General features: G+C 40.9%; 8 protein-coding genes and 1 long non-coding RNA gene across 33 annotated transcripts; 6 read left to right on the forward strand and 3 right to left on the reverse strand.

Annotated features, from left to right (window-relative positions):
• Window positions 1-1,283: 1,283 nt before the first annotated feature.
• SLC1A1 (solute carrier family 1 member 1) lies at window positions 1,284-55,920 on the forward strand. Of its 3 annotated transcripts, none has more exons than XM_033085899.1 (13): window positions 1,284-1,352; window positions 15,988-16,128; window positions 34,875-34,967; window positions 36,538-36,652; window positions 39,401-39,443; window positions 41,144-41,251; window positions 42,254-42,438; window positions 44,379-44,486; window positions 46,840-46,893; window positions 49,885-50,007; window positions 50,534-50,728; window positions 51,242-51,376; window positions 54,496-55,920. In XM_033085899.1, the coding sequence occupies exons 2-13, from the start codon at window positions 16,074-16,076 to the stop codon at window positions 54,740-54,742; spliced, it is 1,461 nt and encodes a 486-aa protein (XP_032941790.1). In that variant the 5' UTR covers window positions 1,284-1,352; window positions 15,988-16,073; the 3' UTR covers window positions 54,743-55,920. The 3 variants fall into 3 exon arrangements, with proteins under 3 accessions (XP_032941790.1, XP_032941788.1, XP_032941789.1); XM_033085897.2 differs by lacking the exon at window positions 1,284-1,352 and adding an exon at window positions 1,458-1,599; XM_033085898.1 differs by lacking the exons at window positions 1,284-1,352; window positions 46,840-46,893 and adding an exon at window positions 1,460-1,599.
• Window positions 55,921-59,230: 3,310 nt separating this feature from the next.
• Window positions 59,231-73,787, forward strand: LOC117010793 (glutamine-rich protein 2-like). 6 transcript variants are annotated; one of them, XR_004420761.1, is made up of 15 exons: window positions 59,231-59,640; window positions 59,959-60,051; window positions 60,249-60,353; window positions 60,738-60,953; window positions 61,074-61,165; window positions 61,316-61,424; window positions 61,587-61,775; window positions 62,037-62,159; window positions 62,362-62,424; window positions 62,759-62,923; window positions 63,074-63,192; window positions 63,844-63,909; window positions 64,228-64,320; window positions 72,036-72,183; window positions 72,486-73,787. XR_004420761.1 is itself a non-coding variant. In XM_033085774.1 (15 exons), exons 1-15 carry the CDS (start codon window positions 59,359-59,361, stop codon window positions 65,454-65,456), a joined length of 1,830 nt encoding a protein of 609 aa, XP_032941665.1. In that variant the 5' UTR covers window positions 59,231-59,358; the 3' UTR covers window positions 65,457-68,328. The 6 variants fall into 6 exon arrangements, 5 of the variants coding, with proteins under 5 accessions (XP_032941665.1, XP_032941666.1, XP_032941668.1 ...); XM_033085774.1 differs by lacking the exons at window positions 72,036-72,183; window positions 72,486-73,787 and adding exons at window positions 64,748-64,844; window positions 65,439-68,328; XM_033085775.2 differs by lacking the exon at window positions 72,486-73,787 and having other exon boundaries at window positions 72,036-72,233.
• Window positions 73,788-75,678: 1,891 nt separating this feature from the next.
• On the reverse strand, window positions 75,679-78,826 carry LOC117010797. Of its 3 annotated transcripts, XR_004420764.1 has the most exons (6): window positions 78,669-78,826; window positions 78,317-78,569; window positions 77,193-77,387; window positions 77,073-77,095; window positions 76,851-76,966; window positions 75,679-76,593 (listed from the first exon to the last, which is right to left on the reverse strand). It is a non-coding gene; the product is annotated as an uncharacterized LOC117010797 (long non-coding RNA). The 3 variants fall into 3 exon arrangements; XR_004420762.1 differs by having other exon boundaries at window positions 75,679-76,966; XR_004420763.1 differs by lacking the exon at window positions 77,193-77,387 and having other exon boundaries at window positions 75,679-76,966.
• A 132-nt stretch (window positions 78,827-78,958) lies between these two features.
• LOC117010794 (butyrophilin subfamily 1 member A1-like) lies at window positions 78,959-81,594 on the forward strand. 2 transcript variants are annotated; one of them, XM_033085778.2, is made up of 3 exons: window positions 78,959-79,121; window positions 80,140-80,242; window positions 80,556-81,594. In XM_033085778.2, exons 1-3 carry the CDS (start codon window positions 79,056-79,058, stop codon window positions 81,065-81,067), a joined length of 681 nt encoding a protein of 226 aa, XP_032941669.1. In that variant the 5' UTR covers window positions 78,959-79,055; the 3' UTR covers window positions 81,068-81,594. The 2 variants fall into 2 exon arrangements, with proteins under 2 accessions (XP_032941669.1, XP_032941670.1); XM_033085779.2 differs by having other exon boundaries at window positions 79,028-79,235.
• A 63-nt stretch (window positions 81,595-81,657) lies between these two features.
• On the reverse strand, window positions 81,658-85,243 carry LOC117010796 (C-type lectin domain family 2 member B-like). The gene is made up of 5 exons (XM_033085780.2): window positions 85,167-85,243; window positions 83,805-83,903; window positions 82,942-83,114; window positions 82,486-82,592; window positions 81,658-82,030 (listed from the first exon to the last, which is right to left on the reverse strand). Exons 1-5 carry the CDS (start codon window positions 85,222-85,224, stop codon window positions 81,817-81,819), a joined length of 651 nt encoding a protein of 216 aa, XP_032941671.2. The 5' UTR covers window positions 85,225-85,243; the 3' UTR covers window positions 81,658-81,816.
• A 13,975-nt stretch (window positions 85,244-99,218) lies between these two features.
• CDC37L1 (cell division cycle 37 like 1) lies at window positions 99,219-124,078 on the forward strand. 3 transcript variants are annotated; one of them, XM_033085564.2, is made up of 7 exons: window positions 99,219-99,368; window positions 100,656-100,937; window positions 103,718-103,808; window positions 105,741-105,856; window positions 106,226-106,348; window positions 107,266-107,421; window positions 123,588-124,078. In XM_033085564.2, exons 1-7 carry the CDS (start codon window positions 99,264-99,266, stop codon window positions 123,687-123,689), a joined length of 975 nt encoding a protein of 324 aa, XP_032941455.1. In that variant the 5' UTR covers window positions 99,219-99,263; the 3' UTR covers window positions 123,690-124,078. The 3 variants fall into 3 exon arrangements, with proteins under 3 accessions (XP_032941455.1, XP_032941456.1, XP_032941454.1); XM_033085565.2 differs by lacking the exon at window positions 123,588-124,078 and adding an exon at window positions 108,393-109,062 and having other exon boundaries at window positions 99,220-99,362; XM_033085563.2 differs by lacking the exon at window positions 123,588-124,078 and adding an exon at window positions 108,393-109,062 and having other exon boundaries at window positions 99,221-99,368.
• Window positions 112,467-124,959, reverse strand: AK3 (adenylate kinase 3). 2 transcript variants are annotated; one of them, XM_033085568.2, is made up of 6 exons: window positions 124,129-124,217; window positions 121,920-121,970; window positions 119,908-120,027; window positions 116,882-117,054; window positions 114,152-114,270; window positions 112,467-112,813 (listed from the first exon to the last, which is right to left on the reverse strand). In XM_033085568.2, exons 3-6 carry the CDS (start codon window positions 119,966-119,968, stop codon window positions 112,690-112,692), a joined length of 477 nt encoding a protein of 158 aa, XP_032941459.1. In that variant the 5' UTR covers window positions 119,969-120,027; window positions 121,920-121,970; window positions 124,129-124,217; the 3' UTR covers window positions 112,467-112,689. The 2 variants fall into 2 exon arrangements, with proteins under 2 accessions (XP_032941459.1, XP_032941457.1); XM_033085566.2 differs by lacking the exon at window positions 121,920-121,970 and having other exon boundaries at window positions 124,129-124,959.
• Window positions 124,960-131,486: 6,527 nt separating this feature from the next.
• RCL1 (RNA terminal phosphate cyclase like 1) lies at window positions 131,487-166,656 on the forward strand. 3 transcript variants are annotated; one of them, XR_004420782.1, is made up of 10 exons: window positions 131,487-131,622; window positions 134,948-135,019; window positions 135,837-136,012; window positions 141,798-141,872; window positions 143,012-143,136; window positions 145,530-145,655; window positions 148,170-148,326; window positions 158,353-158,456; window positions 164,483-164,945; window positions 165,474-166,656. XR_004420782.1 is itself a non-coding variant. In XM_033085905.1 (9 exons), exons 1-9 carry the CDS (start codon window positions 131,487-131,489, stop codon window positions 164,631-164,633), a joined length of 1,122 nt encoding a protein of 373 aa, XP_032941796.1. In that variant the 3' UTR covers window positions 164,634-166,656. The 3 variants fall into 3 exon arrangements, 1 of the variants encoding a protein (XP_032941796.1); XR_004420783.1 differs by having other exon boundaries at window positions 166,201-166,656; XM_033085905.1 differs by having other exon boundaries at window positions 164,483-166,656.
• A 15,529-nt stretch (window positions 166,657-182,185) lies between these two features.
• On the forward strand, window positions 182,186-277,075 carry JAK2 (Janus kinase 2). 10 transcript variants are annotated; one of them, XM_033085549.1, is made up of 27 exons: window positions 185,259-185,328; window positions 209,354-209,415; window positions 220,944-221,107; window positions 222,184-222,255; window positions 225,232-225,482; window positions 231,345-231,468; window positions 232,256-232,373; window positions 232,777-232,922; window positions 234,077-234,398; window positions 236,300-236,419; window positions 238,689-238,846; window positions 239,554-239,665; window positions 241,240-241,426; window positions 249,290-249,417; window positions 249,914-250,048; window positions 252,778-252,865; window positions 254,849-254,976; window positions 255,725-255,863; window positions 257,065-257,216; window positions 258,221-258,371; window positions 258,634-258,770; window positions 259,967-260,156; window positions 260,663-260,787; window positions 266,088-266,260; window positions 267,177-267,294; window positions 270,580-270,693; window positions 272,887-277,075. In XM_033085549.1, exons 5-27 carry the CDS (start codon window positions 225,263-225,265, stop codon window positions 272,992-272,994), a joined length of 3,393 nt encoding a protein of 1,130 aa, XP_032941440.1. In that variant the 5' UTR covers window positions 185,259-185,328; window positions 209,354-209,415; window positions 220,944-221,107; window positions 222,184-222,255; window positions 225,232-225,262; the 3' UTR covers window positions 272,995-277,075. The 10 variants fall into 10 exon arrangements, with proteins under 10 accessions (XP_032941439.1, XP_032941436.1, XP_032941441.1 ...); XM_033085548.1 differs by lacking the exons at window positions 185,259-185,328; window positions 222,184-222,255 and adding an exon at window positions 182,186-182,208 and having other exon boundaries at window positions 220,963-221,107; XM_033085545.1 differs by lacking the exons at window positions 185,259-185,328; window positions 222,184-222,255 and adding an exon at window positions 182,187-182,208.
• The last annotated feature ends 940 nt before the right edge of the window (window positions 277,076-278,015 follow it).

Below are 278,015 nucleotides of genomic sequence, written 5' to 3' on the forward strand. Positions count from 1 at the left end.
GTGAGAAGGTGAATAGAGAGAAAATTAAAGGAAGGCCTGAATTCAGAAGATGTCTTGCAAATAATTTTGTTCTTACTGTCTAAAGAGGCACCAATTTACCACCTCCTAGGACAGACCAGACATTTGACTTACTGAAGGTAATATCTGAGACTCCAGCTATATACAAGAGGAAATTAAACAAAAATTTTTAACATGCACCCTGTGGCAATGAGATCCAAAGTCAGAGCTCTTCTGCCTGACCTTGCGCACCCCAAAACCCAATGTGCCTTTTTCCTCTTGTGTCTCTTTAGCACCACTCATACATTGTGACATTTCTATACCAAAGTCTAGGCATAGTCATGGTGTTTCTACCATTCCTTTGCATTCATTATTTTTGTTTTGCTTTGCTGTATCTTGTAATGTGGTAATATGCCAGCCTTCCTTTTAAGTGGTATGAAACCTTTTATGACTTAATTAAACTAATATGATACTTTCTCATCTGCTTCCTTTCCACCACTAGGCTTCCTCTTATTTTTAAAATTAAATTCTCCTGATGACAGATGCAAACAAATCACTGCAGTTATTCTACATATCTGAAAAATATGGACAGTTTTAGGCATCTCTATATGAATTTATGCAGCTAGGTCCAAGTTTTAACACTGGACATTGATGACAGGTCTTGCTTTATATCCAGGTGGGTTTCAGTACTCTTACCTGACTCAGCAAAGCATATACTTGTCTCTTTCTCCAAGATGTCACACAAAACAGCCAGATTCATGTGAAGAGCAAAAGGGACAAGGTTTCAATTGCAGTTTTTGCTGATCTTCTTCAGGCCTTAGTTACCCAGTTATTATAGAAAGAAATTAGGCAACCCTCACTAGTGTATGTTCTGAAATGGATGATATCAAGTGAAATTAAATGAGATAAATTAAACTTTCATTCTGCTCTCTCCATCATGCCATTCAGCAAGACAATGGTAGATTGTAGTTGGGCTTGGCTGTTTGTTTTTTGCACTTACCGTTGAGTTACGGGTTTGACAACCAAAATCAACACGTTTATAGACATGTTGAAAACCATAGCTGCACAGGGAACCGGGTTCAAATATTACATGTACTATAATCAAGCTTATGGTGGGGAGGAAGAAAGAGGCCATTGCCAGTGAATTGCACACGAAATAAACGGTTCTTCGCTATTTTGGTATTTAAGCCTATCAGGGGCAAATCTCCGGGGCAAATCCTACTAGACATTTGTGTACCTGCCGCCCCAGTGCTCTGGGCAGGGGATGGGTGTGCTGGCCCGCAGGTGGGCCGGCCGAGCGAGGGGGCCGGGCTCTCCGGTTGCCAGGTGAAGCGCAACGTCTCCGCCTCCCCGCGGTAAGCGCGCAGCCCCGCGGAGTGCACGCAGGCGGCCCGGCTCGGCTCGGCTCGGCTCGGCTCGGCGCGGCACGGCACGGCCCGGCCCGGCCCGAAACGGCTCCGCTCCGCTCCGCGCCGCGCGGCGCGCACCGCCCCAGCCCCCCGACCCCCGCCATGGCGAGGGCGCTCAAGAAGGGATTGTTGTGCCCGAGCGTCGTGAGGAAGAATTGGCTGCTGCTGAGCACGGTGGCCGCCGTGCTGGCGGGTGAGCGCGGGGGCAGGCAGGGAGCGCGGCGCCGCCGCCCCCCGCCCGGCCTTGCCGGCACGGCCTTGGCGGGCTCCAGGGTGGCGCGGCGCCCGACCGGAGTCCGCGGCGGGGCGAGGGGTGCTGCTCGGCCGTAGGGCTGGGCTGGGAGGCGCGGGGCCATGCTAACGATCCGCCCGAAAGGCGGGCATCGCCGCGGAGAGGAGTCCCGCAGTGTCGCGGTGCCGCGGCGGCCGGGCGGGAGCGGGGCTGGGCGCGGAGAGACGCGGCACTCGCAGCCCCGGGCGGTCGGGTCGGCAGCGGGGAGCGCGGGGCCCTCCTGGCCGGGCCGGCCCCTGCGCGCGTCCCGCCGGCCCGTGGCAAAGGTCGGTGATCGGCGGGGTGAGACCGCCCTGTGGAGAGGGCCCCCGGGCGCTGTGAGCCCTCCGTGCTGCGGGTCCGCACGGCAGGCTCTGCAGCCTCGGGTGGGCTCTGCAGCCCCGAGTGGCCGCTGCGGCTCTTGGGGGGGCCGCGGCCCCTGCCTACTGCTGTCTACCAGTGGCAGCCCCGCCGACGGACGCTGCAGGGCCGGAGAGCGGTGGAGGTGGCTTTGTAGAGCTTCTGATGGCCCAAGCGAGAGGTGCGGCTGGAAGTTTGGCAGTGCCGCCCAGCTTTCGGAGGGGTTTTCGGGGGTGAAACGTCTGGCAGTGCCACCCGGCTTTCAGACAGGTTTTCAGGGCCATCATGGTAAGGATAGCAGGATTTCTTCCCTGTACGTCGACAAGTTTCTGAAGGGGAAACGAGTTGAACGCCATCTTACTAAGAATAAGTGGGCAAAGAGGGCGAAGAAAATACATCAAGTTATTTAGATGAAGAGGCTTTTCCATAGAGCGTAATTTTGGCCCTATTTACACACCTTATTTCATTTTCTCCTGGTTATTGTTTGGAGAGCCTTGTTCACATTGTTTTTCCTGTGGAAAAGTGGTGCTAAAAATACTTAACTTGCTGTCTGGGTCTCTTTGAGATGACTTTTCTGTTAATTTGAACTTTGGCTGGACTATGCCTATTTTGGTGCAAATTTGTTTTTATAAGCTGTGATCAGAACTGTGCTTACATATACATGTGTGTTTTCCTCAATGCAATCAGTATTTGAAAGATATTTGGGTTTTTCTCACCTCTTTCAAAGAGGGAAGATTTTTGTGAGTTTTGCATACTAAGTGCTAAGGGCCTTGCTTTGAAAATGTGACTGTACAACCGGAGGAGTGTGTTTCTATGTCTATGTTTGCTTGTGTACAATTGCTTTTTCACATACTTCTGTCAGGGACTCTTCCAGGAGTTGACATACTTACTTCCAATTTACAGAAGTGATTAAGAAATATTCCCCTCTTAGTATCTTCGGTGACTTAGTTAGAATTGAAGAGTGTGATGTGATTCTCCAGGTGCACCATTCTGAAATCAGATTTCTCTGAGAGCCACAAAGTGTGACAGTGCAGGAGCTGTGGGGATAATTGACCCCAATTCCCCTAATACTCAACAGGAATTTCCAGGGAGAGAAAAGGCTCCCAACACCTGCTGTGTCCTTCAACATCTCTGCCTGCTGCACTGTAATTAACAGTCCATAACTCAGGGGAGCTCTATAGTACTGTCAAAGAGAGACTTCATAGTAATTCTGTGAGCCTTGGACCAAATTACCTTTTGCAAGGAATGGTGTGTCTGGAGCATTTCCAGTATTTCTCAAAGGTGAAGTAAGGTACACAAGAAGAACAGTGAAACCCTTGTAAAGATGAAGTTAAACATTGTATTATTGTTTTACTACAGCTTCAGGGAAGTTTGTAAAATACCTAGAGTCCACAAACCCTTCATAATTAAATTTACATATTCAATATTTTTTAATATACCCTAGGAAATTGGTCTGAAGTTTGTTCATCTAGTTAGTTTGGAAGAAGAATGTAGCATTTATGAACTGAAGAGTGGTACCTCATTTTGAAAGAAGAAAATGGGCTTTTCAGAAATGTATGGAAGTAATAAATGCATCAAGCTGTGAAAATATGCTGTGAAAGCTGTCCAGCTGTTATGCAAAGTACCTGATAATCCTATACTGTCATAAGGAATCGGGACTTTTGCTCATTATTGTCTGAGCCATGTTCAGCATCCAACAGAAACATGCTTATCTTTGCTAGTACCCTTACTGAGCTGAAAATTTTTGCTGGTTTTTTGTGTATGTCTCTGAAAAGAGACAGAAACAGACAGAAACCCCCTCAGAACTCCGAACACTTCTTCCTTCAAGAGTAATTATTTTATGCTATATCAAGCATTCAACCCTTTGCCTGTTCTTTCCATTTTCAAAAATACCAGAATTTCTTTCATAGCAGTGTGTGGGGCTGGGGGTATAATTTAAAACCTGAACACGAAATATCTTGTGTGTCGTGTCTTTTGGGTGGAAACACCTGAATGTAACAAAATTTTAGGCACAAGTGGTTATTTTCCCTGCCTTAGAAGAGAGATAACTTTGGGCCACCAAGCTGATGTGAACACATGCAAAACCAGGAGAGCAGCAGCCTCACACAAATACCTGCAAAAGGAGGTGTATCTTGCACCTTTTTGTTATCCTGGCATTACCGAACCCAAAGCAACTGAGCTAACAAAAGTGGTATAAAAGTCAACTTGCTTCAAGTGCTTCTTCAGCCCTTTATATAGAAAGTTACGTTGTTTCCAGATTGTACAATCAGACAAAATAAACCAGAAATATCCCTGAAAATTACTCACCCTGAAACAGATGTCCAAAGGGCAATTGCATACAGAGGCTTTTAAGTCACACTTCGCAGGTTTCTCCTAGAGTATTTCTTTTTGTCATTACTTTGTTGCCAAAAGGTCACTACTGCAATGCAGACAAACCAGTCATGAAAGTAAAAGGCTGATTATGTGTAAGTACTTGTTCATTAGTCCCCATGTCATAGCCTGATAACCTGTAATACTGTACTGTTCTTCGCTTTTTCTTACCATGGATATTAAAGTGTAGGTAATTTGTGTATATATGGTCCAAAGCACTGAGTTGCTGTAGCATGCTATACTAGAGCCAAGATAATTTTGCATTCTCAGAAATTGTACACAAAGAAGTTGCAGTTTTACATATACATATATATTTGTGTCTGGAAAAGATTATTCTGAGCAATTCAGTTCACCTAAATTTGCAGGTTACAAGTACTTTTAATTTTAATCACTGAATGGGGTGTCTGTCACTTCCTGAACAGATTCAGGACTTCAGGTACCTCTGACCCTGTCTGTGACTTGGCATTGGGATTTTCTCAACAGCAATGTGTGGGACATTGTTCAGGTATTCATGTGGAAATGTGAGAAATGCAATATTGAGATTGATAAAGAAGGAGGAAGATAATGATACAGGAGACTGTGAATGGCAGATGTCCTTTCTTCAGCCCTTTGTTCAGCAGGAGTGTGCTAGTGCAGTCTCAGTGTGAGGCAGCGATAAACACTTTTGTGCTCTGCTGTTAGCTTCCTCCATCCTTCTTCTCTTCAGGTATGTACGTAGTGCTTAGGCTGTACACCTTAGACACCTCGAAAAGGAGCCTTGGTGCTGTCCTAGGAGCCGGGCTGAGCGGCGCCAGGGCGGCGGGAGCTGTCCGAGGTGGCTTGGGGAGAGCCGGGGCCGGGCGGCCGGAGAACGCGAAAGAACTCGAGCAGCAGCAAGCGGTGATGTAAAGCAGGGATGGAGTGATAGAGAGTGCGGGATTCAGGTGCTGAGGTTGGAGCATGCCTAAATACCTGACTCTTCTACCTCTGAAGTGAATTTATTCAGTCTCCGCAGGATCAGATGCTCTGCTTGTGCGGTTCTGTTGAAAGATTCAGGCTTGCATCAGACCTCCTTTTCCCCGCCTTTGAGAGTGAGATTAAAAAAATGCATAGTTCCTGTTGTAACACCAGCACTACAGAAACTTTTAGTGTTGTGACTGTAGTGATGTGCCAGGATTTGATAAGTGCAGTCGCCACTGAATCTTCTGTTTTGTGTTTTATTATATCCCCCTAGCAGTTTATATGCCTTTATTTTCTATAATATTAATGGAAGTTATTATTTTATGTTATAATATTAAGTAGCAATGTCTCACTCTAAGAAGATTTGTTTCTAGACATGTCAGGTGCATTCACACCTGCTAAATAAAAGGCTATGCTCCCTCTGTAATCAGACACGAGGGCACTTGACATCTGGTTTTATAGCAGTAGTTATGCATTACTGGAAGCCCACCAGTGCATTCTTACAAGAATGAATGTCTCAAAGGATGAAGAAAACAATGGAACAATTAGTAACCTATCACTCTGTTGATGGCCTTTCCTTATGCAGAAGACCACCTGAATCCAGCAAGCTCACCATATTCCTGAGTTTCTTTTGCAAATGTAGACTGCAGCCTCTAAACCCCAAAGACCTATAAAGCCTTTCTGAAAGTAAGTTTCTTCTGTCTTCAGCAATTGCAATTTAAATAGCAAAAACCCATTCTTGATATGAAGTAAGGTATTGTCATTTTCCATTTCTCCCTCCTTGTACCCTTACCAAAAAGTGGCCTATTAGCTTAATTTAGGCTGTCTTTAATACCATTTCTTGCTTGTACAATACAGTGGTAAGATTCCAAACAATGAAGCAGATTTATAGTCTCTTGAAATACACCAGCAAAACTAGCAGGAAAGAAGTTCAGAGGAATATAATAAAACAAAAGAATTATTGCTTTGTTTCTGACAAGTATAGTAGTCAGCCAAGCGTTCAATTCCTTTCTTGAATTCTGAAGCATAGCATTTTATTAATTTGGAATTTATAAAAACTGAAGACTAGATATTTCAAGTCAACTGTGGTAGCATGGAAATTGAAAGGAATACTGTTTTCTTCTTGCTGTGCCTCAGAACAGCCTAGATGATACTTGTGACTTCTTATGCCTCTCTGGACAGTGATTATTCTTATAACTGTGTTTCTCTGTAGCACTTGCCAACAGTTTGATATAGGTTGGGATCTTTTCAGAAATGTATGAAACACAGCAATTGTGAGAAAATGTCTGATTTTAATTTTAACAATGAAAAGTAAAATGCAGAATTACAAATAATTTCATCTGAGAGTTCCACATACTGAGGATCAAAAATGGTCTAAGCCAGGAAGTCAGCCAGTGGAAGAATTCAAAGGTAATTGAAGTTAAGTGTAATGACTCTTTTGGTCTTGAGGTGTTTTGAAGCAAAGAAAACCCACCTTTTATTTCTTCTTCTGGCATGTAAGATTCTCCTGTTCTATTATTTGTTATAACACAGTCTCTGGGTTTCACTTTATGTGAGTGAAGTGAAACTATGACTAGAGTTGAATTTTTATATCTTTGGAAAGAGTGAGCCTAATGTCAATTTACACTCTGCAAAATCCCCAAACTACCAAAGTATACCAGTATTATTTTTACATTTGAAGCAAGAACACCAGTGCTAGTATCAGCAAAGTATTTACTGTGTCCAATTTCACAATTTATTTAAGGGAAGATACAACAGTGTAATTGCTGTATTAGCATTTTTTTTTTCTTTTATATTTACATTTTAGAAATAAAGACACTTTCATCTTATATACCCCATTAAGAAAAGATAATGTTCTGGTTGAGACTACTCATGAACAACAGTTGTGCTGTTTGGAAATTACTTTTTTTTTTTCCCCACAAATGCCCCATAGGATTTGTACAAGGCATTTGTACTTACAGTCCCACAACATTATCTTGTGCAGTGAGAACACATCTGTATAACATCTGATGATCAGGGCTGTATTGGAGTTAGCATTTTGAATGTCATGGTCCTTTTATGCTTTTGGAATGGCAAACAACCTGGCCTTGCTTATTCTGAGCTAATTTTCTGGGTCATATATCTGATTTCTCAATGTTCTGATGTGTTCCTTACTTTCAGAATAACAGTGTTTCTGCATGGTACTATCTGTCTATCTTTAGTGTCCACTAAATTGCCTTTACAGCTGCTTATCTTACGCACAATCATTCCATTGCTCTTTCAGCAAGGGGAGAGCTAGAACAGAATGTCCTGTTTACTGTCCTTCTCTCTCATCAAAGAAGCAATAACAGTGGTCAGAATCTGGCAGATATTTCCAGTTACTAGCCTTTCACCTTTCTTATACTACTGCCAACCATTTAGTTTCTTGTGTGTTTTAGAGGTATTAAATGAAGATGCATTTTTTCTAATATTCTCTGCTGAGCTAATATTTACCGGGCTATCCATCTTATACAGTTTTGGGATAGTAAGCAAAGATTATGGAAAGAGAATAGAAGATCAGTGGACTTCTACAAGGAAGGGTGAAAAATTAGGGGGGTTTTTGTGTGTCTGTGTGTGTGTGGCGTTGTAATGGTGCCAATGGTGCTGTAGTGTGTTAGACATATAGGCAAAACATTAGATGCTAAAACTAGGGAACATGAATTACTGAAACGACTGAGAAAAGGCGTCTAAACAAAAGCACTGCTTTATAAAATGTGGTGCATTTGGTGACATTATGGAAGCAGTAAGACCTAAACATGCCTGGATGACTGCATAATTAAAGCAGGCTTACACATCATAGATGGATGAGATGAAGGAGAAGGGTAATGGTTTTAGAACTGATATCTGAAAGGTGTCATAAGGAAGGTCTGCAAAAGAAGAAAGACAAGTTACTGTTGTCAGGTTACCTTTCAATTTTATTGTAAAACACAGGAATATAAGATAAAAGAATATGCCTTGAGTTATCATATCTAACCTCTGCTGCTTCAGGTTACACCATTGTAGATAAAATTCTGTTACATATCATGCTCCATCTTAAATCTGGATAGGCTATTTGATGCTGTATATCCTCCTAGGAAGCTGTATTCTTCAATATGGTGGTTGAAAGCCTTACAATTTCCACTATAAATGTATTCAGTTTCACTGTGCATCCAATAATTAAAATATTGCTCCATTTTCTGTATTTCTACCTCACTCATCCCTGGTGGACAAACTAATCTTTCATCTCCTTTCAAAAGGTAGGCTCTTCATTCTTTTAATTACCCTGTAGTCCTCCATTGTGTCTGTTCGACACTGGATTCACTTTTTGTGAAACCTCAGTTTCACACAGTATTTTGCAACAGAACAGGTGCTTTCACCAGGACACACCCAAATTCATGAAGAAATGTAGGTTGCGTAGTTGCTGGGAAAGAATTGTCATTTTCCCCAGATGGTTTAATTTATGACATAACCTTGTTTATAAAAGAAATAAATTTGTTATCTTAAGGTTGTAAGCACAGAACTTCACAAACATAGTAAATCAACCAGTTGGTTGAAAAAGTGTGAAAAAAAATCTCTTGTAAAATTTAGTTTATTTTTACAGTGATAGATTCTATACAAGAGTTCTAGCTATATGAAGCACAGTTGTAAGGTTTTTCTTGCAGTATATTTTTTTCTTGGTTTTCTCTGAAAGAAGTTGCATCTGCACATGGGAAATATTTGGAAGATATGTACAAGTGGAATTCATCAACAGTCTGTTTGAATAAAGGAGAAGAAAGCAGAGTCCAATAGGAGACATTGTTAAATCATCAAACTGGTTAGCTCTCTGCATGTTTGGAGGGAGTACTGGTTCAGATTCAGTACAACTGTGGTCACATAGTCACAGGAAAATAGCCATTTTTATAGCCATAGAATATTTCAGTTTTCCTGGGTGAGTGAACTAACTGCCCTTGGTTTGATTAAGGGTGAGGCGTGCCTTGTGCAGGGCTGCATAGCAGAGAGGCTGCTCTGTGTTAGTGGTGACTGCTACAGGCAGTTATTATTATATTATTAGACCTGTTCCAGGCTCCTGCAGCATGGAAAGTAGCAGGAGTTATGTGAGTTTGCTGCTTGTGGTAGCCTTCAAACCTACTGTGAGTAAAGAAAGTATTCCCACACTGGAGAAGCTGATTTTTTCCCCTCTGGCCAGCGCTCCACCTTGCCTTCATTCCTGAAGGTCCATCACAGAGAGTCACTGTCTACCTGAACTTTTCTCACTCTGCAGTCAGATGACAATGTGTTTCCTCGTATGAAGGAATTTACAACCACTGCACCCTCAACAGGATAATCAGAAGGCATCAGGAAGAGCAAGCACATATTCTCTTACACATTGCTACTAGAGATTCTAAATATAAGCCAAGACTTGATATGGGAACTTTCTTTTGGAAGATTTCTGAGAGAACTTTTCTTCACATGTCTTTGTAAGAAAGCTGGTAGTCTGGCTAACACATGCAACCAGAGAGTTAAGATTAGTTGCCATGTAATTATACCCCTGAAACTGTATACCTTAGTGGTTTTCTAAGAATCTTCTTTTTTCAATCAACATCAGTATGTTTATTGGAAGATACATTGTCAAGTAGAGTGTAAAACAGTAAAAAGTGTGACACTAGAAAGTATTAAAAAATGATGCAAAAACAGCTGAAATAATATGTTTATAAGCATTAGTAATACAGTAATTTCACGACTATAAGGCGCAACCTTTTGACTAAAATTTTCCCCGGAACCCGGAAGTGTGCCTTATAGTCCAGTGCGCCTTATCTGACGGACAAAGTTCAAAAAAATTTGCCTACCCGGAAGTGAGAGCTGCGAGCTATGGGGGGAGCCAGCAGGGCCATGGCTGCCAGGTGGAGGCGAGGTAGAGTGGCGGCGGGCACGCCCCGGCCCTGTACAGGCGGAGCTGCCCCTCCAGAGGCACACCCTGGCCCCGTGGAGGCGGAGCCGCCCCTCCAGAGGCATAGCCAGGCCCCGTGGAGGCGGAGCCGCCCCTCCAGAGGCACGCCCTGGCCCCATGGAGGCGGAGCTGCCCCTTCAGAGGCACACCCTGGCCCCGTGGAGGCGAAGCCGCCCCTCCAGAGGCGCCCCCCAGCCCCGTGGAGGCGGGATGGCCCCTACACAGGCACCCCCCGGCCCCGGTGAGGTGGCACGGAGGGGTGGTGGCCATGCCCCGGCCCCGCCGGATACAGGCAGGCCTGGGAGCCTACGGCACCGCCCCTGCTGGGTACAGGTGGGCCCAGGGGCCAATGGCTGCCGGGTTGAGGCAGGGTCTCGACCAGCAACCATGCGGAGGGAGCTGGGGGCAGAGCCTTGCTGCAAAAAAAAAGTACGCCCTATAGGCCGGTGCGCCTTATCTGATCTACGAAGTTGTGAATTTTGTGACTCCCGGGGGGTGCACCTTATAGTCCGGTGTGCCTTATGGTCGTGAAATTTCTGTACTCTCTTTTAGTGTTCTATAGTTGGCACTATATTTCTTTGCACTGAAACAGATGGTGATAAGAGAAACTCTATGGAGAGAGTATACAAAATTGATTTATAAAATATTACTAACGGACTGAGAATGTATCACACTGAAAAATTGTTTCCTGCCTGTGCTGCAAGTTGACATGTTATATTGAATATTTTGTGTTGATTTTTGAAACCAAGTCAGTGAACTTTGTTTGCTAGCCTTTTCAGTTCCATGAATCATCTGATGTGAAGTTAATCCAGTTAAAACTCACCAAAATGATAGAAGTAATTGTGTTTTAGTCTGTCACGTGTGTGTAGCATATAATGTGAGATTGTGAAGAGCTTAATCACTTAGTTAATAGCACAATAGATATTAAATAATACCAGGTTTACACAATGTAATATTTTTTTTCTTTTTTCAATACTGTGTCAAAGCAAAATTCCTGTATTTTCCACAATGTCTATCAGCATCAGTCAGGGTCACTAGCTCTGCTTCAGTGAAAAGGAATTTCCATATTATGAAATTTTAAGGTAACAGGAAAAATAAATACCACAGCTTTTTTTTCCAGAGCACTACATGTACTGCAGAACAGATCATTTTACAAAATACATTATTGGTTCTACAAAAATATATACTGGAATCCTTTTCTCATTGTCTTTATGGTTCATTCTTAAGGATCATTCACATAATGAAGTCAGTGGGAGGTGAAGGTGATAGGCTGCTTCTTCAGTGTCATGCACACTGATGAAGAACTCCCTGTCAATTAAAACTGCGTCCCAAACCAGTGTTCTCATCCATGAGTGTATATAACGTGTATATAACCTGTTAGGTAACATCTTTTTCTGTTTTATATTTTCTATCAGTGAGAAATAGAAGCTGGCATGTGGACTTTGGTTATCTGTTTCTAAATTGTGAGTTGTTCTACCTGTAAAGGTAAAGAAAGTAAAGGGGCATGCTATCATGCCATCTTCTTATCACGGATGTAATCAGGTTCTGAAGAGCAGCTTACCCACAATGGTAATGATGTAAAGCAAATAAGTACTGAATGCATCTACTGAACAGATTCAAATACTCAGGATTCAAATTCAAAATCTATGTTTTGTTGACCACACATAATAATAAAAAAAAGGCTTCAGGGTTTAGCTATCACTTCCTAAAATAGTAAATGGTCTCCATGATGGGTTGCTTAGGGGGCTGCTGAATGGCCAGCACGTTTTTATAAGTTTACAATAGCTGTAGGACAATCTATGACTCACCCCATGTATACTAGTATAAGTAAACCCAGAGACGATGCAATTTTTTTGAACAGAGTGTGTGGAGGTTTTTTTAACTATTTCCAAATCTGTGTCATGAACTGCAGCAAGGTACTTGAAGAAAAATGTAGTAGCCCTATAATCGTTCTCACATCAAGAATTTAGACAACATTTCAGAAGGAACAACAATGTGCAGAGACACTCCAGATGAAGATCAAATGTAATAAATTACTGTTCACCAGATACCCAGATGTCACAGAAGTAATTTCGCAGATAGACAGAACCTCAACATGATGGTCTCTCAAGACACATTTTACCTTATTTCTATGGTGGACTCACTGAACATATATACACAGCCCAGCTGATTCTGCCAGCTTAGTACAAACAGACATCATCTCCTAGATCCTGTAAAGCCTTAGGCTTGCGTAGGTGTGGTAGATCTAGTGCTACATACAGCATGTGCTGTACTATGCATAGTTACAAGGATGTATTTTCCTTTTAAAATTAAGTTAAAGATATGGGATTGTACAGTTGATTCCATCATCATTCTTCACATCTGCCCAATATTGTAGAAATCTGGAGCTTAAGTAATCTTTAGCTGTAAGTAAAAGATTGCTCTTATGGTAAAAATCATAACATAACTTAGCCATGTGGACAAGAAGGAAAAACGAAGAGAAGAGATGGAAAAGAAGTAAAACTAATTTATCATGGACGAGAAGAAGGGTGGAGTGGTTGAAACAGGAAAGATGAAGAGGGCAAGTAGGAACAGTGATGTTTTGGTCTTCAAAAAGTAGAAGCAAACTATTCCATAAACTACTACTACTACTACTACTGCTAATAATAATAGAAATAAGGAGGAATGCTAATATATAGAAGCAACTTTGCAGACTATAGTGTATTTTAAGGTTGTTAAAAGTAATTGTCCATTTTAATTTCAGAAATAATGGAGTTATCAGTAGCATTCATCTAGAGAAACTGAGATTTTTATAAGACTTTGTCTCTATTTAGGGCTGCTATAATCAATGTGATGTTAAGAGCAGTGGTTACCATGTGAAATATGTTTATGCTGGACCACGCTTCCTTTTGTGCATTACAATTCCTAGAAGAAATTCCCAAGTTGAACTGGGTTATTGAGATGAGAATTTAAAGGTTCTATATATGTCCATTTCCAGTACAAAAGCAAGTCTGTTCCCCTGAATTTCTAATCTTCTCTTGTTACTGTTACAAAATAAAATTTCTTATATTCCCATGATATATTCAAGCAGCGTATGCTAGATGCTAACTGCAGTTAAAAGATAGCTGCATTTTCCTGTGATTTGGCATACTACACAAGTTAATATGGATGCAAGTGCTCTGTCTGGTAAAGAAATTCCATGAATAAGGAATTGAGAGCAATAATGTAATTTCAAGAGATTGTTGGAACTCTATTCTCAGCTATTGTCATTAGATAAATAACATCCTCAACAAAAAAATCAAACAGAACAGGTATAAATCTATAGATGGAAAATCAACCCTGTTATAATTTTGAGAGCATGTGGAAAGTTTTTGTAGTGAAATCTAGAGAAGTGGAAAACAGAACTCTCAAGAATAAAAACAAGGATTAATCTTTCTACCTGCTAGCAATCCTGCTGAATATACAATGATCAGAATTCCATCTAGTCAAATAGGACCGTCACCATATAGAATGAAAGGCAGATGGTTAGAACATGTCCTGATGAAAGTAAAGTGGCATTACACAACTTGCCATAAACAAGTACAGTAATTTCACGACTGCAAGGTGCACCCTTTTGACTAAAATTTTGGTCCGAACCTGGAATATAATCGCCTTATAATCCAGATGCACTTTATATATGGACAAAGTTTGGAAATTTGCCAACCCGGAAGTGCAAACTGTGAGCTAAGTGGGGAACCGCATGAGCTGTGGCCATGTGGGGGGAGCCAGGAAAAGTGGGAGCCGCGGCCGCTGGGCGGGGGATGCTGGGATCTGCCGCGGCCGCCAGGCGGGGCGACGCTGGGACCCGCCACAGCCGCCAGTCAGGGGAATGCCGGGAGCCGCCATGGCTGCCCGGCCAGGGGAAGAGACGCAGCCGCCGGCCGGGGGGAAGCGATGCAGCCACCGGCCAGGGGGAAACTGGGACACAGCTTGGTCACGCGGTGGGAGCTGGGAGCCGCGAGCCGTGCCAGCTGGCACCAGGGGTGGGCGGGAGTTCCAGGGCCCACAGCACGGGGAGGGCGCCTGGGGCTGCATTTAAAAGCTACATTGATCTGTGAAAAATGTTTGCAAATTGAGCAGCTGCCAGTAATTCCTTACTTTGTTGCACGTGGCGCAGCTCCTCACCGCAAAAATAAAGTGCACCTTATAGTCCAGTGCACCTTATATAATGTACAAAGTTGTGAAATTTGCCGACTCCCGGAGGTGCACTTTATAAGCCGGTGCACCTTATAGACATGAAATTATTGTAGTTAAGTCTTGCTGCAATTTAAGCAAATGTCTACCCTAAGTTGCATGAATGGTCTGAAGACGTGGAGGTTAGCTGTATAGTTAGATTCAGCTGTTTACTCTAGTGCTTTCGGTATCAAAGCCTTAGCAACTAACTTCAATTCGTGTAACCATTTTACAAGTGGAATTTTATCTTGCTTAGGTTTATCTAAACGTGCAGAGTAAATATTTTCAACCCATCTAATTCAGTCCCTAGATAAGAGATCATTGTGTCTTATCATTCATTAATCAAGGTCATTTGCATAATATTGCAAATATCTTCAAGGCTGTTAAGATTCAAGATTGCTCCAAGGAATTTAAACTGTATTCACTGGCAGAGATTACACCTTGATCAGAAATCTTAATAGTTGACTAGAGCAGCTCATTCTCTTGGAAGTTTACCCATTTCATTTTCCATCTCTATTAACAGGAAAGATTTGTTTTTTAATCTGCCTTAATTTTCATTTAGCTTGATTTTGATGATGAAGAGTTTTGACTTGTTCTTTCGTTGAATCTGGTTAGAAACTGATTCTTTTTGATCTCAGTTTTGATCTTCAGTTTACGACTGAAGCCTTTAGGACAAAGCTCATATGTGAAGTGGTTTTCAGACACTGAAGAAAACATTTCTTATAACAGTCATTTTAATTTGAAAATCATGTTGGAATGGAAAATAAAGATATTGCCTGTCAAACTGAAGAATTTTTGTTTTGGCCTATGATTTTTTTTCTTTTGATAGAACTCTTATCTGTGATTTCGTAGAACTCTTATCCGATAACTCAGAAGTGAGCGCTATCTGATAATTCATGAAATCCAAAGATAAGAGGATGTATAAAGGTGCCTTGTGCCACGGCTCAATCACTGATTGAATTTATAGTCTGGTATTTGTGTTGTGAAATGAGTGTGAAATGAGCAGAGTGTATTTTTGTCGATCTGTTTCCTGGAAGTTATTAAATTAATTTAGTGATTACAGTCACACTCTTTCCTAATTATGTAGAACAGCAATTACTGAAAGTGGTGCTGCTTATTTTCACCAGTGGAAATCATCTGAAGTATTTATGTCACCGTCTCACGTTAGTGTTTGGTAGTGTTTATATAGTCTATTGATTTTTTTAATACCAGTCATGGGTCTTGTAGCACTAGCAAAAGGTGGGTAAAGAGTCAGTACTGGACTGGACTCATAATCAGAGCACCTAATCAGATTTTTCCATAGACATACCTGAAGACATCCTGCAACTTGAGAATTGTGTGTTATTACTTTACTTATTATTAGAAAAAGAAATATTTATTAACTGATTTGCTTTAGAAGTTCTACCATAGCTGTGAAAATATATTTATTTCTTGCTCTTTTTGTTCTGCTATTTTTTTCTCCTTGTCTCACATGTCTCTACTGTAAATTACATCTAATTTGTGTAACATTTTTTTGTCCCTTTTAGGTATTGGAATTGGTGTGCTAGTACGAGAATATGGCAAACTCTCTAACTTGGATAAAGTCTACTTTGCATTTCCTGGGGAACTGCTGATGAGAATGCTCAAACTCATCATTCTGCCATTAATCATATCAAGTATGATCACAGGTATGACTGAAAATGTACTGTTAGCTTATAGGATTATCATTGAGGGTTAGCTGTCTTTCAAAAGGAAATAACCCCTAAAAACAACTTGATGGAACTCTATACTGAGAAATACAGATTTCATACCTTTAGATTAAGTTACAGTAATTTCACGATTTTAAGCCGCACCATTTTGACTAAAATTTTGGTGCAAACCCAAAGTGCGGCTTATAATCAGGTGCGGTTTATATATGGACAAAGAACAAAAAGTTGCTGTTTTAGTTTGGAGGACAGGTGTCTGCTGAGAAAGGTAGGAGTTTCTCTTTGAAATGGAGAATGTAAAGCCCCTCCCTCCAAATTATTATAATTTTGAAATCAAGGGGCTTTCAGGCAAAGATATGGGAATTAGGAATAACAGTTATTTACTAGGCAGGTTAAAATAGAAATACAGTACTACAAAGAAACAAACTCCAAACCCTGAAAAAGTCAGAGTCAACCTGACACCCTGTCAGGCAGGGTGTTGGTAGCAGTCCCATTAAATAGTGATTGCAGTCCTCTTGCAGTGACAGATGTGATTCAGTTGAAGCAGTGCTCCTGTAGAAGGTGCAGTTTCCCTCTAAAGGTCCAGTAGTGATGTGGAGAAATCCGGTTTTCCTCTGAAATCCAGTGGAGAAAGGGGCTCCCTTAGTGTCCCCAAACCTCTGTTTTTATCTTGGTAAGAAATGTTGGGCTCCTCGCCCTGGCTGGAGCAACTTTTAATGGGATGCAGTAATTTTATCAGTCACACAGTGGGACTCAATGGGCCATTAGCAGAAAATGACTCATGGAGGAAGGATGGGTTGTGAAAAGATAAAGAACAATGCCCCGTCTCGTTTCAGTGGATGGCCTATTAGCAGAATATCTGCCATTGAGATAAGGATCACTGCCCCCACCCTCAACAGATGGTGACAGAATAGATACCTTTTATCATACTCTGTATTGTAACCCAATACAGTTGCTGACACCCAGACATGCGGCTTATAATCAGGTGCCGCTTATATATGGACAAAGAAATGAAAATTTGCTGACACCCAGAAGTGTGACTTATAATCAGGTGCAGCTTACAATCGTGAAATTTCTGTATATTATGAGAATGAGAAAATATTTGGAAGGATTAGCACTGTTATCTATGCATTATATAGAACTGTGAGCTAATAACTTTGTAAATTATATATTCTTGTATCTTTCTCTCCCTATTTTTGGAAGTGGGTTAAGCAGTTGCAAATTGCAAGCTCAAAGCTGCAACTGCATATTCTGAGGTACAGAGATAATTGTTATAAGTAGTCTCATGATGCCATTTGAAAAGCAAGGGAGAGCTGATCTCATAACCTACTGTCACAAAAAGAGGACATTCCTGACTTATACTTCCTTATACTCAGCAAACTTCCATGAGGTACCTTGCATGAGTTCTGGCATTCAACACTTTTATTTCCCCAAAACTGAAAACTCCTTCGAACCAAGCGAGTTCTGTGTGGCCAGGAAGGGGTAATGGAAGGAAAAGCAAGGCTTCCATCTTCTGGGACAAGCAAGCAAGTTGTTGGATGGAACCCTGCCCTGAATGCTGGAATTTACTAACAGTTCACCCACAGGGAAAACTTTGGAAAGATTTGGTGGAGAAATCCCCAGGCAAAAAGACAGAACTGAATGTCAAGTAGACTTCCCTTAGCAATAACTTTTTTCAAAAAATGGAAAGCCAAGCAATCTTCTCTTCATTCTTTAAGTCTTCGCTGAGGGTGCAAGGATTTAACTGTTTTCTTTCAGCTTCTTGCTGTGAATCAAGACACAGTGGTCACTATACTGTCCCTTTTCATCTCCACAAAACCTCTGTTTTGACAGCATATTAATGTCCAGGTGTTTGTTGATTGGTTAGGTATTAGTGAAAATGCATCAGGCATTTGACTAAAGAAAAGGAGAGAATGTTGTGATCAGAAAATGAAAGCGGAATTTTGATCCTGTTACAAAAATGAATTCAAGAATAGGATATTAAATACAAACTTTTAAGCTCTCCAAAGTTCATAGCCAAAAATACCACTAATTTCACAGCAGCATACCCCAAAATGGGTTTATGACAGAAAGTTCTTAAAGGAAGTTGTGAAGGCCTTTTGAGCATATCTGTAATGTAGGATGAGAGGAATCCCATGTTAAAATTGAAATGGAGAATGTCAAGAGCTGCAAGATCCAGAATGGAAAACTGCCAAATGCAGTGTGAGAAATTATAACACAAAATAGTCAATGGCTGTGTCCAAAGGAATAAAGAGAGGTTAAACAATTGTTGGTGTGTAAAGAAGAGGAGAACCTTAGTCTGTGACAGGACATCCAGGAAAAACTGCCAAGATATGACTTAACACATTTCTTTTTTTGAAGAAGCTTTTATTTGTGAGTGAAGTTGTGCCCATGTCTTCAGAAATAAATTAGGTCATTAGAATAATCATGAAATGAATTATTTATTAAATCTATCCCTGTCCAGCTCTTGCAGGGGAAACAAGAATCATCCTATTAAAAAATATTGTGCTTTCTTAATATATAATGTTCCAGTATGAGTAAACTGCATTTGTAACTACTAACACAAGCTTGGATTTTACAGATTGCAGATTATGGTCAAATACAGAAATGACTGTGTAATTGGATATGCCAAGGTCAGAATCAGAGCATCTCATGGTGAGAATGAGATGCTCTGATTCTGACCTGGGCGTATCCAATTTCAATAGAAAGTAAGGGCATATTTTTTCTACACTTTTATATTATGATTTTAGGCAAGGGAAAGGAAACAAGATAGATAAAAACAGAAGCTGCTTCAGTGGAGTATGTAGGGCTTTGCAAATGAACCGCAAATGTCTGTGCATTATGGTTTTCACTATTCACCCATATCCGTCCTCAGGATGTTGATGAGATATTGCCTCTTTTAAAATAGGTATGTCAGAAATGCACATTTGAACTGAATAAGTAAACTTGTGAATTATTATGACACATACTAGTAATTTTTCTTCTTTTGCACAGTCATACAGAATGATTGAGGTTGGAAGAGATCTCTTGAAACTATCTAATCCAATGTCCATGCAGAGTGTCGTGGTTTGATACTAGCTAAACAAAAGCCACAAAAGTCATTCACCCTTTTCTATTATAGTTGGGCAGAGGAGAGGGAAAAAGAAAATTAACAAAGGGCTCGTGAGTTAGGATGACTGGGAGAAAAATACTCTTAAGGGTTAGTCAGGTTCAAATTTAAAGGTGTGATATAAATTTATTATTACCAGAATCAGAGGAGGATAATGAGAAGTAAAGTAAGCCTTTAAAACACCTTCATCCTTGCTAGCCCTCCTTCCTTCCCAATAGCACAGGAAGTTTTGGACATGGGAATTTTGGTCAGTTCATCACTTCAGATCTTCTGTTCACTCAGGGAGAGGAGTCTTATCTCTGCTATGCTGAGGGGTCCCTCCCACAGGCAAACCAAACAGTCTTCCAAAAACTGTTGTGACGTGGGTCACTTGTCCATGGGGTGCAGTCCTCTAAGGACAGGCTGCTCTAGTTTGAAACCAAGAGCTCTTTATCTCTGGAATGAAGGTCTCTCTCTGTCTCTCAATCTCTGGAAGCAGGAGCTCTATCTCTGGAATGAGGGACTCACTCTCTCAATCTCTGGAAGCAAGAGCTCTTTCTCTATCACTGGAATGAGTGGCTCTCTCTCTCAATCTCTGGAAGCAAGGCTCTTTATCTCTGTAAGCAGGGTCCCTCTCTGTCTCTGGAAGCAAGGGCTCTCTCTATCTCTGGAATCAGGGGCTATCTCTATCTCTGGAAGCAAGGGCTCTCTATCCCAGTCTCCCATGGATTACAGCATCCGCCCACTCTGGCATGAGCACTTTTCCCACAGACTCCCGGTGGATCTCTGCATCCCCCGTGGACTTCCATGCATTAAGGGGGGACACTTTGTTTCACCATATCCTCATCTCTGTTCTGACACTTGCAGCACCTCCTCCCCCTCCTTTTTCCCACTGACCTTGGTGTCACCATGCTGTTTTCCCTCATATGTTCTCACTTCCTCATCTTCTCTGATTAGAAAAAACCTGCTCCTTGTAGTGCCATTATCAGCAAGCTCTACCAATTCAAAATTCCTGCAGGATCCCACAGTGCTGACAGGTTGATCTTGTCTAGGTTCCAAGTTGAGGAATCGCTCGTCATGTTTCACTGCCGGCCAGGTGACCCCAGTGCCATCGCAGGCAGTGGTGGCCGCCGCGGCGCTGGCGCTGTTTAATACCGCTCTTCATGCAGGGTGCTGGGAAGGGGAAGCCACCAGCACCCTCAGCTCTGTCCTTCTGCCTGTAGCGCCACTGGCTGGGGGAGGCCAGGCTGGCGAGGCCTGCAGGCCATGGGCCACATCAAGGTGCCAGTGGCCATGGCTCATTGCCACCACTGGAAAAAGACTGTGCACATGCTGTTTTGATTTTCTTAGATATGTCATCACAGAGGTGTTACCAAGCTCTCTAACTGGACTAGTAGCATGTCCATCCTCAGAGCCATCAGAGATTAGCTCTATCAGACATGGTGGAAGCTTCTAGCAGCTTCTTATAGAAGCTAATTCTGTGCCTCTCCCCGATACCAAAAAATCCAGGCTGTGTGAAATCAACTCACAAGGTCAGCTAAAGCAGAGTCTTCATGTTCAGATTAAATCTCATTGGTTTCTTTAATTTTTCACCACTGTCCCATGTCTTGTTTTGGGCAGCACCACTAAGAACCTGGCTCTATACTCATTTCCATCCATCAGAATTTATACATATGACTAAGGTCACTCTGAGCATTCTTTTCCCAAGACTGAACAGTCCCTGCTCTCCCAGCTGTCCTCATGTGAGAGATGCTCCAAAATCCCTCATCACAGTTGCAACCCTTTGCTGGATTAAGTCCATCCCTTTCTTGTATGGGGAACCCAGAATTAGACCTAGTACTCCAGGTGTAGCCTCACATGAGTTGTGTTTAGAGAGATCTCCTCCTCCACATGATGACAGTGCTTGTCACAGTGTTGTGCGGGAGTCTATTGGCCACCTTTGCTGTGAGATCTTACTGTCTCATGTTCAGCTTGTTGTCTGCCAGGACTCTCAGATTCTTCTCTGCAGAGGTGTTCCAACCAGTCAGCTTCCAGCACATGCTGGTGCTCTGCGTAATTCCTGCCTAAATGTAGAGCTCTGCATTTCTTCTTGTTGAACTCTACAAGATTTCTCTCAGACAAATTCTCCAGCCCATCCAGTTACTTTTGAGTGACTGTATAATTTTGTCCCAATTTTGTCTTGGTGATTCACGCACAAAACTGTTACCTGTAACCAAAATCTAATATTTTGACATGACATAAATTTACAAAAGGCATCAAAACTTCTTAGATGTCTTTGGACTCAGCATCACAGTCTGGTTACAGTTATGTACCAAATGAGCCATTGTAATTGTCTCTGGTGCACACACTTAAACTGCAGCAAAGGCACAATAACATGACAATGTTTTTTTCTCATGGTGAGCTAATTTCATCCCATTAACTTGTAAACTAAAAAGACATTCATTCTGGACCAGCTGGAGCATTGTTGCTACTTTTACTGCAGTAACTTTGAATATATTGTTGCCCCAAGTGTCTACCACTGAGCATGTGAACACATACACAGGTCCAACAGCTGTGATCATCAGTTACAGGCCCTATAGGAGTCTGCATAATACATATATTCCAAGGAGGTAGACATCCTCAGAACACATCTGGTCCCACCAAAGACAGCCAGCCAGCATGCAGATTGTGGTGTTTTTCTTGCACATCTGATGTTTAATCAAGAATGATAAGGTTTCTTTGGAGAAAAATACTTTTGGGTCTTACTCTACAAAAGGTACTGCCAAATGCAGAAATACATGGCCTTGCCACTAACAGTTAAGGCATATAGTGAGCTGTCTTGTTTACAATCACAGCTGAAGACAAATCCTAGATCTTCCATAAATTGTTCATTTCCCTCTTTATTAAGTTCTTTACAGTTGTTTTTGAAAGAGTGAATTTTGCTTTTGATCTGAAAATTCAGTATTTCAAAGAGATCATGTGGTCTAACTTGACTTCAGTAAGGTTTTTAACACTCTCCTGTAACATTTCTACAGAACAATTGGTACAATACAGGTTTGATAATTGCACAGGTATACAAATTGAAATCTCTTGGAATGGGCAGACCCAGAAGGTTGCAATCACCAGCACATGTCTAGCTGGAGATAAGTCAGTAGTGATGTACCTCAGGATTCAATACTGTGGCCAATCCTGTTTAACATTTTATCAATGATAAAATCCATTGATGTTGGAGTTGAGTGCTTCTTCAGCAAGTTCACAGGCCTGTTCAGTATCCAGAAGAGAAGGTAGGGAGACCTTGTTCCAGCTTTCCAACACTTGAAGTGGCCTACAAGAGTGCTGGAGGGGGTCTTTTTTACATAGGCATCTATTTCTAAGAAAGGGATGATGGCTTTAAACTGAAAATAAGTAGGTTTAGATTAGATAGTGAAAAGAAATTCTTTACTGTGAGGTTTGTGAGGCACTGGAACAGTTCAACTCATGACGTTGTTTGTCCCATCCCCAGAAATGTCCAAAGTCATGTTGGATGGAGATCAGAGCAACTTGTCTAGTGAAAGGTGCCCCTGTCCTTAGCAGATGCGTTGGAACTAGAGGATCTTTAAGGTCCCTTTCAACCCAAACCATTCTATGGTACAAAATATGTCACCTAGACATTTTTGAAAATACAGTCTATGGTATTCTTTTTTAGGATTATAGTGTCTTAAAAAGTAACATCAAATCCTGAAAATAATCAGCTTATGCTTTAGAGATGGGGAGCTGTGCACAAATGCATGTACCATGACCAGATCCCAATCCATCTGCTCATAATGATGTAAATCAAGCTGCAGCAAAGAGAGTGGAGGTTGGAATTAGTCCTCGAGATTTCAGGATTTTCTGCAAAACTTGAAGTATTAGTAATTTTAATTTTAATTTGTTGGAATAAATTCCATCTTAATGGAAAAACCCTTACTGATTTCCTCAGTTAAATCAGGAACATGCTTCTTCTTTCTCCTTGGAGCTCTAATTAGAGCAGAAAAACCCTCATCTCTATTTTCAGATTCAAAAGGCAAAATTCTCCCTCTGGTCAAATGGAGGGCTTTGTAGAATGTGTTTTTCATTCACAAACCCAGCTTTTCGGAGTGTAAGAGAGGAAAAGCATTGTTTGCGTACTTACTTAGTGTACAAGTTGCAGTTTGTGGAATTTTTCCACTGCCTGGAAGAAAACTGACATAAGCACTAAGCATGCATTTGTTTTGAAAGTTTTGGTTAGTAGGACCTTGCTTTGGGGTGGAATAGTCTGAGTAGAACTCTGCCTTAGAGCCAAATTTTAATTGTTCTCTTCTTCTCAAAATCAGTTTAATGGATTCAGACCTAAACTTATTGACTCTGACCCAAAAGTCTACCCCTGATAATTCAGTTCAAAATATAGAGCTCTTTTGTCGACCCATGAGATTTCTATACCTCAGATTAGTTAATAGCACATTAATGCATTATTTGTGTCAATAAACCATTTTTATTTTTTATGTCCTGCTGTAGAGACATGGGAAAATTGAAAATTAAAATCAAAAGCCTAGAATGTTACTCAAGATCATGCTATACCATCAGAACTACAGCTGTATTGAGTGTAACACTTCACACCCCAAATCCACTTTTTTGGAAGTAATGCTCTAAAAGAAGAAATATTAGATAAATAGAAAAGTTATGTTATGTTTATATTTAGGAAGAAAGAATTTAGAGTACAGTAATTTCACTAATACAAGCCGCACCAATTTGACTAAGATTTTGCTCCTAAACCGGAAATACGGCTAATAATCAGGAGCGGCTAATATGTGAATAATTTTCTGACATTTACAACCTCAGAAGTGCCAGCCAGAGTGCCGACCCGAGCAGCTGCAAAGTCGGCATTTTGCGATTGTTACAAATCGCTACTCTGTTGCACCGCGGGTGGAGCCTGGCTGCCTGCAGGCAGCACGGGGCTGGGGAGAGAGGAGGGAGAAGTCTTTCCTTCCCTCCTCTGCCACAGCGTGGGGAAGAGACGGGGGGGGCCCTGCGCCGCCCCTGCCGCGGCCCGGGGAGGAGAGGGGGGACCCGGGCCGCCCCTGCCGTGGCCCGGGGAGGAGGGGAGGGACTCGGGCTGCCCCTGCCGCGGCCCGGGGAGGAGGGGAGGGACCTGGGCCACCACTGCCGTGGCTCTGGGAGGTGGCGGGGCACCTGCGCCACCATTGCCGTGGCCCCGGGAGGAGCGGGGGGACCCGGGCCGCCCCTGCCACTGCTCTGGGAGGCGGCGGGGGGCTCCGTCCCTGCCTGCCACCACAGGGCAGTGCCGGGCCGTGGTGACTGATCCCAGTGGCCCCGCCGAGCGGCAGCGTTGGGCTGGGCTACCTGGCCCCGTCAGCAGCCCCTAGCGGGCCGAGCCTGCACAGCCCAAGCCGAGCCAGTAAACCCCGCCCTGCCACCGTTCTGTTACTATTTGGCAACTTTGTTGCACGCGGGTCCTCGCTGCGAACGACAGAGCGGCTTATACTCGGGTGCGGCTTATTTATGGACAAAAACCGAAATATTTGCCAACACCCAGAGATGCGGCTTATACTCAGTGCGGCTTGTATTCGTGAATTTACTGTAATCTCTTACATGCTTCGTAGGAGTTTTGAGACTTGAATCAAATAATTTTGAGAGTACTTATAACATATAAAATATCTTTGAAAGTCTTGGAAATTCACAACTCTAATTTCATTCTGAGAACAAAAATTCCCTGGAGTTGTGCAGTGTATTTCATCAAGGGTGCATACTGAGCAGATCAGTCCTAATCACTTCTAGCTTTCTTTTCACAGAGTGAGATTCACACAGTATGCAATGTCAGGCAATGTTTGCAAATCTGTTTTCTGTCAGGATTCGAGCAGAACTTAGGCTGGAGACAAGTGTCAAGTTTCCTGAACAGTTTTTCCCTTGTACTTGAAAAAGCTAAGGAAACTTACATGCCCAGTCTGAAGCTTACCAATCCATATAAAGTGTCTGGCCTTACTTTCTGCATCTAAGTTCCTTGTTACTAGCAAGTGTCAAGAGATCTGGATCTTAACACAATATCCTCAGACATCCAGATACTATGAGAACACCAGGGGTTCTGCTTCCTATCTCTCTTCAGTCAGTCCTTCTCAGATGGGGTTACGTCATGCTGCCTGCCACATTGATTTTCAGACTATAAGCCAAGGATCTTGATGTAGAGGTCTTTCTTCTTCAGGGCTAGAATGCATTCTGTCAAAAAATTCACATCACATATGTGATAAATGACCTTTCTTTGATGATGTTTCCAGAGTTACCATAAATGCCAAAATTTTAGCTTTGTGTTAAAAGATGTGACACATAGCACAGCAGGTCCATGTCTCAGATCTCAGTATTAATGATGTGATTTTATCAGCTATTCATCTGTTTCAAGTTCTGCAATAATCTCTCCCTCATTTCTTATCTTTTCTCCCTGACAAAATGTTAATAAAGCTTTTTCTTAGGTTTCTGACCTTCCCTGCACTTTTAGCCTTCACAGACAACTTCAAAGAAACTAGAACAGATGCATAGGAGTTTCCTGCATTGTGAATTTGTGCAGGCTCAGCTATGGAGAACACCAAAATTTCTTCAAGCAATTGATGAGGCGTTTGGAGGTATACTTGGCATACCTCAAGAACAGTGGAAAAAAACACAGTATCAGTTAGCTCTCTCAAGGCAGTTTTATGTGAGCTATTAATACATCAGCTGTGGGGCTGGGAAAACTATGAAGCTTCCATTACTATAGAAATGAACTCTTGCTTTACTCCAGGGTCTGCTTTAACTGCAGTTTGAAGCATCATGCCCATTCCAGTTTTCTCAGTGCCAAATACACACTCTTTCTTGCACTTACTACTAATAGTACAAAGGTAACAATTCCACCACAAATGTGGCTTGTTTTGACAACTGTTTGAGTGAAATATATGACTTGAAAAACATCTCAGTGAATTACCAAGGCCATGTGACTTTTCCCGTTTGCAGGGTCTGCTATTTTCCCTGCGTAAAGTTTATGTTAGATTGTGACTGATGAATGGATGTTTGACTAGGTTATTTATCCTTTTCAATTGATCAAAATTAAAGTGTGAGTTGACTACCTTGGATCTGTGTTGGATCTGTGTCTGGGAAGATACTAGTTTGTTTCATCACAGTGCCAAAGGATTTAGAGCATGAAAACGAAATACAGAAAATGGGAAACAATAGATCTGGAATGAATAAGAAAAAAAAATTTTGAATGAATAAGATTGTTCCTATTTCTCATGTTTATTTTTGAAAATCAGAACAGTTCAGAATTTTAAAAAATACTTATTTATTGGTTTTGCCTACTTTATTTGTAATTTAAGTTAGAATACTCTAAGACTGTGGTGATGCCCAGGAATAGATCTGCTAGTTCCATTTTATATATACATTGTATGTACATTGCTGTATTGTAAAGGAGTACAGATAAGGAGGACAAATCTGGTTTTTTCCCTATAATGCAGGGCATCCAGATACATTTATTGTCTGGTATCATCATTCCTGGGATGGCAGCTGCCTCAGCAGTTTCCACTTCTACAAGTCCAAGAAGCACAGCTATTGGGAGATGGTCCATTACTGAGGCATCCTTAACAGGCTCTGTGCATCACCAGCAAAGTCCTTGGGAAATTACTGGTCTAGCTTAACCTACTCAGGGACTGTCTTCTGAACTACCTGCATGTTCTTTGTATGCTTTGCTGTTTCTTAAGCCAAGAGAACTTCCCAAGAAAATCAGATCCATTTGATAGTATGTGTAAATTAGTTTTCTGGGCTCAGGAGACTCACCTCTTCCCTCTTTGTCATTAATTGTGTGAAGGTCAGAAAATGTTACAGTACTGTTAATGAGTTTTGCCTTCAGTTGTACTGAGGAATGCTAGAAGTTCTGTCCCTGCTGTCCATGTGCAGTCATTGAGGCAGGCAGGATAGCAAAGTCATGGGTTATTAATGGACAAGACTTTGTGCCCATCTTCTTCAGATTACTTATATCATTGTCATCTACTCCTTTCCCATCAATATCAGTTGACCTTATACAACTGAGACAGCCCCTACATTATGTAAGTTTTTAAATTATAGCAATAAAACTTGGAAGTGCACTTCTGGTTCATGGAGCATGATTACCACCAACTCTCAAGGACAAAGAGCTCCAGCACAATGGCCATTTTTTGGCATGAGCTGTCACTGACTGCCTCCTGTCCTGGCCATATCACTGTGGGCACTGCTGGTGGCACCACTGTGGATGGATCTAAAGTCAATTGGTGTCTTCTGCTGTTCTTTTGTGGAGCTGAGGACATAAACAACTGTTCCACTAGTAAACCAGATTGCAGTCACCTTTCTCACTCAAATTCCCTGTGAGTAGATATCACAATTCATTAAAAATGCAGTGTCATGTTAAACGGCTTATTTTAAACCTTGTATACCTATACATTTTGCCACCAGTAATTTTGAGGGAATTCAAGTACTTTCAATACTACAGGTTTTCTGAATACACTCCATACATGTATCACCAGCAACAGTGCAGGGACTACATTTCTCCTACATCCTTGAACTGAACCTGATTTCTGTAACACATCTTCTTAGCCTGTCCATCTTGGCAGATAGGTGTGTCATCTTCCTTCCTTTTAAGTTTTTCTTATATTCCAACCAAGTAACATCATCTCTCCTGAAAAGGCATTAACTTCAAATTATGTTACCTCTAAGAGTTTTCTAGAGAAAAAATTAAAATGTACCTTCTTCCTCTGCATGTGTCCAATAAGCTCTGTAAGGAAAGATCATAATACAATGATTGTGCCAACTGCCAAGAAGACAGCACAATAGCCCCTTAGCAAACTGATATCCAAGCTCAGAAGTTTTTCTTTAAATCTTATCTGAAATTCCCTTTGGTTTAGAATTATTTTAACCCTTTAATTGCTATACACTGTTCATCTTCCATTCCACCCTATCTGGCATTTAGAATTTACTTTTTCAACCCCATCGTAAATGATCCAAGACATCTTTTAGTATTTGGACTGTTGTAACCATTGTTGCATTCCACACTTTTGTCTGTTTGTTGGGGTTTTGCTTTCAAATAATCCTTTTTCAATGCCTTTCCAAAGTTAAGAGATCAATATTTGATATGCTAATCCATGTCTAATTAGATCATGTAATTAGAGACTGAGAATTTTATGACTTAAATTTTTTGGTCATATTTAAATAGCATGAACAGATGCTCAGGCATTATCTGCATGCATCTATCTCTCTTTTCCACTCTCTCCCTCACACTGCCCCCTGTCATGTGTTAGTTTTTTTATTTCATTTGTAAGACATTCTTCTGTTGCATTTACACAACATACTAGTGGAACAATCACTTGTTCCAAAGAAGAGCAATTAATGAAATTTCTGTCAAGTCTGTTGGAAAGGTAATTGCTACAAGCTGCCATAGAAATCCTTTTCCTTTACAGTAAATAACAATGACATTTGAATAGATGGGATGACTGCTCTTACAGGAGAATTGACAGAACAGGCACGAAAAACTTCTAGTAAAAACACTAAAGATCATGAAAAATCTCATGTGAAGACTGCATATCACTGTGTGTTTGGGACTTCCATTTGCCATAGATGTTTCATTACCTGACCTTCTCGGCCAACATCTGACTTGGAACTGACCTCCTAATGAGACTTAGCTAAAGAGGTCATTGAGTTAGCTGAGGAAAGACTAGCTGCAGAAGATTATTCCAAGCCCCATGACACAGTAAACATGAGGAGAAAAAAAAATTACAAGATGCATATCAGGTGAAAGATGTTTGAGAATGATCTACAGGCAATAGTAATCTGAGTCCTGAGGCCTTTTACATAAGATCATGCTGTCTAAAGTGCTGCATGTGGGTGGTATTTCAGCAGAGAGTTGTGAATTACTTGATTTGTACTGATAGTCTTGTTCATATACAAGGAGTGTGGTATTGCATTTCCCAGAAGAGTTCCACAGAGCATCAGGAAAAAAAAGGAAAAGATTCACCATTCAGCTTTTGGAAGAAGCAGCAGAAATTGCCACTGAATCTAGTTTGGAAACAGAAATTTCAGGGACAATATGAAGAAAATTGCCTTTCAGGAGATTAATGACAACCAGGGCAAACTTGTACTACAAAATCATGCAAATAAAAGGGCAAAATGGGAGAGAAAGGGCTCAGAGTCAGAAATGGGAGGAGGGAAAAATCTTAGATGACTCAAAAATGTCTTCAGTAAAGCATAGGCTCTGAATTCACCACAGTGAATTCCCTCACTGCACTTATTTTCTGAATCGTATATAGAAGACTTTTCTATTCAAAAAGTGAGCACAGATTAAGGTCAAAATTAAATACTGGGCCAAGAACAAAAGAACAGAGGACAATTTGCTTTGGAATCCTTTCTTTTCAAAAGCCCTGAGAAGAACATTCTTCTGAATTGATGTTTGAACTGTCCTGAGTTTATAGGACAGGAGAAAGGACCTTTCCTTGGAGTGCAAAGGAAATTTTTGTATTTGTGTCTATAACCCAACTATTAAATAATGACAACAGTGACACGGAAATCTACTCTTACTTGTGTGGGATGCCTGCCTTTCTTAGCAGTAGCTAATTAGAGTTGATGTACCTCATGGAACAAGAATGCAAATTGGGATTCTCATAGATACATAGAGGAATAAGAAAATAAGCAATAAGCTTGCTACCCACTGCTTGTGTAAGCAATAACACTAGTTTCTTAACACTAGAGTTAGAATTTTGTGTTCAGTCCTCAGATAAAAAGCATGCCTGTCTTCTGAAGGTACAGGCCAAATATTGTTTTAGTATTGGTAGTGTTTCCCATTGCAAGTAGAAGAAAAGTATGGCAACTAATTCAAAATTTTCACTTGCATCTAAGAAAGATTGTTTTTATGGCCTGATCACCAGCTCTATTGTGACCAGTGGATTAAAAGAGAGCTCTCAGTATTAGGTAAATGACATTTCAAAGCCAATTCAGAACAGAGGTCATATCACAGTCAGATGCAGCTGAAATTTTGATACTGCTCATGTCTTAAATTAGAAATAATCCCAGCTCCATCTTTAATGCCAAGAAACTTCATGCATTTCAGGCAGCCATTTGTCAAAGCCAGATTGTCAGCACTGTTTTGGGGGTTTTTCCCCTAGTATTTTTTAAAGAATAAATACTGCCTTTTTGCAACAACACATAACATAGTTCACCCCAGCAATAAAATAACATTGCTTCTTTTATATAAGACATTTTGGTCCCCTTATAAGGATTGCCCATTGAATTTCTCTATATCCATTTTAAAAGTCACCTATGGTTTTCTATTTTTATATTTCTTATGCAACATTCTGTAAAAAATTTTTGCTCTCCTGGATGTTCACCAATCATGTAATTTCTATGATGTAGTGACTGCATATTGCAACCGGAAGAGTCAAAATGGACATAAATAAATAAAGTGTGAACACCTGGGAGAAGCTGAGAATTATTTTGTGATTTATCTAGTGACCACAGAAATTCCTCAATTAATCAATAAGGCTGGCGGAGCAGTTTCAGAACTGTGTTTTGCCCTTTTTTTGCTTTTTGCCACGATCAGCATCGTGGTCATAGCTGAGAAGGTCTAAAAGCCATACAGTTCTATTCTTCAGGAATATATTTGTTACAATTGGGAATTAGATATCAGAACTCTGAGAGAATATGGTATACTGTTGATGTGCACCATACTTGAGTTGTTTTTCATCAGGATTTAATTAGCTACTAAAACCCTTTTCACTCCTGGATGTCACAGGATCACAGCACTGTTCTCACAAGAGCATAGTGAACAACTCTGGAATTACAGTGCTATACCTCAAGCCAAAGCCATTTCGCCATTTGTACATATGCATTTTTACAGTGAACAGTTCTAAAGTGAACACCTTTTATGTTCAATGGCTACTGGTAAAAAATTCTGGAGCACCATGTTTCATACTGAAGCATAGTTTTGTTTAAATCAAGTTACTCCCTTAGGTAGCTTTATCTAGTAGTATTTCAGGGAAGTAGTTTTAAATATGTACAATTTTTAAAAATTGCTGTAGTGCAGCATTTCACTTTTGTTTTATTCTTTTGCAAGTGTATGTGATGCAAAATAGAGAAAACTGGGCAAAACCAAAGAAGATTACTAAGAGCTTCAAGCTGGACACTGTAACATAGAAAGCATGGGAGGTGAATTGCAGAAGACTAGACAATTGATTCCAAAATTTGATCTCAGTTCTGTTCTGCAAAAATGATATGGGCAGAGAGGTAGATAGATTAACAGATTTTAACATCATTTGGTGTCTTTCATGATGATCTCACTTAAGCCTCTTTGCATCATAGCTGGAGAATTGCATTTTGTGCTTCAGTGGCTACAGCTGAATTAGGAAATATTTTATAGGAAAATTTAAGGGGCTAATCAGAAATACTACAGTTTTGAAATGCTCAGGGGTGGAAGAGAATCCATCATGCCTGTTCACACTCTATACAGTAAATTATATTACCAGTTTGTCTGTTCAAATATATTTAAACTTGTGGATAGATAGAAGGAAGAAAGAACAAATAAATTAGTTGGAAAAGTTTAGTGGTAATCCCAAGTAGATAACCAAATCTAATTACACTACTTTTGTGATCTAATTTTGAGTGACACTGTAGGCATTCCTTTTGGAGCAGCCTATTTGCCATCCTAGTTTGAGAAGTTAGTTTTCTTCTGAACTGAAATCATGTTGTGTAGTTTAGTACTACTAATGTTGTAGTTAGTAGTTGTGTTAGTGCTTTGTTCAACACATCTTCCATTAACCCTTTCAGTTATGTCCAAAAAACTGTAAACTGTAATTTTCAGTTATCTTGAGAAAAAGGCTAGTAGCTATCAATTACATTGTCAATTGCTCAGTCATGACAGTAGAACATATCTGGATAGAAGTCTATTACTTTGTATGGTATTTTCTTATGTGTAACAAGCTAACCTGAAAAAAAAAGGAGCTTAGCAGTATGTATCACCCAGTACAAACCTGTGTCTGTGGCACTTGTAGTGAATGCTATTTCAGTCTCCATATGGAAGCATCCTTCTGAATCCAGGTTTTAAAGTACAGCAGCTTTCAAAAAAAATGCAAACCCCATACTTACCATTCTCAGACCATACTTGCACTTATTCAGCCTTGTCTGTCTGAATGATTTCTGTGGTTTTACGATTACCAGGAAAACAGCACCAACATAACAATGGAAGGACAGGCTGGATCCTAGCAAGCTTGCTCACTTACAGAATCATTATCCAGTTTAAAAATGCAGGGGCAAAGTTTACGCTTTATTATACCTCTGTAACTCTACTGAGCATAACAGTTTGCAAAGGGATTTCAGAAGAATGCATGTCACAGGAATCTCCTGTCATACTAACTGTAGAATCTTTATAACCAACTACTCCAGGGAAATTACCTTGCATGATTATTAGGCTCTTGAATAAGTCAACAAGACTGTCAGGCAAAAAACCTCAAAAATTATGAAGGCACAAATTTTAGAATAAAATTCCATTATTTCCAAGTTTATGAACTTTTCATTAAAAAGTATGAAATGGTGGCAATACCTGTTTGCTCTCTTTTTTTAAAAAAAATTATGTTAATTAGTCCAAGTGAATTTATCAGGTGCAAAAGCTTCAATATTGACAGCCTTTGAAAACAGGCCTCTCCACAGGAAGCATTATTTATTACTATTGGTGTGAATTGACACAATCAGGTAACCAAGGGAACCGTCAAGCAACAGCTGAAATGCAAAGAATAGATTTATTTCATGACTTCATCAGCAATGCCAGGTGGCAGAGACACATGGAGACAGATGCTCTGTTAGGCTTAGCTCATCCTAGCCGCCAGCACTAGGGAAGTGCTCATGGCCTGCCTCGCTATAACAGAAGGCTTCCTGCATTTCTGTGAGAGTGTTATCTCTCCGTAGGAATTCCACTTCTCAAAACAGGCACAGGATGAACCACACTAGGCATAATAAATGGAGTTTTCCCACACTGACATTTTTAGCATTCCCAACTGCAAGGTCACTTTGGTACAAATTATTCCCTCCTCCTCCCCAGATCTTCCAGTTTTAACTGTTTCCTCTGAAAACTATCCATTCTCAGGAGTTCTTGCTGCCATGATTTCCACAGCAGTTGAAAAGTCCTCTTTTCCACCTCTTTTTTCTCCCAGCTCCCAAGGTGAGAAATAGAAATCATGGCTCAGATTCTGTGTCCATTCTGTAATTTGTGCCTCAAACAATATCCTTACTGCTGACAGCTTCCTGTAATAGCTTGGTATTTTTTTCTCTGCATTAATCTGTATTCCGTTGCCATATGAATAGTTCATTAATTATCCTTATTTGTTCTACAAGTGAGAGAATCTTTGCAATATGATTTCTGTATATATGTGTAGTTCTTCTGTACTCAATCTGATGTTACACTATCCCATGGAAGACCACATGATAATCAGATTATGAAATAAAATAACCTTCGTTCTCCCCTCTGAGTATTTTTTGCATTTTGAGTAACAATTAACAGAACTAGTAAGACAGTACTCTAGGCACAAGTCAGTGCTGTTAATATACCTTCTGAATGAGACACCAACACATGGTTAAACTGTGCTTGCTAAGATCCTTTTTGAGCTCAAAGATCAGTAAGTTACATGTATGTCAGATCTCTTGCTTTTTCTTCCTTCACTTTTGAAACCATTTTTTCCCTACCAAATCACATTTCTCTGGGGCTGAATATCCTCCTGGTGGTTTTGCTTTTGTATGCAAAGGAATCTAGCCAGTCTTTGATAATCTGACTCAATAAACATACAAATACAAATGGATTGCAAACGTGTAATAAAGAGATAGCAGTGAATTATTAACTAATGTTACAAACAGACACGTTTTGGAGTCACAATGCTCATTTTGCTGTAGTTACTGATTTTACACATACAACTTCCATAAACCTTTAAAACAATTAAGAAATACTTCACAAGAAGCTTCATCTAATATTGTTGCCAAAGCTAAGTTGACCTGAATATAATACCTGTCTCAGCACTTTCCCAACCTTCATTAGTAAATCTACTCTGTTCTTGACTATGACATATACAGTTGGAGAAGTGTAAAACACCCAAACTTCAGAAAAAGCTTTAGTCAAAAATTTAAAAACAGTAAACCTGTTAATGAAAACCAACTGACCAGAAATGATCCTTACTTGTCTGATGTGCCTTTGAGCAACCTGGGGTAACAGACCAGAGCAACTCCATTCACATATCTTTTAACTTTAAAGCCAGAATGTTACAGATCTGGAAAAAGTGAAGCTATTAGTTAAGTGAATAAGGAAATAAATTGTGACATACTCTTATAGACCAAAGAAGTTTCATTCATCACAAACATCAGTGAATCAAGAAAGCTCAACTGTCTTTCTCCTAGAAAAAGGGGGGGAAAAGAAAAAGGAAAACGGATTTTTGCAAAGAAGCAGAACAAATATGTTGGTCAGCTACAGATCCTTTTCAGAAGCACAAGTGTGTAAGTATTTAGAAACATCTTGAATAAAGAAAAAATTCCTGCATAGAAATAAGAGACAATAATTACTTCTATGTACAAAAATGACAACATTCTTATAAGAAAGGTTTTTACTGATTTTTTTTGTCACTGTTTTTTGCAGGCGTTGCTGCTTTGGATTCCAGCGTTTCTGGGAAGATTGGTTTGCGAGCAGTTGTGTACTATTTCTGCACTACAGTCATTGCTGTAATACTAGGTACTCTGTGATTCTGTAACTTTTTAAACCATCAGCATTGCCTAATTACAAATGTACTGCACTTTGACTTTACTAATTTCCCAAGACAGGATATGGAGATGAGATGGGGCATCATACTAGACAACCTGACATTACGTGTAGTCAGATACAGAGAGAAGCTAGTCCTGCTGTCCAATGTGAAGCCACAGGCAATTTCGCCATATATTTCAGCTCCAGGAAGTTGTCTGCTGAGGTAAAAAGTGACCAGCAGTGAAAAAGATGAGTGAATGTCAAAGGCCAACCTTAAATACAAAGTGAATTTCCTCAATAGCAAACCTGATAGCTTGTTCCTGATTTTCAGACTTGAGAATATGTAGTGTGTCACACCTGAAAGAATGACAGAAAATACTGGTTCCGTTGTCATCTTGTTTCTTTCCTTAAAGGCTTTTTCCCTCCTCTGTCACAGCCTAGCTCCAACCCTACGTCTCTGAAATTCACATCTCCTCTTACAGGAGGTTCATTCCTGACAAGCAGCATTCCTGACATGCTCTGTATTTGCTTAAAGAAACATCCTCAGCCAGCCTTCTTACATAAGAAAAAAATAAAACAATCTATCTCATATGTGTAGGAAATGTCTGTGAATACGTAAGAAGGAATATTATTAAAGACTGACGTTAGTATCTAACTTTGAAATGGTCCCAATTCTGGTGAGGTGTTAACCCAGACAATCTCCGCAGGTCCTTGCTATCTTAAGTTGTTCCATGATGTTGTGACATTACTTGTTTCATACTGCAGAGCTATGCAAAAGCAGTACTGCTTTTATTCATTAGAAAGACTTGTTCCTGCCTGCTTGAAGGGTTGTTCAAACGCCTCTTTCTCCCTTCTTTCTCTCTTCACTGAATTTAGTAGTTACATTTGCTTTGGCTTTCTTTGGACTTGTATAAGGGAAAAAAAGATAAAAAATAATATGTGTTTGGAGAATAACAATAGTAAAAACGCTTAAAATTAAGCCGCTAAAGAAAATGAAAAATTTGTCATTGATTTCAGTATTTACAAGGTCTGATCTAGTATTTCTTAACCCACAATCTTTTATTTCTTTTTTTTTTTCTGAAGCCCTTCTCTTACATAACTTTATTTGCTACCTAACTTTAATAAAACACCCTGTGACTTTGGAGTCACAGGACAGTGCGCACTTGTATTCATATATGAAAGCTAGCAACGAGAAGGGCTACATAAAGGAAAAGGCAAATAGCAATTAAATGTATTCATTTTGCAAAAGTTGCAACACACTCCTCTAAAGCCCAGCTATAAGTTATTTACCCTTTTGGTGAGCAGTAGTGATGTAGCACAACACGTATGAAAAAAAAGCTAAAGTGATGAAGTCTAGGGACAAGCCTGCAAGTAGCTCCTGTACTAGGGGAACCCACACATTTAAGGACACCACCTGCAGAGCAGAAGCACACTGGGAAAGTGATTATTGAGTTGAGCTCAATAAACACTCAGCAAAGAGTTTGGCTACACAGGATATACTGAAGAAAAATGCACCAATGCCTCTGCTTGCACTGTGAACTCTTTGCTTCTCCTTCTGCAGGGATTGTCCTTGTTGTGACCATTAAACCTGGAGTGACTCAAAAAGCAAGTGAGATTGACAGAGTGGGCAGTTCCCCAGAAGTCAATACTGTTGATGCCATGCTGGATCTGCTCAGGTGAGATTTTAATTTTTTGTTTCCATGTCCCATTTTGCAGAAGTCCAAACAAACACAAATATAGTTGTGATATGTAATAGAATAAAATGCCTTCTGATACTGTTTGGATGAATAAGGGGAGAACAACTTGTATTTCAACAATTAGAAATTTTAAAATATACTCAAAGCAGTTTCTTTTTAAAAAATTCTCTTTACACCATAGACTTTGGCTAATAAATCAATGACAAAAAATCCCTCCTTCACAGAAATTTGCATGCAAGATTTATTTATTATGAGGAAAAGATCTATAAAGAATTGGTGGATTACTGGTGGATTGCTGACTGTCAGCTTCTGTGTCATCCAGCATAGACAATCAGGTGAAATTTCAGAGCAGTGCTTCTCCTCCTCGAGGCAGCATGCAGAGTAACAGATGCAGGATGTAAAGACTTCCAAGGGTTCCTCAGTCAAGAAGTTTACCATATCACCAGTATCTAAGGCAACCATATAAGGTGTCTTTGCCCATTAGACCATGGACAATGATAGATACTTTAAAGTGATTAGAAGACAAAAACCCTAGAAAAGTCTGCAGAAGACATTTGCAGATTTTCAGTGCTACTGTGTTTAAAGAATTTGCAGAAAAATAACACCAAAAAAGACTGCATTTCCAATAGAGGCTAGGTAGTACATTCCAAAATATTTATCTTGATAATTTTTTTCTTCTGGTGTATTTACAGTAATTTCATGATTATAAGCCGCACCATTTTGACTAAAATTTTGGTCCGAACCCGAAGTGCGGCTTATAATCCGGTGCGGCTTATATATGGACAAAGAACAAAAAGTTGCTGTTTTAGTTTGGAGGACAGGTGTCTGCTGAGAAAGGCAGGAGCTTCTCTTTGAAATGGAGAATGTAAAGCCCCTCCCTCCAAATTATTATAATTTTGAAATCAAGGGGCTTTCAGGCAAAAATATGGGAATTAGGAATAACAGTTCTTTTCTAGGGAAATTAAAATAGAAATACACTACTACAAAGAAACAAACTCCAAACCCTGACAAAGTCAGAGTCAACCTGACACCCTGTCAGGCAGGGTGTTGGTAGCAGTCCCATTAAATGGTGGCTGCGTCCTCCTGCAGTGACAGATGTGATTCAGTTGAAGCAGTGCTCCTGTACAAGGTGCAGTTTCCCTCTGGAGGTCCAGTGGTGATGTGGAGAAATCCGGTTTTCCTCTGGAGTCCAGTGGAGAAAGGCACTACCTTGGTGTCCCAAAACCTCTGTTTTTATCTTGGTATGAAATGTTGGGCTCTTCCCCCTGTCTGGAGCAACTTCCAATGGGATGCGGTAATTTTATCAGTCACACAGTGGGACTCAATGGGCCATTAGCAGAAAATGACTCATGGAGGAAGGATGGGTTGTGAAAAGATAAAGAACAATGCCCTGCCTGGCTTCAATGGATGGCCCATTACCAGAATGTCTCCTGTGGAGATAAGGATCACTGCCCCCACCCTCAACAGATGGTGATAGAATAGATACCTTTTATCACACTCTGTATTGTAACGTGCGGCTTATAATCAGGTGCGGCTTACATATGGACAAAGAATGAAAAGTTGCTGACACCCGCAAGTGCGACTTTTAATTGGTACGGCTTATATTCGTGAAATTACTGTAGTCTCTATTCCTGCCCACCATTTTGTTTTTGTAGAATTTTTGCTTAATCTGTCATGTAAGAATAACTGCCACATATGTAGTAGTTTGAGGGTTTGCTTAATTTATTGGAAACAAGCTTAAGACTGTAAATTAGCAGTTAAAAGATCTGAAGTTCTCTTTTAATTAGTTAATTAGAAAATTAGTATTAATTTTCCTACATGTTTATATTCAAAAATATGGAAAAAAATAACGGATTTAGGATCCAAATCCAGACAGTCTTGTAAAGATGAAGGAAAAATCCACATTTATACAAACTTATTTTACTTTTGAATAGATTTTGCTTTAAAAACTTGATAACTAAACTCAAGAGCTTGTTAAATATCTATAGGGGAAATAAAAAGACTTCTGCTTCTGTATATAAAATGCATTTTTCTGCACTGGATTGGATATTTGCCAACTGCTTAATTAATACTTATTTCCACAATTGTTCCATCTGAAATTGGCATTTGGAAAGGAGTCACACAACTACATTGCACTAAATCTCCTAATTTTTCAGCATGTGAAAAGTCCTTGACATCAAAGTAACACAGGGGAACTTACTATTAACCAAGATTAATTTCTGAACTACAATAGGGCACACCAAATATCTTATTCTTTTACAGCACACCCTTTGTAAGAGGTTTTTTATTTTTCTCTTCTGTCTATATTTGACATATCCTATAAAAATGGTGTGTCCTGTATTCCTTATGCAAGTCAAGGAGATAATGTAACAGGGAAAAATACACTGGGTTGAGCAGCTTACCAATAGAAATGTCACATACTAAAAATATAAGCCCTCTAAAGTTCAAGAAGTGCAAGTAGGAAAACAGTCATTTGGATTCTTTAACCCTTAAATTTTTTTGGAAAAAAGAAATCTATCTATCTGCCTATCTATCTATCTATCTATCTATCTATCTATCTATCTATCTATCTACCTATCTAATTTTCTGATGCTAAATATACTGCTTTCTGCTAAAAGAAATACAACATGATCTGTTTTTAAGCATCAAATTTTATAATTTTGTTTATAGCAAACAACTTTTCCTTAGTATGCTGTAGTATTGAAATGCTTCTATGCTTCTTAATAGGAATATGTTCCCAGAGAACCTTGTGCAGGCCTGTTTCCAACAGGTGAGTTTGAACATTCCTCTTTATTTCTGTAGTTTTCACTGTTATCCACTAATTATTTTCCTATGTCAAAAATAAAAAAGTTGTCACGCAAGACTTATTTCTGAGAAGTCCAGGAATATCTTCATCTCCTATAAACTAGTGGGGGGTTATGGCATCTTGGTTCCATTTCCATTACAATAAACTCTACTATGTCCCCAAAAGACACTGTTTAAGAGCTGGATGCAGAAACCTTGCAGTGTGCAAGACAAGATTTTTCCTTTTGACACGAGAGTTAGAAGAACCATCTCATGAGGATGAGTTTCCTTGTTCTTAAGACCCCTCTATGTCTGATGAAGTCTGTGTAACTTAGCCCTCACCCTAAAGTGTCTCACATCTAATGTCCATTGCCAGACTAAATCCTTTGAAAGAAAGGGCTGATAACTAGTAGTCTATTTCAGGAAAAGTGAGTGTTGCAAGATGAAAGAGGAAACTTCTGTCTATGTATTAGACTTACCAGTTAACCTTCCTCAGAAATTTGTATCAGATATGCTGCTGTGCACAACTCACTTTATAAATCTTCTGCATGTAAAACTTCTCTCATCATTACTGGCTACCCAACACTAAGGGGACAGACAGGCTCTTTTAGGGATCCTTGACAGAATGATGGTGGCACTAAACTGCAGTTACTATTGAAATCTTATTTTCTTAATGGTTTATGATTAGTATAGCACAAAACTTACAATCAGAATAGCACAGAATTTCTATGAGCAGAATCAGTGTAATACAGTTTTATAACAGCACCATTTAAATTTCGTTTTCTAATCACCTGGAGCACTGCATATTTGAATATTTGGTTTGATGTATCATTATAGCAACCATAATCTAGGCTTGAAAAACATATAAAAGAATACAGGTTGGTCACTCAGTCCTCAGAGGAAGCAGACAGTGATGGAGGCATCCCAGACCACCATGTCTCACTGTTCTCCAGCAGTTTTGGTCCAAGTTACTCATTAGGACTTCTGCCTGCTTGATTTTAAGGACTTGCTGCTGTTAAACTTCCCTTTTCCGTGACTGTGTCATCAACACCACTTGTCTGGCTAGGTGCCTGGAACATTTAAGACAAATAAGGAGAGGAGTAGTCAGCCTAGTGCCAGGAATCTGGAGGCTGGTAGGGAGAGGAAGAGTAAGTCTATTTAGTTTGCCTGCTTGGTGCACAGGACCTTGAAAACCTGGCAATGAGGGGAGAGGGAAATATGTAACCCATTTGACCACAAAGAATGGCTGTTTGCCTAGTTTAATGACATTAGTTATGCTGACCATGTCACCTGGTTGCATCAGGTGAATCTACTCTACAGACCTCTCCTGGCATGCTGTCAGCCATTCTCTCCACACTGTTTGTTCCGACAAAAATTCTTGTCATTGTCAGGAGCTCTAGTTCATGCTCCACAAGACTGCAGCACATCCACAGGGTATCCAACATGCTGGGGAGCAGAATTCATAGCATATTTTTTGTGAATCTCTTGTTTGAACTACAGCTTCTGAGGTACAGATTGCTCACATGAATGGGGAAATAACGTATTTGTCTATGTTTGCTACCTTCAAGTCAGATTGGTTAATTTTTCTCTTATTTTTATTGGGCAAAGGCTATGCCTTTGTCTATTCTTGAGTTTTCTGATGTTTCTAAGTAAGTTCTTCTGGATTTTTTTTTTAAACTTTTCCAGTATAAAACCAAACGTGAAAAAATTAAAGATACAACTGCTGTGGATAAAAATAGCTCCATATTTCGAGAAGAACCCAGTACAACAGCTACGACAGCAAAGGCTTCAGAGGTGCGACCTATATCCTTTTATTTCTTCATAATATATGAAATAGGGAAAAGAAACACAGACTAAATTTGGTTTAGTTCACATGGTTAGTAATGGAAGAAATTTATGGAAATAGCATATAGATGGATTTTAGCAAGAGTACAAAAGTTAATTCCTAAATGCTTAGAGGTCATTGCAAGTGTTTTCCAGTAGATTTAAGAAATCAGAGGAGCCCACAGGTAGTTGACCAGTCCAAAGATAATAGAAGAAGATTGATTAAATTTATCTGCTATATGAATTGTCAGTTTTCTGAGAAATTCAACACTCATTGTAGAAAGACTAGATGTATATTACCATGAGATGTTTGGGTAGCAATCACTGTAACTGTAAGCACTAAAGAAGAAAATAAGGTGAAAATAATAGTATTTTTTAAATATGGAAAACAAAACAATATAAAGCATTTGTTAATTAATAATTTGTTACTCTGAAAAAAATGTACAGAGAAAGAAGTGAAAAATATATTTAACAAGCCTACAATTCTCCTATAAATAATGCAATTATGCTGATGTCCAAGTTGTTAGGCAGTGGTGAACTTATCTTAAATCCAGATAAAAAAACCTTGAGTTGCTCAGAAACAAACACAAGGATTCTACATCTGTGCTTTGCTTTCTGATGGGGAGTAAATCTTGAGTGATGGGGAGTAAATATTAAAAGCATGACTGTGGGATGCCTAGACCTTGCCATACGTCATGTCAGAAGTCTATAGAAAGGACAATACAAATTAAGGGATGCTTTACTCCCTGCTGACGTTTGGTCAGATCCTTGCATGGCTTTAAAATACAAAGTGTTTAAGATTAGTTTAGTGCATTCCTGAACTTGACCACGTGGCACTTTCAGAAAGCCAATAGAGTGACTGGGAAAGATTTTCATGTCTTTCAAAAAAATCAGTGTTTTCATTTAAAACACTTTAAAGTAAATTCATTATTTTCGGATTCAGTATTTTTTTCTCTTGATTCCAATTTATAGAACAAAACCCAAGAATATAAAATCGTGGGGATGTATTCCAATGGCATCAATGCACTGGGGTTGATTGTCTTCTGTCTTGTTTTTGGAATGGTTATTGGGAAAATGGGAGAGAAAGGACAAGTGCTGATGGATTTCTTCAACGCACTGAATGAAGCTACAATGAGAATAGTTCAGATAATTATGTGGTAAGTCGAAGGATATACTGGCATTTTCAAACCATGTCTTTAAGTGGACTTGGTCATTGAAGAGGTAGGAGAGGACTCAGACTTCATGTTTGCTTTTGCATAGTGCTTTACAGAATGCAGCTTTCAAAGAAACATTGGTAAAAATATTCCTTCCTACAGAATTTGATTCTTTTGAGGCTTCTACTTAATATATACTAAAGAATCAGTCCTTTTTGTTCCCAAGAGACCTGAGGTTTTTAGACATTCTTGCTAGATGTTTATAAAAATCTAGTGCACTAGTCAGGACTCGTTTGAGGATAAGCATTACCATCCATATGCCCTTCTGAGTCTTGAACATTATTCCCTGACAGACATTATACAGGATAGCTGTCCTTGGATCTAAGTTCCTCTAGAAATCTGAATTAATATGCAAGCCACAGCACAGAGAAAAATTCAAAATGGTATGCAAAATAAAACTTAGCATAATTTACCTCCTGCTAATACATTTTGTAAGACTACATTCTCATAATATTCTCAGACAAGAAAAACAAATTTAAAATATAGAAACTTGTCTGATAGTGTTTGGTTGGACCTCACCACCCAGATATTCGTAGAATTTTGTCTGTGCAAATCACAATTACAGGATCAGGACTATAAATACAGACAATTCCTTCCAGAGTTTGATCCTACATGTGGAGTTCCTTGTGCCACTTATTACAATACTGTGCTCATATGCATGTTTGATACCAGTACCTTGTCAGATCTGACCCTTCCATGAGCTTTTCTTACATCCAGCACACTAAGATGTCTATCCATGGTTTAGTTGCACACTTCTTGCTTCCTTAAAGAAAATTAAATTAATTGCAGCAAATGGTCCTGTGCTAAGCAGCTAGTTTAGTCCCAGGCTAAGTTAAAGCCCTGTGAGATAGGCTGCTTCTCTCTGCAGAAAGTTACCACCACCGAGACTCCAGATTTAGCACATGCCATACAGGAATTTACTTATTATTGATTATCCATTTTCTCACATGTGCCAGAAGCTGTGCCTACAGGCTCCCTGAGTTTCTACAGATGTGGCACCTGTTTTTGAAGCAAAATAGAGTTTTGTTTTGAAAGTATGAGGAATAAATTCTGTTTTCACCAAGTTCAGTGCTTAGAGGAACTAAGCATCCCTGCTTTCTACAGGGATAGGATACAATTTCTTTTATGAGATAGCACACATAAATTTTAATAACTGATAATTTATATTTCTAATTGATACACTTTATATATTCACAAACTTGTAGATTAATTTATACTGGTCAAAGCTCTGAAGTAGTAACTTGTCTCTGTGAAAGCCTCCTCTCTGGAACTAAAAAACTCGCAGTGTAGCTGGTGCTAACATAATCCCTGGTATTTCCCTTGAATTTTCTGTAGGCAGTAGCTGTTCAGATCCATAAGGCATGGCCCTTTGCAGGTTTACTTTATTCTGTGCAGGTGACACAGACATAGCCTCCAGTGCTGCAGGGCACCTCCTGTAACTAAAGGAGACCTTTCCCATCTGTGTGTGATTACAGACTAGACAGACACTGGTCTCAATCCTTCAGATTTCTACCCCCAGGAGAGCCTGTGGCTGTATATAAACATTTGCTATAATAGGGTATATGCCCATACCCCTTCCCAACTTCTGTGTATTCTGTGACACCAACTTATACAATAATAACTAGTTAGACAATATGTAGATATAACATAGACATTTACTTTTATTTTCCAGCGTTTTTTATAACTTCTGTTGTAACCTTGCCGCAAATGAATAAAGTCCAACGTATAACATAATATAAGAAAAAAAATATGTTGTTGTGAAATAGGATATCAAAACATATTTTCTGTCTGTTTTTATAAATTACATTGGGAGAGAAATTATTTCATGGTGAGCATGCAGTTTCTGAGAATGCATTTTTGATAGCTTTATTTTTGCTTTCCAGGTATATGCCAATTGGTATCGTGTTTTTAGTTGCTGGGAAGATAATAGAAGTTGAGGACTGGGAAATCTTTCGTAAATTGGGTCTTTATATGGCTACAGTAATAAGTGGGTATGTAATTTCTTAAAGATGGAATTGTATGTATGCAGTTTTGGAGTTCAGTTGATTACCACTCAATTATTCACCACATCCAGTCTTCTAGGTCAGAGACAAAAATTCTCATCTGTGAAAATTATGTGAGGATGTGTGAGGATAGTTTGAATCCATATTTTGCTGAATGCATGTTTTGTTTTAAAAAGTCACTGCCTTGCATTCTAATAAAACCCAAATGCAAATTCTTTTCTTGTATTCATTGTTTCATTTCACAGCTTGTGATGAAGCAGAAAATATTGCTATATTAAAGGTGAAGTTATGAATTATTTCTTATTGGGGCTTACCAGCCTATCAAACATAGACAAATATGTGGATTATGTTGGGAATCTCTGTGGAATTTTTGGGCACAAGGTGTACCAGCACAGATCAAAGTTTCCCTGCTGAATACAGATGCATAGTAAGAGCATTGCACAATAAAGGATACCAAAGAGACTGATCCGTTCCCTCCCCAGTACTGATCAGACAGCTGACATGAAGAGAAGGCCTGGGGATTGCACTGTTAGCTAATTCCTCCATCGAGGTTAGGGTAGATGGTGAGGCTGGAAAAAGAGGAGTTGCAATCTTAATAACATAGACAACCATCAGAACTTTTTTTCTATTCTTTTTTGTTAGCTGTTGTCTATGTACAGCAGTCTGGGTGGAGGAGGTTACATCTGCACAATGTGGAGCCTTTCAGCAGCAAAAATTCAGAATAACTTAACTGCTCCAAATGATAGGTTATAATACCAGATTATTATCTATCTCTGAAGACTATGCTACAAAGGACTTTTTTGTCAGATAAATGGATTTTACAGTCTCAGTAAGACAAATGTGCTTAAATTTCTATTTCCAGTTCAGTGAAGCATAACCTTCTAGGCAGTCTTGGTTCATTACCTTGCCATCCACTCCTGTAATTCCTGTATACTAAGGATTTATATATGTTTTGTCTAGAGACTAGGTCCAAAGTTGTTCAAGAGTTTCTTTCCCCACACTTTATGCATTTGCATGCTATTCTTCAGATGTCATTCACACACTTTCTGACAGCCAAGCAAAGAGAATGGTAATATACTAGTCTTAAACGCGAACTACTTTATAAATAGTCAAGAAGGATCTCTGGGGGTTTTGCATTAATCTGTGCCAGATAAGCACATTTATTTCAAGGTTGTTGTTTTGTTTTATTCATAAATCAGTATGTTTGGACTAACTGTTTGAAAATCACAGATAAAATTTCTTTCTAAATAAGAATTACTTCTCCAGAAATAGCACTGATTCATGACTTTTTCAAAATGTTAGAGATGAGTTTAAGTTATGTTCATCTAATGCATTATGCATTATTTTTTGTGAGTATGTGTTTGCACTTGGAAAATAAGTCAGATTTTTACAGGTTTCAAAAGCTGATAATTACCAAAAGATGGTAAATCAAGATTCTAATATTTTCTCTGCAAATTATAGATCACACCCCAACCACAAGCTCGATAGCAATCACTGACAGAATGACAGTGTATCACTTCTGCAGGTTTTCTATGTTCTTAACTCCAGTCAGTTCAGAGGAGAAATATGTTGAATGGATTACTACTGCCTTTTGACTTTAGTTTTACATCAGATAGCAAGTTTTAGTTTTAGATGTGATAGCAAGTTTTATGACTATTTACCTATCGGTCACTGGTTACAGGTTACTATTTGTACTGTGACAAGGCAAGTCTTCCTTAAGATGTGTGTGAAGACACAGTACCTTCTCCAGAGTACTTTAATTGCAAAGTAAACTGCCATTGCATAGTCTCCTGTTTAGCTGGTAACCATTGGTTTGACAGGCACAACAATTTTAAGTAGATCCCCAGGTGCCATCAGAAACATATGCAGTGAGCACCTTTGCATCCTTGGAGAGAAAGAAAAAGTCTCAGCTCTTCCAAACATTACACCATTTACCCTGATGAGTGCTCAGGTAAATCTCTGCACAGTTCTGCCTCCTGCAGAGTAGCATCCCATGAGGGTTGCTCAGGGTGTTACGGATAAGGGATAATGACCATACATTCTCTGCAAAACTGATCATCAGAGGGACCATACTGTAATCAGGTCACAGGAGCAGATATGGACATGTACACACAAGGCTATAGGCTGCAGTTGCTGGTTCTACACTTTTCAGCCTGCAAGAATACCCTTTTCTTGTACTTCTCAGGAAAAAGGAGAAATGTTGCTCTTTGTTAGGGTTTCTTAAAAACTGCTGTTCCTACCATAATTTTGGTTTTCGTTCTTGTGTGTTTGTCCCTGCCTGTTTGCAGTGTATTCTGTTCACTGATGTCTTCTTGTAACTGCTTATCATCCTCTCTTTAAGCTTGAACCTGAAACTAACAGGTTGTCCTAAACATTTCTTGTATCTCTTATCAAGGTAATTGTCTTATCCTTTGTTTTCTTTCCTTTAACCTCCCTAACCAGCTCACTTTCTTCCCAACTTAATTATTCATGATCTTTCATAGCCTCAGCCCTAACAGCACTCATCCACCAATGTCTGCAGCTTATCTCAGTCTCTGTGTCTCATTCAGGTCACCATGAGGGAACAGACTTCCACCAGTGTCACCCCTGCAATTTGCCACTAAGTACCTCTAGTGTCTCACGATGAATGGTTGCAGAATCAGGATGAGGACATATTATGAGTTACAGCAGAGGAAAGTCAAAGTGGAGACATAATTTAAGTGCCAGAGGGAACTCAGGCTGAAGTGGGAGAAAGAAAAAACTCTCCTTGCTTGTGCCTTTGTCTCTTCTGAAAGCAGCAAGGCAGCTACAAGCCCTGTAAGAGATATTCCCATATGGAATGGCAGCTTGGGATTCTGAGGGACAAGATTCTTCCTAACTTAAAAATGAATGCTATTATAATTTCTATTTTCAATTAATGATTATGATTTTTGGTATAAAAATTTCTGCTACTTGCCAAGAATTGCATTCTATGAACAAAAATAAATATTACTTCAATTTTTTTTCAGGAAAACCAGTAGCAGCATAGCAGATACAAAAAAATACATTATTTTGAATAACATCATGTTCATGCTGCTACTAAAAAGATGCAGATCTAAATTTTTCAAATACCTAAGTCAGTATGCTTTTAGACTGAGACATACTTAAAATGTTTACTCTCATTGACATTTTATTAAGACAGCAAATTGCACCCTACCACTTTATTTTTTCCCTGTGTATTCTGCAGAATTCAGTTTATTCTCTGGCATATCACAAACCTAGAAATTTATACAATTGTGCCTTGTGGTGGTGCATGTATAAATTTCTAGATTTCTTTCAATAGTTATTTACAAAATTTTATCAAGACATGCTGCATGCTGTTATTTACATTCCACTAAATACGTCATATGTTCCTATACACAATTAAAACTTCAATACCCATTCCTTTAAAAAAGATAATTTTTCCAAGGAAACAAATATGTAGGTTTTGTGGACAATTTTTGATGCTGTTGTAGATTTCTGTGCTGTGGCTTCTGGTCTTGGTTTTGGCAGAATAAAAGGTACCATGACTTATTGCTATCTTTATCAACTGCTCTGAAACCATAGAGCACTATTACAACACGGGAATATGCTCATGAACATTTTTGAGGACAGAATTAAAAGGTCATAGGTGACAAGAGATTTTGGGTTTATGTTTCCAGGCTATGTGATAATTTCTTTTCATTAAAAGCTGATGTTGCTATAATTGCAACCCTTGAACATAGGGAATATTCACAGATGCTTCAAATACAGTAAATTCACAAATACAAGCCGCACTGAGTATAAGCCGCATCTCTGGGTGTTGGCAAATATTTCGGTTTTTGTCCATAAATAAGCCGCACCTGAATATAAGCCGCTCTGTTGTTCGCAGCGAGGACCCGCGTGCAACAAAGTTGCCAAACAGTAACAGAACGGTGGCAGGGCGGGGTTTACTGGCTCAGCTAAGGCTGTGCAGGCTCGGCCCGCTAGGGGCTGCCGACGGGGCCAGGTAGCCCAGCCCGGCGCTGCCGCTCGGCGGGGCCACTGGGGGCCAGCCGCTGCTGCCACTGGGCTCGGTCACCACGGCCCAGCGCTGCCCTGTGGTGGCAGGCAGGGACGGAGCCCCCCGCCGCCTCCCCGAGCCGCGGCAGTGGCGGCCCGGGCCCACCCCCTCCTCCCCGGGCCACGGCAATGGCGGCGCGGGGCCCCCCCGTCTCTCCCCCGGGCTGTAGTAGGGAGCTCTCCCGCCTCTCTCCCCGCCCCCCGTGCTGCCTGCAGGCAGCCAGGCTCCACCCGCGGTGCAACAGAGTAACAATTTGTAACAATCGCAAAATGCCGACTTTGCAGCTGCTTGGCTCGACACTCTGGCTGGCTCTTCTGAGGTTGTAAATGTCAGAAAATTATTCACATATTAGCCGCTCCTGAATATTGGCCGCATTTCCGGTTTAGGAGCAAAATCTTAGTCAAATTGGTGCGGCTTGTATTCATGAAATTACTGTACATTTCATTTCAAACATACTTACAGCAGTCAGTTTACCTCTTAGTGCCCACAAGCTCTGCATTCATGCGCATTCAGGATTACTGCCCAGTATTCTAAATTAATACTTAAGTAGGATGATTTTGTCCCTGAGACCTATATAAATACACAGGCAAATACAAATCTGAGCTGCTAAAGTCAAGAGAGCAAGTTGATCTTCTGTGAGTCAACCCATTTAATTTTAAAAATTAATAGTTTCCAAATACAGTATTTGATCATCTTATAACATTAAAAATACTTAGACTACATATGTCTCATTTAAACAGTCTGAAATACCGCACCACGTTTTAACTGTAGACCTGAGCTTAGACAGTTTTTCCCAGGGGAGATGTGGATTTTCTAAAGGTTCATGTTTGAAGTTTCTGCAGAAAGATGTGTATTTCAGCTGTCCCTGACTGAAAAGCATGTTTACCTTTGTTTCCAAAACATGCTCTGTAATAAGGGCAGACAAATTAAGAATAATAATTTGATTTGATTTCCTCATTTGTTTCTGGTTTGCATTGTAAGGATTTGGCAGAAGAATGAAGTGTTTTAGTGTTATTTCAAATCACCCTCTGCACATCTGTTTAAATACTATGTATTAGTTTAGGCTTCTCATTTTGATCAGTTTAAAATTATTTCCAAGGTCAGCTCTTTTTCAGCTTAGGAAAGAGAGATAATTCATACATGGTCTCTTCTTTCCAAAAGGAAGTGTAGAACAGTATTATTCTGCTTTTTATTAACATGGTATTCTCTCTAAATTTTGCACCTAGGTGTCATTAAAGTCACCTTTAGTGTTTCGTAAGTCAGAGCTGGGTACCTATTATCACCCTCTTAGTAAAGAAAGGCAATGAGATGGATCTATTTGTTTAACTAGTTGATTTTATTTTGCAGACTTGCAATCCATTCCAGTATAATCCTGCCACTTATCTACTTCATAATAGTAAGGAAAAATCCTTTTCGGTTTGCCATGGGGATGGCTCAGGCACTTCTGACAGCTCTCATGATCTCTTCCAGGTAAACAGAAGAAACATCTTTTCTGTAATGTACCTAGTAGTAATTGCATGGTCTGTGCTCTGATTTTACTGCTACTTTTTTAAAAGCCCTGGCTGGTGTCAGCTGGATGGTTCTCAGTCCCCTGGAGGCTGAAATACTGTTTTCATCATTATTTCTGTCATAGCCAAAGGGCACTACAGAGTGCCTTAGCCTTACACCAAACAAGAGTCTGCCTCTCCCAGGCAGAGGCACTTCTTTGCCATTCAGTTCATTAGCCACAGACTTGACAGCATTTAATCTGTTGCGCATTTTTTGTGACTGCACATACCATGGCAATTTACCGTATAATTTTGAGACCAACTAACACTTAGCTATTTCTTCCAAAAAAAATTAAAAGGTATAACAAAATTGCTTTGCTTTTTCATGGTGCAGCCTTCCTTCCTGCATTAGATCTCCATTTTAGTCAGATCATGCTCTGAGCAAAAGGAAACATAATTGAAATGGTGTGTTATTGCCTGCACTTACTTTATGTTTCATTATGTGTCAGTTCAGCAACTTTGCCTGTCACCTTCCGCTGTGCAGAAGAAAAAAACTTGATTGACAAAAGAATCACGAGGTTCGTTCTTCCAGTTGGAGCTACCATCAACATGGATGGCACAGCTCTTTATGAAGCAGTAGCAGCCATATTTATTGCACAGCTGAATGACTTAGAACTGGATATTGGCCAAATAGTTACCATTAGGTAAGACTAAAGCCATCACATGCATTCTGTGGGAAGTGATTCTTTTTGTGGGTGGTACATTAACTTCGGATATCTCATGGGAAAGTTTAAACTATCATTCACAGCACAAGAAATAACAAACGCTCTCACTTCTCAAACCAAGGCCTAACCAGTGTAATCTGATGAGGAGTAGGATGGGCCAGGATATGCAGGTGGTATACAGCACTGTTATGAAAATTGCCATTATTTTTCCTGCAAATGCTTGCAAACCTAACTCAGCCTGTACCTTTGATCTGTCCAGTTTTCTTGCTAGAAATGTGTTGCCTGTTATTCAGAAATGTAACACAACAGTACATTAGAATATGGATCTTCCTATAAGCTTGAGACTCAACTTTGAGTAAATACTATTCAAGAGGAAAACAGAAATATTTAGGCTTTTTTCTTGAAGTAAAATAAAACTATTTGTGCCAGAAAACAGTTTCTGTGAGTAACGTGTATTCTGAATGTTTTTTCTGGATTTTATTTGGAATTTAGTGTCACAGCTACAGCAGCCAGCATCGGGGCTGCAGGCGTGCCCCAAGCCGGACTTGTCACCATGGTGATTGTGCTGAGTGCCGTTGGCCTGCCTGCCGAAGATGTTACTCTGATCATTGCAGTTGACTGGCTTCTGTAAGTTTAGGGTACCCCATATTTAATGATTTCTCCTTTTTCTTAATCTGATTTTTTAATGTTTGCATAAGTTGCCTGGAAATGTGTGAGTCTGAGAAAGAAAGCAATAAAATCATTTAGGACTGTTGCAGCAAATGGACAAAGATTGTTGTTATGGCCAGACTTGTTCAGAGTTGAATGTAGTATTGGCTTTGATTGTGAGAGAAGTCCTACTGCATGGGATGGCAGTGAATAACCTCACATTCAGAGATGCTTTCTGCCTTAAAGTAGTGGTCACAGCACTAATAAATCATGAGCATCGTCCTCAAGACAGACAAATTTGACAGTACCAAGAAATGTCTCTAGAGTGTCCGAGATGCCACCACATTATGCTAAATACAGACATCATTCCTGAAAACCAAATGTATCCACAAGCTGCAAAGCACATAATATCCATACACTGGCAGTAGAGCATAACATGAACCAAGCAAAACTGACCCTGGATTCCATATGCACACATATAGCAGGCTGTACACAGGTCTGTGCTGCCAGCACTACTTTGCTAGGGCTGTTCTTCACTGGGAGCACTGCCCTAGCCCTTGATCAACAAGCACACATAAATTGGGAGAATGATTTTTATGCCTAATCCCAACCACATAAGAGCACTTCAAAACCTCTCAATCCCTTCATCCGCTCTTTCTGGAGTGAAGCCTTTTCACCAAAATCTTTTCTGTTCAAGTAACTACTTCAAGTAACTACAGCTCGAGTACAGCAGTGTAACCACTACTATTGCAAAAGCCCAAAGAATCACAGAGTGTATTCTGGAGGGCAGAAGGGCATCAATACTCAGTTTTGTCCCACGTTACATAGGATAACAAGATTCACAAGTTAAGAATTATAATTTCAGTTCTTTTTCCTCCTAAACTGTGTGAGCTTTAATGGTCACCCCAAGGTCTTTTCCACCTGCATGGATGACATTTCACTGGCATCAATCCACTGATGTTAATAATTTCATAATATTTGCAGGTCTTCTTCAGGTTTATTTACACTCAAGTTAAATCCTTTGCTGTTCCTCCTCCACCCCTTCCAATCATTTTCTTGAAGGATTTCTGGCAGCAACCTATGTCTTTCATAGATATATTTACTTTATTTTATTATATAACTTAATTTTGCAAATACAGAGAAATGCCAGTCTCCAGAAAATCAGGGCTGTTGTATGGATCCAAGAATCAATTCAATTTATGTAAAAGCATAATTTCTCCAAAGGAACCAGTTCCATCCATAAATACATTCTTCTAGTTAGCTGTCTGCAACAGGGTCTAATTGTTTGCTATGCTCCACAGTCGTTTTGTTTTCTCTTCTATTCCTAGCAGGCATTTAATGTTTTAAAGTATAATGCAGATCAGTACAAACCACTGGCTCAGAGCAGATATCTAAAGAGTCTAAGAACAGAACAAATTTATATTGGTTCTTTTTCCAAGGTATTTGCCCAGCCTCCTGCAAACTGCAGTGCAGAGAGTTCCTGAGTTAGAAGTGATTTTTGTCTTCTTCTTCTGTGAATACCTCGTTGCTTTTGGACTCATGTTTCCACAAGTCCTGTGGAGATAAATTCCACATCCTAAATGATGTGTTGTGCAGAGACATAATTGAATTTTGTTTTCATTTTCATCCCTAATAATTTCATTTCATGCCCTCTACTTACTTATGGAAATGAAAAAGAAAGAGAACAATACCCTATTTCTCAGAGCAATTATGACTTTATGGATCTTATCTTTTCTTACAGACTTTTTAAAGTCCATAGCTTTTGTGGGGTTTAGGCACAATTTTAGTACATGGAAGGTACTTGTTCCACCATGAAAGATACAAATAATTCAAGAGGTTTCTTGTTCTAATTGAGGCATTTTTCAGACTAAGATGTGTTTTGCTGTGTAAATTAAATTAAATATTAATTTAATATACCAGGAATCATTGCTAGTGCATTTTACATCTCAGGAGATGGAATGCACATTTTCATGCCACATAGATTATTAACACTTTCACCTTTTGTACTTACTGCCTAAAATGTATAATTTTCCAAACTATTTGCTAGTAGTGGCTCATTAACAGCCCACTAGTTAATTCTGAACTTACCAAAGTTATATTACATAGGCTTGAGTAGTATTTCCACATGTTTAATGACAAATAGAAAAATTAATAGAATAGTACTATTATAACAGATGAGTTTTCAGTGCTGTTGATTTCCTCATTTGTGACAGTGATCCTACTAGAATCTTTACTGTTCTCTCTTCCTTTCCCTACCATATATTTTTGTTGCACACGGAAAACTTTTTTAGCACTGGAATTCAGCAGTTTTAGAAGTATTGAGAAATACTGTGAATATATCCACCTCAATGTCTCTGCATGGAAAGAGAAATTTGTTTTGCCACAGAGCCTTTGTAGTGCTATGTAGCTGAAAAGAAAAAACATGGAAGCATGGCCTTCCACTGTCTATACCATACTTCCTTGTCCATTTTCAAACTTTGTTATGTTGCAAGGGTTTGTAGTTCCTCTGCCAAGTAATGCAGGTTTTTAAGGCCTTTATGTCACATTTCTGTCTGGAGACAAATCAATAGTGCACGAGTATCATATTCCTTTAAGTGACTTGTTTAGTACAAGTTTGTACTTCAGCCTTTATCAAGGAGAAGCTAGCAGAAGACAGGCCTTTCCCTTTTCCAGGTCTGGGTCAGAATACTGAAGATACTGGGCTAGATCCTGTTCTGGCTGAGGACATGACTGTTAGAATAACAAAAGGCACAATGCAGACTCTGCTGCTGCACCCCACAGTCTGTCATTCCAACATTTTATAAGGCATTGCCACAGCAGTGGAATTATTGCTCTAACAGACAAGTGACATGACTTGCAGTCATGAGTTTTGCATGTTCTGTACAGTCATTTCTCATGAAAATTACTCCAGACTTCTTCAAATATATGTGGGTAAAATCCTGTTTCTTGTTTTACAAGAATATTTTCTTTTAATTGAATAATTACCCAAATCTGCACTGGGAAGAAAACAGCACTGCATGAGATGGAGTACCTTACTTTTACTAAAAGGATTTTCTCAATAACTAAATGGTTTGTCTCACAACATTTTTATTCCATAGGGATCGGTTCAGAACCATGGTGAATGTCTTGGGAGATGCCTTTGGTACCGGAGTAGTGGAGAAGCTCTCAAAAAAGGAGCTGGAACAGATGGATGTCACCTCTGAAGTCAACATAGTCAATCCTTTTGCCTTGGAAACAACAATACTTGATAATGATGAAACACAGGCCAAGAAATCTTACATCAATGGAGGCTTTGCTATAGATAAATCTGACACCATATCCTTCACACAGACATCCCAGTTCTAAATCCAGTAGCTTTCAGATAAAAAGGAGCATTAGGGGACATGGTCATATGCAATATCTCAAAAAGCTTAGAGGAAATTGAGAATTAATTACATCTCACTTACATTTGATTTACCACACAGACTCTGATTCTCCTTACCAGTTCTGCCCCTTCTCATCATCTCCCTCAACAGTTTGAACTCACCATTGTTAGTCCTTACTGATAGGTTGAAGAAAAAGACAGTTGTAAAATACTTTTTTATTTAATTTTTTTTAATGTATACTATTCCTGAGGTTGTGAAATGCCTCTCTGTAATCAGCATGCTCATAAATGGGCCATAGTTGGAACAGATAAATGTGTTTTACTCAGGAGTAGCGCAGCATTTCACACATTACCACATCACAAAGCACCTGTATGAAATCCCTTTTTACATCCTTGCCTTTTAAACAGGTTGCACAGTACTTGACAACTCCTGTAACTTGATCATTTGCCAAAATGCTAATTTCTGCAGCTGAGGGGATATTACTTGCGTGATTCAGGAAAAAACAGACCAGAAGGGCCTTGTAATAAGTACATTTTACTGTGAATAGGGTTTAGTTTTTCTTCAATTGTGAAATAATTAATCACTGAAAGACGTCCAGTATTTATGTAGCTATGTTTCCCCATACCTTTCATGTGAATGCCAGCTCCTGCTATTGGCCTTCAGTTGTGAAATAAATTGGTCTGAGCTGGCTTTTCTGGCATTTGAAAAGCTTTTTAAAATGGTACTTTACCTGTTTAGGTCGACTTTGATGGCTTCCTTGTACATTTCCATCAGAAACAAACAAATCAATTTTATGTTGTCTACTTTTGATTTTAACAAAATATTAGTCAGCCCAAAAGTAAGCAGAGGTCATGAAGACAAAAGTGCAAAGTGCAAATTCTAAATATTTCTTCCTTGCAATAAAAGCAGATAGATAGATATATACATATATACATATATCAAGAATGTAGGAATTAGACCTTTCTCATAGAAAGAAGCCACTCTCACTAAACTCCTTACACAGACTGGTTGTTTTTTTGGCTCCTTGGTTTAGTTTGTCAGTTGAACATGCAAGTTTATAGCTGCAACACCACTACAGTGCCAACCTGTCAGCTAAACTGTATCTTTATGAATCATTTCTGGACCTAGAAAATCATGTCCTCAGGTGGCTTGCTGTAAGATAAGAAGCACCGAGAACTTCCTCATTAAAAATCTCCATTTTCTATAACATTTTATACAAGATTTCCATGGTGCAAAAATCACTCTCTCAAGGGAGGAATTGCTGTAATAATTTTTTTCTGCCTTGCACATTGAAGTAGTTAGCCATTTTATATATAAATTAAACTGAAATTCATATACAGTTACAGTAATTTCACGAATACAAGCCGCACTGTTTTGACCAAAATTTTGCTCCCATACCGGGAATGCGGCTAATATTCAAGTGTGGCCAATATATGAACAATTTTCTGACATTTTCAACCCTGGGAGTGCAAACCAAGTCAGTGCAAACTGCAAAGTCGAGCTCCTGCCAGTAAAACCCTGCATTTACGCGGTTGTTACAAATTGATACTCTGTTGCGCGGCAGGTGGAGCTGCTCCGTGCAGGCAGCACAGGGGGTGGGGAAGGTGGGGCAGCTCCCTCCTGCTGGCCCCGCGGCTCGGAGGAAGCAGGGGCAGCTCTCTCCGCTTGGCCCCGCGGCTCAGGGGAAGGCGGGCAGCTCTCTCCGCTTGGCCCCGCGGCTCGGGGGAAGGCGGGCAGCTCTCTCCTGCTTGGCCCCGCGGCTCGGGGGAAGGCGGGGCATCTCTCTCCGCTTGGCCCTGCAGCTCACGGGAAGGCGGGGCAGCTCTCTCCGTTTGGCCCCGCGGCTCGGGGGGCTCCCGTCCCCGCGTGCCGCCGCTGCAGGAGCAGGCAGGCTCCATCCCCGGCTCCCATGGCCGCCGCAGGTGCTGGTGGGCTCTGTGTCCCCCCTGCCGCCGTGGGGCAGTGCCAGGCCAGGGTGACCAAGCCCAGTGGTGGCGGCGGCCGGCCCCAAGCATCCCCGCCGAGCGGCAGCGCCGAGCTGGGCCACCCAGCCCTGTCGGCAGCCCCGAGCCCTCATGGTCCGAGCCGAGCCAGTAAACCCCGCCCTGCCGCGGTTCTGTTACTAATTGGCAACTTTGTTGCACATGGGTCCTCGCTGCGAACAACAGGGCGGCTTATACTCGGGTGCGGCTTATTTATGGACAAAAACCAAAATGTTTGCCAACACCCGGCGGTGCGGCTTATACTCAGTGCGGCTTGTATTCATGAATTTACTGTACTTCTTTGTGAATAAGCTTGTGGTATGCATAAAATCACATTCATATGCTAACAAAAAACCCTATAAGTACTTGCAGTGTTACTCAATTCAATCCTACACTTTTGTATTTAAACAGACCAGAAAGTGTGCCAAAGAGAACTGATTAAGAAGAAAATATTTACTGTAGATTTTGATAAATTGCACCTTAGATTAATGAGACATAATACTGTATTTAAATTTAACATCATAAACTATATGAAAACATGAATCTAAGTATTGGTAAATTTATACAATATAAAGGAAATGTACAGATTGATTAAATCAATCGTTTACCTTTGCAGAAACGGGATTAAATAGTCTTTATTTGTGCAGCTTTGCTTATGGGAGGAAAAAGCCTACCAGTTTCCATGACTAGCCTATAACCTATGCCTTGTCTTTAACTAGCTTTTAAAGTCACTCTTTTATGATCACCTTATTATGTAGTCACCCTGTTAATGATGTACTGTGAACAGTGTTCCTAACGTGCTATAAATAAATAATTTCCCTCTTTACTCTTGTTTTAGCCTATCTTCTCCTTAAGAGCTCCTTTAGCTATAAGAAGAAATCCGAACCATATCAAATTCAGGATTTATGTTATTGTCTCTAGTGATTTTGCTGTAGTTTTTGCAAGAATTCCTTCAACAAAACAAATGCTTAAGAACAAATGCTGAGATTGGAAGAAACCCCTCTAACTATGGGTGATCTAGATTCGGAGTATGCTGTTATTAAACACAGGATTAAGCAGGGGATTGTTTACCTATAACTTATTTATCTGGATCAGATGTAACTGAGCAGGTGTTGATGGTATTGTTTTGCCATCCACTCAACCAAGAGACCAAACCATATGGTGAAAATCCTCTTAAGTCCAAAGATGCTTTTCTTGACACTGTATTGCAAGTATTTATCTTCTATATATATGTGGAAGCACCCTGCTTGAGCGACGTCTCTTTTCCTTAGACTCCTGGTCTGGAAGATTTGGAGAGTTATGGAGAATCCCTGTTAGAAAGGCATCTGCAGATTTAAGTAAATTTGACCTGGAGGACTAGGTTACCCATTTCAGCAACCCTGCTGAAATACTTGGGGATTTTTAGTTGACTCTTTAACTCTGAACAAAGAAAGCACTTGTACGTTAACATAAACAGGTCTGTGAACATGCACAGGTCAGCTATATCGGCTCCACAAGATCTAAAATTGCATAAAAACTATCATGACACATGCAATTCACTTGTTCTTTAACATTCCTTGATATGAACAGAAACTGACCAGTGGTGCATAGGCAGGGAGGAGGCAGCCAGTGGATCCCCATGGTGAGACACCATGAGACCTGTGCCCTCATCATGCCATCACCACGCAAACCCTTCTGCATCACTTGCCCCTCACAGGGTCAAGGTCCGCAAGGTGGCTGGTGACCCACACGACCTGCCCCAGACCCATGTGGACCCTTAGCCCCATCTCAGAGTGCTGCTCCTAGCTGGAGACCTTCAGTGGAGATGGGGACTTCCTGGGGACAATGACCTCTGGGTGCTGGTGTAGGATCCTATGGGGTCAGGGACCTTCAGACTCTCAGCGGACCTGCCATTTAGGATCATGGGTGGGTGACATTCCCACACTGAGGTGGCCCTGTTCCCCAGCTCCATGACCTTTTACTCCTCCCCTACTGTATCAGGGTCAGGGACAGGGCCAGCATGCTAGAGTCTCTCACAGATTTCTCACCAGAGAAGAGATGATTAATTTAAAATTTGAGCTGTAAATCCTGGTTACATCAAAGCAGGTCTTAGGCACAGCTGCCTTCCCACTGCTCGAAGCACCATGGCAGCTGTATCACTGCCCTCAACTGTGCTGTACCCAGGCAGCCCAAGGGGAACGACACTTCAGGGGACACAGGGGGTTGGGGTACCCCTAATGCTGTCCCACCCAGCCCAAGGAGTGGATGAAGATCAAAGGGAGCAAGGGAATTTTGGAGTTCCTGTCCCCCCAGTCCCAGGTGGGGTGGCTGAAGAACAAGGGGACCATCAGGGAGCACCCCTTCAGCCAGGGGTCCCTAGCCCAGCACAGCTGCAGACACGGGACTCGGTGATGTGTAAAAAGTCCCTTCCAATCCGGCCTCTTCCACGACTCCACAACAACCGGCTGCCAGGGCCAGGCGTTACCTGGCAACAGGAGCACCACAAACACAGGCACATGTGACCGGGGCTCAGGGAGGCACGGAAGAGGAGCAAGGAGGCTGCTGGCTGCCCGCATTCCTAGCTGCAGCTTCATTCCGAGCACGAAGTGCCTTGTTTTCAGGCAGGGCAGCAGCCATGGTCTCGGTCAGCCTGTTAGAGCTGCTGGATGACGCCATCGGGACGCCCGAGGTCAATGTCAATTTAGAGGCGCTCCGCAGACTGCTGCGAATCATGTTGGAACACCTGAGCCTTCTGGGCCTGCAGGACGCGGTCCCGCAGGAGGAGGAAGGCGGGACCGGCACCGAGGCTGCGGCACGGGTCTCGGAGCAGTCGCCCGGGAAGGACGAGCTGCAGGAGACCAGGAGCAGCCCTCCTGCGGCTGCCGACATGGGAGAGGTGGAGAATACTGAAGCCAAAGTGAGTGGCATCTTCAAGGTAGAGACTTTTCCCACCCCCTGGGTGCTCCCCCTAAGACGCCCCCTCCTGTGGGGTCTGTGCCCTTATACCAAGGTTTTGTTGAAGCCCAAGCTCCAAGCAGCATGTTGACTTTCATTGTAGGAAAGGGAGGCAAATTTGTTGGGAATATCTGGGACTGAAACACTGCTCTGGGTGCTTTGGGTCCTTCCCATTTTGAGTCTTCTCCTGCAGACCCAGAAATAGGCTCCCCAGGACAGGGGTAGGAGTCTCTGAGGAGATGCTTGCCTGGAGCTCACCCCGGCCACTCGTCTCTCCTAGGCCACAGCTCTCTCCCAGGAGATGGCTGAGACTAAGGCCACGCAGTCCAGCATGGGACAGGAAATCCAGAGGATCAAGGAGGCACTTGGCCAGGTGAGCTGCCGCCATCAGCATGTTACAGGTCTGAGACATCTCTGTGTGCTGGAGGTTCAGCTGCATCCGGCCGTGCCAGATCGATGGAGAGTGCCCAGCTATCTGGCTGTGCCCCACAGACCATGGTGCAGGCAAAGGTCCTGCAGGTCCCCAGGGACTCTCCCATGAGGTTCATCCCTCCCACCCCCCTCTCCTAGACCACGAATCTCTGCAAGGATCTTCGTAAAGAGATCAGTGAAATGAAGGCCACACAGTACCGCATGGGAGAAGATATCCGGATGATCCAGGAAGCACTTGCCCAGGTGAGCTGCTGCCTTTGTGACTGAATTGGGCCCTCCCTGCCTCTCAAGACTGCCACCCTGTGATTGTGGGTGTCACCCAGTGTGAAGGGCAGTGAGAGGGCAGAGTAGGAAGGGTGTCCTGTGAGGGAACTCAGCCTTGCCCAGTAGGAGGCTCCCACCTCTGCCTGCAGATCAACCTGGTAGTAGAGGTCACTGTCTCCCTCAACCAAGGCGCTTTGAACTAAACAAAGCCCTGGAAAAAGGGAGTGCTGGGAAGGAAAGAAGGTAAAGATCTACCAGTGCATGGCAGCCTCAGTGCACCCAGGGTCTCTCTGGCTTGGGCCCAAGATCAGTAGTGGATGCTCCCAGGTCCTGACTGCAGTCCCTCCTTTCACCCCTCTCCAGAGGAACGTCCAGGATGCTGCAAGCCAGCCATTGGTCCTCCATGACCAACCCACCATTAGGATGCAGACAGAGACCCCCAGTGCACAAAGTGGCACCACTGATTCCCAAGCAGACCATCAAGCTATGGAGAGCATCTTCAGAGACCTGTCTGAGCTCCAGGGCCAGATGTCCTCCCTGCAGAGCCTGGCCAGAGACCTGCAGGGTGAGAAGGAAAAGGTAAGCCCATAGCAGTCCCTAAGGGGACTGCAGGGATGCCAGGGGGAGTTGGCAGGGAGAAAGCAGACAAAGGAGAGCATGGGGTCCATGCCCTGACTGTGCTACTACCACCGTTCCCAGATCAGACAGCTGGAGGATACCCTTGGAAAGCTGGATATGACTGTAGCCACGAGCGAAGTCGATAGCACCAACCAGATTCCCCTACAGCTGGAGTAAGAGGACGGGGAGAGTATTTTGTATCCTATGGGGCTGCAAGGGAGCTGGGAGGTATGGGGGGTGGCAGTCCAGCTGTTGGGGAGGACAGCTCACCTGAGTGGCCTTGTGGAGACTCAGCCTGCCTGTGCTCTCATCTTGTTGGCTAGGTCTGCACTGCAGGAGATTAAGGAGGAGCAGAAGGAGCTGAGAGAGGAGCAGAAGATTACCAAGGCCACACTAAAGCAGCTGGTCACAGCTGACGAGCTTCAGGAGCAGGTGAGGTTTGGGGGCAGCGCTCCAGCTGTTGTCCTGAATGGCAGAGTGCTCCTTGTGGGGTTCCTGGCCACACTCCCTGCCTGGTCAGGGCCATCTGGGTGCCAGATTCTGCTGGCTGCATCCATTGTATCTCAAAATCAATTCTTTCTCCCCTCTCTGCAGCTGAATGAGCTGAGGGCAATGATGGAGAATATGGGGCAGACACAGAGAGAGTTAGAGGAAGTGTGCCCTGACCGCAACTTGGATAACAAGCTTTTGAGGAAGCTCCTACACCGCTGTGTAAGGCTCCAGGAGCAGGTGGACTCCCTGGTGCCCCAGCAGGTGCTGAAGTCACTGCCAGAGAAGACCCAGGTAGGCAGCTGGCAAAATCGGGGAAACTTGGGAGGCTGTGTCAGGACCCTCTGTCTGGTTGTGCTTGCTGTAATGTAGAGCAGCACCCCCCAGTTTGGTTTGGATGAGTTGGCAGTATGGCAGGAAATTAAAGCCTTGTTACAAATGTCCAGCTGGCACTGAGGGCTCATGGCTGGTGGCCAAGTAACCCAGATCTCTCCTTGAGGGCAGCCAGACACCCTTTGCATGACACTATCTTGTTTGTCTTTCTCCCTGGAGCAGGATGAGGAGTTGCTAAAGAGCATCCAGGCCACTGTTGTGCGGGTGGAAGGGGACTGTGAGCAGCTCAGCTACATCACGGGGAGCCTCCGGGATGACCATCACCAGCATCAGAAAGATATCGAGGTTGGTGGCTGGACTCCCAGAGGGTCAGAGCATCCCCCAGGCACACTGAGGGTGGAGACTGCCAGAGGTCTGATCCCACTCCCACCTGCTCGCAGCCCTCTGTTGGTTCAAATGGCCTTTCCCAAAGAGCAGGGAGCATTGGCTGGCCAGAACACAGCTCTGACCCTGCTATGGTGTCATGAAATGCTTTCTGTGTTGCAAGGCTCTGTTCCGGTCCCTGGAGGGTCTTGAGAAGAAAGCAGACAAGGAGGACCTGCTGCTGCTGGTATGGTCTTGAGAGTCCATCTTCAGCCCAAGGGATCTTGGGGGTGTTGGGCAGGGTGACAAATGCCCTTTGTCCTTTAAGTGCTCTGCAGCAAAACTGGGTGTTGAAAAGAGAGGGTGTAAGACTGGCTGCAGATCCCTTGCCAGCTCCCTCTGTCTCCCTCTTTAAGTCCCTTTGACCCCATGAGGGTGATGGGGTAAGCAGGCCACACAGCTCTGAAAAGGGCACAGTGGCCCCACAGGAATGTCTCTGCATCTGTCCCCAACATGTGCTGGCCCTGTCTCTCGTATGTCTGCCCTGTGCACACCACTCTCCTGCCTTTCCTCCCTGCTAGAAAGTGGACAAAGCAGCCCTGGGCAGCAAAGTTAGTTGCGCCCATTTTGATGCGAGCATGGAGCGTCTGGAGGAGAGGATACAAGACTTGCTGAGACGGGTGTTGGGCCAGGAGCAGCGCTGGCAGGAGGCGCAGCAGCGGTTCAATGATGCCCTGGACTTCAAGGTGAGGGGTGCCTTATCCTCACAGTACAAAACTGGGGCTTTGCAGCCTGAGGCAGCATCCCTCTGAGGTTTCCCTCTCTGCTTGCTTTTCCCTGGGGACTACCATGTTCCATCCTGGAGCAGCTGGTTAAGGGTGTGCATCTGTCCACAGCTGGATCGCCTGGAGCTCAGGCCTTTCCAGAAGCAGCTGGAGGATACCTGGGCAAGGATCATCAAGGATCTCAAGGATGAGTTGTCAGTAAAGATTGACGACGCTGCTGGAATTAAGCAGTGAGTGCAATGGGATGGTATTGGCTTTGGCAACAGCACTGGCCTTGTTCCTTCCTGTATGGTACCCTGGCGTGAGAACAATGTAGCCAACAAACTGCAGGGACACTGTCAATGCCACTACATCTTCTTCACCCATCAGTATCAGATTCTCCACATCAAAGGAGGCACAAGAATGGGCATCTGCAGAAAGGAGCTGTCCAAACTAGAACTGGAGTGTGGGTGCAAAGGTTCAAGGATGGTGGACAGAGAGTAGTTCCCCTGGGCAGGGGTGCAACACGTTGCCACAGGCCTCAGTCATGACCTGCCTTCCTTGGCAAGGTGCAGGGGAGTTGTGAACATTGAGAAGGAATTACACTGGGGAAGGGCTGGTTTGGATGGCAGTGTAGGTGCCTGCACCCTTCCACTCATATCCCTGCCTGCTCTGGGCAGCTATGGGCCACAGCCACAGTTCAGCAGTGCCAGTGCTGCCAAGGCAAGTTTGTCTCCTTGTCCCCTTGGGCAGGAGGAAAACCAGGCTCAAAGTGCCACAGTTCCCCCTGAAATCAATGAGTCTCCTTGCAGCAATGTGCCTGGCTCCTGTTCCTGCCTGTGAGCTGCTAGCTGTGTGCACTGCAGCCCTGTCAGGAGCTCACCCAGCCTTTTCTCCCTTAGGCAGCTGCTGGTCCCTTACAAGTGCCTGTCCTGCGACCGGCACCTCAACATGCAGGTGCCTGGCCCGTGAGTAGCACCTGGCGCCAGTAAATACACTGCGCCGTCTGGGGGGCTGGGTGGGTGGGACAGGGGATGGGTGCTGGTGATCCCTGCTGTCTCAGGCACAGGGGTTAGAGTGTTTGCCTGGAGTGCCTGATGCTGCTGAGCCCCCTCTGAAGCCATGTCTTTCAGATGTGGAATGGGAACACCTCCAGGAACACTTCCCTGAGGGTAGCAGGCAGAGGGATGCTGTGGAGTACAAGTCTATGGGTTTTGGTGCTCTGCCCAAAGCTAGGGTGGCTTGTTTGTCCCTAATCACCCACCCATGGCTTCTGCCCTCCCCAGGCACATTGACACACTCCCACTCTTGCCATCGCTCTCCAGTGGCCACCTCTGTACCATCACCATGGAGGAACAAGCACAACAGCACGGTCAAAGGTAGGGGACATGGGGACCCATCACTGGCCACTGGGATGCTGGATAGTACCATCTTGGCAAGTGAGATCTCTTCCCTGAATCGGGACAGAGGGGGCCAGGGAGGCTGGGCAGGGCAGGGCAGCAGGGGGGGGCCACAGAGGGCCAGCTGTACTTGCCCCAGGTCTCTGGGGTTTTAAAGCCCCTACTGCACTGCTCCATCACACCCTGGTCTCAGTGGACTGAAGCCACATGTCAGTTTTTTCTGGTCTCAGATAAGCCCCTCAGGCTTGGTGGGGATTTAGCAGAGTGGGACAGGCAGCATTTGTAGGGGAGTCAGCAGAGACATGTGTCAGTAGGGAGCACCCTCTTCCCCGCTCCCTGGCACGGTGGAATGAAGCCTAAGGTACCACAGTGATGGACAATGAGCATCTCCATGCCCATCCCTCAGGAAGCTGGTCAATAGCAAGTTCCTCAAGTTGCAGAGCCGCAGGGGACAGGACACATTCAATACACCACTCAAGGGTGTCCTACACCTCTCCAAAAAGGTAGGGATGGTGAAGGGAGATGTTGAGCATGTGGAGGCCACCCTGCCTCGTTTCCTCAAGGAGAGATGGGTGGGGAGGGTTGCCTGGGGATGCTGAATTGGGCCCCACGTTGCAGCCAGCCATTCTCTCTTTCCCAGCCCAGCGTGACTGAGCTGCTGGGCACAGATGGCCACATGGATTGGGGCAAGGACCACAGGCCTGAGGTGTCAAAGAGGGTGCAGGATAGGCTGGATATGGCCTGTCAGGATACCAGTGGTGGAGGGGAGAGAGCACCAGCTATTTGCTGGTGTTGGGTGAGCAGGGCTCTCTCTGCAGACCTGGGCTGGTGCAGGGAGGATCTGGGGTCTGGTGCAGGCTGAGGAGGGGTGGAAGCAAAAAGGAGAGGGGTGACTGGCAGATGGGACAACTGATCCTTGGGTGTGTTCAAAATGGAGTGCACTGTGGAGATGGCTGTGGCCAGTGTGGGAAAATAGCTCATAGGTTGGAGGGCAGAGGCCAGTACTCTGTCCCTGAGTGTCTCTGTCCATGCAGATGCCCCTGAGCTTCAGGCTCAGGGCTTCAGGCTTCAGGCTTACCTCTGTCCTTTGCCCCCAGTTCCCACCACCTTACTAAAGCATCAGCCAGCCAGGATGCTCAGGGCCCTGCATGAAGGAAAGACTGGAACAGCTGCCCAAAGGGATTTCTTTTCAGGTTAATAAAAAAATTGTAACCTGCTGTGTTTGAGATATTCTAAGTAAGACTGATTTCCAAACTAACCGCCCGTTTCAGAGCTGCCACCCTAAAGCTGGACAGTTGCCACAGGAAAGGGTAAAGTTTTGGTGGGGACAGGAGCAGGAGAGCTTGGCGTGAGCTCCCAGACTGGGTCATGGGAATATGTGGGGGATGTCACTCAGCCAGGTAGAAGGGCTGGGGTTGCCCCAACCCATAGGCTGTGGAGGTGCAAGAGGTGTAGTCCCTGGGTAACTCCCCACCTATGCTGCTGATGCCCCTGAACTGAATTTTGGCAAGACTGCAGCAGCACCATGCATCTTGGGGGAACTCAAGGTGAGCCCAAGCAGCATTGCTCAGTGCAGCACTATCATCACCATCACTGCACCCTGGGAACAATGCAAACCTGTGGGACCCTGGCAGGGAATGCTCAATTTGTTGTGGAATGTGCAGCAGTGATGCTAGTGCCACTGCTGTCCTCACCATCTATGCCACCTACTGTCCCTGGTGTCCATTAGGTGACATAGTGTCCTGTAGGTCCCTGGTGTCCCATAATTGACAGTGACCATGTAGCAGGTACAGTTCCTACACCACTTGTCTTTCCCAAGGTTGAGGCCCTGGAAGTGTCCAGTGACATCACCCTCACCTGCTGTTCCCCAGCCCCATGAGGAAGCCCCAGTCTCATCCTGGGGTACAGCTTCAAGGTGTGACTCTCCAAGGGGATAGGGACTGCCAGAGGTAGATGAAGAGTGATTGATCTGTGGGGACAGGGATGTCAGGGGCATTGGGAATTCTAGAAGGTTGGGGACTACCGTAGGGCTTTGGAGACAACAGGGACCTCTGGGGTTGGTATAAGAGTCTGGGAAACACCAGGGTGTCAGGGTGCATGCAGGGATGCAGGTTGGGGTGAGTGTTTGGGTGCACAGGATCCTGACTGTCCCACCAAGCCATGGTGCTCAGCACCAAGCAGGCTCCATTGTGGGCACCATACGGGACACGTCTCTGTCCTCACAGCCCTACATGCTGATGACCACACAGCGTGGTGAGCGCTGGGTGATGGTGGACAGGTGAGGGGTCTTCAGGAACGAAAGGGTGCCCTGCACGGTGTCTTTTTCCATGTGGTGCTGGTCAGGCATCCCTGGACTTTGATCCAGGCAGTCACTACTGCAGGCCCCGTGCACCCCAACACCATCAGCACAACATGTTGGGGGGCCATGGTGAAGAGGGGCAGGACGAGGGGTGCTGGGGAGCTGAAGGTGCTGGAGAAGATTAGGGACATCTCACCTTGGCTGCAGGGGGTCAGGATGTTGAGGGGTGAGGATAGCTTGGGATTTGAGGTACCTGAGAGCCCACAGCTGGATGCCGAGTGCCAGGTGCTAGAGCTGGGTCCAAGACCATCTGGCAGGTCTAGACCTGCTTTTGGAAGATAGTGGATATTTACTCCAGAACTTTTCTCTGTCTGGCTCCTCCTGTATCAGATGCAGCTGGTTTTGAAGCAATGTAATCTTCCCCAATCTCGTTTAAACCCATTGCCTCCAGAACTCCTCTGAAAACTTCATTAACAACATTTACTGAATTTTCGTCAGCCAAAATGTTAGTCATCAAAACCTCTTCCACACTTAACAGTTCTCCTTTCCATGGATGAGCCCAGAGGAGCCAGGGACTCTGCATGGGATGGCATCCCCTCCCCATGTAGTGCTGGCTATGGGGCACCTCCAGGAGGTGCCGGAACTCATCCAATAGCTCTGTCTGTGTGAAGGCTGCTGTAGCATTTGTAAGCATGGGAACATGGAGGCAGGCTCCCTGGCCTTTGCTGAGACCCTGGCAGGAGGGTTGCACTGGATGTGAGGCTGGCTGAAAACCTGTGGGCAGAGAGCTACTGAGGTGGGGGTCCACAGCAGGAGCTGGAGAGGAGATGTGAGAGCAGGATAAGACACGGTCCTGTGCCCCCATAGGGTCCATGAGTTACACTCTGGGTGAGGAGTGAGGGAGCATCTCCTTGTGATTTGGGAACCAGAGTGCTCCCTCCTGACCTCTTCTCCCAGTACACTGCATTTACAGCATTAATCTTATCTTTACAGTGGGCTTGGACCTGCTTTAAACTGTCAGTGTCCTCCTGCTTCTTGGCACCATTATTTTAAGGCCAGTCACATCAATCACTACTGGTCAAACAAAAGTGGCAAGTATAAAGAAGTTAATTCTTCCCCTGGGCTGGCTGTTGAGGACAGAGACATGAGAGTCCTGAACCCTGGCCCTGACCCAGCAAAGGTGTGCAGGAGGAGCAGAGGGTTGTGGAGCTGGAGATGGGCCCACTTCAACATGGGCATGTCACCCACCCCTGACATGCAACCTTAGGGGCCTTAGAGACCCCTCACCTCCCTGGGTCCCCAACCGGCCTCAGTGGTCTCTCTCCCCCTAAGTCCTCAATCCCCCATTCTAGATGTCTTTGTTCTCACAGATCAGTTTCTCCCTGAATATCCTCACCTCTGGCTGTCCCTATCCCCTGGAGGGTCCCACCTGAGGCAGCACTGCAGAGGAACTCAAAAGCACCTTGTTTAAGACACCAATCCCAGGTTATGATTGACACAATAAATCGCTGAGCTCAACCAGTTTATTTCAAGACAAAGTTCAGTTCATAATTTTTTTTTAAATTTGGTGTGTGGAGGATTTGGGTAAACAGCAAAGCACAGCTGTCTCACTGTAGCTTCAGGGGGAAATTCCTCCATGAAGGAAGTTCAGGTCTAAAGCATGAGTCCGAACAGAGTGACTACTTTATGGAATAAAAGGCAAAAACTAAAAATGACCCAAAATTCAGATCTCTTTTTCTCAACTCAGCTATCATCTCTATCATGCTGCTAAGGCCTTGTAATGCCTATACCCTTTCATCCTATGTTTAAAAAAAACCTTTTAGCTTAAATAAATGCTTTGGCTCTTTGGAGGGAGTTTTGAGCAAAGAATGGGCTCGGAGGGAGGAAAGTCCTGCTAGGCTTCATTTTGGGGAGAAGAAGTCTCTTCTCAGAGCAGGAGAAATTATAAAATGGAAAAAATTTAATGAAATATGACATTTTATCCCAATAAACTGCATAAGAAGAGGAGGAAAGGCCACTGGAGGAGGGAACTGGGCAAACTGGCGACACCTGAAACACTTAAGCCCCCCCCCACCCCGAAGCAGGATATGGGTTAATTCTGGGAGGGTTTAGGGATATTTTTGGATCTGTTTCTTCCCCACATCCACTGCTGGTACTGAAAACAACAAATCTTATTTTCACTTAAAAGGGGACAGTCTTCTCAAAAACAAAAGGGTTGGGGATTTATCAGCACTTTCTCCTCAAGGCAACAGTGCAGAGGCCACCATTTTTTTAACAAGTTCCTCCCTAAACTGGGGGTTTCTTTTCTTCTCTGTGGGCACTGTTTCAAGGTAGAAAATCACAATTTCCCACTGTGCTAGCTGTTCCCTTGGGGAGAAAGCCCAAAATGGAGCAAACATACAAAAAAACAGAGGATTGAAAACACAGACACCCCCGTGGTTTTCACTGGAGCTGTATTTTCTGTTTTCTGGATATAACAAGCTGTTGGTTTTAAAAAGTGCCTTTTGAGCTCCATTTTTACAAGCACCAACCAACACCAACAAACTAATAACCTGAATCCATCCCCAAAATCTACCTCTTCTCACTTACAGTGGACCTCAATCAGGAGCAGGAGAGTTTTAACACACCTACACAGTGGAGGGCCTGCAGTCCTCACCCAGATTTGTCCCTCCATGCCTGCTGCACTTCTCTTGGATGCACTCTTCCCTCTCGGTCTGATTCTGAGGTGCTAGTGAAAGAGGAGCAGGATGGGGAGAAGCAGGAGGCAATGGCTGAAACTCCTCCCCCGGGGAATGCTCTTCCTCAAGACCCAAACCTGACAAGATGCATCCTGGGCTCCAGCTTTGTGGAAAAAACTTGGACTCTTGTGGAAAAAAAACCAAACAAACCCTTCAGCTACTCCCCACAGCCTCTTTCATGGGCTGGTATGAGATGTGCCTGTCACTCAGAAGGGTTTCAGGGTCCACAGGCCCCTTTGGGAGGGCTGCAAGGTGCTTCTGCTGGCTGTGCTCAAGGAGTGGGGGCTGTGCACCCTCCACACCCAACCATCTGCACACCCAGCTGCTGATAGGATGCTGTTGAGCTGCCCTTGAGCAAAAACAGGCTGATTTTCTCCCCACCTCAATACTGGGAGCCAGCTGTAGGGCTATTGAGTAACACAAAAAGGCAGGGGGTTTTTGTTTATTTTTTGTATGGACTTTCAAATTAAATATCCATTAAGCTTTTCAGACAAAAAGTGGATGGAATGTTGGAAGCTCATCTGTTGGAGCAGGATGCTGCAAAGTGCTTTGCTTTACACATCACTGGACCTTGTTTTTCAACCTCACCATGAGCCAAACAGGGAAACAACTAGTTATACAACTGAGCAAGGCTGTAATGTGGGTTTAGCTGTGACCTGTATTTTGTCAGGGCCCTTGTCTAAAATTAGGGTCCTGAAGATAAAAGTTGCTGCCCTTCCTGGTAGTTTCTCCTCTTCCTCAGACCAATGTGAAGAGTGCATGTGGATGGGGAGACAAGACTGGCAGCAAAGGAGTGACTGGGACTGCAAGAGGCAGAGACCTGCCTGTACTTGTTGATAACAGCACTTCAGTACATGGCTGAACCCTCATAACAACTTCTGCTGCTTCAAGATACTGTTCATTTAGTTTTTTCCCCTTCTATTCACTTGTAGTCAGTGAGATGGGGGATGAAATCCTGTCTGTGGCCTCTCTCCCTGCTTACGTCCTGGCAATGAATACAAAACCCTGAAAAGACCCAGCCTGAGTGATCCTGGGTGACATGAAGTGTGGTTTTAGCCCATTTCCCCTAAATTCTCTACAAATCCGAAGCAGAAAAGTTTCCACCTGCAAAACTTTATTATGAGACATCTAGCATCAGCAACAAAGCCCATTTCTTCCTCAGGGTGAGTTTTTAAACATCTCTTAGGGATGTTCTCCCTGTTTTACTGGTCCATGCATCCACTGATAAACAGCTGAGGAACTAAAAATACCTCTGTTCTCCTATTGAGAAGCAAAAGAGTGAAATGTGATTGTTAAATTAGATGTTATAAGAGAAATTAAATGGGGCTGTGGGGGAGTGCAGCTGTTAGTTGTTGAGTGGAGTGTTTGTTGGGGTGGAGGAAGTGTCTGCACTTGGCAGGTTCATAGTGGATTTTTGGGACAGAGGGTGAGCAGAGCTGGCCCCTTGCCCAGCCAGAGTGGCTGGAGTCGTTTACCTTCGAAAGTGGCCAGCGAAAGGCAAAGATTTCAGTCTGGCTATCACCATCACGGAAGGCCACCTGCCCACCAGCATAATCCAGGGCCACCTCGATGCGTTGGAGAGTGTGATTGTGGGCAGAGATGCAGGGCTGGGCCAGGTGAGAGACTGAAGCTGCCCCTACCACTGCCCCATAGCCCAAACCCCATGTTCAGGGCTCAGACTAAGCAGCCCTTATGGGACATGAATTCCCAAGCCTACCCCAGTGCCCAGTCAGGACAGCCCAGCAATGCTGGCCCCCTACAAAGCTCTGCTGACCCAAAACACAAAGGAGACACTCAAAATGCTCCATTCCTGAGGGCAAGAGGAGCTGGGGATGATTCCCAGCAACCTTCAGTCTGGCCATCTGATGACACCAGGATTGGGGGTGAGCTGTGGCTGGATCCAGGGTCACAATTGCTGGCAAGGAGAGGGATGTTCATGAGGCTCTATGCACTGGAATATCACCTCCAAAAATGGCATCAGAGAATCAGCTCCAGGCACTGAACCTAAATGGAAGTTCAGTAAGTCCCTGAAGCTGGACTCACCTCCCCAATATCCCTCTGAGTCTTCCTCCAGAGAGCACTCCAAGATGTCTGGAAACAGAAGATGACCCCAGAGATTTTTACGTCTGGATCTGGCCAGGGCCTTCCCCATATCCACTCAATCCCTGTTGCATGGAGAAGGCAAGACCACCTGAGATGGGAGATACAACTCCCTTCACCTGGGGCATCACCTCCCTCTACACATAATTAGTGTCCTAATTTGGGTACTAATTAACCATCAACAGCAACTGCCTCCTGTTTTTTATCCCTTAGGGCTAATCAGGAATAAATCCCCGATTTTCTTTTAATTAAATGAGCATTTGTGATGCTTTCACTTTCCAGCCAAATCTGTCAGCCCTGGGGTTCTGTGCCCTCCCAGAACCACTCGAGTTTCCCATTTCTGCTTAATAAATTCTGTTTTTTCGCCAGTTTTTACCCTCCAAGCACCTTTAAATTGTGTCACTGTCTCTGCCTGCCGGTTGGTTTTTCGGGTAAAATCCTCAAGCTGTTTCCAGCTGTGACATCAACAGCAGTGATGGCCACACCTTCCTGTCTGTGCACCTTGAGGGCAGTAAACTGGGGTGTTTAATGCCCAAATTTCCTTTTCCCATTGCTAGAAAACCACTGGGACAGCTTTGCTTCCCTGGGCAAGGCTCTCACTTCTGCAAGATGTGATGGAAGATTCCCCCATCATCACCAAGTTTTGGATTAACCACCAACCTTCTCCAGCTCCAAAGCAAAAATCCCAGAGGAAAAGAATACAGGGTAAGAAGATCCAAAATATGGAGGACTCGGGGCCAAAACTGGTGTTCCTGATGATGTGTTTTGCTCCAATACCTGCTCAAGGTGGTTTGGGCATCCTGGAGAGGAAGGGGCAAAGCTTCTTAGAGCTGCTTTCCTGTGAATAAAAGCCAAAAGCAGGGAAACAGATGCTGGGGCAAAGTTTTGGCTCACCCGTAGCAGGTCACCATCTGGTTGCTGGCACTTGGCCTGGAGCTCTGCATGGCATTGCTGAATCCATGACATCTCGAGCAGCTTCACCACATTGCTGTTCCTTCCACCTCCAGGACAGGCAATGGAACCAGGAATGAAACCATGATTCCTGGTCACTCAGCAGCAGGAAGCCCTGTCAGCATCACCCGCAGCTTCTGCTTCTCAGCACTGACTTGAGTCTGGGGCATGAAGGAGGAGGATGCTGGAGGGGGAATTAAGCAGTTTGGCCCCCACGGTGCACCCAGATGGCAGCACCACCCACCAGCATCTCCTGTCTTGTCTCCTTTGCTGCTTCCGTCAGCCTAGCATGGCATTCATCCTTCTCTTGAAGGGTTTTTAAGGAAGCTTCACACTGCTTCTGAAGGGAAAAGGTGTTTATACTCCTGGAGGAGGGAAGAAAAGGAGGAGAGGGGGCCAGGGATACAACCAGTGCAGACAGCCCCATCTTCACCCGCCTCTGCAGCTGCACCGAAGCAGATATGTACATGCACATCTACGGTACAATTAACTTCATAATTATGCTGCATGCACACCCTCACCTTATCCGTACAGTTGTGTAAACACACAGTGACAGCTGAGCATTCCAGGTCCCAGACAGGCTGTGAGATCCCATCTCTGCAAGGTCTCCTGTAAAATAGTTCCCAGTAGACCTTAAGAAGTTCCTAGCTCCCTTCAGTTTCCATCCCCCGCTCTTTGCACCCCCAGCCGGGTCCAAACCCCCTTTGGGGATCCCCATTTCCCCTCCACACCTGGAAGAGGAATAGGAATCCTCCACATCAAACCCTCCACCCTGCACTGGGTGAGAGCAGGAGTTTCAAATCTCCAATATTCAGTTTTGGTCCCAAAACTACCACCTGCTGTACTGTTTCATACTTAATCTTCACCAAATTAAAGCATTTCAGCTCAGTTTTGGCTTCCAGATGTTTGCCTTGCTTTTTTCCCTTAGAAAGACAGGAGAAGGCTTTGCCTCTGCTCAAAATACGTATTCTGGGGGCTGAGTTTTAAAGGAAAGTAGCGTAGCTCAGGCAGGGGGGATTTATGGGCAGAGGGGAACACAGCTGGATGGGACGAGCTATTTCCAGGGCGAATTCTCACCCCTCCGGCTGCACCAGGGAAAGCAGAGTGCGGCCAGGAGAGGGCTCCAGGAGATAAGGAATAAAGCAGGAACGTGAGCAGAACTCCCTGGAGCTCATTTGGATAGCAGCTTGGGGCGGGAGCGTTAAAGTGGAATAAAAACCCACCGTGGTGTGTCTTGTAACTGTAATAACGTTAACGAAGTTCCAATGTAATATATCTCAGTTTAACATAAGACATGCATATGTTTAAATATAATTGCAAATTTTAGTATGGAGCTATAAAAATAATAAAAATCCGGTGTGCTGCAAAATTGATCAGCTTTAGCTCTTTCATGGGGGAAAAAAAACAAAAAAACAAAAAAACTAAAAAACAAAAAAACAAAACCAAAAAAAACCCGGAGCAAAATCATGGGAAAAAAACAGCGCTGGGCATTCGTAGCTGCCAAAAAACTCGCTATTTATAGCCCCAGATTTGCCTTTACCCTGGGACATGGGAGCAGGCGCATAGAAAATTTCATTCTCGTTGTCTGATCCCAGGCAGTGGCCAGAGTTACTGACTCTTTGTGGTGTGGATAGGGACCGTGAAACCGAGCCCACACAAATCCAAAGTTTGATCTCTCGAGGGAGAAAACAAAAAAACCCAAACAAACAAACAAATCCTTTTCTCTCTTTGTTTTTGTTTGATTTTTTTGTTGTTATTGTTGTTGGGTTTTTTTTATTATTATTATTAAGCTTTCTTCTAAGAAACACCCAGAGATTTCAGTAATTTCACTATTATAAGCCGCACTGAGTATAAGCCGCACGTTACAATACAGAGTGTGATAAAAGGTATCTATTCTATCACCATCTGTTGAGGGTGGGGGCAGTGATCCTTATCTCAACAGCAGATATTCTGCTAATGGGCCATCCATTGAAACCAGGTGGGGCATTGTTCTTTATCTTTTCACAACCCACCCTTCCTCTAGTGAGTCATTTTCTGTTAATGGCCCGTTGAGTCCCACTGTGTGACTGATAAAATTACTGCATCCCATTGGAAGTTGCTCCAGCCAGGGCGAAGAGCCCAACATTTCTTACCAAGATAAAAGCAGAGGTTTTGGGACACTAAGGGAGCCCCTTTCTCCACTGGACTCCAGAGGAAAACCGGATTTCTCCACATCACCACTGGACCTCCAGAGGGAAACTGCACCTTGTACAGGAGCACTGCTTCAACTGAATCACATCTGTCACTGCAGGAGGACGCAGCCACCATTTAATGGGACTGCTACCAACACCCTGCCTGACAGGGTGTCAGGTTGTACTCTGACTTTGTCAGGGTTTGGAGTTTGTTTCTTTGTCGTACTGTATTTCTGTTTTAATTTCCCTAGTAAAGACTCTTATTCTTAATTCCCATATTTTTGCCTGAAAGCCCCTTGATTTCAAAATTATAATAATTTGGAGGGAGGGGCTTTACTTTCTCCATTTCAAAGAGGAGCTCCTGCCTTTCTCAGCAGACACCTGTCCTCCAAACTAAAACAGCAACTTTTCGTTCTTTGTCCGTATATAAGCTGCACCTGATTATAAGCCGCACTTTGGGTTCGGACCAAAATTTTAGTCAAAATGGTGCGGCTTATAATCGTGAAATTACTGTACTTTATTAACAGCAGACCAACTTAATGCTTAATTAGGCATTAATTAAGGCACTTATTGTTCTTTCTGAAGGAGAATCTTAGCCTATAGAAGAATTCTGCAGCAGCAAGAGAAGTCAGGGCTATGCTAGGTATAACTATTTTCCCAAAAATTCTCTCCGGGGTGAGGTGGTGGTGCAGGGACTGCCCCAAGGAGGAGGGCGGGCCAGGCGCAGTCCCGCCGGGAGTCGTTGCTTATCGTGCCGCTTATTGCGGGGATCAGGGGACAGCCGAGTGCCCTCTGTCAGGGCCGGGCAGCTGCTTCCAGGCAGGGAGGAGCGGGACGTGCTGCTCCAAATCAGACCACGTAGTTCAGGCCTCGGGACAGGTCTGCCGCTCCGCACTCACGAACGGGACCCACATATCCCACTGCCCCTCTCGCCTGCTCCCTCCTCCCTGGCTCAGCTGAACCAAGAAATACCTTAAAATCCAGCCCACGCATACACACACATGCACAAAAGGAAAATCAGGCGTGGTTTTGTTTTTTGGGTTTTTTTTTAGTTCATGACCGACATGGTGAGCAGCAGCACAACATTGGTTACTAATTAAATAAGCTGAGAGAGGAGCTTGTCATGCCAGCCACGGGTTTTTTGGGTTTTTTTACAGCATCACGAACAGGACAGGACTGTTGTGGAACACGTCTCGAGCTGTTTATTTTCAGTATCAGACTCATTACATGGTTGGGACAATGGGAAGGTGCCAGCAGCTCACATCGTCGGCAGCAGCCGCAGAACTTGGTGTTACAATGCACTTTAAAAGTTTTTTGACCAATCACAAAAAGTAAAAGCACATTGCCAGTAATTTTATCCAACCACTATAAGTATACATATCTTTGGATGAAACAATGCTTGCTTATTTTGAATACAATACCTGCTTGTAAGCTTTAAAATATAATGCACAGAGCTCCATTATTAAGCTTAGAACTTTCTAATATCTTGCTAGATATGCTTTTCTGCTTAGGGAGTTATTCTTGCCAAGCTTTAATACACAGACCATTGTTTTATTTATCCTTGCTTTCTACATCTCATATAACTTTTCTGCTGACAAATCTTATGGCTACTGCTTAGATCTAATTGCAGTTCTGCTGTTTCTGAGACCTGCTTTTTGCAGGTTTCCCAAAAACCTCTAATTTTAAGGATTCCCACAGTTATAAAACCATTTGGGTCCCTAGGAATATGGGCAGCACTTAGGATGAGGATGCACAAGGTGGCATCTTGCAGACTTCAGCTACTCTGTCCATGTCCTGCATTTCCTGGCAATGACCCCCTGACAGCTGCCAGACATCTCCTGGCCTCAACGGGGGTCTCTGGCCTTGTCCTGCTCCTCCTTCTCCTATTCCTCCCACCGCACACTTTTCTGCTTTCCCAAAAGCTGTGGGAGAGGAGTTGTGCCAGTCTCCAGCGTAGTCTTTGGTTTGGGGAGGCCCATGGGGGGACCCACATCTGGGAGGAGGGAAGAAGGTGAGGAGTAAGCAGGTGCTGCCTTCCTTTCCTCCTCTTCCTCCTGAAATGCCTCTGACTTCTCCCCAGATAACTAAATTATCCCAAAATGAAACTGAATTCCTCCCAAAATAACTCTGAATTCCTCCCCCCAATATATCTGAATTATCCCAAATATCTCTGCATTCCTCCCCAGAGCCTCCAAATCCTCCTAAAATACCCATGAATTCTCCTAAAATATTCAATTTCTACCCAAATACCTCTGAACCTCTACAGAGCCTCCCACAGAGCATCCTTTTGGCAGCAGCAGGAGCTCAGACTCTTCTCCAGGTCCTTGGGGAGTCCCGAGGGGAGGTGGAGCCTCATTTCACTCCAGCTGGGAAAACAAATGATAGGGACGGGTGTTATGTGACGGATGTGTCAGCCAAGCCCCTCTCCGCAGCTGGAGTGACAGGGACATGAAGCAACCAGTTGTCACATACCTCCTTAGGATGCTCCCAACATCCTAAAAGGAAAAAGGGAGAAAAAAGGGAATTAAAGACTGCATAAGCAGCACTTTGGGAGAGCTTTTGGTAAGGATGGCACTCTCCTGGGGCAAGCACCTGTCCTCCAGCTGCCCAATGAGTCTGTGGAACTGTGCAACACCCCCGGCCACCCGTAATGATTTTTCAGTGTGGGCAGCCGCCAAAGTGTGGTCCAGCTCAGCCAGCCGCCCCAGCACCGTGTGCTCCTGCTCCATCAGCAGCCAGAGCAGCCCCCCGAACTCAGCCTCAATGCGGCTCCGTTTCACTCATCTCCTGGAGGAGACAAAAAATACACGTGCAACCCCCAGACCCGAACCTTCGCCTTTTGACTTAAAGGACAAAAGTACTTACGTTGTAGCCAGGGGGGCTGTAACACTGGGGCAGGACAGGGGATGCCACTAATTAGGGTAATTACTGTAGGGTAATTAAGTGCTTCACCCCCAAGGTTCTCCTTTCCCCTCCCCTGTTGCCATTCCTCTTTATATTCTGTCCAAAACCAATACAGGCCCTGAGAAGCAGTTAATTCCATGTTAACAAATGTCTCTTTATGACTCAGACTGGGATGAAAACGAGCAGTGCCATGACACTGATTTAAAGTGTGGGTCACAAGCAACTGTACACAGAGGTGGTGCTTGCCAAACCTGCCCAGGGTCTGCACCAACCACTCCAGCTGGGCATAGGCTTTGCAGGGCACCAGGATGCCTCTCAGATATGATCCCACGTGCTCCTCCAAGAGGGGCTTGGGGAAAAATAAATACCCAAAGACCCATTCCGACTGCTGGATAACAGAGGGAACCCCCTGTACCACGTAGTCTTGGTATTTCTTTCCTGGTATTTCTTCTCTTCACTTACTCTCCAGTCCAGAAACTCTGCCAACACCTTCCTTAAGGATTGCAGGTGAAACTGGATTTTCTCATGAATACACCAAAACAAAACAACCTGAAGCAATCAACCCAGTTTGTTTGTATAATCCTACCTTCTTACATTATTTGGTGGAGGAAAGCAAATAATCCCCCTAAAAATGGCCCCTCACTGCCTTCCCTGGAAAGCAGAAATCAACTCACTTTATGTTTTCCCACAACTAGGATCAGGCACTGTAGCTTTGCTTTCCCATGAAGAAATTAAAATATTTTCACTTTGCACCTTTTTTCAGCAGGAGGGAGAGGAGGAAGGCCTGATGGGTCATAGGAAGGTGATCTCACCTTGCAAGTCTTGCCCGATCCTCCAAAAGTCCTCATGACCACAGCCTGTGGTGGCTCACCCATTGCCTCTCTTCAACACCAGGAGATGAAGCTCTGGCCAGTGTTAGCAGAGGGGTTTAGTGCAGCTGCTGTAGCCATGCTGCCCTCCTGGCTAGGAGAAAGGAGTGCTGGGGATTGGCACAGGGTGAAGGACCCTGTGCTTGGACCACCCCTGGATGTTCCTGTGCTCAGTTCCCAGCAAAAGCTGACCCAGCTGGAAAAGCAAATGTCATCACCCATGAGCAGTCTTTGAATATATATGTTATATGCACAAGGTTGTCTTATTTCCAGGCGTTGCTGTCACATTCCTCACCTGGAAGCTGCTCCCAGCTTTGCCTTGTTCACCTCCATCATGTGGAACAGGCCAGAATCAGATTTGGGGAACTAAGAAGGCAAAATTTAATCAATTTCTCCCTTTGTGGAGCCATGCAATAATGCTTTCTTTTTTTTGCAGTGGCTTCCCTCCCTAGTGCCTGCGTTGAGAAAATAAATGGCCCTGAAATGGGGGCAATCAGATGGTGCAGGAGGTGTCCAAGCACGTCATGGCCCCATCTGCAGGCAAGAGATAGGAGGGCTCCTCCCTTCTTGGCTGATAAAAGCTGGCAGACACTGAGACAGGACTGAGCTTTGGCTGAGCCTGTGCCAGAGAGAGGAGGAAAAAAATCGCAAAAGGAAAAAAAAACAGTGGAGAAGCAGCCCAATGGAGGAAAACCATCTGGAGGAACCCCAAAACAGCACCAGCAACAGCAAGGAAAACACCAAGAAGGTTTGAGTGAGGGGGAAAAAGTGCTGATAGAGGGGGTTATATCACCCTGATGTCTGTGGAAGGGTGGGGGAAACAGGATTTTGAGCCCCCTCCCTATCCCATGAACTCAAGAAGGCAAGTGATTTACCCTTGCTTTGGTCTCAGGATCTTTGTTTGGGATTTAAAGGTGTTTTGGAATGGAGAGTCATGGTGATTATTTGCTTCTTGTCTACCTGTGACAATCCAGATGGGGAATTTGAGTGAGAAACAGCATAGGTCCTGCTTTTATCTTCATCCGGGTGATTTTCTCACCTTTTTCCCACTTTTACTCATCACCCTGCTGCTTTAATGCCCTTATCTGCAGATTGGATGAGGAAAAACACATGGAAAAGAAGCAACTGGTTTTTTTAAACTGTCACAGCATGGTTTTATTAGATCGTTTTGGGGCTTTATTACTCATGCCCAGGGTCCTTTACCACAGACAATCCCTTGTTTGCATGCAAAACCTCACCCTGACTTCCAGAGGATGAATTTGAGACCATTTGGTACCAGCTTTTATCTCCCCCACACACATTTTCTCCAAGGTCAACAGCAAATTTCTTCCCTTCTCACAAGATTTCTCTGAATGTGAGATGTGAATGTGGCTTATCTCAATTTTAGGGACTTTCCTCACTCAAATAAACTTTGTCAGATTTGATTAATGAATGGTGGATGCAGAGATGGATTTAAGATGGATAGATTCAGCCTTCAACCAGCATGGAGGTTTGGGAGTATAATAATATCTACAATGGATATAGATTTATCCCAATGTTCTCCTCATAGAACATAGTCATCAGGGAATTAATTGATTTAACCCAACTCCAAGGGTCTTCCCATAAATGAACCAAGCTCTGTTGCAACTGTTGAAGAAAAAGAACACTATTTTCTTGAAGTACTTAGATTAAATGTGGTGGTTAAACATAATTTTGAATATAGAAAAGGACAGAAGCTGAGATGTGACTGTTTGAAGGATAATTCTTTCCTTTTCCTGTGCCTCCAGTCAGGAAGAGAGGACGCTGAGGGTGCAATGGCTTTCTTCCTCAAACCACGGCCATGCACGTGGCACCTTGCCCTGGACTACCACAGTGCCAAACAGTTTGAAGGTAATCAGAGGTGGCTAGAAAGGACCAAAGTACCTGTTCCTTGTGTTTTCTGGGCTGAGATGTTCAGTGGAGTTGGAGATTCTCCAGGTCCACCTTCTGTTTCCCTAGGGCCTCCATCTCCAACCTCCATCTGTTTGCTCTTCCATCTCCAACCTCAACTGGACATATATTCTCCATCTCCAACTTCCACCTCTTCACACATCTCCTTTCCTCTCCCTTTCTCTTTGAAAAGTCACCAGTAAAGGTGTTTTGGGGGTGTGTGTTCTCTAGGCTTAAATTTGGCTTCTGATTCATTCCCTGTTTTGCTTTTCAGTGGATGTAACCCTGGATCCAGCCACAGCGGGTCCAGAGGTGATCCTCTCTGAGGACCTCAAAGAGGCCACCTGGGGCAGACCTCGATGCCAGTGGCCGGAGGCTCCGGGGCGGTTCGACACTGACCCGTGCATGCTGGGCAGCGAGGGCTTCACCTCAGGCCGCCACTACTGGGAGGTGGAGGCCAGTGGGCGCTTCTGGGCTGTGGGAGTGGCCCGTGAGTCAGTGCAGAGGAAAGGGCGCATCCTCTTCAAGCCCAACACTGAAATCTGGGGCTTGCAGAAGTATGATGAGCTCTGCGTAGCCCTCACTGCTCCATCCAACACCTCTGTCCCACTCCTCAATGGGGAGATCGGAGTCTACCTGGACTATGAGGTGGGACAGGTCTCTTTCTACGCCGTCAGCAGCCGCCAACGCATCTTCACTTTTCCTGTGGCCTCCTTCAGTGGGGAGAGGGTCTTCCCCTACTTTTGCGTGCTCCTCTCAACCATTAAACTGTCCCCCAAGGGCTGATGCCCTGGAAGGATCCTCGCAAAAGCTGATTGTATCATGGTAGTTGGAAATGCTTGTTGATGCTCCTCAGTTTTTATTTTCCAAGTCTTGGAGTCATTTCTAACCCAGTTCCTGCTCCCACCTCCATCTTAGATATCTCTGTTCTGGGTTATCTCCACCGGGGTTTGGGTCTGAGCTCAGCACAGCTCATCTCCAGTTGTTAAATTTATCCAAAGCTCGTTAACAGGACCTGGGCTTCCCTGAGCTTGTTTTGAGATAAAAACTTTGATTTTTCTCCCAAATTCAGCTTCCTCTGAAGGTTCCTTTTGTTAACCTCAGTGCCCATGATTGGCTGGGCTTCCAGCACAAATTAAAAATCTTAAATTTTGCAAGCTTTGTATTAATATCAGCTTCTACCACAAGGATGTACTCACACCCACTGCCCCCGCTCTTTTCCTCTGCTGTTCCCCATGCTTGAAATGTATTTCTAAGTACTTAGCATGTAAATATGCTCAGAATAGAATAAAATCGTTTTTCTCTGAGAAGTAGAAGGTATCTGCATTTGTGCCACCACTAAGTTGCCCCAAACCCAGAAAGATCTCCCAGGGCTGTCCTGCCCCTCCACCCCACCCCCCTGGATTCTCCAGAACTATCTCACAGGGATCTCCAAAGGCTCTCTTGTCCCATAAACACCTTGTTGGTCCCCTGGAACTCCTAAAATCCCTTTCCCAGGGGCTTTCAAAGCCTTTTTGAGATTTCCTTTCATGTCCCTATGGTGCACCAGATGTCTGGGAGTGAGAAGGCCTCCCTGCAGCACCCGAGGAGCTGACACAGAGGTTTGGAGGCCGTCTCATCTTGTTGCCCTTGCCTGAGCTCTGCAGCGCATTTTTATTACAAATCCAGCTCCTCTCAGTGCTGCAGTGGGAAGAGGCGAGCCCATTGTCATCCAGGTAAGCACAGAGCCCACCGCCACGGATCAGAAACCTGGAAGTACAGAGGACATAACCCATTTCACATGGAGTGGCAGGAAAAAGGAGAAAAGTCACATGTAGGCTTCCCTCAGCTTTAGTTCTCAGGCATCCTCATGGGCACCAACGTGCCAAAATATCTATAGGTATTTCTTTTATAGGAATAGAAATAATTCAATATCAATATGCCAAGACTGACACTGACCTATTTCTAATATGGAACCCAAAGATTTGCAAGAAAAAAGCAAACTTAAAATAAAAAATCTAAACTTAGGATTTTCTCACCAAATGCACCACTCCCATCTTTTAGGTCAAAGGGGAAAACAAAGACAAGTTCCAGATGCAACATTGCTCTACCCAAACATTGTCCCATTACTACCTCTGGATGTACCTCAAGTACTAGAAGAAATGCACATTTTGTGGCTGAGGAAACACCAACCAACAACACACTAATGAAAAACATGGACTCACGGGTGAGACAAGGGCGAGCGGTTCACCCATTGCCATGGCTGCTCCTCATCCTCCCGCAAAAGGCCAATCCAGTGCTGTGAGATACCTTTGTATCTCATCACAAAGCTCTGAAAGAGAGGAAAAGGAAAGGTTTTCACCTTCTTCCAACCAAAAAAATCACAAGTTTACCAGTTTCTCATGCTGTTTAGGGCTTCTTTGGGGCTTGAACATTTCAATCTGTTACCAAAAAGTGTCACCTAGAAACAGGGGTTTATTCCTACATTTCTTGCAGCAGTTGCCTTTGGTGAGAGATTTGAAGACACCCATGTTAACATACCCTCAGGGCCTTTACCCCAGCTTCTCACCCCAAATATTCAAAAAAGATCCTGCAAGAGCAATCAAAGAAACGAAAAGGTTTCAAATACATTGCTTTTGGGTTTTTTCCCCCATGCTGAGCAGGTCATCATGTTTCCTTACCAAGTCCTCCATGGTGTCCAGCATGGCCAAAGAAGCACCAAATGCTGAGCAGTTGTCCTGGCTGGATGTCCAGTTCCCCTCAGCCTCAGAAAAATAGTAGCATTTTCCTCTGTACCTGATCCAGTCAAAGGGACACTGAAAGCAGGGCTGGACACGAGGCTGAAAAGCCTGCACTGTCATTAAAAATAGAACAACATTAACAAGCAGCACCTTCCCCTCACCTCTCTGGAGCGGGGACATCATCCTTCCCCCCATGGCTTCCCAAAGTCTTTCATCTGCCTCAACTGTGGGCAAAGAGAAAAATTAAGATATCAGGAGAAATCTTGTGAGAAAATATGCTCAAATCGTGGCCATTGTGATGTTGGACAAGAAACACAGCTGCTGCATCTTCAAAGAAGGAAACAGGGTGGCAGACTTAAAAAACCCCACATTTTAAAGAGGAATTTCAGAGTAGCCCTATCCCTAAACATGCCCTTGGGTGTTGCTTTCTGCCATTACTGCAAAGTAGTGAAAAGGACAGGAAAAAAAAGTCCTCTTATTCCTTCAGACTTCTTGACTTAGTGGGACTCACGCTAACATCTTCAGGTCCCTTCTTCTCTGAAAACAATACTTGTGTGACTTTACTCATGAAATGCCCCTTCCTGTCGATTTTATAAGGGTCTCTAGATGACACAGTTCTCACACCAAGGGGATGGGTTTAGTCTTCTGTAGAAAGACTGCTCTGAAACATCCTTCTCCCAGAGGCAACAGCAGCTTGGGCAAACTTTGCCTTCCCCAGGAACATGGAAGTAGATCTGCCACGAATGCAACAACCAAAAATATCTCAGAGACATTACCCGTGAGACTAAAACTTCGACACTCACCTGCAAAAACGGTGGCTGTGATGAACAGAGCCGTGAAAAGCACTGCCAGCATCACCTGGCAGGTAACGCGTGCCTCCGGTTTCATCTCCATGCCGTGACCTGCAGGAGAACAGATCTTCAGAAGACACCTCTGAGAGGGCTCCCAGGGCAGCAACACCCTACAGACGATGAAAGATTGGTCTCATGCCAATGTCAGTGGACTTGGTGCCATTTTGGGTGAGAAATAGCAAAAATTCTTCTTCATGTGGAACAGAAATTTTTTTTTTTAAATAGGATCTCTTTGGGGAACAGTTTCCTCCCCAGCTCCAGGTGAAAACTCCTGAAACATATCATAATTAAAATTTTGCTTTAATTTCTGGGGTTTACCAGATTATAAAAGTTCAGTGGAGTTTTTTTCTCCACCTAAACTAAGGGTCATGGTGCCTTTGGACACTTTGGGTCATTGTCCCTCCATTTTCTGTATCTTATGATACAGAATATGCACTTTCCCTTTACCATCATCAAAGATAATTCTTTTTTCCTAGGAGTTTTATCCAAAAATCTTAGTGTTTTCATTCAGTAGAACTTTGGTTTTTTGACCCCATCATATGAACCAAATTTCATGGGAAAAACCCTCCTCTCCCCTCTTCTTCCTGGAAAAATATTAGAAAGTAAGTCAGAAGCCAAATATGCCAAATATTTTTTATAAAGTTACATAAAAAATTTTTTTAATCAACAATGAAAAATCAACAAATAAATTTAAATTTTTTTAAAAATCTAATTTGAAAAAGTAACAAATGTGCTAAAAAAAGATCCTCAAAAATCTTAGTCCCTGGCTGGATAGAGCAAGATGATGGATAAGGCCCCAGAAGCCCCTTTTTTACCTTTCTGGGTGCCAAGGGGATCATAGAGATGGGAACAAAAATCAGGAAAGCTGAAACAGGACAAACAGAAAGCTGATTTCCCCATGAAAACAAGACAACAGTAAATACTTTCTGATGTGTCCAAACTGGATTTAAACACCAAATTTCTTTTTGGGATCTTCTATAGTTCAACTCTTCAAAAATTTCTTTATTCTAATACAGAATAAATCAGAAAATTCAAATATTTGTGTGGGGGAAAATACACCTAAAAGGAGCAGTTACTCAGGAGCCTCAGGAAGGGTTAATACTAAATTAAAATAACCCACCATGTCTGAAATTAGTCTGTTCAGAGAAAAAAAATCTATCTGCTGAGTAACAAAACTTTTCCCTCAAGGGAAGTGCTTGTAAAAGCTTTTTCCCCCTTACAACTTTATGTCAGCTCTGTTTTGTTTTCAAATTACAGAAGTATCAAAATAAAGCCCAAAGCCAGTGATTCTACAGTTCATTGCCCTAGAGTTACCTGCCCTCTTGCTCCTTTCCATGCCCAAAAATCCAGAATAAACTGTCATTTCCTCCATTTTTGGGGTTCCACCTCTACAGGTGCTCTTGCCTCACCTGTCAAGCAAAGTTCCATCTATCAAAGGTGTCACAAAAGCTCTCATCCTCAACTGAAATTTTCACATCATTTAAAATTTTCTCCCTGTGCCATATTTAAACTTTTCTCCCCAGCTCAAATTTTCTCACTTCATTAAAATCTTGTCCCTGCAACTAAAATTTCATCTCCCCCCAGTTAGTTTTATCCCCAAATTATACTTTTCTCTCCTTGGTTAAAATTTTCTCCCTGTAAGTCAAGTTTTCTCCACACAGTCAAACTTCCATCCCAAATTAGTTTTCTCCACCAATTAAAATCTTCCCCTATCAAGGTCTCCTCTGTTCACATTTTCTCCCTGCAATTAAAATTTTCTGCTATAATTAAAGTTTCCTCCCTGCAAAATTTTCTCCCCGTAAAGTTTTTCCCCAATTAATATCTTCTCCTCTTAATTAATATTTTATTTTCAATTAATACTATCCCTCCAAAATTAAAATTTTCTCCCCTAAAGTTTCCTCCCCCCACTTAAAATAATCTCCGCCTATTAAAATCCCCTCAATTGAAATTTTCTCATGCAATTAAAAACTTCTCCCTGCTATTTCAATTCTCTCTGTCAATCAAAATTTAAGACCCCCTCCCCTCAGCCCCCAGGCCCATCCCAAACCCTGTCACCTGTGTCTGCTGTGTAGGAATAATCCCAATGCTGAAACACAACCAGCTCCTGTGAAGAGAAATAAAATATTTTTAAAATGTTGTTTTGGTTTGATTTTATTGTTTTGTGAGGGATTTTCCCATCCCTGCTCAAGGGCAATGAGGAAGGGGGTTGCCTGCCCAGAGCCACCTGGCCACCCAGTGAACCAGGGGTTCCCCTCCAGCTCCACTCAGCATCACTTCACCCTCTTTTCCAGTATTTCCAGATTTTTTTCCCAGCTAGGAAGATGGATTGTCCAAAAATGATTTCTTTTAGTGTGCAGGTGGAGGAAACACTGCTGGAGATCACTCTGTTCCAGGATGTCAGGGCAACCCAGGACAGCCCTCAGGGATTCTACAAGGTTTAAGTACAGTTCCCTTCAGCCCATTTTGTAATTATTTTAGCATAAAAGTATTTTTTAAAAGCTACCCAGCTGCAGGGTTTTACCCAAAAACCTAATTTATTTTGTATTTTTAGGGGTTTTTTTAATCACCGGTCACACACCCCTGGAGCAGCTGCCTTTGCAGAGGGCAGGAAGGCTGGCTGATAGCAGCTCACCACAAAAACTTTCTGTGACAAAGAAAAGGCTGTGGGTGGAAAAGAAACTAAAAATAAACATGAGATAATAAAAATATAACAATAAAAATTACATAAAGACAAATGTAAAATAAAAGTATTTTTAAATTAACTACAATTTAAAAAGTAATTTGAAAATAAAAAAAAACACAGTGCTTTTCCTGATGAAGTCTTAAACCTTTGGGTTTATCCTCTTATTTACCTTATTTCTGGCTGCTGATAGGGATTTTGGCAAATTTCTGCTTTTTTCCTTGCTTTTTGGGGGTATACGAGGAAAAAAATATCATTTTTACCTCTGTAAAAATGTGTTGCTTTGGGATGATGTAGCACTGACTAAAACCTGGGATTAACACCAAAAAAACCTAAGGGAGGGAAAACATTATTGTAGATTGGAAATTGGTGGTTGCTTCATGCAGTTGCCAAAGAATCCCAAATCTGAGGAAAACATAGATCTAGTCAGTGTAAAAGGATACATTAGGAGTGGGAGGATGGGCTTGTAGGAGAAAAAATCAAAATAAAATGAAGTAACAAATAACATAAAATTAATTAGCAGCCTGAGGAAATCCACATTCTTACCTCTTGCTGGGTAGGAGCTGGGCAACCCCTGACCGCATTGGATCTCTCTGCCCCAGGGTAAAACAGAGGCCAAACATTGTTTCAAAACCAGCAAAATAAGTCACATGGAACAAAAGGAATTTCAAGTCACTCCCAGCCCATATTTTGGGGAAGAAACACCGAATGTCACCTGTCTCCTCCTGACCTGCCTGTGGTCACACTGATCCAGCTCCTGACATGCTTCAACCTTACAGTCAAAAACCTTATTTAAAGGCTTTTTTGACACAATCATTTATTAATTCTGCTCTCACAGATGTTCAGCACAACCACCAAGCTCACAGATGTTCCTACACCTCCAGGTGTGCCACCTCTTCCTGGCTGCCGGACACCCATTCCCTCACCACCTTCCGTTTACAAGGGAAGGGTGTAGAACACATACATATATATCTATATATATATGTATGTATGCGCAAACAGAAAAGCAGATAAAAGCCCCAGGAAATACCATTTCCTGGAGCTGTATGCAGATATGAGTGCATTGTTCACAAGGCACAGGTTGTCCAAGGACAGTGTCACTTTTGGGCTGCTCCTGGGACCTTCTGAGGAACCATGGCAGGGGAAATTGTTTATGCTGATTTAAGGCATCTTGGGGATGGGTCCTCTGCTGAGAATCGCGGTGGTAAGTCCCATTTTGGTGGGGGAAATGCTTGTTTCAAATTTTGGGAGAACTTTTGGATTTGCTTAATTTTAGGTTGCTTCTTCATCTCCATGTTGAGGTTTCTAAGATCTTGGAGAACACTGTTGTGGGTAAAATGTCTTCTCAGGTGGGATCCTGGCTTGAAGAGAGGAGGAGAAAGAGAAAGGAAAGTTGGGAGAGGGTGTCAGATATCTGGAAGCCATTTTGTTTCCAAGACTCTTCACCTAGGGCGCAAAATGGGCACCAAGAAGCCCAACATGAGCCAACACACCTGGATGGGAAGGAAAGCTGCTGAGATCCTGTCTGGAATCCTGGTGGAGATGAGAGCTGGAGTGACCTCTGTCTCACCAACTCCCAGATCTACCAGGAGCTCTAAATTAAACCAATTTCAGAAGGTTTTCCATCCCCCAAGCTCCATCATTGTGTGCCCAAGGGGGCTCCTGAGGCTCCTGCAGCCCCTCCTCCACCTGAGAAACCACCCTGACCCTAGACCTCATAAGTGCTGATTTACTTTTTATGGAGGAAGCAAAGAAGCTGTAAATTTCTGCTCAAACTCAACAGCTTGACAGAGGGACTTTTTAATTTTCTTCTCTCTAAACCCCCAGCTTTTTTGTCTTTCATTTTTAAAGTAAATGTGGCCTCTTTCAGCACCTGCCTTCTGTCCATGGTGGCACAGGCTCCTTTTCGTAGTCGGGGGGCTGGGGCAGCTCATCCTGCTGGTCCTGGTGGTGGTGCTGAGTGTGCGGGGTGAGTAACCTACTCTTATCTACATCTCACACTCCAGTGAGCAGCCAGGGAGGGAAAACTGGGGTTTATTTCAGCATTTCAGTCTTTGGAAGGGACAAGATTGTCCTGTAGAAATGTGACATCACCCTTCAAGAATAAACCCATTCTGAGTAAACTTAGGTTATACCCATGGCTATCACAAAGGGGTGGAGAATACAAACCACAGTTTTCAGGCTGGCTTAAGCAACTGTATGAGAAAATGAAACCCAGTTTTGTGTGGCTTTTATTCCCAAATGGCTGCAGCTTCTCACCCCAGATTACTGCTCCAAGTTTTTCAGGGCTCCCCACAGCCAGTGGTGACAAGCATTCCACAGCGGGGCAGTGGGATCCAGGGAAGGAACCAGGTGGAGCAGTGCATGTTTTCATCCCTGGTGCGGTATTTCTGCAAGCCCCAAGGGGACAGCCCCACAGGTAATCCCCCTTCCCATCTGGCTACTGGGAGATGCTCAGGTGAGACCTTTATGGGGGTCTTCTGCTGCAAGGAGAGAGACCCTTAGGCCCTTGGGGTTGTGAGGCCAGAATTATTTGGTAAAGAGGAGAGCTGCAAGGTAGAATACTCTTTTTCGTGCAATTGTTGCTGATTCCTCCTCCATGGAGGAGCAGCATCAGCCCTAGGGGGGAGGTTTCTCACCAGTCTTTCTTCACCTCCACCAGCCAATAATGTCCTTGTGGCCAGCCAGCCCTCAGTAACCCTCCTTCTCTCCAGTGGCTGGAAAACCACATCACATCAATGTAAAAAACTCAGCAATGGGGAAAGAGCCAGGGTGTGGGATGGGGAATCCCTCAGTATGTTCAGCTGGTGGCTGGGGAATAACCTGACAACCCTTGGGAGTGCCCCATGGCTTTTTCTGCTCTTCAGACTATGCTGGTTGCAAGCTGTGTCCCCAGGACTGGCAGCTCCATGGGGAAAGATGCTACTGGCTCTCTGAGGAATTGGGAAACTGGACTCAAGGCATGAAAAACTGTGAAAATCAGGACTCCCAGCTGGTGGTGCTCCAGGACAAGAAAGAAAAGGTAAATAGAGAGGAAAAAGGTTTAAAAAGGACATAAAATTCCTGATTTTTAGGTGGGCGGGGAAGAAAAAAGTGCCTAGCAACAGGAGGGCTTGGGGAAGCATTCGAATTGTGGGGGACATTCATGTCTCATGAATTTGAGAGTCAGATTTATTCAGTGAATTTGATTGCCATGAAATCCTCCACAGAGAGGTTCTGGGAGTAACTGATCACTTCTATTTTCCAGGAGCACATCAAGACCGTAACAGGCAAAAGCCCATTACCAGTGTGGATTGGATTAAGGTCACATCAGAAGGTGTGGAGATGGGTGGACAACACACCTTTCAACCCCAAAATGTAAGTGTATCCACAGAATGTTGATGTAAACAGAAGCTTTGCTCCATTTCAGACCCAGCTCATGCCCTGAGCCATCTCTCCAAGATGTTGGAATTTATGCAAATTCCCCCCCAGCAAAGCTCGGTAGACCAAAAGTTGGGGAACTGTACTGAATTACAGTAACCCCACATGGTATTGCACCAGACCCATGCAATAACATGGCTTTTCATGCCCCACACATGCTCCTTGCAGATCTTACTGCAGGCACAGCAACTCTCCTCAAATCTGGTGACCCTCCAGCAAGAAACAATACATGCACGGTGAGACAGTGTAGGAAAAGGGCAGAACAACCCACCTCTCCTTTTCTGCAAGATTTGGAGAGTTTCCTCCTCTTCAGCAATACAATTTTTGTTTTACAGGCTTGGTACCTCTCTGCATGAGATGGGTGAAGGGTGCGGGACATTGAGAGCCAAGGACTTCAAAGTTAATAGATGTGATGCTGAACACAAGTGGGTTTGCAAAAAAACCCCTTTTGTGCTCTGCTCTGTGACAGCAGAACATGGAGAGGAAAGTGATGCCTCCATCTGACAAATACCCACCCCAAAATGCCCATCCCACTTGCTGCCAATATGTGAGGTGAAATAGCCCCATCCTCACAGATAGAGCTTTGCAGGAGAAATCAGGGTTTGCAAATCCTTACCATGAGGACCAACACCAGTTTTGGGGGCACAGATAAGACCCTGAGCTGGGAATCAGAAAGGCCTGTGCCTCGGGCACAGTGTTGATAGAGCTATGGCATCAATAAAAGCTTATCAAACTGGTTTGCTTCAATTTATTGAAATAACACAGGCAAGAGCACAGGTGGCACATCATGCAAAGTTCACATATACATATTGCAAATTTCAACACCAAAAAGCTGTTGTGAGTGACAGATATTATCTGTATGCATCTCTCCAAGCACAGCTGAGAGTGTCAGCACACTGACGCAGGCAGCTGGGTTTTGCTCAAATTTTGAAGACCTGGAGGGGTTTGTTTTCCTTCTGAGGTTTTTTTTGTTGTTGTTTTTGTTGTTGTTTTGGGGCTTATTTGTTGCTGCTGTTTTGGACAGGCTTTCCGTTTTGGTTTGTTTGTTTGTTTGTTTGTTTGTTTGCTTGTTTTTGAGGGTTTTTGGATTGCAGGTTGGGGTTTTATTTGTTTGTTTTTTACCAAATTTCCTCCACACCCTTTTTTTGATCACCTTCAAATGGGAGAGAAATCTGCTAGCGGCACAGAAACTTCTGCTCCCAATTCCTGCTGAGGGAAGGGAAGGGAAGGGAAGGGAAGGGAAGGGAAGGGAAGGGAAGGGAAGGGAAGGGAAGGGAAGGGAAGGGAAGGGAAGGGAAGGGAAGGGAAGGGAAGGGAAGGGAAGGGAAGGGAAGGGAAGGGAAGGGAAGGGAAGGGAAGGGAAGGGAAGGGAAGGGAAGGGAAGGGAAGGGAAGGGAAGGGAAGGGAAGGGAAGGGAAGGGAAGGGAAGGGAAGGGAAGGGAAGGGAAGGGAAGGGAAGGGAAGGGAAGGGGATTCTGTGAGATTTGATTGATATTCAAGAATCACCTCCTGCAAGATCAAAAAGCTCCATCACAACAAGTAGGAAATGAAAGGCAGCTGGAGACCGTAATAAGTACGTTGCTCCTAACCGAACTCAAAAGGAAACACATAGAAGTGAAAGCTATATATATATGTATGTATGTAAAATGTATGTATTTATACACAAATTACTAAATCAAGTTGATTTCTTGGTATTTTCAGTACAATTAGGAGTTGCCTCACACAGGCAATAGAATAATAGAATAATTAAATATTCTAATCCACCTCCTGCAGGAATAAAATTAAATTTTTTATATGAAATTACAGCATTCCAGTGTTTATTCAGCAAATGTGTAATCATAAAGTATGTTTATGTGAAAAACAATCATCATAATTTTCAAAATGTACTTCCTCCAGAGAACCAGCATGTAGAAAATAAATGCTGTGTAATTTGGCTAACAAACTATACAGCATGCAAGCAGTGCTCTACAAACTGAGGGTGCAAGTATCCATGTATTATAAGCAAAAAGGTGATGCCAGTCTCTAAGGGACAAGGCATTCACAACACTTAACAACTTTGGTTTTGTTGAAAGCATGGCATTACCAGTACACCAATCCTAATCAAATGGGGGAAACAGCGGAACTGTATAGAGTACAGCTCAAAGGGTAGCCCTGCAGGGGTGGATAATGAAAGTTGCAGTGATTAACTGGCTTGCCTTACTTACACATGCAAAGTTCTATTTTGTTCCCTAGGGATCTCACTGCTTTTGTTACAGCAGCTGGCCATCACACTGGTACCTGTGCAAAGCTGAGTGCAGATGATGGAGGAAGCAAGCTCTCCTGGTTACTTGCACAAGACGAAACGCACTTGGGACTCTGCACATGTGGATGGGAAGAAATAGGTTACCCCAGGTCACCATGACCACATATCATGTTCTTGAGACTGTACATCTTGGATGAGGGAGGTGAACTACCCTGGGTCACCACAGCACAGTCTTGTCAAGCCCTACACCACACTTATCTTTAGTTCTTTTCTTCCTTCAGAAGCCTATTAACTGTGTTCTGAATAAAGGAGGTCAGTGATGCTCCATACAGGCGGCACAGCCAGGGAGAGAAAATACTTTCATAAGCTCCCAGCACAGGAGGCAAGCTATATGTCACACTGTCAAGTATCTGGATTAGAAACTATAGCAGGGGTTTTGCCTTCCTGAGATGTGACACTAGCATGGCCACAATGGATATTCTGCTATAAAAGCTGCTCCTGCCTTCACTTGGACAGGTTCTGTGTCTTTACAGAAGCAGGGACATGTTCTCTTCTAATCAGAGGAAAAACAAACCCTGCAGATTGTGCTACAAGGCTGACAAATTTTGGAATAAGTTAATAATGAGACTATCACGTTTGATCATATTCAAAGTTTCATCTTTTTTAGCCACACTGCTTTTCTGTCTTTCTAATGAATCCCAGCTTTACAACAACCAAGAAAAATTACTGTGAGCTTTTGACACTGAAAAGAAGGCAATACTCGGTTTTGCCATATGAGGCAAATGACTTCCGATGTACCAATGACATAGGGGCACTGGTCCCTCTTGTGAGAAATATACTTTGCTATTGTCAGTATTTTCTAAATTTAAGAAGTTGAAAGAAGATAGTATGCCTCACAGCACAATAACCAAGCCAAATCTCAAAGCTATATATTTTTGGAGAGCCAGACAACAAGAAGGCGGAAAACTGATGAAATTTCAGGAATGAAGGATATATCAGTACTATGGAGAATAAAGAATGGATATTCTATAGGGCCAGAATATGCTGATGAGATGATTAAATCTTCTGGCATTACTTAAAAGAGTTATTACTGATCTGTCTTTTCTTTCCTGACACACAGAAAAAATCTGCTATGCCCAGGACACAAACAAGCTTTATACACTATACTGTTACCTGACAGCATGGTACCCACAAAGCTTGCATGAAAGTACAGTAATTTCACGACCATAAGGCGCACCGGACTATAAGGCGCACCCGCCGTGAGTTGGCAAAATTCGCAACTTTGTGGATCAGATAAGGCGCACCGGACTATAGGGCGCACTTTTTTTTTTGCAGCGAGGCTCCGCCCCCAGCTCCCTCCGCACGGTTGCTGGCCGAGGCCCCGCCTCAACCTGGCAGTCATTGGCCCCCGGGCCCGCCTGTACCTGGCAGGGGCGGTGCCGCGGGGCCCCAGGCCCGCCTGCATCCGGCGGGGCCGGAGCATGGCTGCCACCCCTCCGTGCTGCCTCTCCGGGGCCAGGCTATGGCCGCCACCCCTCCGTGCTGCCTGCATGGGGCCGGTGGGTGCCTGTGGAGGGGCGGCTCCGCCTCCACGGGGCCGGGGGGGTGCCTGTGGAGGGGCGGCTCTGCCTGCACAGGGGCGGGGCGTGCCCGCCCCTGCTCCGCCCCACCTCCACCTGGCAGCCATGGCCCTGCCGGCTCCCCCCGTGGCTCGCAGCTCGCACTTCCGGGTAGGCAATTTTTTTGAACTTTGTCCATCAGATAAGGCGCACCGGACTATAAGGCGCACTTCCGGGTTCCAGGGAAAATTTTAGTCAAAAGGGTGCGCCTTATAGTCGTGAAATTACTGTAATCATACGAAAAAATGAGCACTCTCTGTACTAAGCCAGATCACTTTTTTTTCGGCTTTGTTTAGGCTTTTATATAGAGATAATAACAGATTCTCTCCATTTGGTCTTTGCATCCTTGTTTTTCATTGATGTTTTTGAACCAGGAATAATATCACAAATTACTCTTTAATATAGCAGCAACTCTTAAAACCATAAAGCAAAAAAGAAAGGAGACAATTACTATCTGAAGCAAAATATCTTGAAAAATAAGTACCAAATGTACAAGAAATATTTTTACACGGGGGACATAGAGTATATTTTTAATTTGCTGTAACAGAATATTAACCAATTTTAGCAAATTGCCTGCAGTTTTAGAACATACATGAATAATCAGTGACCTCAACAATAGCACTCATCTGCCACCCAGTGTCCATTTGCCTTTTTCCCATCTTACAAGAACACACAATGTGAAGCCTGAAGATTACTATCTAACAAGATGAACTCTTCATTATTGTGTTCTGGCTGAATGTAACCAGCAAACTAGACTGCTATCAGAAACAAGAAAGTTAGGGTGAAGAAACTAAAGCATCATGACCAATCCTAACAAATTAATCAAAGAGTGTAATCAGAAAATAATTCTTTTTTCTACTCAAGTGTGTAACCACAATATACAAGAAACTATGAAGTAAAAAGAAATACTAGTGGAGGAGGTCCTTAAATTTATGAGGGAGCGAAAGCTAAGGGGCATGACATAAAACTAACACATACTAATATCCCTTAGAGTATCAAATGAATTAGCATATGCAAAAATATTTACTTGTCTGTGGAAAAATATTTACTTGCCTATTACCTGAGGACACAAGATGAGTTAATCCAAACTTTACATTAAGTGGGAGATTAAAAATAAACTATAGCAGAGTGGCTGAACAATAGAATAATATAATAGATTTACTGTTTACTGTTTACATGTGGTACAGTAATCCAAAGCTACCTTTACTGGAAGGAATGGAGGAAGGACAACAAAGGAATAAGAAGAGTGGAAAAATTACAGATAAGAAAGGAGATGCATGAAAAGTTACTTTCTACTTTGGTTCCTTGAGTATTTGTTCTAATATTATTATTATTATTAGAATAGAAACACACATAAAAGTAGTATCAGGACAGACAGGTTCTGATGGATTTACAATCCACCAGGACAATGGGACGAGTCAGGGCTTCTGCTTGACCTTCTGTTGATTTTACAGGAATGGCTTGCTCCAGAAGGACAAAAACATGAAACTCAGCTAAGACAAAGGAAGTCCAAGTGAATTAAAGCTAAGGGATGAAAACATTTTAATAAAACACATGCTTCTGTAGGTGACTGACTGTTGAAAGTTTACTAGCAATGACAAAACAGAATGTAGACAGGCCATTATTATAATTTTTTATTTCTCTCCCCATCCTCCTAAAAGCAATAGATTTTGGCTTTTAAAAGAGTGCCTAATGATTAAATGTGACATAACCTGTCATAGACTTCAAAATGAAAAACTGGAGATATTAAAATAAAAAGCACAGTGTCAGGTTAGCCTAGTGTGTCACACTAGGTGTCAGGACACAGCCTGTCCTAAGAACCAAAAAATTATGTAATTGATTTGAGGGGAGCTTGCTTATAAAGACTGACATTCAAATGGCTCAAATAAGAGCAACATAAAGAGGGAACAACATGTTCCAGGTCATGTACTCTGGAAAAACAATCAGAGAAACAGACTCACTATGTGAATACAGGGATCTACTTTTTCAATTTTAATTATCACCTATTCAAATGTTTTAAAAATCACGCTCACTTTCTGTATTTTGCTTTCAGCAGCAGGGTCTAAGGCGCTTTTAAACAGCTTTGGGAAAACAGTAAGAAGAAAAATAAATTCATTATAACACTAATTAAACCAACCAGAATTCACAAGAACACTTTGATACCTATTCAGAATAATTCCCATATTTTGTGCCAAGCTGCCACTGAGAAAATAACTTAGCTAAAATTATATATTATAATATAATATTATATATATACTATATTCTATATACTATACACTATATTATATATTACATATTACATGTTATAATCAATATTAATATTAGGATGTGATTTACATTTTTATTGGAAAAAACAAAGATGAAATTTCATATTCATTCATACCAGCATCAACCTCAGAACCGCCTGTACTTTGTAGGGGGAAAAAAAATCAGGTTTACAGCACCCTAACTGCAACTCTTTGAACTGTAAACTAGCAGAACCACAAGTACAATTAGGAAACAGATGTTTGAAAAACACTTGAATTCTTGGCCAATCCTACAGAACACATTCCAAAATAAAAAATTAAAAGCTGTAACTCTAAACACCTTAAAGGACAGTATTTTTCCACAGAGAATATGGGCAAATGAAAAAATGTAAGGAAGTTTTCCTTTATGTTTCCCTGTATTATGTAAAGTTTGTCTGAATATCTTATAAAAACAAAATCACTTAAGATATCATCTATGAAATGCCTTTTAAGAAACAAATTCAAATGCTTTTGTCTGCCTTTAGCTCTTACCTATTTTACTACAATGAATTATGTCTTGCTCAAATACTCTTTGCACACCTTGGAGTGAAATTCTGATCTCTTTGAAGTAAATGATTACCACTGATTCCATTTGGGCATTAATGTTGAACATTCTACCTGTTTAGAGAAGCTGAATTCAGCGGCATTCCTCTTGTTTTATTAATATTTGCTACTCTTTCTTTTTTTTTTTTTTTAACCCATCAACATCCTTCTTCAAATGGCAGCGGTGTTTTCAGACAATATTTTAGCAATAGACTTTTTTAAAGAGTGCTGACCTAAGCCATGTTTTCTCCAAAATAATGGGCTGCTTCACTGTCCATCAACACCTACTAATGAAGGTCACAGGCACAAAAAAACCACTAATGTGTCGTGAGACAAAAGATGAACTTATCTAACAACACCTACTTCATGTGAATTACTTCACTCTTAGTGTAAGTAAATATATGAGAAACTGGTCTTCTGTGGAAGTGGGTTATATTTCCCACTTCTGGTCATTGCATGGCTGTGAGGTTTTATTGCATAGAGATTGAAGAGTCATGTGTTTAGAGTTATGTTTGCCTTGAGACAGGGAAAAGGCCTTAATGAGAATTATACTTTAGCTTTCGTGTGTAGTTTTCCACTTGTGTCAAGGACAACCACGGGGGAAAGAAAAAGCAATCATGCTACTCACAGAAAGGCCTCTTGCAAGCCAGATGTAAACAATTTTAGAGAAACACATGGGTAGTGAGAGTAATTTGAAAAACAAACAAGACTTTCAACCAAATAGATAAGAAATACTGTTCCTCTAAACTTACTGCATTCCTGTTTTGCAATGGCTTCAGCATGGGCTTGCTGAATCAGTAGATGCCACCAACTCTGTCTTACACAATTTTTTAAAAAACAATCTTTAAACTCAACATACATTAACATACAGTAAGGTATGAGAAAAACACTGAAGACTCCTCTTATCATCAGTTTCAGGTGTCTGAGTGATATGTAAAAGGGCACCAAAACCACTTGTCTATCATTTATTTAGATCTTTGTTTACATCATATGTCTTCTATACAGACAGAAATCTTAACAGGTGATAGCCATATTATAATTAGGGTATCATATTGATCCCAGATCAATCATAGCTGAATCAAAATAACTTCAGTTACCCTCATACAGACTGTTGCTATTACAGAGATTAGGAAAGAACTGTCCCTGTGGGAGATGACAGCTCATAACCACTTATGTCAAAGTTCCAGATCATAAAATCTTAAAGAAATGTGAAGTCTTACTGATGAATGTGCCTAACAATGCATCTTATTATGTTGAGACACACATGAAACAAGAATAACTTATCACTTGTAAAGAAAAATAAGATTACATCTGAATTACATCTTGTACAAGACTTGAGACATCAGTTTCTAGCCCAAGGTATGCAACAAACCAAAGTCACCTTTTCAAATCACACCTTATGAGACGAGAGAGGAGAAACAGGAGAAAGGCATTAATTCTGCCTTTTTGTGTTGATCCAAGATGCACAAATTGAGAAATATGTTGGTTTCTCAGCCAGAAGCACACCAGGGAATGTAACCTTACATAAGAAAAGGATACTCTTAACATGAAATCCCAGGGTCCAGTTTTGGGCATGTAAATCAGTCCAAGTCTGCTGGACCCATCTCAGAAGGGACTCAGTGGCCCTTTGCACTATTACTGATAACCTCAAAAGGGTGCCAAGTTAAGAGTTATCATTCAGAGTTCTCTCATTTTGTATTTTTGGCTTCTATCATCCCATGTAACAGGGACTAGATTTCAAGGCCTTAGCATTACACAGAAAAATTTGATTGCAAGAAAATGATTTAGTGAAAACTGTAATTTTTTTCTTCTATCTGATGAGAACTGTTGTGAACAACATACTAGTATTATCCTTTGGCCACAGCAGCAATCACTTTGTTAAATAAACAACACAGAGCAACTGGTGCCTTACCTTCCCATTTAACCTAAAGTTTTCCTGGCTTATTTTTCTAGCAGACTTTACATCTGCAACCCTTCCAAGAATCAGTCAGTGCCTCCTGTTTGGAGAAGAGTTAAAAAGCCAATCCATGGGTTAAAAAGTAGGGCTACAACGAGAGCACATCTTAATCTTTCCAGGGGTGTTACCACAAAGGTATAGTCTCATTTTTTGCTAACTTCCACTCTCAGCTGAAACCCAAGCTATTAAAACACCCTAGACAGCACCCCAGAAGCTCTTAGGACTGAAGGATCGTACATACATACACACACGGGGTAGTTTGGCAGCCTGCTGGAAGGTGACCGGCCTTCCAGAGGCACGGAAGAGGCAGGGAAAGGCATAGGGACAGGTGACAGCACAGGACAGGGACCGGGGCAGCTATACGGACACGGAGACCGGCAGAGACACAGCCAGGCACACGGATAGTGACAGGGGAAGGGACAGGGACACACGCAAGCGCAGGGTCAGCGGCAGGGGCCGGGGCAGGGAGGAGCCGCAGCAGAGGCGGAGCCGTGGCGCTGTCCGCCCCCGCCCACCCCGCTGCTTTATTACCGCCCCGGAAGCGCGCCCGGCACTCGCTCCTACCGACGCGCCGAGGGCGGGCGCTCCGGCCCGCGCTCCGATCGGCGGAAGTGTCGCTGCCCCAGTTCCGGCAAACGGGTCGCGCCGCCGGGACGGCACCGGGCATGGCGCTGTGGCCGCCGCGCTCCCGGGACGGCGGTGCCCCGGAGGAGGTGGACGAGGAGCGGGCACAGGCTGCCGCCTTCCGCCAGCGCCTGCCGGAGGTACAGGTACGCCCGTGCCCCGGCCCCTCGCATCGCGTCCGGCGCCCGGCGGCGCGGTGCGGGTCGGTGCCGGCGGCGCGGCCCGCGGAGGGGCGGCGGCAGCGGGCTCAGCGTGTCGGCACGGGGCCGTGCGGGGGCTGTGGGGCCCGCGGGGACAGGTGGGGTCTGGCGCCGGCCGCGCTGGGCAGCAGCTCCGCGGCGGGCAGGCGATGCGGAAGGAGCTGGGCTGGAGTTATCCCAGTGTCCCTGTGCCCAAGGAGCACAGAGGTAGGCGGTGTGTTTCTCTGTCGGTGAGGGCGAGGCGGCGATTTATAAACGCGTTCCAAGAAATTCTGTGTGTTCTCGCAAGCCGCTGCCATTACGTTACTTTACAACGGTGGAATTTTCTTCTTGTTAGTGCAGAAATAAAAAATGTTGTAATTCCCAAACAAAGTTGGGACAGTAAGTTTGATTTACTTGCATTAAAGTTTCCTTCAGATAATGTTTCACGAATTGTCCTTCGTGTGCCCCTGCCAGAGGTTATCAGCACTGCAGCTTCCATAACGTGGCATGGAAGGCTGAGGAACTAATGCATATGGATGCATTTTTTCTTCTCTCTTGGTGGAAAAAGCATCACATATGCTCTGGAGGGTAGTTTCTTGGATTACTGAGTGTGAATTCTGAGTGCACATCTGGAAGTAATATAAACGGGGTTGCTTAAGATGTCCCTTTTCTCTCCCAGCTATGAGTGGTGACAACCTCAACAGATTTGACCAAAAGGAGCATGTGCTTGTGCTCGGCCTTGGCCACTTGATACTTAAATACCACTTCTGGTGTCAGTTCAAGAGAAAATATTGGCCATCCGTTTATGTACTAGTACTGAAATACAGGCAGCAGCAGTTACTTTACTGTTGTCATCTGATATCACAAACCCAGTACTACTTATCAGAAGTGTATAATCGGGGTATTCTCACATTTGGTTGCTGCTAATGTTCCAGCCCTAGGATAGCCAGACGGATTTCAGCTGTGTCAAAAGTATTTTTACAGTGTGGAGACTATTACTGATAGCAGCACATGATCATGATTTTGCAAATATACTTAATAAAGTTAGGGTGGCTTGAACTGGAAATCTCTTTCTAGAAGACATAGCTGTACATGACATGCCTCATCACTTCTGCTGTTATAATGCTGAATATTTAAGGTGCCTTCCAGGTGCATTATTATTGCCTTTGAGATTTAGGCCAGTCTGCTTCTATAGAAACTGCAAACCAACAATTTTCTCTCCATAAATAGCATGTCTGATTTTCCTTACAGACATACAGCCAAGGGATTGAATTAGCCTGCCAAAAAGAAAGAGAGTTTGTGAAGCACTCTGTAGAATGCACATGGAACCTAGCAGAAGCCCAGCAAAAATTTGGTAGTTTAGCACTGCATAATTCAGAATCCTGCGATCAGGAATCTGCTCAAGCAAGGACAGAAGCTGCCGAGTTGAGATGGCGAGAGGAAGAGTGGAGAAGAAAAGAAGAAGCACTAAACCAGAGGGAACGGCAGAATTTATGGAACACAGATCCTGTTAGTAAAGAAGTTTTTAATAAGGTATGACCTACATCATTGTGCACAGAAACAAGTGCTAGTCTCTTTTGTTCATTCCAGTTGTTACTAGTCTGAGTGACTTCTATGTCTTGTACAGCACAAAAACACATTATGTCCCTCAACTTTGTGCCTTGGAAAATTGTGGAATAGACCCTTCTAGAAGCTATGCAAAGGCACATGTAGGATAGGAAGGTGGTTTGGGACAGCTGCACCAAAGGCAGGTCCTGCTGGACCAATTCAGTGGCCTCCTCAGTCACCTATGACAAGATGACGACATCAGTGGACAGGGGAAGCTTTACAGATGTCATTTATCTGGAGTCCTGTTAAAGCCTTTGATGTGGTCTCCTACAACATCCTTCTCTCTTAAACTGAGGAGAGATGGATTTGATGAGTGGGCTGTTAGGTGAATGAGAAAATGTTTGGTTCGTTGGTGGCATGGAAAGGGAATGGTTAATGGCTCAAAGTCCCAATGGATGTCAGGAGCCAGTGGTGTCCTTCAGGGGTCTGTATTGGAACCAGTAGTATTTAATACCTTCATTAAAGTTAAACAGAGTGATTGAGGGCACTCTCAGTTTGCAGGTAACACCAAGCTGAGTGGTGCAGTTATCAGACCTGAAGGAAGCCTTCCAGAGGGACCTGGACAAGATGGAGAATTGGGTCCATGGGACCCAATGTGTTTTAAAAAGGCCAGGTGCAAGTTTCTGCACCTGGGTCAGGGCAGCCCCTGGTACCAGCACAGGCTGGAGATGAACATACCTGTGCAGCCCTGCTGAGAAGGGCTTGGAGGTGCTGGTGGGTGAGAGGCTGGACATGACCCAGCCATGAGCACTCCCAGCCCAGAAAGCCAAACGTGTCCTGGGCTGCATCCAGAGCAGTGTGGGCAGCAGGGCCAGGGAGGGGATTCTGCCCCTCTGCTCTCCAGAGACCCACTCTCAAAGTAATGCACCTAGTTTTGGGGTCCCTTGTATAAGAAGGACTCCTGTTGGAGATGCCCCAGAGGAATGCCACAGAGATGATCAGAAGGCTGGAGCACCTTTCCTGTGAGGAGAGGCTGGGGGAACTGGGCTTGTTCAGCTTGAAGAGAAGGCTCCGGAGAGCCCTTATTTACCTTCCTATGACTTTCCAGTACTTAAAGGGGCCTTTTAAGAAAGATGGAAAGAAACATTTTTTATCACAACCTGTAGTAACAGGACAAGAGACAATGGCTTTAAACTGAAAGATGGTAGGATTAGATTGGACATAAGGAAGACTTTTTTTATTATTGGTGTGTCAAGACACTGGAACAGGTTGTCCAGGGAAGTTGTAGACGCCCCATCCCTAGAAACAAAAGAGATCAGATTGGACTGGTCTTGGAGCAGCCTAATCCAGTAGAAGATGTTCTGGCCTGGGCAGGGAGGATTGAAACTCTGTGGTCTTTAAATGTCCCATCCAACCCAGAATATGAAACTGTTAGTTTGCCTCTAGTACTGTCTACTGTAATATAAATTACAGTAATTTCACGACTATAAGGCACATCCTTTTGACTAAAATGTTGATCGAAACCCAGAAGTGCACCTTATAATCCGGTGCGCCTTATATATGGACGAAGTTGGGAAATTTGCCAGCCTGGAAGTGCGAGCTGCGAGAACTGCACCAGCCACGAGAGCCCCGCCTCGCCAGCCGGGAGCAGGCGGGAGTGCCAGGGCCCGCACACAGGGAGGGCGCTTGGGGCTGCGTTTAAACGCTGTGTCAATCTGTGAAAAATGTTTGCAAATTGAGCGCCTGCCAGTAAACCCTGCGATCGCACAATTCCATTACTAATTTGTTACTTTGTTGCATGTGGATCCTCGCTGCAAAAAAAAGAGTGCGCCTTATAGTCCAGTGGACCTTATACAAGGACAAAGTTTGGAAATTTGCCAACACCCAGAAGTGCACCTTATACTTGTGAAAGTACTGTGTTTATATGAACTTTTTAAAATAGTAGAATCTCATATTTGATTTCACAATATAATTTCAGCAGCTATCATTGCCTTTTTCTGAGCCCTAAAGTCACAAGCCAGACACAGTCAGGTGATAAATTGTAGTCGACTTTTCATGAAGGTGCAGCTTCAGGTGCACAACACACCAAAATACATGCTGAAAAATGCCCTGAAGGTGCACATGTGGCATAGAGGAACTACAGTTTTATAAATTTAGCAAATTAGCATAATTTACAGGAATGCCTGATTAGAAACACAGATGTTGAGGTAATTGTCCCTCTAGGTTCAACTCTCTTCAGATGCCCCCCTTCCTCTATAGTTCTTTATGGAAGTGTTGTCCCTGGTGTCAGAAGAACCAATATTAGGACTGAGCTTCTAGGAGTTCTAGTGTTTTGTCTTTCTTGCTAACTGAATAGGTAAAATACTAGATACTAATCTATATAGTTATACAGTAATAGGCTACAGAGGTACAAATATACATTAAGACTATATAAAAGCAAAAATCAGTTTGGCATCACTGTCACGTCTCCTGATTTCATTGATTCATCTGATCCAGGCTGCAATGCACATGATTCTGATGACTAACAGATCAGTAAGTTCCTATCTGGAAGCAGAAATTTTTCAGAGACTATAAGGAGTCTTTGAAATTCTGTTACTAGGTAATGCACTTTAAAAAAAAAAAAAAAACCCTTCTCAAATACCATATGACTCTGATACTGGAACATAGCCATTTAAATAGAAACATATTAAAATATAATAACTCCTTTATATCACTAAACAGTATGTGTGGAGTTTTTGTGAGAATACAATCTTTCTCTTCCTCAGAGCTTTATTAATCAAAAAAGAAAAGAACTTGAAGATGAAGCTGTGTCTGAACCACTTATGCAAAAACATGAACAAAAGATTAGACACTTTGGTGAGTCTGTTTTGCCTACATCTTGTGGTTCCTACAGAATTTGTGTTGGTTTGCTCCTTCTTGTACAGAATGAATGCTAATAAATGGAAGACCTAACTGACAGTCTGTTCAGTTTTATTTTATCAGGATTAAAGGATATTCCACACCAGTGGGAAAAGACAGGGACACTCCTGGAAATATAAGTCACGTATATACAAGTGCATGGGTCATCATCCATGGCTTTCTCCTTTTTTAAAGGAAATGAAATCAAATGTTTTTTCTGTCACCCGTTAACCTTTAAGGGTGTTAAATGGACGTGTTTGTTAACACCTACACTGAGAGTGTGTGTGGTCAGAATTGTGTATTTAAGAGTATACTTAATTATCCACTAGGTGTCACTTTGGCTCTATTGTAATTGTTAAACCCAACTGAGCACAAAGCTGATCTTGTAATCTGAAATTTTTATGGTTCTCTGAAGTGCTTGCCATTCAGGCTAGTTTCATGCTATAGTATAGTATAACCATATTTGCAGTTCTGGAAAAATCAAGAATAATCAATTAGATTGACAAAATTCAGTTCTTAAATACTTGTTGGTGGGGTTTTTTGTGGGTTTTTTTTTTTTGGTTTTTTTTTTTTTTGGCTTCTGAGGGGCTTAAAGCTGTCTTAGAGAAAGGGCTTTGAGCTCTGTTAGCCTTAGCAAGCCTTTCAAGTATCAAGTTAAGGCACAACACTGTCAGAGTATGCAAATAGCAGTAATAGGCACAGGTTCTCTCAAGTGCCTTAACTGTTCAGTGTAATGATACTTGAATTAGAAAACATCTCCCCCGCTGTGCATTTCAGAAGGCAAAAAAAGAAGAGGCTATCTTTTGGCTTCCTTGCTGAGAGCTGGGCAAAATTACTCTTTGTCTAAATTCAAATTAGACTGTTACAGAAGCAACCTTAGTACAGAAGGTAATTTTTTTATACTTCCTGAGCTCAAAGCCATATTTTAATTTATGATACATAAGTCCATTGTAGAAACCCACAGTACATTAATGCTTTCTGAAGTCACGTATTCCATGCTAGCTGCTGCCAAGGGGCAGTGTGGACTTTGCTATATCACATGAGCCCTGCTTCTGGATCCTGCTCTGCCTTCAAAGCAGTAAAGAACTTACATAGAATAACTGAAAAACAGTCAAAAGCTGTTGCTTTCTGTTTCAGCATTTGTTTGCTAGAATTAAGATTCCCTTAGGTCATTGCCATTTAATTTTCTTTAATCCAGTTATAATTATATGCTGATAGACAGGTGAAGCTGTACATCTGGTACGTGTTGCCAGTAATGACTGTCAGAGATACTTGAAGGACAATTTTAAGAAGTGCTCTGAGTATTAAGTTCTGATTTTTAAATTCAGCTTGGTACTTGAAGGTAGTGCCATGATACCACAATTCAAAACTCTGATTAACTTTCCAGTACTGGTGTGGCTTTGTTTTTTGAGATCAAGCTGTTTGTATAATTAATTGGAATTTTTCTAAAAATCTAGCAAACTATGTGTTAAAAGCACTCGAATTTTTTACAGATTACAGGTTCTGTTCTTTGCATTTTTATTTGGAAACATTTAGAGGATTTGTGTTGGTTAGAATCACTTAATGTAATCTCTATCCATAAATTTTTTTAAGTTATTTGGTGCTGTAACTAATAGATACCTACACCACCTTGTTAGCATACGAGAACTGATTAAAAATAAATTATCAGCATTACTAGAAATGCATGATTTATAATCTACTTTTAGTATCTTCAAAGTCTATTTATGCCTTCTGGTAATGCTCTTTTGGCATTGGTTAGATGTATAAATAAAACCCCCAAATTTAGCTGCATGCTGTCATTCTGAGGTTAATAAATTGCCAAGTTGTTATGTACACAAGTATTAAATCATTTATCCATTCAGAATATTTTAACTGTGTTTCTTTTATTAGGCATGCTGAGCAGATGGGATGATAGTCAAAGGTTTTTGTCTGATCACCCATACCTTGTATGTGAAGAAACATCTAGGTATCTCATGTTGTGGTGTTTTCATCTAGAAGCTGAACAGGTATGAAGATGTTTAAATCTTTGGAAGCACACATTTTCCCATTTGCACAGTAAAAAAGTGACCAACTTCATTAGTTGCTTAACTGTTTTTCCAACCCTCTCTACTTTATTGATAGTGCATTGTCACCTTTTTGTCTAGTTATAGCTAATTATGAGTCCCCTTGCTTCTGCAGTCTTATTTATAAAGTTTTCCTGTTTTATCTTTCCCAACACTTTGTAACTGGAGCAAAAGGAAATTCTGCTGAGTTTTAGAAATATAATTCTGCTAAGTTTTAGAAATATAATTCTGCTGAGTTTTAGAAATATAATTACAAGAAACTTCTTTAAACCAGAACTTCAACTTTTTCTTTTCCTTTTTTCTTTTTTTCAGAAAAGAGCTCTGATGGAGCAAGTAGCACACCAAGCAGTGGTAATGCAGTTTATTATAGAAATTGCCAGAAGCTGCAATGTGGATCCAAGAGGATGTTTTCGTCTCTTTTTCCAAAAAGCCAAAGTAAGCCAAAACAAGTTCTTACACTATTACTTGGGTAATGTGAGAAACTCACGATATGGTACAGGAGACCAGTGTTTTAGAGAGGGTTTCTTCCTAACCACGGGAGGCTAAATAATTTGTTGACTGATTTAGGCTTGTGGGAAAGTGCTTTGCTAGCAATTATTTTCTGGACAGAATACTTCATTACAATTCCAGAAATGATAATTCTGAAAATGAATAGTGGACTTTGCTTGTTGCAGGTGGAAAGCAAGATGCAGCAGGGGGACAGCAGATGTGTTACAGACAAGTAATAATCAACAATAGCAAATACAGACTGCTGTTAAACTCATCTGACTTTTGACTAATTATATGTTTTCAAAGTGTAGTTATGTATTGTCACAACTTTTCCATTTCATCTGCGCTTTACAGTGGGGCAGATAAATAGTGTCCCTTTCTAATGATGGAAACAGGGCAGTCCATAGCCATGCAGGAAAAAGGTGGAAAAACTGAAACTGTGATTTGCTGTAGACTGTGCTCAGTTGTTCAAGACTAATGGATCTTACTATTGCCTAAATGAGCGTAGTTAAAATGTAGTTTGTGCTTTACTTTTTATCAAAGGGCTTAAGCAAGCACCTGTTGTAAGGATAGCTTCTGAGTTGGAATAAATGAAAGGCTAAAGTTAGATTTCGTTTTACATGTTCTCAGATAAATCAGTTATGTTACTTAAGCATATAAATGCTGCAGATTATCTTAAAAAGAAGTCTATCTGAAATGTAATTTTAAATTGACTGACATTATTTTTGAATCGTTCACAGTTATTATTCCCCAAAAGGTATAATATGTCATTACTGCATGGATTTTTTTTTCAGCACTATGTATGGTTACAATTCAAAAGTAAATCTGTCTGAAGAACAAACATTTCATTTTACTTTTTGCAGACAGGAGAAGGGTACTTTGAGGCCTTTAAAAATGAACTTGAGGCATTCAAGACAAGAGTGAGAATCTGGTCACAATCACATGGCTTTCAAACTATGTTACTTCATGATCTCAGTGTCAGTCCTGGTTGTGTGGGAGAGTGGACATCTTTTTTACAGGTAGGTTTATTATTTCTAAAATTTAATTGAACTAAAGCAGGATTAGGTCCTGCCTAGAGAAGCTTTACCTTTTTAAGATATAAAGAGAATTATTTCTTGACTTGGTGGTAGTACTTGGGGTATATCACACAGTGTTATTAATACACAAGGCATATATGAGCTTTCTTTTTACTTGCTGGAATTCACACAGCATCAGCATAAGGTTAAAACATATATGTTTGTTCAGTGCCTTTACATTTTCATGCCTAAAATAAACACTGCATAAAACTGATCAGATCCTAGAACTGTATTCCCAGTCATCACGACGCACAATGTAAAATCATGGGATCAGTCAAGTAAGTCACAGAATCATAGAATGGTGTAATTAGAGCAGACCTTAAAGATTATCTGGTTCCAAACTCCCTGCCTTGTGGCAGGGACACCTTTCATACACCAGACTGCCCAAGCCCCATCCAGCCTGGCCCTGAACACTGCTAGGGATCCCACAACTTCTCTAGGCAAGAGATGTCAAGCCTATGGAAAGTCTCCCCTTGTGATAAAAGGAAACTGAGCATTCTGTGGTATTTTTTACAGTTCCAGTTATGGCCACATTCTGGAATGAAGAAACAACTGGAAAGATTTTCAAAAATTACGTATTAGGAAAGGAGTCACAATTGAAAGTACTTGTTTAAAATAATTGGGTTAAAGTACCTCTCAGAGGTAGATCAAACAGCTGAATTTTATGTAAATGTGTAGTTAGGTGCTAGAAATATTAAGACCAAATACAGGCTATGCTAGAAAATTTTAAAAATTCTTGATACAGTGATGTAATACTGATGGATGTTTTCAGGCCTTATTTCATTTCTAATGTAAATCTGTCTCATCATAAGATAGACAAGGCAAACAGTCTTCCTTTTTTCTCTCTCACTCTGTTTTTCCCTCCATGTATACAATTACACAGCATTAAGCTGTCAGTTTTTCATCTCTTGCAGAACACAGGAGATCTGCAAGGTTCCATAAACACAGATGTCTGCAGTTTCAACTCTGTGATACAAAGAGATGAAGAAGAATCCAAAATGATGGACACATTATAGTACTTTTAAGACTGAGGCCAAGTACTCTCTTATTTCCCCTTTGGTTTTTTTTTCCCCAAAGAAACAAACATGGCTATTTTCTTGACACTTATTTTTCTGGGTACTGCACTTTATTTTTCGTGTCAGATTTTTGTTGTTTTTGTTTGACTGGGGGGGAGGGACTTTGAAGGGTGGATAATTAAGAAAAACTTGTACTATTGTTTGAAATGTGCTGCTAGGTTTTTAGTTGTCCTTGAAGAGCAGGGTTCTTACATTGCCGAATGTGAAACTGGATGTGTTTTCTGCTACTAACCTTGCCTTTCATGACTTTAGAAATTAAACATCTGCACAAATACAATGTTTACAAGAAGCAGCAGATTCTTGGTAGAATCTGCTATTGTCTTACTACAGATGTGGATATGTTTTACTCTGAATATTGGAGATTGCAACTGTATTCATGCTACCTTGCTGACAGTATAAGCTCTCAAATTTGGTTATCACTAATAGCAATAAATCAGTATCTGGTATCAGTATTTTTGATCTGAATGGATTAGATTAAAACACTGGCTTTCTACCTCTACTAAGGGGATATAAATGTTATATTGTACTTTCATTAAACATAACTTTGGTTTAATCCTAAGACATAAGTAACACTTGTCTACAAATTAATGCTGGGTTGTATGATTTCTGGGAGTCATATTCTCTTGTTCATCAGGCTAAACCAAGTCCTATTATGGTGGAAGTAGTTGATGAAGAGAAGTTGTACAAGGGTTAGGCTAAGACCTTAGTTAAAACAAAAAGCTTTGTTACAGGTCATAGGGTGAGGTGTCATGCTGTGTTTCACAGGTACAGTAATTTCATGACTATGAGGCGCACCGGATTATAAGGCGCACCTCCGGGAGTAGGCAAATTTCGCAACTTTGTACATTATATAAGGCACACCTTTTTTTTTTGCAACGAAGTGCCGCACGCAACAAAGTAATGAAGTAGTAATGGAATCCCACTATAGTGGAGTTTACTGGCAGGTGCTCAATTTGCAAACATTTTTCACAGATTGGTGTAGCCTTTAAATGCAGCCCCAAGCGCCCTCCCCGTGCGTGGGCTCTGGCACTCCCGCCTGCCCCCAGCTGGTGAGGCGGGGCTCAGGGCTGCCACGGCTCAGGGCAGCTCACACCTTGGGGTTGCTGCGGTTCAGGGCGGCTCAGAGACTGCCCACAGCGCGGGACGGCATGGGACTGCCCACTCCCTCCCTCCCCGTGCAGCTCCTGCTGACCGGGGGCTGCCTGGTCACGCCCCCCCTCGCAGCTCGGCTCATGGCTCACGCTTCCGGGTTGGCAAACTTCACAACTTTGTACATTATATAAGGTGCACCGGACTACAAAGTGCATTTCCGGTTTCGGACCAAAATTTTAGTCAAAAGGGTGTGCCTTATAGTCGTGAAATTACTATACTTCATATGCTATTCAACCAAAGTGGGTTTATGACATTGTCAACTCAAAATTAAGTGGAAAACCATGAAAAGCTTCTTGTTTAAGAAGCTAGAAATCCAAATACATTTTCTAGACAAGGCCTTGCACAGAACCTTGCACTCCAGAAGTCTGCTGTGCTTTTGTAACTTGCTGCTATTACAGCAGGTCTGTCTATAAAATTGTGTACTGCAATTGGAAGATTAGCAATGACAGCTTGTGCCTCAGGTAATGGTATCAGTACACACTCTCCATCCATTACTGAATTGTTCTGATTGTATGTAAGGTCTGAAATACACATAGATTTCAAAAGTTCAGTTATAGCCTACCTCCTGTTTTTAGTTCAGGCAGAAAAACCCCAGGCAATACCACAGGCTGGGGCAGAGTGGCTGCAAAGCTCCCCACAGGAAAAGGACCTGGGGGTGCTGCTGACAGCAGCTGAACATGAGCCAGCAGTGCCCAGGTGGCCAAGAAGGCCAATGGCATCCTGGACTGTACCAGCAGCAGTGTGGTCAGCAGGAGCAGGGCAGGGATTGTCCCCCTGTCCTGGCACTGGTGAGGCCACATCTCAAATCCTGTGTTTGTTTCTGGGCCCCTTACTGCAAGAAGGGCTTTGAAGTGCTGGAGCATGTCCAGAGAGGGCAATAAAGCTGGTGAAGGCTCTGGAGGACAAGTTCTGTGGGGAGCAGGTGAGGGAGGTTGGTGGTGTTCAGCCTGGAGAAAAGGAGACTTAGGAACACACTCTGTACAACTCCCTGAAAGGTGGATGTAGCCAGATGGGGTTTGGCCTCTTCTCCCTACTAAGAAGTGACAGGACAAGAGGAAGTGGCCTCAAGCTGTGCCAGGGGAGGTTCAGGCTGGACATCAGGAGGACTTTCTTCACTGAAAGGGTTGTTAAGCATTGGAGGGGACTGCCCATAGAGGTATTGCAGTCACCATCCTTGGAAGTGTTTAAGAAATGACTAGACATGGCACCTAATGTTGTAAGTTATTTGGCAGGGTGGGGACAGTTGGAGATTGAACTCAATGATTTTGGAAGTCTTTTCCAACTTTAATGAATATATGATTCTGTGAAATAGGATCCAGTAATACTCAGTTTTGCCTACAGCCAAGATTTGGAAAAGTCTAAGTCTGCAGTATATACCCCAGAGTATTAGTACCATAGCAATAGCAGATGCACATAGAAGTTGCCTTCCATATGACTTCTGCTCTCTAGCCTTCTTTTGCAAACAGACTGAAGATAAAAGAGCAAGGAGCAGTTCTGTCCAACATGCAAATTCAATATAAAACTACAAGTTTCTACTGCATCTGCTTAAATTTGACAGATACTCCAGGAAAGGATAAGTAAACACTGCCTCCTCCTTAATAATTAGTTAATTATTAAAGGAAACTTAAAGGAAAACAAGTAACTTCAGGTTGTTTTTTAACTGAATGTTGTATGCAAGGGTAGTAAGGGCAATGTGACTTGCAACTGCTACCCTTAGCAGTAGAGCCATTGATCTAGCAACCTGTTTGTTACACATAGAAGTTATTTTCTTAGTTTCTAAGGGGATAAAACTGCATGGTGCAGAAATAAGTGTCAAATAATGAGATTCCTTCCCCCTGCTCCTTCTGGCTCACTGAAATTTATGTGTGCTGGCAAAAAAAAAAAAAAATTCACTGTTATGTATTGAAGTCAAAATGTAAAAATCCAAGCAGCTAATCAGGGTTTGTCACTGTAATATGTAGACATTTCCTCAAGAGGACAGTACAAGTGGTCAACCTTCTTGGCAAGCTTTCTTTAAATTAAAGTGTAGACTGTGGAGGTTTGTATTTCCAGTTATCTATGGAATAAACACAAGAGCTGGTCAGAGATAAGAATCTAATGAAAATTATTCCAGTTGCTACAATAAAAATTGCTACAGTAATATGCCAAAGTTAATACTTTGATCACTGGAAATCATGTCACTGGCATCAGTGAGCACTTGTTTTCAAAGATTGTATTGACATTGACATTCAGTGGTCAAGATCATCTAGCTTTACCAAATTACACTTAATCTATTCAGTATCTGCTATCTTTTTACTGATAAAGTCTTACAGGGTCACACAGAGGCTTTACAAATGTTACACATCATTGAAACTCCATTTCCCATGCCTGCAAAATAGTTACTCTGAGGGCAGAAATATAAACGTAATACTTGCTTAGATAATTTGCCCTGGAACTAAGTGTAATTTATGGTGAGCAAAACCAAGTCACATCTGTGCAAGCAAACAAGAAGCTTTCCATAAGATCACTTTCCATAAACACCAGCTCTGGTCTGAAATGGCTTTATGCAGACCAGTGGTCATTGTTCTTCACAGCTTCTGCCTAGCTCCAGTTAGGCACGTGTTCAAGAAATGTGCTTTCGTGTCCTTGCCATTGCTTCATTTACTGACTGAATAAATCGGTCAATGCGCTTTCTAATTAAGCTGTATTCTGAAATTCTTCACCAATCAATATTGCAAACGTATTTTCCAAATAAGAGACAAAAGAGTACCTGCTTTTGTTAAGACAATTACTGTATTTTAAAAATTAGGTATATTTAATATAAAAAAATACAGCATTAAAGTGATAACCACAGGCAACAAAACTTTACCATAATGTAAATTAAGGACAACATTGGACTTTAATTATTGATGAGTGTGGTAGACCACTTGGACAAATCCTTGATTGTGGAATCTTATGTAATTGGGAGTGAGCTATGACAGATGCGCAGAAGTTTGACTTATTTTCACCTGGGGTTGGCAGCATCTTTCTGGCTCACATCTGGCAACTTGGTTCGAAGGAAAGCATAGATATGTGGCCAGATCTTATTGGTTTCTGTTCCAGAAAAGGATTTCAATAACCCTTTTTTCCTAAGGAAGAAAAACAAGAAAGCATTACAGATGTCAAATTGTTTAATTGTTCCAATATCTCCACCTCATTTGAAGATTACCTTGGCAGGAGTGGGAAAATATGCATGTGAGGTAACACCAAGAACAGCTGTAGCATTGGAAATGCAAGCTGTACATTCATTTCCCTGTTCTTCAAACAGTTAGCTACTGACCACATCAGTTCATAAAACTGATGGCTGTCTGCAGAGCACTTAATCACAAACGGGGTAAAGTGGCAATGTTGTCACACAGCGTGTGCTGTACAGCCATTGTCCAGATGACTGTGATGACAGGTATTACTGGTTGCACCTCATGGACAAAAGAATGTGCATCAGGACAAGCAAAATAACCAGGCACAAGTAAGTTATTCTGAATTAGTTGTAGGAGCTGGTTTTATCTGTCAAGTATGTTATTATCAGGAAGAACACTTAGGTATCTGTCTTACTATGGTGCTCTGAGGCATTTTCTCTTTAGAAATCTAACAAAATTGGGAATATCATTGTCAATCTAGATAAATTTCTTCAAAACCTAACCTAACCTAACCAAACATGGAGCTTCTAGTTTTCTGCTGGAATACAATGAAGGGTGGTGAATATGGAAATACAGAAAGGACAATCATTGATGTTGTCAGAGTCTGATTTCTTTGTCTAGGCGATGTTAGACTAAAGCACTACATGGTGACCTCCTATATATCTATGTATTAGCAGTATGATATTTGCAGCTTTACATTTAGAGAAACATTGACTCTTAAAAGAACTAGTTATTTGTTTCCACAATGCAAATGACAGTTGTGAATTAGCTACTTATTCCCAGAGTCTTGCTACCTGGGTGCAATCACAGTCCTGTTCTTAGAACAGCCACATTTAAATCCCCATTAACAGTTTTTCTATTTGTGTATCACTTCTTAACCCCTTGCACTTGTTAGAAGAGCTTCTACTTATACATCCAGAAAACAAAACACTGTAAAATCTTGCCCCAAAAAAGGAACTGTCTCTGTTTCCTCACCCACCGGAGCTATTCTTGCTCAGAACAGTACTATGATGCATTGAATAATGCATAGCATTCTTTATAAACCTAAATGTGGCTGGCTGCAGTGAACAGGCTATTTTACCACATAGGTTCCAGAAAGTCATGTATAACACTGGAAAACCATGCTAATTCTACTGAGTTGATTTCTTAGTGAGTTCGTGGAAGTCATACAACTACTCACACTGCACTCACTGTTGTGGTAGAATATATTCTGTAACTGGAGAGATCTGTTCCTTGCTATGCTGATGCACAACAAGATTTTGGAATGTGGAAAATGATTTTACTACTTACCGATAATATTCTAGAACAGGTTTTGTTTGTGCATCATAAGCCTGCAGCCTCTTGCTGACAGTCTCGGGCTTGTCATCGTCGCGCTGAACAAGCGGCTCGCCAGTAACATCATCAATGCCCTAATCATGGTTAAAAGCAAACACCAGAGTTCTCACTTCTCTTTAAGTATGCTTTGTGTGATTTGCTATTTAAATTATGATCAATTTCCACTTAATCAGGGTGTAGATTTCCGCTTATAAAGAGAAAGGCAGCTGCCTCTGTTCTTATCTGGAATATAAGTTGTTGACTTTACAGTAAAACAGTCTGTTAGTTAAAAATATTTTCTCAGTATTGCCAATGAATATAAGATCATAGTAACTTGACTAATTTGCCCTCTGGAGCATTGATAGAATATGGGGAAGAAGAATGGAATATGAAGACAAAACCTTCACGCACAAGAGAAAACAATATTGTTGGTAATACATTCCTGTAAACAGGAAACGAGACCAAATGGACCTTCATTTGACAATACTAAAACGTGCAAAGGAGTTAATGGCCCTTTGATTTGAAGTTGCAAAATGAAAGAGTTACCATTTAGCAACAGCTGTACAAAAAAGTGGCATAAGAGTCAGCTGAAGCTTTCCCTACAGAGTAGGGACCTAATGTTCCTACTAAGTAAGTGTTTTGCAGGTCTACTAAGATAATACAGACAACTGTATTTCACCTGTTTAGCTCTATTCCATGTTTTCACTTTAAGTATTGCAGTCCACTGTGTTGATAAGTCGGCTAATTAATGAAAGGTAAAGCAGTTCCTAACAGCAAAGCTCTGGCAGCTGAAGCCTACTCTGATAAATCTGATAATTCTCTGTTCCATCTTGCCTGTGCTCTTCTGCCATTGAAAATAATCATGATTTTAAACACCTTGTTTTAAACAAAACAAAGCCAATATTTTCAGATTCTCACTTCCAGTGCTTACCTGGTATTTCAAGCTGGCCTCTTTTCCTGCAACACTGAAATCCAAAAACTACAGGGTCTGCTGTACTTCTGATGTAAATTATTAGAGCTTCCAACGTGAAATGTGATGTCACAACAGCTAAGTTATTTAGAGTTAAGGATGAAATACAGTTTTGGCTGAGTTGCACTAAAGCAAATCCTTGTTCTTAAAAACATTTAAGGTAACAATGTACAGTCTTTATCTTCAAGCTCCCTTTAGGATATCTCAAGTCATGTTCTTAAATCTGTTGTAAAGCTTCCCTGATTTAAAAGTTTCTACATCCAGTTTTGCAGTACAGCAGCTCTTCCCTTGAAAATACCCATCCTGGTTAAATATAAACACAGGGAAAGCATTAAGTGGATTCTTCTGACTGGTGGTTTGGCATTTCCCATATATAAAGCTTGATTTCTCTGGAGGAAGGAAAAGAAAACTACAGTGATTTCACGAATACAAGCCGCACCATTTTGACTTAGATTTTGCTCTCAAACTGGAAATGCGGCCAATATACAGGAGCGGCTAATATGTGAATAATTTTCTGACATTTCCACCCCCAGAAGTGGAAACCAAGGTGCCGAGTCGAGCAACTTGCTAGTAAAAGCCGGCATTTCGCGATTGTTACAAACCGTTACTTTGTTGCGCCGCGGGTGGAGCTGGCTGCCTGCAGGGAGAGAGGCGGGAGAGGTCTTTCCTTCCTTCCTCTGCCGCAGCCCGGGGGAGAGACGGGGGGCCCCGTGCTGCCATCCCCGCAGCCTGGGGGGAAGGCAGGGGTTACGTGCTGCCATCCCCGCAGCCCGTGGGGTAAGCGGGGGGCTCCTGCCCCCGCCCGCCGCGGCAGGAGCAGGCAGGCTCCGTCCTGGCCTGCCGCCGCTGCAGCAGGAGCGGGGAAACTCCGTCCCCGCCCGCCACGGCAGGAGCAGGCAGGCTCCGTCCCGGCCCGCTGCCGCCGCGGCAGGAGCAGGGAAACTCTGTCCCCGCCCGCCGCCGCCACCACGGGCGCGGGGAAGCTCCGTCCCCGCCCGCCGCCGCTGCCGTGGGAGCGAGGGGGGCTCCGTACCTGCCTGCCACCGCAGGGCAGCGCCGGGCCAGGGTGACCGAGCCCAGTGGCAGCGGCAGCCGGCCCCCTGTGGCCCCGCCGAGCGGCAGCGCCGGGCTGGGCTACCTGGCCCCGTCAGCAGCCCCTAGCGGGCTGAGCCTGCACAGCCTTAGCTGAGCCAGTAAATCCCGCCCTGCCGCGGTTCTGTTACTATTTGGCAACTTTGTTGCACGCGGGTCCTCACTGCGAACGACAGAGCGGCTTATATTCAGGTGCGGCTTATTTATGGACAAAAAACGAAATATTTGCCAACACCCAGAGATGCGGCTTATACTCAGTGCGGCTTGTATTCGTGAATTTACTGTACATTTTGGACCGTACAGGCTGCAAACAGGCTAAGGCCATGCCCAGATCCTGTGCCAGTGTGCAAGGCAGACAGCATTCCAGATCAGTGAACAGCTATAACAAGAGCTTACAAAACACCATGGTGTTCCAGTCTGCAGGGGACAAATTGTCCACCAGCTTGAGGTTCTGCCAGGTCACTAACATCCCCTCATACCTGCACAGTGTTACCAGAAAGATTATGTGCTCCCAAGAAATGAAATGAGCCTTTTTCTTCTGAGCTGCTGTGTTTTGAAACAACATATGCAAACAATATTTTACTGCAGCTAGCAAATGCAATGCAGCAGTTATTTAGTGCCAGCACCAAATGCATATTGCTTACCTGCACTTTGGGAGGACTGAATTCAAGATTGTAGACTCTACCACTGGCAGGGTGGATCCAGCGTGCTGTAAGCCGACACTTTATGGTCTCAAATGGCACGTCTAGGTCAATCACAGTGTCTATGTGACATTCTTTATCGAGGGCTTCTGCCTGAGCAACTGTTCTGGGGAAACCTTTTTAGAGGAAACAACTTCATAAGATTCCAAAAGCAGAGTTACAGCAAAAATTACCTGGATTGAATCATTAGAGAAAATAATTATTACACAGCAAAAAAACCAAAAAGCATTGTCATATTCTATAAAGATGGAAAAAACATCAGATTTTCCAATATCTTTCAGCATGTCATGGCATTTTAACTTCTTAAATAGCTCCCAGCTTTCATTTCTTCATTTCAGCTAATCATCTTCCCAACAGTGCAACAAATAAGTTCCAAAAAACCCCATATCCACATGTACAACATACTACTAGCCTGCATAAAAGCACTGTATACACATTTGGAGTAATAAAAACTCCAGTGAAAAGTTTCACTCAGAAGTCAGAACAACCTAGAAACATTTGTGACATCTCTTACTTTTACAGCTGTGTAGGTCTGGCTTAAGGTGGTGGCCATTACAAACCTGTTTTATTCAGTTGCAGTAAGCCAAATATATTACCAAAGGCAGTCCAGGATTTAGAAGGGTTATGGAAGTTTTAGTGTATCAAACTGTCCTCAGATACGATGACTGTAAGAACACTCAGGCTCATCAGGAACCTGTCTCTTCACTTCACAGATGCTGCATTTTGCCCCATTAAGTCTATGGCTCCCTACATTATGCCCTAAACTATTAGATAAATCTAGTGGAACTTAGGAGGGATGCAGTGGGAATGAAGAACAAGAAAGGTCTCCACAAAGAATATGAAATGAAAAATTGAGGACAAGACCTTCAGTGGTCAAAGCTACTGTAGAACATGCTAGTGCATCCTATATTCACTGGAACAATTCCTCTCCTCAAAAAGCTGTAGCATAGTGTCATGTTCTTCAGTAGTTTGTAATTTGCATCCTACTGCACAAATAAACTTCTCCATAAAGGCAGGTACTGATAGGTACAAAATGCATAATGTTGGTTATCTGCCCATTGCATGAGTGAGGAAAAATGTTAGAAAAAGACAGAGCTGATTAACTCAGACCAAGTGCTTGCTTGTACATTAAGTCTCTTGCACCTGGTTTGCATCACAGTCATGAGCTGTCTTCATCCTATTTCTCACATATTCACATTATCTCATAGAAGTGCTTCTAAATGTTTAGAGCAGAAGAAGAGCCAGGTCTTCAACACTGCCGTTGAACGCAGTTCAAGAGCTGCTGTTCTTTTTTACTATTAGCAGCCACCATGCTTCTAAGTTATGCAGCTGGAAAATGAGTTTGCTTGGTACTGAGTAATGAGAAAATTCCTCAACAAATTGAAGTGCCTTTATATAAGCATTTCATTGAAATTGAACTGGCATTTTCTACATAGTGTTTTCTCTATACAGAAAAAGATCTGCAAGATGTAATAAACTATGAAGATTCCAGAACACAGAGAAAAGTAGTCTAGATTATACAGCACATAAATCTAAATGGATTAAACCCACAGACACATATGACTCGAACTGCTACATCTGCTATGACTCTAGAAGCCACCAACCTATTGTAAGGCAGTAAATGGGTGTTTTGCTAAGTAAGCATACAAGCAGTTCAGCAGCTCTGCTTTGAGATAACTGACCCTGTCTGTTTGTTCTTCATTGCAGTTACCGAACTAAAGTTGGGTTAACATACTTCAACAGAAATATGTTGTTCCTGTCCATTATGCCAGAGCGATCCCTATTGTAATTCACTCAGTCTCATTACAAATGCTGATGCAGACAAAATTTCTGCTTCAAAAGTTTAAAGGCAGGAGCACATTAACATGCAGCAAAAATAGATTTATTCTCTTATGGTCTCAATACAATTCTCCTGCTGAAAGCTGCCAATGGGCACAACTATACTGCTACACATCCAGATCCACAAGACTGGAACTGTGTCTGCATGGGACCTAGAACTAAAGGGAAAAACCCCAACATCTGCCATTCTTTGCTTTATTGTTTAGGTTTCATTGTACTGTCCACTTTGGGAATGAAGCCTTTATCTCAGGGAGGAACCCAGCTGTGACTAAAGCCACCAGAACATTTCACTGTCCATAGGAGCAACTGTATAAATGTAACTATAATAAAGCACTAATGGACAGAGACCACTGTGGATTTTTCGCTCCCTTTAAATAGAAAGCCACACCAGTAACTTTTTTGTTTTATCTACTGAGATAGGTTGTGACTAGAGTCTGAAAAAACATGCATCCAGCCTAGACACTATTTTTGTGCTGGGCATCCAACTGTACTCCCATGGGCTGGAATAACAAGAGCCGTCCAGTTCATGAAGACAGCAGCAAATGCATTTTCTCTCTAGTATGAGTGCTGAAGCAATGAGCTTACACTGCAAAACTGCAAAACAGCTCACTCTGGAGAACAGAACCAAACAGCAAATGAAGGAGACCTTTTAGGGCAATTGAGCAATGGTTTTTATTACACTCCACACTGCTCCAGTACTTTTCCATACTTACCTTGTTACTGCATCAGATCCCTACCTTACTATTTAAATAATTCCAAAGCCCCATCCTTCAAAAGTTTCTCATTCCCCAAGAACTTTAGTAAAAAAATACTTTTGAAAAGACACTTATCAATGCCTATTTTAATAGGAAAATCCCATATGAATTTTCGTAAAAAATATCAGAATTGCCAGTTTTGGACATTTTCTGGAGTGTTGAACTACTCTTTTTAACATAAGTTAACATAAGTTAAATATCCCTGTAATGTTCTGAAGGCAGGATACACCCAAAGCAGTTGTCAGCTGAAGAAACTGGGGCAGACTATCTGCTGAAAATTTCACAACAAACTGGCAACCAGTGATCAAAGCAGTCACAAGTTTTCTAGAGCAGTTTTTCTCTCCATATATAGTGATATCCAACATGATCACTTACCATCCAATAGCCAGTTGTACCGGTCTAGACCTTTTATCTCATTCAGCATTAGTTGTGTCATGATGTCATCTGGAATAAGCTGCCCTTGATCAATGTAGGACTTGGCAAGGATCCCCACTTCTGCAAAAGTAAAAGTTGCATTACATTACCTCTGACCTTCAGCAAGCCTGCAAAAAAAATTGTTTTGATCGGGATGACACAGAAAAGTTGTTAACCAGACAGACAGCACACTTGCCAAAATTGAAAAAAAAATCCGAATGACCAACTAGGATCTGACCATGCAAATATGTGTCAGATTAACTAGATGCAGCTGTAGGGCTAAACACACCTCTATCTTCACACCCTCTGAATAAACTGTATTTGAAATACGAAGTTCCAAGAACTAACATGAGGAGAGGCTATTAGTCAAGGGTCTTCAAAATAAGAAATAAAAAGGATACAAGTTTATTAAGATATCAGCCCCCAGACTTCCTGAAAAGAAAGTTATTTTGTCAGCTTAGTGGCTGGTTACTAACTGACACTTAGGCTTTATTACAAACATAAATGCCTTTGGCATTTAAGAAAGCAGTCTGCAGTGGGACACGCTTGCCAGATATGTATTTTTATGACTACTAGAGTTGCAAGAGGATGTTTACAGATATTGTACATTAATTATGGGGCCACACAGAAACTAGTACTTTCCCATGAACTGACTAACCTTTAGTACCAGTCATTTATCCCACTGGCTCACTAAAATTCCATCCATGAATCATAGTTCCAGCTATCACACCAAGCTCCTACACGCCAGGCAGTAGCATGCTATAGTTCACCCAAATCATGGGTATAGCCAGGAAGAAATTCAGTTGCCTAGGTTGTATTGTAGGCACAAAGTTTCTGTGTCTTTCATCTATAAAACAATTACCCAATTATGTTAAGTAACCCAGAATAGCAGCTAGATGGGTTTTATTGTGGATGTGCAGGAGCCATGGCTTGCAGCCAGTTAAGATCTAGTTACAGAAAAATAAAGAAGAGAAAATGGGATGGACTGACAGACCCACACAAGGTATAACCACTTTCAGCAGAAAGCAATGACAAATGCAATCACTCAGTGCATGGAATGTGCAACAGGAGAGAGGCCCTTCTTCACATGAGGCAACTGAAAGCACTACATGCCCTCAAATAATGCAAATAGTAGCTTTAATGATGAGTTAAAAAAAAATAAAGGAGCAATTTCCCCTTACTGCCTGTTCACATCTGTAGTCAGACTTTGAAAAGTACAAAGACCATTTAGAAATAGTTACTGTGCACCTTGGCCAGACTTCAAAACACGCTCACTATGCAGAAAAGAGTCAGACTGTGGTTCCTGAGTCCTCCAGAACATCACAAACTGGAAAGGTGACTGTCTGCATGCTTACAAAGTGTCTCTTCTTTTCCCTACCTCCCTTCTTCATACCTCTTTTATTATTCTAGTGTGCTTTGAACCATGTACCCTGCAAAAGTAGTTGGGAGAAGGAATAAATCACATCTAGATAATTTAATGTGTTCTGATGCTTGGCTTTGCTACTGATTTATGTTGCAGCACTGCTCTAGCCACAATGATCTAAAAATATGTGCAAGGCAAGGTTCACAGGTAACAATTCTTACTTACTTTGGAAAGATTAATGAGTGTTTGGGCCCAGAAAGATTTAGAGTACAGCAAGCTATTATTAGACTAATAGAGCTTGAAAAATGCTGCCCTTTCCCTCTCTCCACAGAACCCGGGTCACTTAAAAAATCACTATTACAGAACAAAAAAATAGGCACAACTATACCCAAACAGTCATATAGTTTTGTAGGTTTTACTTAGTTCTGGGTTTTTTCAGGTTGGGTTTAAAACCACTACAGGCATGGCAATCTTCAGAATTACAGGTAACACAGCTTTCTTTCCTTTGTAGGTGATGGCAGGTATCCATGTTCCATGGTTTTACAAAGGATTGGCATGTTCTAAGTACATTACAGCAACCAAGCTCTAGCCATAATCAGACAATAATTACCTTAGAGAGGTGGTCACAGACTCTCCACTGTCCAGAAGAACATGATAATAACTGTGGAATGATAAGGACACTCATCTTCAGCAGGACTTTTCAACAATGTCCATTTTCACAAGACAGCAAATGCAAAATTTGCACCATATAACTACTGTTAAGTATGTCTAATTTTTCAGGGTTTTAACTGCTCATCTTAGTGTCATTTCCCAAGGAACTGGAAATTGCAGGACACCACTACTATAATTAAATCCCACTGACTGAATTTGTCAAGGCTCTCTGAGTCACCTCTTAGTTGTTCTCCTGTTTTCGGTATGCTACCTAGTTCTGCTAGCTCGGATTTCATCTCAACTCTCTGGGAACCATTTCTGCTACTAGTGACTGACTTTCTGTGAATTGCAGTAGAGTTTCACCTGGGTTTACTAGTGAATGAGTAAGTCTGTAGCAGATTCTGGTAAACTCTGCTGCAGCTAATTCAGAGCAAACTTCACCTCTTAAACTGTTGACTGACTTCCACATATTATGGATTTTAATGTGTCTGCTAAACTTCCATTTCACATGTTTGCTCTCCTTCACAGTCTTTCATTTGTCCAACCCACCTTTGCTTAACCACTTCTCTCTCCATCACTTCAGGCTCCCAGCCTTAATTTAAGCAGTATGTTACCTCCACTTGCAATTCCCTCTTCTCACACAACCTTCAGCATGACTTTGGTGCTCTGTGGCCTTGCACAAAACCCAAAATATTTAGTAAACATTGTAAACCTCGAAACACTTGGTAAAAAAACATTGCCTTAGTTTTTTTGGAATGACTACCCACCAGGTCTTACACTGAAAGTTTATAACAGAATGGTTTTGTGACCTTCTGTAAATAAAAGCTTATGATTGTGCAACCAAACAGAAATGGCATGAGTATGATCAGGTATGTCTATGCAGGTGTGTGCCTAGCAAATTCTTAACTTACAATTTCTACAATATCAACTATAGTTAAGTCAGTCACTGTACTGAACTCACTATCCTTACTGAGTAAACAGAATTTTTGTGAGGATGTGGAAATCTCATCACAACAGCTTCACCTTCAAACATCCTCATGAGTATTTCAAAACTAAGACTGCCAGTTACCTAGGCATATTACTACAGTGGTACTCACAAGTGAATGTAATACTTTACAGCTTGAAAAATAATTGCTGAAAATAATACTCTCACTTCATCACTTGCAGCCTGAGATGGTTCTTAAAAGGTTTTTCAGCCCACTATATAAAGAAGCAGATGTGGAAGTCAGGAGGGAACCTTCCATCATTGCAAAAATCCACTAGAGAGGGATTGTGGTATCTCAGCTGAGGCCAGAGGTCAAGCTAGGACTACACAGCAAGAATAATTCATATCTTTACCTAGTATAAGCATCACTGTATGTGAACACAGACCATGCTGAAACATTATATGAATTCATGAGACAATAATAATTTTAAAAGGTAGGTGGTTCGAAAATTTCGCCCATGGTTTTTTTTGAAAGCACTGCTATGTTATGCCTACCAACTAGGCCTAATTTTGGAATAGCTATTAACAATTCCAGGTACCTCTACTTCCAGCCATCAAATGAAAATCCAAAAACGTCTGATTGCTCAAACCCCCCACTCTTGGCCCGCCTGTTAAATGATGACAATATTTTTCTCTTTTAAGATGCTTCCATCTGAAGAAACCGAGAAACTACCAGAGCTATTACAAAGACGTACAAAAACCACTGTGTGCTCACAAAAAGCACCGAAGATGAGAAAACAATGAGGTGTAACAAAACAAGGAAAACATGATAACCCCAGATAGCCCCAATAGATGAACTTGATAGTTGATGAAGAGGCTGGTGAGTGACAGGGTAAGGAGGACCCCGGCTGCGGATGTGAGGCCACTTCAGCGGCCGCTGGCCTCCAGAAGAGCTGTGTGAAGTCAGCCAACCTCTGCCTCGGTGGAGGCACGCAGAGCTGGGACTGGGGAGCAGCACACCGCGGCACAGAAGGAGCGGGGCGGGGGCAGGAATGTGAGCTGTGAGCGTGTCCCTTTCCCGGAGCGCGGGCAGGAATGTGAGCTGTGAGCGTGTCCCTTTCCCGGAGCGGGGCTGTGTCACGGGGGAGCTCCCATGGCCGCGTGGGGACCGCTCCCGTGGGACGGACACAGGAAGAGGCACCGCCGCCGCCGCGCACACCCCCTACCCCCGTCCCAATCCCACCTGTCCTCTTCTGCATATTGTCCCTCAGCAGGTCGCCGCTGGAGAGGTGCTTCACGCCGAAGTGCTTGATAATCCGAGCGGAGACGGTGCCTTTCCCGGAGCCTGGCGGCCCCATGATGACGGCCCGCAGCAGCGGCGGCACCACCATGCTGCTCCTGCCGCTCCCGGTGCTCCCGGCGCCCGTGCCACGGCAGCAGCGCCGCCTTCCCGGGAGCGCCGCCTCGCCCCGCCGGGCAGCCCGGGACCGGCCTCCCAAGGAATAGCAGCGGCAGCTCCTCCGGCTGTCAATCAGGGGCAGGAAGGAAAGGTCCTTGACGTAAGTGCACGGGGGGAGGGAGGGATAAATGACAGACGATAATGAAAGGCTAACTACAGCAAATTGCATCTTAGAACATCGCATCCGACCGCATTTAGGCATCAGCGTTCAAACCGGGGCTGACCAGCTTCCCTGCACCCCTGTGCCCAGGAGGCACATTTTGGCTGCTCCCTAAGCCGTGAGCCCCTCAGCCAGCCAGTCACTGTCAGTGCTCTAAATGGGCTGGTCCCCCAACCCAGCAGTCCTCTCAGTCACAGAGTCAGTCGTTCGGTTTGGAAAAGACCCTAAGTTCTTTTCCTTTTTAAGGTCCCCGAGCCCAACAACAAATCCAGCTTTGCCAGTCCGTCCGTAACCCATGTCCCAAACTGACACAAGTCCACCTTTTAAATATCCCCAGAAATGGTGATTCCACCACTTCCCCGAACTATCACGAGGATTTCCCAAACTGAGCTGGGACTTGGCTTCTTACCTGGCTGTCACCTGATGAGCGCTTGGCTGCTTACACGTCCCATTGCTGCCACTGCCCCGCCCAGGTGCCCTGGGGCTGTGGCTGACTTGGCTGTACTCATTCACCCCCATGCAGCAGCCCTGCTCTTGCTGGTCTCTCACAAATAAGCTCCCGCTGTCTAGCAGCAGGCAGCTGCGTTTTAAATGAGCTGTGCCTGAGTTTTCTTTATGATACTTGAATATGAACAGCTGCAGGTTGTCTTTGTTCTGAGCAGCGCTCTTCCAAACTCTAGGAAATCTTGTCATTCCAAGATGTCCTTTCCCACAGATACAATTTGGCGATTCTCAGCCACAGCAGAAACCACAATGTTTCGGCCAAAACATTAGATTGTCCCATTTTCTGAGTGTTCACAGTCATGTCCACAGCAGAAGTGAGCCTTCCTCCTAAAGGTTCTGGAGATGCTGATGGATCTCAACCACTGTACCAGAAAGGGCACAGTGAAAAAGTGAGCAGAGAACAGAGCTTGAGTAAAAACATCAATGGAGTTCAGCTTCCTGTTTTAAAACACCGTTTCATTTCAACAGTTTAACACTGAAACAAGTAAAGCCCCAAGAAAATAATCAAATGGATATTTGGTACTTTGGAACTGTAAGGAAATGGGAATATAGCCCCAAAACTCCCCAGTCAACAAAATTAATTGCCTTAACAATTAAGGCACTGGCTTAGCTCACAGAGCTTACTATGAACATAAGTCTCACTACATTGAGAAATGTGAACATTCATAAATTAATCTAGTAATACCTCTATTTCAGATTGTACCAGGAAAGAAAGAGTGAAACATTCAGGGCTTCAAGCATTGTTGCCAAGGCAACACCTCAGTCTGCCAAAGCACCACAGTCTTAAACAAAATTAGGCAACAAAAGCCATTTAAATGTCAGAAGCCACGCTGTTTGTTTTAAGCCCCACACTTTAGAGACTTCTGAATGGCAGCAGTCCACAAAATGTGATGATAAATCTTCCTAAAGCAAATAAATGGGAAAATGGAAGGTACTGTATGAAATACATATCAAAAAAATAACTAGACTTGTCAGAAAGATCATTAATCTCTAATGCCACCATGTATAAAAAGCAGCAATAGTTTATCTGCCTGTTAAAAAGCAAGCCTGAGGTTCAGCCTCTCTACAAGCCTACTGAGCAGCTCAGAACTCCAGACCGGAATGCTAAGGCAATCCCTTTGTTAAAGACTCTTTAGAAACCTCTCTGAGCTTTGTAACAGATACATGAGGAAGGGGTGGAAAAGGATGGAAATGCACTTCTCCTACACACATGGCAGCCCTCATTATGATGTTTGGAAAATGACTTTTTGTCATCTTCATTCAGACTTAATTATTCACATCCTAACAGAGTGGTCAATGTTTATGTAACACAACTTGCACTGTATTCTGATCATTTACACATGTAGCCTACAGTTATAAATTAAAAACTTAACTTTCACTTAGTGAGTACAGAATAATCCTCATGGTGACGGAACAAAATCTTTTTTCAAACAAATTCAAATGTTCTTACCAATAAATAATCTTTCATATTACTCAGCATTTTTTTCAAATACAAGAAATGCTTTGAAGAGGCTTTTTAAGCCTTACACTGTCAAGTGTTTATGCCAGGTATGCTCCTTGGAGGTCTAAATCCTTTTTTCTGCGTTTCATATAGAATTCTTTTAGTTCTGTTGGGTAACTACCACAGATATTAGGTCGTTTTGTTGTCTTTTTTGCTAAATCAGTTGTGTCCAACTCCAGGTCTGCATCCAAGAAAAGAAACAATTTTAATACAAGAAAAATAAATCAGCCACAGAAAACCTGTCAAAACTGCTCTCAAAATTAAAGGAAGCTAACTAAAGCTGCAAGCAGATCAAAGAACATTCAGACAGTGCAAATCTGTCAAGCTTCTGTTCTGATGCCTTGGAAACTCAGTACAAGGCTTATGTCCTGTTACGAGAAATGACAATACTTTGTTGCAGACACGAGTTGATAATATTCAAATACCTAATTTTAATTATTTGAAAGACATTTCTGTTGTCCCAGTGGTTCTTTTGAGCTGTATTTGGAATTTGTCATTTTAGTCCTATAAAAAGCACTGATCACAGATAAAAAATTAAGTTCAAGTAAAAGAGAAGTTACATAGCTGTGGTTCTGCAACTGTGAAAACCCTTTTCTGAATTTCTGTTAGTTTACATATCTCTAACAGAAATTCAGAAAAGAGTGTTATCTTTTTCATATTTGGAGCCCTCATACATTAGCAAGAGGCAGATCTCTTTTGGAAATTTCTGTAACGACCTTTTCTGTATTATTTATGTCAAGTGATTAAAATATCAGGAGACTGTCAGGTTCTCCAACCACAGATTAAATGAAAATTAAGATTCCCCTGAGTATTAAAGGTAAACCAGTAATACTTTTACATTTTGAGGTTAGATTGTAACAACTGCCCAGACTCTGAGGTGTCACTCAGTCTTTCTGTGTCACCTCTAGGCAAATGAAAAAATCATTTTCCTGACTTCAGAAATCCTTGACCTTCTAGCACAACAAGCTACCAGCATTCCCAGGGAAACAAAATCCCTTTTTTATGTCACTGGGTATCTTTATGACACATAGAGCTTTCATTACAGGGATACTTACATTATACCAGCAAAGTAGTGTTTTCCAGTCTGTCTGCCAGTCACTTTTAAAAGAAGTATCTTATTTCAGTTTCATGAGAAAATTCTGGCTGCCATTGAAATAATTTTTAGGGGCGACTGTTTTCCCAGTTCTGTTTTTCCAATTTTGTTTTCCCATGCCTTGAGATAAAGTAGATACTAGCAAATTGTTAACAGATGATAGCAAGTAATTAGAAGTCAGAGAAGGACAGGATGGACAGAACTAAAAAGACATGTGTGGGAGACCAGGGGAATACACAAAGGAAGAGACATGAACCACAGCAGAGAGTTCATTCAAAGTAGATGCAGTGGAATAGACATTTTCAATGCAAATCTAAGACACAGAGGTCAGGCAATGCAGTGAAACTCATAGTTCCAGAAGTAGCACTTGAAAGCCTTTTACACAGCTGTCTTCACCTGATAGCTGAAGACACTCCTGATTTCAGTGGGAGTGTTCATCGTCTATCACATCCCATATCCACAACCTCACAGCAAACACTTATTTAACTACTACCCTGCAATTATGTCTAAAAGGCCTGTGAAAGAAGGAAATTAAAGAAGACAAAAGTGTTCCCTGAAAATAGGAAACCGTAAGTGCCAGACTTTCTCTCCATTAATCAAGAAATTTAGCACTGTTTGCTCTGGAATTCCAAAATACCCTCCAAATTCTGAAACCCAAAGGAATTACGGAGACTTGTCTGAATTTAATTGTTTATAAGCAGGAAAACAAACCACTGATTTATCAATAAGGTTTTAAAATTTTTTGTGAAGTTTAGACATAGATTTATTAGCTCTGAGAAGACAGGTATGTTTTTTACCTTCCTTACACTCAGTTTACTCTTAGTTCTGCTCAGTGCATAACAGAAAAGAATTTCAGATGCCCAAGCCCCACCCTCTTTTCTGTTATATTCTAGATCAGAGCTGCAACTGGCAACTAATCTTTTACACACAGAAAGTTACAATTCTTTGATTCCACAAAATTGTCCATACAAAACTCTCTTTTTCTAAAAAGACAGAGAGGTTCCTCTGCACATGAACCATGAATAGCTCTAGATATTTTTGTCCATATCTCAGAAATCTTGCGCATTTCATATGTGAACTAACGCTGTTTAACTGCCGCCATTTTTTTGATCCTTATTTTCCACAAATTTCTCAATATGCTTCCTTAAAAAAGATTTCTTAGGCTTCGTTTCCACACAGATGTGGTCTTTTGATTTACCTGTGCAATTTTTATGAGTTTGATTTTTTTGCCTTAGCACCTGGATCTGGGAAATCCACAGCATCTCTGCAGTCTGAGTGGTAAATGGAGTAAGTGGAGAAGAAATTTGGGATACTGGTTCGTGAAAAATTGAACTTGAGCATAAAGAGCAGTGTGTCCAGCTGGTCAAGGGGCATGATTTCACATTTCTATTCCACGCTTGTGACACCCCACCTGGATTTCTGCATCCAGCTGTGGAGTCCTCGGGTCAGGAAAGACAAGAGAACAGTCTTAGGTTGTGTCATTTAGGTTGGACATTAGGAGGAATTTCTCCAGAGAAAGGCTGATTGGGCATTGGAATGTGCTGCTCAGGGAAGTGGTGGAGTCACTGTCCCTGGAGATCTTTAAGAAAAGAGTCATCAGGATGATGTTTGGTCATAGGTTGGACTTGATGATCTCAAAGGTCTTTTCCAACCTAATCAATTCCATCATTCTGATTTTGTGATTCTGCAACATGGACCTGATTCAGCCAGTCTAGATGTGGCCACAAAAATTATTGGTGAGCTGGAATAATTTCTTCTTGAGGAAAGGCTGAAAGAGCTGAGATTGATCAGCCTGGAGAAGAGAGGGCCTTGGTGAGAGCTCATTGCAGTCTTTCAGTATTTAAGGATGGTTATCACAGAGACAGTGGGAGAATTTTTATCAAGTAGTGACAGGACAAAGGGCAAAGAGTTTTAAACTGAAAGAGGGTAGATTTATGCTGGACGTAAGAAGAATTTTTCTGCAGTGAAGGTGGTGAGGCACTGGCACAAGCTGCCTACAGAAGTTGTGGATGCCCAATGGGGACCAGTTGCTGGTGTTGAAAGCCCGATTGGATGGGGCTTTTAGCAACCTGGTCCATGGAAGGTGGCCCTGCCCTTAGCGTGAGGGTTGACTAGATGATCTTTAAAGATCCCTTCCAAACCAAATCATTCTGCTTTTCTGTGACACAAACCTTTCAGACCAGTGTATCAACACAACAAAAATCCTTATGCATGCTGCTCACTAAAGTCAGCAAGTAGCTAATAATGAGTGGTTTAGCTCCTTCAGTTTATGTAAAGTGTGCCTATCATGGATTTTTAAAAAAAGTTTTAGTCTCTGGGAAACAATTTAGTAAAATAAAAAACGGTTCTCATTTGTAAGGAAAATTGTTGGACTTTAGTTGCACAACACCGGAAGGTGCTGGTGACTCTCCTGAGGGACAAAAGCCCTTACAGAGAGAGGGATGTGGATACAGTGGAGCACTGGGCAATCACCAGTGACAAGTCAAAGTGCCAGATTCTGCACTTGGGATAGAGAAAAGCCAAACAAGTCTAAACTGGGAGAGGGGCAGCTCTGGGGATGCAGAGAGGGCTCTGGGGATGCTGGTTGGTAGCACCCAACCTGCAGTGGCAGCCAGCAGTGTGCCCTGGCAGCCAGAAGGGCAGCAAACCCCACACTGGGTGCAGCAAACCCAGTCCTGGGTGCAGCAAACCCTATACTGGGTGCAGCAAACCCAGTCCTGGCTGCAGCAAACTCTGCATCCCCGGTCATCCAAAGAGGTGACCATCCCTCCATGTCCAGCAATGGGTGCAGGTCTGGGCTCCACCATTTCCGAACGATGGGAAGGTCCTTGGAGATGCCTGGAGAAGGGCAAGACAGCTGGTGGAAGGACTGGATACCATGGCTGTGAGGAGCTGCTAAGGGCTTTGGGCTTGTCTAGTTTGGAGAAAAGGAGGCTGAGGGGCGACCTCCCTGCTCTCTGCAGCTTCCTGAGGAGGGGAAGTGGAGAGGGAGGTGCTGATCTCTTCTCCCTGGGATCCAGTGATAGGATGTTTGGGAATGTCTCAAAGCTGTGCCAGGGGAAGTTCAGACTCACCATTAGGAAGGGAATTCTTAATAGACAGGGTAGTCAAGCCTGATGATGCCCTGAGCATGTCAGTGTGTAAGGGGCATTTGGACAGAGCCCTTAACAACCTGCTTTACCTTTGGGTCAGCCCTGAAGTGAAGCAGTGGGGCTAAATGATTCCTGTACATCCCTTCCAACTAGATCATTCCATTCTAAGAAACTTCTTTTCACGGGCATGTGAACGTAGCCTAACATCTGACATTGTCACACCTTCACTGTAATCGACATTTCTCTTAAAATAAGAGATGAAAGTTTTAGTCAGTCTCCTTAAGGACAGCAGGACTCTGTCATTGTCAGTAAGCAAACAGGTTGTCCCAAAACCGCGAGCAGGACTCACTCCTCCGCTCAGATTTCCTTAAGGTAGCCAGGGATAAATTATTGAGAGGTACTGCCTAAGAAATACGTTCCCAGAAGCTGACTCATTTCGAGGAGGGGCAGTATCCCTGTGCAGGCACCACGTTCCGCTCCGGTCCGCCCTCACCCGCCCGCTGCAGGAGAGCCCGCATCACCCGGGGGAGCAGCGGACCGGGCACCGGCCTCCGGTCAGACACATCTCCCGGCACTCCCACACTCCTTAGGTTTCAGCTGGAAACACGCAGGCTGGGAGAGCAAAGGAAAAGGCAGAAGCTACCCCCGTGCCGCCACAAGCTCAGCGCGGCGGCCCTCGGGCACTCCCGGCGGATGCGGAGCCCGGGGGCGGTGCGGCCCCTCCCCGCCCGCCCCCTGCCCTTTGCCCCGCCGCTGTCCCAGCGCTTCCTGTTCCAACCACGTGGGCCCGGCATGGCGGGCGAGGCGCAGTGCCTCAGCTACACGGGATGCAACTTCCTGAGGCAGCGCCTCGTGCTGGCCACGCTCAGCGGCCGCCCGCTCAAGATCCGCAAGATCCGCGCCAAGGAGGAGGACCCCGGGCTCCGCGGTGAGCGGCGGCCGCGGGGCAGGAGGTCGGGGGCCGGCGGAGCTCTGGCGCTGGCTGCGCCCGGGACCTGCTGCCGGGCAGGGGCAGACCCCATGCGAGCTGGGACAGCCGGGCTTCCTCTGGGCGGGCCCCACCGCGGAGGGGGCACGCGGCTGCGTCCCGGTGTCTCCCGTGGGTGCGCTCTCCCCTGAGCGCTCCCGTCTCCCGGGGTGCAGCTGGCGCACGTGGGTCGCGGGGCTTTGGGAGGAAGAGGAGGCGCGGGAGCGGGCAGGGGTGGTGAAGGAGGCCGGAGCAGGGTGGTTGTCACACACCCACCGGTTTCTACCGTCCCCGTCCCGCCGGCTCGGCTCGGCTCGGCTCGGCTCGGCTCGGCTCGGCTCGGCTCGACTCGGCTCGGCTCGGCTGGGCAGCCCTACCTTCCGCGGGCTCACGCCTTTTTTCCAGTGTGGCCATCAGGACTGGTGCTGCCGTGCCGAGCCGCCGCGGGGGGACGGCGCTGCGCTGCCCGTCCGCCCCTCCGCCCGCGGGCAGCGCCGTGCGGGAGCGGCCGCGGGGCTCGGACCGGCTTGCTGCTGTGCGTGAGCCGCTCTGCAGCCCCGGAGCTCGTTCTTGGCCCCGTGACTTCTCAGTCGGGATGGCAGAATTAATTCCCTGTCCCCTGTAGTTTCTCAAGCGTCGTGTGCTCCCTGTTTGTAGGAGCTCACGTTCACACGTTTTAATAGGTCACCTTTTATGCTTTGATTTTTGTCAGGGTTTGCTGAAACAGGAAAGATGAAAGAGCTGCAATAACTTAATCTTATTTCTGCAGGTTTGTTTAAGGGAAACCTTTCTTAGGGGGTACCTTAGTCATTCTTGTAGAAAGCCTTTGGCATCCCAGGATGAATGCCATCATAAACAAAAAAGTAAGAAAAAGTAAGAAAACAAAACAAAATAAACAAAAAAGTAAGAAAACAATAGGATAGAGTTTGAGGAGGAAACATTATTGTTGTGTTCAGTTATGTTTTGGGCAAGGGCCTCTATTATGGAGCTCAGAACAGAGATAGATGCTTCTCTGCCTCCTGAGGAGCCTTCAGTGTGTAGCTAAAAATTCTACTCAAAAACTGCCAAAGCATTCTTGTGTGCTTCACTTAATATTTACCATGATCCAAAATATTTATTATCACCGTGGAGCATTTGGTGATGGTGAAGTTTGTAGCTATTGCCACGTCTTTTTAAAGAGTGTTTGAATTGCCTTTTTAAAGTGTGGGTTCAAGTGTAAACTATGACTGTAACAGAAAAATCATAACAATAAGTCTTGATTTGTGTTGATAATTCAACATGCAGTTCTTTTGCTTTTCATGACTGGAACTTTTGTGAACTCTGCTACTGGTGTTGTCCAAGAGTGAAATGTGTGCTGACAAGGATGCATTCTTGCACTGGAAGATGCCCCCGTGCTTATAAACTCATTTAAACTTTATAAACATACAAGCTGTCATAGTTTAGAAATTGGTATAACAGAGAGCAGAATCAGTATTGTGTGACTGAGGCACCAGTCATGTAATGCAAATATTGACTAACTGTGAATTCTGCAGGTAGCTGTGGTTTAAATGTCTATTACATCACAGGGTCACATATAGAAAGAAAAATCTGATTATTGTGTAAGAAGTAACACAGGACTACTGCTAAGGGAGTTCTGCAACCTACAATTATGCAGATGCTGTTGGCTCTTAAAACTAACTGGGTTTTGAATCCTGTGTGTATTCACTTATCTTCCTTGATAGTGAGTCTGCACCGTGTTGGGATACTAGAATACTAGCATATTCTTCCTGGGGTGGCTTTTTTCAGTTGTTTTTTTTTTTTATGTTGTTTCCTTTTTGGTTTTGGTTGGTATTTCTGGTTTTATTTTGGGTTAAATTTTCTTGTCCTTTTCATTGTCTCTGTGCGAGAGTCCACACGATTGAGAGAAACTGAGGAATTACTTCCTTATGAACTGCTATAGTGAACACAGTAAGCAAGGAAAGAGGCAGTGAGAAGACTTGAAGCCCTAAGTATGTCCAAAACTGTTTCAGAAGTGGAAAATTTTAGAATCTGCAGACAACCACAGTAATTTCACAATTACAAGCCACACCTGATTATAAGCCGCACCTCCAGGTGGTGGCAACATTTCGTTCTTTGTCCATATATAAGCCGCACCAGATTGTAAGCCGCACTTTTGTTCACAGCGAGGATCCCCATGCAACTTTCACAAAGTTGCCGATTAGTAACAGAATCGCGGGATCGTGGGGTTTACTGGCTCGGCTCAGGGCTGTGTGGACTTGGCCCGCTTGGGGCTGCCGCTTGACGGGGCCACTCGGGACTGGTCGCCGCTGCCGGGCTCACTCGTCCCCACCTGTACCGCCAGCACCGGGCGGGCTGGCCCTGGTCCAGCACTACTGGTCCCACTGCTGCCGTGTTCACTCCCCCTGACCCGGGGCTGCCTGCACGGCCCCCACCGCGTTCGCTCCCCCCGACCTGGGGCCCGGCGCTGCTGGCCCCACCCCCGCTGGGTGGGCTGGCCCTGGCCTGGTGCTGCCGGTCCCGCCACCGCCGCGTTCACTCACCCTGTCCCAGGGCCTGGCACTGCCGGCCCTGCCCCCCACCGCGTTCACTCCTCCTGGCCCAGCACTGCCCCGCTGGGGCTGGGTGGGCTCAGCTCGGCTTGGGGCTGCTGCCGGCTTGCACTTCTGGGTTGGCAAATTTCAGAACTGTTTTTCATATATTAGCCACTCCAGATTACAAGCTGCACTTCTGGATTCAGACCAAAACTTTAGTCAAAATGGTGCGGCTTGTAATCGTGAAATTACTGTAATTCTATTTGTGGAACAGCTAGGCAGCAACAGCACTTCTTTTAAGCTAAAACTTTTACAGAGAATAATGTGAAGCTGTTATTAGCTTGTCACACTACAATATATGGGGTCCTATTTGCTATGATTTGTATGTTTCACTTTGTACTGAGCAAAATGTGAATTGTGAAAGGTTTTATCCTGGACAAGAGCAATCCCTCAAGCCACTGTGGTCAGAAATGTCTACTTGTATTATGTGCTGTGTGCCAGAGAGAGGAGTGTGACTAGTCTAGCTGCCACATCTGAGGGCATCTCAACTGATTTGAGATGCCTATAAACTTGAAGGCTCACATTAACATCACTGTTTTTATGGAGAATTTCCTCTTCACATATGGTGACATTATGCCACAACCTGAAGTGTAAATGTAGCCTTACTGTCATGGAAGGCAGGAAAGGGTAAAAGTACAAGTAAGGTGTTGAACTTTTAAGAAACTTTATAATTCTGTCTGTGCTCTGCTCCTTAGATTTTGAAGCAAGTTTTATTCGCCTGATTGACAAAGTGACCAATGGCTCACAGATTGAAATAAACCAAACTGGTGAGATCTGGTTTTTTTTACTTCATCTGTTCTAGTCTCCAGGATTTATATCAGTTTCTGCAGTAGAGTCAAAGTCTTGTCTTGATAGAGGTAGGTGTTCAGATAAGATTGACTGAGAAGATCAGAAATAACAAATTTGACAAGTTTTGTAATGATTTATCACGTGCAAGAAGGTCAGTGCTCCACCATAATGCAGAGAGCTAAGGAAGCTCTATTGCCCAAGAACTAAAATTAGTATTTTGTTAGGTATGCAGGATTTCCTCTGTACTGATATAAATTTCTGTAGAAGAAAAAGGTTTGCCCAATACAGAGGCAAAATTCTTAGGCAGATTGCTTGCTTATTCATGCTCAGAAAAAGATTTGATTATTGTGAAGAGCATCCCATGTGAAAACTTCACCCGGTGTGAGTTTTTTCTTTTTTTTTTAAGGCTTCTGATGGTTTTTAGTTGGTAAGTAAAGCAAATTAATTACCATCAGATATGCCAAGACTACAATGATCTGGTGGACTGATGGAGGTTTAGCTTCATTGGAGGATAATAATTGCTTGTATCAGCATTTTGGAGATTGCTAAACGATCCTTGATTTTAGGGGGAAGGGAAAGGAGTAAAATGATGTTCAGGACAGACAGACGCTTGTGTGTGGACCTAATAATTAGCTGTAGACATGTAAATAGCATGCTGGAAGTGCTGTAGTCTTCCATATGGTCTTCTGCCTCCAGTTTGCCCACATATGTTGTTGCAAAGTATTTTTATGCTGTTTTAATGGCCAGTGTTTTACAGTGCTCTCATTTGGTTTGCTCCCCTGGCCTTCTCCCCAGGTACTACCTTGTATTATCAACCTGGTCTTCTGTACGGAGGTTCACTGGAACACGACTGCAGCCCCAGTCGTGGTATTGGGTACTATTTGGAAAGTCTACTCTGCTTGGCACCTTTCATGAAGCATCCATTGAAGATTGTCTTGAGGGGAGTAACAAATGATCAAGTAGATCCTTCGGTAAGTAATGAAGTTTAAATATCGGAGAAGGATATTTTTTTCCCCTTAAAATAACAAGATTGGGAAGAAGTGTCTAAAACATGCTGCCTTTTTATCATCATTCTCATCCAGAAGTATCCATTGTTACTAGATTAGCAAACTCTCTGAGTCAAAGAAGCACCTACTAAACTAGGGTGTATGGCACACTAAACTTCAGTTTGTAATCCCGGTTCTGACCTTCAGTTCCACACAGCTTCTGTTTTCTCCCCTGAAAGCTCTTTTTGAATGCAGTGTGAGGCCCTGCCACAGGTTTGGTTCTTCTCTGTTGTAGAATTTCAATGGATTATTTCTCTTGCCTGACACATGTATTTACTGTATAAAGAAGAAAGTGTCTTCAAAATATGAGTGCAAAAAGGAAGGAGTCCTTCTCTTCTGTTGGATTCTGGACACTGCTGCTGTCAAACCTTCTTTCTATTAGAAGTCACATGGTGATTAGGAAATTACAGTAGCAAAAGTATGTAATAACTCTTGTTCTTCAGAAGCATACCAGAAGGTGTGGTAGGTCAAATGGCTGTGAAATGCATGCCTTGGTTTCTATTACTGATCTGCAGTCCTTTGTTTTGTACCACTGTTGTTACTAAACAACACTGTTGTTACAAATTCTCAGCTGTGCGAGACATGATCAGAATGCTGAAGTAATGATTAGCGCTTATGCTCTTTATTTATGTTGCTCCAAAAACTCCAAACATAAACTTTTTCTTGTAGAGAACAGCATTACTCTCTGCTTTTTGAATGATGATTGGACACTGCCTGTTTTCCTCCGGGCAGATTAAGGGCAAATTGTAATCTGAAAATTTAACCAGTTTAAATGAACACAAATACATGCGAAATATCACTGCAGATACATGAGCTCCTGAGTCCTGCTAGAATTTATGACTTTTCACCTGTGTTTCTCTGGTCATTTAAAAACCTCACTCTCTCACCTGTGGCTCTGTGAGACATCCACATGAGTCAAAGATTTGTCAAAGTGGATTGTACACAGCACTCCAAAGAAAAAAAAGGAAGCATTTTTTGCTACCCTTTCAGTCATTGTGATTAAAGGTAGTTATTGTAACTGGTAAGTAGTAAGAAACAAAGAGGTCGTATTTTGTTGACTGTTTAATCACAATGGAGAACTTCTTGCATAATCTGAGACGAGCAGTCCAATGTTACCATTGCTTTCAAGTAAATTTAGACACTCATCTAAGCAATGGAGTCTTGATTGTGGAAATTATCTCCTTTTGGCATCAATCACATGGGCCTGAGATGAAAGGATTTTAGGTTAAATGGGTGCAAGAATTAAGGTGATTTTGTGCTTTAAGGATGCTTGCACTTGCCAATACTCGGACAAGTGGGTTGGCATGCATCAGCTGATGCCAAGGTCTGGACCTAAATGTAAATCAGTGCATGTAAAGAGTTACATCTTAAGTTCTTGTGCTATAGTAGCAACTGTGTATTAGTTGGTAGTGACAACACAGTAACAACCTCAGTTACTTTGACTCGGCTCATGTTAACTTTTTAAGTGATTGAGACTGAATACCGATTCCTAAAATTGGTTTCAGCCTGGTTTATGTCTTGTTTAACTTACTTGAGTAAACATTAATCCTGGTGCACGCCAATAAGGTACCTGAAGGACTTTCGCGAGTTGTTTTGTATAGCCTATGTTTCTGCGAGTTTCTGAGAGTAAAAACATGAATTTAAGTGCTACCCTAATTGATTTGTATGCTTAAGTAAATCGAAACTTGGTTTTAAATTGATTTTGGTTTCTATTTTTCAGTAGACAGAGTGTGTTTATAAACTCAGTGAACAATTATACTTGCCCAAAAAGAGATCCTTAATTTTGTTTATCCATCTATATGCTTTCTTCTTTCTGAGGAGAAGGTGGAAAGGCAAACCAATGTGACTACAGTGTGGGAATTTAGGGGCTTTCCCTGCTGTTCTTCGTGTAACAGCCTCTTTATTTCAACTTAGTGGATTGTTGTTTTGGATTTGCATGGCTAGGTTTTGTGAGCTGGGGTGCTACAGAGGTGGCTTCTGAAGAAGATGACAGAAGTTTCCCCTTCATCCAATAGAAACCATATTGGCTGGCTCCAAGACAGACCCACTGCTGGCCAAGTCTGAGCCCATTATTGATGGTGGTAGCACTGCTGGGGTAACAGCTTTAAGGAGGAAGGGTAGGGGGTGGAACTGTGGAATGACCTGGAGCTGGAGAGAAGAGTGAGAATATGTGAGAGAAACAGCCCTGCAGACAGCAGGGTCAGTGAAAATGGGAGGTGTTTCATGCTCTGGAGCAGAAACTCCCCTGTAGCCCATGATGAGGACCATGGTGAGACAGCTGTCCTCCTGCAACTCATAAATGTCAACAGCAGAACACAGACCCACCTGCAGCCAGTGTAGGACCCCACGCTGGAGCAGTTGAATGCCTGAATGTGGCTGTGAACCCATGGGAAACCTGTGCTGGAGCAGTCTCCTGGCAGGACCTTCAGGCATGTGGACAGAGGAGCCCATGCTGAAGCAGGTTTGCTGGCAAGACTTGTGAACTCACAGGGAACCCACATTGGAGCAGTTTATGAGGAACTGTAGCCAGTGGGAGGCATCTGTGAAGCTAGTAACAGGAATATGTGTGCAGCCAGAGGAGTGTGACCTTTCTCTCATGGTGGCAGTGAACAGGTAGGCTGAAACAGTAGGCTTTGTGAAATCCACCTTCAACACTGAGATCTTAGCTTTTACACAGCTTCAGAAATATTTGTGCATCTCCTCCTGTGAGGAGAATAGAAAAGGTACAGGTGAGAGCAAGAATTTCTAAAGGACATCTTGTAGAAGAAAAGACTTCAGCTGAGTTCAGGGAGGCACAGGTCTGGCTGCTTTTCTGGGGTATAAGAGGTGTGTTTATTTTGGTGTTTGTGTACATACATTAATAGCCCTCCAGCAGGGTGCAGTGGAAGACTGACAACTGGCATCAGTCCTAAAGAGTACCGTGGCCACTGAACATGCATTTGTTCCAAGTGGGAATGTGGTGACATTATTGCTAATAGTATTATGCATATATTTGGTGTATTATTAGACACTGGAACAAATCAGCCTGAAAAGTTGTGGATGCCACAATGCTGGCAGTGTTCAAAGCCAGGTTGGATGGGGACCTGGTCTAGTGGGAGGTGTCCTTGTCCATGGTAGGGGTGGGTGGAACTAGATGATCTTTAAGGTCCCTTCCAACCTCAAAACATCCTATGATTCTATGATAATACTGCACAGTATTATTACTGTGTGAAAGGAATGCTACTTTGCTCTCACTTGTCAGAAAGAGATAAGCCTTTGAAATACCAGCCTGGACTGTTCATTGGCAGCCTACACTTGCATTATGTTTTCCTGTGCCATCACTGGTGAAATCTGACCCTGGATAACTTGTAGGACCAACCATGTGGGACTGGGTGGAGGCACTTAAAAGTTTCTCTGTGTTGTGATTATGTATGCAGGGAGAGTCCTTTGTAAAGTGCCTTTTTGAAGGGAATTGAGGTGGCATGCGAATGATAGCTCCTATTTTCCTTTCCTTCTCTGTGTATTGTTATTCTGACAAATACAGCTACAGTAACCTGTTTTAGAGTACCCATTCTTGATACTTGTGTTTCCAGCTGTCAAAGGTTTTTACATCTTTGCCATGGGGTTTTGAATTCAAATTACTCTCATGCTGACATGAGACTAGCATATGAAATTTTAGCTTAGAAGCAGTAGTCTTCAACCGTGTTCAGAATTCAGCTGTTGTCTGTAGAAAACAAGAAGCTCTTTTTCCCACATTTCTTTCTTCCTTGTTAAATTCTGTTTTTTTCCCTTCCCCCTTCTCCCAGTCTAGGCCCCTTTGCACAGAACATGACACTGTATGTATGGTGGAGCTCAATGAACTGTGCAATGCTAATGGATATACAGGTCAACTGGTGCTTTTCCCTTTCTTAGGTAGTCATGTGCTACAGGATCTCTATCTGGGTGTTTTGTTCGGCATTTTTCTTTTCATGTCTTTGCACTGGATAAGGGATTCTTAGAGTTACTTTTCCACTTTTTTCTTGCCTATTGTAGATTTCTTTAAAGGGGAGTGATTTACATTTACACAACTTTGTGAATAAGCAATATCTATGGGACTTAGAATGTTGTCATTTGTGGTGAGGTATACCATCAGCTGTATGATGCATCTGTTTCAGTGCAACTTGATGTTATATTGTCTGTTATGGAAGTGGAATAACTGCCCTCCAAGGAGAGATAAGGGATAGGGTTTATGGCTGAGGATTGGCAAAAGGATAGAAAAATGGGTTTACGACTCAGTTCAGCTACTGTTTTGTGATTTTCAGTGAAGTGCTTCCCATCCTGCCTAATTCTCCACTTGTCTGCAAGGCAGAACAGCCTTTTCCCATTCTTCAAGTACTACTGATTGCATCCTCTATTTAGGCAGCAAAATTGGAATAGTCAGTCTTATTTGTCTATCTGGTTACCTCTAATATTATGCCTGGTATTTTTCTGAGGACTGAAAACTGTGGCAAGTCTTGCAGTTTTTTGAGTTCTTACCCTACACAGTAAAGCTTTTATTTTTTACTGATAGGTTTTGTTTCATAAGAAGGAGGAAGAAACGTTGTGTAATTTTAATTTGAACCAGATCAGATTGTTGAAACTTCTGCCAGTGGTATTCACATGCATGTTCATAAAGGCTTTGCTCCAAAAGTCAGATTTGTATAGTTAATGAATACTACGGAAGGGCCAAAGTAGGATTTGAAAATGAGAACTGCAACATACACTCATAGCTCCTTGGGTGCCACTAAAAGGATGTTCACAGATTTGTAGGTGAACTATGTGCTACTGTTTTGTCGGTGGCTTACACTCTCTTCAAAGCAGAGAAATTGAAATTCAAGAATGGTGAATTTTGGCTAAAGGCGTGGCAAAGAGCGTGGTTTTTATCTGCCTCTACAAGTGCTGTCTACCTCATGACTGTTTTCTTCATCTGTATTTATTTTCACTTTGGTCATGCTGTTCTGATCCTGTCTATCCACAGCTGTTTGTCTTGGGTAACTCCCTGTGCTGTTGCACCGCTAAATAATTTTTATCACTTTTGGCAATACTACTGAAGTTTCAGAAGGGGGAAGAAGAGGACAGTCCCTGTAGTCATAGGAAGAGCAGTGGCAAGGATAATTTTGTTCAGACCTGGACCTGGTGAACATCTGTCTTAAAAGGGAGTACACTGATGATATGTTGCCCACTTCCGATTTTTTAAAGTGCTTTAATTGAAGCTACCTATAAACTTTTGTTTCTTAGAAACAGGTTGATAGAAGAATGATCTTTCTGCCAAATCAAGGGCCTGCTCTTGCAGAGCTGATTGAAAAATGCAGTGGTTCTTTCATTATTTTGTTTAGCAACAGGAATTTTTTAGTAATGACAGAAGAATATTATTTTCTCAATAGCACAGAAATGTTCAGAAGAATTTCTCTGTTCAGAGAAACAAATGTGCTGTTTTACATAATGGCATTCAAAATCAGGCTGAGGAAGAAAGCCAGAATAGGAAATTCTATCTGCCAGTAATTTGTTCTAGGAAATTTTTTAGTAATGATGTACTGTGGTAGTCTAACTAGATGAGGCTCCCTGTGCTGCATTCCCATCTCTTCCCACGAAATACCTTCTATGAAGAAGACTTGTCTCTGTTAATCACCTCATAATTTTGTGATTTTTAAAATTATTGACTAACCTAACTTCCAGTAGAGAGCCTTTTTTTTTAAAACTCTGTGTTCCGTAGGTTGATGTCCTTAAGGCAACAGCTCTACCCCTTCTGAAGAAGTTTGGAATTGATGGTGAAAGTCTGGAAATCAAGGTAAGACAGTTTGTTCCTTCTTTTCAACCGTGTGTTGAAATTATGCTTCTTCAGTACTTCACAGGACCATGTGCTTGCTGTGGGTTTCTGTCTCTAACAGATGATTAGTTGTGACTATGAGCCACACAGTGATAGAGAGGGTAAGGAGAAAGCAGTGATTTTTCTTAGTTTCCAAAGAAGACTGAGAAACCTTTTTGCTTTTTGTTACTTTTCAGCTCATTTCTTATCTTTTTATTTCTACCTATTTCATTCTGCGCCATACTTGGGGCTAGGGAGTAAAAATGGGATCTTTAACCTTTTTGACTTGTAGGAGGGCTGGATCTGTGTTTGGGTAGTTGAGGTTTGCTTCCAGTTTGGAAAATAGAGGAAAGAAACTTTTCTTGAAGACTGCAGTCTACACTACTGGGGCCTGCTGGTGCCATGCCCTGCAAAGCCTCACCCCTCACCCTGCCCACAGCCCAAGTGCCCATGTCCTTGTCCTGGCACTGTCAGGCTCTACTCCTGTGGCCCTGCAGCAGGGCTGGCATTCAGCTTGCCACAGTCTGGCTGTGGGCCTCCCACTCACTGGCCCATGTCCCAGCTCCATCCTTGGCTTGGAATGGTGGGACTGAGTCAGGCTAGAGAGACCTGTTAGTGGGAGTGAGTTCATTCTAGTCCCTCACACACAGAATAGTCTGAGTTGGAAGGGTTCTGTAAGGATCATCAAGTCAGCTGGTAAGTGGATGTTCCATATGGGGATCAAAGCCATGACCTTGGCATTATCAGCACTATGCTCTAACCAACTGAGCTCAAATCACATAGTTCTAGTATCCTCAGCAGCAAGATGCAGGTCTGCTGTTAGAGACAAGCCTTAAGCCAAGGTTGTTTTGGTAAAGACATTTTTGTTTGGTTTTGCACTGTTTCCTATTGAGAAGTCATGGCTTACTGTAGGAGGAGAGGAACAAAGAAATCAATGCCTGCTTTTAGTTTTAATGCAAAATCAATTTCTGCCTTTAGGATGTAGTTTTCTTGCCTGTGTTCACATAATGCCCCGACTTAAACATTTTATTTCAGTGAAATAAAAGTGTAATTTTCAGGTGTGTAGGTACATTCTTTGTACTATTTACTAACCTGCTTTTTTCCTCCGTTATTTGTTCCAGATCAACCGAAGAGGAATGCCTCCCAAAGGAGGTGGAGAGATACTGTTTGCTTGCCCTGTGAGAAAGGTCTTGCAGCCTGTTCAGTTCACAGACCCTGGAAAAATCAAGCGCATCAGAGGAACTGCGTATCCTTTTTTGCTTGTCTGTCTGTTTTTCTACTTTGAGTTTGCTTCTTTTGAAAAAGTCCTCTAACTTGGAATTCGCAGAAGTGCACCCACGTTTCTGAGCATGTATCTGGGTAACACAGGCAAACATTACACAGAGGGGTCATATGACTAAATTTCAGTTGTTTGTGTCTCAAAACTCCTTCAAAGCATTGCTGTTCAAAAAGCATCTGTACGCAAGTAAATAAATTCAAAACTGAACAGCACTATTTAAAATCTTTTCAATAGCAAGGAAAAGTTAAAATACCTTCCATCACATAATGTAGGAGCACTAAAAGAAATCTTAGTTTGTGTGTGAATTCAGTAGTAACCAATGTAATTTAGTCGTGCATAGAATAGGTGACATCTTCACAGTTAGTAGTGTAGCTGAAGTTAGATGGGAGCTTAAATCTTAGTTCAGTTTACTATGCTGTTGGAAGTCGAGGAGGTTTTATTCCACACAGAGATAAGGGCACAAAATATTGTTGTGAACTCCTTACTTTTGCAAACAACCTAGTAAATCTTTTGGATCGTTTATTTCTTTTGATTTTATTTTTCTCTTGTGGCCTTTGTATGGTATCTGTCATGAATCTGATGTCATTGTCAGAAGAAAGTAGAAATCCCTTACATGAAACTGTCTTAAGAAGTGGCCAACATGTAGTTTAATTTGTGTTTGAGAGTTCCAAACATGATTTGGCATTGATTACTCAAAAAGAAAGCAGGAATAAGGTCACATTTTCTGCCAGAGGTGTAGATTTGCAGCGTGTTTCTTCTTTTACCTTTTGGCATGCAGTCACAACTGTGTGAGAACTGGATGTTTTGACTACATTGTCCAATTGCAGCATTTAGATAAGTGCAGTAGTGCCAAGCAAGAACAGTTTTATTGGAAGAACAGTGTGTGCTGTAGAGCAGGAAGGAGGCAGCTCATTATGCTTTTGGTGATAGTTGTTGTGGTATATCGGTGGAGAAAGTAATTTCCTTATGCCTCCATTCTGCTCTGTAATAAGTAATTCTGTATGTTTCAGTGTGGAGGAGAAAACAATGACTGTGACTTTACTGCCATTGTTCTAAATGGAAATTAACATGCAACATAATTCTGGACTACGTTGACTGGTTGTGATTGATGTGTCTGATTGAATTCTGAACTTCTACCTTTCATTCATTCAGGCTTTCCTGGGCCTTTTCTCAGGGACGTAGTTTTGTCTTTAGGCCTGGTTAGAGTCAGTCTCATTTTAGTTTAGCAATTAAGTAGTCCTTCAAGGCAATAGAAAACAAAAAATCTGGAAGGATAAATCCTTATGTCTTTATGTGTACTTTTGTTTCTCCAAGATTCATCTGTGTAAATCTTCCTCACAGCTGTGGAGATCGTATTAGAGCAACCTTCTATACAATCTGAAATACTGAGTGCATCAACTGTGCAGAACAACCAGTTTTCTGATTATTTTTTAATGATTTTGCCCTTAGATCCTGAAGGTTTTGATTTGCCTACTCCACAAGAGATGGTGTAGAAATTTGTAGAAAAGGAAATTCTTCCCTGCCAACTGGGCGTTTTGAGACTGTATTTCTCTGCATTGCTCTGGGAATGTATTTGCTGATGGGTGATTAAATGTGTAGAGTGTGAGTCTGCATAATAGTTGGGCTGGAATTTAAAGCATAAAGTGCTTTGTACATTTGAAGATCTGTTGGGAGCTTCTCTGAAGTATCTGAGTACAAGAGCAGAAAGGCAGTTCATCTCTTATGTACTGTGAGGAGATGGGTTGAGGTGGGTGGGAAGGTGGTTGTTTCTTTCTTCCTGGAATCTTCAGGTGCTGAGTGACTAGAGAACCAGTGCATTTGATAGCCTCAGAACACTGCAGAATAGTTGAAGATAGCAAAGATTTTTTTTTTAGAGCCTTTTAATTTTTTGTTGGAACATTTGTCTTTAATTGCTTATTCATCTTCCCAGTTTCTCCCTGACAGAAACAGAAAGGCAGGATTCTTTTGCTGCTAATTCATAGAAACTTCACTCAGGATCATATTTTAATAAAACATGAAGAACAGAGCACATTGTACTTCGTCCATCGTAAGAAGTACAAGATGACAGAAGAACAATTTAAATTTTATGAAGGGCATGTTCAAGATAGATGTTTACCTAGTCGTGGTCTGTTCTCCAGCACATGTTCTGTGTGTTCTGTTTGCTTCAAGGTTTATCGATGAGAAGACTGTAGAAAGCACATACATGGTTCTCTAGATACAGGAACATGGACAAAAGCCCATGAATAGATGTATAAAACACATGTTTTCTGAAATAATGCACTGGGGCCTCTTTACTTTTGTCAGTCTCTGCTTTCAAATTTACTTCTGACCACAATGGATTTCTTAGCTCAGAAATTTAGATACTCTGTCCGAGTGTCACCGCAGATGGCAAACAGAATGGTGGAATCTGCAAGGGGCATCCTGAATAAATTCCTCCCAGACATCTATATCTACACAGATCATATGAAGGGGGCCAACTCCGGAAAGTGAGTATCCAGAATTTACAAGAAACAGACATGTTTCTGCAATTGTTCATCTGCTAGGGTGTCATGATATAATTTTACTGAGTTTTAGATCACAATCTTCTATTTCGTTGATTTGAAATATTTCTCCCAAAGAAAGAAAGGGTGTTTTATTAGATGTATTTGCTTTACTTTACTTTTACAATGGGCATAAAAGGATGACTATACACCTTCTGATGGAAGTGGTAATATTAAGCATGGGACCAAGGTGTTTTAATGAAATATTAAGGCAGTGTGGGTTGTATTCTGCTGAATGGCTGAGGGAGTGTCCTCTCACTAGCGAGGACTGGAAATTTAATTTATTGTACTTCCACAGATTTTGTTTGCCAGCAGAACACAGAAGTGGTGGATGTGATTCAGACAATTTTGTTGGTATCTGTAATCTCTGTTATCCTCTTGTAACGTCCTCTTGTCACTCTTTCTTGAAGTTGAAAGATTGTAGATAACTCATTTGTCTGTCTTCTGTCTGTATGCTCAAATGCAGGCAAAAATTTAGTCAAAAGGGTGCGCCTTACAGTCGTGGAATTATTGTACTCTTCTTTAAGGTTTCAGCTCTTTCCCCCGGAAGCTGCAATATTTAGCAAGATTAGACTAATTAGTTAGTATCAGGGATACTGCTGTCAAACTATTCGTACTTAAGATGAATGTCACAACACAGCAGCATCAAAAACCCAGCAGCCTGGTTGAAAGGGATTCAGTTCCTCTTCCCATGTTATTGTTTATCTCTCTATACATGCAGTAAAAATAATGTTGTTGCCCCAATTCATTTGACTTCTTTAATTTCATAATGGATGAGAAACAAAATTGAGACCCCAAAACCACGCAGCTCCCTGGAAAATTTTTGCAATTCTGATCTTGTAAACAGTCTGGAACCATTAACATTACAAACCTGCCATATTAAGTATGAAGAAGGATTGGAAAAGACAAAAGTACCATTTCTAAGTTCACAAACTTCTGAACCAAAAAAATTTTAAGGAAATATTTCAAACAACTTAATATTACCACTTCCATCAGAAGTGCGCCTTATAGTCAGGTGCGCCTTATATAATGTACAAAGTTGCGGAATTTGCCAACCCAGAAGTGGGAGCTGCAGCCGCCCCAAGCCACTGGAGCCCCGTGCTGCGGCAGCCCTGGCGCCACGGGAACCCTGGGCTCAGGGCTCCTGCAGCGCCGGGGCTGCCACAGCTCGGGACGGCCGCGGCTCCCACTTCCGAGTTGGCTCGGAGTGGCCACGGCTCCTGTGGCATGGGGCTTCTGTGGTGCCAGGGGTGCTCAGCCATGGGGCTCCCGGAGCGCCAGGACGGCATGGGCTGGCGGGATCACGGCATGGCTTGTGCTTACGGCATCATGCCATGGCTCAGACTGACAGCATCACAGCACAACTTGGAGCGCCGGGGTGGCACAGGCTGCCGCCATCACGGCTTGTGCTTACAGCATCATGGCACGGTTTGGGCTGACAGCATTGCAGTGCAGCTCGGAGCGCCGGGGCGGCACGGGCTGGCGGCATCATGGCGTGGCTTGCGCTTATGGCATCGTGGCATGGCTCGGGACGACAGCATCACAACACAGCTCAGAGCGCCGGGGCGGCATGGGCTGGCGGCATCACGACGTGGCTCGCGCTTACAGGATTGTGGCACGGCTCGGGCTGACAGCATCGCAGTGCAGCTCGGAGCGCCAGGGCAGCACAGGCTGCCACCATCGCGGCGCGGCTCACACTTATGGCATCACAGCACGGCTCAGGCTGACGGCATCACAGCGCAGCTCAGAGCACTGGGGCGGCACAGGCATCGTGGCACAGCACTGGCTCCCCGCACTGTGAGGCAGCACGGGCTCCTGGCACTGCCGAGCAGCACAGGTGCCCAGAACCGGCGGCATCCCCAAGCGGGGTTGAGCCCGCCCGGCCCCAAGCCGAGCCAGTAAACCCCACGATTGTGCGAGTCTGTTACTAATTTGTTACTTTGTTGCGCACAGTGCGGATCCTCCCTGCAAAAAAAAAGTGCGCCGTATGGTCCGGTGTGCCTTATATAATGTACAAAGTTGCGAAATTTGCCGGCTCCTGGAGGTGCGTCTTATAATCCGGTGTGCCTCATAGTCGTGAAATTACCGTAGTTTTTGTTTTGAGTGTTGCAGAGAAGAGCACCATGTATCTTTGAAATTTTTTTCAAACACAGATTAAATAAATGTGAAAGATACTTTCTTCTGTTGAAAACATTTCTGAGGTTTGAATGGCTTTTAATTTTCTTTTTCATTTTTCCTGTTTAAAGAGTTTGACCCAGGAAAAGCCTGCATAGAGGGTTTTGTGGCGAGTGGTACTGGATTTGACTTCTAAATATTGTTGTTAATTTTCTTTTTCCAGCTTCAGTCTGTTGCATCAAACAGGATGTTTGTCATCCTATAGGAGGAGCTGATATGACTTGTTCTTGTCTCATTACTCCAGTTTTGTCCTTATATCGAATGCATTTTTTCACTTTCTTTCAGATCACCAGGTTTTGGCATGTGCCTTACTGCAGAAACCATCAATGGCACCATTCTCAGTGCTGAGCTAGCCTCAAACCCTCAGGGCCAGGGAGCAGCTGTGCTTCCTGAGGAACTGGGCCAGAATTGTGCTAAGCTGCTGCTTGAGGAGATCTACAGAGTAAGTGGCCAATAAGTTTTGTATATGTGTAAAAGGGAGGGAGGTGATAAAACAGGTTTGGAGGCACCCTCAGCTCCAAACAGAGAAATGATCTGACACTGCCAGTGTCTTTTTCATCCAGGTAAAGATTGATTTTGCATGATTCCTTTAGCTTCATATGGGCTGTTACTTTTCAAAATAATATGGATGGGTAATACAATCAGTGCTTTTAAACTAGTGGTTGGAGTGGGACATTATGAGTGGAAGAACATAGTGGGGAGCAAAAGGGGAAAACAGCTGGGCAAGGCTCCAAGTTGACCACTTTGTGGTGATGATGATGACAAAGTCAAATGTGCTGAGAATTGTTAGTTGTATGGAGAATTGTCTTCATGGATTGTTGGAAGGGATCTAGGATGGTGTTTACTTAGGAATCCTAAGTGCATTGCAATTTTCTTCAGCATAGATACCTTTATCAAAATGATTTTTGTTTATGGCAAGAATTTTAGTGGCGGAGTTGGGTTGTTTTGTTTTCTTTAAAGGGCTGAGCAGTTATTAGATGCTATGAAGTTGTTTATTGTAAAGGCACATTAATCTCGACAGGCAAAGAGTCCAAAGTGTTAAAGCCCATGCTAGAAGTTTTTGGTATAGAGTCCCAAATAGAAGTAAAGTCCCAATTAGAAGTAGAAGCAGCTCCTGGTGCAAGGCCCCAGGAGAGCCAAAGTTGCAGCTGCAGCCTGTCTTCTTCTGGACGATGATAATGGTGGTGAGGGGAGAGAGAGGGCGTCTCTCCCAGTGCATAGATTCTTATACACAAGTTAGCCAATAAGCTAAAAACATGAATCTGAAGCATTTCTTCTTAACCTATTAGAATTCTGTTTCTTATAACAAAATTTTATAATCTATGCATACAGTCTATCTGTTCTATCTGAAAAAATGTAAACAATGTTCTTACTATAGTTTTATTATGTCTTAAACTATGTTTTGACGTTCTCGTGAAGACTTGTTTTTTAAAATTTGTTTTCTACACTGGTATCTAGGACTGTGTTTTTCAGCTCTCACTGCAGCCTGTTGATCTCTCTCTGAGGAACTCCAACAGAGGAGCAGCTTTCAGTGTTACAAATTATTTGACAAATAGTGCCCTGATGAGTTTCAGATTTAAGAAAGAACCTTGCAGCTGCTTTGCTTTGTATCTCCAGAAATATTTGACTAACTATTTTAGTATCGATAAAACACATTTGGCCTTTAGGAGGCAGTCATCTACAAATTTTGTTCATTATTTAAAACGACAAGCAGTTACTCTAAACTGTAATAACCTATGTGACTTCACAAAGAGTTAAAACTACCATTATTGAGATCCTGTATTAGGGAATGTAGTTAAATAAAAAAGAGCCCCTCAACCTCATAAATCACATCCATATCTGTGTTAGGTTGTTAATCAGTGCCCGTATTATTTTTCCTTTTCTCTGTTGCAAATCTTTCATCTGTTTGAATTACCAGTTACTTTTTCCAGTCTTCCATTAATATTTTGTCTTTGTTTATTCACAGTTTATTCATATAAACTGTGTTGCTAAAGGACTTTTCTAGCCCAGGTTTCTTGTCTCAGAGAAATGCCACCACCAAAATGTTCTTCCTGGGTGGCTGGGTACAATCTAGACCCCTTGTATTTGAAAGTCCAGCATGTGTATGAAGCATCTGTATGTTTCTGCAATTATGTAGTGTCATGTATTTATTTTTATTTCAGGCATGAACTGTAAAAATCTTTTGGTACACTTGTTTGTGTAAATGTCTTGGAAAACATCTTCAGGTAGTCAGATATCCAGAGACATCAAAAATCCAGTTTCCACATACTTTTATCAATAACAATAGGTATTTTTTTACTTTAGAAACCATTCAGCACTTGATAGATTAAAACTAGTGGGAGAATTTGTCCAGGTATTATATTTAGCATGGAGTGAGATGTCAGAGAACTTAAAAAATGAAGAGGGCTGGAAAGGCTTAAAGCAAGTATCTTTCTGCTTTAGTGTATGGCAGACATTTGAATATGATGAGTCAAATTTTGCGAAGGATAGTGAGAATCTTAAGACAACAGAAAAACAAGTTTGCGGAGGAAGGAGGGTCAGACAAGTCTTTGAATCAAAGTAATAGGCTGTCAAGTTTCTGTGTCTTTGCAGAACAGATTCTGAGTGAGTGAGGTTGTTAGCTGTGGCTTGCTTTGGAAGTGCTAGTACTCCTTTATGTGTGGGTGACTTCTGTCCAAGAATGACTGAAAAATGCTGAGCAGTGTACAGACTCTTTATCCTTCACAATAGCAGTTCACTGTAGAAAAGTTCTAGTTTGCTAGCATTTTTGGTTATTGTTCTGCTTTTTCACTACAGTGCTTAGTCAATATTTAGTGAATTCCCCTCTCCCTCCATCATGGGCAATATGATAGGTTTTGTTATGTAGTTTTCAGACTACATACTTGAATTTATATATGACACAATGGTCCTACAATGCTAGCCTGAATTTTGAAAGATCAGGTTTCTTTCTCATTTTCTTTCTTTTGTATTTTTTGTTTTGTGATGGGCTTTTTTAGGGTGCTTGGGTTTTGAACATTTGTTTTTTTGTTTGGGGGAATTTTTGGTTTGGTCTTTTTTCTGGTTTTTGATAGGTCAGTTTGATTTAGTGTTGAACCCAGAGAGAGTATAAAAACATGTAGCAAAATGCACAGTGTTTGCTTAGTTTCATATTTTTAGTGTTTTTTTGCCTAGGTAAGATGTTTAGTGAAACTAAAAATCTGAAAAAGCAAGAATAGATTGCTCTGAGCAGGCAATCTGTAAGTCCCACATCTTTTTACACCATCTACTTGTCAAGTACAGGGCTCAAGGGAGAATTTATTTTCCTGGTTTTAGATCCTTTGTTTATGGGATTATTTCACCATCTGTGTCTTTGCCAGTATGTACTATGCTGTGGGAACCAGGGAGGATTGGCCAGACTGGACACAATTCTCACAACTGACTGGAGACTATTCTCTAGAAAAGGGCTTTAGGTGTTGGGATCCCACAAATCCCAACCCACAAATCTGCTGGAGTTGGAGTTGCTATTGAAAGGGGCCCAGGGATATTTTGTAAAAATTATATAAACTTTTCCATCTAAGAAATCTAAGGATTTGAGTCTTTCTAGACATCATTTTCCTAAGCCTTTAAAAAGATATTAAATAGGTTGCATGATTCTTGGATTCAGCAGAGCTTTTTTAATGCATATTTGTTGATGAAAGATGTCAGAACTGGTTGGCTAATAGTAAGTGGCACAGTGCCTTAATTGCAGTGGCTCTGCAAGAGGAGGCAATGGAGTTACTGACTAGCATTGTCATTATAGATCCATATGCAGTTCTTTCTGAAGCTTAATTGTGGAAGGCCAGTAAGGATTTTAACTCTTGTCTTTGAAAGACATTGTTTATGGGAGCTTTATGTAGAGAGTACAGTAATTTCACGAATACAAGCCGTAGCAATTTGACAAAAATTTTGGTGGAAACCCGGAAGTGCGGCTAATAGTCGGGGGCGGCTAATATGTGAATAATTTTCTGACATTTACAACCCCAGACGTGCCAGCCAGTGTGCCGAGCCAAGCACCTGCCAGTAAAAGCCACATTTCACGATTGTTACAGTGTTACTGTGTTGCCCTGGCTCCCTGCAGGCAGCACGGGGGGCAAGGAGAGAGGCGGGAGAGCTCTCTTCTTCCCTCCTCTGCCGCAGCCCAGGGGAGGAGGGGGGGGGGGTCACCGCCATTGCCGCGGCCCGGGGAGGGGGGGGGGGGAAGTGCGCGCCGCCATTGCCGCGGCCTGGGGAGGGGGGGGGGGAAGTGCGCGCCGCCATTGCCGCGGCCTGGGGAGCCGACGGGGGGGGGGGGGCGCCGCCGTTGCTGCGGCTCCGGGAGCCAATGGGAGCCCCGCGCAGCCATTGCTGTGGCCCGGGGAGGCGGGGGGGAAGTGCACGCCGCCATTGCCGCGGCCCGGGGAGCAGAGGGGAAGTGCGCGTTGCCATTGCCGCGTCTCGGGGAACCGACGGGAGCCCTGCGCAGCCATTGCCGCGTCTCGGGGAGCCGACGGGAGCCCCGCGCAGCCATTGCCGCGGCTCGGGGAGGAGGCGGGGTGCTTTGTCCACGCCCGCCGCCGGCGCCACGGGCGCGGGAAAGCTCCGTCCCCGCCCACCGCTGCTGCCGTAGGAGCGGGGGAAGCTCCGTCCCTGCCTGCCACCGCGGGGCAGCGCCGACCCGGGGTGACCGAGCCCAGTGGCAGCGGCGGCCGGCCCCGAGCGGCAGCACCGGGCTGGGCCACCTGGCCCCGTCAGCGGCCGCTAGCGGGCCGAGCCTGCACAGCCTTAGCTCAGCCAGTAAACCCCGCCCTCCCGCGGTTCTGTTACTAATTGCACGCGGGTCCTCGCTGCGAACGACAGAGCGGCTTATATTCGGGTGCGGCTTATTTATGGACAAAAACCGAAATATTTGCCAACACCCAGAGATGCGGCTTATACTCAGTGCGGCTTGTATTCGTGAATTTACTGTAATTGGCAGAATGGAAAGGCCTGGAAGAACTAGAAAAGGATTTAATTTTTATATTCTTTGTAATCATGAAAAATAGGAGAGTACGTGTACCTATTTAAGGCTGAATTCTTTAATGAATAAAGCCTGAGTTGCTAGGGGACCTTGAAGGGGCAGGAGGGCTAAAGCTGTTTATTTCATTGAACTAGAGCTACAATTTCATTGATGACTTAATTTTCAAGATGTTCTTACTTCAGTGTGGTAAGGCTTTGCTCCATTCTTCTGGGAAAAAATCCAAACCCCAAAAACCAAAATACAAGCGCCCTGCAATAATTTGTTACCCTTCGCATAACAAATGGAGTCCTGCAAATGTGTACCACGCAGGTAAGGGTGGAAATGGTATGTATGCCAAAATATAAATAACATTCAATCAAAGCTGGGCTCAAGCTCAGAAGAATAAAGCTTTTTGAAACACTGTTGTCCAATATGCAGGATTGTGACATTTGTGTATACATGTCAGCTGTAGTATTTGTACAACATTTAAAAATGGATGGGATTTTAAGTGATCTGTGTCTAATTGTCACAACTAGATGAATTTGACTCTGTAGTCAGTGTAAGCAATAATGGAGAAATTGTGATAGACTGAATTAATACAGTCTAGGAGCTGCATTCTACATTGGTATCAAGCATCAGCTATTTTGGAACAAACATACCTTGGCTCTGACTTTGCCCATCCCTTTTCTTTTGGGAGGGTTGTTTTTAATTTTTGACTCCTGAGTAAGTGGCAGGTGGATTGTTAGAAAAAACCTTGACCTCCTTGGAAATCTTAAGTCCTTCATTGGTAGAAGTTACTGTTCAGTCATTAGATTACAAGCAATCACTTAATGTCGCTGTCTGGGAACTGCGTTTGTAGGAGGGTGTTGCAAATGAGTAGTATAGATCACTTAAATCACAGCAAAATTATTATCAAAAGCAAGTTTTTGTATAAATTTGTTAACGTGCAACAAAGTTTGATGGCAAGGTTCATTATTGCTTATTACGTGGATGAAGCACACAAAGAAAAAATGAATTAGAATGAATCTTCAATGATTTATACAGAGAATGGGAATGCAAAAAGGGTAAGGAGGGAGAAGGATAAGGCTGCAAAAGGGATAAGGGAGGTCCTTAATTTCGGTCACAAAAGTGGACCCCTTGCAAAATGTAACCTCAGACTTGATCAACAATTTGTCTAAAGAATGTAGCAGGATTTAGTCATTGACCCTTGGAATGCTGACACAATCTATTAACTTCTATAAAGTGCATGTGCACCAGTGCGTGCAGTGTGGGGAACAAGCAAGATGAGCTAGAGAACTGCATGCAGTCACAGGACTTTGATGTTATCGTAGTGTCAGAGACACGGTGGGATAGTTCAGTGACTGGAACGTCAGGAGAGACAGACCAGGAAGGCGGGGTGGCAGAGTTGTCCTCTGTGTGAGGCAACACCTGGAATGTATGGAGCTCTGTATTGCTGTAGATAATGAACTCATGGGTCACAATAAAAGGGCAGGCTAGTAAGGGTGTCACTGTTGTGGGCGTTTGCTGCCTGATCAGGAGGAGGAAGCGAATGAGGCCATCTACAGGCAGCGTGAAGCAGCCTCAAAGACACAGGCCCTGGTTCTTTTGGGGGGACTTTAACTACCCTGACATCTGCTGCAACACCTGCATGGTGAAACATGAACAGCCCAGGAGGTTTCTGGAAAGCACAGATGACACAGGTAGTGGAGGATCCCACAGGAAAAGGTGTGCTGCTCAACTGATACTAACAAATAGGGAAGGCCTGGCTGGAGGTGTGACCATGAGAGTGTGGAATTCATGGATGAGGAGAAAGCAGGGCAGCAAGTAAGTTTACAACCACAGACTTTGGGAAAGCTAACTTTAACTTCTGCAGGGAGATCTTTATGGAGAATTGTCACTGATGTTGGAGACAGGCACGTGACAGAATACACCGAGGCTCATGCCACAACAGCCAACTTTCATTGAGTGCTCTCCTCCTGACATAGTTTTGTAGGCCCACGCGGCTGGTCCTGATCTGCTGAGCTAGTTGCCACCCGACTGACTGCTGATAGCTGCCCGTGCCCCCAGCAGCCTAGACCTGCTCCCCAGCGGTCCAGGCTGGTTGAGTGACTTAATGAAGGTACTTATATAATTAGTTATCTAATTAGTTATATTTCAGTTGTATCATTAGGATTATTTATAAGTGTGAGGCCTGCAGGCCAGCTGTTAGCTGCCACAGAGAATGACATGGGAAGAAGCCCCACAGGGTCCAAGAGACCCTCAGGGGTCCAAGAGAGTTGGTTGGTATTCTGGGCACTAGCAGAGGCTGGGAACTGACCCACTGGGGAATAGCTCTGTATATCCTGGTGGACAGCAAGCTGTCCATGAGCCAGCAGCGTGTCCTGGTGGCCAAGAAGGCAAATGCTATCCTGGGGTGCATTAGAAAGAGCGCTGCCAGCAGTTTGAGGCACATGATCCTGCCCCGCTTCTCAGCCCTGGTGAGACCACATCTGAAATGCTGTGTTCAGTTCTCAGGACAAGAGAGACATAGTGTTCCTGGAGTGAGTTTAGAGGAGATGACAAAGATGATTAAAGAGCTGGGGCATCTCTTTTATGAGGAACAACCAACAGAGCTGCACCTGTTTGGTGCTGAGAAGAGATGACTAATGGGGACCTTATCAATATATTTGAAGGGACTGTGCCAGGAAGATGGATGCAAGCTCTTCTTGGTGGTGCCATCAATAGGGCAAGAGGCAACAGACAGAAACTGATGCATGGGAAGTTCCACCTGTATATGAGGAAGGTATTTTTACATATGCTTTACAGTGCAGGTGATTGCACGCTGGATTCCAGTGTGCCCAGAGAGGTTGTGGAGTCTCACAGGAGATACTGAAGAACTGTGTGGATGAAATTCTGTGCCCAGTACTCTGGGGTGATCATGCTTGAGCATGCTTCCAATCTTAACCATTCTTGTGATTCTGTGACTGACATTTACAAAATTATTCAGAAAGATTTCTGTAAGCTCAGTAGTAATTTAGTTAAAAAAATATGAGATGGCAACATTCACACTAGGCTTGCTGTAGTGTATTTAAATCAATTAATACATGCACACACATAGACATAAGGATGTATATAAAAAGATTAAAAATTCCCTTCAAATTTAGTAAAATATGTCAGATGGCTTTGTACCTGTCAACATGTGAAGGATTAAGCTTTGAGGGTTGAGTGTATCGGCCTAGGCCCTGTCAACAGCTTTTGGTGATTGTTCTCCAAGTACTGCAGATTTGAGGGTTGTTGAGCTTCAAGAGGTGTGCCACTTAGAGGGAGGTGCTGGTGAAGCCTACTGTGGCCTTGAGAATTCAAAGACCCACACTTAGTACTGCTGCCTATATGGTTGTGAGATGCTTAGCTTTAGTCTCCTGTCATTGTCCGTTCTATCCAGAATCTGGGTCAGTTGTTACTGGAATTTTTTCAAGAGGTGCAGTAACAATAGTATTGTTCCACCTGGGCTATGATTCAGACAAAAGTAGTATTCCAAGGCTGTCCATTAGAAAGCAATAGTTTGTTCAGCAGAAGTTCCTAGGAGCAAACTGTTTCTGGTAAGCTAAAAAGCAGTTTAACTTCCAAGAGCCATTAATCAAGGTCAATGTCTAACGAGAGTTCCTGAGGAGATCGAGAATTCCTGAGGAGATCGTAGGGTGGCCCAAGGGGACGAGGGGAGTGCAATGGGCATAACAGATTGCTACTGCACAGCAGTACTGGGGATGACTGACTCACTGCAGCAAGAGAGCTTATGTAACCAGTTAGGACATGATGGATGACTTGTGTTTTGATGTACTTTTTAGGACGTGGTTGTCTCCATGCCGATTGAAGCTTTTGTATAACTTTGGTTATAAAAGTAGATACTTTATAATGTTTTCAGCTGTAAAGAAACAAAACAAGGTCAGAAAAATGTGATGTTTTCATCCAAGTAATAAGGAACATTTTGAATTACTAACCAAACTACAACTAAAGAAAGTCCAGTATCCAGGAATACTTCTTACCAAACTCTTATCTGCTTCTTGTTGTGTTTCTCGTTGGCAAATACAACTGGTGAGATCTGTGACTCTAGATCGCACCAGCAAATTCTGAAAGTATCCTGCTCACTCAAGATAAAGCACAATTTTTATCAGGCCCATAGGAGGCATAGGTTCAGTATGTGAACTTAATTTTGGCATGGCAAGTTCACACAGGTAAAAGGGTAAGTACTGCTGTAAGAGCATGTTTTAGGAGTTGGGTCATGGTAGTGAATGTAATAGAGCTACTTATTTTGCTATGCTGTAATTCATTGCGTGAAATGCAGAGACGTTTTTCAGAAGAATGGAGCTGAGGCTTGTCACACAGAAGCAAGACCATTCTTGAAATTTAAGTCTCCAGGATCACCCCTTGGAAAGACTCTCCATTTCTGCCTCTCACTGAGTAAATGTCACTGAAGTTGTCACATTGGCTGATTCTCCTAATCTATGTAGTCCAAAATTTATTTTTTATCAGCAAAGGTAGCTGTCAGTTTACCTCATTAGAGAATTTGGCTTTAAAAAGATTAGTTTTTAGTTTCAGTCTCTTCAGAGAGCCTATTCAGAAGATTTAGCATTGGGCCTGATGCAGCAGAAAACTATTCATAGATTTCATGAAGCTGTGTATCAGTATGAATATAAGGACAGTCAATTTTTTTCTATTTTTAGTGCTTTTGCATAGCAGTAGTTGGTAAATTCTCTCTACAGCAGCCTTGACTGAAAGTATCCCTTTAAATTTATATTCCAGCTTTGTAAACAATACTTATTTCTAATTCTAGCCTTCCAGTTCTAATTAATGTATGCATCATAGTGAACACCTTCCACATACAGAGCAATTTACCTTCCATATGACATAATACAGTCAAATATGTACAAGAGTATATATCGTTCTACTTAATTTTATGTATGGCTCTTTCACTTAGCAATAAAAAAAATCTTCCATTTTACTTATGGAAGGGAAATGTTTACAAGCATAAACCCACAAAAGTTGGCAACAAGAGTTTTTGTGGATAAGTGGTAAATAACTTTTGGCTTTCCGTTTTTCCACCTGCTAACACTGAACTTTTTGTCCAAATGTAACTATTGTTATCATAAAGTGCTGTAATTTGTTTATCTTCAGATTCATGTGAACTAGAACTAATACCTCTTTTCAATTTATTGCAAATAAATTCTTCACTGTTTACATTCTGGGATGTTAAAACAGACTAGGAGGGATGTTTAATGTGACCTCCTTATGGGTTTTGTTTTAGTTCTGTTCTTTTCCCAGCCAGCCACATGAAATTAGTTTGTCATTGTAAAAAATCTAGATTTTTATCTTCTTGGCCCTTAACAATTGGGAGTGGTATTTCAGCCTTTTAAGTGTATCTTTTGCCTTCGTTAGTCTCCTCCCATCCCAATTTCTGGTTTGTACAGAGATTAATTATTAAAACATTTTGGTTTTCAGGGAGGCTGTGTAGATTCAACGAATCAGAGCCTTGCTCTGCTCCTTATGACCCTTGGACAGCGGGATGTTTCCAAAGTCCTGTTGGGACCTCTGTCTCCATACACGTAAGTTGTTTTGTTCAGTTCAATTACACAGTCTTGTTTTAATTCACTAGTTTATTGCACAGCTGTTTTTATATATGGAAGACTTTGCCTATGGTAACAAATAGAACAACTTGTACCTGACTTAAAATGAGACAAGTGGTGTAAGTAGCCTAGAGTTTATTTCTACATGTTAGATGAGTCTCTTACTGTTCCATATTATTCCTGTTTCTGAGAATTGTAGAGACAGGGTTTATTGATGGTTCTTGACCTAGAATGTATGTGTACATCAATTGGCTTTTTGTTGCCTAGTGTACACTACTATGTTTTCCCTAGTGATCTCTCTGTAGCTGTGTCCTTAAATGTCATATTTCAAATAAGCTGTGATTTTTGCTATGAAACAGCTTAAGACTTCAATTCCTGGAGCTATGTCCTATTTCAAGGTTTTATTTATCTGGTCCTTTGGTCCCAGTTTTTACAAAGCTTTGTACCTGGTAGCTGTTCAGAGGATAGAAAAAAATTAATTTCTTATATTGCTAGTTACAGGTTACAGAATGACAGAATCATCAAGGTTGGAAAAGGTGTCTTAAGATCGTCAAGTCTAACTTTTGACTGAACACTATTTCTGAACTAGACCATAGTGCTAGGTCTGGTTTTTTTCAATACTTCCACAGATTGTGACGCCACCACCACCATGGGTGGCCCATATAAATTCTTACCAACTCTTGCAGTAAAAAAATTCTTCCTGATGTCCAACCTGAACCTTTGCTGGTGCAGCTTGAGGCCATTTCCTCTAATCTTGTTGCTTAGTGCCTGGGAGAAGAGACCGAACCCTCACTTGGCTATACCATTCCTTCACAGTTGTGGAGAGTAATAAGGTCTGCCCTGAACCTCCTTTTCTTCAGGCTAAACACCGCCAGCTCCCTCAGCTGCTCTTCATAGGACTTGTGCTCCACACCCTTCACCAGCTCTGTTGCCCTTCTCTGGTCTCCCTCCAGCACCTCAATGTCCTTCTTGGAATTAAGGGCCCAAAACTGGGCACAGGATTTGAAGCATGGCCTCATCGGTGCAGGGGAACAATCCCTGCCCTGCTCCTGCTGGCCACACTGCTGCTGGTACAGCCCAGGGTGCCATTGGCCTTCTTGGCCACCTGGGCACTGCTGGCTCATGTTCAGCTGCTGTCAGCAGCAGCCCCAGGTCCTTTTCCTCTGGGCAGCTTTGCAACCACTCTGCCCCAGCCTGTGGCACTGGGGTTGTTGTGACCCAGGGCAGGACCCAGCACTGGGCTTGTTGAGCCTCACACCACTGGCCTTGGGCCATGATCCAGGCTGCCCAGATCCCTCTGCAGAGTCTTCCTGCCCTCCAGCAGAGGGCAACACTCCCATCCAGTTTGGTGTCATCCACAAACTGACTGAGGCTGCACCTCAATCCCCCCTCATCCAGGTCACTGATGAAGGTATTAAACAGAACTGGCCCCAGTACTGAGCCCTGGGGAGCACTGCTGGTCACTGGCCACCAGCTGGATGTAACTCCATGCACCACCACTCTCTGGGCCCAGCCATACAGATTTTTATTTTTTTACCCAGTGAAGAGGGCACCCCTCCAAGCCATGAGCTATTACTATAGTTCCCTGGGTCCTTCCTTTGATCCTGCTGGTATGAGCATCACACTGGCCAGTCCTCTGGGACCTGCTCAGTTAGCCAGGACTGATGCTGCCTGATGGAGAGCAGCTTGGTGAGCACTTCTGCCAGCTCTCTCAGTACCCTTGAATGAATCCCATCCAATCTCATAGACTCCTGTGTGTCTAAATTGCTCAGTACTTCATTGTGTATTGCAGATCTGTTCTGCTCTCTGTACCCCAGCTCAGGGGGCTGATTGCCCTGAGTATAAGAGCCTTACTGTTAAAGACTGGGGCAAAGAAGACATTAAGGACCTCAGCCTATTCCTCACCTTGATGACAATGTTCCCCTCTGCATTTAATAAAGCATGGAGATTTTCCTTGGCCTTCCTGTAGTTTTTGATGTAATTTGTCTTTCACAGCAGTGGCCAAATTGAGCTCTAGAAGAAACTGGTTAGGGAAACAGCATCCATTATCAAAAATTTAGTTTTTCAGACTTGCAAAGGATTTACTAGATTGCCGTTATTTCTAGAGACTGAGGAGTTATTTTTTATTCAAATGAAGGGAGGTTTGTTTACCTGACAATGGCATCAAATAATAAGAGTATGAACTGTCCTTTTTCGGTTATCATGGTACCGGTGCTGTATACGTGAAAGGTACAGTACTGTGATAACTGAAGAATGGTGGTGCCATCACATGAGAGCTAAAAATTACCTAACTGCTCTTCTCAGCTCCTGATACCTTGGAAACAACATTCATCAGATTTTGAGGGGAAGACAGGGAGGTGTCCCATTCCACAAAGGGGAAGTAAACCCCTGTAAAGTAAGTATTCACGTGGAAGATTTCATTAGAGTAGATATTAGTGTTTGAAGTGCACAGTTAAGCATATGAGACTATCCAATCATTTGTCATTGTATTTTTAAATTTTTAATAATTTTTTTTGTGAAAATCAAGCAAATGCACTAGTTTATTTTATAAACAGTCTGAATTCAAATTGGTGGGTTGTCACTTCTTCTGAGCTAGTATATGCAGTAGGGATAAAGGACAGGAGTACACATACTGAAGCAGCACGTAGTAAAATCTATGATTCTCTGAGAATCTGTGACTCATGAGTCCTGTGAGGATCTGTTCAGATAGAATGCACCTTTTTATGCAGCAACCCCATGCCTTCAATTAGAGCTACTTACAAAGGACTGGTAAATTTTGCTCCCAAGCAGCTTATTGGATACACAAGCTTATGAAATAAATTACAATATTGTCATGTTCCGTGTCCTTGTCTCTTACTTTCTCTCAGAGCTGTGACATCTCTGCATTTAACACTTTCACCCTACAGAATCTGAGGTTATTTAAAGGCTATGTTATGCTATATTGGCTTCCCTGTCCAGCATAATACAGCATGAATGTGACAGTTCACCTGGCTGCTGAGAGCATCACATGGGGACAAAATGCTTTGGAATATATCCATTAGAATGAGGAAGTTTCTTAATTTCCCAGGAGACATCTGCTGCCCCAACTGACAGTGGGGAGTGGAAGGGCAGGCAACACCATGAGCACTGCCACTGAGTGGCAGTGGGGCTACCAGTCTGCATGACCAGCAGCTGTCTGCATTACCTGTTTCTTAGCATCCGTCTTTCACAGAAGCAAGTGCCTTTCTGCCAAGCTGAGCTTAAAATCAAGTGCAGGATGCTGGCCATGCTACTAACTCACAGAGGTCAGTCTGGCAAGACAGACCTGTCTGCATGCAGGTGGATCAGGGTGAGCCAGGGTTACGTGAAGGACAGCAACAGAGTGCCCCAGTCCATGGCTTTGCAAGGGCTTAAAGAGATGGGGTTAGGGTCTCTCTGCCCAGCCAAGCTCACACTTTGTTGCTTCTCTGACCGGGGCTGCCCACCCCCAGCTCCTCAGTCTGTCTCCTCCTGGGAAGATCTCTGGCAGGACTCAGGAGAGCAGTGCCAGGGCTGCCAGTGCTGCCCGGCAAAGCTCTGTCCAGACCCCAGGGCAGCTGAACCAAGAATGCACTGATGGTGCACAGGTCTTCTCTCTCACTGGTCTGTTTGTTGTTTGCATTGCCCAATATGTGAAGTTGTTGTGTACTTTTGCTAATTCTTAGCAGGCTTTAGGGAAAAGACAGCACTTAGATAAACAGGCCTTTTACTCTTGTTGTTGTTGGCCATAAGGCCACCACTGTGGCCCATGTAGCTGTCCCTGCACCTAAGGAGCAGCTCTGTTCAGCTGCTACCTTGTTCTTGCCTGAACATACTGTAAATTTTCAGCAAAATAAACCTTTGTATCTTTCACCCCCTCCCTCAGTCCTCCAGCCTGTGCCTGTGTGGTTGGTGTAGCCTACACTATTATTTGAGGTGCCCACCTGCGACCCAGACCAAACTCAGAGCTAATACAAACCTGCTTTCTGTCATGTACCCCTACCTTCCCACCTCTTTCTCTTCTATTTTCAGGGCTCATACCACTTGTGTTTCCACTGCTACAAGACAAAGTTATCCTTTTTGCTGCTTCTACATTCTTCCCTGATGTCCCCAGGCAACCTTCCCCTTCCTTGCGCTCCAGTGAGCTTTTACCATGTGCATAGGGGCTGATATTTTTCTCACTCTGCCCTTATTCAAAAGGCAGAAGAGTCAGAGATGCAGGGTAGCCACCTATGTGCAAAGAGAGGTATGGACTAAACTGATCTCACAAATTTTGCAGAACTTCCTGATCACCTTTTAGGATTTTTTCATGAGTCTCTGGCTCCACATGAGCTCTGGCATTTTTACAGTTTATTCTGTGCCCTCCTCACAGTTCAGCATGCCACTCCTGCTGTTTTAGGCTTGGCTGCTTTCTTGTCACACTGCCAGAGCCTGTGGGAGGACCCAGCTAAGGAGAAGGCTGACACAGAGCTTGTTGTCTGTCAGTTTTGCTGAAGCATGTGTGCCAGCATATACCCATTTGCCTACTATAGCTGCAATCAGAAACCTTGCAGTTGGGGAGGTATGGAAGAAAAGGTGCTTTTCAGTTCTTCCTTTCGACAGTTAGTCCATTTGAGAGATGAGAGAGCTGGTGTCTTTGCTGGGGCAAGTTAGCAGTCCAGGAAGGTGCAGGAGAAAGTATACATAGCATTGGGAGCAATGTTTCCCCAAATTCACCCTGCAGAGATATTTAGCAAAATGCCCCAGACATAAGTAAGATCATCCCAAGCACACACCAGTGCTGGTAAAGCAGCCTGTCTTTTTCCAGCTCCTGCCATTTTCCTCCTCTCCTGTGCATGTATCTGAGCGCAGGAACAGCAGAATGCTCAGCTGAAGTGAATAAAGCAATTTTGCTCCTGCAATTTTCCTTGTACTCCTTCATAATTTCTGTGAATAGGAGCTACCAAGAGGCTTTCAGAGGCCTCATGATGTCACAGTGGGGATAGGCTTAGGCTTTTGATCTCCTTTCCATTTTGTGGGTACTTACTCTTGATTTATTGTAATGATGTATGTGTGATTAGCTTGCAATTATGCTTTCAGCATGTAGAGCAGACCAGCCAATGTGTGAACTGAATGTCCACATTCCTTTTCCTTAAACTAAGGAAAGCACATACCAGTTGCTGGAGGAGATTAAAGCTTAGTTCAAGACTGCAGACTTGCTTGTGGTGATGACTGGAAGAGTCCAAATTTCTGTCAGGAGCAATTACAAATTTTCTTTTGTTGTCCTTTGGTGCAATTGCATGTTCCCTCTTTTGGAGAAGGCAGTAAAAATGTTCTTTTGGATGTTTTTGGGTTTTTTCTTTTTTTTACAGTTTTTTCTGTTATTCACCCTCCAGTCAGTGTTTGTTTAGGATTAGTGTGATTGTTTAGTTTCTTCTTGCATTTCTGTCTGAAATGATGAAAGGAAATTTTTTTTTAATGAGAAAACAGGAAAAATTCTGAGTCTAAATGTAATTCTAATGAAACATTTCACTTAGAAGTGGAGAGGTCAGTAATCAGTAAGAAATCAAACATATACTTTGAGATTTCTCTTAAATTATGCACCTGATCTTTTGGTTATCCCTGTTTATGTTTTATTTCTGCTTTGAACATTGGGCAGGGGAAAGGAGAATCACAGGTTGGTATGGAGTTCATATAGCCCTGATGAAAAGTCCCCATCAGGAGTAAATGACCTTGCCTGGCTGCATTTCTCTCCTTTCTTCTCTCACCATTTTGTCTTGCTGTATTACCAGCCATTCCTCTCTCTGCTTACACAGAGAGTGCAGAGGTTTCAGGATGGGTCACTAGCTGCTTCTACAGCACAAGTGAGAACATTGTTTGGAGCTTGTAGCCCTGTTTCTCTGTTTGTACTAAAGCAGGATCTTCATATTTCATTCAGCATGCTCATTGCTAGAATCCGTGTTAGTACATAATGCTATTGGACTTTCTTTTTTTTATTTCCTTAAACTGTATTATTTTCTCTCATTCAGAATTGAGTTTCTGCGACACCTCAGAAGCTTCTTCCAGATCATGTTTAAAATGGAAACAAAGACCACTGAGGAAGAGCACATGGGTGGAGAGAAAGTCTTAATGACGTGTGTTGGCATTGGATTTTGCAACCTCAGTAAAACTATGAGATAAAAAACATCTACAGACTTTGTGAAAGACAGAAAATGCTGCAAAGATCTAATAAAACCAACCTGTCTCTGTCCTTACTCTGGCATAAGGAGACCTGTGATGATTCCAGTGTGGGGGTACCCAAGCTCACTGCATGTAAACAACAAAGCTGACTTTAGACTATTTAGATCTGTGCTATTTATAAAAGCAAATTCTGTGCTGCTTGGAGTGGCTCTCTGGAGTCTCTCTCCCAAGCTGACATGGGACTGTTTGCACTGTATTCCACTGAATGGGACACAAGTGCCTCATGTCACTGTGCTCTCAAGCCTTAATGAGGTGAGTGCTCTGGTTCTATGTATTTACTGATTTCACTTGTAGTTTTTTCTGAAAGGTTTAGATAGAAAGGGAAAACAAAATTGACCAAAACAAGCTTTGCATTGCAAAACAAATGATTACAATGGAAATATTAGATTCTTGAGGTAATTGCAGAGACAATATTGGCATGAAAATTAAAAGTATGACAGCAATTCTTTGTCTATACATTGTGTGTGTGTAGAATTTGTCAGATGGTCCACTCCTGTTTACATCCACTAAATTCACAGAATCACAAAATAGTCTAAGTTGGAAAGGACTATAAGGATCACTGAGTCCTGCTCTTAAGTGAATGGCCAATACATAGGATGAAACCCATAACCTTGGCATTATTAGCACCATGTCTTAACCAGCTGAGCTCATCTCATCTCATCTCATCTCATCTCATCTCCATCTCATCTCATCTCATCTCATCTCATCTCATCTCATCTCATCTCATCTCAGTTTCACAGGAAGAATAAAATTTTTGTCTTTTGTTTTTCCTGATTTTAGAATACTGCAGAAGAGATCACAGCCTATACTGTCTTATTTAGCCTCCTTTGCAAAGATGGGCATGGGAGGAGAAACCTCCATGGCAGCTTTTGACTTAACGCATATATTCATTTTAGGTTTGGCATGCTGTACACATGGCTCACAATTAGTTGTGAGAAGTTGTAAAAATAGCTATATGCTTTGAGAAAGAAAAATATATTCAGTTCACCATCATATTTTGTGCATCTGCTCCCTTTTTAAAGTGCCAGTAGTGCTCTATGGGCTGTATGCTTGGATTGACAGATGCAAAGAAGTTTCTAAAGTTTGTAAATATTTACTCATGAAAAGCGTCTGGTAAATTCCAGGCAAACCTGCTGAAGTTAATGCTGAGCTCCTGACACAAGGGAAGAAATTTCTATTTGGCTTCAGACTATATATGTCTGGAGGAAAAGAAAACTGTGTCAAAGGCTGGTATATAGAGAGAGCAGAGATACTAGTGACTGTGTTAAAATGATTTTACAAACTTTTATCTGATGCCACTGTAAAGTGGGCATTACCTCTGTAGTGTGAAAAATATGTATTGGACCCGAAAAGGACTTTGACAAAGGTTTGGTATTTACTTAGTGTTTTGTTAGCTTTTGCAGACCATGTGAGTACTTTTTTTACTGTACTTTGTTCTTGTTGCAATCTGTGAGACATGATTTGAAAAAAATGAAGTGTTATGTTTTGGTTTTTTTTTCCTAAATAGGTTTTATTTCCCTTTAAAGCAAAACAGACAACTGGCGGGGAAAAAAAGCCTGGAAGTCTTTCCTGAACCAAAATGTATATGGCTATCTTGAACTGATATATCAAAAAAACAACTTTGGGAGTTGCCAGAGAGGGAGGGAGGGAAGGGGTGAAGCCATGCTTATAATTTACTATCTTCCCAAAATTTGACTTGCAAAGGAAGTCAAGACTAAGGAAATCCTAAATAAAACAATAGGATGTGAAATAAAATAACTTGACTATATCTTTTACATTTCAGGTTAGAAAAAGATATGTAGGCCTTAAAGAATTTACCTTGCTCCCCTCTATCACTATGTTATGAAAAAAATAGAAACTTTCTGAGATAAATTACCCAAAATACAAGGTGCCACTGATCTAAAAGGTTAATGTACAAACTAAAAGCCACTAGAATAAAAATAGAAAACTTACATTAATTAAAGATTCTATTTTGTGCCACAGGTCCAATTCCCAATAAAAATAAAATAAAAAATTTGTGTTGTCACAACTTCAAAAATTAAAAACTTTATTATTTTTAAGCTTAACTATAAAGCTGTGAGTTTTCGCAAATGTTCCAGTTGCACAGAGATGGTAATAAGTTGCCCAAGCAGCAGATACTTCAGCAGTAATTATGTCACACAATTACCTATGCTAAACCTCAGTGTTAAAATTGGACTGGTAAGCCTTAGCCCTTCTGCAAATTGCATAGCTCTACAGCACAACGCTTGCTGCAACTCTGAATTTGCTTGTTGCATTACAGAGAGAAAGAAAGGTATATGAAACAAATAAGTTTTTCCAGGACAGTCACTCTTTGGAGAAATATTAATAATTCCAGAAGATATTTTAGGTAAGAACTGTCATAAAATTATTTGGCCTTCATATTCTGGCAAAAGTACTTATTAGAAGGAAATCCTGTGAATAAAAGCTGTTTTGTTTATCGGCAGCTGTTTTGTTTTGGTGGTCTGATCACACAAGCTATAAGATAGTTAATTTTAGAGTTGGACAGAGGAAATTAATTTTTGGTGAAAAAAATTCATAGTGTTGGTAGCCACAGACTTTATGTTAAAGATGATGGTTACTAGGAGACAATTCTTTCATCTCAGTCCGTCCATAGTAGAGTACAGTGAGTTCATGACCATAACGCACACCAGACGATAAGGCGCACCCCCTGGGGTTCGGGGGAAAAATTTAGTCAAAAGGGTGCGCCTTATAGTCGTGAAATTACTATAATATTCAGGTAATTTAAATTTGAAGTGATTAACCATACATGAATAATCCTGTGCTCTTTGAAAAATCCATGAGTAATTTAGTTAATCCCTTTGGGTGAACAGCTCTAATCTTAGAGTCAGAATGGTTTTGGTTGGAAGAAACCTTACAGATCATAGTTCCGCCATCTCCCAACTAGGTTGCTCAGTCTGACCTTGAACACTTCCAGGGATTGGGCATCCATAACTACACTGGGCAACCTGTTAGAGCAGCTCAAAACCCTCACAGTAAGGAATTTCGAACTAGTAGCTAATCCAAACATACCCTCTTTCAGCTTAAAGCCATCACCACTTGTTCTGTCACTACGTGCCCTTTTAGAAGTTCCTTTCCAGCCTTCCTTTAGGTTCCATTAGGTACTGACTTAAAGGTGCAATGAGGTTGCCATAGAGTCTTCTCCAGGCTGTACAAACTCAACATTCTCAGCCTGTCCTCATGAGGAAGAGAGATGCTCCAACCCTCAGATATTTATGGTGGGCCTCCTGTGGACTTGCTTCAGGAGATCCAGGTCTAATGTTGGGGTCCTCAGAGCTGGATACAGCACTGCAGGTGCAGTCTCATCATAGTGACAGTCACAGTAGTGGCATGAAAAGTATTTGTGAAATATACCTTTACCTTGCATCTCCTGCTAATTTTGTAATACCTGTTGTCAAACTTTTTTCTAGGAGGCTATGATTGTAGTTTGACTGCACCTGTGGTTATGTCAGAAAATTCATGCTGCTTGCTGTAGGATAGTTTCTGGAGTAGAAGAGATTATATTGGAAGCAAAATTGTTTCATTCCAAGCTAGTGCACTTTACCAAAGGCATATGGATAGAAGCAAGTGTGATAACTGTCAGGGGAAGCACACAGTAGGTAAGTTAGCTAGGACGAAACAATAAGTACATTGCTGTCTTGGGTAATGTTTTCAAAATGGTATTTTGTTACTGCCAGAGCATAAATATTTTCTCTCTTCTTCCTCTTCCCCATGGGTGATATGGATTTTGTTACAATCTACTGAAGCATAATTCTCTGCTTGCAAATCCTGGCATTCACTTCCCTGTTTCTCAGTCATACTCTTGACAGAAACCAGAAGTAAAAAATGACAGACAAGAAAAGAACCAGTTTTCAGGATGCATAATTTTGTCTGAGTTAATTCCCACCACCCCCCTCCTGCTTTTTTAAATTTTTTTTTTAATATTGTATGGCCATTTCCATGCTTTTATTTTGTATGTCTGATGTATGTCCCCTTGTATTTAATCTGGCTCTAAGGCATCCCAAGTGAGACACGCAACTGTGTCAGGGCAACTCAAAACAAAATAAAAATGTGGAAGGAACATCTTTTTTAGTCACTGCTTAGGTCTTGGAAAGCTGTGTCTTAAAAGAGCATTTGTGATGGGGTATATAGTGTCTTCCTTGTGTCTGACCTCTGAGCAACACTGACAAGCTCTGAAAAACACCTATAACCTTGTCAGTGAGAGGAGTAAAAAGACAGAAAGTCCTGCAGGGAAGAGAGTGTGTGGGCTGAACTGTGTGGTGACGGCATTGGATGAGTAACAGAAGTAAGTCATGCACTGTGTCACTGCATCACAATGTCCAAATAGCACTTGCACTAGATATAAATTGAGTTGTGACATTGTTACAAGTCAGAACTATTAGCGTGATTTGTAGTAAATCTGTAGCAATAGATGTCAGGTGTTAGTGCTAATCTCTTTCCTGGAGCAGTACAATTATGTATATGCACGAAGAAGAATGCTCAGAGCTGTATTCCCATGTGTATTAGGGAATATCATACTCTGTGTGTGTATGTAGCAATAAGGAGACCCACAGAAGAAACCTGGTTTAAAGTGGTACTGATCAAGGGTGTAGCCAAAGAAAACAAAGGCCAAAATAAACTCTTTACATGATATGAACAGTGGCTGGATGCCCATGAAAATGAAGTAGCAACTGCTCTTCACAACTGAGCAGACAGGTAGGCTTGCACATTTGTCCTCATGCTGTATGTCTGCCAAATAGTCACTCACTCTTCCTAGTGCCAGTTTGGCCATGCTTCCTTGGCAGCCTCCACTGTGCTATTCACACAACAAACGCCAGTACTCCTTCAACAGTGAGCCCATGGTGAAAATCTGTAGGGCCTTGTGGAGACTGATCCATATGGAGTATCTGGTGCTTAATTACAGATGAACTAGTAGGATTAAGGGCTTGATTCCAGTGATCATCGCTACCTGTCAAGGTCACATCCCATTTTAGAAAATGAACAGACTTGGGAGGACACCCAAGTTTGCAGGATGCCTCAGAATTTACACATTGAAGAATAAATGCCTTACCCTTCTCAGTGCATTTTTAACCTGACTCCACCTTGCTCCTTGAAAGTTATTTATATATCTTATAAATATACATATATCCTAAACTGTCTCAGAGAATAAGAAAAAAAACTGCTTTAGCAACTTTTTGCATAAATGTAGATATATTTTCTTAACTTTTGATGAATGCAGATAATTGTAATATTCTGTAATATTCCTTAAGTTAAGACTGTGGTTCTGAATGGTCAACCCTCAGGACATCAGGACAAACAATTTTCTTTGTGTGTCTGGAAATACAGTTTTGATTCTCTGTAATCCACTGAACATCTGCAAGATACATCTAGATCAAAATATGCATGAATTTTTGTTATTTACTCATTTTTTAATGGCATGAAAGTGGGAAAAAAAGAAAAGAAAATCATAGCTGTACTTGTTTGTTTGTGTAGCAGCATTCAGAAGGAACCTGAAGCAGTATGGCTTCCTGAGAGATTCATAAAAGTGTTTGTATTTAGAAACACATCTAAACATTCAGAATGTGACTGGGAAAGAATTTCTGCTGAGAATGTTTCTGAGCATTGATTATAAAAATCTACTTAATAATTCATGCCACAAGTTTATTATCCACTATTTTCACTTGATTTTTGGGACATAATTAATCTACATAATAAATTTTCAAAGAACACATCCACAGTGAATCAGGGAGAGACTAGGAAAGAGAGACTAGGAAGTGATATTTCTGTTTCTTTTGGAAATGTATTTGTTGGGTTGTTAGTAAGAATACTGTTTCATCATCCTTCATAGTTGATGTCAGCAGCATGTTTTGCCTTGCAACAGTGTCAAGATCTTGCTCTAGACTTTTTAAAGTAATGATGTGTGAATTCAAAGTGAAGAGGTATTTTGAAAGATTTGGCTTTTCGCCTGCTATGTAGAGCATCTTAGAAGAACAGGGTATTAGACAAGGCACAGACTTCTTTAGAGTTTCTTATTCAACCAGATGGTGAGGGGGTCTAGTGTAAAGCTGCAACCACCAGAGGCTGGATATGGCAGCTGCCTAAAATGATTTTCTTAGTTTTAGTTTAGTTTAAAGTACAAATAAAGAATGAACATCTGTTTCAGTTTGCAGAGTTAATAAGCAGTGTTAACAGATTTTTTTAAAACTTGAAATTTACAGAAGCAAAAGGAGAGTAGAACTAACAGCCAAGGAGAATAATATTGCAGAGTTCTACCTTCTTTTCCCTTCTCAGTCTCACAAGTTTGCATAGAAAAGAGTAATTTTGGTCAGCAATTGTTGAATAGCAATTGAGACACTGTAAGGAAAATACAAGAAATTACCAAAATTTTCACTTGCCTGACTAACACATGGAGTGAAAACTTAATCATGTTTATGCTCATGGCATTTTCATCACTGAATCACTTTCAAAGAAAGAGCTGCTATGAAAGAACTTCTGAAACTTCTCTTTCCACACCTTTCCAGATTTCAGTGAAGTCTCTCACTGATTTCCTCTGCCTTATGTCTTCTCCAGACAGTAACAATGCTACTGATTAATACACAATTTGAATTGTTATTCCCAGGTCATAGGCATATAAATATAAAAAGGTACATTCTTTGTATTACACGTATTGTAATTCCTGGCTTCATGCATTTTTATCCCCTGTTCCAAAGTCTGTGTTTTGGAGAACTGCTTTTGTGCCAGTGGTAGAGAAGAATGAAGTGACACATTTGTATCCCACAGGGAGCTGGACTAGAAAATATCAAGATTCACAGAATGTTGAGTCTGTGCAAACATTTGCCTCACTTTATGATGGCTATAAGCTTCTTTGGGCTCTACAAGCATGAATCTCCCTGAGTTATTTTTGTTCTTTTTTTTAATGTTGGTTTTGGTTTGAGGATGGTGGGGTTGGTTTTTTTTTATTTGTTTGTTTGTTCTGGTGAAGTTAAGGGTTTTTGGGGGGTTTTTTTGGTTTGTTTTTTTTTTTTGTTTGTTTACAGAATTTATTTGGTTTATTTTGTCTACCTCTTAAGACTAAATTCTGCCAATTTTACTTGTGAAAACATTCCATTGTGATATATCCCTTTCTCCACTGATCTCTTCTCACTCCTCCTGTTGGATCCACGGTCTTTCCTCTAGTGTACAAGCTGGAAGAACAGTCCCCACTATGCTGCAGTGGGGCTCTGAATTGCTACATCATTTCACTTCTGTGTTCCTGTATATACACTGAATCCTCTGCAGGCTACTTCCCTAGCCACTCACCCAGACAACTTCCTCTCTTTTTTTCTACTGGCCACTGCTCTGCCTCACTACAGGGATTTCATCCAGGGTTTCTGAAATGGAAGAGTGAAGAGACAAATTGGATTTCTTCTAACTGAATCTGCCCTAGTAGTTCATGCTGTGGAAACAAAGCATTGTCTTCATCTTTTCCATCTCAGAGGTCTCCTGAAAGGCTTGCCATCTTGGGAATTAATGGTCTTCTGGCTGAATTCTCTGAATTTTAAAGTGTAGCAAGAAAAGGAAGCTAAGCTGAACACTCAAAATCAAAGTTTCTTGCTGACTGGGATTAACATGTATGCAGCTTTAAAACTGGTGGAATATTAGGCTACTAAATGGACAATGAGCACATTCTTATAAAGTCCTAAGTCTCTGAATTGTACAAGATAAAATATTGATGTAAAATTCCAGTCTTATGAAATTGAAAGAATTTAAGGAAGCCAACCTAATGTTGTGTTTGCTTATCAATACTGTGGAGGTTTCTGTCATTAACTTTCCACTGGTGAAAACCCTTGAAGCATTTCATCATGTAAGGTACCTACCATTGCTATTGCAAAGACTGTCTCCAGCACAAAGACAAGGTTAGCTTAAGAGAAGGAGCTCTGAAGACTAGATACTACTTTTTATTTTCTTGCTTTTCAGTGAAGCAATGTGGGGAATAAAAGTCACAAAAATATGGAAGCACACAATTGAAGAAACTGATGTAACTGTGCTACTGTTTCAATTATCTGTTTATATTTAAAATGTTTAAAGCTATTTTTGAATATTGTTCTTTAGCCCACTAGCATTTTATAGGGAATTAAAAAAAAATCCCAGCCCTTGCCAGCATATTTTTGCAGCACAAGCTATATAACAAATCAAGAAACACAGATGCTAAGCATACTCGTTCAGTAGTTCTCTCTCACCAACCATTCTCATGACAATCCGCTTCTTCTGGTGTTACTGCAGCTGCTAGCCAAATATTAAACAGCTCTGTGTGGGGGCTTGTTAGTTTCACTTTTGAGAGTAAGCTGAACAGTGGCAGTTCCGAGTAAAAGCTGTTCCCCTTGCAATTTTTTCAATTTGTTTCCTCTGCCATTTACTGAATGGTAATTTCTCCATAGATCAGTAGAATATTTATTTCTGTTGCCTGCTGCAGCTTCTCTTAAACACAAACTGGCTTCTGTTGTCACAATTTCTGGTAACAAAAAGTATCTGTCTGGGTTTTTTGGTAGCTCAAGGCTTTCCGTCTATGGCTGACTCAATTCTGTAGCAGCAGAGGAAACAGAACAGAAGACATTCAAAACCAGGAGGATTGGACACCTGTGACTCAGAGGACTGGGTTTCCTCCACACGTCTGTGTTGAAGCCAGTGCCAGGGCTGCAGGGTGCTCTTGCAGCTTCTCTGGTTCTGGGAATGTCAGATTGAATATTGCTCGGCATTGAGTGAAAACCATGACAGACAGCTGGCTTTCCTTCATGTCTGTGGGTGAGAGCTAGTTCTACTCTTTGAAGCAATTAGATAAACACATCTAATTGCTTTGGTCCTTCACAGGAAAGGTGTCATGGGAATGACACACTCTGAAGCTACATCCTGATAGGATCAAGTTAAATCCTGTTTCTGCCTGAGGTACAACTACCTTAACAATATCTTTTATAACCTAGGCTTTGAGGAAGTTAATGGCAAGTGATAAGTATGCTTTGCCCTAGGGAGAACTTTTGTGCTTTATTTTGTATGTGTGCCTCAGTGTCAGGGAATACTTACTGGAATTGCTTATCTAAAATCTTCCTCCTCCAAGAAAAGGAGTTTGTGGAAGCTATTTCTAGATCCTGAAATGCTCTCCCAGAGAGCTCCAATATGTAGTTTATTTCCATTACGCTGTAAAGAATGGAACAAAATATCAATGTTTTCAAATGTAATAGTTTCTGCGTGTGGTTTTTTTTAAATATAGAAAATTAAAAGATCTGAATTTGATTTATTGTTTTAATTACAAAGAAAGATCTTTAACTGATCTGACTGGAATTCAAAAATAAGGAAGGAGAAGAAAAGAACAACTTGACATGGGTTTGATGTTGTTTGTACCAATATAACTACAAAGCAATAGTGAAAAACAGTAGTTAAATTATATAGAGTCTGATCCCACAATGTATTAATGAAAGCTGTGTTACCAAAGTGGTGGTGTGTGGGACAGGCCTCTCTCTTAGAATTGCCTCTTAGCTGGTTTGAAGAGGTCCATAGCAAGGTATATTTTTGAATCCAGACTAGGAATTTACCTTTTGTGAAAACCCTATACTCCTGTTAGTTTTAACTGAAAATGGCCAAAAGATTCAAAAGCAAAACAGCTATGCTAAGGACACATAACAATTTATTTTTAACATAAAAATTTTAATGTTACAGTTTTGCCAGTGTGCACATTTGATACCAACACTGATATCTAACGTTTTCCCTGAAGTAACTTTTTCAGAAATATTAGATAAAGCAAAGGGTCTCATGTCTATTTTCACGTGAGCAACAATTACTTAGCATATTTGAAGCATCAGCAGATTGCATATTCTTATAATTGTATTTCAGACTGGAATAGGTTTCTAATTTTAAACTCTGCTCATCCTTTTCCAGGATTGTGAATCAAAACACAACTTGCTGCTACTGTGTACTATCAATCAGAAATAAAACTGAGTAGAAACAAAAGTGAAATTCAGTATCTTTGCTTCATTGTGAAATATTAAGATGAGAATACCATGTGGAAAAATTAACTACAAACAAGTTTTTCACTTTGAGTTTACTGTAATCAGTCTAGAGACTTCCAGAATCAGTTCATAAAAGTTGCTTGTTTGCATATTTGTGTGTGTATATTTAAGTTTCTTGCTCTTACAGAATCATAGAAGAGTTTGGGTTGGAAGAGACATTAAAAGTTATCTAGTTCTAATGCCCCTGCCATAGGTAGAGACATCTTTCACCAGGTTGCTCAGAGTCTTATCCAACTTGACCTTGAACCGTTCCAGGGTGGACCATCTGCAGTTTCTTTGGAAAACCTCTTCCAGCATCTCAGTATTTTCACAGTAAATAATTTCTTCTTAATATCTAATCTAAACCCACTTTCTTCAGTTTAAAGCCATTTTGTCCTGTCACTGTGTGCCCATGTAAAAAGTCTCTCTCCAGTCTTCCTGTAAGACTCCTTTACAGGAAGATTGCTAAAACTGGAAGGCAGCTATAAAGTCTCCCTGAAGACTTCTCTCTGAAGCTTTGTCTTCTCCATGCTAAAGTCAAGAACCCTCATTAATATGTTTGGTGATTCATGTGAGTACAGTAGGCAGTTAGGAGAATGTGCAAGATACACGTGGTTCAGTTTCATGACAGCAGTTTCTGTATTGCATCCAAGTACCTTAGTAATTGTATCTTAAATGTGTTTCAAAATTTTTAAAAAAATTAAAATATCATAAAGGTTGAGTTCTCAAGAGAAGAAATTCAAAACACTTCAACAGTTCACCTGAACAGGATTTTTGTTACCCCATTGTGTTGTCTTTTTGTCCTTTTAGTTTCTAGCTGTATCACAGTCACATCCTGCTAATCTAAAGCAGATTAAATTATACAACAGATTAAATAACACAAAACCCCCCCAAACCCAACAGGATGAAACACTACTGATGGAAATGAATTTACATAAACATTAACTTTTGAGGCTTCCTGGCTTTCACAGAGAGATAACTGCTGCCAAACAAGCTCAGGAAGGTTAATTTTCCATAATAATGCACGGTAAAAAAATATAGACAGAGGTGCAATCCATTGCATTTAAAATCAGGTATTATTAATCTTTATATAATAAACTTCAAGAAATATTAATTTAAAAAATCCATAACAGATGTTCTCATCTAAACTCCATTCATGTCTTGAGACATAAAAAAAATTGTTCAAAGAACAATCTTGCTTTCCACAAATTGATCCAGGTCATTGCACAGTTGTGAACACTGTACACAATGAAGTCCTGGAGAAGGTATTCACATGAACTGGGCTGGAAACCTATAATTATGCATTAGAGTATTTCTGGTCAATTTCTGAGTCTCTTTAAATATCTGGAAACTCCAAGAACGAATAGAGAAATACTTGTTTGTGTATATAGGGGAAGCAGGCTGTTTCCCATATTTGACTAAGGTAAAACAGGCTGAGGTGATTTTGCTTTGATTTTTCAGAAGAAAAAACAGACCTGGTGCCTTCAAAATCTGTTTTGAGAGGTTTTCAATCTAGTAGACTTCTCTATTCCCCGTGGGATTTTCAAAGAGGATTTCTTTGTCATAAGTTATTTTCCTAGTGATAGGTAGACCTGGGAAGGCACTATATTATGAATATGAATACACTTTGTATAACAGTAGAACCGAAAACCTTTTGAATTCAGTGATCCTGGCCAGATATCAGATATCCACCAAAGCTACTCTAATACTTTTCTTCACAACTGGGAGAGAAAATATAGTGAAAGGCTCACAATTTGAGATTAAGTCAGTGAGTGGTCACAAACCAATTACCATCTCAGGCAAAACAGATTGAATTTGGTCATTATTTGAATTTATTACCCAGAAAATCAGATCCGTGAGAAGTAAAACAAATCAGAATAGTGAGAAGTAAAACAAATCCTAAAAACACTTCCCCCATCTGTCCTCTTTCTAGCTCTACTTACTCCTGCACTGCTGCAGGCAGAAGGGGAGAGGGGGTCAGTTCATCACACATTTTTTCTCCCGGTGCTCAGGGAGAGAAGTATTTCCTGTGTGCCAGCATGTCTCCCATGTGTGCCAGCATGTCTCCCTATAAATTTCTTCAGTGTGAGCTCATCTCACAGGCAACAACAGTTCTCCATGAACTGCTGCAATGTGTGTCACTCTTCCACAGGTGCAATCCATCAGGCATAGCCTGCTCCAGTGTGGGATCACACAGGGTTACAAGTCCTACCGGGAAACTGTCCCCAGTGGTGGGCTCCTCTCTCCCTGTGTCTGCAAGTCCCTGCTAGGACCTGCTCCAACACAGGCTCCCATGGGGTCACAGCCTCTTTTGGGCATCCAACTGCTCTGGTGTGGGTCTCCTTCACAGTCTGCAGGTGGATATCTGCATCCATGTGGTCCTTCATGGGCTGCAGGAGTACAGCTGCCTCACCATGGGCTTCACCATGGGCTGCACCATGGGCTTCAGGGAAATCCCAGCTGCAGTGTGTGGAGCACCTTGTGCCTCCCCTTCTTCACTGACCTTGCTGTCCACAAAGCTGTTACTCTGACATACTCCGACTCTGCTCTTCTCTGGCTGCAATTGCATCTGCCCAATAATTTTTTTCCTTCTTAAATATGTTATCAAAATGTTAAATATGTTATCAGCATTTCTGATTGGCCCAGCCTCAGCGAGCAGCATGTTTTTCTTGAAGACGTCTGACACTGGCTCTACCACACATGGAGGAAACTTCCAGCACATTCTGACAGAAGCCGGTAGCTGCCCCACTACCAAAACCTGGCCATGCAAACCCAAGACAAATTTGCACGTTTTGTATTTAGATACCAGTCAAGCACAGAAGATACCCTGTGAAAGATGAAAGGGAAACCAAAGCAAAACAGAACCTATGCAAGCAAAAGTTGACAAGGAAAGAAACTGTTACTTGATAGAGACCGGGCATACTGATGGACTCCTGAAGCATTTGTATTGCAATCACTAGGACTTTTGACAGCAGAGCCCTTGACAAACACTGCAAGCTGTCTTCAGTGTCTATGCTTGAAGGTTTTCTTTCAGCTTCAGGCTGCAGTTTTATTAATTTTATTTCATTCTATTAGCAGATTTTGAGTAGAAATTCAGACTTACTGACCCTTTTCCTCACTGTGTGGTACTAGTACACCTAAATGTTTACTAAGTAAAAAAGTCACAGAGTGACAGCAAATTTGTGGTTTCCTGTAATACCATTTATACCAAGCCATTTCCCATCAGTGGCCTGCATTTCAAAAATTTATTTTGAAGTTCTACAGTTAAACCAATTGCTTGTGCTTACTTGCCTGCCTGCTTTTTTCCAGCTACAGAACTGTTGGCTGCATGCTAGGTTTTATCCTCTAATAAGAGAAAAGCACATGTTCCTTAAAAGGAAATCCCATGGTGCTGCTCCGTTGTGACTCAACTAACTTGGCAAGAAATGAATTTACTCCATTTCCATATCAGATCCACAATAACCTGTGCTGAGCCACATGGTTGAGTGTGTTCAAGGGATTGCAACATTTAATACTGCCACAAGCAGTATGGAGATCAGTGCAGTCCTTACTACCCACATGAGCCAATTAGCTTCATTAAACAATGAATGAGCAAATAATTTAATCTTCATTTGCAGAAAACCTATCAGAAATTATTGAAATCCATAAAAATGGAACAATTTGATTTGAAAGGTGCAGATGAAAATCTCATGCACTACATGTGGTTGCTTGTGCATATGCTACCAATATTGGTAAGAAATACAGCAATACTGCTATGCAATCCTTTTTCTAATGCCACTGGACATCAGGCACACCCATCCTTCATACAAACAAAGAATCTGTCAGGCAGTGTAATATTCCTGATCACTGTGGGCTACAAAGCAGGCCTCTCTGTTTTCTCCTTGTGTCATTTGCAGGGAATACCAGAGAGCTGTTGGAAAATGAAAGCTTAACCAGCTCCTGGAAACTTCTGGGAAAGGAAATGGCAGTTTCGGACACACAGGGAGCATTACCTGACTCCGTTTCTCTGATTTACAGAAGTCATTGTTCTGCATTAGTCACTGTAATCTCTGAGTGCATTTTACTTGCTCAGCAATTAAACTAATGCCTGTTCTTGTAGGACTTTTCCCATGTTTGTTTGGGTTTTAATTTTTTTTCCCTATGGGATTGTTGTGTGATGCAGCATTTTATACATGATCAAGAACACAGTGGGCTGTTGGAAAAGGAACTGACAAAGAAATGCATCTTCCACCAGGAGCAGCAATGAGGGCACAATTTAGTGTCTGGAGAAGTACCTTTTGAATTCTTATGTGCTCCAAAAACCATCTTTGCAGAAACGCACAAAAGATATTTTTAGGTACTTTCTACTCTCTCTCAGAGGAATAGGTATCAAATAGACGTCTCAAGGGGACAATCTTGCACTTGCTGTTGGGGCTTTGCTTGTTGAAGCAAGAGATGGCTTCTTTTCCTAGGTTGTATTTTCCCAAAGGGGATGAATTAAAGTGTGTCTTTTTGCAAGCTGAGTCGTACACAAACCTGTATTTAGAGGTGGTTTTTCTTCCATTCTCCTCCATGAAGGAGTACTCACTCATACGATTTCAGGAAATAGGTTTTAAATGTTTTAAAAACATTTCATTTTAGACCATTCTTTGTGCCATAAATTTAAAGGAAAAGCATGGCTTTTTAACCAAAACATGTTTTTCTCCTACGACACAAAGAAAAGGAGAAAAAATATTACAATATATGTACTTACTAAACCCTAAGGGTTTTGCATCCTACTACAAAAGTAGAAAGAAAAGTTAAATACATGCAGTCTCACTTCATATATTTGACTAAAATAAGTAGTTTCCTTAGTGTTGTAATTTGCAAAGGTTTTGCAAATAATTCCCGACTTCCAAACAGAGAATATGCTTTGATTTTCATTTCAGCTGAAAATGATAAATCAAAGGATGACTACAAGAATTTTTGAAGGAACTACTACAGAACTATCCCTGTAATTTTCAGCTTTTTGAAGATGAAAATGAAACAAAATCTATTTCCTGTCCAGCATACTAATCCAGAATTTGGAATACAGAAGTAATCAAGTAAGTAAAACTAAGCCTTTTATATAGATGGCAAGTTTGTAACTTACTTTGAAAAGCAAACTAAATTTGAAGCTGCTACACCACTTGTAGAAATAATGTTTTGTACTTTTGTCCATTATTTGCGGCTATGTTTACTAAGTTAATTATTTAGCACCCATGTTTTTTGATTCTATGGTTATGCCTGTGTTACTACATCCTACATATGAGGGTATTCATACAGTGTGAATATACAAAATGGAATATGTGAACAGTACAGAGATAAATGGTACTTCAACTCCCTGCCATAGGCTGACACTTGTGTTCAAGCCAATTAACATGCATGGACTCTGTATGATCACTTAGCAAAGGAAAAGGGAGGAGGGGTGCTTAAGTGGTAGGTAGATACAAACCTGAGATGTTCACTTTTGAGTGCAGATGCCTTTTAAAGGATTTGTTGAAAATTTATGTAGTAGGAAGAACTCTGATGAAAGTAATGAACAATGCTAAACAGACTAGTGAAAAAGGATATTTCATAGGACAATGCTATTTCTTGCTATGTTATACTAAAACATGTTTCATTATTACAGAAGACAAATAAGAATGTCTGGTATCATTAGATAAGCTGTGATGTTTGGAGTCCAAACACAGATTGGACTTGCAAAATCGTAGCAAGTGATGGTGTGCTTTATCACTCCAAAGACTGAGAAATTTTGCAACTACACCTGATCCTGATAAACTACTCAAACTTAACAATAGAAGGATTTGTCATCTATTTCAGTAGAATTCTTTGCATTTGCAGGGGTCTATCCATAGAAATCTTGATGAGCAGAGTCTTACGTTATGTAGTGGGCACAACCAATGTAGCATACTCCTTTCCCTATCCTTTGAATAGTCTGAATATCAGTGGCATATTAGGTAATTATGTTCGGGAGGCATCAGAATATTTTTATTTTGGGATTTCTTTCATTTCTCTGCTTGGAAGAAGTTTCCAGTGTCACTGCAGCATGTTTGTGGGAGTTTTCCATACTGCAAACATTAAAGACATTAAACATGAAAAGCCAATTATTAGAAGATTCTTTCCACAGAAACTTTCTTTGAGATGAAGGACCAGATATTATAGAAGAAAACATGCTGTAATTGTCTTTATTTCAAAATCAGCAGGTGTTCTTAGCACTTCACCTTCAATTAAAAACAAAGCAATGTACCCACTGATATAATAGCTCATTCTGAAACGGCCTAGATTTTGTGAGATGATGTTAAAGGATATGGGCATACTCTTTGCTTCCTTCCTGAGCAAAAAACCATGCATCACATCATAGAAATGACAGTGACATGACGAAGTAAGATCGTCCTTAAAGAATTACATTTTGACAGTACCATATTGTTAGGTGACAGGTAACAGCCTGCTTTGCAAGCATTAATGTAATGAGCGTGAGTCTGAGACTCATCATGCATCAAACTTTTACAGGCTTTTTAGTTCTTCCTGTCCCAACTTGTGTTCTTCCTTTGTCTAAAAGACACCCCAGCTCCTGAGCTGTCGGGTAAAGCGTGTTTACTTGGCACAGACAAGAAAAGAAGGAACAAACTCATCACACAGGAAGTGACAAGAAAGTGTGCATTTCAGAAGTCAGAACTGGAACAGAACTAGCACACACTTTGCTTAAAAAACAACGGTATATTTTTTCTTTGGCGCAGCTAACACACTTACTACTGTGCAGCCAGACCGCAGCAAAAACGCACTGCTTGTTTACCCTGGCTGAACAAGGCCAGATCTATTCCTCACAGTGGCCGGTCCGATGCCCTTCGGCTCACCGCGGTCCGTCTTTCACCTCAGCGGGCTCCCACAGACGGAGACTGGTGAGACACAAGAAGCCCTCGCCACCCACACCGACTGTCGAGCAGGCAGCGGGGACAAAGAGCAGCGCTCGCCTGCTCGGCAGCGGTTCCGCTTCTCGCACTGACAAAACCCTGATGCCCTCTCTAGTGCCGACGGAGCCTGACAGAGCTCCAGATGAGTTTCGATCAAGCACGTACGTGACTCTTGGGAATGGTACTGTGCAGGGCCAAGAGCTGGACTCGACGATCCGTGTGTGCCTCTTGCCCTTTCCCATTCAGAGTATGCTCTGATTCTGCGAGGAGTGGGCAGGGAAGAGCCGCAGTGCCGCGCCCGTCCCACGGCCACACGGTGTCCCTGCGGGCCGAGGGACAGCCCGGCCCGCGCGGAGCGGCCGCGCCTGGCCGGGGGAGCGCGGCGGAGCCCGCCCCACCCGCAGCCGCGCGATGACGTGAGCGGCGGGAGCGCCGCCCAGCCGGAGGCAGCGGCAGGAGCGCGGGTCGGCGCGGAGCTGCCGCCGCGTCCCCGGCCGGCGCCGCCGTGCATGGGGAGGGAGCGGGCGGGACGCTGCCTGCGCGCCGCGCTGCACGCCCGCCGCCGCGGTGAGTGGGGTGAGCACTGCCCGGCCGGCGGCGGGGCCCAGGGGGTGGCCGGGATGGCGGCGGCACCGCTGCGTCCCGCGCCCCGTCCCGGGGGCGGGGGCTGTCCCCGACGGGCGGGGGCGGGCGGCCCGGCCCGCCGAGCGCTGCGAGCGGGGCACCGCGCTGGCTTCCTCCCCCTCCGTAAACAGGGCTCCCGGGGGGCGGGCCGGGCCGACCTGGGCGGCGGGGAAGCTGGAAGTGTGGCTGCCGCGCCTCTTCGGCGGAGGTGCTGTGTGCTGCGGGAGAACTTCCTCGCGAACACTTGTTGGTGCCGTTAAAAATTCTCTTCGCAGACGCGGAAAACCGCATCTGTGGGTTTTCTCTATATGTCCCTATTGAATTTGCTTCTGCGTGGGGAAATGTTCCGTTTGGTGTGGGTTGTGCGCTAGTGGATGTAATTGGTTTTCGCGTGGTAATTTTTTTTTTTTAAGGAAAGAATTTAAAACAAAACTTCCTAAGTTTCTTTTATTTTGTCTTTTTTTTTTTTTTAGAGGTTTTTTTGGTTTTTGGGGGTTTTTTTGGTTTTTTTTGTTTTTTTGTTTTGTTTTGCGACTGAAGTCTAATTAGAACCTGATTGTGGCATTATCTTCAAATTTTTCAGTTCTGCAGTCAGTGACAGGTGAGAAAATAACAGCTTCCTTTGGTAATTTGTAAATTGTTTTATGCTGAGAATTGTTGACTGTATTCCTTTTGGTTGCTGGACAGAAGGAAACTTAATTGGGAAGGCTCTAATGGCTATTAAGAGTTTTGAATGTGATTTTGCACTCGAGATGATTTGCTTCATGATCAGTATTTCTGACATCTTAGCTCCGTAAAGCTTATTAATTTATTATCATTTGCTCTATTGCTAGTTAAATGTAATGTGTATGTAACTAGGTGAGAGAGAAGTATTTCTTAAGTTTCTTTTCTATGGAAATTCAGTATTGACAGAAGACTATAGAGAGATTCTGTACACACTTGAAGGTATTTTGGATCAGTTATATGGATTGACTTTCTTTTCCTTCCTGCATCTCAGTCTTCTTCATAGTGATGTTCTTTGGGCATACCCATTTTTCTTCCCTTTTTAGGGTCTGTGGTAGTAACTTGAGGATTCTGTAGGAATATAGTGACTGTCTTCTGCTTGGTAAGATTGCATCCAAAGTGACTTACATGGTGTACATCTAGGCTTTTGAATTAAACAACTTCAGTATTATTGTAGGAAATCATAGGGATTTTTAAGCAATGGTGTACTTCCCAGAGAAGCCTAAATGTGACCTATTTGCAGATTTTCATTTTATGTAAGTGCCAACAACAGCAACATGGGCAAGGAGTATTTACTGCTAGGAGGGGAAGTTGTAATGAGCAAGAAGTACATGGAATGCAGAAAATGGTCCAACATCCTTGTTAGTTAAATCAGACTGACTGGAACTGCAGAATGGAAAATGAAAGAAGGCTGCTACCACTTCTTATTTGTAGCTGTTCAAAATTATAAAAAGTTGAAATCACTGTAGAATAACCATTTCCAAATTATGTAGTGGTAATGTTGAGCATGACCACACAATAGTACTAAAGTGAATGTTACTGCCATGTTGTACTAGCAGTGGCATCATCTTCCTGAAGTTAGGAGAAAAGCAGTTGCTGAATGAGGTTGTTGCTTTGCCATTGGTCTCTTTTTATCTCAACTTTGGGGCATTTTTACAGTAAGTAATTTTTTTTACAATAATTTTTTTTACAGTAAGTATTTTTTTACAAAAAGCTAAGTAACGATGTTTGCAGTTACAAGAAATAAACTGAGATCTGAAAGAGCTTTAAAAGGGAAATAAACTGAATTCAGAAATGTAGTAGTATTAAACAGAGACAGTAATTAATGGGCATTCATTATGCCATTACCTTCATTACTCTTCATAGAAGAGTATCAGAAGTTACAAAGCTTCAATTAAAAAGCTGTTACTTTTTACTAATTGAAATTACCTTTTATAACTAATTAAAAAACAGAACTGACCATGCTCTAATAAAACAAGTATTTGTTCTAAAAATGGTGTTCTAAAAAAAAAAAGCAACTGGAAGAAGGCAACCAAAATCTGGTGGCTTTTTTTAGAAAGGTACATAACTGGAACTTTTAAGTAGGAGGTTGAACTAGAGGACCTCTTGTGGTGCCTTTCAGTCCAAATTATCCTATCCTACTGCTCCTGTTCTGTTACAGGCTAGCATTTTTCTTGTAACACACCTGCTACTTTTTACCTAGGCTTGCGTGCAAATGTTATCAATGTGATTAGGAAAGTACACTACTGTATTATTTCATTTGACTTACTAGAGCTACTGTTTCAAAGGCTCTGACACTGGCTCTGCAGTGATTTTGGTGGGTTCTTTACATATTCATGTGTCCCATGGGGTTCTCAGCATGAGTCCAGTAAGATGACTAGTATGAGTCATGATTTGAGTCAACATTTGAGCTCATGTTTGTATTTTTTTAACTTGTTTCAGTTCCATTTTTTTCATCAAAAGGTGAATGAGGAGCTTTCTTGAATTTCTCTGTAGGAGATTTAAAAAACTATTCTGTGAGATCTGTCTTTATGCAGGTGTGAAAAACAGTACAAAAATGTGAATATACAAAGAAACTTCTTTGTAGTAGTTCTGCTGGAGGAACTCTAATCCAGTTTTATTTGCCACATACAAATAGATGCTTTCTGCTGCGTTTTGTGCTTGTCTAGAGAGTAAATTGTATGTCTCACTTAAATTGGTTGTGTGCATCTCAGTACAGTGACACCTACAAGGTGCAACTGTAAGGTAGGTTGTCACTGTCAATTGCAACCTGTAAGATGCTCAAAGAAAAAGGGTGATGCCTCTTTCAAAACATCAAGCTCTGTGGATTATGTGGTACTGGATGCAGAGAGGTCTGGTTAACATGGACAATGATAACGTCCCTGTATTATGTAGAATGACTTGCCTAGAGGGTAATTGTCTATCTAATTTTGATTATGTAGTTACTGTTTCGCACAGTCAAAACTGAATCTTTAAATCTGATTTGTAGGAAAAAAAGAGTCCAATCTGACGCAGGCAACTATTGATTTGAAATCAATAGAAACATAGTCTTTTTCTGAGGTGAGTTGTCTCTGCATCTATCTTTGACAATGACTTTCACAATAGTATTACATAGTTCCTTTTGTTGTTAGTAGATTGCTTTTCAATCATGGTTGCTCATTTCCTTTTATTAGGAAAAGGGGCGTTAGCTCTATGTGCTTTGATTTTCTGTCTGCTTGCTTTTTTTTCTGGTTCTGTGTGGTATTTTTTTGCAGGAGTGGGGGAAGGGGAGGTATATGTGTGTATTTTCTTTTTTCTTAGAGTCTTTAGTATTTGTTCATGGCTCATAGAAATCTATTAACTAATTCTGTTTTTCTGTGGTTTTTGCGATGTCACGAAATACAATATTTCAAGGGAATTGAGAATGATTTCAATACCTTTTGTCTTTTCATCAGAACACTTTTTCTTGTCTTGCTTGTGCCTGTATTAAGCAGAGATTCTGTTGAGCTGCACATCCTGTGAGTGGTTGTTTTGTTTATCTGCTTACATTTGACTTAAAATGTAACATCACATGGGAATAACTGCAAGTTATTCTTTAGGGCTTATTATTTTATGTTTGTTGACATCCGATGTTATCTGTCTCTCTGTCTCCGTTTGTTTTGTTTTTTTTCTTGGCTAGCTCTCAGTTTTGATCCTGCTCAAGTCCTGTGTACGCCGGTTATCACCAAAGTTGTTTTTAGGCTAGGATTTTGAAAGTGCTTATATGCTTGCATAAATATGTATGGTGTGGTATTTCTTGCTCTGCATGCAACCCCATGTGTGATTTTTTTCTGATATTTACCCCAGTTCTTGATCTATGTGTTATTTGTTGTGTAAGTTTTTTTATCGACAGTTCAGTGGAGCTGCTTTAGCTGGTATTACCTTTATTGTTCTGCTTATGTGCTTGAGCAGCTGCAGCAGATTTCAGGACTTAAGAAAGTGTTTTACAGATGTTTTAAGTAAATGGATTTATTATACATGTTCAAAGTGTTGTGATTAAAGTTATTTGCATGTGTAATTAAAATTTTAAAAATACTTCTTTACGTGACTTCATTGATCTCAAGGATTTATTTTTTGTTGTATTTAGTGAGACTAATTATCCAATCGGTTTAAATGAGTTTTTTAGACATTTTTGCACAGTCTATATCATCCTGCTCACCCAAAACAATGCAAGAATTTTGAAGGCTTTTTTGGTGGGTGGATAATATCTTAGCGGAATCATGTTGGTATACCTGTCTAGTATGCTTTAAATGAGTATTTTTAATCTCTGACATCCATTAGTCTTGTTTGACTACAAGAATTTCATAGTTATGATGAAAATGTTCATCAGTAGTCAATGTGTCGTAACACTGGCTACAGCTTGAGTTTCTAGTACTGTCAGGTATTTCTAAAGTAAGAAACCCTTTGCCAGTCTTGATACATAAATACAAAGTACATTTGGTACCTGTATTTATCAAGCAGTTTTTAGAGGCCTCAGTTATTCAAGTGCATTTAGATTAGGAGGCCTTTTAATTTCAGTATGAAATTATGGGATTACTTGCATGGATTCAGTTATGGAGCTATGGCTGTAGGTGGTGTTTGAGTTATGTATTAGGTAGATTTGGCTGGCAGACTAGTGCAAGAGCATTTGAGGACAAAGGCAATTGAACACAAACAAAAATTGCTAATGAAAGAGGGGTTTATGAACCATAGAGAAGGAATTGCAAACCATGAAGTCACAGAGATCTAAGAATAAGGTGGAGTTGTAGTGTCATGGTGGGTATTAACTGTTCTCTTAACCTTTCTTTGTTCTCAAGAGTTTTCTTTATTTAGCCTCTCACAAGCCCTGGAATTTGCTGCTCCCTCGTTTGTGTAAGCACAACAGCTTCTTGTAGAGCTGTGCTGTAAATAAACTGTATCACAAGTCACCTAAGTTAAAATTTATTTTTTTGTTTCATTTGGAACAAGTGGCACGAGGGAAAGGGAACGGACAGGATGACTGCTTAAGCTGGTTTGCAATGCTAGAGAAAATGTTGTGTAATCACATCCTGGATAACCCCAAAGATGGACTGAGCTACAAAAGAAATGTTGGGTTCCCAGTGGAATCGGAGGGCACTGGATTGCACAAGACCCAAATCCTCAGCTGTGGGCAGTAAAGCATGTGTCAGTCCAACAGCTGGCTCCCAAAAGACAGACTTTGGAACTACTGTAACAACTGTGTAAATAGGTGCATGGTTATCTTTTAATTGCCGTATACCTGTGTCTTAATAAACCTTTGTAACTATGCTCTCTGTCAGGGAGCTTGTGAAAATGTACTTCTGGTTGCTTTTCTCTTAACCTGGTTTCTTCAGTTAAAAATGATTTCAAGGTAGTTGGCTAGCATTAAGGTATTCTATTCCTATGTGTCTTCCCTAAAACTGGAGTCTAGCACATTAAAACCATGTTTTGGACATTGAGAAGATGAGGGATGCGTACTGAATTTCAGCAAGTGTTTCATAAGCATGCTTGCAGAAGTTGGGGATAGGCATGTTTGACTTAAGTTTGTGATAACAAGAATGCAAAACTTAGTAAAACATACAGGCGCTATGCAAAGTGGATGTGAAAATGACCTGGAGTCTTCACTTTTCATTGTTATGCATTGGGAGTGTGATGAAATAGATGTGCATCAAAGTGGAGAATAAATAAACCAAGGGATTTATTTGGTTGAATTTTAATGAGATTGCACCAGTAGCACTCAGAAACAAATAAATTTAAGCTATGTTTGCAATAGTTGCATGTGTGATTGTAACACACATGGGTGTACCTAAACTCGTTCATATTTCAGCAACTGGAAGCCACAGCAGCTTAAACCATAAGGGACACTGAAAGCTTCACATGGCCTTTGCTACCCAGCTGGTTCACGTGTACTAACAGTGTTTAGAAGGATATCTTTAGACTGCAGCACCCTTAAGCCAAGCCATAATTTTCATGGGCTTTGATATTTTTTTCCAGGTTTCTTCCCAAAGAGCTCTGCCACTTGGTGAGATTGCTATTTTATTGTCCTGGTTTCACCCAAGACAGAGTTAATTTTTCTGCAGTAGCTGCGAGAGGGTGGAGCCTGGAGCCATGTGGCAGTCTATACCATGCACTTTATCCTAGTCGAAACTAGGGTGATCTGACTTCTGGAAAGAAGGGTGTTGCTTCAGATCAAGAGGTGTGGTGGGCAGAGGGAACCTGGGACCTTTGGGGAGCGTTTTGCATGTAAATCACTCTCTTTTGTACACTTTTATTATTAGTACTCTTGCTGTTACTGTCCATTTCCTTATCTCATTGCTGTTTCCAGGAAGTTGTTCTTATGTCTACCTGCAATCTCTGCCTTTTGTTTCTTTCACTGGAGCAGGGACATGGAGGGAGCAGCCAGGGTTTCTTTTTAGTGGGAGGACCAAATTGAGAATACCATTTGTAAATACCATGATACTAATCAGTAATTCTGCCAGTCAACCCACAAAGGTGAATCGTAAATTCACTTTGGAATGCAAAAATGTTTTTACTTTGTTTTTTAAAAAATATTATAGTATTTGTCAGTTTTTGTGGTGGTTTGATGAGTTCTGACACAAATTTTTCTAGCTCTTGAGGTAAAAATTTTTGGGTAGGTTGACAGTACATTGTGTTTCTTTCTGTTTAAGTTGTTTTGCTGTGATGTGATTGTTGTTATGAATGTGTAGGGTGATGAAATAATATATTTTAGTCAGACTTTTCTTGGATGAGAAACTCAGTATTATTTTGAGTTGATGCAATGTAGCTGAAGTGTTTCTAAGTGAGAATGTCCAAGGGGAAGTCACCTTGAGTGCCCTTTGTTATGCAGTTAATGGGTTAAAGATCTGTGAAGCCAGGAAAAGTGATAGTCCCTTTTCATGCTCAGGAGATGAAAACAAGAGCATATCATCCCTGATCTTCAGTGGACAGACAGCTAATAAATATAAAAAGGATTTCTTTAAATTTTTGTTTGTTTTTAAAGAAAATTGTTCGGACGTTATTGTTACAACTTTGCTAAAGCCTAAATTTAGTCAAATAATATAACTTTTAGTTAAAGACAGATATTGTATGTATAGAACCACAGAATAATTTAGTGAAGAGGGGAGCTCAGTTGGTTTCTATTTCAAAGTTCTGCATAAAAAGGGTTAGTTATGGTCATAACAGGTATAAAAGCTGTATCCAGGCAGGTCATAAATATCCTCAAGGATGGAGACAGCACATCCACTGCTGGGCCATAGTCTGGATGTTAAACTTTCTCTTTATATCCTCTCTGAACATTTTCAGTTTCAACTTGCTCCTGTCTCTTGTCCTGTGGATGGAGGACAAGAACTTGGCTCCATCTTCTGAGTAACTTCCATAGTACTGGGGGCTGCTGTTAGGCTCCTCCAGTCTCCTCCCGGCAGAATAGACCCTATTTCCCAGTTTGTCCCCATAGGGTCTGTGCTACAGCTTCCACCTGTGTTGGTGGCCTCTGCTAGGAACTTGTTCCTGTTTGCCAGTTGTTTTTTTCAGTGTTAGGGCAGTGGAAAAGGACCTAGACTCAGGAATTTAAAATCAGCTAAGATCTGAATATTGGCAGGTTTCTAAACAAAAGCCAGAACAGTAGGTGGCCAGACTTTCCAACAACCAAACTGGGAATATATTCTTCTCCCCGTTTGTGTAAAAATAACCGTAGGATGATGAACTATGATTGCTTTAAGTCCTTGAAGGATACTATGACCAGAAACAGCTTGTTCAGCTCATGTAATTGACTGAGCTTTCATTCTTTAATGAACTGCACAGTTTGAAAAATATGATAAGTTTTGATAAATTTATTTGGTTATGTAACATTTCTTTATAAGTATTGTATTTAATAATGTCAACTGTAGTTTTTTCCAAGAGCTTCCTATGTTTTTATTACATTTCAATTTTAGAAATGCAGTATGCCAACAGTAAGTTAAAAATTGCTATAGTTGAAAATTACAGCCATTGCGCTTTTTTGGCATAAGGTAATTAACTAAAATTCAGAGTCTAGATTGAACTCATTAAGTTCCATCTCTTCTTATATAAAAATGCACCATAATGTGTCTTGTTTAATTAAAATCATTAGTGCAGAGAACTATTTGGCTTCTTGAATGATTAAACACGTGGAATGACAGTTAAAAAGTAAACAGGCAATATAAGCAGTTTATATTAAATGTTCTCTTTAATTTCCATCATAACTCAAATGTATTTTTAGTTTGAATAAATAAATGTCTGGCCATTAGATTGCTGAGTACTTAATTATGCATTATGTGCATATGACGCATGTATTCCTATTTGGGAGTTTGTGGGTTTATGGTGGGATTTTTGGTTTGGTTTGGGGATTTTTTTGCCTCTTGTCATTGTTGTTTTTTTGTTTTGTTTGTTTTCTCTTTCAGTCTCTAAGATTCATGGACTGTTAAACCAGCTAGAACTTTTGCAGTGTTACGGTCTTTTGTTTTTGTCAGGTCATTAAGCTTCAACCTGTTGAGACCAATGTGTTCTGATTTGCTGGAATGAATGTCTTCTAGAACCGGTTACAAGGGTGTGCCAGTGCAATTTGGTTTTTTCGTCAAGCTGGATTCCTGAGTGCAGCTTCACAAGTCAAGTTTTAGTATTTGCCTTTCTTAACAGTTTCTGTGTGATGTCATTGCATACTAATTAAGCTAATTGTGAAATAGATTTCTTCCTTTAAGGAACATAAATATATCGTGGAACAGTATGCCGTTTTTTTGCATCACCTAATGACCTATACATTTTTAATAGAGGTTTGTTAAACAAATAGGTTTAATAAGAACTTGTACTAGTGGTATTATTTGTGCCTAAAATTCTTCAATTTCTTACTAAGGTGTGCTCTTGTGCTTGAGGAACTAGGTATATGTGTAATGTTAGAACACTTGCCTTCTGTTTTGACTTCTTTTTGGTTTGTATTGCTTCTTAAGGTTCATGTTCCTGACTCTTTTCTTATTATGATGACCTAAATCATTAGGCTGCTTTCTTGATTATAAAATATTAAGAGGAAAGAAAATATTTTTAAGAAATCCCATTGTTAAGCAAAATAACATCTTGATTACTTCCCCTATTAGGCAGAGGTATGTTTCCAGAGGCAGTAAACATGCATGAATTATCACCATGGTGTTATTGGTTGAAATTGTATTTTGCTTATTTCTGGTAAGAGGAAAATGTAGTTTCTCATCTAACAGTTCTTCATAATAAATTACAGTGATTCTAGAATACTTAGTTGTTGTTTGGTACAGTATCTTCTCATCTAGACATAATTTCCATTTACTCACTGAGCCTTTAGAGGAAGAAAGTAAGCAAACAAAAGTGCTGCACATCCTTTTGCTATCAGGGAAGTAAGATGGTAAATCATTGTCACCGATGTCACCTACAGGAGAAGAAACAGAAACAAAGGGACAAAGGTATTTAAGCCTTCTTGGCAAAGACACAAGATGCAGCAAGAAGGTTAAATGGGCTTGTAGACTCATTTGGTAAGCTTACGCAGCAAGTGGTAGGGAATAAAAGTTTGTTTAAATTGTTAATTTGAACTTTCTAATATGGATGATACTGCACCACAAACAAGATAACTGTTTTGAAGTCCCAAATAGGTAAAATGATCTTAGTCAAAGACACTGGCATGTATATATAAGGCTATGAACATGATATAACTTACTGTTTCTAAATGGTTATATTTCTAGTGTTATTGGAAAAGGAATTTTTGTCTTTTATCACAATAGCAAAAATACTTCTGCATTCCTTTCTTGCAGTAGTGGAGCATGAGGTGAATTTCCAGGCAGAAGCAGGAACTCAGTAGGATTCTGGGAATAATATGGGCTTAAAATAAGGAGAGAGCAAGAATGTAAACAACTTTGCCTCATCGTCCCTCCAGATGCCTCTCTGTTCATTACCTATCTCTTTACTCTTCTTTTTCACAACTTTTCTCTCATATTCATCCGCATGTCTCCTGTTGAGGATTTGTTGCTTTCCTACATTTCTTCTTCTGGTCCCAATAATAAAACAACCATTAGCTGTTCTGCTCTGAATCAAGTAGGTTTTAAAATTGCTTTCTGATCCTGACAGTAGTCAATGTCTGACCTAATTGGAATCAAACTTCATGGCCCAAATCTGGACAAGTGTTTTGTCTTTCATTTCACATTGCTGAAACAACCTTTTGTCTTTCTGGATCTGTTGTCTTCAGATTTACTATAGCCAACTCCCAGGCAAGTTTTGAGTGCCTCTGGAGAGGAAATGGGAAGAAAATAGGATAACCAAAAAGCATTTTACAACACATTAAATATTATTAGATTTGAAAGCTGGGCTAAGCTATATTAAAATTATCTGTGGGGTCAGAAAATTGATTTTCAGTTGGAGGAGAACTGTTGCTGGTTTTGAAGAAGAAATTAGTTTTGATTTGTTAGTGAAAAGACAAATTGCTTGTGAAAAGCAGATTGTGAAAAGACTAATTCTGTAAGCCTCAGTGAGTAAGATTGTGGTACTTTGATTAGAATTTCTTTTGAAGTGTGAGGAAGGAGAAGTATCAATATTTTGTCTGGAAGGAAAACAGAAACTGGCAGGTTGCTTGGAAGTACATGAGAACTGATGTTTAGTCTGAATACAAGGATGATAGTAGGAAGACAAAGTGTATTACAAATGAGAGAAAGGAAATACAGATGGTAGGTAATTAAGAAGGTGCAAGAAACTGTGATACTAGTTCAGTTGGTTAGAGCATGAAGCTAAAAATGCTCACCTTGTGGATTCAATCCCCACACAGGCCATTCACTTAGGACTTGGGCTCAGTGATGCCTGTGGGTCCTTTCCAACATAGAGTATTTAGTGATTCTTAAAGTTGTAAGTGTCCTTGCTTCTTTGTGAAGTGTTACAAAAGTGAGCTGAATGCTCTGTGAAGGTGTGGGTAGATGTGTGGTTCTGTATGGAAATAATACAGATAGGTGCAAGTTCTTGTTTGTCTTTTTAACTTCAACTTCTACTGTACATGTTTAATGATTCCAGCAGTAGTAACTGTTGGAAAGTACTCTGTAATGTCAAATTTCAGTGAGACTGCTGTGTTGAGAATGGAGATGTCCTTTGTGATAAGACTTCGGAAATACTCTTTTATAACTTGAGTATAGACAACTGATACAGGACGAGATTGATTTTGGTAGGTGTTTGAAGCATGCATTCATACTATCTGCAAGTGTTTTGCTCAGTTTTGATTCACCATAGTTAAGGCTCAGATACTCTGGCTGTATGTGAGCATTAAAGATTTCATAATTTAAACTTAGATTTTCTCTAAACTGGTGTTTATTTCCCCAGAAAATGCTGTATCTTATATTTGTAATCTTACACATTCTTTTCTTCTTTTTCACCAATACTTTAATAACTTCTTCACAGGGGAATAAGCAGAAATATGTATTTCAGATTGTAGTCCTTTCATTTTTTAGGCCATGTGATCAAATAAAGTAGCAGCTTAATAAGCCTTTTATTTATGACACTTCCATCTACTAACATAGATCATGTACAGGATTGGTTTTGCAATAACAGTTTTTGATCTCTCATTTCCTGTTTGTTCCTACATATTTTTATTTGAAAGTTTTATTTTACCTGTGTAATGGATGAGGCCTTTTTGAAGTTATAATTAAAATATTGGATCACAGTACTTATTCATTGGGTGAATTGCTACATAATATAACTGTTTGTTACTGAAACAAATGACATACCCATAAGTACACTGCTCTAAATGCAATGTTTACTGTAAAATGTTATACAATTCTGTTTTTATGAGAGGGAATATTTAATAAGTATCATTGCATACATAACATTAGTCATTCTGTATTTTAAATTATGACATGCCTCTGTTTCATGGAATACTGGAGTCAGTTCTAGGTAATGATTAGAATTTCATATGCTTTCAGAATGTAATAGAACATTTCAAATGTGTGATGGCTAATGCTACTGTTTCTGCTAGTTTCAAAATATTTATTGAAAAGTACTCTTGGTGTTCAGCAAGTAGATCATCAAAATTCTACTGTTGGACTAGTTCACACAGTCTGGCTTTAGCAAATCTCATTATATGATTACAGCCATACTTAAAGTGTTAAATTGTGTGTACTAGTAATGAAAGAAATGGCAGGTCAGCTGTGGATTACACAGACTATGTGGGAGTGTCAGTTTGGTAATTTGTCTTTCTTTTCATTTTTGTCCTTGTAACCTGAAAATCCTAGTTGATTTAAGAACATCAATTTTGCTGTCAAGACTACTACGATAACTAGACCATGTATTTGGACCAGGTGCATGATATCTGGATTCGATAACAGCAACACATCATTTGACATCTGTAATGCTGTGTTTCTTTCCCACAAAAAAAACAGAACATAAAAAACCCTTATGTAATTTTTAGCTCACTAGTAGTGCTGGAATTAATGAAATAGGTAATCTAAACTTAACCACAGGCAGAAATGAAGTAATTTGCAGCATAGAAGTAAGCAAAAATTGGCATGATTACATGAAAATTACTTTTCTAGAACCTTTTTCTAGGTGTATTTCCTTGCATGTTTTAGGGTTTATATAAATTTTAAACTTTCCCCATTAGAAGTCACTCTTTGAGTGTTACCCATTTGCAGATAATCCTGTCTTTTAAAGTTCAGTTGTCACATGAATAGCCTGATCAATAATTTTTACTTGCAGTGGATTATTTAAAATTACCAACTTGAGAGCCGTTACACAAGAAGACAGAGCAGATTATCAACACTGAAAGTAACTTGCATGCTCTTGAGTGATAAAGAAATGAACTACCAGGGAGACCTGGCTCTTTCGTCTTCTACCAAAAGGAAAAAAATCCCAAACCTCTCAAAGAGGCAGAGCAAGTTCCTTTGAAAAGTCTAGTTGCTAGGAAAGGAAGGAGGAAATAGGAAATGGAGAATGGCCTGAATAAACAAAGGAAAAGGAAATTGAAGTGGGGAATTTTCACAAGTACAGAATAGAGCAGGGATATGGAGTAAAGTAAGTAGAAAGAAGAAAGATGAGTTTCTTTCTCTTCTGCTTTTTTCCCTTTTGTCTTTTTCAGGGTAGAGAGGATTATAATATATAAAAGAGAAGGGAGAAACTAAACCAGAAAAAAAAATGCAAGGGAATTTAGCTGCTGGCATAATTATAGTACTGCTGTACTAAGGGCTCAGCTTGAGAAGCATTTAGAGGTTTTGCAGGACCAGTGCAAGCAATATATTTGCATTTGCGTGGTAAAGGGGAAAATATTTAACCACTTGCCCAAGTCAAGGTACTGCATTGGAAAAGCTCCTAAAATGAAGGACCAGTAAGGGGCCCTCAGTAGCTGAGCAAAGGCAGTACAGAAAGGACTGATTAGAGAACAACTATAGCTCTAGGACTGCGTGTAGGATTGCTTTGGATGTGTAAAAGAAATAAGATGTCATGATATTTAATCTGGTTTGGTCATAGTGAAAAACACCTTTGTTTCAATAACATGTCCCTTCACCAGGATGTGGGCTCTGGTGTGTGAAGCCTTTGACTGTCTAGCTCGTACCTCCTGTGTTAGTGAATTGGCAAAAGTTTCCTACCCAATCTATGTTAGTCATACACACTTAAAAGCAGAGTGGAAAGGAAGACAATAATTCAAGTGTTTCTGTGTTTGCTTGGTTATAGAGTAGAATTGCTAATATGGTGAGGTATACAATAGACAGCATTAATAGAAAGGGGTTTGGCAAGACTGGGATGAGAAGGTATGTAGAAGTTTACTGTCACTCTTACCAACACCTGCTACAAACAAGGTTGAGCTCCTCGAGCAGAAAACACTGAGGAGAGAGAGGGGTTAAAAGTTTGGAGTACTGGTACTTTTTTCTGTGTCAAAGGCCTAGCAGACACATTCTTGAAGGGCTCTGCAAGATGGGGTTTCCAGTGCTGCAGTGATCCACTTTTGACTGAGTTGAAGGATAACTGAATTAACTGAAATCAGGTATGATAGATGAAGAGTGCCAGTAGGTTTTTATTTGTTACTGTTTTATTGCCAATACTGCTGCTGCAGTGAGAAGGAGTGAGCATTGAACTGACATCATTGCATCTAGTTACTCAGTTTTGTTATAGTTCTTGAAGTAAACTGAAGAAATACTTCTTCAAATAGAGATACTAGAGATACAACATATAGATAGCTTTCATCAAAGCAAAGGAGTCTGTTATTTGATTACATTCACTATAAAATACTAAGAATGAAAGAGTAATCATAACTGCAAATATTCTTACAGCCATTGAAGTAGCTTTTAAGGAAATGTTTTGAAGTGCTTTTAAAGGGGATCTGCATCTGGATCGCTTTTTTTTTTTTTTTTTTTCCTGTATATTTAAAAATAACCAGACACGTATATGCAAAAGATTCAGTATTACCACTAGAAAGCTGGTTTCTGCTCTGTGGGGATTCAAGCTGAAATTTACATTAGGTTAATATGCATAAATCAAGTCAACAATCAAGCATGTAAGACTCCCACATCTTGCTGAGGTTACTGAAACATCATTGTTCTAGATAAAATATCAGATGGAGCATTTTGGAGGCTGCCACCATTTAGGACCTACTGGATTTGTTACTTTGACAACATTTTTGTGTATCAGATCCTATTTATTGTTAAAACCTTGAAGTTCTTGGTCTAAGTTTAACAACCTTCTATGTCCCAGAACTCTCCTGCAATGTAAACTAAATATTGAGAAGATGTATGGGAAAATTCCCATATCCATTTCCACTTAAAACTTCTAAAGGTAACAGAGGACTAGGGCCTGGAGGACAGAATGAAAAAGGTTGTAGTCCTTGCCTGTATTCATTGGCAGACGGGGTTGCAGAGATATACTTTATTGTAGTTGCAAGGGAAGAAAGTCCTTTAATCTCCAAACATTTTGCAATTAGTAACATCTCTTCCATGTTAAAATGGGTTCTCTGATTTTTTTTTTTGTCTAATTGGCATGCTGGTTGATGTAATCCCTCAGTGTATCCTGGTTTAAAAACAAAAGAAACCCCCAAACCATAACAAAACAAGTTTAAAATCCTTTTCAGAAAGAAACTATTTACTTCCAGCAATCGCTCTGCGTCTGTGTGTTAGGTTTTTTCCACATGTACAGATTGAGTTTTTTGGTCACCGATGTTACTTGGAGTAAAATACTACTTTCTCTCATGTAGGCTAGCAAAGTCTATTGTAGAGTATTTTGAAACATCCTTCAAGTTTGAGGAAAGGGGTTTTATGATTTTAAAGTTTTGTCTGCGCTGCTTGGAAAAAAAAAATCATGTTAGCTCAAAGAAAGTTTAAAATGGAGCCAGCTACTTGGTGTTTGTTTTTGTTGCACAGCAAAGTTACTATATAAAAGTAGAATTTTGGATTGCTGTTCCTTTCATATGCAGGTCTTGCAATTGTTATGAAGACTTGCAAGTTAGAAGCTGTTCCTGCAAGCTTAGTGATTGTGTCTAATATGTGCAAATTCAATAGAGACTGCAAATGTTTATGAATGATAGCTTCATTCTTTGATGTAGTCCCAAATTTTTGCAGTTGTTAAGCATTTTTATGTTTGTAGTTGTTGTCTAGATAGCCTTTAAATTAGAATAATCCTAAATAAATGCAGATACTATAAAACCATATGATCTTTTTTGGATTTCAACCAGGTTGTATGTAAGGTCCCTACCCACGGTGACTATGTAAGTCCTTTATATATTTGAAGCATATAAGTCAAATAGAATGTGGATAATCCTTATTATATGTGTGTATGTATTAAGAACACATAATCTGATCCATATATATAGGTGGTGCTTATGAGGTGTTTACTGCTCAATTACGTTGAAAATTTGTATTCAGTTCAGCTCTTGCTATACCAGCAGTTACTGTGATTACTGTTTTCAGGGCATGTTCAATTATTTCTGAAATGTGGCTTGCATTTTTCTTGAGCTTTTAACTTAACATTGATATCACTAAAATGTATGGTTCTTTTTAAAAGAAAGTTCTGTTTGAAAGGCTTCTATCTAATTTTGTCTGATTGTGCACTCCAGTTCAAAGCTTCTTAATACTAGATCATTCCAACACTGGCATGCTGGAAAAAGCTCAGTGAAGTACCACCAAAGATGAATGTGGCGGGAGTACATGATGTACTGTGGCTGAGAGAATTATGTATTTTCATTTGGAAAAGTCTAAGGAGACATCTGTTGTCTTCAACTACCTGATGGGAGGCTATTAAAAAATATGCAGCTGGACTTTTTTTTTTTTTGAAAGTACAGGGTGTTTGGGTGAGAGAAAACAAACACAAGGAGCATGGGAAATTTTTGTTAGGTATTAAGGAAATCTTTTTCAGCAGGAGGATGGTCAAACACTGGAACAAGCTGTTCAGAGAGGTTGTGAAATATCCACCTCTGAACATGGTAAAAATTTTGCTAGACAGGCTTTGAGCCTGGTACAATTTGACCTTACTTTGAGCAGGGGTAAATGGCGTCCATAAGTCTTTTTCAGCTGTATTAATCTGTGATTTATTATTATTATTATTATTATTATTATGCTGGCTTTTTTCACTTTTACATGTAATAATTGTGACTTTCAGTTTTGTTGCTGTATGACAACAGTGTATTGTTTCACACCAAAGAAAATATTTGCTTAAATTTCATCTGTGTATGAATAATCGTAACATTAGGGTAAACAATAATATTTGGTTTTGATTCCCTTTTGATTATTACTTTGAGATCCTAATAAGTGTGTCTAACCACCTTTCTAATGTGTGTGTTTTTTCTTGTTTCTCAAAGTTGAATGCAATGGGATATTACGTCTAAATCTCTGCAAATGTCTGCTGAACCTGAATGGATATTTGTGGTTAAATTTAATGCCTCACTATGTAGAAAGTATGCTCATGGCCTTTGTTCTGTACAAAACCTTTTCAGATTTTCCTTGAGTATCTTTCTAAGAAAATAAAAGTTTCCAGCCACAAACCAGCTTTTTCTTAACTCTGCTGGTTTTTCTGTAGATTTAGAGAAACTTTGATTTTCTGTGGTGCATTTTCAAGTAGGATACATTTTCAAGTTGGTGTATGGCAATAAGAGTGGAGCATGTTTCCATACATGTCTCTGCACATATGCTAGCAATCTTGTGTTTTGGGAGTGAAAAAAATGCTGAAAACTTTTAAATAGTACTTGCTGAAACTGGCTTACTGAATGTTGTCCCAGTGCAAAGACAAGTGCTGAGCAAATAGGGAGCAATTAGGAATACCAGGTGAAAGGGTGAATAAGACTTTAGCTTTCCAGAATTTCATGGATTTAAGCTAATGTGAAACCACTGTACTCATAAACTAGACTGCTCTAATCTTCATATTGAAGACTTTTTTTTTCCTTAGTCAATTTAGTGCTAGAGTTAGTTAATGATTAAACAATTACAGTAATCTTAGGTTTTGATGATGTTAGAAAAGCAATGTGGCTGGTTTTGTAGACATTCAAAATTAGTTGAGCTGCTTGTTAAACTCTGAACATAGCTCTTGTACAGGTAAACTTTCAAGTAAATGCCCTTGGTTAGCTGTACTTTTATTTCTTTGAGATGTTTAAAGAATAGATATCTTTCACAGTTTCTCCGGTTTTTAATGGGGTTTGAATGGTTAACTCTATCTGTTAAGGTACCGAAAGATAGCATGTAGAAGAATTTTTTGGGAGGTTGAGAACTGAAGTGAGGTTTCTTTGGACAAATTACAGTAATTTCACGACCATAAGGAGCACTTTTTTTTACTGCAAAGATTCGTGCCGCATGCAACAAAGTAACGAATTAGTAACGGAATCCCGTGATCATGGAGTTTACTGACAGGTGCTCAATTTGCAAACATTTTTCACAGATTGGCGTAACCTTTAAACACAGCCCCAGGTGCCCTCCCCATGCTCGGGCCCCAGCACACCCACCTGCTCCCGGCTGGTGAGGCAGGGCTCGGGGCAGCTGCAGCTCACACCTCGGGGTTGCTGCAGTTCAGGGCAGCTCAGGGCCGCCCGCAGTTCGGGCCGGTGCAGGGCCACCTGCTCCCTCTCTTCCTGTGCGGTTGCTGCTGGTCGGGGGCTGCCCGGTCCCGCCCCCCCTTGCGGCTCGGCTCACGGCTTGCACTTCTGGGTTGGCAAATTTCGCAACTTTGTACATTATATAAGGCGCACCAGACTATAAGGCACACTTCTGGCTCTGGACCAAAATTTTAGTCAAAAGAGTGTGCCTTATAGTCATGGAATTACTGTACATTCACACGTTCTAAAGATTTTGTTTGAGTTTGCAGTAACGTTAACACTTGCTTCCCTGCTTCCACAGCTTTGCCAACAGCACGTGTATTTCAGTAATGTAAATTGTGTTAATATTTTTAAAAGTGCCGCTTTCATATAAGAACTTTTTCAGAACTCCTCATAACTACATTCTTCTCATGTGTTGCCAGGTGGCCTGCCACTTTTGTATGAGAATTGAATGAATGTGTTTCTATGGGTTCAGTTCTCTTGTGTTCTCTGTCAATTTGTGTGTGTACCACATGTGCATATCATATATCTTACATTGTTAATTAAATGCTATCCAACTGCTGTTCCGAAAGGTCTGTGTTGACTGGTGCCCCATTTGAGAGGCAGGCTTCCCAGTTCATGCAGCTCTTTCTGCTGATCAGAAATCAGAGGCATAATCAGTTATGCCTCAATAGAAGCACTGCCAGCATTTTTCCTTTCGTTTGTGCCTGTCCTTTCTTAAGGGTCAGGAGGCTTCATTAGAGAAGATCAGTTCCCTTCCTCCTTGAGTCCTTTTGAAGATCTCTAGGTAATTGACTTAGGTAGTTCTACTTCATCCCATGTTGTGTTCCAGTGTGTGTCGTTGACTTTACCAAATGGATTTGCAGTACTGCCTGATATTGCTGCCATATTCTGTGTCTTTCCTGGGAGCAAAATGCTTTCTTTTCCTTTCTATCCCTGTTTACCCAGTTATTTTAGCATGGAGTTGTTATTTTATAATGACTTTTCTGTCTTAGGTCATACAAATGACTGCTCATGTTTGTATTTTTTCTTGTCTGAAAATACCTATCAGTTGCACTGCTTTGATTTTGGTTTAATTCCTTGAAAGTTGACTTCATGAGTGGCTGATCATCACTCTCTGTCTTTTAAGTTAGTGAGTAACTCTGATTCCTTTTCCCTTTTGGGTCACAGAAGAAGTGTGCTAGTTAGTAGGATGGGAGAAAGAAGAAAACTGTAGAAAGTGACAAGAAAAGACTGAGAAAGGAAACAGAAGAAATTATATGGAAATGAGAATTGTATGTTCTTAGGGTTAATCATTTGGGGAGAAAAAAGTCAGATTTTTTAACTTTATCCTGGGACCTTAATAAGTTCTGGTCTGATGATTTTCATGTCTGAAGGGACAAGCATTTCTATAATTTTTCACAAAATCATAGAATTGCTAAGACTAGAAAAGATCTGAGATCAAGTCCAACCATTAACCTTGTAGCATTGTGTTTACCACTAAATGATATCTGTATGTGCCCCATCCACAAGCCTTTTGAACGCTTTCAGGGATGCTGATTCCGCTACCTCCATGGGCTTGCTGTTCCAATGCCTGACTACCCTTTCAGTGAAGAAATGTTTCCCAATATCCAATCTAAATCTCCCCATGTACGTCTTAAGGGCATATCCTCTTATCCTGTCACTTATAACCTGGAAGAAGATACCAAACCCCACCTCACTATGACCTCCTTTCAGATAGCTGTAGAGAGGATGGTGGTTGTTTTAAGGTGTTGGTTGTAAAGACCAAAAAGGTGGTTTTTGAAATTCATCTTGGCTTAAAATATTTGTGAATGTTGGATCACTGTGAAACTACCCTTTGAAAGTGCCATTGTGAGCTTGGTCTACTCCTAAACTCTTTTCTGGACACTTATTCTTGGCCACCTCTAGAAGAACTAGATGTACCTTTGGTCTCATCCTGTGTGCCTGTTCTGAAACAAGCGAACCAACAAATGGCCTAGAAAACAATGTACTGAGAGAGATTTAACTCTCAAAATCAAATTACCTGTTGTAGTTTAGGTAGAGAAAAAATACAAGTAACAGAATTGTTCCATGGGCAGTTGAAAATTATCTGAAGTCATACAATGCACTGAACATTGACAATAGCTGAGAAAAGACACAGACTCAAAGAAGTTGGAAGAGTCCACAGTGGGTCATCTGGTCTAACCTCTCTGCTCAAGCAGGACAATCGCAGAGCGCCTGGCACAGGATTGTGTCCAGACAGTTCTTGTACATCTCTAGTAGGGGAAGCTCCACAGCCTTTCTGGTCAATCTGTTCCAGTGCACAGTCACTTGCACAGTAAAGAAATTAATCCTTGTATCCAGGTAGAACTTCTGTTGCTGTTACTGTTCGTTTTGTTATCACATTGCTGTTTCAAGTAACTTGTTCTTATCTCGGCCTGTGGTTGTCACCTTTTGTGCCTCCAGTTCTCGACTTCATCCTGCCAGAGTGGGAAGGGAAGATCAAACTAGTGGTTTGGGAGAGTTCCAGTGGGGGCACCATTGGGAGTACCATTCCTTAACCACAACAAATGTGTTTAGAAAAGGAAAAGATGACTAAGTGCATCTAGTTAGCTTTGTGTGCATTAAATCAAAGCCACTCCAAAATGGCTGCAAATGTATTCTCATAAATAAGTAAAAGAATCTTAATTGCTGTTGCTAAATTCTCTAGAGATATTTCAAAACTGGGGGTGGATTTACGGGTGTCACAATTTGTTAGATAGCAGTTTGAAGAAAAGAAGGAAGGAATGTTTCATATAGCTGAAAGAAACAGAAGGATTAAACTAAGAAAGAAATGTTTCATAACCTGGTACTCCTTCATTGTAGAAGTAACATTAGCGGCTCAGAATACTAGGACCAGGAGGCATGAAAGGCCAGAGAATGGTGAAGAAAGCATGTACTTAGGAATTCAGGTTTTGAATCAAGAAAGATCCCTGTTTTGAATCTTCAACAAAAAAAAAGGAGGAAAGGAATGCAGTTATGCAAAGTGCAAAATGCATGCAACAAGATACCTGTATGATGATGTGTCTGTCCAAAAAATATGGCCTATGTTTATTAGCTTTGTTGCCAAGTTCACATACTTGGAAATTATATGACTGCAAGTACTAACTAATTTTTCTTGTACTGTCTGTGAATATCTGTCTGTAGAAGTTTTGTTGAAAGCTGTTGTATTGTGGTATGTCTTCAGTGGGCACTGGGCTTCAAGAAAAATCCAACAAAGGATCAAATAGTAGTAAGAAGGAACTTGGTAGGCTTCACTCTGTCAGTTTCTTTTCCTGTTCAGTAGACAGTTGAATCTGGGCAGCAGTCGATAAGAAATTTGTCACATACTGGTACATTAAAGGGAAATTAAATTTTTCAAGCTCAAGTCTAGGGAAGATTCATAATCACAAAATCATTTGTGTTAAACTGTTTTTTGCTGTGATACTGATCACAAAGCTAATACTTCATCAGTTGTAGAACTGCTTTCTATTAACAAAGAAAACTTTTAGATTATAGGCAAGTACTTGAAGTAGAAATGCAGTTATCTTTAATGTAAATTCTTCTGAAAAATTAAAAGAAAGGGAACTATTTTAAAGGCAGGTACCTGTCTCTAATTTCCCATATGTGTTATGATAATTGCATGTAAAGCAACTGAGGGAAGGAGATGTACTGCAAGTGTATTTAATGAACTTCAAGTGAGAGAGATTTAACTCTCAAAATCAAATTGCCTGTGATAGTTTAGATATAGAAAAAATACAAGTAACAGAATTGTTCCATGGGCAGTTGAAAATTATCTGAAGTCATACAATGCACTAAGCATTGACAGTAGGTGAGAAAAGACACAGACTCAAAGAGTGTTTGATGTTAGAAGGGTCCACACTCACTTAGTGAACTTGGCTGAATAGAGGAAGCATGCACTAACATCCCACATGCACATTGTGGGAAGATTTGTTGTGCATTTGATGTAATACAGCCCTTTGAAAACTTAAATGAGCAGGATGACTGAGAAATCACGCCGTGGAAGGACCAATATTAACTTAGCATTGACAGGTGAGAATCAGCTAATTGTGTTACTTGCTTTTAGTGCGTCTGAACATCTAGGTTTGTTTCTCTGCAGTCTGTGCTTTGACCTCTTCAACTTCTGTATGGCTGCACAGCCTTCAGACTCATTACAAAAGCAAGGTATGTTGAGGTGAAAGCTGTAACAAGACGCAGGGAAATGACAAACTGCTTCAGAAGCTGTTGGGAGCTGACTGTCCTTCAAGATCACCAGTGCTTCATTAGGGCATTGAAACTTGTAGTAGTGATTTTGTGTTTGGCTAGAGAAGAAACTGGCTGGCATGGATGCGTTTTATAAACCAACGTTGTAACAGCTGGCACAACTTGCTGAAGCCTCTTCACCACGGTGTTAGGCTGAGTGTTTTAAAAGCACTGTAGAAAACAATATACTTTCCTTCCAGGAAAAACCAAAACTGTTGTTTTCTGAGCAAGATGGTTGCACAGACTGCCCAAGAAAAAATTCAGCAGATGTGAAATCCATACCTCTGAGTTTGTGGACTGTGTAGAACTATTTCTTCAATTCAATTTTGTACGTACCTGTGAGAAAACCAGATGTTAATTATTATTTATTTTGTTCACTGTATGTTCCAGGTAATAAGGAAATAACATAGGTCCTTTGTTTCCACTCCATTCTGTTTGAGAGTGGCAGATCAGAGGGTACCCATCTGGAACCACAAGGATTAGAGCTTTGTTCTTTTGGAAGATTGTGTTGTCAAAAGTATTTACTGTTCTGGTTTCTTTCAGTAAGGCTGGTTGACTCTGCAACAGGTAACATTTGCCAGTTGAGACTAAACAGTCTTTATTCTGTCATTAGGAACATGGAAAGCATGCTATAGAGACATAGAATCATAAAGATTGGAAAATATCTTCAAGATAAGTCCAGCCTTTGACTGAGCACTACCATGCCTACTAAAACTATAGCATAAAGTGCTATGTCTAACTAATTTAAACTCCTCCAGGCATCATAATACACCACTCACTAAGCAGCCTGTTCCAGTGCTTAACCACTCTTTCAGTGAAAATTTTTTTCATTATATCCAACCTGAACCTCTCTTTGCTCAACCTGAGTAATTTCCTCTTGTCCTGTCACTTCTTACTTGGGAGAAGGGAATGAACGCCACCTTGCAGAAACCTCCTTTCTCATAGCAGCTGTAGAGAAATGCTGTCACCCCTGAGCCTCCTTTTCTCCAGGCTAAACAGCCTCAGCTCCCTCAGCAGCTCCTCACAGGATTTATGCTCCAGATCCTTCACCAGTCCTATTGCCCTTCTCTGGACGTGCTCCAGGACCTCAATGGCTTTATCACAAACGGTCCAGTACTGACCACAGGGTTCAAGGTGTGGATTCACCAGTGCCAAGTGCAGGGGGCAACCAGTGTCCTGGTCCTGCTGGTGCGTGGCCTCTTGTGCCATGGTGGCTGAAGTTCATTAAGAAATAGCAGTGTTTTTTCTCACCCTACAAATGGGAAGGTTAAAATAGTGATTTGGACATGTGCTAACTCGGTCTTGCTCAAGGGCTTTAAAGAAAGGCTCCTTAAACCTTTTCCTTTTATTTTCTTCCCCAAATTGACTCCTGTGGTCCTTGGTTTTTTTTCCCCATTAAGGTATTTTCCCCTGCTTCCTCTAATTTTATGTTAACTTTAAATATTATTTTTGTAGGTTTCATTTGTTCTACCTTCATTTAAAAAAAAGTCCTCAAAATGTCAGCTATGGGAGAGTGGCACTTTAAATGCTTAAAGGCATTGTCTGTACTTGTGCTCAAAGGCGTGAGCTGTCTCTGAGGTTTCCTTCCTATGTTTAAAGAGGGAATAGTGACTGAAATCTTCAGATAAAGTTCCTAATCACCACCCCCTGAGGCTCGGCAATGTGATCTCCTCCTCCATCATCTTTTTCCAGCCCACTGAGAGAATAAGTAAATGCTGCTTGAAGAGTGAATGAAGAAATATTTGATGAAACTTAAAATAAGTTCTCCTTCCATGTAGATGGGAAGGGGGAGAGTGGCAGGGGGAGGGGAACAGAATGCACTGAACAACCTGTGGTATATTTTTAACTTCCGCTATTCCTGCTTTGTATTTCTGCTCACATGTAGCTGTTACTTGGACACCATGGGAATGAGAAGTCAATGAATGTCTTAACCTTAGTATGGGAGGTGTTCTTTATCATATGCTCTGCAGTATTTGATTTGTTAGCCTGGCAGTTCATGGCAGATTCAACAGAACCCATGAAAACTGGAAAAGGAGTGTCCTTGGTGGGGAGTGGTTTAGTTATGTGAGTCTGGGACCTGATGAGGAGAGACCATAGTTACCAGAGATAGGAGGGGAATGGAAGAGTCCTAAATAATCTTTTGTACAAGATGATGATGTAGAAATGCAGGAGATTAAGTGGGAGAAACATCTATGCTTTTGCTGGTTTTCTTGGTTTTTTTCTGGCATGTAGCTCAGTGCATTGTCTTAGTCTTCCACCTGAACTGAGACTCATGCTTTTACTTAATCCTCTGGTCCTGGAGTATTCCCCTCCTCTGGTGCAAGTCACTGCCTCCCAGCAAATAATCCATGATAAGACAGTTTCTTCTTGGGAGCAGTCAGACCTTCTTCTCGAATTTTCATTTGTGTTCAGTTACATTTCCAGAGTTTAAAGCATAATGCTCTGGAAGAACCTGATTTTGGAAGAATTCCTTAATTTCCTTCCTCTTTTTGGATTTTTTCTAGGAATCCAATGGCATCCAGACTTTTGGTCATGTTCAGTAGTTGTTTTCCTGTGCCTACCAAGGTGAAACAGGCTCCAACCTTCTAGTTTTTTTCATCAGCTTATACACAAGTATTGATTTCACCTTGTGTGTATTAAGATTATGCCTGCCTTTGAGTCATGAACTTTTAATTAGTTTTAAACAAGTTAATTTTTAATTAGTTTTAAAGGAAGTGGAGTAAGTGCTAAATCACTGAAATTATTTCTGCTAAAATTTGAACCTGGCTTTGGACCCAATTGTGGGTGAGAGAAGAGAGGAGAATTTCTCTTTATTAGAAAAGCTTAGTTGGGAGGGGGAGTGGGGATGGGGAAAGAGGAAAAGGAACTGCTTTTGAGAGAAGTTTGTGCTCAGACTTGGCATACTAATTTGGTTTTGGTTTTTTTAATTACATTTGACCTAGTAATGCATTCTAAACTTGATGACTATTCAAGCAACATGCAGGTTTTAGAGTAAGGGGTACTCAGATTTTTCTGGCAAATCTGATGTTCTACTGTGTCAGTTTCTAATACAAGTCATACTGTCCTTCCTCTCTAAGTTCACTCTCTTTTTCCCTCAAGGATTTGCTTGTTTTGCCTGTTCCCCACTCTTTTTCATTCTGGTGGAGATATTGTACAACACATAAAATGACGTAAAATCTTCAGTATGACTTAGTACTGTGGTTACATTGGTCAATAGGACAGTCTGAGAGGGGGATAATTTGGCTTTAGAAAGTTTCTGTATCAGATGAGATAGGATCCTTCATCAGAGGAGGAATCCTTCTGTTACTATCTTGCTGCCCAGAAAAGCCTGTGTCTGGTAAAAAGAAGCTCAAGAACCACTTCTTACATAATTTTGATTTTAGATTCTAGTTTTCTAAAATTCTTTGTCAATTACAAGAGTCATTTAACTGCCAAAGCCCCTGCTGCACCTCTTTGTATCATGTCTGGCTGAGATGGAGTTCATTTTCCCACAGGTGCCCTCACAGTGCTGTGCTTTGCGCTGCTGCCTACAAAGGTGCTGGTGACACTCCAGTGTTTTGGCTGCTGCTGAGCAGCTCTGCACAGCATCAGTGCTGTCTCTCCACCACTCCATCCTCCCACCAGCAGCCGGGGGCTGGGCAAAATCTTGGCAGAGCACATAACCAGGATAGGCCCAAACTGACCAAAGGGATAGTCCATACCATATGACATCAGATCAGATGTAAAAGCTAAGTAAAGGAGGAGGAAGAGAGATCATTGGTTATTTACAGTGTTTGCCTTCCAGAGCAACTGCAACATGTGCTGCACCCCTGCTTCCTAGGAAGTGGCGGAATATTGCTTGGTGAGGAAGTGGAGAATAGGGATTTTTTTTTTTTTGTCTTTGCTTATGTGTACACAAACTTTCGCTTTTGCTTTACTAAACTGCCTTATCTCAAGCTATGAATTGTTTTCCATCTTTTCTCTTGCCTCTCCAGCTGAAGGGGGAATGGTAGATTGGCTTAGTGGGCACCTGGCTTCCAGCCAAGGTCAAACCACCAGACCCTTCTTGTGATTCTGCCTGCCTGTCTGAGTGACAGGCACAATCTATCCCAACCCACATACCATCCTCAGATGTGGTCGTGGTGACATATGCTGCATGTGCCTGTAGTTAGACCCAGTGTTAAATGGTGATCTTTGTCTATGAACAGTTTTAAGGGAGGTGGAACGGGGAAACATCTGGTAAATGAAAACCTATAATTCCTGAGTGCAGATGGAAGAATAACAACAGCATGTTTTTGTGAGTTTGTTTTATTAACTGCTTGAAGTAATGTAGAGGGCATTGCATCCTGCATAGTAATGGCATTTAGAGTGGACCAGAACCACAGTCACTAAAAATTTTGTTTCTATTGTAGGCATGAGGAGTATCTTGGTCACTGATGATGTGCTGAATAACACACACCTACAGCTTTTGTTAGAGTTGTTCACAGTAGCATCACATTTCTTACCTAATTATATAATTTCTGAACTCTAAAGAGTAATTGAGAATGGAATTAATAAACACTGTGTAGAATCACTGTGTTGTGTTTCTTTGAGAGGTGTTAAATATATTGATATATATTACACAAATGTGTTTCTCTCAGTGCTTTTTTTCCCTTGGTATGATTTGGTTTCTTCCTTATTCATGCCCTTTGTTTTGAACTCTGTGTGTTCATGAGAATTTCTTTCTCTTTTCTCTCCCTGAGGTTTTTTCTGTATACTAAAACTGAAAAGTGAAAAATGAGAAACTGTATGGGAAGAGTTACAATGAAGGTGGAAATTTAAAATGGATTTTTTTGTTTGCAGTGTTCAAGCAATTTGAAGATTTTTCAACTATTTACTTTAAATGAAAGACTGATTAGATAAAGGTGAGTTTGCAATGAAATTTTTGCTCTTAAATATTTTATGAAACAAAGAATTTTGTTTCTATCTGGTTTACCAATGGTTCACAGTGTAAGCCTAGGGAAATTATTTAGACCCTTGTGTTACATCCAGTAAGTAAGAGAAGTGACAGTGTTTTATGTAAAGCATCCTAATATTCAACTGCAGTGGAAACTGAAAATATTAGGGTTATTTTGCATTTTTACAGACTTGTTCAAATATGTAGAGATTGTCAAGAATAGGGGAAGGGTTCTGGTGATGCTGAGGCTAAGATTGTCACTGACAGATGCGTGTTCTCTTTTATAGCAAAACCACATTGTGGGGGTTTGTTTTTAACCAAATTTGATACTAAAGAGTGCTATCAGAAATCTAAAAAAATTAAGGCCTTGGTCTGATGACTTCTGTCATTTGGCTGGGGTTTTTTTTGTATTTTCTTCTTGTCTGTGTGCTAGTCAAAAGGATGTAGTGCCCTGTGACTGTATTTAATGACATGTAACTGAATTTACTCACTATTTAGCGGATTTGCAGACCAATATTGTTATATGTAGTTTGGGCCTAGATGTGGGTGGACTATTTCTTGCATCTACTGGTGATCAAAGTCCTTTCTAAGTGCCAATTAAGGGGGAAAAAAAGTATTTAAAAAACTGCTTACTGGTAGACATGGCAAACTCTGAAGCGCCATAGAGGGGAGAGGGATGTCCATTTATAGGTGCTGGAATGCCTGGTCAGAAGTAGTCTACTCAGACATTATTAATTCCTGCCTAGATTTTTAATGGGCTTTTGTTTGCTAATTGGAATATGTATTTAGCAAATCCAAGAACTACTAATATGTATAGTCATTTGTACTTATTTAGGAATATCCTTAGGAGCTCAAAGCATGCATAAATAGAGGAGAGACCATGGCTGGTTTTGAGTTCATTTCAGTGGACTTCAGCAATTTGTTCTGTAAATGTATGTACAAAACTACCTCTTAGAGCAACTAGGCCAGATGGAGACAATTCTTACTCATTATACTTTGCAAATTATGAAGAAACATGGCTGTAATAAACTGTGTTGCGCTTCTAAACTTAGCTCCAGCTTATCTAATTATTTGCATTCCATGAAATAAAAAGTATCAATGAGTTTGCAGTATCTTTTACAGGCATTTTTGGTGGGGGCGTAGCTGGATTTTTCATTGTGTCATGGTCTCAACTTGCTTTTGTCAGCTTTGCATTAGTCACATTCTGCTTTATCTTGGGAAGTGGTTCTTGGGGTTCATGCTTCTGTGCAATAGCTAGTTCCAAAACCTGGGGAGAGGTGTGAAATTCCTGTTTCATCAGAGCTGAGCTGAAGCTGCAAATAACTATGCAGAATATGCTGAAAATTCCGTAGAAAACTGAAGTGGCTTTTAAGTCTGAGATGATCTAGGAAAGAGTCCTTCTTCTATAATTTAGAGAATGGAGTATCTTAGATTTTTAACATATCACCTTAGGTAGAATCAGATTTCCTATCCATGAGTAGGTGTGAAAATAATGCTTTTAGACAATAATAGAACAGTAGGATTGCTGAGTTGGAGTGAGGATTTGCAGGGAGAGCTGAGGTGCCTTGGTTGACATTGGTTCACAGTGCATATATCTGCAGAACTTTTTGGGTAAGTACCCACAATGCTAAACACGTTGAAATGTGGGTGAAAGCCCTAGACTTCAGGGCTCAGAGGCAAAACTGGTGTTGGAGTTTGACTTAAGTACTGAGACACCTGAGTGTTTTCAGATTTTTTTTCTCATTTTCTGTCATCTGAAAGAATTTTAGGAGTAGTTAAATAATTGTTCAGTGGGAATTTTGCGGTGTAATATTTTTATAAACAACTTATCTGTTATTAAATACTGTTGTGCTATAAATGCTTTATCTTCATTTAATAATGCCTTGTCATAAAGGAACTGATAATAGCACAATCTGTAACAACACATTTTAAAATGCAGAAGAGAACACTGTATCTTCCTGTCTGATCATCTATATATCATAGACCAGTCAGTTACATTTGGGCTTTCTTCCTTCAAGTTCAGTAACATAGGATTATCTTAAACCTATTTTTGTAACAGTGCATCTCCTCCTCATGTTTTAAAACCAGGAAATACAGAATCCACTTCTTTCTTAACTGTTTTTTCCCAGTAGTTTGACACTCTTGTTTCTTAGAGAAAAATGTTTTTAAATAGGTATTTATTCTTAAGCTATTGTATATCCCATTTAAACAGTTCATTGTTTTTCACTGTGTTTTTTATTTCTTGAGTCTGTCAGGTAGTTTGCTTTGATCTTTTCAGTCTGTGGGGGCACAATTTTAATGCTCTTGCCTTCTCCAATTTTCTCACAATGTTTCAGGATATAATCTTGAAAATCATGAGGAAAGGTTTGTGTCATTTCAGAGCGTGGGTGGAAAAGCAATGTGAATATAGGCAATTCTAAGTTTATCTTAATTTCGAATATTTTCTTTCTCTTTAAAAGTGAAGTGTAAATTGAAATGCTTACTCATACTCAAAACAGAGTTCTGTAAGTACTGGATACACGTGATGATAATTTGGCTCTTCTGCAGAGTTTGGGGAAGCATCAGTCTCTTGTGTTTTTTTAAATGTTCAAGAGAACACAGGCTGTTTGAAATGTTACATTGTGAAGATATTTTTGTCTTAATGTTTCTTTCTCCTTGTCACTTCTATTAGACTTCTGCAGAATCTTTGCTAGTGGTATATTTTATGAAAAACCTTTGTTTACTTTCAGAGCCCTGGGCTTGCATTTTTTTCTGACAATCTGCGTTTATAGAGATAACATGATCTTGGCAAAGCATGTAGTGCAGTATCTTTGCAAAAACTGTCTGGTACTTCAGATAGGGAACAAGTGGAGACCTCACAGGCCATTGATGTTTAAGGAAACATTAAATAAACTATCAAGCAAGTACATTTTCCTGAATTGTAAAGATAAAGCATCAACATTGCTGTCATAAATTATTCAGCAATACTAAGCATTAATATAGGATTTTAAAAAAGAATGTATTTTTTTGTAAAATTACCTCAGCTCCTCTACCCAAGAGTAACAAGAAGCTGCAATATTTGTTATAATATCTCTCTATATAATTACACTCTTTATATATTGATATCGATTTTTGTATTGATACAATAATTGAACTCTGAATCATTATTTGACTTGTGAATGCATTTACATAGTCTTGACTTTATTATTTAGTCAAACTTCTACAGAAATAATTTGATTTCATATATTTCTGTAGCAATTGCTTGAATTTTTCAGATTGTTTCTTGTATGTTTTAGACGGTCTTCATTATGTTTTGTTATCTCCTATTATGTGACCAGACCCTGACTCCATAACGATTTATGAAAGTACCTAATGATAGCCTTGTTGAAACTTCATAGGATCTAAGCTGGATGGCAGGGAGAGAAGTGTTGTGAGTTTGTGTTTGTTTTTCCTTTGGTTGGATTTTTGGCGGGGATCTTAGGGAGGATTTTTGTTTGTTTGCTCGCTTGGTTTTTTGGGGGGGAGGGTGTTTTTTAAGGGAGAGTTGTAAGTAATATTAGTGTCCTGAGTTCCTGTAACTGATGTGTCATCATAAAGAGCTAGCTTGGTTTCCTTTACAAGACTTTAGGCACTTGTCCAAAGACAATGAGGAAGGAGAGCAATGCCAGCAAAATCCCCTAGAAACCCTTGAGGAGGGAATTTGTACTATGAAATTTGCATTAGTTCTGACCTTTTGATGCACAATTTCTTAACTGAAGCTGAAAAAGCAGGGTAGGCTGAAGAAAGTATTTCTGGAGAGTCCAGAGGAGATACTGACATCTCTTGCTCTTGGCTGTTTGTAAGAGTTTGCTGATTCACTCTGACTTAACTGTTATCCTGTTTACATGCTGACAGTTATTTCTGCAAAGAGCTAATTTGTTGAAGTGCATGTTTCCAAATTCTGTTCAGATAGTGTAGCTGGCGTAGGAGTAGTTCCTTCGTCCAGATGTTTTCACATTTTTGATGTCTCTGTCTCAGATTTACTGGATTTGTTTCCTCCTGCATTTCACAGAAAAAATGTTACAGAACTCAAGGTAATGCATGTTTTGTTTTATCACTCAGCTTATTATTGAGATTTTCTTGTCCAAGACCACTTTACCCTTTGCATTGGTCAAGTAATGAAAACTGGGAGAGAAAAGGGGCCAAATAACCTATAAAGTTGGGAGCAACAGGACTGACATCTTACAAACATAGTATTATGGAGAAAATTGTGGATCTTTGTGTGGTTTCTCTTTTTGTAGGCAGAAGTGCTGGTTGGGGTTATGATTATTATATTCTTCATGGTACTATATTGTGTATGGCAGAGTGTAAAAGTATACTTTTAATCTCTAAAGGTAGACTTTTAGAAGTTTGGCAGAGTAGTAGTTTAATTTGTGATATTCTGGAGTTGAAACTCTAGGCACCATTTCACCTAGAATGACAGAATGAGGAGACCTAGTGATACTGTTCAATGAAATTATTTCTCACTTAAGTGACTGCAAATTTCATTAAACAGTCTTTGAGGTCTGAGTAACAGATTTTTTTCTTAAGATATTCTAATTCTTGGGCAGGAATCAGGATCATTCATTGCTCTCTTTTTGTTCTCTTTTGTCTCTCTTTTGTGATACTAAATGCAATCTGTATTGGAAGAGGAAAGCCACAAAATAAACCTTGAGGGTGAAAGCATGTTTTAAAACATTGTTTTGACACTTCTCACCTTTAGAATGGCTCTTCCTCTTTCTCTTTACCTCCTACTTACCTAGAGAAGATTTGGTGATGTCACCCCCCTTTCCCCCTACTTCATAGTCTTCTGCTCCTGATTTTCAGGAAAATTCTAGCTCTTCAGCCTTCTTGAGCTCTGTATGTAGTGTGAACACATATGACAGTTACTGTAGAGGCAGTAGTTTTACTAAACTCTGAGGAGGGAAGTTTCCAGACTGGGGAAATGAGATAAGAGTGCAAGAAAATGGAGATGACAAAATTCAGAGGAAAGTCCAACAGAGTTTAACTTTTTAAAATCCAGATCTTGGAAAAGTCTTCCTGAACAAATGCAAGCAGGGCAATTTATACTAATAGCCAATGGCAACTGGACAGAGTTAGGACTGGGTTTTCCTTACAGAAATGTTTGCTGTGAGAAACTCTTTTTCTTCTGCGAGGAAGAGAACCTTGTCCTTTCTCTGCTTGAGCAAATGACTCTGCTTGATTTGATTTGTTGTATTGATATTTTGCTTAAAAGATAATATTTTTTATGGGCTCAGAACTCCAGGGTGCATCTGTAGTGGGAGAGTGTCAAAGATCTGATGTCTTTCAGAAGTACCAGACTACTGCAAGTGGTGGGTCTTGCCTGTTCTCTGTTGTATTCCACAGTTAAGCTGCTAAAAACAGAATGTACCTGGGAAATCCTTGCCTGGCACAGAAGGCTGGGAGAAGAGTAACTGGTTTGAAACCTCTTCCACTGTGATACAGGTGTTGCCTGCTGGCAACTCTTCAGCACTCACTGACTGCAGTGTGAAATGTATATGACTTCTGGTACCTTAGCACAGCCTGCAAGGTTCTTGACGGCATCTGTAAACCAATGTCTGTTTTGCAACTGTTGATGCTATTCTTTGACCTTGCAGTACTGTAGCAACAAGTGCTGGTTCATGTTTTCACAAATCGCTCTTCAATTATGACAGCAGGAATTGCATTTGGCAAGGAATAGCTCTTTCTTCAAAACTGTCTTCCAGCATCACCTCCCAACTGTCTCAATCTTGCAACATTTAAGAAAGCAAAGTAATTTCACAGACTACTTCACTGTTGTTGTAATTTTTGCTTTTGTTTGCACTCCCAGTATTTATTTTAACTTGTGAGTGTAGCTGTAACTATATATATTCTTATATATTCTCCAGAGGTTGTTGAAGGGTTTTTCCCCAAGGCAGTATTTTTTAACAAAAAATGTCTTGTAATAGAAAAATACTTTTTATTTCTGCTTTGGTGGTTTGTTGGAATATTTTTTCAACATCAAAATGTTATTTTTTCATTGAACCTTTTTTTATAATTTCCTGACTTCTTCATAGTGCATTGGAAGTTTTTCCTACAAGAAACTGGTGCTTTGACTGTTCACTGTAGAACAGTAGCCCACTATTTTTTTGTACTCAAAAGCCAACCAAGCAGAATGAGTCTAGTAGGAAGCAATCCTGCTTTTTACTTGGAATTAATTTCTTCCATGTACACAGGGGCACTGGAAATTCCTGTTTAATATCTTTCTGAAATAAATCAAATAATCAATTCAGGAAGACCTGTGCTCTAGTAAGTAACTTTTGTTCCATGGTCTGAGCTGTTAAACAGTACTCAGGTTTTGGTACAGTTAACAAAAAAACAATCTAGTATGATGTGGCATACTTGTGAAAATATCACTTAGTCCTAATTTTGGTGTTGTCATATTTTATTACATCACTTTAAAATAATTTGGGAGATATGTTAGGGAATAAAGGTAAATTGGTGATATTTTTCACATGCTTCATGCAAAAGGTCTTCCTGAGCCATTATTGTTACTTTTCTTATGTCTCCTCTGTATATAAAGATGTGCAGATAATGATGCCTCTGAATGGACTAAGGACCCTTAGATGCCATTATCTTGGGACATAATCTGTGCCAAATGATTGGGCAACTGTTCGAATTGCTTGGAAATTTTCTGATGAAATAGACTTTTGCTGAAATTTATCACCATGGTGAAATATTTTGCAGATGTGGACCAACTTTTTCCAAAGTTGTAATGGAACTTAAATAGAGCTGTTGCTTCTGGGCAGGTCTTTGATTCGATTCCTTCTCTGGTAACTCACCTACTTGGCAGGTTACTGTGGTGTTGAGGCTTCTGCTTGAGTGTGGTGTTTCTGGCAGCAGCCCCAGGTAGTTTTCTTCTGCAGTAAGTGCAGTGATTACTTCATTCCATTGTGAAGAACTTGGAAATCACAATTTAAAAATTTCTAATCAGAATGGAAAGGTGATAAACCTTATATTAACAGCTTCTATCTACTTAGTCCCTGTGTTTCATATGAGCAGATCAGGCCAAGACTATTACTCTTTTCTTACGCAAAAGTTCATGAACTGAATTGTGGAAACTGGTTGAGGTTTTCCAAGTGGAAACTGTAAGCAAATGTTTTCTTTGCTTCTCTACCTTTTTCTTCTTTTTTTTTTTTTTGGTCACATTTTGTCATTGGTATGTTTATCTGACAACTTCCTTATGTATTTGCTTGCTACTACATGCATTCAAATTTTGGTATATTAAAGAGAAGATTTATGTGTGCTATTAGTATGCACCTGATAAAGAGGAAGACTCCTTTGGAGTTACTTAACTTTTGGGGCTTGTTTCTTGTAGGAGCAGTTGTTTCCTTGTGTAGCTTTACCTCATGACAGGGCAACAATAGGCCTAGCATATTAGAAAAATTACTGAAAACTGAAGACACACTCCTTTTTCCCTAAACATCTTTAAATATGCTTCAGGAAAGTATTTTATATTTTCATGAAAACTGTTTTTAAGGTCAGAATAAATATTACCTGAGAAAAAAACCCAGATTTTTAATGCAGAAGATGGCGCAAATAAAGCACGGATTAACTTTATTTATGGACTTGGCACCTGTTATCAAAATAGTGGGAAGAAGTTCTCAGATTTTCCAGATTGCTTAGTATTTTTGAAAGTATTGTTGAATATTTTGACAACGTTAACCAGGAGAATATTTTCTTATGAATATATACTGGAAATACATGAATCTGTTGCTGTGAATTTTTTGTGAAATTGTCACTGATGTGGCGTGTTCTGACTGAACAAAGACTTCATAACCTCTTGTTAGTCCATTAAAAAGCACTGTCATTCTGTACAAGGTGGTCTTTTAAGAATGCAGTACTTTATTGCCTGTCAGAATAGTGTACACATTTGGTTTCCTGAATTTAGTATACTTTTGTTTTTAAAGCAACCCATTGAAACAAGCTTGCATATGTAAAGAAAATTAGACCAGATTTGCCAGGATACCGCATGTCACATGTGCAGAATATGAAAACTATTATTATCGTTGTAAGATTTTAAACTTTTGATAGCATAACAAACCATGCTGAGCACGTTATGGGCAAGCTTAATTGTGTCTGTGCGTTCAAATTGAACTGCAAAGACTGTAATTAAATATTAAGTATACATGTTAAGCATAAACTTAATATCAAATTAGCCAAAATAATGGCAAGCAGGACACTGAATGACTTTTTTCCTTAGTCTAAGTTTGGATTTAGAGATAAAAACTTTGCTTTGTTCGTTTGGAACAAGATACATGATACCCTTTAGCACCTTGTGATGTTCTATTACTACTGATTAATGTAAGATTTGTTAGCACTTTTTGTGATACTGTGCTGTAATTTTAATCCCCTGTCACAGGCAGAGTGAGATCTTGAGACAAAGTTTATTTTAAAAGCTGCCATTGAGTCACGAGGTGGAGAAGGGACCCCCTTGCCTTCTAAATTCCTTCTCTAATAGGAGCCTGGTCTGGCTGGATCCAATCTCGGTGCCCAACTCATAGTTTTAGGTCTAAGAAGTTATAGGCTTGTGATTGAACCTTTGTACAGCTTTGTCCCACAGGATTAAGGGAGGCAAACCAGATATATTTACATAAAAATGAATTATTTATTATAATTATTAAACATAAAGATCTTAATCAGAATTATTTACTACTCAATATAAAAAGTAAAATTAGGATTGTATGGTGTGTACTATGTCAATGTAATTATATTAAAGCAATTCCATTAAACTAGGAAAGAAACCCCCTAAAAATTATTAAGGAGACTGATGTTACTTACCCATATCACCAACTGTGGGCAAATCTGCTTCATTTAACCTGGAGGAGTAGAGCATCCTCACTCAAGGAAGGAATTTCCACACATACTCTTCAAGAAGTGGTATTTTAGAATGTTTGAAAGTGGAACTGTACTTTCAGAGTATAAAGTGATTAACTGTCTGTCATAGCCAGGCCACCAGATCTGCCACATATTCACCTCACAATCAGGATGTTTAACTTTAGTGTTGATGAGTCAGACTAGTTTAACATAATCAATACCAAAAGCAGCATTACACTCCCTTTTAGTTCACTACAGATAGCTTTTCAAAATAGGGCATTTACTCCTTTCCAGGCAGAGAATCCTACTATACCACCTACCTGCCATTACTTGGCAAGGGTTTCATTACTGATAGTCATTTCAATTCCTTGAAAGAAGGATGTACGTATGAGCAGATGGAAAGTATGCACATTCCTGTCATCTTTGGCTTACTGGCAATAAACATATTGAGTTGCTGGGAGGCAACCTATGTCTTCAAGGCCTTGCTTGTCAGTAAAAAATACTATTTAATCTTTCTGCTTTCACTAGTAGACTGAGTAGCTGGTGACACAGGCACAAACACTAATTGTATTTATAGCACTTCTGAAGGCATGTTGAAATAACAAGTGCTGTATTGTGTTCTTTGCAGACAGTGGCAACTTGGAGATGATGGACTAATTTGTTTTGACTGAGGTTCATTAGACTCTTGAGTTTGTTTTGGAATTGGGCATTTAAACTCCTGCAGCTACCAGAAATGAGAACCAATAGAGGGAAGGAGGAAATAGGGGAGCTAGATCCTGACAAGTTAGTGCACTGTGAGATTGTTACAGCATCTCTGCTTCCGAAAGAGTAAGTTGAGTCAGATGAGACTTAGTCTGAAAGTATGTGAACTGAATAGCTTTATTAAACCTTGATGCAGATCCTGTAAATGGGTATGTCAGTAAATGTGTGCTGAAGAAAAAGTACTTGACTCTCTTAAAAAATGGACTAGGGAGAAAGAGAGAAATATGTCACATGAGCTGGTTCAACTTGGAGTTTTTCATGTCTTGAGTTTCCATGCTTCTTATTCATACCTGTAAGCTGCTCTTTCATAAGCAAGCAATCATTTTTATTTGTCATGTGAAGAATAGACTTTATATTAGGCTGCTTTATTGATTTTTTTTTTTTTTTTTTACCTGTGAAACGCAAGCTGCAGTGTTACTGAGGCTGTTCAAAATGTTGCAGTCCTTTTTCTGCGGGATTTGTGGAAAAACTACACAGTTAAACATAGATAAATCTTCATGCCATTTTTCTAAATCAGGAGCCTGACTGGGAATTACAAATGCTAGGCAGTCCTGAGCATGAAGCAGCACTTTTGAAATAGAAAATAAATTAGAATACCCACAACACTCCTTAATCTGAAACCTGCATGAACAGGTGGTTATTCTCTGCTTTGTTTGAAGGCTGTGCTCTCAGATCCGTGTGCATGGAATGTGTGCTCAGTAGGTCAGAAATAGACAGCTCTCCGCCAAACAACCCTTCCTCTCTTCTTCTGGCACTTCATCACAAATCTGGAAAACTTGCACTGACTGTACTGTCCTTCAGATCAGATCCTGGTATGATCTGAAGCACATGGGGAGTTGCACGCAAAATAACACAGCTGTCCAAGCAAGGCAAAACTGGCTGTCTCTAATGCTAGTATTGCCAGAGGAGAAATGCTAATCATTGCCATCAGTCTGACTTCTGTGGGGAAAGATGCTGAATTTACTGCTCACGGAGATGGGTTCTTTTTTGGGGAGGGTAGAAGGGGCTGCGTGTGGTATTCATGATTGACTCAGTCAGCACAGCACATGGACCTGAGGAAGCTGTGTTGAAGTCTTCACTGCTGTTCCAGGAGATAACAGTCTGAAGAGTCATCCAACATAAAACTTGAAGAGTTCTCCATTCTGAATTCTGCCCCCTTCAAACTTCCATTGTATTTCCCCCACCTTTATTCAGTTTTAAAATTAATTTTCGGTTCTCTGTCAGGCCCTTCCTGTGTTGAGAGGGTCACAAAGGGAATGTATATGTTTTTTCACTGCTGCAGGAAGCTGCTGTTGTGCTTAAGAGCTTTCAAATAGTTTCCTGCAAAAGTGTTGCGCAAAGAGTTCAAAGGGTGGGTGTGCCCTTGCCCTTCCTGCTACAAGACAGTTGATCTTAATTTCCACGTGAATTGAGATGAGTGGGTGTTGGCACTTTTCAAACGGAATTAATTGTTGTGGCTAAAGGGATTACTACTACGTGAAGTGACCATACCATGTCTCTTTTTTGATTACTTTCCCTTTTTAATTTCTGTTTTCTCCATGTAATGCCATCAGCGGTTTTCTTAAACTGATGCTATATTTGCAGAAAACAAAAACATTGTTGTGTGCAAAAAACTCCTGATGTTTATATTTGAAATTGGGTATCTGCCTTCTACACCACTTTCTTGCTAGAACTTAGAAGCAGTCTCAGTATCAGAAATGTGGCTTATGTTTTTTTTAATTTTGTCTTTTAAAAAGCCTAGATTAAAAAAGTTCTTGGCAAAGATGACAGGAATTCGGGCAAGTAAGAAAGGGGTGTCACTTTATCTGTATCTAAATGCAGATTTGATTTCATCAATAATCATGCATTATGTACTATTCACAGCCATTAACATTTTTTTAGTATTGTACTTTTAATGCAGATACATTATGTTCCACCTCTGCCTGTGTGCCTGCTTTGTCTGACTTTCTGTGGATTCCTGCAGCAAGTGGATGGCTTGTGACATGCTTATTTAAAGGGCTTCATCACTCCCAAGTTTAGTACAGAGATTACTCAGCGATAAAAAGGTAATTAACTGTTGGGATTTATCTGTAATGAGAGGATGCTCTCATTTTTAAACCTTTGAAGTTGTACCACATGAAGTGGTATGGCAAATGACCATGGCTCAGGAGACTTCCCTTCAACAGCCACCTATTGCCTAAAACGCTCCCTGCCTCACACCCCGCCCCCCCCAAAAAACCCCTCCATAAGTTGAAAAACAATCCTTAAAGGCTTTGAATGCTGCATATTATTAAACCATGAGAATTTTGTATGCACTCTGTGTTTTAGTGAAATGTTTCCATAAGCTATGATTTTCAATCTCATTAACCAATTTCGTGATGGTTGACTTAAAAAGAACCACACAAATTACTGCAGCCCAGTGTGGCTGGTGAAAATAATTGTTAGGCGCATTGCCAGTACAAAAGTCAACAGAGAATTGTATGTAGACATAAACTATTGTAGATGCTGGTGATTATGGTTAGAGCTATGTATGGAATGGTTAATCTTATACTTTAGAGACCATGACTTAAAATATTCCCTGAATTTGGAACACAAAATAATTCTATTGAACCAAATAATCTGTTCATCCTTACCAGAATCACATCTCTTACAGGTAGTAGTTTTCATCTCCTAAATATCATCCTTATATCTCAGACTTTGTTACCTGTTCCTACTTATTACTTAGATAATTGGTTAGGCTGTTTTTGTAATTGAGTCTTCATTATGTCAGACATCCACTCTAAGATGTGTTTGGACTTGGTATAGTTTTTTTTTTGTTCAAACAAATGCTTTTGTGGTACCGAGCAATTTATCTACAAAAGTCACATTCTAAATATATTAAATCCTTTCGTACAGCTGTGAGAATTACTTACATTCTTTACAGAAACACAGAATTTATTTTGAATAACAGTATGATATCAAATCTGTATGCCCCAGAAAATTATCCTCAGTGTGTTCTGCAAACAGCTATGCTATTGTCTTCCAGTATGTTTGGTCCCAAATGCTTAACTCCATCAGAAGAATAGGTCATATTTAAAATATACTACATCAACAGCAGCTGATTTTTTTTGCCATGTTTAGTGTTTCTGTTTTGTTAACATAGTGGTCTCTTAATGGAACAAAGCAGGGAAAACCAAGTGTGTCCGATTGGAGACTCGTCTGCTAAGAAAAACAGGTGAAAGCAGTTTTATTTTGTTTTTCACAGCACTAGCATGTGGTGACGTTGTGTTTAAGTTACTTTGCATGTGGGGCACTGCCCATATAACTGCTTTAGTTACATGTATAAGACAGAGGCCAAGAAAATGTATTTTCTGTTTTCAGTGAAGAAAATTATATAGGAATATTTTTTGGTTTCACCTATTTTGTCTGTACTTTGACATTAAAGATAAATTTGAAACTTGAAAGTTATTTAATTTGAAGTCATGACACAATTTTCCCAATAGTATCTCTTGAGATTTTTTTCACGTTGTCACTTGGAACCTTTGAAATTAGTGCAACAAATAGAACATGGTATTCTGTTACAGTATTTACTTCGCATTTTTTACAGCATTTTGTTCCTATTACACATTCTTATGTGTGATAAAGCAAGGTTCCCTTCTTGGTTTATTAAGTTTTTTAATACAGAAATAAAGAGGGAATGATAGAAGTGTTTTAGAAGGGCAAATATGTTGTAAATGCACAGACTTTATGAAGGAGAGGCAGGCACAAACACATGCACTTGTGAATATTTCTGTTCAGTATTGGATAGATATAAAGCCAAGTGATCAAGATGGAAAGATCTGTCAGTTCAGGTCAAGGTTTGAGCAAACAGAGGGTTGATATTGGAATATTTTGTGAAAACTGCTGTAGTAATTAAAGATGGCCCCCTGTGGAGATTAAAACTGTGGGTTGAAGCTGTGAATGTTTTATAAAAGCAAGTTGTAGAACACAAATATTACATTTTGCATAATGTTGATGGAAGTAGTGAGAAATCTTTAAATATAATGTTTCTAGTCATGTGGTTGTTATTTTCTTCTAAAAAACAGTAATCCCTTGTTGAATTAAGAGGGATACTTTTTCTCCTTAAACATATACTTGTTACCTGTGCTACCTTAAGAGCTAAAAGCACATATCTTCTCAGTTGAAGGTGGCTGGCTCTGTAAATGAGGCATAGGGAATCCATATATCCTCTACATAAGGGCCTAAGGAATGTGGTGAATGACATTTGCATCTAGCCATTCATATTTGTATATCTATGATACACTGATTCTTTGTGTTGCTTAGTTTGGGAAGTAAAAGGGTACATTTTTCACTTGGTGATGGTATTTTTTTTCTTTTATCTTTCCCCCAGAATTAGTGAAATGTGTTGTGGTTTCCATAGCACACATAATCTTTAGTTCACAATAGTGAATATTCATACTCTCATCTTTTCTTAAGTAGTTGGTGTTAGGAACAGAAGAATTTAAACAAACAACTCAAAACATGTTCCAAACAGCTCTTTTATGATAAGCAACATAGTTCAATACAAATAAAAGCTGTTGAAAATAATTCTTTAAGAATGTAACACCCATATACCTGTGCAAAACACTAAACATATTTTTAACTTAAACATTTACATTTTCAAGTACAGTATCTTTATTAAAGATTTGATCTCTTCAGCAGCAACATGCAGACCCTTAGTGAGTTTGGGAATGTCATCAAGCTGGCTAGTACAGCTGAAGGATTGAGGGAAGGGACACCATCCAGCAGCACCTTGACAGACTTGAGAAGTGAGTCATGGGAAACTCATAAACTCAACAAGGCCAAGTGCACCTGGTCTTGCATCTGGGTTAGAGCAATCTCCCGGATTGGTACGGGCTGGAGGATGAATTGATTTGTGAGCAGCCCTATGGATGAGGACTTGGGGATCCTGGTAGATAAAGAAATGAGATGTGAGCTGGTAGTGTGCACTTGCACCACAGAAAACCACTTTCATCATATAAAAAGAAGCATTGCCAGCAGGTCAAGTGGTGTGATTCTCCTCAACTTCTCTGCTGTACCTTTGTGAGATTACACTTGGGGTCCTGTGTCCAGCTCTGGGGCCCCTAGCACAGTAGGAGTGAGTCTGGAAAAGGGCGACAAAAACCGTCAGAATGCTAGAGTGCTTCTTCTATGAGGAAGGACTGACACAGCTGGGGTTGTTCACCTTAAAGACAAGGAGACATGAGGGTGACCTTATTGTGGCCCAAACCATTCTTTGATTCTAAAAGAATTTAATCTTTATAATTGACTTGTTTAGACCTATTCTGCATTTTCAGAATATGAAATGCAGAATTTCAGGTGATCGCCACTTGGAATCACTTCTAATAAAAGCAAGCTTTTAGACTGTGATCTAAGATTTTTGTCTCAAGCATGAATTATACAGATTAAAATCATGATACAGTCACGGAGAAGTAAAGATAATCTTCAAGAAGCTTTTGGAATATGCTATCTAATCTCATATTTTTAAATCTTTTTGTCATTATCAGATATATCTCCGGTTATTTATTACATTATTCGTCTTCATTATTACATTATTGGTCTTTTCTTTGTTTACTTTATCAGAGAGAACTGGTTTTTTGAGAGCAGATTAAATGATTTTTTTTTGAAATAAGGTGGTTTTGGAAGATCTTCCATTCCTAGGTACAAACCAAGTCTTCTAGATTTTCATCTCAGTTAGCACCTGTTTTTTAAAGTATCTGCTTACAATGAAAACTCAGCTGCGAAGTGCTGTTTCTATCCTTCTCTTAATCAGTGCTAGTTTGTGACCCAACTAGTTATTTTGTCTTCGGAGTTTAAATTGAGAATAAAATTACTTGTTCATATCTCATTAAAGCAATTCTTTTGGCTTTCAGGTTTAATTAACATGCGGCAAGTGAGCACATGCTGTCTTAAAATCCAGTGAAAAGTGATAATCCTCTAGCTGGATTCCCAGTTAATGTTTTGTTTTTTCCTGTAATACTGCCAGTTACTTTTCCTCTAGGGCTATGTAGCAGATAAAAGAGACTTAGCTTTTCATAAATCACCTAAGCTGTTCTCTTCTCTTTAAATTTTAATGTTTTTTCAGTGTCAGAACAGTGCTGTCACTAAATGCAAATATTACAAAGAAAACCAAGTATAGTTAGTCAAGAAGTATTTCTTACATTTCTTTCAGGCAGATGCTCTGAACAGAACCGAAACAAACTATGGCTTGTCTTACAATGACAAATATGGAAAGTGCAGCAACTTCTACTGTCCACCAGAATGGTGACATCCATGGGAACAGCAGTGCACCCAAGCAGACAGAACCATTGCTTCAAGTCTACCTTTATCATTCTCCTGGGAAGACAGAAGGAGATTACCTTCAATTTTCAGCTGGAGAATATGTTGCAGAAGAGATTTGTGCTGTTGCCTGTAAAGCCTGTGGTAAGTATATACCAAACAGTTTATCTAATGAAGCAGTGAAATCCAGCTTCATATAAGAAGGTTTTTAACAATCCAAAGCTCATCAAAATGGTGGCATTTAGACTAAAATGGTAATTTCTCTGTTCTTTCAGAAGTAATCAGCGCCAGACTGTAAAACTGTTTCTGTTAGAATGGTTATGAGGCTGAATTGGGTGGCTGCCATATTTTTTCAAATAATTTAAGGGTATACCATCCTGTAACTGAAAGTCTTCTGTCATTGAGCTGAGATATAGCTTGAATAGTTAAATCATAGCAGGAACTGTGAATGGCTTGAATTACTTTCTGGCACAGCCCTGCAAAACAGATTGGTCCTGAAACTTATGCATGTATTGTATATTATACATGCTTAATCACTTTGCAAAAGAAAACTGTTCTATTAGATATAACATGAATGCTTGTGTGTGTGGTTAATGTTCTTCATAATAGTTTAGGAAATAAAATGTGTAACTATATGGTATATTTTAAATAAATAAATAATACATTAATATCTCAGAATACCTTTGAATTGTTGTATTTACCCAGAGTCTAGCATATACCAGGGCTGAAATATGTAGTAAAATATGCCATTTTGGGCATGCATCTTTCTTTCTTTCTTTGCAAAAGTACATTGATTTTTTTAACAAAACAAATGCATTCCTGTAATCTCTTGAGTGAAAGTGACTGTCTTTTTGTTCTTTTTTTTCTCTTTCATGGCTGCTATCAGTGCTTAAATCATGAGACATTGCTACATTGCTTCTTATTTTTTGGTTTTCTTTTTTTCTGAGAGCATTTTGTGGTTGTACAGCAGAACACATATCCTTACAGTCAAATAATGTTTATGTTGGCAAGACTCATTTTTCAGGAGTAAGCTATGAGTCAGAATACTTCATTAAGAAGGCAGTGATTTGGGTAGAAGCAAAACAGAAATAGAACAAATTTGGTAATTGTTAGTGAATTTTGTAATCTAAACAACTGATAGATCTTTTGATATCAGAGCTGATTACATCCAGGTATGACTGCTGTTGGTGGCAGGCAGGATGGATCTAGGCAAACATCAGCAGTTAAGGAGAGTCTTGTTACATACTCTTCAAACAATTGAAGATTTTCCAGTTGCTGCTAACTTGACATTCGATCTATTATATCTGGTATGTGTTGGCTATAAAAACATTAATCGGTCTAAATCTTATTCTGCCATTTGCTACACGTGTGCAAAAACTGAGCCTTTTAAAACGTTATTTTAAAACTATTTTTTGGTCTGGGACAAACATAATAAATATAAACATGTGGGTTTGTATTTTTTATAAGGAAAACTGTACATAAAAGTGACTATCACATTTTCCAAACAGAAATGCAAAAATAAATAAGGTGTCTTGAAATGAAATTTAAGTTGATGAGTCAGTCATGATTCAGTTCTTGCATGTTAGCTAGTTATTTGCCATTCAAAATATTAGAAATGTCACACCAAATTTAAGAAAAGATACTGCTCTCAGCCTGAAGGGGAAAGTGGTATTAGAAGAGCTGTGATGATGGAAATGAAATATATTAGAGAAAACATTCTAGAGCTTGCAGAATCTTTGTTAGGTGTATCTTCATTTTAATTCTCACCCATCTGAATTGCAAATAATGTTGGAATTTCCATGGTACTGTCCTTGAAAAATCTTTATCTCTCTTGGAAAACTATTGAAGAGAATTTTTAATTGTAAGTAAGAACGTTATTTCAAAACATTTAATGTGACAAGTGGTGGCAGTATTTGCAATCAATTAAATCTTTTCAAGCGAGAGACTGCATTGCATAATGTGATGATTTGTAGTAGCTCTTTGCTTTTATGCTTCAGAAGAGATTCCATGCTGCTAAAAAGGGAATTCTAGGCAGATTTTCCCTAGCATGCTGGATTTCCAGAATTGACATGACTCAGGGCTCAGACACGACTCAGAGTTATCTTTGAGTAAAACTGTCCCCTGAGGGTTGCTTTTTTTGTTTAGTGGGTTTTTTTTGGTTTTTTGGGGGTTTTTTGTGTGTGTGAGTGTGTGTTTGGCTGTTTCTGTGAGGTGGTGGTGTTGTTCAGTTTTTCTTTATTTATCTTCCTTTAGGTGATAGCCTTTCCTGAAAATCCACTCAGAACATGCAACCCCCTGCTCTCCCACACTAGCTGGGGGATGAATGAATCAGAACTCTGGGCAGTTCTCTTCTTCCAGGAAAAGAAATATAAGCAATGATTGACTATTCAGAAAGCATTTTGTTGACAGGATAGTGACATGAATGTGCTGTTAAGGATTTGGTAATCCTCCAGTTTATATGAATGATGAATGCGAGATACTATTTTTATGTCAGAAAAGGCAAGCAAATTTCTATCTGGTATGCAAGGCTACCTAAGTTTTGAGTAGTTTGCTTCGAATTGTGTGAGAACTAATGTATGTATTAGACTTTTTATGTGGAAAATTTGAGATTTTTAAAATAGTTTTAAATCATTCAACTATTGCTTTCATATTTTTCTATTTAATGACTTAGTGCTTGAGTTGAGAGTTTCATATGACAGTATTTCTATTGCAGACTCTGCATGGCTTTCACATGGTGTCATGGCTTTTTGTGATTTTCACTTCCTGGTTTTTATTTTTTATTTACTTAGAGGAGGGACATTACCTTATAAAAATACACTGTGTAGGAGAAAGGGTTCCTAGTGCCACCAAAGGAGGAGATACAGAAAAAACTGCATTTTCTTAGCTGCCTCAGTATAAATGAAGTAGTGAGAGTTGTCTGAATGTGGAACTCTAAAATCATAATGAGGAAAAGAAGAATCCGGGGTTTTAGGCTTCAAGCAGAAGATCAAAGTATAAACTTATGCTGTGTTGTAGTCTTTTGTGATGTTACTTGACTGTTTAGTACAAGGCTTCTTTCTTTAGTCTTATGTAATAAATAAAGAAATTATAAAGAGATATTTTCATTGCAATAGTCCAGAAGATTTATTTGATAGCCCTTGCTGGAGAAGCAAAGCAGAGAAAATTCTGATTAATTAAGTCTGAGTCACTATCGTCTCTCCTAGTTCCTCACATATTGAGCTGATGGAATGGTTAATGCAGTGCAAAAATCCAGGAGAGGGTTTTCAGTACCTGCTGTGAATGGCTTTTATGATTTTACTTGTGTTGAAAAGAACATTTCTCCATTGAAAAATGGAGAAAAAAACATTTTCAAGATTTTTCTATTGTTGGTGTGTCTAGGCTTCAGCAGGAGACTTTTATTCCCCATGCCAGTTTTTCGATTTTCATTGTTTCTAGAGAAAACATTTAAGTACTGCAGTTATCCCTTGAAAAGCCCTGCAGTTGGTATTAGTGGTAAGAATTACATGAAAAGAGAAGTTTCTTGCCTCTTTGCTTTCGTCAGATTTTTGTGGACAATTTTCAAGACTCTGTTTAATAAAGGGATTTGCTCTGTTTTATAATTGTTGAGCATTAAGTGTAGCAAAGCAATTGAATAGTTCTTAAGGGGAAGGGATAAAAAAATGAAACTCCCTTTCTTGAAAAATATGCATGATCTCAGTGTCTTTAAGTACTCCCAGTGAATGGTGCAAGTCAGTATTCAGAGCTATAAATGCCAAAGTATGAGGGTTGGAAGAGTGCACAGTATACTTTTCATAGACAGTGGTGGGGAGGGCTTAATATGAATATTTCTGACTTGTAGAGGGTGTACCACAGTCATGTCTTGGTTAAAGTTTCAGAATGGCAGTGATACAGTCTTGAAATATCTGTGGGATTTTTTGAGCTGTGAGGTGGCGTGGTGATTGTGGTGTCTGTAATATATTTGGTCAAATGCAGCAACTTAGCATTTGAATTTAAACATATGGTTTTGAAATGTTGTTCAGTAAGTATACATGGATGGTTAGTAGTTTGGGTAATTGCATTAAGGAGACCAGGTAGGTCTCACTGGCTGTATAGGAAATATTCAGCATTGCCCTGAATGTTGTTTAGCAACTGGCAAGAGCCGTGGAACAGGCTGGTGATTCTCATGTACATGATACTGCAACTGGTCTGGAATTGTTTGGGATACAGACACCACTTGGCCTTAAAACTGCTAACTTACTGCTTTATGGACAACTGAAATGTAGTATAGTTCATCTCACTTTACATATCAAACGAGAGTCATGTTTAATAGCATGGGGTAACTTTCTTCTTAACTCTGTAAAAATGTTCTTAAAACTTGGATGGATCAAATACGTCATATTGCACCATAAATTTGCAACTTTTAGAATTGCAGCCAATCTTTCAGTTACTTATCCCTTCAGTTTTATTCCTGTGGGAGATTTGTGTAGTTTTGGTTTCCCTTTCATTGCTTTACAGAATGCTTTCCTTTTCCCTAGTTTCCTGTAAGTCTGTGACTCCTTTTGATAAAAAATCACGTGTTAAGACCTGCAATTCTGGTATGTTTTGTAGAGCTTTGGTTTAAGAAGGTGTCAGATGATTAGCCTACAGATTTCAGCAGTTTAATCTTTACAAGTATACAACAGAACTCTAGTTCTTAGCCTTCTCACTGGACCCCTATAGAAGCAAACCCTTTTTATATCAAACTTATTAAGCTAGTTGTTGTTTAAGACTGAAATATGTTCTATTCCAAGAAGTTAGGTGATTTTATATGTGGAGTTGATTGGTTGTTTCTTCTGATTGTCTTGCATTCAGTTTAGATGTGATGAAAGAAATGTGGGGTCTGCCCCTTTCAGTAATTACCTAGATGTTGTTCAGAACAGAAAGAAATAGAGGATTTTTCTTTCTCCTGGTTTCTTGTGAGAATTTAAATTACTTCATTCTAAGTCTGAGCAAGGGTGTGGTTACTTGGCCTTTTCCCAGAATCTTTTGTCTCTTAACATCATATTAAGTTGCTTTTATTGACTTTACCTGTTATTTTGTCCATTAGGTTTTTTTGCCTTCTTACCTCAAAGAATTGCTTTAATGTAAAATTTTCTTTAGATGTGACCTACTGTGACTTTGACATTTTAATTTTTCATCCTACTTCCTAGCCTTTTGACCTGTGTCTCTTTCTGTCTTCACAATATGTGTATCAGTACTTGCAGCTCATCCTTTTGTGGTGACACCTTTCAGGCAAATCTGTTTTCCACATCTAATACTGGCATCGCATGGATGCATAACACTGCAGCACACTACAATGCTGAGTTGTAGGCTGTGTTTCAACTGGGAGTGTCAAAGTCAAATTAAAATTTGGATGCTGCTGAAGAGTTGATTTTCAGCTGATTTTTATAGTGTCTGATTACGTAGGATTTTTTGTCAGTTACTGTTAGCATAATTCAAAGTTAAGGGATATTTTCCAGTTCTGTTTTATTTTAGCAATATATGTTTGGGTTTGTTCTAAATGGAGTCACTAAGATGGAAGTGGCTGGTGGTTGTCCTAGTCATTATAACTTTGTTTTGCTGTACTTCTAATTTTTAATCAATCTTATGTCTTAAAACCAATGCTTAATATTAAAATCTATGTTCAAATTAAATTATCTGATTTTGGAAAGGCAAGGAAAAAAATCTACTGTTGTAAGCTGTTTCTAAACAAAGTGGCTAAGAACACATTTTATTAAATGCCATATAGAGAAAATCTTGGACTCTAACAGTGACGACAAAAGGTGAACAGAGTACTCAGTCAGAGAACATAAAGGAAGCATGAGAAACTTAACCAGCAAAACAACCTGCAGGTTATGGGGTTAGATTGCCGTGTTGTTGGCAATTCTGATACCTGTTGCTGATAGTAGTAGAGGACTGTGGCAACTTGCTACTTTTAACCCACAATATTTTTTAGTATTTTGTGTAAACAGTTTTGTATTGATGTTTGCTTCTCTGTTCTTCATGTAGGTATCATGCCAATGTATCATAACATGTTTGCACTCATGAGTGAAACAGACAGAATGTGGTATCCCCCAAATCACATCTTTCACGTAGATGAAACAACCAGACTCATCCTAATTTACCGGATAAGGTAATCTAAATAAAATGTTGTATACTTTTCTTGGTAAAACAAGATGGTGTGAGAAAACACAACCAGTGTGATATTTAGTTGGACTGTAGTTTCTCTTAGAAATTATGGACAGATCGCTGACATTTTCTGGAAGACAGGGAGGAGAAAGAATCGAAAATATGGGAGTGATTTGAATTATGTACTTTATTAATTTTCTCTCTCCCATATATTTACCAGTGTTAGATTGCAGAAACAATAACAACATGCTAGAAGTAAAAACAATACCTTTCTTAATAATGATACCTCTCATCTCCTCTGTGCTTGCCTGTTTGAAATAAGTGGCAGTTTCCGAAATGGAGAGTAATTGTCCTGCGTAGTCAGGCATGTTTCTGCAATACAACAATTTTTCCCTAACCTTGTAATTGAATGTGGACAGCTAAAACTGTAGTCACAGTTTTCCTTTTGTAAATTGCTTAATTTATTTACATTATGTGATTTGATCGGAGTGTTTTTTAGGAACTGTTTAAAAAGAAACTAGAAGACACTAATAAAATTTTCTATTCCTATTAGTGCGAATAACTTTGCAAAGGTTCTTATTTCTATCAGTACAGTTTATCACACTGCTTAAATATTGTAGTACTTTAAAACATCAAGACCTGTATCTGAAGTCTTCATTGAGTAACTGGGATTTCATAATGGTCCTCCAGATCAGCAGAACTAGTTGCATGTATATGAGAGCAATAATGTCTGATGTTGGTAACCAAAATGCCTGTTTATTGATGTTTGCTTAAATTTAATTTCCTACTAGGTTTTATTTTCCCCACTGGTATTGCAGTGGCAGCAACAGAGCATACCGGTATGGGATTATTCGTGGTGCAGAAAGCCCTGTCCTTGATGATGTTGTCATGTCGTATCTATTCGCACAGGTATGTTTTGCTCGCTTCCTTTTACATGCAGATTGGTAAAGGTTATTAGTATTTATTCCCTTTCCATCTTCTCCTAGTAACTCTCTAGGCTCTTGAAAGCTTGAAGCCCTCTCAAGCTGGAAATTAAATTCCATGTCCTATTGTGTGTTTGGAGAGATGAAGTTCAAAACAGTGCTTCTAATCATGATAGCAGCTGGTATTCCTTATGAATAAGTACATCTTTTTGTGGATGAAGTAGGTCATTCAGTCTTTCAAAAACCAAGCCAATAAAAGCCCCTAAACAAACCAAACATAAGCAATCAAACAACAGCAACAGCTTCCCCCAACAACTGTACCACAAACCTCTCTTCTTGCTAAGCAGCGGTGCACCAGTTTTCATTTGCTTTCTTGTATTCTTTCTCAGTGGCGAGCTGATTTTTTGGATGGATGGGTACAGATGCCGGTTACTCATGAAACACAAGAAGAATGCCTTGGAATGGCTGTTCTAGATATGATGAGAGTGGCCAAAGAAAAGGACCAAACCCCAATGGCTATTTACAATTCAGTCAGGTGATTCTCTTAATTTGTAGCTGTTTCACATCTGATGCCTAAAGGCTGTATTTTTACACGTTAATGTCTAGGAGGAGGTGTTCAGCTGTTGGCAGTTGATGTATTCTAATAGTAACATAATTTTACCTATTATGTAAACTAGAAGTTAATGTAGAATTTCTGTCATGATGGCCATTCATGATTTGGATACATGGATTTGACTCTCTTAATGAGAGGAAAGGCAGCAGCTTCTTATGTGAGAAAATACATAAGCAGTAATTTTGGGTGAGACACCTTCTGGATGTCATCAGATCCAAGCTCTTGTTCCTGTCAGGGCCTAATTCAAAGTTGCAGGAAGTGACTCAGGGCCTCATCAAGTCAAGTTCTGAAAATGTCCAGATGTAGAGATTCCCCTTTATCTCTGTGCAGCTGTGTCCTGTCCATAACCATGGTCATTGTGAAAGACTTTTTCTGTACCTAATCAGTCTCCTCTGTGATACTGATAATCCTCTCTTGTCCTTTCACATTATTAGATGACAATTAGTAGAACACCATACTAGAGCCTTCTTTTCTCCAAGCTGAACAAATCAAGTTCCCATTTGCCTCTTCTGTCCTGTCATATGCTCCAGGCTGTTAACCATCTTGGGCAGATCTATGCTAAACATTCTTGAGTTCACCAATTCACTTGGATGTATCAATCCTATCAGTTTCTACTCCAGCTGAGTTAGTTCTCTCTGACATAGAAACTTCAGTGACAGCCAACCAAAGTGTTGTATTCTACCACCTGTGTTTTCAGCCAGGAAATCTGTCCTTTATCCATGTAGTTGCCATGCAGTATCCTCTTTACAATTTCTACACCAAACAAAGCAATTTTGTAACTTCTGCTGCCTTACCAGTGCCTTACCACTTTGAATTTATGGAAAATGGATTATGTTGTTTGTGTTGCAATTCAGTGAGGGAAAAATGAAAAAAACAGGGAAACAGGGGGCCTTATTTGAAAGAACATACTACAGATCTGAGACAGGATCTTTGTTATCCTAGGGTTGAAAAAATAATTGGAATATTTGGAGGAAAAGGTGTTTTCAATGTTGACTTGTTTAGCACAGAACTAATTATCTTTGCTGTATTTAATTGATAAAATTAGTAGCTTTTTTTGTCTGGTTATGTATTCACAGCTACAAAATGTTTTTACCTAAGTGTGTGCGAGCAAAAATCCAAGACTACCACATTTTGACACGAAAAAGAATAAGGTACAGGTTCCGCAAATTTATACAACAGTTTGGCCAATGCAAAGCTACTGCCAGAAACTTGAAACTTAAGTATCTCATAAATCTGGAAACCCTTCAGCCTGCCTTCTATTCAGAGGTTTTTGAAGTAAAAGAACCTGGTGGAGGTCCTTCTGGAGAGGAAAGTTTTGCAACCGTTGTAATAACTGGAAATGGTGGAATTCAGTGTTCAAGGGGAAAACTTAAAGACTGTGAGACACTTGGAGAGAAGGTAATTTTTAAAAGTTATTTAATAACTGTGCAGTTTGTTATGGAACACAGTAGTAAGTTTGTTTTAGAAGTTCTGGTTTACCTCAAGCAAATTTGGTAAGAAATTTTACTTCACAATAATACAACTTCCATATGGCTGAGGACCACAGAACTATATTGACTTTTACAGTGCAAGATTTTAAAATTAGATTTTATTGAAATACTAGAAAAAAGTTGTGTAATACTTCTCTGCCTGATATATAAAAAATCTGCAAATGTAATGACCATGCCCCCAGGTGTAGATAAAATGCAGAATTTCCCCAAATTCTCTTTGAAAGCAGGGATGTAAGGTCTCCAAATAACAAATTCCCCTATACCTCTTTCCTGCTGCAGTTAGACACCTACCAGTGTCTCAGCAAATTTAAAATGACATCAGTGTGACTGTGGAGTCCATATAGTCTTTGTTCAGAATTAGGTGCTTAATGGTTCCTGTAAGTGCTGGTAATCACGTACTGCTCCATTTTTATTTGCTGGTATTGTTTTGTGCGTGTGTGTGAGATTTCCCATCACGACTGTTCATTATGTTGAGTTCACAAAAAACTGATAGAAACTCAAAGCAATGTAGAAACTCAAAGCAATGGAATGTGGGAGTTTTCCAAAGATAAAAGTAAAGGCAAAGTGGACTATATGTGAATTTTTCAGAATAATCACATTGGTTTGGTAATTTTGATTCATAATATATAGCAGACAAGACCAAACTACAAAAGGTTGTATTTTTACTGTGTGCTGTAATAATTTGTAAAGAATGCTACGCGCTTGTGTTTTTTAAATACTTAGCAAAAAGTGAATCTGATTACATGCCTTTATTTTTTGAAATGTGGTGTTCTTAGACTATTTGTAGATTGACAGTTACCTCATTTATAGTTGTTACATATCAGTCCTCTGCCTTCCCTAATTTTCCTGTGAGTACCAGTTGCTCTGGCAGGACCTATCATTAATGTCAGATTTTGCAATTTCCAGTTTTAGGTGTACAAAATGTATGCATACTATGCTGTTTGGGTTTGGCAACTAAGCCTTTAGTAAGAGTAGTGTTTGAAGAAATAATATTTTTTAATAAAGATTGCCAAATTATTTTTTCATAATTAAAAATATTATCATTCTCTTATTGACAGGCTCTGCATACATTTTCACTGGTAAAGAAACTATTTATGAAGTTGGTTTTGTAAACCAAATGAATTAATATGGCTTGTAAACATGATCATAACTCATTCCAGTAAACTTTACTGATAACTTGTTATTTATATATTGAACTGAAAAAAGAGTTTTATTTCTATTGTATGTAAAAACATATGAGTAGATTGTAAAAAAATTTATTTTGCAAATTTGCATTTTTAACAACTAGATGAACGAGTAGATAGGACTGAGAGGACAAGCTTTTCCTCTATTTTTCTTCATTCCAACTGCAGATTTTGCAGCTTGTATCACTCTGAATGAAATCATGACATTTTGTATTGTTAACAGACTTTCTAAACCTGTTTAATCAGGATGCCAATAATAAGCTTACCAAAATGAAATCCAAACCAAAACCAAAGCAAGAAAAAAATCTCAAAAAATAATCAAAACATTCCACTGTTCACAAAATACTACAGAGTGAAAAATATCTGCAATTATAAAAGCCTAAACCCATATGTGGGTATTTCTGTTCACAGTTCCTGGATCTCTGTTCTTTAATTTATGTTCTTAGTGATGATTTCATATAGAAAAAAATCCTTTATTTGCTTGTAATGGCATATTTAAGGTTTTATAACCCTCTTTGTTGCTGACTTAAGAATTCAGATTTGTAGGAGTTCCAATACTGCAAATAGATGAAGCTTTTTAATTGCCATTTATGTTATTACTGAAATTATGTAATATTTGCTGCAGGATTTACAAACATATTGTGATTTTCCTGATATCATTGATGTCAGCATTAAGCAAGCGAACCAGGAAGGCTCCAGTGAGAGAAGAATTGTCACCATTCACAAACAAGACAGCAAGAATCTGGTCTGTTTACTTTGGTTACTGTTCTTTCAAATAGATACTGCTTTGAAGAGGCTGTGTGATTGTTCTATTCATAGTATTGTATAATCCATGACCATGTTAATTAAGCATGAGAAAAAACTAGAAACATGTCAGCAGTGTAAGGGGTATATCAGAACACTAAAGGTCTTCTGCATTCAAAGCTGTGTGCTTGGAGTGAAATAGAAATAGGTATTTACATCTGAGGAAAATTTCTGGTACACAGATTGATTGTTTTGTTTATTAGTCTTAAACCTGAGTCCATGGTTTCAGTTCTCAAGTGTGCTGTTTCCATGGTGTCTGATAAGCTGTCTGCTAGAGACCAACACATTGAAAAAGGCTTCAAAATGCTTTGAAGAATGATGATACAAAATAAGTATCAGGACAAAATTAATGTTATTGCTTTTGCTGTGTACAATTCTTTGAAGAAGATCTTAAAGTATTTTATACACAAATGTAAAAAGTATTTTTACTTGAACTATAGCCTTGAACTTGAGTCAGGCTTTCTTGCAGGTATAACTGTCATAGAGTTGTGGGGTGGGCTGACCCTGGCTGGGCACCAGGTGCCCACCAAACTTGTTCAAATAGCTCCCCTCTTCAGCTGAACATAGGAGAGAAAATATAGCAAAAGGCTTGCGGGTCAAGATAAGGATATCACTCACCTATTAACTGTCATGGACAAAACTGAATTGACTCAGGGAAATTAATTGAATTTGTTGCCAATCAATTCAGTGTAGGGTAATGAGAATAAAAAAAAAATCTTAAAAACGTTTCCCCCCCCCTCCCCCCTTTCCTTCTTCATGGGCTAACTTTATTCCCTATTCTCTACCTCCATCCCCTCAGCAGTGCAGAGGATTGGGAATTGGAGGCATGGTCAGCTGTCTTCACCTCTCAGTCTTCCTCAACTCATTCCCTGCTCCAGTGAGGGATCCCTCCCACGATGGACAGTCCTCCATAAACTTCTCCAATGCAAATTGTTTCCACAGGCTGCAGTTCTTCATGAACTACTCCAGTGTTGGTCCCTTCCATGAAGTGCAGTTCTCCATGAACAGAGGTGCTCCATAGTTCCGTAGTGGTTCATGGGGCCACAAGTCCTGCCAACAAGCATGTTTCAGTGTAGGCTTCCCATGGGGTCACAGTCTCCTTTGAGGTACATCCCCTTTCTGTGACATGGAGTTTTTCACCAGCTGCAGGGTGATCTCTGCTGCACCATGGGCTACAGAGGCATAGCTGCCTCACCATGGTCTGCACCATGGGCTGCAGTTGTTTCCAGGTCATCTTAAAAAGCAGTTTAGGACTCTAAACATTTACTCAAAAGCACCAGCTTTTTATTATTGCTCTCTAGCAAAGAAGTTGCCAAATAATTGTGTTTAGCTACTAGGTATTTCTCTAGAGTCACAGGCAGACACATACTAAAGCCTGTTCTATTGGGTTACACTACTGAATGAAATCTAGGATGACCCAGAAAATGCTTCTCTAGTTTTGTTGGAGATTAATTTAATTTTGCCCTGATTTTATCTGTTAATCATACTGTGCATAAAACGTTTTTCATACCCATTTTTCTTTGACCACACCATTTTTCTCTATGCTCCTATCTGGTGTACCTGTCTTCATAGTAGTAATAGGTATTTTATCTATGATCCAGCTCAGGAGGCCAGGTATTTTCCTGGAGATTTTTCTTTTCTCCTTGGAGGCAGACATATAATCTTTGAGAGGTGAAGGTTTTCCTTCATGGAAAAGAACAACACTACATTGGCAGTGACTGCATGCTGAATTGTATCTACTAGTTTTTCCCTTTCAAATGCTCTTTCATATTGGCATTCCTCTGCTGTTTCATCTAGTTAGACTAAGGGTTTGTTTTTTTAATGGCAGATTTCATAGAATCACGGAATGGTTGGAGTTGGGAGGGACTTTAAAGATCATCTGGTTCTACACCCCTGCCATGGACCAGGCCACAGTCCATTAGAGCAGATTGTTCAAAAGCCTGTTCCAGGGATAAGAGATCCACAGCTTCTCTGTTTTGTTTGTTTTGGATTTGATTTTGAACATTGAAGATTGCTGTCAATTGTTGAATGATAATAAGAAGGTAGAATGTACAAATATCAGTTGAAAACTGCTTTTATTCATGTCTTTAATGTGTGCATATATGCATTTCTTTTATAGCATTAGCATATCCCTGAATTTTTGGTTGCCTATTAAAAATGGAAATTCTCTCTTCCTCCCTGCCCTGCATTGTTCTCTGGCAATTGAACAGGAGGCTGAATTTCAGTCATTAAGAGAAGCTCTCTCCTTTGTATCATTAATTGATGGATATTACAGATTAACAGCGGATGCCCATCATTATCTCTGTAAAGAAGTAGCACCACCATCAGTCCTTGAAAATATCCAAAGCAACTGTCATGGGCCAATTTTGTAAGTATCTTTTTTTTAGTAATATGAAAATCGGATATTATTTTTGGAAGATGAGCTTTAGTAGTCTGTGAACTGTGATAGGCATCTTAAAATGTTTTTTTGTTGTTGTATTTATGTAACATAAAATGCTTTATATTTTCCTCTTATTTTTCACTTCGTAAAATACAGTGCCTTCTTGACATGTTATAAAGGTCAAGTGGAAAGATCATTCCTTGATATGGATAGAAATCGTGAGCTAGCAAGGCTTGTTTAAGAGGAAATTCGTTCTTATAATAACAAATGCTGTTTTATTTCAGCTCCTTTTTCTTATTAGCCATTTTTCTGATTAAACCCACCTTTCTCACCCACACAAATGTTTTGCTAATTTGAGCTTATTTGTTAGGCAATTTTATTATGGCTTCTTTCATAATGCATATTGAAAATCACGTCATGAGCTGTGGATACTATACATTTTTAGCCTTAACATCTCTTATTGGATAAATAATTGTGATGGTTTAGTATAAAAAAATTAATACACTGCTATCTACACAAGCAACCACCCTATATATTAGAAAATAAAGGGCAAAGAGATTAACTTAAAAAAAACTGTACAAAACTGAAAGTTTTAATTGTTGTTCTATTAGATATTGCTTATATTGCTCATTACTCAAACTCTTATATCTGAATTTTGCAGTTATGCAATATTAAACATTTTCTTTTTACTATAGTATGGACTTTGCTATCAGTAAACTGAAGAAAGCGGGTAATCAGACTGGTTTCTACGTCCTTCGCTGCAGTCCTAAAGATTTTAAAAAATACTTCCTTACCTTTGCTATAGAGGTTTGTATTCTGTCTTAGTGTCTATTTAATTTTTGTTAAGGAGCCTGAGATGTTCAGTAAATTATTCTGAATTTTCCCTCCAGAATGTTTGTCTGATATGTATATTCTGTAGCTACTTTTGTCAGACGGTTTAGGGTCTTGTGGGAAACATTAGAGTTGGTACAGAATTGCTAATGCACATACCGCATACCTTGGAGACCAAGACATGCTGAGGGAAGAGAGCTTCAGAGTTCTGGAGGTAGTGACATGGATCTTGGAACTGTGCTGAATGTTTGGGAGATGGAGCAATTTGATGGGTTTTCTGTTTTTTTAAAGTTTGGAGGTTTTTAGTTGAGCTTGGTGTACAGGCTTTGATGATATAAGAGTGCCTTCTTCACAAGTTCCTCTGGGTTTGGGTTCTGTCCCATCCCCAGTGCAGGGCCAGCCCTTTGGCAGCTGTTACATCAAAACAAATCTCCTGAGTGTATCTTTTGTTAGCTAGAGAGAAAGCCACCCTGGAAATGCATATGGTTTTCATGCAGCCAGGGCACCAGATGTACCTCTTCTCTCTGACATTGCAGCTAGTGATAATAAAATGCTTTAATATTGCTGTTAAATAATTGCATGTTCTTGTTTCAAGAATGGATTTCTCTTGAATTACATTATCAGAGCAGCCTTTGTATTTTTAGCTAGGGAAGGTAATACATGAATTTTCCTGCTGGTGTACAGCTAGCGAGTTTGCTTATACTGTCAGAGATAGGTACGTCTCTGAAAATGACCGAGTAATGCTGATGTGTGCATGGGGGAATGTCCAGTCAATGAAGTATGTTTGGTAGGGAATTTTGTAGACAAAGAGTCCAGTTCCTGAACAAACTTAGAGAGGCAAAGTTGAGAGTGAAGCTTGTGAGAGAGGACTACCATTGTCTTTAAGTGATTTTGCTGCTATGTTTTTTAATTTTTCTGAGTCTTGTGCAAGTAATTGGAAGGCTTTTTATATGCAGAATTTGTTTGAACATTTGCTGCAGTACTGCAATACAGGACCACAAAAGCATTAATAAGAGCTCATCTTGTTTAATAATGTTTAGTGGTATCTTTTCAAGAGTCATTGTGAAAATAATTCAGTGCATATTAAAAATATGTATTAGGAAGTATTTTCTTAGAGCTGTACTGGAGATGACAGGAAAGCAGAACTGCAGCTGAGATCTCCAAATACCTGCTGAACAAACATGAAGTATCAGGGCTATTGCTTCCAGCAAAATTTTGTTTTGATGTAACCCCATGTCAGGGTGAATAAGCTTTCATTAATAGCTCTGAAGGATTTTTCCTAGGATCCATTATCTGTTTTCTCAGCTCCATCTTTTCTGATTTCATTAACATTTGTTTTTCTCTAGCATCAACATGCTAGTTCCAGTGATGGGAGTAGAGTCATGTTTTCTCAGAAAAGTCAATATTACATAGTGAGAACAAAACAACAAATTATGATCGTATTTTCCTGAAGCATCCTTTCTCTAATTAGTAGAGTGCTATACATTTAAATAAGCTTTCAGACATTAAATATGAATTGATTTTGTTTTTAATGGAAAACTTTTCTGCAGCGTGACAGTACTACAGATTATAAGCACTGCTTAATTACGAAGAATGAGAATGGAGAATATAATCTTAGTGGAACCAAGAGAAGTTTTAGTAATCTTAAGGATCTCTTGACCTGTTACCAGACAGAAACTGTCCGTTCAGACAGCATAATTTTCCAGTTCATCAAATGCTGTCCTCCAAAACCAAAAGGTAAGAGAAAGATTATTTCTAAGCAGAAGGTTTTCTGACTTCTAGATTAAAGACTAAAAAATAAGTTAATACTAAATGACTTTCAGGTAGCTGCATGATGTGGGAGGAACTGTTGGTGCTCTTGAAGGCAGGGAGACCCCTTAGAGAGACCTCAGCAAATTAGAGACTGGGGCAATCCCCAACCATATGAAATTTAACAAGGAAAATGTCAGATTCTGCATCTGGGGTGGGGCAACCCCGGAGGTGCAGACAGACTGGGGAATGAGATGTTGGAAAGCAGTGCCACAGAGAGGGACCTGGGGGCCCTGGCTGATGGCAAGTTGAGCATGAGTCAGCAGTGCCCTGGCAGCCAGAAGGGCCATCTCTGTCCTGGGAGACATCAGGGGGCGTCATCACCAGTCAGGCAAGGGAGGGGATTGTCCTGCACTGGGGCAGCATCACCTCGAGTGCTGGGGGCAGGTGTGGGTGCCACAGTGTAAGACAGACATAAAACTATTAGGGAGTGTCTGAAGGAGAGCCATGAGGATGGTGAAGGGTTTGGAGTGGAAGCTGTGTGAGGAGTAGCTGAGCTCATTTGTCTGTTCAACCTGGAAGAGACTGAGGAGACTCATTTCAGTCTTTAACTTCCTCATGAGGGGAAGGGAAGGGGCAGGCACTGATCTCTTCTCTGTGGTGACCAGTGACAAGACCCAAGAGAATGGACTGAATTTGTGTAAGGGCAGGTTTAGGCTGCATACTGGAAAAACCTTTTTCACCCAGAGGGTGGCTGAGCGCTGGAAGAGGATCCCCAGATCAGTGGTCACAGCACCAAACTGAGAGAATTCAATAAGTGTTTGGACAATGCTCTCAGGCACATGGTGTGGCTCTTGTGGATGGTCTTGTGCAGGGGTAGGAGCTGGACTTGATAATCCTTGCAGGTCTCCTCCTACTCAGAATATTCTGTGATATATCTGTGTGGGGTTTTTTAAATTTCACTGACCTGTTTATTCATCTTCTTAGTCACAGTTTTTAGTTCCAGTGTCTACCAAATTTTAATTTGGCTTAAGATAGTCTTCCAGAAGTAATCATGGTAGCCAGTTTCATGATTAGAAGCAAAACTGGTTTCTTGATTACAATGGATTATGTGCAACAGCATTTCTTCTTGTATCAAGTGTTTTCACGTCTTGAGAAGGAAAGATAAATGGGTTATTTATCACTGAGAATACTTCCATACGCAATGGAACCAACAATGTCAGTGAATTTCTGTCATTTTTTATTTTAGCTGAGTTATGCCAAGCCTACAGTGTGGTTTCAACTCCTTGTTAACACTGAAAAAATACACATGGAATAGAGCTCCTCCCTGAGGAGTGGGTTTTTCTTGAATTTGTATTTAATTTTTTTACCTACCTTTGATATTCATATCTTTCTCCTTTATGAAATCTTTAAATATCTGCCCTAAACATTATTATGTACAGTCAATATTAGTGTTCATGTCTATCACAGTTTCTATTTAAAGAGAAACTTGCCAGAACAGACTCTAAGATAAAACCTTTACTTCTCTCAAATTTGATTGAAAATATCCAATGGATTCAAAACCTTATTAAAGATGATAAAAGTAAATATGTATGTGTCACGGTCTGCACAGCCTGAGCAGGGCTCGTGATGGCTCATTCGACCGCGAGGTGCAAAGGACAACAGCAAGAGACTAAGATTTTGTTCAGCAACAAGCAGCAAAGCAATTTATTGAGGGCAAACAATTCAGTTTTGGGATAATGGTGAGAAGGAGGGAGATAAAAAGATGACGAAGTGGGGAGGGACAGAGGGACAGAGACAGAGGGACAGAGACAGAGGGACAGAGACAGAGGGACAGAGACAGAGGGACAGAGACAGAGGGACAGAGAGAAAGAGAGAGAGAGAGAAAGAGAGAGAATAGGGGGAATAGCTACCAACAGATGGGACGTCCTCGGATCATCCGGCGATGTCTTCCATCCATGGGGAGAAAGAAGTCTCTCCGAAGGTCTCTTCTGAGGGTGATAATTTTATAGTCGGTTTCGAGGCAAGGGGCCGCTGGACAAAAGGTGGGAAAATTTATGGACCATTGTGAGAGTGAGGCCTGTTGATTCAGCTGCAGAGAGTACGGTTCAGCCTGCACCTGCTAGGGCACAGCGCACCGTAACGATGCAGCACACAACCAGACTCAGTCCATTAGAACATCCGCCTTGGCGAGGCTTCAGCGGCTCCGGCCTGGAACGAGTGGTGGGGGTCTCAAGGTCTCAGTCACTGATGATGATTGTGAGGCAGAATCAGGCAATCTTCGGACCAACTCTTACACCACTCCGTGACTCATGATCATTGTCAGGAGTGCTCCTTCGTGGTGTTATTCCGACGTCTTCAGGACTCGTCCGAGTTGGTAGCACATCCCAGGGAAAACAAAGATAGGAAAATGGATAGGATAGAAGAGTAAGAGAGATAAGGGGAAAGAAAAAGAGGAAGGGAAAACAAACAAATGATCAATCTTTTCAATTATTCAATTATTTTCATTCCATAGAAACAATTTCTGCTTACAGAGAAAAATTATCAATTTCAATGTGAAATACAATACAACAATCAATTTTAACCAATATTCAAAATACAATTCGATTAAACTAAGCAATTTGTAAATTGATATTCAAAAGTTAAGGTAATCAAAAATAATCCATTTTAACTATCATTCTAATTACAGGACGGTCAAAAGAAAGTAATTTTTTAATCAAGAACATGTTTTGTTTTATATTAAGATCACACAGTACTCCTTACATCAATAACCTTAGGGATGTCAATGGTGACAGATTTGTGTAAATTTAGTGTGGATGTCAAGTGTGTCAACCGTTTCATAATTCTCCAATTCGTATTGTAGAGAATTGCTGATAAAACAAAACCAGTTAAGACCAGGATGAGGAGGACAATGATGGGATGACTCAGTTTGTTTAGGACCCCTGTGGCAGTAGGTGACCACCCAAAAAGAGTATCCCATCATCAATATAAAACAACTCCTTTTACTCTTTCCAGGACATGATGAATTTCTTTCACATTATGGAAAACAGTTATTAAAGTTCTTTGTCCATTTCTTTTCCAAAATACTAATCAGGTCTTGGTGAAGCAGCAATTGCTTTACCAGAGAGAGGTTTATTCCAATGGGAGTAGGTAATAAATGAGAGATCAGTGTGTAATTGGACTGTAGAAGGTGATGAGAGATAACCGGAGCTACAAAAGAAAAATCATATCCTGTAATTTTAGTAAAATTACAAACACAAAGATTTGAATAATTTTCTCTACTAAAACAAAAAACAAAAACCAAAAAACTATTACAAGCAGTTTTTAAGCATGCACACCTATTGCCCAAATATATATATCAGTACTGTTTCAAGGAATTTCGTTTGGATGATTTTCATTCTTCTGTGTCTAAGCAAATATCTTGAGCTCTGATTGCGTTACTTTCACAGATAAACTCTCGTTGTTCCCAGACAATGCAAGTTTCCAAATTAACAGTTTTCCACTTCCCACCAATTTGACGGGCCCATTCTCTATGCTCAAAGGATAGAGAACAGCTCCTTCGTGATTCAGCCCTAATGCAATGATAGGGAATATTGAATGCACTGAAGCATTGCGTATCGTCTGTACAAAGGCTATGGCTGTGTTTGTGCTGGGGTTGTAGGTAAAATTTAGCAAGTTTCACCAGGATTGGAATTCTCTTTCAAAGTTAGTGGCACTATCCCAGGTTATTCTCCAAATTTCAGTAGGAAAAGGGCTTTTGTTGCCTTCTCTTATAATTGAGGCAGTAACTGATTGCATCCACAATTGAGCCTGGACACAACTAAGAGCTGAAGAAATGTTAGAGCCAATTTATCCATCAGTATTTTTGAATCAATGCTATTTAAAATTCCCAATCCTGTTCCCACAACACCAGTTATCTCTCTTATTATTCATTATTTAAAAGAATTATTGACAATTTATCTTGTTTGAAAAGCTATGGCAAATTAAACAATTTTAATTACATATGGTCCAATTTCAAAAAATTTCCAGGTTTAGTATAACTGGTGGTTGGGTGTTAGGTGTTACAACATTAACATCAAGTTATCCCCAGTATTTTGCATTATTTTTACCGCACATGACTTTATGGGGAAAAAAAATTGTACAACAATTAGATTAAACCAACAATTCTGATTTTAGAGTATAGAAGGCAGCTGAGGAGGTCTTGTGCCATAGCTGTATACAGGTTCAATGAGGGATTCAGCAATTAATTCAGCAATTAATCTTGATGTCCTGCAGCGTTCTTCTGTGAAAAGTAAACACAACAGAATCTGCCACAAAGAGGCAGGAGGTTAAAATGATGGAACTATTCAGCATGTAACGTGGACTGGAATTCTGTTGACTGGAGGCCACTCTGTTCCTCCTTTAAACACAGCACAGGAGTCAGTGTAGATGCAAACAAGAGAGGCAATCTGTACCTCAAGTTGGAAAACACCCCAAACAGCTATCAGCACACTCCAAACTACTGTTAGGTCCCCGTCTCTTATAATTCTTTTCTTAAACCAAGAATTTGGCTGTTTGTTTGGAGGAGAAAGGAGAGGCTACTGTGATTACTGAGGCAGGTTTGTTTGGGGTGCTAGCCAAGCTCTCAGTTTCTGGAATTGTCAGATTTTTTACAGCTCCTTTTGTCACTGAGAAGGTGTTACAGCTCTATCAGGTCATACCACTTCCTAACTGAGGAGCTCTGCGTCACCCCGTCAGAGGGGAGGGTCCCAGTGGTGGTTGTCTTCAATGCCTTCAGTTTCTGAGAAGGTTTTTGAGTTTTCTCTGGGGTAATTTGCAAATTAAGGCTTTCCAAATGGGAGATTATTTTTTGTTCAGTATCCCCCACTACTTCTATTTCGCCTCCTCCCACAGGAAAACCATTAATAAATTGATAAACAGCCACGTTGTCAGGTTTGGGTTTCTGGACTGACCATATAGGAGAGTTGAAAGAAGAATTAGTATTAATTATTGTTTCTTGATTTTGTAAATCCTGTATAACTGGTTTGATCCCTTCTTTGGCAGCAGAGGGAAGAGGGCGTTGTTTTACATTTACAGGTAATTGCACAGGTGATTTATAGCCAGCAGTGAATTTTATTTCAAGCATAATTTGCAAGCAGGCAACTTTGTGAAAGTTTTTTATGAATTGGTTGGGGGTACCAATTAAAGCTACAGGGTCTCCCCTTTCCAAGGGGTTGAGCCCCCATGCCCAATAAGCTGCATGCTGAGTTAGGGACCATGAGCTCTGTTTGTCTCCTGTTGTTAAGGAAACCTCATGTCCCCAGTACCCACTAGTCACTTGTTCTGACAATTCAGTAGCAGTAAACAGGATTTCTTTAGTGGTTACTTGTGGGTCAAAATCTTCATCATTGATACAATTGAATTCTGGTTTAATTATGGGTTTCAAGCTAAGGCAGCAATGTTTTCCACAATTTCTCATCAGGGTTACTTATTTTTGAGGATTTATTTGATTAATTTCCTTCTCCTCTGTTTCTATTGGTGAGTTAGTGTGTTTTAATGTTTGGGGATGTTCTAGTCTTAGGGAGGCTTTTAAAAAATTAGTTTAATTCCTTAAAAGATGATTCTTACTCCTTTCTTCATCTAGTTGTTTTTGCAAAATTTCCACTAAATTTTGTAGAGAGTCAATAATTGATTTTTCTTCACTTCTTCACCTAGAGCAAGTTTCTAGAGCTGCCGTAAGGCAGGCTCCTAAAACTGAGCAGAGAATGGTCTTATTTTGGCCCAGTTTGAATTTTGTTTGATGTTGCAAAGATTGTATTTTATCAATCACATTTTCTAAATTGAACCAGTTGTATGCCCATTTTCCCCCCACTTTAGATGGTTTGGAATTGTATTTAGCTAGCAAAGCTTAAAATGCAGCTCTTATCTTCTGAACTATGATTTTCACTCTTTTTTTTTTTTGAGTTAGTGAAGTAGAACTACTATAGGAAAACTAGTGACTTAAATCACACTCAGGCTTAAACTGTCCGGAGAAAAAGAAAAGAAGCAGAAATTATACACACATGCAAGTTACGCAGGAAGCACTCTTTCCTCAAGCAAAGTCAATACAAAACATATAACAACAGGAAAAACTTGCACCACTTAAACCCTCACCCTGAGTACAATAGTTAGTGCAGCACCCTTCCCAACTTCAAGGAAGGCTCAGAGACAATACAAACACAGCTAGACGCTCACCCTGAGTCGAATAGTCTACACCCTTCCTAACTTCACGGAAGGCAAAAATCACAAAAACTGGCACTACCAAATCCTCACCCTGAGTAGAATGGCTAGTGTATCAAGAAAGGACAATGGACAATACATTCATACACATCCTGCGTAGTACCCTTCCTACTAACATTTAGCAAGAGGGGAAATATTGCATTCAAACAAGAATAGAGAGGGGGAATGACACAGTCATGCCGTTTGCACCAAGAGGTCTTTTGTGAATTTCTGCAGACAGAGCCCTCAAACAAGTGTAGGAATGCTTTGATCACCTAGGTGTGTGTAGTCTGTGGGAAATCTGAAATGCCCCCGTTGCTGTCTAGAAAACCTCACCCCTTTCAAGGTGGCCAGCTATGTGCGGCTGGAGCAAGACGTCCTTCCCCTGTTACAGACCACACAAAACCAGCAACCCTTCTGTCTGTCAGAAAACCTGTCCGACTACGCCAATTAATGTCACGGTCCACACAGCCTGAGCAGGGCTCGTGATGGCTCGTTCGACTGCGAGGTGCAAAGGGCAACAGCAAGAGACTAAGATTTTGTTCAGCAACAAGCAGCAAAGCAATTTATTGAGGGCCAACAATTCAGTTTTGGGATAATGGTGAGAAGGAGAGAGATAAAAAAATGACAAAGTAGGGAGGGAGAGAGAGACAGAGACAGAGGGACAGAGACAGAGGGACAGAGTGAAAGAGAGAGAGAGAAGACAGGGAGAATAGGGGGAATAGCTACCAACAGATGGGATGTCCTCGGATCATCCGGCAATGTCTTCCATCCATGGGGAGAAAGAAGTCTCTCCGAAGGTCTCTTCTGAGGGTGATAATTTTATAGTCGGTTTCGAGGCAAGGGGCCGCTGGACAAAAGGTGGGAAAATTTATGGACCATTGTGAGAGTGAGGCCTGTTGATTCAGCTGCAGAGAGTACGGTTCAGCCTGCACCTGCTAGGGCACAGCGAACCATAACGATGCAGCACACAACCAGACTCAGTCCATTAGAACATCCGCCTTGGCATAGCTTCAGCGGCTCCGGCCTGGAACGAGTGGTGGGGGTCTCAAGGTCTCAGTCACTGATGATGATTGTGAGGCAGAATCAGGCAATCTTCGGACTGACTCTTACAGTATGTGCATTATAGAGAATAATTTTCAACATTTGTTCCATTGAAACCAAAAATGTATATGCATCAGAATGATAAATTATTGAATAAGTATAATAATGGATGCGAGATACCTACAAAGACATACGTTTCCGGTTTAGTTTTAGTATCACACTTACTCTACTTTGTATTATAATAGAAGGTAATTTATATCCCCTTTTCCATCCCAATTGCTATTACAAATAGTGCAGCAGTTAAAATGTGAAAGGAGGTAGGAATATTTTCAGGAATACTTAAAAAACATAAAACTTGTGAGTGAACCTAAATGATTTTGCTGGTTAGAAAACATCAGACTTTGATTTAAATGAAATACTGTGTGGCTTTTAAAATACACTCATCTCAATGTGGTATCTTTTTTGTGCTGAATTAGGAGCCTCTAATTAATAATCCTTCTGAAACTATATTGGTTTAGTTTTATATTTTACAAATTTTCTTTGGTTTTCCTTTCCCTTTTTTTTTTCTAGATAAATCAAATCTCCTAGTCTTCAGAAGCAATAGTGTTTCTGATGTACCCTCATCACCTATGCTACAGAGACACAATAATGTCAATCAGATGGTCTTTCACAAAATCCGTAATGAGGACTTGATATTCGTAAGTCTGTTAGCTTTTTCCACTACAGATGTTGGGTTAAATATGCTCCAAGTTTTAAAAACCTCTGTATGTGTTTAAAAGAATCTTATCTGAGGTAGGAGATTTTGCTGTAATCTTTCATTAGAGTTGTGGAAAAGAATTTATTTTATTTTCCAGTAATGCAAATAACTATTTTTTTGTAATTAAGAAGCATCTTTTTGACTGCAGTAGCAATTATTTGGTTCTAGAGAGGTCTAAAGACATGTTTAATGGAATTGCTTCCTCTCTGGTTTTTGCAGCAAGTTATTTTCTGAGATCATTGAGTAGTCAACAAAAAACAAGCAGAAATTTAAGCTGTTTCTGATATAGTTGCTTCCTTTCCTTCTCAACTGGACTCTACAGCCAGCACACCTCTAAAGACTTGCATATGCTTATGCAGGGGTGGTTTTTTTAGGATGTCTTTTAAAACATGCGGGTATTTTTGATATGCTTTTTCTATCTGTATCCTTCCTTTTAGGAGGAAAGTCTTGGACAGGGCACATTTACTAAGATTTTCAAAGGTATAAGGAAAGAAGTGGGAGACTATGGCCAACTCCATCAAACTGAAGTTCTTTTAAAGGTGCTGGATAAAGTGCACAGAAACTACTCTGAGGTTGGTGTGGTTGTTGACTGCTATATAACATTTGTCCATGCTACGCTGGGCATTGCTCTTCTTTTCTTGAGCATTACCCATTTACTTCATAAATGACTATCTGTTATATGGTGGAGGATTGTATGTTGAACCAAGCTCATGCTTAGACTTGTGACACTGGGAGTATGGATTTGAGACTGGCTTTGGGAAGTACACCAATGTATTTTATTTCCCCTGCTCCCACCACCTGTGAGAGAATTCAGAGCTACCCACTGAAGTACCAGAGGAGGGGTGGTATGGCCACAGGATTGTCTTAACCAGTAAATTCATTGTTTACAGACAAGGAACCACCATTCCTCTGTGTAGACTGTCTTCAGATTTTCCAGTAAAATCAAATAATCAGAAGTACAGTAATTTCACGAATACAAGCCGCAGCAATTTGACAAAAATTTTGGTGGAAACCTGGAAGTGCAGCTAATAGTCGGGGGCGGCTAATATGTGGATAATTTTCTGACATTTACAACCCCAGACGTGCCAGCCAGGGTGCCGAGCCAAGCACCTGCCAGTACAAGCCGGCATTCCGTGATTGTTACAGTGTTACTGTGTAGCCCTGACTCCCTGCAGGCAGCACGGGGGGCGGGGAGAGAGGCGGGAGAGCTCTCTTTCCTCCTCTGCCGCAGCCCAGGGGAGGACGGGGGGGGGGGGTGGGGGGAGCGTACCGCCATTGCCGCGGCCCGGGGAGGACGGGGCGGGGGGGGGGGGCGCACCGCCATTGCCGCGGCCTGGGGAGCCAACGGGGGCCCTGCGCCGCCATTGCCGCGGCCCGGGGAGGACGGGGGATGAGGTGCCGCCATTGCCGCGACCCGGGGAGGACGGGGGGGACGACGCGCCGCCATTGCCGCGGCCCGGGGAGCCGACGGGGGCCCTGCGCCGCCATTGCTGCGGCCCGGGAAGGACGGGGGGGGAGGCGCTGCCATTGCCGCGGCTCCGGGAGCCGACGGGAGCCCTGCGCAGCCATTGCCGCGGCCCAGGGAGGCGGGTGGAAGCGCACGCCACCATTGCCACGTCTCGGGGAGCCGATGGGAGCCCCGCGCAGCCATTGCCGTGGCTCGGGGAGGAGGCGGGGTGCTTTGTCCGCGCCCGCCGCCGGCGCCATGGGCACGGGAAAGCTCCGTCCCTGCCCGCCGCCGGCGCCACGGGCGTGGGAAAGCTCCGTCCCCGCCCGCTGCTGCTGCCGTAGGAGCGGGGGAAGCTCCGTCCCTGCCTGCCACCGCGGGGCAGCGCCGACCCGGGGTGACCGAGCCCAGTGGCAGCAGCGGGTGGCCCTGAGCGGCAGCACCGGGCTGGGCCGCCTGGCCCCGTCAGCAGCCCCTAGCGGGCCGAGCCTGCACAGCCTTAGCTCAGCCAGTAAACCCCGCCCTCCCGCGGTTCTGTTACTAATTGCACGCGGGTCCTCGCTGCGAACGACAGAGCGGCTTATATTCGGGTGCGGCTTATTTATGGACAAAAACCGAAGTATTTGCCAACACCCAGAGATGCGGCTTATACTCAGTGCGGCCTGTATTCGTGAATTTACTGTATTTATGTATGAGAAAAACTTACCATACTTGGATTCACCCATAATCACTGAGCCTTCTACTTTTTGAGAGAGGCTTTTAGCAGACCTTGAAGGCTTTTGTGCAAAAACTAATAAACTGGTAGTGTAATCAAGCCCGAGACTGTGTATGTGAGAATTTAATATTAAAGACTTTCACAAGATGTAGTAGTGTTTATTATATTAATATAACTTTATATACTGATTATTGTCTATATATATAATTTTTAAATTTATTCAATTTCTAATTATCTAGCTATGTCTACAGCAAGCCAAGACAACCAGTACACTGTTTTGTGAACTTTTCAATTATTTAAGATAAATCTATATGAAAATAGAAGGAAAAAAAGAAGACATATTTCAGATGACTGGTATTCATAAGCAGTGTAGGCTTTAGACTGTTGAAAACAACTTTAAAAAAGATAATTTTGATTAAATGGGTAATATATTTATATTCTAAAATTAAGTATGAATCAGTTACCAAAAGGTCAGAATATAGAAATAAAAATATAGTCACCTAAAGGAAAATGTTCTCATTTTCACTTCACTTTGTTGGGTGAATAATCAGTATACAAGCAAATGTAGGTGGAAATCCCTCTGAATAGAATAAAAAAACAAAGAATGCAATAAAAGCATTTGAAACTTTCCTGACAAAGGGAAAAGGTCTTGCGTAGTGGATGAATTGCATAATACTTTTTGTCTTTTAACTTAATGTGCTGCAAAGAAATTTGAAACTGAATAGCACATTATGCTAGAATAAATTAGAAAGTGAATAATATATTTATGAAATTGCCTTCAGTTTACTTTACCTAGGTAATTGACGCTGAAAAAAAATAATTTTAAAATGTTGAGATACACTTGCCCGCAGGAAAAAAGAGGCTGTTAACCTATCTGGAATGTGTACTAACAGTTATTTAGAAAAAGAAAATTAGAAAAAACCCTCCATGACAAAAAAATTGAAGCAAAAACCAACCAAACAAGAACAGTTGCCAAACACAAACCACCAACAAACAATACAGAACATGTTACATAGGGTCTTTGCAAAGAGATAGTTGAAATGTTTTTTTAAATGGTTGTAGTGAATTTATTAGAATTTTGGGGCTTTGTTTTCACTGATACATTTTCTTTATTGATCTCTCCCTCTCTTTGCAAAAAGTCCTTTTTTGAAGCAGCAAGTATGATGAGCCAACTTTCCTACAAACATTTGGTGTTAAATTATGGAGTCTGTGTCTGTGGAGAAGAGAGTAAGTAGAAATTAATTATCTTTTTTTACCAATTTTTATATATCTCTGTTAGAGTTTGATATTGTTTTTGGGTAAAACTAGGGAAAAAAACCCAAAACAGTGCTAGTTCAACACCAGCTGAACAGCTAATGCGTGTTCGCGCTGCAGTAGTATTAGTTTTGGTATCTGAGAACTAGTTAATAGTAAAAACAAAGAAAAAGGAAAAATTGTTTAAAGTACAATCAGTGTGAATAGTAACCTCTGTAAATGACTCATGTATATCTATTCTATTTGAGATCTATTTGAGATTTTTTGCACCTCTGGAATGGGCTTTTGAAGAGCCAGAAAAATTGCAACCCTACATTATATCAGCTGTGGTTATCTAGAAAGGGAGATACTGTGCTACCCAGAAAAATGATCATTTACTGTGATTAGAAACAGACATTGCTGTCCTTTTCCACATGTGCTGACTTTGTGAGCACAAATATAATTTTGGGTAGTTTGGTTTAGAGGTCCCATATTGAAAACATAAGGTCCTGGTAATTTAACAAACACACTATGAAATTTTAGCAGCAGTAAAGTCTTTGCATGATCTGCAAAAGTTGAATGTCTTTTCAACGTAGCTTACAGCTATGTATTAATAAGAACACCTGAAATATATGTATATGTCTTGTAATGAAATCTTCGTTTTGGATTGTTGTCATATGTGCTAATGTGTGTTGTCTTCAAATATGACTGCTGAATCTCACTTTGACAGTTTTTCTTCTCCATTCAGTCTTCTGTGTTTGGAAATTTGTGGGAAAGAAAGCATTTTATATTTACTGCATGAACATATTGTGTAGGTGGTTACCTTCATTAGGGAGAAAGAATTTCCAAAAGAGACAGTGGATTCTGTAATCAGAATTTATCTCTGTAATCAGAAATTACCTCTCTTAAGAGGCTGGAAAAGGCACAGCATTATGTTTGACCAAGAACTTGTGCCAAAACAACCGCATGGGTTTTTTTGTATTTTTTTCATTGTACCAGACACAGGACTATTTATAAAATTTCAGGTGGATCAAGTTTATAATTGAAAATAATTTGTTGGAAGAAGTATATGGTTACTTATTTCACCTTTAAATTATTGTTGTCCTCTAGAAATTATTCTCTTTCTGAAGGCAGGAGATATATTACAGTTTAGGGAGAGGCAACTACTAAGGAATAGGAAGAGCAGCTCGTATTGGTTCTGTGGTTTACACACGTGATGTACAAATTCGATAAAAACTGTTTCACATAATTGCAAAAAAAAAGGAATTTGCTGTCTCTAAAATGAATTTGTTAAAAAAATCAGTTTATTTGTTACAGCCAGATATAATACCAGTAGTTTCCAATGTGAGCATCTTGCAGCTGAGAGCAAGGGTTCAGTCATGTGATTTGAAATTGTGTTAAAAGTGATGAAGACGGCAGTTCTTGTTTCTGGAGTTATTTGCTAGATGGCTGCATGAAGGCATATGTCATATATATATACACCATTAGGGCAAATACTTCTCTGTTTTTAAGCAAAGCATCTTCAGTCAATAAAGCATTGCATTTTTCATTAAGAATATAGATTGTAAACAACTCTGAAGTGAATGACTTGGATGTTATTTAACTCACCACATTGATTGTACTGTACACTACTATGCTTCATCAGCAGTTATGTTATTGTGCCTTTCAGGTGAGGGTGGAAAAATGCTCACTGGATTTTACCTGTCTGTAAAAGATTAAATCTAAATTATTAACCCTTAAGGATTAAATCTAGTAACTTTGTTTTTACGAAGAAATTAAGTGAATTTCCACACTCCAAAGAAGTATAAAGAACATACATTATTTATAGCAGTACTCAGATACCATAAAGGTTGAAATTTATAGTCAGATCACCAACAAGGTATCAAAAAAGAGTAGTACTAAAGTCATTAATCTGTCCTGAAATTTCATTATTTGGTGTTGGTTGTAATTGTTACTCTTCTTATCATTATGAATCAGACATCCTTGTACAAGAATATGTAAAATTTGGATCCTTGGACACATATTTGAAAAAGAACAAAAATATTATCAATATTTTGTGGAAGCTGGAAGTAGCCAAACAGTTGGCATTAGCCATGCATTTTCTGGTAAGTGGTTCAGTTTTGTTAATGGCAGAATTCAAGTGATTCAGACTAATGCATGCAAAAAGGTTGAGCTATTACCTGAATTCTTGAAACTCTGGACAGATTTGATAATGAAGCTATTTTGTAGATACCCAGAGAAAGACTTCATATCCTGCACAAAGTGTAGTTGAATGTCCATTCTTTATTAATGCTTTATGTTTTAGCATAAAATATAAACACATTTGCAGTAACGGTTTCCCCCCACCTCCCCGACAAATCAGTCCTTTCTGGACTTCCCACCTCAGTTCATGATACTGAACATCAACAATTTCCCAGTAGTGTTAATGCTTAACCACTGGGAAGGGAAAACCACTGTACTGTTCACTCTGCTAGTGCATTCTGCTTGGGCTTTAGGTCTCAACCTTACAGTCCTTCTCATTAGATAAAGGCCATTATTCAAGACAGGATATGTGACTAGATAAGTCTTTCTTTTAACAGAATTTTGATGCTCTCAAATTAATTTTAAATGGATGGATGAGTATTTTTTAAAGTTAACCCATATCAAATTGTTTCAGACTTCAGGTAGAGAACAAAAATTGGCTGAAAACTTTGAGAGAAACTGGTGAAGTGCCTGAAGTTTGATTGACCTAATTTGTGATCATTATTTTATTTGCTGATATTTTCCTCATGCTGTACAATATTTGTTTTTAAATATCTCTTCAACAGTAAGACTTTTCTTGTCAGTTTGTAAATTATGCATTTCTGTTTATAGGAGGATAAAGGCCTTGTTCATGGGAATGTCTGTGCAAAAAATATCTTGCTTATCAGAGAGGAAGACAGGAAGTCTGGAAACCTTCCATTTATAAAGCTAAGCGATCCTGGCATCAGTATTACAGTTTTGCCAAGAGATAGTAAGTCTTTGTGTCAGCTTTCTTGTTCAGTGCTTCTGACTTGAAAAATACATTTGGGGTTGGGTTTTTTCCTGACTACCATCTAAAACAATTCTCTTATAATTTTCTCTAGAGTCCTAGCCAAGCAGTTTTGAGTGAATCTTTTTAATTAGCAAATAGCTATAGGAAATAAAGCCACAATTCTCCATTGTGCGAGCTTTTTTCCCTGCTGTTCTCATTTTCAACCCTTTTTCATTGGTAGTACTATGCTTATATTATATTCTAAATATGTAGTATAGTCCATTACATTTGCAGATAGTTGCCGAACTTAGTGTTTTGTAATTGATCAAGTCTTTTATAGCTTGCAAGGACTTTCAGAACTGAAACCAAATGCAGTTTTGAAAATGCTGACTGGCAGTTAAAAAGCATCTTAAGTGCATTTCTTGGTGAATACCTGGAGCCACTTGACGATGTTAAAAATACTGGGTTATCATCCACCATTAAGACTGTTCCAACGCTTTATAAACAGCAAAATTATTTAAATGGAAATGTGTGCAAGGTTGTTATGCTACTGGAATGGAAACAACCTTGCTATTCTTTTTGTAGTCTTTCTTTTTAATAAAAACACTTCATACTTGGTGTTTTTATCAATGTCTAAAGAAATAATGTATCTAACAGCCCATAAGTAATGCAGTGTCATTATTTGCCAATAAACTATTTAAATTCTCTCTGTTAAAATGTGAAACTTCTAAGAAGGTCTCAATCCAAATCAGTACAATCCCATGTTTTAACTTTTTACTAGAGCCATTAGCAACAGCTTAAAAATCACATAGTGTAAAATTCCTTTTCATGGTTTCTTTTGCTGTGACATAGTACACCAACCACTGGCAAAGTACTTTTTGATGTATTGGTAGAATTGAGGGAAATAGAGAAATCAGAAAAAATGTAACATGGAATTGATATTAAGGCAATTTTATACCTTTAGGCTTATTTTACAATAAAACTAATGGACTTCCTCTCTGATCCACAAATATTATTTTTATTTTTGCCCATATTCCATAATTTGGTTTTTTTGGTGCGAACAAATACATGGAAAAGTATTATTAGTACATTGCAGAGTGAAATACTTATGTATATTAAAGTAATTTTTGCCAAATCAAATATGTTGGGGAATTTTCTGGTCTCATTATTTGTCTTAAGTTTCCTTTGTGTGATTGCACAGTTCTTCTTGAGAGAATACCATGGGTTCCTCCTGAATGTATTGAGAATCCCAAACAACTAAGTCCAGCTACAGACAAATGGAGTTTTGGTACCACTTTGTGGGAAATCTGCAGTGGAGGAGACAAACCCCTGAGTGCACTGGATTCTTCAAGAGTAAGTGTTACTGGTTCTGCAGTCATAGCAGTTCTTTGAGCACTTCTAATTTAGAACATATGCAGTTGTAACCACTTCAGCATGTAAAGTGGTGTGGCCTATGACCACTGTAGGAAGAAGACATTTTTGCTTGTAGATAATAACCAGAAGAAATTATTTGAAGTTTGTTTTTATGTTGTTTATTTTGATTTTAGGGGGACAAAGTACAGAATTTTCAGCATTACCTAGTAAATATTTTTGTTGCTTTGTTGCAGCAGTGTATCACTTTAAACAAAAAGTATTCCTAACAGTGTGCGTGATTTTAATTAGTATTCTTGTAGTTGAACATCTTAAATACAGTAGTACTTTGTGTGTTGCAACAATTCTAATATTTTAGCTAAACGAGAAATGTTAAATTTAATCTCAGGTAGGGCAGGAGATGGAGGGGAAACATATTCCATAAAAATATTAATTAATATGTATTTGCTTCTTTGGAAGCAAAAAACTATGCCACAAAAGTACAGGTAGTATTATTTTTGTAAAGGTACTGTAATCTTCCCATAAAACCTGGTCTGATTTCTCAGGTATGTTAATCAGCTCTTACAGTAATCTCCAAGATTTACCTAGACCTAGCTTACAGATATCTAAGTATTTCGGAAATTGCCCTACATTCTTTCATAACACTCACAGAGCTTTTCACAACTGTGAGTTCAGCCGGTTCACAGGTCAGTAGAATTTTCTGCTGGACCTATTCAGTTGAGGATTTATGAAATTACCAATAGAGGAGGTGCTATTTTTCCTCATCTTTCTCTATCTGCTTATCGTCTACCAATAACTGGCTGGAAATTTCTGAACTGATCACTCTAAATTATATCAGCATTGCTTCTGATGAAAATCGGTGAGATAATGTACATTTGGTGAGATAAGTCTAGATTTAGAGCTGTAATTTTTGGCTACTCTGGTGAGAATGTTAAAGCTTCTGCAACTCTTCGTGATTGTAAAATGACTTACCTGTTTAATTCCAGAAACTACAGTTTTATGAAGATAGGCACCAGCTTCCTGCCCCCAACTGGACAGAGCTGGCTAACCTTATAAACAACTGCATGGATTATGAGCCAGATTTCAGGCCTTCTTTTAGAGCAATTATACGTGATTTGAACAGTTTGTTCACTCCAGGTGAGTTTGCAATAAAACAGGATCAAAAATACTCCTGGTTCCTATTGACTCACTTTCTTTTTAGTATGTTTTTTGCAATACATCATTGTATTTGACTGCAAATTACTATATAGAAATAAAGGTGGCTGTCAATATTCTGTTGAACTTGAAGTATGCCAAACAAAAGGAGAACATGCCATGATTGTAATAAGGCTCTTCCTTCTCTTGTTCATTACTCTGTGCTTTCTCTTCCCTTTCTTCCCTTCTTCCTTCTACCTCTCAGATTACGAGCTATTGACAGAAAGTGATATGTTACCAAATATGAGAATTGGAGCACTTGGATTTTCTGGCGCTTTTGAAGATCGGGACCCTACGCAATTTGAAGAAAGACATCTTAAGTTTTTACAGCAACTTGGCAAGGTAAGATGTTTCAAAATTCTGTAGTAGCTTAGGAACTAACTAGAGTTTTCTTTATAGTTGTCTTTTGATGACCCCATATACATTATTTACAGTGAAGCTTCTGTTTTAGAAGTTACCAATTTCAGTCATATCTGAACCACACATGCAGTCCCTTCTAGCTCTTTTTTTCATTTTCACAGCGAAAGTATTTTTTAGTCATGCGGAGCTGCCTGATATAAACTTTATATATGTATGTATATATATATGTATGTATGTATAAATAGATATATACACACACTTGATATTCAGTTAGCAGCACTTTGGAGTAGTCTTGCACAGAACCCATGGAGTTGGTGGTTTTGTGTATCCATATTCTATGAATGTGCATGAGAACTATGAGAACTATGAATATACAGTCTCTACGTTCAAGGGGAAGATACATGTCTTCAAGGTACATGTAGGCCTTGAACTTTCTGGCTTTAGAAATCAGCCTTTGATTACTAGTTTTGCCAGTCATTGCAGCCTGGCCATGTGAAAACATACCTAGACAGACCAAGTGCAGCTGGCAGATCTTCACCAAGTACTATTTTTCTAGAATGGTTCTTGGCTGTTTTATTTGGTTTTTACCAATATTGCTTTGGCTTCAAGTACTGAAGCAGCCTGAAAGAGAAGTAGCAGAACTACTTCTGTTTGCGGATGGTTGGTTGTTGACTGTGATCGCATAGCTTAGAGAGAGCAACAGAGTGGTAGGTGATGGCTGCATAAAAGAAGACAAAATACAATATAAATGAAGAAAGAAAAAACCAGGACATTGAAACAAATGGGAAAGTAGCCAAAAGGAAGCAGAGCAGAATGAAGAACCACGGCAAAGGGGCTTATGCAAGTGCAGAAAAAGGATTATGGCAGTGGAGGTGGAAATTTGTGAAAGGAGAGAAAATAGATGGACATCACCCTCTTTCCTTGTCCTTGTTTCTTGTTCTATTTGCTTCCTTTCATGGAATATGTTTCTTTTGCAACTGTTATCCTTGGTCCTGCACTTATTCTCTCAGGGAAGTTTTGTGGCATTTCACTTGAATAATTAATCACATCACCTTAATGCTTAGTACAGTGAGCACTGAACAAAAGCTGCACTCTACATGAACAAACATGTACTCTAGGAAACACACTGAATTATGTGGACTTGTTTTTAATTCCCAAGTGTTTCCATTTTGACCTAGGGAAATTTTGGCAGTGTTGAGATGTGCCGGTATGACCCGCTGCAGGATAATACTGGGGAGGTGGTTGCTGTGAAAAAGCTGCAACATAGCACAGAAGAGCACCTTAGGGACTTTGAAAGAGAAATTGAAATACTCAAATCTCTGCAGCATGATAACATCGTGAAATACAAAGGAGTGTGTTACAGTGCAGGTATGTGTTATATTGAATGCACCTAAATATGCATACTGAGAAATTCAGAGAGGTAAGTGTTTATGACAGTCACTGACTTATCCTAAATTTATCAGGACTGAGAGAGTACAAAACAAAGGAAGCTGTTTTGAAAGATGGTGACATTGGTAAAAAGTTGAAACTCAGAATGGGAAGAGGCATCATCTTGACAACACAGACATACAGACTTCTGCTTTGCCTTAGCAATAGTAACTAAAGTATTGATGAGATGATGTTGATTAGTGATAGATTAATTTTTCAAGCGTATCCACATTCTTGTTAAGTTTCAATAAGTTTCTGAGGAAATGCAGTTAATTAATATATGAAAAGTTGCATAGCGATGTATAGATAATAAATTAATATTTTTTATTAAGTCCATTTTGTATTATGGCTACTGATAGATGTTTTGAAATACTTATATTTAAAAACTCATCTTTGGAAAATTACAGAAAAAATTACATTTGTACTTTTTGTTATTTCTGTAAAAGGACGTAGGAATCTAAGATTAATTATGGAATACTTACCATATGGAAGTTTACGAGATTATCTGCAGAAACACAAGGAGAGGCTGGACCACAAGAAGCTTTTGCTGTATGCATCTCAGATATGCAAGGTAGGACGTTTCAAATTACATACGTCTTTCAACAAAGTTTTGTGTCCTTTTTTCATCCTGTTTATCTCAAACCAACATTGTGTTTGGTGTGTCTTCTATAGTGCTGGGCTGCTAGCACCACATAACCCTAACAAAAAATAGCAATATATTCGTGTACTCAAAAACTGGAAAAACTTCTGGGTATTTTAATACAGGATGCTGATACTGGCCTATCTGCTGACTAAGGCAGAACATACTCTTTTCTTCCTAGGGTGACCTGGCATAAAATATTATAGGACTTAGTATACTAACTTGGGCAATCTGTTCATGACATTCTGTAATTTAATTTTCAGAAGTTTGATGTTCAGCTATGAAAACACCGTAACAACATGTGTCTCTTTAAACTATTTGCTTTAAACTGTAAGTAAGAGCAAAGATACATGATTTGTGTATGCAGAACTAGAGGCCTTAAAAATACCCAAACCTGTAATAAATTATTTGATGCCAAACACAATTCATAAAATCCTGAAAAGTGGTACAAACATCAGATCTTTCTTGTGATATCTCATTTTCCTCATAAAGAGGATTTATGCCTTCCCTAGTTTAATTCTGTAATTTTGCTTTAGATATAAGAAACTAGAGACACCTGAGATTTCATTGCACATTTAGAAATTTGGGAAAAGAAAAAAAATGGGGTGAGGGGGAAAGAGACAAAAAAAATTGTAATCACACCCTGTCAAGGCATGTACCAGAAATATTTTAAAATTTCTTTTCCCAGCACTTACATCAAAGACATGGAAACAGTAGGTTACATAAGATTTCATAATCACAGAATCAACAAGGCTGGAAAAGACATTTGAGATCACTGAGTCCAGCCTATGAATGAACACCATCTAGTTAACCAGACCATGGCACTGAGTGCCACATCCAATGTTTCCTTAAACACATCCAGTTTTTCCTTCTTCATGGATGGTGACTTTCCCACATCCCTGGGTAACCCATCCAAAGTCCAATCACTCCTTCTGTGAACCACTTCTTAATGTCCAACCTAAATCTCCCCTGGCACAGGGTACGACTGTGTCCTCTTATCCTGTCACTGATTGCCTGGTAGAAGAGCCCAACTCTCATCTGGCTACACCCTCCCTTCAGGGAGCTGTAGAGAGGGATGAGGTCCCCCCTGAGCCTCCTAAACAACCTCAGCTCCCTCAGCTGCTCCTCACAGGACCTGAGCTCCAGACCCTTCACCATCCTTGTTGACCTTCTCTGGACATGCTCCAGCACCTCAATGTCCTTCCTAAACTGAGGGGCCCAGAACTGGACACGGGATTTGAGATGCAGCCTCACCAGTGCCAGGACAGGGGGACAATCGCTACCCTGGTCCTGCTGGCCACACTATTGCTGGTACAGGCCAGGATGCCATTGGCCTTCTTGGCCACCTGGGCACTGCTGGCTCATGTTCAGCTGCTGTCAGCATCCCCAGGTTCCTTTCTGCATGGGCACTGTCCAACCACTCTGTACCCAGCCTGGAGCTCTGCCTGGGGTTGTTATGGCCAAAGAACAAGAGCTGGCACTTGTTTTCATTAAACCTCATACTGCTGGATTCAGCCCATTGATCCAGCCTGTCCAGGTCCTTCTGCAGAGCCCTACTATACTCCAGCAGATCAACACTCCCACTTTATCTGGTGTTGTCCATAAATTTACTGAGGATATATTCAATCCCCTCATCCAGATCATCAGTGAAGGCATGAAACAGATCTGGGCCCTACACAGGTCCCTGTGGGACACCCCCAGTGAGCAGCCACCAGCTGGATACAGCACCATTCACCACTCTCTGGGCCTGGCCTCCAGCCAGTTCTTGTCAAAGGCCTTGCTGAAGTCCAGGCAGACAACATCCACAGCCTTTCCCACATCCACCAGGTGGATCACCTGGTCATAAAAAGAGATCAAGATGGTCAGGCAGGACCTGCCCTTCCTAAATGGGTCTGAGCCTTTGGCCATCCTGTAGGTGCCGTGTGAGAACACTCAAGATGATCTCTTCCATAGCCTTGCCAGGCACTGAGCTGAGGCTGACTGGCCTGTAGTTCCCCAGATCCTCATTCTGGCCCTTTTCGTGGATGGGTGTCACACTGGCCAGCTTTCAGTCATCTGGAATGACCCCAGTGAGCCAGGACTGATGACAGATGATGGAGAGTGGCTTGGTGAGCTCTTCTGTCAGCTTCCTCATCATGCTAGGATGGATGAGAGTACTTTTTAGGGTATGTTGCCCACAGATATTCTTATGTGTGGTAATTGTGCCCTGCCACATTAAGATCCTAAGACTTACCTTCTGCAATATCAGTGGAAAAGGTCTGACAAGATTCATGGGAGAGCCTCTGCCAGAGTCAAGTTCTACTTCTGGCATTCAGACTTTCTCATGGTGAAAAAAGCTTGCTGGTTCCCTGCTTGAAACTGGACTAATCTCTTGGCTGTTGAGCCTCTTGCATGTACAAGGAATGCTACACCCTGAACTGCTTATCTCAGCTGTTCATGTGCCTCACTGAAGCAGAGCAATGTGGGTAGTCTCCAGGAGAAGCTCCTTGATGGGCAAGCAGTGCACAGTGCGGAAAGCAAAAAAATGTTAGCAAGTCTATGGCAAGCGTCAGTGTTTTTGCCGAGAGAAAGGATTGAACAGGTGACCACCCACTTCAGAGGGTTGAAGAGCTCTCTAATCTATGTCTCCAAAACAAGAAGTCATTCTCTATTAACAGGCCTAAGAAATTATCTCATACTAATTTCCGCAACAAAATTACTATTGTTGTGCTGGTAAGTCACTATGAACAATCTTTGTTCAAGCAGAGGCCTGGAAGAGTCTTAACATTCAGCACCATCTATGAGGACAGTGACCAAATCTTTCATAGAAGTAAGATGCAACATGGATTTTTGAACACAAAAAAGTTGCATACACTTATTTGTTTTATTCTGTGTCCATCTCAGCCTGTGACCTCAATGTTCTGGCCTTGTGCACTCTCATAGGAAACTGTGAAGCGTGTATAAGTCCTCAGGCTTTCATTCAAAGCTTGGTGAAAAAATAGTGGCAACCTGTCTCAGACCCTGGTCTGTAGTATCCCTTGGGAGGACTGGAAGGTGGATTTTGGCCTTTGCTGGTGGTGCAAATATGGTAGAAATCTTTAGGAAAGGAACTGTGTTCAGAAACTACAAAGAAAAAGGGACCTTACTGTGTATGTGTACATACAAATATATGAAAGAACTTTCAAAATATTACAGGTCTTCAGGATGGTGAGAAATCAAAGTGGCAGATGAGATGATTCCTTCCTAAGTACCAAGCACCAGCCAAGAGGAAGGGAGCTGAAATATGCTTCCTGCAGATACTAAAGTGGGAAAACATCCTGCTTTGATAACGATAAACCATAGGGACAAACAGTATGAAAATGTGGGAAACTGCATAAAACTTGCTCTTAAAGAAATGTCTTCACTTCTAAGGAAAGCAAAATCTGAGAGTTACAGTATATGTGCCTTACTTTGGAGTGTTGTTGCTGTACAATTTGCAAAGTAGAGTTATATCAATTGCTTTAAAATTTCACTCTAATCTGTGGTATTCTGTTACTTCCAGACAACTTAATTGTAAATGTAGCAAGTACCTGAAAGATACCTATTGTGAAAATGGAACCTAAATGCTTTTTCTTCATTTAGCTGATCACGTTACACTTTTCAGCTGGTTTTGCTTTTCTTGCAGTATTTGCTCTTTCAGCATCTCACATCTCTTCTTTGTGCTGTGCATTTCTGTCAGTCTGTAATCTTGGGGGGCTTTGATCAAAAACCTTTCTACCTCTGCCTTACTGCTCTCCTCTGAAGTGTATGAGAGCAATGAAGACACACCCATTACCTGAGGGTTAAGATTAATGTGTTTGGTTGTTTACTGTGTTTTGGCTCTTTTCTACTATACTGGGAAAGGGTTTTGCTTCTCTTAATGTTTAAAGTGTTTCAGGTGTCCTTGCTGGTGAACCCAGTTTGACAGACAGAAACATTTAAAATTACATTTTAACTCCATTGTTAGACTAGTGCCACAGGGTTATGATATCCACTTAGAATTTGCATCATTTCAATTAAAGATCTGTCTTAGATGTTTTCAGGGCTAACAGAGAAGGTACTACTATCATCAAACTTTAGGTCTGTTTTCAGAATAGTACATCATAGTAAGAAAAAACTGTAGCATTTTGATAGACTAGTTGTACCAGAAACATAGGAGCCTCACTTTGAAGAAGTTAGGTTTGGTATTTATGGCAGTGAATAAGCTGGTAATGAGGAACAGGGCATTTTTGAACAGTTTTGGAATGAGCTGTGAGAGAGCAGGAATGCCACCCAACGGTACTGGGAGGTACTAAGATCTGAGAGAAAGACTGTACTTCATAGTCAAACTCTGAGGTATTTCACATTAAAGAAAATTGGAGAGATAGAGAAATAAGCTTTTTGGCATGACTAATATAACACTGCTTTTTACAACTTTTGAGATCACCAACACTATTAGTGCAATTTAACTTTTCTGTTGTGTTGAAGGGGTGATGTGCCTTTTTTATAAAACTGAGAAACTGACAACTTTGTGATTCCTTCCATGGGTATCTCTTGACACTGTGCAGCATCACTTTCAGTTCTTCATTTATTGCTGCCTAAGCAAGACCTTGTTTTAGTAATGCCACTACACACACTGGCTTCTTCCAAATTTCATTGTTAGTGGAAGCAATTAGGTACATTGGTTAGAAGGGATCAGCAGCAGCAAAAGACATGTCTTCAGACCAATGTTTTGTTACAACAACTATGGAAATATAATAATGAGGAGAACTGTGTTGGTGAATAATGGTCCATACAAGAGAAACAAGGCACACAGAAATACAGTGAATAATTGTCAAATTCAAGGAATCATAATACAAAATTTCATGGAAGCAATTGGGGAAACAGATGCAGAAAATGAAGAAAAAATATAAATTAAATTGATAGGTTGGACGATCTTCTCATGTGCTCTGGAACTGTGTAGCTTAGCCCAATTCTTTTCCTTCTGCATATCACCAGCCAACTGCATTTTGCCACAAACAGGAGCTGTAGCATTTATCCAGCTACATAATCAAAAATACTTGGCTCTGATAGGTGCTCAGTCTATCTCACTCCAGGTAAGGGAAATACCTGAGTTTGGAAAAATTAACTCTTTAGAGAAGACAAACCTGGTTTTGGTTTTAGCTTTATGGTTAATTCATCCTCTTGGGGAGAGTGCAGCTATGTAGTGGGAAAAATAACTCTTTTCCTGTTCTGTTTCTAACCTCTACACCTAGGGCATGGAGTATCTTGGTACAAAAAGATATGTTCATCGAGATTTAGCAACAAGAAATATTTTGGTGGAGAATGAGAACAGAGTTAAAATTGGAGATTTTGGATTGACAAAAGTCTTACCACAAGATAAAGAATACTACAAAGTGAAAGAACCTGGTGAAAGTCCTATATTTTGGTAAGTCTTCTTTTGGTATGTGAAATCATGGCATGTTTTCAGTTTTTGTCATTTCCGCCAATGCATTTTTCATGTTGTAGAATTCTTACTTGCAAGCTCCATGTCAGTTTTCCAGCCTTGTGAAAGTCACATGCATGATATTTCACTTCACAGTGAAATAGTGAAATAGTATCTAGGACTTTTCAACACATTTTTAAAAAACCCAGAAAAACACCCCAAAACAAAAACCCCAAAAGATACTTATTTAAAGGAAATAATGTCCAACAGAAAATGTATTCAGAGATAAAGGAAGTCTAAAATGGCCCATTTGACTGGATGCTTTCAAATTTTTAGGTCTTCCAGTTCCCTAAACACTGGTCATTCATGTCTTCCAGCTGGGATCTCTTGGATACACCCCAAGAGAAAATGCCATTCCATACATGCGATTTTAATCTGTATTTTAATTCTGACTCAGGCACTGTTTACCTAAAGAATAAATAATACAAAATGGCATCTTAATAGATGTTATTGGAGATGTACAGTTTATTTCCAGAAGTGTTTACAAAACAATTCAAGGCTCACTGAAAGTGATGGAAGGTATAAATGTCTTTCTTAGCAGGTCTTATCACATCGAATTCTTTTTTACTTGCACTACAAATAAGAAATGTATCTGCAACCTTATAGGGAAAGAAATCAAACTTGGTTATAGTTCTCACTAATTCTGTTTGTTTAAGGTGGGCTTGGTTTTCTAAACCAATTGACTATTATTAAAAGAGTAGTTACTAATTGAAGGTAATGAAAGAGAATGAGAACATGCTAATATCAATGAATAAAGAACCCTCACTCATGAAAAAAAATCTGTCTTACTAAAACAAATGTTTTCAAAATCAAAATGACACGTTGAAGAGAGCAGTTTTCCTTGTACTGTGTGTTGCAGGTATGCACCAGAATCTCTGACAGAAAGCAAATTTTCTGTGGCTTCAGATGTGTGGAGCTTTGGTGTGGTCTTGTATGAACTCTTCACCTATATTGACAAAAGCAAAAGCCCACCAGCTGTAAGTATAAAATTAATGAATCTCAGAGATTTGTTTGTTTAAATTTTCAAGGTTGTCGTGTACCTCAATAGATTGAGGTTCACTGATCCTTTTCTGGAGACACCTTAGTGTTTATGAGACAGCTTGCAGTCTGAAGCAGCAACTAAAAGGTACTGGTATAAAGCCGTAAGAAGGAAGGATGATCTGAAAATGACTTTGTAGTCTGTGCATATCTTATCCATTCTGTAACTTCTGTTTGAAAAAGATTTTAAAATCTCTTATAGGTTGTTCTGTTGCATCCTTTGTGGAGAGTTATCCCAGATGAGATCATTCCATTGCATGACCTGTATTTTTATTGTTGTTCCAAATTTAAGGCTGAGCCAAACATATACATAATAAATTAACTTAAATAAGGAACTTAAAGGTATTTTATATTAGCAGAACCCAAGTTAGTAAGTTAGCAAAATTCAAGAAAGAAGAGGAGTGGCTTTTTGCGGGCTGTTGACAGGTGTCTTTAAAGACAAATTTACAGTGGGTGAAGAAAGATACTATTATCCTCCAATTGAAAATAGGATATATGATCTTATTTTCACCTAGCTGTATCCGTGGGCATAACAGAGGAGAGTTGAGGCTTGTGTATATACTGGAGCTGGCCTCACCCTTGTCCTGAGTGTCAGTCCTGACAAATGTGGTTTTGAGAGCTGAATAGTGATGACAGGCAAAAATGCCCTTGGTGGATACCTCTGGCGTTAGTGGATCTCTTAGTAATTCCATGCAATGAGCTATCAGAGGTATCAAGAAGAACTCAGGACAACTCTTCCAGCATAAGAACATAAATGTTGCAGACATCTGGAGTTCTTCAGAAGGACTAATGAAAATTGATGGAGTAAGTTATGAGCACAGGTGGACTGTTTTTTCAATAAATCAATCTATGTGTGCATTCACATTTCATCAGGTTGGTTGTCTTCTTGATATGTATCAATTAAAGGTAATTAGGAAAATTTAACCAAAGTGTTTTGTTCACCTCTGGTAGTCTTTGTAACTATACATTGTTCTCATAACTTGGCCATTCGCATGTTCAGCCAATGGGTGTTTCACACTTTCGTATCAGGGATCATGAAAGAAATTTTGTAGCATTAGAGAAAAAATGTGTCCTTCATGTTGTGCTTTGGAATTTTTTTTCAGTTAATAGCACATCCTCATTTACTTTTAATGTCGGGCAGTCTAAGTGAGGTTTTAATCTGCTTTTTGGGTTATTTTGGTTTTTTGGACAAGAAGGTCTATCGAAGGCATTTTTGCTGGCTTTAATTATACTAATTTTTCTACTGTGTAGTTATTGATTAGTACTTCTTACTATTTTTATATATCAGTATGATAATATCTATTTTCTATTTGGCATTTTTCAAAGCATTAAGTTATTTTAATGTTTCAGAGACCACTTTAGAATCAGCTGTGAGTTTCATCCTTTTTAGACTAATTAATCACAGATGCATAATGTAATGTTATGGGTTGGAAGGGACCTTAAAGATCACTTAGTCACAATTCCCCTTGCCATGGGCTAGGATACCTCCCACTAGACCAAGTTATTCAGAGCCCCATCGCAGTCCAGCCTTGAACACTTCCAGGGACGGGACAGCCGCAACTTCTCTGGGCAACCTATTCCAGTGTCTCACAACCTTCGCAGTAGAGAGTTTCTTCCCCATATCCAACCTTTGTTTCTCCCCTTTCAGTTTGTACGCATTACTCCTTGTCCTGTCACTGCAGTCCCTTATGAAGAGTTCCTCTCCACCTTCCCTGCAGGCCCCTTCAGATACTGAAGCTGCTGTGAGGTCTCCACTCAACCTTCTCTTCTCCAGGCAAAGCAGACCCAACTTTCTCAGTCTGTCTTCATAAGGAAAGTGCTCCAGTCCTCTTATCAACCTCATGCCCTTCTCTGGACTTGCTCCAACAAGTCCATCCTTGTTCTTCCTGTGCTGGGACCCCAGAGCTGAATGTAGCACTGCAGGTGGGGTCTCACCAGAGCAGAGCAGAGGGGCAGAATCCCCTCCCTGGCCCTGCTGACCTCGCTGCTTTGGATGTAGCCTAGGACACATTTGGCTTTCTGGGCTGCAAATGCACATGGCTGGACCACATTGAGTTTTTAATCAACCATCATCCCCGGGTCCTTCTCCACGAGGCTGCTTTCAGTCACTTCCCCTCCCAGCCCACAGGTGTGTCTGGGATTGCCATGACCCATGTACAGAACCTTGTGCTTCTCCTTGTTGAACATCATGAGGTGTGCACGAGCCCACCCCTGCCCACCCTGGGCAGGTCCCTCAGGATGACATCCCTGCCTTGTAGGGTGTTGACTGCACCACACAGGCTGTAGTCAGTGAACTTGGTGAGGCTGCACTCAGTCCCACTGTCCACGTCACCTACAAAGATGTTGAACAGTTTGGGCCCTGATACTGACTCCTGAGGGACATCACCCTTCACTTCTCTCCCTGTGGACAGTGAGCCTCTGGCCACAACTTGGAGAAGCCTTCCAGACAGCTCTTTATCCACTGAGTCATCTGTCCCTCAAACCCGTGTCTCTCCCATTTAGAGACAGGGATGTCACAGTTTCAAGTCTAGGTGGCTTCATCATAGAAGGTCACTAGATCACTCAGGTAAAAATTTCTACCCTTAGTAGAGCCTGTTTCTAGTCTCTTTGTTTTCCATATGCCTAAGCATGGTATGCAGGAGAGTTGGCTCCATGATCTTGCCTGGCAGAGGTGAGACTGACTAGCTTGTAGTTAGTTCATTGTGTCTTCCACTTTCTCCTTTGCAAAATTCGGGGTTATCTATCGTTTTTTCCAGTCATCACAAATTTCACCTTAACAACTTCATCTGCAAGCTCCCTCAGAACCCTTGAATAAATTTCATCAGGTCCTACAGAGTTCTGCACATTCAGGTTCCTTAGATGGCCCACTCTCCTACAGTGGGCTTAGGGTCTTCATTCTTTGAGTCCCTCCATCTGCCTTTCTCAACTTGGGCGGTGTACCTGAAGCACTTGCCCTTGAGGACTCGGGCATAGAAGTAATTGAAAACCTGAAACCATGCTTTAGATTTTGTATCTACCGTTTTGTTCTATTCTATATCATATTCCATTTTGCACACAAAAAACGCTGTAATTATTGATGTATTGTCTGGACATGTAATTTATAATTTAATCATTGTTATATACTATTCAATTTATTCTTATAAAGAATTTTTGCTTGGTAAGAATATTGCAGCTTCTTTTTTTTCCTCTACATATTATATATTACAGTTAGCCTTTTGTTTCAGGAATTCATGCGCATGATTGGCAATGATAAACAAGGGCAGATGATTGTATTTCATTTGATAGAGCTTTTGAAGAATAATGGACGACTGCCAAGACCAGATGGATGCCCTGATGAGGTGAAGTACTGTATTAAAATATTACTATAGTGTGAAGGGTGCTCAGTTATGTGAGTACCTGTAAATGCAAAACTTGTGTTTTGCTCTGCTTGGACCACCAAGTATTTATTCAAGTGGAATGGCTGTGCTGTTATTTTATCAGTTTCATTATGAATATAATGATAATTTTTTTCTGATTCTTTAGCTTGTAGTGCCTCAGGAGCTCAAACTGTAGTCTTTCTGAATATATGAGACTATTATAACTGACTGTTCTACTTGGGCATTCACATTTCTATTTCAAAAAGATACTTGTATTAAGGCAACAAGATTAGTATGTAAAACTTGTTGCATGTAAGTCCCATGTAGAGATTCTTATTCGAAGATGTGAACTTGGGATTCTTTTGAAATCTGTAACATTTAGCAAACGTATATTAAGATCTACCTGAAGTTTTTGATATTTAACTCCAGGATTTAAAGAGCTTCTTACCTTGACTATTGCCTTTCTGTTACTGTTCCCTTCTCAAGTGTGGAAGCTCATGTTTATCATGTATATTACTCACTGTCAAGCATTTTCAACTTGCAGAGTGTAGGCACAGTTAAGTATATGAATCAGATTTTCTATGTTTGGGGTCTTCAGATTTTATTCATGTTCTTTGTAGACACTAAAGTATAGCTGTAAAGCTGTCGTCAGAGCACACAAATTAATGCAGTGTTCTATGCTTTATGATGCTTTAAAAAATACATTCATACCACTTCTAAGCCTAACAGTTGTATTCTGTTCTTCAGAGCAGGATGCACAAAGCCAGCTTCAGTCAAACTGACCTGGTTGGGCTGTGTAGGTGAATCAGTAATGGAATAAAAGGAAGTAAAATAATTATGGGCGGTTGTTATTTTTTGCATATGAACTTCCAGCTCAGATTAATTGCTGCATCCATTTAAAGTCAAGCACACTTAGCAATAAGTCGAGAAATAATCCATTCAAAACTGGTGGAAAACAGCAGGGTCAAGTGATCTAATAGAGGAGAGAAAAAATGGTACATATGAGGCAGGAAGCCATGAGGGAAGAAAAAATGCACAGAGAATGAAAAGAAAAGTCTTTAAAGACCCTTTCTTGCTTTATATGTACCAGTACAGCAATTGTTGAATTGCAAAGGTTTGGCTTTTTATAGATAACCCGAATGTCATTTGTGTAAGATAATGCATAATCTGTTTTACTGAAACTGCATTTTAGCTAACCCAAAGGTTTCAATGCCTGACATTTCTCCAGATATCAAAGCAAGGTGGAGATGGCTCTGTGAGTACAGCAACTGTACTTATCCACTTTTCATCCTGAAAGGCCAGTCATCACAGATAATATATATTCCAGATACCGGTAGCTTACAACAGCTTATCTTGCAGTTTACAAGCTGCTTGAGGCTTGGTTCTAAAGCAGCTTGGTCAATGCAGGTGTTTCAAATTTGCTGAAAGATAAGGAATGGTTTCTCATTTTTTTCCTGGTAGCTGTACAGATTGCTCTTAAGCAACATAGGAAAAAACTGTTGAAAGTATGAGAAATTAGTAATAACAATCTGGATTGAATTAATGAGAAGAGTACAGGTGAAGAGCTTGGCAAGTTGTATGAGACCAGGTATCAGGTAGATCTCTGGGCAAAAAGAAAACTATTGCCATATAACTGTTGTAGGGGAAATATCTTTCAAAGTTGATTCAGTTGGCACAGTAACTATTTTTTGCTTATTTCTGATTATATATGAAGAATAATTAAGAATTTAATGTACAAATATGGAGAAGTATATATTAAACTTGCAGGAGAAGCCTTATTTTAAATTACTCTCTTTGTTCATCTGATTTTTGGTCATACTGGTTTTTGTCATGTTAAAGCATTTTTTTAACTTAAAAAAAAAAAAAAAAAGGAGTAAGAAGAAACCCCAAAAAAACCTTAGCAAAATAACATAAGTCTCATAAAAGTGAATTTTCATGCTAACTTTTAAAAACTTGTCTTTCATAATAAGAGCTGTTGCAGAGCCTCCTACTCTAGGGTATTGCTGTCACTGGGATCAAGCAGATAAAATGATGGGTATAGGAGGAGTTTAAACAACTCCTTTGCAACTGTTGTTTGGAAGCATAAAGTTAAGCTGCAAGTTCTTTAGTCCAGTTCAAAGTAAATATGTATGGCATCTATTTACCTCCTACCAATTTTCTTCATTTCTTCTCCAGATTTATGCAATCATGAAAGAATGCTGGAACAATAATGTTGCCCAGCGCCCCACCTTTCGGGATCTTGCTCAGCGAGTGGATCATATAAGGGAAAACATGGGTGGATGAGAAAACTGTCCCTCCTTCAGAGGATGAGTTGGAATACAGAACAGAATGTACTTGGTCAGCTGTGTATATTTGACATATGTACATGTGCACACATCTTATCCTTGCTGGAAGTAAAATCTGTGTGGCAAACACCCTGTCTTGATCTACACCCTACCTTGATCTACATACAGAGGAATCCTGCTAGGGCTTTTTTATCAGGATATATTTATTACTATGAGAACATGCCAAAATATTCATTAGGGAAATAAATTGTTTTTCTAAATTAAATGATGGGTGGTCGTTCAGCAGCACCATTATTTGCCTTACTTGGCAATACAAAAAAGAGGTGACTTAAAATGTGACGAAACAAAGTGATAGAAAAGCAGTGTTGAAATGGAGATGCCCAGAAAAGACTTCTAGAAATATTTTTACACTGAGTATATAGTGAGTTGGCACCCTGTTTTGTATCTTGCACAAAGACTTTTGCTTGTTAATACAGTTTTGTTATTTTTTCATTGTTGGTGCAGAACTGGCTTCTCTGTGTAACAAAATAGAAGTGATTTGCTGTTGCCTGTCTGAATCAGTTATCAGCCAGCAGTATATCCAAAGAGATGCAATAGGCTGTGGGATGTACTGTAAGTATTTTGAGAGAAAGGGAGCAAATTGTGCTTTATTGGGAGAGTAAATTTACTAATCCATGCAAAAACTTTAATTTAAAAATGAAAAAGCAAAGGTGTTATCCTTTTTTTCTTACTCTTCCCTTGTGAGTATTAGATTGCCTTTATAGAATTGAAGATACTGTGATAGCACATAAAGTTAATTCATTTTATGCAAGGCAGTGTCTTCAGTTTAAGTAAGGAAAAGATATACAGCTTTTAAATGCTGCTCTTTATTTCTTTCCATCTCTGTAGGTTTCATTCAGTCATAAGTGTATCTGTGAATTGGAACTTTCAAAGCAGGTTAAAAAATCTAGAAAATTCCCTCACTTTCACAATTCCTCACTTTGCTACTAAGATGATCACCTTACTATCTTCCTTCCAGCACGGAAAAAGAATACTTACAACTCAGTATCGGATATGGCCAGTCACAGCCACATCAAGCCTGTTCTGTATTGAAGTGGCCCAAATGTATTTCTTTCTGTGGTACCTACCTAACATGAGACTATTTGGAAGGAGGAGTTACAAGTGCAATTGCTCCGCACTCAGCGGAGGGCAAGGACATGATTCCAGTTTCAGAGAGCTGGAAGGAGATCAGAGCTACCTGAATGCTGTATAATTCAACTTTTGAAATAAGCAACAAAAATTTTTGGAGAAGAGAGTGCTTCGGTTTTGCCTTGAGGCATAAAACTTGGGGATAATCTCATATCTCAAAGCAGTATCATTGCAGGGTTTGTTTCTTTTTAGTTCAAATAATCTTTGTTTGTTTGTTTGTTTTTACTTAAGCATTATTGTTTGCGAAGTAAAATGCTTGTTCTTCTTGGACTTCTGCTGAGAGAAGTTCAGTTAAGGGGATATACAGCTTGGCAAACTGACCTGACATCCAGTTTTATATTTAAAATGAAATGTTAATTTTTAAAATTTGTGGCAGTGAATTAGTGAAACAGAGGTTACTTCCACTGGGGAGCCTCCTTAATATTTGTGGTTAACTACATCCATCTTATCAGAAGTTGAAGAACCTCAACTTAAAAAAAAATTCAAAAATTAAAAAAAAAAAGAAAAAAGAAAAATCCTTACTTAGGGTAACATAGTGCCAGTATAGCAGTATTTTGTACCACTATGGTGTTTCTCTCCCACAATCACTCCTACAAAATTGCTGTTCTATAGTACAAGAGAGTGCTAAATAGGGAGAGCAGCATCAGCCTTCTCTCTCTGCCCATTACATTTAAAACTACTTCTGTTAATATTCTTGCCACCAAGCATTTACATAGGTGATTTTTCAAACTAATTTCACAGTCAGTTTTTAAGCTGCAAAGAATTTTGAAGTGCTTTGTTCAACTTTATGTGTTTTCTCTATTTCTATACGTTGCTTTGAGGATTTGAGATTTTGTGTAAAAAATGTCTTTGCATTTGTAGTCTCAGTTATGTGTACTTTTTTTTTTTGTAATAAAGGAGATAAAGCTTTAAAGCATCAAGACAGCATTTTAGCTGGATAACATATGCAGGAATTATGTAAAATTTGCAGTGTATGACACTCAGTAGCTCACTGGTTTCAAATATGTAGTAGACTAAACATAATTTATGTAAAAATCTCAGGGAAGTTTGTGTAATGCAATGAAGAAATCTTCCAGTCTGCTAATTTTTCAAGTGAATTAAAGGTCTTTTTCTCGTTCTACTGCAGTATGACTAATTACATACTCTATTTGATTGCATAAATGTAGTGGTGAACTGAAGGATGATTTTTAAGTGTCTTGTGGAGTTGTTTTTTTTTTACTTTCTACTATACAATTTTTAGAGAAAGCCACATCTTTGCACTGCAGTGTAATTGTATGCTGTTGGTCAGAGGCAATCTTTTTTAACTACCGGAGGCCTGTGTGGAGGCTTGATTGTTTGGAATTAATTTTCTTAGCTGGGAGAATAGGACCAAGTAGTACTTAGGACTTGGGGAATGTAAAGTCATCTGCAGTGTCAATATTTAGGTCCCAGAGCAGACCTAGTGGCTTTCTCAAAAAGCTGTTGAGGATGTAAATGTAGTGATTTTGCTGAATTTGCTACTGCCAATTGTGTAACCTTTAAAAAAACCCATAAAACAACACCACCAAAAAACACCCAAAAGCACTGTATTTTGTATTTTGAAAGCTCTCAGATCTACAGCGTTGATAATGTCATATTTTTACGTGGCTTTTGTATTAATAGAGTAAATACTTTGTTTTAGAAACTGTCTTCAGTTGGCATTGCAATTGTCATACTTTCATGTAATCATTATGCTACCCAAAATGCTGCTTGATTTTGTTGGTAGAAAAAGTGCTGGTTTATGTATACATGACTGCTACTACAGTGTAGAATTAAAATATTAACTATTGCTTTGCACTTATATTTGAAGTGAAAGAATTTTTTTAATAAGTGCACAATGTATCTTATAGAATCTCTGCAATCAAGTATTGTGTTGTGTAGTATTGGTTTGTTGTCTATCAGTATAAATATGTTAAGTTTCAAAGTTAGTTTTTAAATATATTCCACACAGTATTCCACAAACTTGCAACAGTCATGTAGTAAGCCACAGGAGAAAGGGATTTTCAGGAAAAGAAACCTGTGTTCTTGTCAAGTCCTAGTAGTTCCTTAGTTGAGATAGTTATTAAATGGGCTCATGAATACAACTCTGAAAATATATGTAAGAATTGCATTTTTCCCCCAAAATTAAATTTTTAATTGTTGCATTTAGTTGAGATGTTGACCTTGAAATGTATGAGAAAAGAATGTATGAGAAAAGAGTGTATGAGAAACTTACTATATTAAGTATGAAGAAATGTAACTCTTGTGTAAAGAAAGCAAGCTTTTCAGGAATGTAGGATTACAAACACCTTGAGGTTAGAATTCTGAGAGCAAAAATTAGAGGTGTAGAAGAAAAAGACTGAAGGAAGAAAAATGATGTTCAGCATGGGAGAAGTTTTCTGAAATGTGAAATTCACAATGAATTATGAAAAACTGATGTCTAGTGAAAATGCCATACCATGACAAATATGTGCTAGTACATTTCTAAACTCTGTATTGTCTGCCTTGAGTCTGAAACATTCACAGACACCTAACATGGCTGAAAAAAAATTTCAATACTTACTATACCAAAATAAACTACTAAATTATGTACCATGCCAGACAACAATTCCGAAAAGGTGTTTGATTTAGAAGCTTTGTTATAAATTTTTCTTTTTGAATAAGAGGTTTACAGTACTTTATATTAAAGTAGAAAAAGTCCCTTGGTGGTAGGGAGCAGGGAGGAAAAGATACCTGCTATTTATGATTGAAATGTAAACATTTGAACACATGGTTTATTGAAGAGAACATGAAAGGGATATTTTTAGAAAACTCTGTATCCATACCTGAAACTTAACTGTGTGTTTCTTTTGCATTTGGATAGTGACAATAAAATAACTGAATCCAATGAATGACGCATTCCTGCCAGCATTTTCTTTTGTACACTAGAATTTGTTACCGGTGTTTAAATTGCTGCTGAAGGCAGGTATTCTGTTTGAGGAAGTAGAGCACAGCACATATGACTTTCTGACCTTCCTAGAATAGCCTGAGAGCATTTATCCTTTGGAAGAATCTTAGATGTATCAAAGTAAAGGTGTGTATTAGGTGTCACCTAAACAATAAGACTGAGGGCTTTTAATCTCCTTTTTAATGAACATTTTCACTAGGCAAATTAGTTTGGGATGAAGAAGCACTTCCTTGCATTTTCAGTATTTAAAGATATGCAAGTCTGTAAGACACAGGTGCCTTATACTACCTTACATTTCTTAAATTTGTTAGAAATTCTAATGTCTTGATTTGCATTACTTTGTTACCTTTCCATATGACTTTGCTTAACTTTTACAGGAAAATTACCACTACTTTTAATGAAAATTACCACCATTTACCTTTAACAGAGTTGAATGATCTTATCAAATACACAACTGGTGCCTCGGTGTTACCCACCAACTATACCTGTGTCCTTGAGCAAAACCAGTCCCACAGATGAACTTGCCTTTGCTTTGAGGCAGGACAAATCCAGACAGTTTTCCTTAACACATTCCCCATATGGACCACAGGGACTTTATTCCCTTCCACAATGTATAGAGGTTTTGTTTGGACAGGGCACCCACTTAATACCACTTTCTCTGGCCCAGGTGTCCATGAGGCTGCTTTTGAAATGAGTCGCATTGTCAACTCGCTTCTCTCAGGGGTGCCATGTCCCAACAGGACTTGCTTTTCAAGGCCTGAGGTGGTGTTCCAGGTGCTGGCATGAGGCACAGGGTACCTCTCCAGCCACCCAGTGGTTGTGCTGCTATTTGTAGGCATGTGGTACTTGCCTTGGCAGGTTTGGATGAGTGTGATGTAATCAAACTG

The sequence above is a fragment of the Catharus ustulatus genome, chromosome Z (assembly GCF_009819885.2).
Source record: "Catharus ustulatus isolate bCatUst1 chromosome Z, bCatUst1.pri.v2, whole genome shotgun sequence".
NCBI lineage: Eukaryota > Metazoa > Chordata > Aves > Passeriformes > Turdidae > Catharus > Catharus ustulatus.

Bases quoted from the DNA above. Each gene is read 5' to 3' on its own strand.
- JAK2 (XM_033085548.1), top strand. From the start codon at position 225,263: ATGGCTTGTCTTACAATGACAAATATGGAAAGTGCAGCAACTTCTACT. The intron at 241,427-249,289 runs GTAAGAGAAAGA...TTTTTTTTCTAG, and splicing joins CTGTCCTCCAAAACCAAAAG to ATAAATCAAATCTCCTAGTC. The intron at 260,788-266,087 runs GTAGGACGTTTC...CTCTACACCTAG, and splicing joins ATGCATCTCAGATATGCAAG to GGCATGGAGTATCTTGGTAC.
- AK3 (XM_033085566.2), bottom strand. From the start codon at position 124,546: ATGCCTAAATGCGGTCGGATGCGATGTTCTAAGATGCAATTTGCTGTA. The intron at 120,028-124,128 runs GTGGGATTGGGA...TTACTTTTGCAG, and splicing joins CAATATGCAGAAGAGGACAG to AAGTGGGGATCCTTGCCAAG. The intron at 114,271-116,881 runs GTAAGCAATATG...AACCATGATTAG, and splicing joins TCAGTCCTCCCAAAGTGCAG to GGCATTGATGATGTTACTGG.
- CDC37L1 (XM_033085564.2), top strand. From the start codon at position 99,264: ATGGCGCTGTGGCCGCCGCGCTCCCGGGACGGCGGTGCCCCGGAGGAG. The intron at 103,809-105,740 runs GTGAGTCTGTTT...TTCTTTTATTAG, and splicing joins ACAAAAGATTAGACACTTTG to GCATGCTGAGCAGATGGGAT. The intron at 107,422-123,587 runs GTAGGTTTATTA...TTCTCTTTTAAG, and splicing joins AGTGGACATCTTTTTTACAG to ATGCTTCCATCTGAAGAAAC.
- SLC1A1 (XM_033085897.2), top strand. From the start codon at position 1,509: ATGGCGAGGGCGCTCAAGAAGGGATTGTTGTGCCCGAGCGTCGTGAGG. The intron at 1,600-15,987 runs GTGAGCGCGGGG...TGTCCCTTTTAG, and splicing joins GGTGGCCGCCGTGCTGGCGG to GTATTGGAATTGGTGTGCTA. The intron at 50,729-51,241 runs GTAAGACTAAAG...TTTGGAATTTAG, and splicing joins GGCCAAATAGTTACCATTAG to TGTCACAGCTACAGCAGCCA.
- LOC117010794 (XM_033085778.2), top strand. From the start codon at position 79,056: ATGGAGGAAAACCATCTGGAGGAACCCCAAAACAGCACCAGCAACAGC. The intron at 79,122-80,139 runs GTTTGAGTGAGG...CTGTGCCTCCAG, and splicing joins GCAAGGAAAACACCAAGAAG to TCAGGAAGAGAGGACGCTGA. The intron at 80,243-80,555 runs GTAATCAGAGGT...TTTGCTTTTCAG, and splicing joins CAGTGCCAAACAGTTTGAAG to TGGATGTAACCCTGGATCCA.
- LOC117010793 (XM_033085773.1), top strand. From the start codon at position 59,359: ATGGTCTCGGTCAGCCTGTTAGAGCTGCTGGATGACGCCATCGGGACG. The intron at 61,776-62,036 runs GTAGGCAGCTGG...TCCCTGGAGCAG, and splicing joins CACTGCCAGAGAAGACCCAG to GATGAGGAGTTGCTAAAGAG. The intron at 64,321-64,747 runs GTAGGGGACATG...CCCATCCCTCAG, and splicing joins GCACAACAGCACGGTCAAAG to GAAGCTGGTCAATAGCAAGT.
- RCL1 (XM_033085905.1), top strand. From the start codon at position 131,487: ATGGCGGGCGAGGCGCAGTGCCTCAGCTACACGGGATGCAACTTCCTG. The intron at 131,623-134,947 runs GTGAGCGGCGGC...TCTGCTCCTTAG, and splicing joins GGAGGACCCCGGGCTCCGCG to ATTTTGAAGCAAGTTTTATT. The intron at 141,873-143,011 runs GTAAGACAGTTT...TATTTGTTCCAG, and splicing joins GTGAAAGTCTGGAAATCAAG to ATCAACCGAAGAGGAATGCC.
- LOC117010796 (XM_033085780.2), bottom strand. From the start codon at position 85,224: ATGGAGGAAATGACAGTTTATTCTGGATTTTTGGGCATGGAAAGGAGC. The intron at 83,904-85,166 runs GTAACTCTAGGG...GTTCTCCTGCAG, and splicing joins GGAAAGGAGCAAGAGGGCAG to GTCACGGCATGGAGATGAAA. The intron at 83,115-83,804 runs GTGAGTGTCGAA...TTTTAATGACAG, and splicing joins CACAGCCACCGTTTTTGCAG to TGCAGGCTTTTCAGCCTCGT.